Source organism: Mus musculus, chromosome 10, assembly GCF_000001635.26.
Source record: "Mus musculus strain C57BL/6J chromosome 10, GRCm38.p6 C57BL/6J".
Classification (NCBI taxonomy): domain Eukaryota; kingdom Metazoa; phylum Chordata; class Mammalia; order Rodentia; family Muridae; genus Mus; species Mus musculus.
Genome location: NC_000076.6, coordinates 14,576,607 through 14,864,964, shown reverse-complemented (window position 1 = coordinate 14,864,964; position 288,358 = coordinate 14,576,607). Strand labels below are relative to the sequence as shown.

The 288,358-nt window shown below is 38.5% G+C and overlaps 3 protein-coding genes, 1 long non-coding RNA gene and 1 pseudogene across 7 annotated transcripts; 3 read left to right on the top strand and 2 right to left on the bottom strand.

The window, feature by feature from the left end:
- Positions 1–93,506: 93,506 nt before the first annotated feature.
- Nmbr (neuromedin B receptor) lies at positions 93,507–105,609 on the bottom strand. Of its 2 annotated transcripts, XM_030244941.1 has the most exons (4): positions 105,079–105,609; positions 104,255–104,636; positions 97,940–98,288; positions 93,510–94,810 (listed from the first exon to the last, which is right to left on the bottom strand). In XM_030244941.1, exons 2-4 carry the CDS (start codon positions 104,488–104,490, stop codon positions 94,409–94,411), a joined length of 987 nt encoding a protein of 328 aa, XP_030100801.1. In that variant the 5' UTR covers positions 104,491–104,636; positions 105,079–105,609; the 3' UTR covers positions 93,510–94,408. The 2 variants fall into 2 exon arrangements, with proteins under 2 accessions (NP_032729.1, XP_030100801.1); NM_008703.3 differs by lacking the exon at positions 105,079–105,609 and having other exon boundaries at positions 93,507–94,810; positions 104,255–105,018.
- Positions 105,610–105,945: 336 nt separating this feature from the next.
- Positions 105,946–159,356, bottom strand: 1700016L04Rik (RIKEN cDNA 1700016L04 gene). Its single transcript, NR_045824.1, has 6 exons — positions 159,292–159,356; positions 144,923–145,138; positions 130,053–130,162; positions 111,607–111,684; positions 107,755–107,829; positions 105,946–106,311 (listed from the first exon to the last, which is right to left on the bottom strand). It is a non-coding gene; the product is annotated as an RIKEN cDNA 1700016L04 gene (long non-coding RNA).
- Positions 117,585–119,687, top strand: Gm8355 (predicted pseudogene 8355; annotated as a pseudogene).
- Positions 146,751–149,339, top strand: Gje1 (gap junction protein, epsilon 1). Of its 2 annotated transcripts, NM_029722.2 has the most exons (3): positions 146,751–146,855; positions 147,534–147,716; positions 148,151–149,339. In NM_029722.2, exons 1-3 carry the CDS (start codon positions 146,817–146,819, stop codon positions 148,544–148,546), a joined length of 618 nt encoding a protein of 205 aa, NP_083998.1. In that variant the 5' UTR covers positions 146,751–146,816; the 3' UTR covers positions 148,547–149,339. The 2 variants fall into 2 exon arrangements, with proteins under 2 accessions (NP_083998.1, XP_030101219.1); XM_030245359.1 differs by lacking the exon at positions 146,751–146,855 and having other exon boundaries at positions 147,436–147,716; positions 148,151–148,825.
- A 66-nt stretch (positions 159,357–159,422) lies between the features above and the next one.
- Positions 159,423–210,205, top strand: Vta1 (vesicle (multivesicular body) trafficking 1). 2 transcript variants are annotated; one of them, NM_025418.3, is made up of 8 exons: positions 159,476–159,615; positions 177,257–177,351; positions 179,957–180,084; positions 180,826–180,901; positions 188,923–189,031; positions 196,857–197,033; positions 203,813–203,899; positions 209,120–209,632. In NM_025418.3, the coding sequence occupies exons 1-8, from the start codon at positions 159,504–159,506 to the stop codon at positions 209,263–209,265; spliced, it is 930 nt and encodes a 309-aa protein (NP_079694.2). In that variant the 5' UTR covers positions 159,476–159,503; the 3' UTR covers positions 209,266–209,632. The 2 variants fall into 2 exon arrangements, with proteins under 2 accessions (XP_006512872.1, NP_079694.2); XM_006512809.4 differs by lacking the exon at positions 203,813–203,899 and having other exon boundaries at positions 159,423–159,615; positions 209,120–210,205.
- The last annotated feature ends 78,153 nt before the right edge of the window (positions 210,206–288,358 follow it).

Below are 288,358 nucleotides of genomic sequence, written 5' to 3'. Positions count from 1 at the left end.
GCTTGGTCACTGCCTCATTAGGACTGCTCATTATAACGCCCACCTGTGACAAGAGATCTCTTTCCCCATAGGATAACTGGCAAATTTGACATAACATACGGCTGAATTTGTCCTGAATTGCCTTCCTCGTCTCTCCAGGTTAGCAATTTGGAGCTTTGTTTTGGGTTATTCGCATAACTAATTCCTTGAAGGTGAGTAAGTGTATCAGACAAAGGCCAAGTTGAAGGCCAATCTTGTCCTCTAATAATTGTTACATCTGCTCCAGTATCTATTAATCCTTCAACGCCTTTCCCTTCAATTGTCAATTTAAGGTTAGGTCTCTGATTAGTAATAGATTGAACCCAATACACACCAAAGGAACCAAAGCCACCTTGTCCTCTCTCATTCTTAACAAATCTAGACGGTAGCAGATGCAAAGGAACTAAGATAAGTTGAGCAATTCTTTGATTAGCAGGTACAGTTATAACACCATGAGGGAAAGCAGCCATGATTTTAATTTCTCCCTCATAATCATTATCTATAACACTTGGATAAATCTGCAGACCTTTTACAATAGAACTGCTTCATCCTAAAAGAAATCCACTAATTTCTACAGGTAGAGGTCCAAAAACTCCTGTAGGCAGTTTGAACTCCCATTTCTGAGGTTAATACTGTGTGGGTGGTGGAACAGAGGTCCAATTCTGCACTTTCTGGGGTTGCCCTGAGAAATTCAAAAATGGATTTCTTTGGCTGGGCAGCAAGAATCTACCTTATCTGAAAATTTTTCTAACAATTGTTCTTCAAACACTCCTCCTTTCCCCTGAAACAGCTCTTGAAGGCTGCGGACAATTGCCTGTTTGGAATTTTCTAGTCCCGTTTTTTCACTGACAAACCCTAAGTGGAATCAGTGCAGGGTCAGCGCTGTTCCAACTTGGCCCGTATTCTATCGCACCACCAGCAACACTTTAAAAAATGAAGTTTAAAGCCAGCGCTAGCATAAATACCTGTTGCTCACTGTGCCGGATAAGATCTTGTTTTTCCCTTCTCATGGAGCTCCACATAAGACAGAAGTCCCTTAGTTTTACCCTGTTTTCAGGTCCCTGTTCGTGGCGCTAATCTGTAACTGTAAACTGCCCGCAGCTTACATGAACTGGGTAGTCTTGAAAGGCAGGCTAGGGCTGAAAGAGACTAGACAGCGAGAAAAGAATGAGGCCAAGACAATTTTTTCTCTGATCAAGGCCCGCGAGTTTACTAAGAGACTGTGCTTATAAAGTGGGGAGGCCCATCCCCCACCAATCCATTCTTGGTACCTGTAATCAGCCCGCTTCAAGGCTGAGGGAGGCCACCAGACCCCAACTCCTAGAAACACATTTTACATGGAACACCCAGTGGCTATACCTAGCAGGATCCTGGAAGAATCTTTCTGAAACAAAGATGGAAGCAGAAACCAAGGAACAAAGCATCAAACCAATAAAGACAAAATTAGATATCAGCACCTAGAATTATAATCTTCCCAAACCCAGGTACTTAAATATCAGCATAAAATACAATCAATAACTTCCAGGACAATATATCTTCACTACAGTTTAGCAACGCTAACACTGTAGGCCCTGAGTATTGGCACAGAGCTGAAACACAAGAAAAAGACCTTAAAATAGCTTTTATGAATATGATTTGGATCCTTAAAGGGGAAATGAATAAAACCCTTAAAAAATTCTGTGGAAACACAAACAACAAATGGAAGAAAATTAATAAACCCGTTCAAGATCCGAAAGTAAAAATATAATTATTAAATAAAACCAAAACTGTAGGAAATCTGGATGTAAAAATTTTAGACACCCCCCCTAAAAAGGAAAGAAAAGAAAACCTCAGAGCTGTTGAGCTTTACCAACAAAATACAAAAGATGGAAAAGAGAATCTAAGGTACGGAAAATGTGAAGATGAAGAAATGGATATCAATGTAAAAGAAAATGGAAATATAAAAATATTCTGACAAAAATATTCAGGAAAAGATAATAGAATAAGAATGGAAATTAGGGATGGCTCTTTCAGGGAATATTATCATCCCAAATGACATAATTTTATTTAATACATGTGTATATACATATATGTATTATATGTAATTTTAGGTAACTATAAAATAATATGACTCCCTATGTCCTTTTCAAACCTCCTCTCCTGCTATTTTTGTATCCCTAAACCATTTGGCTTCCCCGTCATGCTAAATCACAACCTATTAGCCATTGCTACCACACCTGCCTCAAAACATTTGAAATAATAGAGTAATGTTACTCTATCTCATTCCTATTTACTTCAAGACATGATCTTCTCTATGGCATCAACATGAATGATGGTAAACTATATTAAACAACTCAACTAATACTTGGTCAAATAAGTTAAGAATATTTGCTTTCTGAGATATTGGTTTTAAAAGCACTAAATGCTGAAACTATTATTGTTTTATACAAAATTATTTGTCTTGTTTTCAGTATTATATGATATCAGATCTTTGGGTGTTCTTATCAATACTTAGTATACAACTGGTTAAAATTGATTAAATTTTATAGACCTTTCACCTGCTTTTACACCATTTTTCCTAGAGGCAATTTAATTAATAATAATTATGTTGTACATATTCATGCAATTTTTAGACATTTTTTTTTCTAGGAAAATGAAAGACTATCATTTTTCTCTGTTTTAATTATGCAAGGATTTGATCCAGGCTTTTGTGACCTCTATGTATGTTTTTTACAACTGAGATACATCTCTACACCATGAATTTATATGTTAATAAAATCTGTACACTTTAGAAGAAGATATGAATTAAAAATAATTATGAAAATATACTAAAAAGAATTATGTTGCAATATATCTTTAATGTTGGAATATTTTCCCTAATTAGGTAGATCTTTTTATCTAATATATTTCACAAAATATATATTAGCTCTATTAACTACAAAACTTTTACCATTATATTATGAATAAAATTATATTTTGTCTTTGCAAATTAGTATCTCCTATTTCTCTAAGGGGAAATCAGAGAAATTAATCAAAGCAATAGAATTATCATCAATTAAAAGTGAAAATAAAACATATCATATTGTTTTGTCTTACTTTTGTAATGATTTATTCAGAATTCCTAGATTCCAGAATAAGAAACATCTTTCTCTGCTAAGGTGACATAGGTGAGCCATTCTACACCTCTTAATTACTCCCTTCTACAACTAAATTATGACCCACACATGCATTTATAGTATAAAATTCTAAGAATCAGGTCTTTTTTTTTTAAGTTAAGAGCAGTGAGAATTTAATCATTCCTCTTTGTAAAGCATCATATGTTACTTTGTACGTAGATAATTACAAAAATTATCACTTAGCTTCTTCAGAGAGCTGCCTGATACCTTAATACACCATGAAGTGAAAATTTTTTAATTGTCACTATTTTAAAGGGTGATAATTTAAGTAGTTACCCAGGGAGATCACATGGGCTCCTCAGTTGGCAAGAAATGATACCATTGTATACCTGAAGAAGAATACAGAGGTTGTCATAGCAACACTGAAATTTGGATGACTGCTGTTCAAAAGGCTCAAGTGTTCCTCTGAAAACCTGGAATGTGATTCTGATGGTCTCAGCTTGCTGGCCTCGCAGGCACAGGCAAGCCTGGCTGTGCTGATGATTCCACAGCCTATTGTTCTCATAGAAACGTTTTGAGCACTTCCAAAATAATGCTGTCTGGTCAATAACCAGATTTTTATATTTTATTTATCTGTTTATTTGTTTATATTATTGTGTTGTACATTCAGCACACGTGAATGTATGATTATGTGTGATAGCCTGCAGGTAGTCGTCAGAGGACAATTTGTAGAAATGAGTGTCTACTCCCATTCTGTGTGTCTCAAGTATTAAAACCAAATGTGTAAAACAAGTATAAAGATTAACTACAAATATTTAGAAATTTGAGGAACATAGAAATTGATTATATAGCTTACTTGAAAATAAATAACTATTTTCTCCCTGGAGAATGGCTAAAAAGACAAATTTCAAAGTCTGTGACACATCAACACTATGACTAAATAGATTTTAATTATAGACCTTAGATCTAAAGGAATGTATGTGTATAGAAGAATGCAAAGCTTTTAAGAAAAATACCTAAGTTCTCTTTTTCCTAAACAAAAGGAGAGTGAGATATTTTAAAGTGTCTCAGTTAGCATGGCAACACTGACCGACCTTGATCAATAACGTCAGGGTCCTTTGAGAGAAGCACCTTGTCATCGCTTTCTAAACCTTTTGAGATACGGACCATACTGTACTTTCTCATCAAATTTCCTTTCAAAGCATCTTGAAGACACCAAGCTATTTGTCTTTATTTGAATGTGGAACTACTTGAGCTGTCCAAAGAACATTTTTTTTAAAGAAAAAAGAAGAAAAATGGAAACAAAGCTTCAGCTGCTTCTTAAGGTCTAAAGAGTAGATCTGGAGCCACACTTAACAGTCCAGGATGGACCTGGGCCCAGAGAGTTAGAGTGGAGATGGAAAATTCCTGCCACCTAGTGTCTTTTCAAGGATGTAATTATTTATTGATTAAACTTGTTCCTAGGCAATTCCACATAGGCTCATAGAGCACGCCGGGCGCTCTCACCCCACCTGCTCTAATCTCCCACCACCCCTGTTACTTCCCATCTTCCCCACTGTCTGTTTTGATCGTGAGTTGGTTGTTGTTGTCGTCATTATTGGGGGTAGTGATGGTGTATGTGCAAACCATGGTTAAAAACGTTGAACCTACTGGTTTTTTTTTTTGTTTTTTTTTTTCCATTTTTTATTAGGTATTTAACTCATTTACATTTCCAATGCTATACCAAAAGTCCCCCATATCCACCCACCCCCACTCCCCTGCCCACCCACTCCCCCTATAAAACCATTTTGGCTATTATTTCAATTTATTTGAAATGAGTATATGAATAAGCACATGTACAGCTTTCTGGTGGAATTAGCCCTAGTTTTTAATCAACCTTATCTGATTACAGAGCATGGTAAATGCAGGTTCAAGGTCATCTACTGTGCTCCATATTGAGAAATTTCAGATTTAACGTAAGCATTAAAGTAATTTATCCTCATTTGAAGATAGATATATGTCTTTCTTAACTATTATTAATTAAATAAAAGCCATGTAATTCAAGGAAAATTCATTGAAAATAATATTTAAGAAATAACAAAAAGCAAAAACCCAATTTCCATGCTAAGAAGTCAGCCCTAAAATTATATAAATTAAAGTTATAGTGGCTGAGTGGCTTTTATTTTTATATATTAGGAGCATATATGCACTATGTATAAAACAGCAATCAAAGCAAACCCATAGTTCTGTGAGTGGGCAGAGTAATGTACATGGGAGGAGTTTGAGAAAAGAAAGAAAAGCAAGACAATGATGAATAATGTTTTAATTTCAGAAATAAAATTAAAAGTATTAAGTAAAAAAAGATGAAATTATTTCAACAGTAAACAAAAGTTTATAATTTTCCAAACAACTCAGCCTTGGAGACCTCCATACTCTCAGAAAAGAAGAGAAGATAAGATGGGAGAGGGATATTTTAAAAAGAAAGAGAGAGAGAGAGAGAGAGAGAGAGAGAGAGAGGGGGGGGGGAGATCAACATAGATCAACATTAAAAAAGCATTCTAAAATACAGACCTTTTGAATGACTGGTGGCCTATTATTTCCATTTTGTTGTTAACTCTTTTTAAAAATATTTTGTTATATGCATTTAGTTTTTAAATTTATTATCTCATATATTACATGGTAACAACAGTTTCTTATCCCTCCTCTCCTACCCAGTCCACTCTGAATCACCTTTCCTCTAACCCTAATTCACTCCTCCTCCACTTTCCTTCAGAAAGGACAGGTCTCCTCTGGGTATTAACCAAATACGGCATATGAAGACTGGACACATCTCATATTAGGACTGGACAAGGCAATCCAGTAGGAGGAAGAAGGATCAAGAGCAGAAGAAAGATTCCGAGACATCAACCACTCCCACTGTTAAAAGTCCTACAGGAAGAAAACATCTATATGCAGATGGCCTAGATCAGACCCATGCAGGCTCCCAAGTTGTAACTTGAGTTTCTTTGAGCTCTTGTGAGCCACAGAATTGGCTTCAGTTAATGGATTCTGTGGGGTTTCTTGCGGTATCCTTGACCACAGTAGCTCCTACAATCCTTTCTTCCCCTCTTCCAAAGAATTATCTAAGCTCAGACTAAAGCTAGGATGGAGGTCTCTACATGTATTTCTATCGACTGCTGGTTGAAGCCTCTCTGATGATGATTATACCAGGTTCTTGTCTACGATTATAGCAGAATATCATTAGAAATCATTTAATTTCCTTTCTTTTCCAATTGTGTTTGCTTTGCCAGTTGTATTAGGTCCTAGGTCTCTGGGCTATCCAGCCTCTGGTTTCTGGTCCTCCAAGCAAGGTCAAAGGTGGTTGACACTCTCTTGAACTAGATCTTAAACAGGACCAGTTGGTCATTTCCTTAATCTTTATCTTTACTCCTGCACATCTTATAGGCAGGACAAATTGTAGCTCAAAGGTTTTGTGGTTGTGTTGGTATCTCAGTTCCTCCACTGCAAGCCTTGCCTGGTTACAGAAGGTAGCCAGTTCAGGTTGCATATCCTCTATTGCAACTAGGCTTCTTTATCACCCAAATGCCCCCAATTCCAGTTGTCTCTTCCAGTGCACTTCCTTCATCAATGCACACCTGTTCCCTACTGTTTATGTCCCCACCCACGCCAGTCCACTCACGAAATCTATCCTCATTCTAGTTCCCAGAGAATTTCATGTGTCCTGCCTTGAGAACTCCTTGGTACTTAGCGTCTCTGAATCTGTGTATTTTAGCATTAATTTCATTTACTTTATAGTTAATATACATTTATAAGTGAGTATGTACCATATTAGTCTTTTGTGTGTCTGGTTTACCTCACTCAGGATGATTTTCTGTAGGTCCATTCATTTACCTGGAAAGTTCATGATAACATTTTTTTCTACCAGTTGATTAATACTCTGTAGTGCAAATGTGCATTTTCCTTATCTATCCTTCAGTTGAGGTTCTTCTAGGTCCTGACTATTAGAAGTGAAGCTGCAATGAACCTACTTGTGCAAGAGTCCTTGTACACGGATAGAACATTCTTTTGGTAAATGCCTGGGAGTTGTATAACTGGGTTCTGAGGTAGATCAATTCCCAATTTTCTGAGATATCTCCAAATTGATATCTAAAGTGGCTGTACAAGAGTGCACATCCTTGCCTTCATGACCTGTCACTAGAGTTTTTGATCTTAGTCATTCCAACGTGTGTAAGATGTAATCTCAAAGTAACTTTGATTTGCATTTCCCTGATAGCTTTCACGTTGAACATTTTAAGTACTTCTCTGGCATTTGATGTTTCTCTGTTGAAAATTCTCTCTTTAGTTTGGCACCACATTTTTAACTGGATTATTTGTTTGCTTATGTGTAATTTCTTGAGGTCTTTATGTGTTTTGGATATTAACCTTCTGTCAGATATAGAATTGGTGATCTTTTTCCCATTCTGTAGGCTACTGTTTTGTCTTATTGATAGTGTCATTTGCCTTACAAAAGCTTTTTAGTTTCATGAGGTCATATTTATTAGTTGTTGTTCATAAAGACTGTGGTACTGGTGTTCATCTCAGGAAGTACTCTCCTGTGCCAATAGGTTTAAGGCTATTCCCTTTCTTTCTCTTCTATCAGGTTCAGAGTGTACAGTTTTATTTTGAAGTCTTTGAGTCACTTGGACCTATTTGCATTCTTCCACAAGCTGACATCCTGTTAGACCCACAGCATGTGTTGAAGATGCTTCCCTTTCTCAATTGTAATTTTGTATTTTCTTTAAATCAAAAATAAAGTGTCTATTAGTCGAGAACTTATATCGGGGTCTTTAATACAATTGCATTGATCAGCCTGTCTGTTTTTATGCCAGTACTATGTGTTTTTTTTTTCCTACTATTACTCTGTTGTTGAACTTGAAATCAAAGATGGTAAAACCTCTGGAAGTTCTTCTATTGCACAGTATTTTTGTAGTTCTCCTGAGTTTTTTGTTTTTCCATATTTTTTCAAGGTCTGTAAATCATTGCGTTGGTACTTTAAGGGGGATTGTATTGAATCTGTAAATTGCTTTTGGTAAGATGGCTATATTTACTATGTTAATGAAAGTGGAATTAAGAGAAAAGTTCATAGCACTATATGCCTAAATATTGATACTAAAGAGATCTACTAGCAACTTAATAGCAAACCTAAAAGCTCTAGAAGAAAAAAAAAATCAAACACACCCAAAAGGAGTAGATGGAAGAAAATAATCAAACTGAGAGCTGGCTAAATAGAAACAAAAAGAACAATACAGAGAATCAATGGAACAAAGAATTGGTTCCTTGAGAAAATCGAAAAAACATAGACAAACCTTTATCCAAACTAAATGAAAGGCAGAGAGAGACTATCCAAACTAGCAAAATCAGAAATGAAAAGGGAGACATAACAACAGACACTGAGCAAACCTAAGGAATCATTATGTCATACTTCAAAACCCTGTATAAAAGAAATCAACATTTTTTTGATAGAAACTAGTTACCTAAGTTAAATTAAGAGCAGATAAACAATTTAAGTGACTTATAAGCCCCAAGGAAATAAAATCAGTCATTAAAAATCTCCTAAGCAAGCCAGGTGGTGGTGGAGCACACCTTTAATCCTAGCACTTGGGAGGCAGAGGCAGGTGGATTTCTGAGTTCGAGGCCAGCCTGGTCTATAAAGTGAGTTTCAGGACAGCCAGGGCTATACAGGGAAACCCTGTCTTGAAACACCCACCCCCCCCCAAAAAAAAAGAAAAAAAATCTCCTAAGCAAACAGTCCAGGGACAAAAGGTTTTAATGCAGAAATCTGCTACCTTTTCAAACAAGAGACAATACCAATACTCCTCAAATTATTCCACAAAAGAAAGACAGAATGGACATTGTCAAATTCATTTAATGAGCCTACAGTCTTCCTGATACTCAACACACACAAAGATTCACCAAAGACTATAAAAGTTTCAAAGGTCCTATTTAATTTTCAAGGCAACTACATTTCTATTTTTTTCCACTTTAAAAAAAATTTATCAGGTGTTTTCCTCATTTACATTTCCAATGCTATCCCAAATGTCCCCCATACCCTCCCCCCAACTCCTCTACCCACCCACTCCTACTTCTTGGGCCTGGCATTCCCCTGTATTGATGCATCTAAAGTTTGAAAAACCAGTGGGCCTCTCTTTCCACTGATGGCCGACTAGGCCATCTTCTGATACATATGCAGCTAGAGACACGAGCTCTGAGGGGTACTGGTTAGTTCTTATTGTTGTTCCACCTATAGGGTTGCAGACCCCTTTAGCTCCTTGGGTACTTTCTCTAGCTCCTCCATTGGGGGCCCTATGATCCATCCAATAGCTGACTGTGAGCATCCACTTCTGTGTTTGCTAGGCCCCGGCCTAGTCTCACAAGAGACAGCTATATCTGGGTCCTTTCAGCAAAATCTTGCTAATGTATGCAATGGTGTCAGAGTTTGGAGGCTGATTATGGGATGGATCCCCGGGTATGGCAGACTCTAGACTGTCCATCCTTTCATCTCAGCTCAAACTTTGTCTCTGTAACTCCTTCCATGGGTGTTTTGTTCCCAATTCTAAGAAGGGGCAAAGGGTCCACACTTTGGTCTTCCTTCATCTTCAGTTTCATGTGTTTTGCAAATTATATCTTGTATCTTGGGTATACTAAGTTAATGGGCTAATATCCACTTATCAGTGAGTACATATCATATGAGTTCTTTTGTGATTGGGTTACCTCACTCAGGATGATGACCTCCAGGTCCATCCATTTGCCTAGGAATTTCATAAATTCATTGTTTTTAATAGCTGGTTAGAACTCCATTGTGTAAATGTATCACATTTTCTGTATCCATTCCTCTGTTGAGGGAAATCTGGGTTCTTTCCAGCTTCTGGCTACTATAAGTAAGGCTGCTATGAACATAGTGAAACATGTGTCCTTCTTACCAGTTGGAACATCTTCTGGATATATATCCAGGAGAGATATAGCAGGACCCTCCGGTATTAATATGTCCAATTTTCTGAGGAACCGCCAGACTGATTTCCAGAGTGGTTGTACAAGCTTGTAATCCACCAACAATGTAAGAGTGTTCCTCTTTCTCCACATCCTCCCCAGCATCTGCTGTCACCGGAATTTTGGATCTTAGCCATTCTGACTGGTGTGAGAAGGAATCTCAGGGTTGTTTTGATTTGTATTTCCCTGAAGATTAAGGATGCTGAACATTTTTTCAGGTGCTTCTCAACCATTCGGTATTCCTCAGGTGAGAATTCTTTGTTTAGCTCTGAGTCCCATAATCTATTGGTATCAATTATACTTGGTGGTAATCAAATATTAGCTACATATTCTAGTTATTTTTGTTAAAAATGTCCACAGCTATTCTTTGACAAGAAAAAACATTAATGTAAAATCATCCTTCTTCACCTCAAAGTTTTAACATCCTATTATAAGGCTGCTGTGGTGCTAATTAAGAATTAAAAATTCCTTGTTCCAAACAGCATTGGTTATTGCAGAATATTGATATTTGACCTATTGCATACCATCATTTTAAATAAAATTGATACTCATCCTAAAAATAAGTTAAAAATTGCTTATATGCATGCTTTTGTTTGTTTCTTCTATAAATTCATGCATGCATCACATTTACTGTATTTAATAACAACCCATCTATGGGAAAAAGGTATATGTGAAATAGATCACGTGTTTATTCTTTTGAGTTTCTGCCTGCTTCAGCACAGATAATTAATTTATGTGCTGTAGATGGTGTTTTAAAATGTTAAAGATTGCCTAAAAAAGACCTCTTAAGACAATGCCATGCTAGATTTATATCCCAAGTAAATTATAAATCTTATACAAAAATATTTGGCCATATAATCTCATTCTTTACATCATCAAAATAGTAATAGCTTGAGATAATAATTTGGTATTTTAAATAAATAAGTAAGTAAATAAATAAATAAATAAATAAATAAATAAATAAATAAATAAATGTGCATGTCTTTGTAAAGATTTGCTCTCAGTGTCCTCAGTTTCTACCTGTTCCACACATTGGTGTTAATTCTCGAAGACCTATACTTAATCAATTATTGCAAATGAATACTCATTTTTCATTTTAGAAAAATAAAATATGCACATGTGACTATTGATACCTTTTTAGTCTTTCTAAAAAGTATAGTTAGTCATTGCCTGTGTTGATTCTTTTTACTTGGTGTTCCAAATCAAATTAAAACTGGCTATTACAGACAAGGATTTGAGATGTTTTGTCAACAATTTAATGTTACCCATCTTACTGAGATTTTTATAATTCTCAAGAAAACAGTACTGTGGAACTTTATATCTTCAAAAAAAAATTAAATTTAGATGCCAAAAATCTCGCTAAGTGTCTATGGCACCCTACAATCAGGCATACTCATGAGATAAAGGGATCCACTTATTGGCACATGGCATGATCCTGTTCAGATATTTAATTTGGGGGAAAAGGGGAAATGTTTCTGTTTTTTCCACAGACTGTTGCAAGAGCATGCTAGCTTCCAATGTGACAGGTTGACCTGTGAATAAAAACTGACGGTGTCCTGACAGTGGTGACAAGAAAGCTGTATTGAGCACACAGAGAAGGAGAAATCGGAGAGAACACACACAAGCAAAATAAAGGAACTCTTCCTATCTCTACCATGGGCTACAACAAGGAGAGCCGACCTGGTGTCAACTTAGAGACAACTAGAAAAGCTGACTCGTGAGGTGCTACAAGATTTCATCAGAGACACTATTTTTGGCCATTCAGGCCAGCTCTTTATAGCATGAAAGTTTGTACCTTACCTGTATGCTATATTTTAAGAGTTAAGATCGCCAATCTTGGCAAGTCTTTTCATATTCATTGTAACGCTTGTCATTTTACTAACTGTGTAAATCCTAATTTAGATAAGGAATTTACTGTTATGATTTTGTTTAAAAGACCTGCTTATGTTTTGCTGCCTGTAAAGTTAGGAAATGTTCCTTGGTTCGAGAATTCAGGATTGCAAACTTTAAAAACACTAAACAAACGTATTAGACCTAGAGATTTGTAGCAGCACTGATTTTAAAAACTAAAATTGCCTAAATTGCAATTTTAACTTCTACATTATCTACCACAGCCCTAGTTATAAAAAATTGGAAGCAAAGATTAACGCCCTAGTAGTGCTAGCAATGGGACAAGATGTTGCTAATATTAAGACCAGGTTAGCCACTAAGTGTCATGCTTCTTTCCAGTACATTTGTGTCACCCCCTTACCTTATAATACAACCACTGATTGGGAAAGGACCAAGGCCCACTTACAGGGAGTGTGGAAAGATACTGATATTCCTCATGACTTGGAACAGTTAAAGGCAAAATTTTCAGATATTAGCAAAAGTCACTTGGACACTTGGAACATTGATGAATTGGCTAGAGAGTTAAAAAACAACCTTAGTGCATTGAACCCCCTGAATTGGGTTCAATATATTATCCTACTTGTTATTATTTTTGGCATTGTTTTACTAGTAATTGTGGTGTTTCCACTCATCTTTAGAGTGCTCCTGAGGTCTGTAGCTACGATGAGGCGGGACATCCTGGAACTTCGGCTGAAAAATAATAAAAGAAAGGGAGAGATGCTACGCTCTCTGGTTGAGTCAACTGAACAAGCCGAAAGGCTTAAAAGTCACTCATGAGGCAAAAGAGTTTCAAGGAAGCTCTCCTCCTGGAGTCTAGTGTTCTCTACCCATACATTAATTTTTCATTCCCGAGTTCCATTACTGTGCTAGTCTAGAGTATGGATCCACGTGCTCTCTTTCAGTATTTTCCTATTATAAGTGCTTTTTAAAATTGAATTCTGACATGGCTTAAGCCTTCAGCCAGTGTTCCAACAGTCCAAGGGCATCCTTGACCAAGATCAAGGGTTTAGAATTCAGCAAGATTGTAAAAGCTAAGTCACTCCCTTACACAGGAATTTACCATCACTTAGGAAGAAGGAAGTTTCAGACCAAAGGAGAAACCAGAATAGATACTATAGCAGAGTTACACCCATACACACGTATTTACAATGGCCTAAGGGGAAGGTGGACTATACAGGAGACTAAAATAGGAACTGTGGCAAGGACGCGAAGCCCTTGACCCTGGCTTCTAAGATTAGTGAATTTTAGGTGGAGCCCTAGTTGATCCCAGCTGTTATCAATGAATTCTATCCTGGGTGGTTCCCATTAGACCTTTTGTGTTTTGCATTCCTCTGTTTTATGTAAGATTCCGGTTACCTCAATTGTACCTTGCGAATATGTCACCCAACTTCCTTCTTGTCCTCTGCATAAAAAGTCTGATGCTCGAGTTGTAAAATTACATTCAGATTCCACACAAACTCTCCTGTGTGTGTGTCTGTCTGTCATTCATCCACGCTTTGCCCACCCGCGTCGAGAGACCCCGTTCCACGCAGACACAGGGACCCAGAAGGTCTGCGGCACTTGAGCTCTTTTTATATATTGGATATTAGTCCCCTATCTGATTTAGGACAGGTAAAGATCCTTTCCATATCTGTTGGTGGTCTTTTTGTCTTATTGACAGTGTCATTTGTCTTACAGAAGCTTTGCAGTTTTATGAGGTCCCATTTGTCAATTCTTGATCTTACAGCACAAGCCATTGCTGTTCTATTCAGGAATTTTTCCCCTGTGCCCATATCTTCGAGGCTTTTCCCCACTTTCTGCTCTATAAGTTTCAGTGTCTCTGGTTTTATGTAGAGTTCCTCGATCCATGTAGATTTGACTTTAGTACAAGCAGATAGGAATGGATCAATTTGCATTCTTCTACATGATAACCGCCAGTTGTGCTAGCATCATTTGTTGAAAATGCAGTCTTTTTTTCACTGGATGGATTTAGCTCCCTTGTCAATGATCAAGCGACCATAGCTGTGTGGGTTCATTTCTGGATCTTCAATTATATTCCATGGTACTGTAGCTATACCAGTACCATGCAGTTTTTATCACAATTGCTTTGTAGTACAGCTTTAGGTCAGGCATGGTGATTCCACCAGAGGTTCTTTTATCCTTGAGAAGAATTTTTGCTATCCTAGGTTTTTTGTTATTCCAGATGAATTTGCAGATTGCTCTTTCTAATTCATTGAAGAATTGAGTTGGAATTTCGATGGGGTTTGCATTGAATCTGTAGATTTCTTTTGGCAAGATAGCCATTTTTACTATATAGATCCTGCCAATCCATGAGCATGGGAGACCTTTCCATCTTCTGAGATCTTCTATAATTTCTTTCTTCAGAGACTTGAAGTTCATATCATACAGATCTTTCACTTTCTTAGTTAGAGTCACACCAAGGTATTTTATATTATTTGTGACTATTGAGAAGGGTGTGGTTTCCCTAATTTCTTTCTCAGCCTGTTTATCCTTTGTGTGGAGAAAGGCCATTGACTTGTTTGAGTTAATTTTATATCCAGCTATTTTATTGAAGCTGTTTATCATGCTTAGGAGTGCTCTGGTGGAAGTTTTATCATCACTTATATATACTATCATGTAATCTGCAAAAAGTGATATTTTGACTTCTTCCTTTCCTATTTGTATCCCTGTGGTCTCCTTTTGTTGTTGAATTGCTCTGGCTAGGACTTCAAGTACAATGTTGAATAGGTAGGGAGAAAGTGGGCAGCCTTGTCTAGTCCCTGATTTTAGTTGCTTCCAGCTTTTCACCATTTACTTTGATGTTGGCTTACTGATTTGCTGTAGATTTCTTTTATCATGTTTAGATATAGGCCTTGAATTCCTGATCTTTCCAAGACGTTTATCATGAATGGGTGTTGGATATTGTCAAATGCTTTCTCCACATCTAATGAGATGATCATGTGTTTTTTTTTCTTTGAGTTTTTTAATATAATATATTATGTTGATATATTTCCGTATATTAAACCATCCCTACATCCCTGGAATAAAACCTACTTGGTCAGCATGGATGATTGTATTGATGTGATCTTGGATTCGGATAGCAAGAATTTTATTGAGGATTTGTGCATCAATATTCATAAGGGAAATTGGTCTGAAATTCTCTATCTTTGTTGGATCTTTCTGTGGTTTAGGTATCAGAGTAATTGTGGCTTCATAGAATGAATTCGGTAGAGTACCTTCTGCTTCTATTTTGTGGTATTGTTTGTGAAGAACTGGAATTAAATCTTCTTTGAAAGTCCGATAGAACTCTCCACTAAGCCCGTCTGGTCCTGGGTTTTTTTTGGTTGGGAGACAATTAATGACTGCTTCTATTTCTTTAGGGGATATAGGACTATTGAGATCATTAACCTGATCCTGATTTAATTTTGTTAACTGGTATCTGCCTAGAAATTTGTCCATTTCATCCAGGTTTTCCAGTTTTGTTGAGTATAGCCTTTTGTAGAAGGATCTGATGGTGTTTTGGATTTCTACAGGATCTGTTGTTATGTCTCCCTTTTCATTTCTGATTTTTGTTAATTAGTATGCTGTCCCTGTGCCCCCTAGTGAGTCTGGCTAAGAGTTTAACTCTCTTGTTGATATTCTCAAAGAACAAGCTCCTTGTTTGGTTGATTCTTTGAATAGTTCTTGTTTCCACTTGGTTGATTTCACACCTGAGTTCGATTATTTTCTGCCATCTACTCCTCTTGGGTGAATTTGCTTCCTTTTGTTCTAGAGCTTTTAGGTGTGTTGTTAAGCTGCTAGTGTGTGCTCTCTCTAATTTCTTTTTGAAGGCACCCAGACCTATGAGTTCTCCTCCTAGAAATGTTTTCATTGTGTCCCACAAGTTTGGGTATGTTGTGGCTTCATTTTCATTAAACTCTAAAAAGTCTTTAATTTTTTCTTTATTCCTTCCTTGACCAAGGTATCATTGAGAAGAGTGTTGTTCAGTTTCCATATGAATGTTGGCTTTCTATTATTTACTTTGTTATTGAAGATCAGCCTTAGTCCATGGTGATCTGATAGGATGCATGGGACAATTTCAATATTTTTGTATATGTTGAGGCCTGTTTTATGACCAATTATATGGGCAGTTTTGGAGAAGGTACCATGAGGTGCTGAGCAGAAGGTATACCCTTTTGTTTTAGGATAAAATGTTCTGTAGATATCTGTTAAATCCATTTGTTTCATAACTTCTCTTAGTTTCACTGTGTCCCTGTTTAGTTTCTCTTTCCACAATCTGTCCATTGATGAAAGTAGTGTGTTGAAGTCTCCCACCATTATTGTGTGAGGTACAAAGTGTGCTTTGAGCTATGCTAAAGTTTCTGTAATAAATGTGGCTGCCCTTGCATTTGGAGCATAAATATTCAGAATTGAGAGTTCCTCTTGGAAGATTTTACCTTTGATGAGTATGAAGTGTCCCTCCTTGTCTTTTTTGATACCTTTGTGTTGGAAGTCGATTTTATTAGATATTAGAATGGCTACTCCTATTCTACAGCTTGTTTCTTCATACCATTTGCTTAGAAAATTGTTTTCCAGCCTTTCACTCTGAGGTAGTGTCTGTCTTTTTCCCTGAGATGGGTTTCCTGTAAGCAGCAAAATGTTGGGTCCTGTTTGTGTAGCCATCTGTTAGTCTATGGCTTTTTATTGGGGAATTGAATCCATTGATATTAAGAGATATTAAGGAAAAGTAATTGTTGCTTCCTATTATTTTTGTTGTTAGAGTTGCCCTTCTGTACTTGTGGCTGTCTTCTTTTTGGTTTGTTAAAGGATTACTTTCTTGCTTTTTCTAGGGCATGGTTTCCATCCTACATTGATTTTTTTTTCTGTTATTATCCTTTGAAGGGCTGGATTCGTGGAAAAATAATGTGTGAATTTGATTTTGTCATGGAATGCTTTGGTTTCTACATCTATGGTAATTGAGAGTTTGGCTGGGTATAGTAGCCTGTGCTGGCATTTGTGTTCTCTTAGTGTCTGTATAACATCTGTCCAGGATCTTCTGGCTTTCATAGTCTCTGGTGAAAAGTCTGGTGTAGTTTTGATTGGCCTGCCTTTATATGTTACTTGACCTGTTCCCCTTAATGCTTTTAATATTCTATCTTTATTTAGTGCATTTGTTGTTCTGATTATTATGTGTCAGGAGGAACTTCTTTTCTGGTCCAGTCTATTTGGAGTTCTGTAGGCTTCTTCTATGTTCATTGGCATCTCTTTCTTTAGATTTGGGAAGTTTTCTTCTATAATTTTGTTGAAGATATTTGCTGGCCCTTTAAGTTGAAAATCTTCATTCTCATCTACTCCTATTATCCGTAGGTTTGGTCTTCTCATTGTGTCCTGGATTTCCTGGATGTTTTGAGTTAGGATCTTTTTGCATTTTGCATTTTCTTTGATTATTGTGCCCATGTTCTCTATGGAATCTTCTGCACCTGAGATTCTCTCTTCTGTCTCTTGTATTCTGTTGCTGATGCTGGCATCTATGTTTCCAGATTTCTTTCCTAGGGTTTACATCTCCAGTGTTGCCTCACTTTGGGTTTTCTTTATTGTGTATACTTCCATTTTAAGCCTAGTATGGTTTTGTTTATTTCCATCACCTGTTTGGATGTGTTTTCCTGTTTTTCTTTAAGGACTTCTACTTGTTTGGTTGTGTTTTCCTGTTTTTCTTTACGGACTTGTAACTCTTTAGCAGTGTTCTCCTGTATTTATTTTAGTGAGTTATTAAAGTCTTTCTTGATCTACCATCATCATGAGATATGCTTTTAAATCCGGGTCTAGCCTTTTGGTTGTGTTGGGGTGCCCAGGACTAGGTGGCATGGGAGTGCTGCGTTCTGATGATGGTGAGCGGTCTTGATTTCTGTTAGTAGGATTCTTACGTTTGCCTTTCGCCATCTTTATTCTCTGGAGCTAGTTGTTATAGTTGTCTCTGGTTAGAGCTTGTTCCTCAGGTGATTAGGTTAGCCTCTATCAACAGACCTGGGAGACTATCTCTCTCCTGAGTTTCAGTGGTCAGAGCACTCTCTGCAGGCAAGCTCTCCTCTTGTAGGCAATGTGCCCAGATATCTGGTGTTCGGACCTGCCTCCTGGCAGAAGTTGTGTTCCACTCACCAGAAGTCCTAAGATAGCATAGAGAGTCCACTAGGGACCTTGGGGGTGTCTGCCAACTCTGCGCCCAAGGTGACCCAGTGCTGGCGCTGACCAGAGGGACTTGTGCAACTACATTTCTAAAACAATCTATGTTTTCATTGCTCCTAGGCTTTCCTTAGACATATGTATATTCAGAAACATATTTATTCTCCTCTTAAAGTTTGAGACATGGAGCACTGATAGTTTATGTAAGGTCACACACCAGTGATGCTTGGAACCTTGGAACCATGTCTTGATTTCAGAGATGTATACAGGTGATAATTGTAAGGAGAGCAGGAAAGTAGATTGTGAATGTTTAGCTGCAAATAGTCCTCTCAATCTCCACTTTTCTATAAATACCTCCATTATCACTAAATATTTTTATTACAGTAAAGATATTTTCACGCAGTAAACTTGCAGCAATGTTGTTCATTTATTTCACAGAGTAACATAGTAGATGTGCTGCCATTCAATAGAAATTCAGTCATTTTGAAATGGGATTTCATACTCTTTTCAAATCTGAACATGACTCCTAGCATTTCTTTCTAGCATTTATCTCTTAGTCTTGTTACCAAACCAGACAAATACATAGTGGAATGTTGAGTGGATTTTAATAACTGAGGTACCTACTAAGCACTGCCCTACACAATAGTGTTAACTCTTAATCTGGCAAAAGTAAAATTACCTCGGAGATAGCCCTGAGAGATGCCTGTGAGTGATTGTCCTAATTATTCGACTTGATGAGGGAAAATCCATCTTAAATGTGGAGAAAGCAAGCCACACACAAGCATGCATGCATTCTTTACATTCTGTTGCTGTCTGTGCATGCAATGTGACCATGCTTCCTCTAGATCCTCCCTGCTATAATGTGCTGTAACCTGGATCTGTGGGCTAAAATAAACTCTTTCTCCCTTAAGTTGCTTCTGCTGGGGTGTATTATCACAGCCACAGGAAAAGCTACTAAGATACATTCTCCTAACAATTGGTACTTAAGATCCACCTTAGGCCTGTATCGTGACAAACCATGAACTTCACATAACTGACATCAGCAAAGCCACAACATTTTTAGGAATTTAAATTAAATTTAAATGAACGTTTTAAACATGTGTATGTTTTGATGAAATCTATCCCTTAGCCCTACCCTTCAATTTCTCTTCTATTCTACCACCACTTGCCTCTCACAACTTCATGCACTCTCTCACCTTTGAAAAGCCCATTGTGCCCTAGTATAGGGGAATGCCAGGGACAGGAAGCAGGAGTGGGTGGGTTGGTGAGCAGGGAGAGGGGGGAGATAGGGGATTTTCAGAGGGGTAAGGGGAAAACATTTGAAATGTAAATAAAGAAAATATCTAAGAAAAAAGAAAAACAAAAGCCCATTGTGTCTGTTTGGCATAGCCTGTATGTGCATGGGTGTATGTATGGCACAAACTACTGTAAAACTGATACTCTTTTAGAGGCAACATCTCTAAAGAAAACCCTCTTCTCCTGTGGCTGTAAGTTTCCAATATCTTCTCAGCTACCCGGAGGATTTCATGATCCCTGACTCATCTGTGCTGAAATTTATGCCAGCATTATGTTGTATAAGTCTTGTGCCTGCAGTCACAGCTGCTGTGAATCCATGTTTGTGGTGGCCCTGTCACAGCCAGGAAATCTTTCAATGCAAAAATCTAATCTGACTCTTACAGACTTTCCAATACCTTTTCAAAAATGATTTCTGAGCATTGCTGGGGTGTGTTTGTGTGTGCGTGTGTGTGTGTGTGTGTGTGTGTGTGTGTGTGTGTGTGTGAGAGAGAGAGAGAGAGAGAGAGAGAGAGAGAGAGAGAGAGAGAGATGCACTGTATAGAGCAGAATATGCTCCCCCGTCTCTTATTTCTGCATCTTGACCTTGGTAGATTTCATACTAAATTACTCCCTACTATAAAATAAGTGAAAAAACTGAAGCTCCTTTGATGGGAGTTGAGAGGAGTACTAATTTATAAGAAGATAAGAACATAGACAGAAGTTTAATACTACATCCATTTAGCAGAATAATAGTATTAGATTCTCCCGCAGAGTCTGGGACCTACACAGGTATAGGTTTTTGGCCCAGGTAGCTTCACCAGTCATGAGTGCAGTCTTGTGGAGAGGACTTATATCCAATTAAAAAGTGGTCAGTTATTGCCATAATATTCATGTATTAAAATTTAAAACTTCAAATGACTCTGGTGTCAGTGATGGAATTCCTTGCTACCAAACCCAATGTTCCAGAGTCCTGAAAGAAAGACACACACACACACACACACACACACACACACACACACACACACACAGCCTATATATTTTGATATCCTTTAGTCAGCTCAATGGCAGAGCCACTTCCTAACTTCTACATAACTAATACACCCCCCATTATTAGTTACTAAATCCCATATTCTGTCTCAGTTGCCCTGGATCCAGATGTGCAGCCCTCTTGGGCCACTGCCCCCCTTCCCAGCTCCTTTGGCTGCTCTGCACTCTATCCTGAACCTTCTCAGGTGTGATGTCTTTCCTCTCCTTCCAGCATGTCAGATATCTCTCTTCTTCTTCCTCAGCCCCTTGCTTAGGAATCTTAAAAGTCCTGCCTCTGTCTGTCCTGCCCAGCCATTGGCTGCAAGCAACTTTAGTTACCATTCAGAACCAACTGGGGGCAGCGTCCCTCAGTATCTTAAGTGTGAAGTGTGGATTCTCGTGCAAACAATTTTGGGGACCCAAATTAACATAATACAAGCAGTCACACATTCATGTCACTATTGTACTCATGGGAATCTCATGCAAGACCAGTTGTTACTGTGTCTCACAGGTGTCACACCTGGGAAGTTAACAACTGCTTTTCTGCTCCGATATCATGCATGACACATTATCCAGAACTGGCCAGCAGGGATGACACTTCTAACTCAATGTTCACTTATTTCTTCTCTTCCTCTGAGCCAAAGTGTGTTGTGTCCTGCTGTGGAGTCAGGTTCTGGAGAATAACAAAGAGCAATGGCAACAGCCTGTAATGTTGGGTATGGTCCTATGGAACCACACTAAAAACCCACAAAGCGGTAACTTTATTTCTTCTGACACTAAACTTTGCATTTGATATTTTATGAGATCTAGGGGAGGTATTGTCCCCACATTATAGGGTAATTCTATTCCAATTTCTTTTATATATGAATGTGGATATGTCTATACTTCAGAACGCTTCTACAGTAAGTTTCCATATACTTTGCCAGAAGTCTTCTGTTTTATTTATCTCTTCCTATATCCCACTTCCCTGCCCCACTATTGTCCATAAATTTAAATCTTCCTATTTTGTTATCCTTGCTGCCCCCATACTACCTGCATTATTTCTTCACTTTCCTTGACATTACCCCCATGCCAATTTATTAGGTTTCTGTCTTATAAAGGAACTCCAATTGAAAAAAACATATACAACATTTTTAAATCTGGAATCTATACATGAAAGAGAGTGCATTAGGCATGTGTCTTTCTGGGTCTGGCTTATTTCACACACAATGGTCATTTTTATCACCATCTATGTACTTGTGAATATCATAGTGTGGTTTTCCTTACAGCTGAAGAGAATTCCATTGTGTACAAGTATAACATTTGTCCACCACTCAGAGGACATCTAGGCTATTTCCATTTCTTAGTATTATGAACAGAGCAGCAAAGAACCTAGAGAAGCAAATGCCTCTGTAGTGAGATAGACAGTCCTTTGGGCATATACCCAGGAACTGAATAACAAAATCATACAATATACCTATTTTGCATTTTTCTAAAGCAACTCCTTATTGCATTCCATAGTGGCTGCACCAATTCAAACTCTACCAACAGTGATCAAGTGTCCTCTTCCTCCACATTTACACTGGCATTGGTTGTCACTTTTAAAAATTTTAGCCATTCAGACTGGAGTAAGATAAAATAAGAAAGTACATTTAATTTAAACTTCCCTGATGACTAAGAAGGTTAAGCATTTAAAAGAAATATTCCTCAGCTATTTGTACTTATTTCCTTTAAGAATTGTTTAGCTCCAATGTTTAATAGGGATATTTGTTTTGTTGGTGTTTATGTTTATTATGTTTACTCTTTGAATATTCTAAGCATAACCATTTATCAGATATATAGCTGGTAAGTATTTTTCCCATTTTAAATGCCGGTTCTTCACTCAAATCAGAGTGCCCTTTGCTACAAAGAAGCTTTTGGGTTTCATGAGGCCCCTTTTTGTCAAATTGTTTAATCTACTGTCTATGCTACCGAAGCCCTATTCAAATTGTCCTTTATTGTGACTGTGCACAGTAAAGTTGAAATTTGTTTCATGGCTTCTCTTCTATCCAAGGTAATATAGCAGGTTCTTGATCGACTTGCAAATGAGTTCTTGCTGGGTGTGGTGGCTCACACCTTTAATCCTAGCACATGGGAGGCAGAGGCAGGTGGATTTCTGAGTTCAAGTCCAGCCTGGTCTACAGAGTGAGTTCCAGGACAGCCGAGGACTACACAGAGAAACCCTGTCTTGAAAAACCAAGAAAAAAAAAAAAAAGAAAATGAGTTCTTTGTATGATTAATGCATGAATCAAATTTCACTTTTACATATCTATATTCAGTATGATATATATCATTTTTGACAATGTTTAAAATGTAAAAGATATATGCCTGAAAGAAAATATTGGAAGATGAATATCAACAATTAAAGAGTTTTTTTTTCCTAGAATAGAGGAAAGTGACATTTTGTGCCTAATTTCTTCCTGTAAAGCACTTTCTGTAATATTGGAGAAAGAAAATCCAAAATGTCAGATTGATTGGTAGCAGTTTGAGTAAATGCTTTTATTTCATCCCCATATTTTTAACTATTTATTTTTCATAGTAAAGTTTTGTTCCTGTTATACTCAGATATGTTCCCTCTTTTCATTTTTATAAGTGTGTGTGTAGAAGCAATGATGTGTGGAGGGGGAGGGCTATCAGAGCATAAGTGTGTCAGTTATTTTTCTCCTTCCCAATGTTGGCCCTGGAGACTGAACTCAGGTTGTCAGGCTTGGTACCAGGCATCATTGCCCACTAAACTATCTTGCCAGATCTCAGATATACCCTTTCCAAAATGAGAAACAAGTCTAGTTTGTGTTTATATATGCACTGGAGCATGGACAAGCTCCCAGTAGCCAGCAACTTACAGAGTTCTAAATCCCCAACTGAGTCTTTTCCCACATACATCTCCACCAAAAGCCATCAGTTGTAGAGAGCTTCTTTCTTCCTCCTCCTCCTCCTCCTCCTCCTCCTCCTCCTCCTCCTCCTCTTCTTCTTCTTCTTCTTCCCTCTTCCTCCTCCTCCTCCCCCCTCTCCTCCTCCTCCTCCTCCTCCTTCTTCTCTTCCTCTTCATTCCCCTTACCCTGCCTTTTCTTATTCTACTTCTTCTTCTTCTTCTTCTTCTTCTTCTTCTTCTTCTTCTTCTTCTTCTTCTTCTTCTTCTTCTTCTTCTTCTTCTTCTTCTTCTTCTTCTTCTTCTCCTCATCCTCTCCCTCTTCTTCCCCTTCTTTTTCTTCTTCTCTGGGGGTTGGTTGCAAGGGTCAGACTTTATGGCTCATGGTCTCTGAGGGATAGAATCCATGATTATCAGTGCAAAAAGCAAGGCAGCAGGCAGTCAGGTCAGACAGGCATAATACTGAAACAGAAGCTAAGAGCTCACATCTCAATTCATTTGTATGAAGCAGAGAAAACTAGTTGAAAATGGTGTGAGCTTCTGAAACCTCGAAGTCCAAACTTGAGACATACCCCAAAATGGTGACACCTCTTTTCTCTTTTTCTGCATTAATTAATTTATTTATCCATTTATCTCCATAAATGTCCTCCCCATCCTTTTCACAAAGTCCCTTCATCCATCTTGTCTCCCTTCCTCTTCTGAGAGGATAGGCCCCCTCCTGAGTATCTTCCCACCCTAAGGCCATACCTCTTAATCCTTCCCAAATAGTGCTAATCCCTGAGGGCCAAGCATTCAACTACCTGTGGGCCTATTTTCATTTCAAGGACCACAGCACACTGAGTGATGTGTCACTAACCTCATCACCTGATATCACGCTGTAACAGTTTTTGGTTTCTGGGACATATTTTTCCTTTGTATGATCTTCTCCAGTTCTCAAAAGCTAAAGGCTTCTCTCCCATGTCCTTCAAGTGCCCTCAAGCAAGCATTTCATAGTTGGGTCTTTTCCAAGAAACCCCTTTTCTATCTCTTAAGGTCCATTTTGTATTTCAATGACACTTTTATCAGCAATAGATTAATCATTTACTTAGAAACCACCCCCTATTATAAATTAAGCTGCAGGAGAGTAGTAAACTGTTTGGATTTTCTTACTTTCTATTTGCAGACATCAGCAGTATCCAGTATAGTGTATCCAATAAAGATTTGTGGAACAAAATGTAACAGAATCCTAGCATACATTGCAGAATTAATACAACAATTCTGAAAAAAAATCCAAGCTAGCTTAAATAGAGTAGTACTTTTTAAATTCATTCAAATACAATATAGTAATTTTATTATTTGGACTTTGTATTTATATGATTCCAAATTCAAGAGAGAGAATTATTTGAGAACATGTCTTTCATTTCTCCCCCAAGTCAAGTTTGCCATTGTTAATGATTATTTTAACTTCATTTTCTAAAATGCATGAAGCTTTGAAATGCAAAATAATAGTTTCTTTACAAAATTATTTTGTTATGTTAAACCCTTTGTATTAAAACATGAGTGAACCATTCACAGCTTTAAACGTTGTAATTGTCTTCTCAGAGGACAAACCCACAGTCTTCACTGACATTAGTTAATGCCCTTAGTAAGAGCATATCATATCATTAAATTATCCCCTGGTGTGAATGAGAAAAGATAGTCTTGCAACTTTTTGAATGTTTTATATTATAACCAGGACAACCATAATTATGTAACTCTAGTTTCAATTTCTGGTGACTCCCATAATTTTAGTCAACTAATCTTTTAACATTGAAGAGGTGCTGTTTGCTATGTCAAGCAAATTGTCAAGAAACAACATTCAAAAGTAGCATTAATCAAAATTATCGTGTGAATTTTGGTTCTCTCTGTGTTTGAAGAATTTCTGTGTTGTGCAATGCATTGACAACTTAGATTTTTTATACATGCATGGATGTGCGACTACAAGGAAGTCATGGTTTGCATGCATTCTAGTAATGTATTTGTTTTGATATTGTTTTACTATTCTTTCAGAATGGATGAGGAGTTTTTCTTTTTTCTTCTTTATTCTTTTTTCATATAATATATCCCACCTGCAGTCTCCCTGCTGTCCCCTCCTCTAGCTTCTCTCTTCCCCAAGTAATTCTTCCTCCATTGATCCCCCAGAGATAGCCACTGAACATAGCATAAGAAGATGCAATAAGTTGAAGCATGAACCTCATATCAAGGCCAGATGAGGCATTATCCAGTAGGAAGAGTTCCAGACACACCAAGTCCCACTGTTTGGAGTACAAAAAAAAAAACCTTCAAGCACAACAACTAAATATATATATACTGAGGGCCTAGCACAAACTCATGCAGGCTCTATGGTTGTTGCTTAGGTCTCTGTAAGCCCTTTTGAACTCTGTTTAATTGATTATGTGTGCCATGATCTTAATCCCTGTGGCATCTATGGTCCTTTCTCCCACTATTCTGCAGGCCTCCATGAACTCTGTCTACATTTGCCTGTGGGTATCTGCATTTGCTCCTATTAGCTGCAGGAGGAAGCCTCTTTCTTGATGATTGGGTTAGTCACTGATCTATGAGTATAGCAGAATATCAATAGGAATCATGAAATTGACACTTTTGTTGTGTTGTTGGTCAGTTGTATTTTATTCTACCCTAGGTCTCTGAGACATTCAGCTTCCAGTTCCTAGCCATTCATGTAATGCCGGGTAGTGGTTTGTGTCTCAAGTTAGACCAGTCATTAGTCGGTCATCCTCACAACCTCCCACTACAACCCCCAGAACATCTTGAAGGCAGGACAGATTGTCTCTTAAAGGTTTTATGGATGGGTTGGTAACCAATACTCTGACTGGGAGCCTGGCCTGGTTACAGAAGGTGGCCAATTCAAGCTTCTTATCCTTTATTACTATGAGTCCTTGGTCAAATCACCCTCATAGGTTCCTGGAAGTTTACATTGCACTAGGCTTTTATATTACCCCCTGACAATTGCAGTTGACTTTCCTGGTACTCTCTTCCTCCATCCATTCCTCCCTCCCTGAGCTGATCACTCCTGTTCCCATGTACACTCACCACAAGTCAGCCCACAAAATTTATTCTATTTTTCCTACCCAGAGAGATTCATAAATCACCCCTAGACCTGTCGTTATTATTGAATTTCTCTGGGCCACAGATTGTAGTATGACTATCTTTTACATAACAAGTAATAACAACTTATAAATGAGAACACATCATATTTGTCTTTCTGGGTCTGGATTGCCTCACTCTGGATGATTTATTCTAGTTACATCCATTTACCTGTGAATTCATTTCTAATAGCTGAGGCAGTTGTATAAATATAGCACAATATTTTTATCCATTCTTTGGTTGAGGAAATCTAGGTTGTTTCTAATTTCTGGCTACTATTAATGAGTTGCTATGAACATAACTGAGTAAGTGTCTTGGTGGTAGTATGGAGTGTCTTTTGGGTATAAGTCCAAGAATGGTATATTTGGGTTTTCAGGTAGGTTTATTCCAAATTTTCTGAGGAAATGCCATATTGATTTCTGTAGTAGCTGTACAAGTTTGGACGCCCATCAGTAATAAAGGAGTGTTCCTTTTGCTCCCAATACTCACCATCATGAGCTGTCACATTCACATGTTTTGATCTTAGCCAGTCTGACAGGTGTAAGAAGGAATCTCAAACTAGTTTTGATTTTCCCTGATGGCTAAACATGCTGAACATTTCTTTAACTGCTTCTCAGCTAGTTGAGATTTCTCTATTGAGAATTTTCTGTTTAAATATGAATCCTATTTTTAATTGGATTGTTTAGTTTGTAGATGTCTAGTGTCTTGTGTTCTTTATATATTTTGGATATTAGCCCTCGGTGAGGAGTTAAAGCTACTACCTTGAATAATATAGGATTGTTGTTATTGTTGTTGATTTTAAAGTTCTTTAGAAGATAAAGTTTTTAGTCTTTAGAGATAGCCAGTTATCACTGTTTATTATAAGAAAGCAATCCATACTAGAATTGTGGTTTACAACGAGACTTAATCACCTTTTATGTTTCATTTGATTAAGTTAATTAATTTTATTTTATTCAATTTTCAAGTCAGGACACAATTGATGATTTTGATGCAGCCTCTTCATAATATATGTCCTTTTAGCATGTGCTGATACATGGCCACACCCTCATATGCCAGCATCCATCTCTGTGCACCATAAAAGTGGAGTTAAAATATGCAGTTATTAAGAGAAATAAATAGACAAGTTCCATCTAAAGAACTGTATTTTCAAGAGTTGATAGGTAGAAGTTAGGGGCCCAGGGTACACAACAAAGTTCTACAACATAATAGAAAAATGCTATGTGTCCCTATTAAATATGGGGAGAGTATGCTAAATGAAGAAAGTTTATGAGTGTCCTCCAAGCATAGATATGACTCTTTGGTATTATTAGCAATCAGAAATGACAAATTAAATTTTAATGCAAAACCATTATGCCATCCTTGAAGTACCCAAAATTAAAAATATAATAATGTAAAATATTGTAACCAAAAAAGTAACCAAATTCCCATGTGTTGCCATTCGAAATGTAAAATTCAGCTGTGGTCTAGGAAAATATTGATAGATTCTGGGAAAATGAGGACATTTGTCCTGTAACTCAGAATTTTACAGCTTTTGGTATGAGAACAGAAAGACTTTTACAATTACATCCCCTCAGCCTTTTTTCTGAAGTGCTCTAAGATGGAAAGAGGCCCGGTTCTGATCAATAGAATGGACAAACAACCTACTGGATGTTAATGCACGTGTAATATTCAGCAATAAAAAGTAGCAATGTATTATCATATACAACATACTAACTATAAAAAGCATTGGTACCAAAGACGCTCAGGACTACCCTGAAAATGAAACCAACTTTGTGAAACCATGATGGAGGAATGTACATTCTTGCTTTTTTAATTGCTCTGTATCAACAAAAGTTGTAGCTGCAGTGTATCAGCATCTTTGGTATACTTTTATTTATTTTTATTCATTTATTTATTTTATAATGTTTGGAAATTTTTATGATTTACTTAAAAGAAGCCAGGTTTAGATTTTCTTGGGCATGCCTGCATAGGTAACATCACTACCTTTCATTGTGTGAACATTTTTAATTAAATAAAGGTGACTTGACAGTCACAGTCATACAGTAACAGACAAACTATTAACAATGATGGTTACCAATTTATAATTATGGGATGGCACATACATTCTTGATGTTTCAAATCCTAAGTGGGATGGAGTTAAATAATATGCAATCTCAAGTTGATATACATTTAGAAAGTGTAAATTGTTTCTATATAAAAATAATAAATAAAATTATAGATGCAAAACCATAATTGTGGCTGACCATTAATTAATGTTGACTATTATAGGTGATCTATATCTTCTAGTGTGTCTGAAGATAGCAACAGTGTACTCACATAAAATAAATAAATCTTCAAAAAAATAAAGAAAAAGAAATTAACATATAAATATAAGCCAGGAAATAGTTTTATATATTCAAGAATATAATGTACCGTTTTTCTGTCAGTTGAAGAATTATTGATTAACAAATAAAAGTATTTCAGTAAATTAATGCCAAATAAAAGGAAAATCCATGAGCCAGGTGTGGTGGCACATGCCTTTAATCCTAGCACTCAGGAATTTCTGAGTTCAAGGCCAACCTGGTCTACAAAGTGAGTTTCACGACAGTCAGGGCTATACAGAGAAACCCTGTCTCAGAAAAAACAAACAAACAAACAAACAAACAAGCAAACAAAAAGGAAAATCCATTTGAATCAATAGAAGGATAATTTTTTTTTAATTTTAGATTTTCTTTCTAGCTATAGTTGTGCAACCTATAGCATAAACTGTAAGATTCTAAGCTGGTGAGCTTGTGTGGAGATAAGAATGCCTTGACTTAGTCATGATTTTTCTGTTATTTGCATATTGGTAACATTTCTACATACATAAATTTCATTCAATTTAATAAGTAGCATAGAGCTGTCTACTTGAGTCATTTTTATATTTTTATTGACAACATCAAAAAGTTTATTTTGTGAACTATGGAAAGAAGCCACAAATTTAAAATGACTAGAATCTAATAATTATATATAGTATGCTATAGAAAGACAAATCAATGAAGATATCCTTGTAAAAGAATATTTTGTTGACATGTAAAATAGAGACTGTCACAATTATCAGCAGTATGTTCTAATCCACTTGGTTTTGTTAAAACAGAATATATGATGGAAAATATTTTATAAAGAAATGGTTTTAGATAGTACATCTCCAGATTTTCAAATTCCAATATTGGAAAATTCCATCTCTTTGGCATCTGGTAAGGGTTTCCTTGACATTGTCACAGCATGTTAGATGTTTCCCATCATGAGATCAGAGGAAAATTCAATGTGGTTGCATGGTGAAGGAGGAAGTAAGATAATGCAGAGAGGGGTCATTATTTCTCTTTTATAAACAATAAACTTTCTCATGTGAGCTAATTTACTCCATGAGATCTAATCCCCCCAATAAAGAACAGCATGAATACCTTCATGAGAAATGTCATGAGAAAATCACTTCCCACTATGGCTTATCTTCTCAAAGACCCCACACATCTTTGATATTGTCATATTAAGGAAGTTGAAATCTGCATATGAGTATTCAGAGGCAGGTTAAAACCAAACCCAGGTCATAAACATTCCAAAATATATTGGAATGTTTAAATCATCTATTTTAACCATGATTCCAGAGATTGGCTATTTGGACTAGGTGGAGTAGGGCAGGCTAGTTTTGTTAGGGTTTATTTGTATGGCTATGGCCAGCTGAAAGGTCAGATGGAAACTGTTGGTCTGATAAGGTTTAGTACATGTCTGTCCCGCCTGTCTCTTGTCCCCTAGAAGACCAGCTGGCAATTGATCACCAAGGGATGACAGTGCCCCAGTAGAGAATGGAAGTATGCAGACAATTGGATATTGAGTCTGGAATACACTGGAAAGTATATCCTCCTTCTGTGGACCAAGGCAAAGGACACAATGCAATTTCAGAATCAATGGCTAGAAAACACACTATCCTCTTTGGTGGGAGTAACTATGTTGCCATTTTTTGTCAGCTACTTCACCCTCAGAATCTATCCCAAAATATTACATTATTTGTCAAAATAATGTTGGTAATCCATTGTGTCTCTTTCATTTTTTACTTTTTTATGTTTCTTATGAAATTCTATTGTATTTTTATATTATAACAAAGTCATATCATATAAAACCTAGAAGGTAGTCCACAGAATAAGAAAATGTAATTAGTTTGGAAGTACTAGATATGTAATAAAAGTAGCATTTTAAGATTACAGTTTAGATCTTATTTTTTTTAATTGGCAATTTATTTCATTTACATTTCCAATGCTATCCCAAAAGTCCCCCACACGCTGCCCCACCCTCCCACTCCCACTTCTTGGCCCTGGCGTTCTCCTGTACTGAGGCATATAAAGTTTGCACAACAATGGGCCTCTCTTTCCACTGATGGCTGACTAGGCCATCTTCTGATACATATGCAGCTAGAGACAAGAGCTCCAGGGGGTACTGATTAGTTCCTATTGTTGTCCCACCTATAGGGTTGCAGATCACTTCAGCTCCTTGGGTACTTTCTCTAGCTCCTCCATTAAGGGCCCTGTGTTCCATCCAATAGCTGACTGTGAGCATCCACTTCTGTATTTGCCAGGCACTGGCATAGCCTCACAGGAGACAGCTATATCAGGGTCCTTTCAGCAATATCTTACTGGCATATGCAATAGTGTCTGCGATTGGTGGATGATTATGTGATGAACCCCCGGGGTGGGACCATCCAGAGACTGCCCCACCTTGGGGTCCATCCCATAATCAGCCACCAAATGTGACTCTTTCATAATAGGGAGTACCCACCACATTCTATTTAAGTGAAATTGATTGTTTCATTTAGAATGTAGAATTTAATTTTTGTTATGACCTCTGTTCTTTAATGATTACTCATCATCTCTAAAAACATGAATTTGAAGGAAAGCAGAAAACCTGGCTTGACCAGGGTCACAAGTCCCTTCCAGTCATCAAAAGCACCTACGCACCTTGGGCGAGGAGTCTGTGAACACCCCAAGGTCCCCAAGGGACTCTCCACGGGATCTTAGGACATCTGGTGAATGGAACACAACTGCTGCTCCAATCCAATCGTGCTGGACCTGAGCAGCATTAATTAGGGAAGGAGAAAACCCAGCCTGACCAGGGTCACAAGTCCCTTCCAGTCGACAACAGCACCAATGCACCTTGGGCACAGAGTCTGCAGACACCTGCAAGGTTCTCACAGGACTCTCCACAGGATCTTAAGACCTCTGGTGAGTGGAACACAACTTCTGCCAGGAGGCAGGTTCGAACACCAGATATCTGAGCACCTTCCCTGCAAGAGGAGAGCTTGTATGCAGAGAGAACTCTGACCACTGAAACTCAGGAGAGAGCTAGTCACCCAGGTCTGCTGATAGAGGCTAACATAATCACCTGAGGAACAAGCTCTAACCAGAGACAACTATAACAACTAACTCCAGAGAATACCAGATGGCAAAAGGCAAACGAAAGAATCTTACTAACAGAAACCAAGACCACTCACCATCATCAGAACGCAGTACTCCCACCCCACCCAGTCCTGGGCACCCCAACACAACTGAAAAGCTAGAGCCAGATTTAAAAGCATATCTCACTATGATGGTAGAGGACATCAAGAAGGACTTTAATAACCCACTTAAAGAAATAGAGGAGAACACTGCTAAACAGGTAGAAGGAAGCACAAAAATCCCTTAAAGAATTGCAGGAAAACACGACAAAACAAGTGATGGAATTGAATAAAACCATCCAAGACCTAAAAATGGAAGTAGACACAATAAAGAAAACCCAAAGTGAGGCAATGCTAGAGATAGAAACCCTAGGAAAGAAATCTGGAACCATGGATACGAGCTTCAGCAACAGAATACAAGAGATGGAAGAGAGAATCTCAGATGCAGAAGATTATATAGAGAACATGGGCACAACAATCAAAGAAAATGCAAAATGCAAAAAGATCCTAACTCAAAACATCCAGGAAATCCAGGACACAATGAGAAGAACAAACCTACGAATAATAGGAGTAGATAAGAATGAAGATTTTCAACTCAAAGGGTCAGCAAATATCTTCAAAAAATAATAAAAGAAAACTTCCCAAACCTAAAGAAAGAGATGCCCATGAACATAGAAGAAGCCTACAGAACTCCAAATAGACTGGACCAGAAAAGAAATTCCCCTGACACATAATAATCAGAACAACAAATGCACTAAATAAAGATAGACTATTAAAAGCATTAAGGGGAAAAGGTCAAGTAATATATAAAGGCAAGCCAATCAGAATTACATCAGATTTTTCACCAGAGACTATGAAAGCCAGAAGATCCTGGACAGATGTTATACAGACACTAAGAGAACACAAATGCCAGCCCAGGTTATTATACCCAGCCAAACTCTCAATTACCATAGATGGAGAAACCAAAGTATTTCACGACAAAACCAAATTCACACATTATTTTTCCACGAATCCAGCCCTTCAAAGGATAATAACAGAAAAAAAAATCAATTCAGGACGGACGGAAACCATACCCTAGAAAAAGCAAGAAAGTAATCCTTCAACAAACCAAAAAGAAGACAGCCACAAGTACAGAAGGGCAACTCTAACAACAAAAATAAAAGGAAGCAACAATTACTTTTCCTTAATATCTCTTAATATCAATAGACTCAATTCCCCAATAAAAACACATAGACTAATAGATGGCTACACAAACAGGACCCAACATTTTGCTGCTTACAGGAAACCCATCTCAGGGAAAAAGACAGACACTACCTCAGAGTGAAAGGCTAGAAAACAATTTCCCAAACAAATGGTCTGAAGAAACAAGCTGGAGTAGCCATTCTATTATCGAATAAAATTGACTTCCGACCCAAAGTTATCAAAAAAAGACAAGGAGGGACGCTTCATACTAAACAAAGTTAACATCCTCCAAGAGAACCACTCAATTCTGAATATCTATGCTCCAAATGCAAGGGCAGCCACATTCATTAAAGAAACTTAAGAAGAGTTCAAAGCACACTTTGCACCTCACACAATAATAGTGGGAGACTTCAACACCACAGTTTCATCAATGGACAGATTGTGGAAACAGAAACTAAGCAGGGAGACAGTGAAACTAACAGAAGTTATGATACAAATGGACTTAACAGATATCTATAGAACATTTTATCCTAAAACAAAAGGATATAACTTCTGCTCAGCACCTCATGGTACCTTCTCCAAAATTGACCATATAATTGGTCACAAAACAGGCCTCAACAGATACAAAAATATTGACATTTTCCCATGCATCCTATCAGACCACCATGGACTAAGGCTGATCTTCAATAACAACATAAATAATGGAAAGCCAGCATTCACGTGGAAACTGAACAACACTCTTCTCAATGATACCTTGGTCAAGGAAGGAATAAAGAAAGGAATTAAAGACTTTATAGAGTTTAATGAAAAGGAAGCCACAACATACCCAAACTTATAGGACACAATGGAAGCATTTCTAATAGGAAACCTCATAGCTCTGAGTACCTCCAAAGAGAAACTAGGGAGAGCACACACTAGCAGCTTGACAGCACACCTAAAAGGTCTAGAAAAAAAGGAAGCAAATTCACCCAAGAGGAGTAGATGGCAGGAAATAATCAAACTCAGGGGCGAAATAAACCAAGTGGAAACAAGAACTATTCAAAGAATCAAACAAATGAGGAGCTGGTTCTTTGGAAAATCAACAAGATAGATAAAGCATTAGCCAGACTCACTAGAGGGCACGGGGACAGCATCCTAATTAACAAAATCAGAAATGAAAAGGGAGACATAACAACAGATCCTTAAGAAATCCAAAACACCATCAGATCCTTCTACAAAAGGCTATACTCAACAAAACTGGAAAACCTGGATGAAAAGGACAAATTTCTAGACAGATACCAGGTGCCAAAGTTTACTCAGGATCAAGTTAATGATCTCAACAGTCCCATATCCCCTAAAGAAATAGAAGCAGTCATTAATAGTTTCCCAACCAAAAAAAAAAAAAAAAAAAAAAAAAGAAGCCCAGGACAAGATGGGTTTAGTGCAGAGTTCTATCAGACCTTCTATAAGACCTTCAAAGAAGATCTAGTTCCAGTTCTTCACAAACTGTTCCAAAATATAGAAGTAGAAGGTACTTTACCCAACTCATTCTATGAAGCCACAATTACTCTGATACCTAAACCACAGAAAGATCCAACAAAGATAAGAGAACTTCAGATCAAGTTCCCTTATGAACATGGATGCAAAAATCCTCAATAAAATTCTCACTAACTGAATCTAAGAACACAACAAAACAATCATCCTTCCTGACCAAGTAGGTTTTCTTCCAGGGATGCAGGGATGGTTTAATATGTGGAAATCCATCAACGTAATCAATTATATAAACAAAGACAAAGACAAAAACCACATGATCATCTCGTTAGAGGAGGAGAAAGCATTTGACAAAATCCAAAACCCATTCATGATAAAAGTCTATGAAATATCAGGAATTCAAGGCCCATACCTAAACATGATAAAAGCAATCTACAGCAAACCAGTAACCAACATCAAGGTAAATGGTGAGAAGCTGGAAGCAATCCCACTAAAATCAAGGACTAGACAAGGCTGCCCACTTTCTCCCTACCTATTCAACATTGTACTTGTAGTCCTAGCCAGAGCAATTAGACAAAAAAAAAAAAAAAAAAAAAGGAGATCAAGAGGATACGAATTGGAAAGGAAGAAGTCAAAATATCACTTTTTGCAGATGATATGATAGTATATATAAGTGACCCTAAAAATTTGACCAGACAACTCCTAAGCCTGATAAACAACTTCAATGAAGTAGCTGGATATAAAATTAACTCAAACAAGTAAATGGCCTTTCTCTACACAAAGGATAAACAGGCTGAAAAAGAAATTAGGGAAACAACAGCCTTCTCAATAGTCACAAATAATATAAAATACCTTGGTGTGACTCTACGGAAGTGAAAGATCTGTATGATAAGAACTTCAAGTCTCTGTAGAAAGATATTAAAGAAGATCTCTGAAGGTGGAAAGATCTCCCATGCTCATGGATTGGCAGGATCAATTTAATGAAAATGGCTATCTTGCCAAAAGCAATCTACAGATTCAATGCAATCCCCATCAAAATTCCAACTCAATTCTTCAATGAATTAGAAAGGGCAATCTGCAAATTCATCTGGAATAACAAAAAACCTAGGATAGCAAAAAGTCTTCTCAAGGATAAAAGAACCTCTGGTGGAATCACCATGTCTGACCTAAAGCTGTACTAGAGAGTAATGGTGATAAAAACTGCATGGTACTGGTATAGCGACAGACAAGTAGACCAATGGAATAGAATTGAAGACACAGAAATGAACCCACACAGCTATGGTCACTTGATCTTTGACAAGGGAGCTAAAACCATCCAGTGGTAAAAATACAGCATTTTCAACAAATGGTGCTGTCACAACTGGAGGTTATCATGTAGAAGAATGCAAATTGATCCATTTCTATCTCCTTGTACTAAGGTCAAATCTAAGTGGATCAAGGAAGTCCACATAAAACCAGAGACACTGAAACTTATAGAGGAGATAGTGGGGGAAAGCCTCGAAGATATGGGCACAGGGGAAAATTTCCTGAATAGAACACCAATGGCTTGTGTTGTAAGATCAAGAATTGACAAATGGGACCTCATAAAACTGCAAAGCTTCTGTAAGGCAAAAGACACCATTAATAAGATAAAAAGGCCACCAATAGATTGGGAAAGATACGGGACTAATATTGAATATATAAAAAGAGCTCAAGAAGCTGGACTCCAGAAAATCAAATAACCCAATTAAAAATGAGGCTCAGATATAAACAAAGAATTCTCACCTGAGGAATACCGAATGGCTGAGAAGCACCTGAAAAAATGTTCAGCATCCTTAATCATCAGGGAAATACAAATCAAAACAACCCTGAGATTCTATCTCACACCAGTCAGAATGGTTAAGATAAAAAATTCAGGTGACAGGAGATGCTGGTGAGGATGTGGAGAAAGAGGAACACTCCTCCATTATTGGTGGAAATGCAAGCCTGTACAACCACTCTGGAAATCAGTCTGGCTATTCCTTAGAAAATTGGGCACACCAGTTTAGACATACCAAAATTGGATCCTACAGGAGGATCTTGCAATACCTCTCCTGGGCATATATCCAGAAGATGTTCCAACTGGTAAGAAAGATGCATGCTCTACTATGTTCATAGCAACCTTATTTATAATAGCCAGAAGCTGGAAAGAACCCAGATGCCCCTCAACAGAGGAATGGATACAGAAAATATGGTACATTTACACAATGGAGTACTACTCAGCTATTAAAAACAATTAATTTATGAAATTCCCAGGCAAATGGTTGGACCTGGAGGGCAACATCCTGAGTGAGGTAACCCAATCATAAAAGAACTCACATGATATGTACTCACTGATAAGTGGATATTAGCCCAGAATCTTAGAATACCCAAGATATAAGATACAATTTGTGAAACACATGAAACTCAAGAAGAACGAAGACCAAAGTGTGGACACTTTGCCCCTTCTTAGAATTGGGAACAAAACACCCATGGAAGGAGTTACAGAGGCAAATTTTGGAGCTGAGACAAAAGGATAGACCATCTAGAGACTGCTATATCCAGGGATCCATCCCATAATCAGCCTCCAAACTCTGACACCATTGCATACACTAGCAAGATTTTGCTGAAAGGACCCTGATATAGCTGTCTCTTGTGAGACTATGCCTGGGACTAGCAAACACAGAAGTAGACGCTCACAGTTAGCTATTGGATGGATCACAGGGCCCCCAATGGAGGAGCTAGAGAAAGTACCCAAGGAGCTAAAGGGAACTGCAACCCTATAGGTGGGACAACAATATGAACTAACCAGTACCCCAGAGCTCTTGACTCTAGCTGCATATGTATCAAAAGATTGCCTAGTCTGCCATCACTGTAAAGAGAGGCCCATTGGTCATGCAAACTTTATATGCTCCAGTCCAGGGGAACGCCACGGCCAAAAAGTGGTAGTGGATGAGTAGGGGAGTTGTAGGGAGGGTATGGGGGACTTTTGGGATAGCAAGGAAATGTAAATGAGGAAAATACCTAATTAAAAAAACATTAAAAAAACCCAAAAAACCCCATGAATTTGAATTTCTTAAGTACCCATTTGTTGTCACCTTTCCCACCTACTCTCTCTAGTTTTCTCTTTCCTTCACTGTTCTGAGTCTCTAGTTATCCCTTGCCCTGTATCTCTTGCTCCCTAGCTCTCTCACTCACTTTCTAGCTAGACCTCCATATTCTTTCTCTCCTGCTGTGTGTGTATGTGTGTGTAAATGTGTGTCAGGAACCAATGAACATGTCCTTATATCTTGTTTTCTAAGCATCAATTAAACTGTCAAACCCTCCTCATGTCTAGACTCACCCTGATGAAATTTCTCTAAGCATTGCTATTATTGAATTTAAAATTTCAAGTGTTAATCCTGCCTTTAAGGCTTCTTAAGGGATAAAGTTGTGGCCTGCTTCTTTTTGTATAGGCAAGGCTTAATTCCACATTTTACAGTGGCTTATCAAAGAAGTAAATGAATGAAACAACAAATAAGCGTAATAGAAAAAATTTGTTTACTTTATTCTAATTTTTACTTGAGGCAAACTTCTTTAAAATCCTTTAACCAGCTTTCTATTCACATATTTCTGCCTATCCACAATACACTAATTTTAAATCTCTTTATTTGATTTCATCTTGTTCTTTTGATGATTTCTTTAGCCTTTATTGTAACCTTGACTCATTTCTAAATAGTTTTTTTTTAAGTTTCCACCTGTGTGTCCACCTGTGTTGTCACCTGAACTACCTTACTTTTATGAGAACTGGTGGGGTTCTGCTTTCTTTTTTTTTTTTGTCTTTAAAAATGGCAAAGGGGAACTTTACACCATTCTACCTCAGCTTCAAATGAGTAAACAGTCCTCATAAACAAACAACCATCACTCTGCCATCCACAAGAAAATGGTGCTTCCTTGTGCTCACACATCACAGAATGGAGAAACAAATTCAAAGTTGTCTAATTGCAAAGATTTATGCTACTTTTATTTCACATCTGATTTCAAAATTGTGAAGCTAGAGGACTGGATTTCCTAACTCATTGATTATGAAGTAAGAGATAGAAGGGAGGTGTTTTAGTTCCTATTCTTCCTCACTCTCCGTCTCTGGTTAGTAGTCAAGGGTCTTGATTTGTCTGATGAGAAGTATCCATCAGGGTTTTCTTTCCTTTTCATTCAAGCTTTCTTAGTTCTCCTCTTTAGTAATCATTCTTCTAGTAATTATTATGATGACTTTATAATTATTCTCTCTTTCCATCACTATTCTGAACTTCATGTTGCACAGTTACTTTTCATTTCAATATTTCACATATACTAACCATGCTAGTAGGGTGCTTGATTGAAGTTTTCAGTTAGTTTTTTGTTGTTGTTGTTGTTTGTTTTTTTGGGTTTTTTTGGTTTTGGACTTAAAATGAGAAAAATATTCTAGGAACATCACAAAACTGTTAATATATGTTGAGTAGCAATGTGGAAATATTTATTTACTCAAACTAATGAAACCATAAATAAACAAAGCTTTCCTTTTCCAAACTTATGAGCAGGTGCTTCAATTAAAATATCAACAGCATATTATAAAATATATTGGTAGGATGGACATCATCCCAGATATTTAACTCTGATTATGTAAATCACCTGCTGTTGTGGTAAGATAGCTGTTTATTTCCATTTATATTCTAACATTTATAGATTGACGTTAATTTTTTAAGTTTTGTGCCTTATTATTAAACACAGGAATATTTATTCTTGGCTCTTATATTCAGATTTATGTGTTTTTAAGCCAAGAAAGAATATTTTAAAAGGGAAGTAATTTCTCTGGGAGAATGAATTCATACTAGTTAATACTTATGAGTGTTATATTCTAGAAAGAGCACAAAAAGCTTAATGCTTCATCTCATTTAATCATCAAAATAACTTGTGTAAGAATTGCTTGAGTCCCCGGTTTACAGTCAAAGATATAGAAACTTAGTCTAAATATCCTTCAGCAACAGAAAGGTAGAGTGGGATTTCAAAGCAAATTAGGTGCTTTCCCACTCACTTATAGATGACAGGAGCTATGGTATTATCTCCTACAGTAGAAGGCTATATTCTGGGGGCTCGAGATGACTCAGAATTTAAGCATACATACTCCTCTTGTAGAAAACCCTAAATTTGGTTCCCAACAACCACACTGGGCAGCTTATGACTGGCTGTAACTCCAGCTCAAGGTGACACATTGCCTCTTCTGGGTTCCTTGAGAATCTGCATTCACTTGTGCATACCCTCAACACACAGAGACACAAACCCACACAAAAACATACACACTCATATGCTTAAAAATGAAAAGTAAATGCTAAAAGACTGTTAGATTGTGGAACTTAATACTGAGTTTCAAAGGAAGGATTTAGTCTTTGGGAGATTTTCTAAAGTCAGTCCTGCCCTCCTATATGTGGTCCAGAAGTAAATGATAAAGATCTGAAAGCTAGAAGCTAATCCCCACCCTTGGTTATTGCAATAATCCTGTCTAATTATAACAGGCATGTGTTAGAGTACATAATTAATCTGTTGTATAATTCTCTGTAATTGCATGGTGTATTGTCATAAATTTAATGCACAATACCTTAAATTTGGTGCACCTTAGGTTTAGTTACAATGCTTAAAACAATGCCTAATTGCAAGATTATATTCCTAAAGTGATTAATATGGATATAGTTCAACTAGACTTTTCTCTTCACATGGCTGAAATCAAGGTCTATGTAGGATGTGATTACACTAATACAAAGTACTTCAGACCCACAAGGTTCACATACAGAATACTTCTACAGCTAAGGCTCAGGGAACATTTCAGAAGAGAGGGCAGAAAGAACATAAGAGGCAGAAAAAATCAGGGATTTGCTGGGAGATCATATCTCCAAGTCATGTCAGAAGTCTCACCCATAGTCTCACCACCATGACTGCATAAACGGAGATGAACGGTTAACACTAATAGACATCACAAAGTGAATATGAAAAGGCTCAAGAAGCTTCAACCCAACACAAAGAACTATAGACAACTAGTGAAGGCTGGAGGTAGGAGACATCGTTTTCTCCAGGAAAGCACACACCAACTGGTTATTCAATACCAAATGATCAACCTTGAAAACATACATGCAAGTAACATTATATAGACTCAGTAGATTATACTTAGGAATACATGTGTATATGCATACAAATACATAATGCAATAACAGTTAATGAAAAAGGCCAAATATTTGAGAAAGAACAGGGAGAGGTAAATAAGAGGGTTTGGAAGGACAAAAAGAAAGGAATAAATGTTGTAATTATATTATAATCTCAAAACTTTTTAAGGTAAAAGAGAAAAATCTCTTAATATTGAAAGCCTATCATGTGTTAAATCTCATTTTACAGGAAGAGCTTAGCTCCCTCTATGGGCAAATATGATTAAGTCAGACTTACTAAGATCACTAAAAGTTATCTGAAAGTGGTCTCAATTTTGCCTACAAAATCCCTACACCAAAGCTCTCATTTGCTGAACAATTAAAAGGGAGTGTATGAACCAGAGGGTGTGAATCTTTAAGTCTTAGATGAGTCTGTGTGTTCTACCTGTTTGGATTACTCTCTTCTCTGGACTTGACTAGCCTAGGTTACCTTGTAAGTACCATTCACTTACCCATATGCTATACCTGGTACTAGGATCTTAGTTTTCATCCTGATGTCAGTTGATTTTTCCTAGATCTTGGCTTTAAGCTGTGGTCTTCACAGTAAATAAAACATTTTCGTGTACATTGAAGGGAATAGAGCTTTAACCCCATTATGCCACCTAGATTCATAAACACTCACTGAGCATTTGCCATTTCCCAGACCTTGGGGCACAGAGATAAGAAAAAAATGCATTACTTCATTACCCTTTCATAACTTAAAGTTCAGACAAAAATTGTAGTTTGAATATGCTTTGAAAGTGTCCCTCCACAGATCAAGTGTTGGAAATTTGTCTCTCAATATTAAAAAGTACTGGAGAGGGCAGTGGTGTGTAAACTCTGGGAGATAAGGTCTGCTGGGAAGCAGATATATCAATAGAGTGTCATCAGTTGTAGGAATTAAGTCGTTCTTAGGAGATTCTGGAGGGTTTATAACCATATAAGAGCTTACCATGTCTCTGAAATTCTGTTCTGCCATGTAATAGCTCCCTCTTGTATGTGTACCTACCATGATCCACTGCTATGAGATCTTCATAGAAGATGAGCCAATGCCAGTGCCTGCTACATTATTTAACCTTCAGAACTCTAAAGAATCCAGTGTATAGTGTGTTCAACTTAATGTGTTTCATGTAGCAACAGAACTTGGGCTACTTAATACAAGGATAAAATCATAAGCGATATTAGCTCTATACTTTTGACTCTAAAATGAAAATGTTATATGGTATAATAAAAAAAAGATGATGGGAATGATCCTGATGAAGGTTTTGACAGACAAGTTAAACCACATAAACACACGCTATGCACATGTGTGCATTCACACACATACATACATACATACATACATACATACATACATACATCCCATAAGACAAAATTTTTAAAGTGCCAAATGACTCACTTAGCATAGAGATAAGAAAATGCTAATCATAACACCTTAATGAAAAAGTTGCAAGATGCTTTGTATGGCAAATCCATAAGACACCTGACTATCAATGAGAGACGAAGAATAGAAAACACAGATAGGCCATTAATGTCCAAGTCTATGATTTACCATAAGGATATAAAAGCTGTGGTTATAGCTACATAAAATATTGCCACTTCTAACTATAAAGGAAAAGATGTGTCAGCTGCAAAACAAAGACAATCTAATGTTGAGATTTCTAAGCATATCACTCTCAGTTCAAATCAAACGGCAAAAAGTAGAAGAACATGTGCCAAATAACTCATGCAATACATCTGGTTGGCAAGTTTGCTGCTTGGCATTTTTGTAGTTTTTTATTCCACTTGAACGATGTAATTTCTTCTCAAACAACACAGAATAGCTTAAAAAGCCAAGCAAACAAACAAAATCCTAATAATATCTTAGGCAATTACATGTCACTTCCAAAAATTTGTATTGCTGTATTGTGCTCTTGGATTCTGTGGGAAAGTAGTTCATCATACATTACCAATTAGTGGCAATATGCTTTTCAATGACATAGGCAATATTTTTCTAGTGAATATTCAATATTTTTATAGTTCAGGTTGACCATTTCAGTTGAAATAGCTTTGAAAAGCATAAAATGGCTATCTTGACATATTCACTTGTTTGTAATGATGAGTTCCCTCTTGGTCAGCTGTTTGTGAAATGGAAGTGAGGATAGGGCTAACTGGCAGAGTAGCTATCATAGCAGGAGAGTTATATCTGAATATAGACTATTGTTCCATGCAAACTTCTCCCTCATTCACAAGAAAAATCCCTTCACATAGCAGGTCCAATCTGTCACCTACATTTATACCCAATTCTCTGGATTTCATTCCAGACTTACCATCCAGAAACATTCTTCTCAGCCATCTTTGGGATCAACACCTTTGTTCTAGTAAGAGATAATTTTGTTTTCTTTGGGGCATCAAGAACTATTTAGAACAGTGCCAGGGAAGTGTGACTGACTTCTGAAGATATCCTAACGGTTTCAGTTTTGTTGAGCTACCTTTTTGAAACACATTTATCACTTTTATATTCTCTTATCTCCTTTTTATTAGCTAGCATCTGTGTACACCTTTCTTGTTTAAGTGCAAGAGATTCCATCTTCATTTCCAGTGACAGAAATCTCTACTCAGGTTGTCACACATTGTAGACAGCTCTAGCATTGAGCTGTTCACTGACAGAGACTCTTTAGACACAAATACATGGACTGAACTGTACAGTAACTCATTAAAAAAACTATAGAGAGTAAGCACATAGCAACTATTTTAAAGAGATAATTTTTATAATTGATGAACTTTAAATGTTGAGTATAATTTGCTAGTGTTCAGTTGAGAATAAACAGTAATATTACATTTTATAATGTTTTAAATAACATGGAATTCTCAGAGAGATTTATGAGTGCCAGATATTTATTATTGAAATGAATTGACATCTTAAAACACAGATTTTGGTTTACAAATGACACTGCATATATTGTAATTAGACTTTGTAAGATATTTGTCATATACATAAAGTGACAATAATTGGAAAAATGGTAGTCTGTAATTGAACCATCTCCAACTCGATATCAACATATTTGTTTAGACATCTTGTCACAGCCAAGATAGAAGTGAATTTAGTTTTTCCTGTTATAATTATGCTGGTTCTTCGCTAAATTGTGTTAATTTGCAAAAATGCTAAACATTATTTATTATTCAAAATATGGTAGTAGACCTACCTTGCTTTTATACTGGAATCTTTCAGCAGACTGTAAACTTTACATGGACAGAATTCATGTCTGTTTAACTTTCTTTTCATTCAGAGTTCTTGGTATAATATTGAAAACACATTAAAATAAGAAGAATATTTTTTTCAAGGCATTTATTCTGTCTTATGGTGGCAGTTACTTCTGATTTGTGTTGTTATGAGTGGTGATTTCTTGAGTAGAGTTCCTAAAACTAGAAGTTGAATGATGTTAAATTTTTGTAGAACTTTATCTGTATAGATCTTTATCATCATATACATTTTATACTTATTTTAATCACTTTCCCAGTTGTTAGTTCATATGATTAATATATATTATTTGAAGACAAATGGCAGTTAGATCCAAATTATTTCAAAAAGTAATCACTCAGAAACTGGGTTAATTTCATATCCCAAAGACATTGGTGATGATCTAATTAAAGAAGTACAGGTATGGCATCTGGATTTATTTACTTATGTTTTTGTCTTTGGCACACATTATCACATTGTGTGTGTGTGTGTGTGTGTGTGTGTGTGTGTGTGTGTGTGAGAGAGAGAGAGAGAGAGAGGGAGAGGGAGAGGGAGGGAGAGAAGATAGTAGGCTTCTATATGGCATATCTCTTTCTATCATTTTGGTTATCTTTTTACCAATAAAAATTACGTTAAGGGCCATCAGAAATGGTTCAAGAAGCAAAAGCCTATTTCCACTAAGCCTGACAACCTGAGTTCAGTCCCCCACACCTGCATGGTAAAAGAAGAAAAGAGACTCCTGCTAGTTGTCTTCTGACTAACAAGGCTCTATTGAACACACTCACATACTCATACACACACTCACACAAGCACAGAGTAAATAAAAGACGAATAAATAATAAATGTAAAAATCAATGCTATCTCAAAAGTACCCCATACCCTCCCCCCCCCCGCACTCCCCTACCCACCCACTCCCACTTCTTGGCCCTGGCGTTCCCCTGTACTGAGGCATATAAAGTTTGCAAGACCAATGGGCCTCTCTTCCCAATGATGGCCGATTAGGCCATCTTCTGATATATATGCAGCTAGAGACACGAGCTCCCGGGTACTGGTTAGTTCATATTGTTGTTCCACCTATAGTGTTGCAGACCCTTTTAGCTCCTTGGGTACTTTCTCTAGCTCCTCCATTGGGGGCCCTGTGATCCATCCAATAGCTGACTGTGAGCATCCACTTCTGTGTTTGCACAAGAGACAGCTATATCAGGGTCCTTTCAGCAAAATCTTGCTAGTGTGTGCAATGGTGTCAGCATTTGGAGGCTGATTATGGGATGGATCCCCAGGTATAAGATCAGAAGATACAGAATCAGATTTCTTGATCTCTTTTTCTTTCTTTCTATTTTTACATTTTTTTAATATTAACAAGGAGAGAAGGCTTTATAACTCTGAGAAGGGGAGATGGTGAATCTAATAAAGCATGGACATGTATGAAAAAAAATAAATGTAAAAATCAATCAAACTACTTTGATATTTAAAAGAATCAATCAATACTGTGCAGTTAACAAGTATGTAACAACACAAATCATTTTATTATTTTTTCATTGGTTTTCTTAATGTAATTTAATTAGCAAAGCTAACTCATGACGCCCTAGTGATTTACCATGGATGCAATTGAACAGGCTTGCACTACAAGTATTTGAAGACACTGAATTAAGCATAGAGAAAAGATGGGAAGGTTCAAGGGCATAAGGCCCAGCTCAGTGACTCAGTGCCCTCCATGTGTGTGACTCGATCTCCATCACTTTCCTGTGCCTTTTTAAAACTCTTGGTGGTATCTGCTCATCCCAGAGATCAGGAATAGGCTGGACATATACTAGATCTGATGCTGTGCTGAGAATGTCTTTAGAATACTCTGGGGGTGTGACTTTGTTGCTGGATCAATGATGTCGTTTTCATACAGTTGCACCCTTGCTGGGAATAGCATGAGGCTTCAGGTTTTTGGTTTGTTTTTGTTTTTGTTTTTGTTTTTTCCTGAAAATCATGAACCTTGCTTCCTACCCTGAGTGAGATGGTCTTATTTTCCAATCCAGAAAAATAGAATTCTACAGGTAATTTACTGATGTGTTAATTACCATTTCCAGCGAAGAGCTAAGGAACACTGTGGCTTTTTCAAACTGTTCCTATTCTGGAAATGTATTTATATTTGTGAAAATGCTGAAGTATAAAATGCTATTAGTCTTTAGAACTGTTGTTAAAATGGATAAGCAATATGCTCATAATTATTTATAATTAGGTAAGTATACTTGAGTCTAAAATGCTATGATGTTATATTCATTATAATATTTACTTATATTTATTTATTTGAAAACAGAAGAAATGTAAAAATATTTAAAAGACATATGCATTGATTCAAAATTTCCATGAGCTTATCTCCACCTGGTTCTCTATTGAATTTCAAACAAAAGCTTCATACTCCATAAATTTCTATCAGTAAGCTACAACATGAGCACCATCTGCCCTTTTTTCTACTTACCTATATCTATCTATCTATCTATCTATCTATCTATCTATCTATCTATCTATCTATCTATCTATCAGTGTTGTGGTTTGCCTTGGTGCTGTTTGCATTTTGATGCTAATCTTGCCCCAATGAGGAGTGGATCACTTAACTCAGGTGCTTCCATGTGAATCTGCTCCCCAATTTAACTAGTCAAATAAAGGCTAGAGCCTGTGATTGGGCAGTGGAAGGGAAAAGCAGGGCTGGAAGTTTTAGAGAAGGAAAGAAAAGAAGGAAGAAAAGGAACATGAGACAGAAGGATGAGAGAAGAAAATGGAGGAAGAGGAGGCAGAAGATGGAGCAGACCCATGTGACCTGGAAGAGTCACAAGTAGCTAGGGATCTCATAGGTGGGCAATAGAGTGGTGTAATGCTATAGCTGCCCACTCTAGGCATGCAGCTTATAAATATTATAATTGAATTGTGTTGTCTTTACATGGGCATATTGGGGTTGGAGATTTACTGACACAAATCTGACTGGTATAAATATAGAAGTCATTAGTGTTTTCCTTTCCCAGGAACAAAGGGAGCTGAGTGATACCTGAGTGGTTGAGGATAGATGGCTTGTGGAGCTCAAGTGCTAGCCCCGTTGTTTTCAGGAAAGATGGGTTAGCAAGCCAGTCATGGGAACTACAGCCAGCAACAAGTGGAGACTGGGAGAGCTAGCATGGGAGCAGAGTGACACCAGGGAGGCTGATAGTCCCAGAGCCTAACTGGACCAAGCACGGGTTTTAGAAATTATATGCTACATATATATATGTATCTATGTATCTATGTATCTATGTATCTATCTATCTATCTATCTATGTATGTATCTATCTATCTATCTATCTATCTATCTATCTATCTATCTATCTATCTATCTATGATCTAGCTAGCTATTTTGGTTGAGAGCACAATAAGGTGCTCAGGCCCACCATAAATGTATCGTTCCGTCTGGTTGGGTCTTGAACTCATAAATATCCTGCCTGGACCTTCTGAGTAGCTGAGGCTACTTGTACCACAAGGCTAGCCGAATGGCTTTCCTTTTTAACTATCCATTCTTCTTCTTTTTCCTATTATTTCATCTTACCCTCTTGGCTTGCTGCTTTCTGAGCACACTCTCTCCTGAGCATCCTGCAGTGTTTTATCCTCAGCCATTTCTAAGGCTTTCCGGTTGAGTTTTGGTTGACTTTTCTTTCTTTTGCTCTACACAAAGACAAGCATGATTCATCCTTCAAAGCTTACTTTACTCTGCCTCTGTGAAATCCATACTGATTTCCCCACTGGCTCTGATGTCTCATTTTGTGCCTTGCTCACGGCTCTCATAATTGTGTGCCTCAGCCAGAGCCCCGAATTTTAGCTCTGAGCTATAGTTGATGATTTACTTGGCTTATGCTGGCTCCTGGGCTCAGTTGAGAGTAGGAGATTCGCCTTCCCAGGGTGTTCTCTGTGGGGGACATGGTAAATCATAGTACTTTCTGCTTGATCTGTTAACCTAAACTCTTTTTTCATCTTTATCAGCCTCTGTGTTTTCTTTCTAGTTTGCTGACTGTTCCCTAATGGCCACTCATTCTATTTCTGTCTGCTGCATATAGATTTCTATCATAGTTATTTTCCATCATCATTTTTCCAGACAGAAGTCAACTTACTATATTTATCTCCTTCATCATTATTAAGTAACTTGGTTTTACGGTTTCTTCCTGAGTATAATATCCAGAGATGCACAGTTGTTAAAATATTTTTGACACTTCCTCTCTGTATTCCATGCATGAAAAAACACAGACTTTCAATTGATTTAATTGTTATTTTTTCTGTTATTGAGCGTTCTTGAAAAAAATCCATAATCTACAGAGTAACCTCAACTTCCTCAAATTTAATGCCAACAAAGTAAATTCATCATCCTCCCTAAACCACTCTTCATGATATTATTTCTTGTTTACCAATTAACACTAGCAATAAAATAATAAGGAGTATAATGAGTATGACTTCCAGTAAGCATATATATATGAACACTGAAGAAAAAGGCTAATAGGAAAGATACCAATAAGTTCTCAGAGTATTCATATTTTAGGAGTTATCATACTCATATCCTCTTACTTATGCTTCCAAATGACTGTAAATGGCTTTGCTGAGTTTGGGTGAGACATCTGGCTAGGTGCTATTACATGGAGAGACCCTGAGATGAACTAACTATGCAATCATGCTGAGCTTCTAGGCAGCATGACAGTGAACTCTGATCAGCATCAACAGAGCCCCAGAATGTACTCTCTGACCAGATGGCATTACTAGTGACTTTAACAATTGAACAGGGTTGGAGAAGAAAGCCTGAGGCTAGATGGTGTATGGCTTAGTAGATTAGTTTAGCATCTATACTCTGTGGAAATACACAGTACATTTGGATCTGTTTATATGGGGCCTTTGGTTAGGGTTTGAGTCTGAGCTGAGCAATGTTAAAGTCCTAGGTATGGCTGAATAAGCCTGTGATCTGTGTCAAATTTGCAATGGTGACCATATTGCTCTCTGCAATATGAGGGTTTTCAGTAGAGGCTGTTCTTGAGAGGCAGTTACTTAGAGTTCGAGATCATGTAAAACCTTTTATGAGACCCTCATGGGTAGGCTATGTTGTTTGGTTCCACCTCTGTTCAGCTACAACTGTAGTGTAGATAGAGCTGTCCCAAGAACCGTATGCTTTTCATTGAGGGCTCTGATGTGTTTCCTTTGTTTCTGTCTGACCCCAGGGTGATCTACAATACCCTGTATTTCCCTTGAGGTGAGACAGAAGTGAGCTTCCTGGGAAGCATCTAGATTGTGAGGTAAGTAGCCTATTGACCTCAGGTCTCTTGGTCTGTAGAAACCCTTGTCCCCTGGGACCTTTATGTGTAGGATTGTGCCAACCTGAAGAGGAAAGCATGTTTAAAGGAGGACAGTTTCTTTCACCCTTCATATAATCCTTATGAGATTGATATTCTGTTAGGCTGACCATGTTTGGTAGCTTGGGCTTTTTAGAGGCTACACAAGGTGGTTTCATCTGTGGATAGTGGCTGATAAGAGTTTTTGTGAAGGATTCTAAAGATGAAAAGCTTCTGTTCTGACATCTCGAGAACACTCATGATGCTCAAGATGGAATACATTGTTGTGCATATATGGGGACTTAGTTGCTGAGAAAATGGGAATGTCTCTGCATGAGTACAGATGCTCATAGCCTCTAATTCCTCATGTATTCATTACACTCCAAGTCAGGCCACATGTCTAAGTGTAAGTGGATGACACAGAACAAACTCAACCTGCCTATCTGTCTATCTTTATCTTTATATCTAGATCTCAATCTTGATCTCTATCTCTGTTCGTAAGTGTGTGTGTGTGTGTGTGTGTGTGTGTGTACTTTTTGTTTTGCATTTTTTGTTTTATTGGTCTTTTGCTTGATTGTTTTAAATTTTATAGGGAATTTTTTGAGAGAGAAGGAGCATAACAGTCACTGGATGGGGAAGTAGGGGAGGACATGAGAGTAGTTGGTGTACTGGCTGGCTTTGTGTGTCAACTTAGCACAAGCTGAAGTTCTCTCAGAGAAAGGAGCTTCAGTTGAGGAAATGCCTCCATGAGATCCAGTTGTAAGGCATTTTCCCAATTAGTAGTCAAGGAGGAAGAGCTCCTTGTGGGTGGTGCCATCCCTGGGTTGGTAGTCCTAGATTCTATAAGAAACAAAACAGAGCAAACCAGGGGAAGCAAGCCGGTAAGTCACATCCCTCCATGGCCTCTGTATTAGCTCCTGCTTCCTAACCTGTTTGAGTTCCAGTCCTAAATTCCTTTGGTGATGAAGAACAGTGTGGAAGTGTAAGCTGAATAAACCTTTTCCTCCCCAACTTACTTCTTGGTCATGATGTCTGTGCAGGAATAAAAATCCTGACTAAGACAGTTGGGGAAAGGGAAAACATGATCAAAATATATTCATAAAACATATATATGCATGTACATTATATATACATATGCACATACATACATATACATGTATTTGCACATGTGTATGTATATATGGAGAATTGACTCAGAAGTGACGAGGACTAGATGGAAAAAATATTAAATTCCTGTAATTACATATTTCACTTTTTTACCTTTTTTATTAGATATTTTCTTTATTTACATTTCAAATGCTATCCCAAAAGTTCCCTATACCCTCCCCCTGCCATGCTCCCCTATTCACCCACTCCCACTTCTTGACCCTGGCATTCCTCTGTACTGGGGCATATAAAGTTTGCAAGACCAAGGGGCCTCTCTTCCCAATGATGGCTCACTAGGCCATCTTCTGCAACATATGCAGCTACACAAGCTCTGGGGGTACTGGTTAGTTCATACTGTTGTTCCACCTACAGGGTTGCAGACCCCTTCTGCTCCTTGGGTACTTTCTCTAGCTCCTCCATTAGGGGCCCTGTGTTCTATCTACTGTGACTGTGTATGTAGTAGATGACGGTGAGCATCCACTTCTGTATTTGCCAATCACTGGCATAGCTTCACAGGAGACAGCTATATCAGGGTCCTTTCAGCAAAATCTTGCTGGCATATGCAATAGTGTCTGGGTTTGGTGACTGATTATGGGATGGATCCCCGGGTGGGATAGTCTCTGGATGGTCCATCCTTTCACCTTAGCTCCAAACTTTGTCTCTGTAACTCCTTCCATGGGTATTTTGTTCCCTATTCTAAGGAGGAATGAAGTATCCACACTTTGGTCTTTCTTCTTCTTGATTTTCTTGTTTTGCAAATTGTATCTTGGGTATTCTAAGTTTATGGGCTAATAGCCACTTATCAGTGAGTGCATATCAAGTGACTTCTTTTGTGATTGGGTTACCTCACTCAGGATGATATCCTCCAGATACATCCATTTGCCTAAGAATTTCATAAATTCATTATGTTTAATAGCTGAGTAGTACTCCATTGTGTAAATGTACCACATTTTCTGTATCCATTCCTCTGTTGAGGGGCATCTGGGTTATTTCCAGCTTCTGGCTATTATAAGTAAGGCTGCTATTAACATAGTGGAGCATGTGTCCTTATTACCAGTTAGAACATCTTCTGGATATATGCCCAGGAGAGGTATTGCTGGACCTTCCAGTAGTACTATGTCGAATTTTCTGAAGAACTGCCAGACTGATTTCCAGAGTGGTTGTACAAGCTTGCAATCCCACCAGCAATGGAGGAGTGTTCCTCTTTCTTCACATCTTTGCCAGCATCTGCTGTCACCTGAATTTTTGATCTTAGCCATTCTGACTGGAGTGAGATGGAATCTCATTACTTCACATTTTTTAGCCAATCATCTGAACTGACATATCAATTCTTTTAAGTCCCAATTTAGGTTCTACCAACGTCTACATAGAAGCTTTTTTAACCCAGGGTCTTCATAACCATCTGTCTCATCAGGACTGTAGAATGTTAGAGATGGATGAAAACTTAGGGACTAAACCATCTCTTAGCTACCACCTGTACAACTATTTATTCTTATTACAACTTTGTAATAACTAGAAAACAATTCTTTCCTCTACAACAGATGCAGCCAGAGCAGATGGTTTGGCAAGTGGACAGTAAGCTAATTGTGGGCTTTCAGGAGCCCTTAGCCAGGAACAACTGCACCAAGCACAACAGTCAGTGCACATCTTTTTCAGACACCATCTTGCATTTACATATTATTTCATTTCTCTATGCCAAATAGTATATATGCACATATAATATACATACCATTATGGCAATTTCTGAAGAGCCCAGATACAGTTACATACTTCCTTAGATGACCTCAGAATCTATTAAGAGCAACAATATCATGCTATCACAGATACATAAAAGATGTAAAAGTAAAATACAATTTGAGAAATGACGAATATTTGAACTAGATGTAAACGTGGGGGAGTTAATTTCATGAGAACAGTGAGATGAAATTTTTATTCATAAGGAGTTTTTGGAAAGAGAAGGGCACTTTGGAAATGTTACAAGGCAACAGAGAAGTAATCAGGTTTAGAAAGAACAGCGATGAAGAACAAGTCAAATACTTCTGGCTTGTAGCATAGGAGATAAGCCTGCTGCTATAACCAAGGAGAGAGGGAGGCCCACTCTAATAAAAGAAAGTCTGGAATGTCTTCTCCATATATTGAGACTAAAGTGGAGAGTGAAAGGATATAGATGGTGAATGTGGTCCAAGCACTAAGCAGATACATGAACATTGACATGTTTGGGAAGGTTTACACGACATTGAGAATATTCAGAAACAATCTCCAGACTGTGTCACTGTATTAATTTAATTTATTTGAGTAAGTAAATAACACATATATGTACTTGAATAAATAAGTATCGTGTGTGAGTGTGTGTGTGTATGTGTGTGTGTGTAATTACCTTGTTTTTAAGTATACTCTTTAATTTGTGATTTAGTTTTTTTAAAACAGTAATTTTCCTAAGTTTAGAAGTTGACTCTTAGGAATACCATGATTGAAGACAGTTTCTAATATTAATCCAGGATACCAAAAATTAAGCTAGAAATATTTATTATAGATGCTCCTAGATCTTTGTGTGAGCATATTTTTAAACATACTCCACAAATCTCAAGCTCTAGGATAGTCAAAACCAATACTGATAAAGAAGAGTAATATTGGAAGAAATTTAAAAGTGGCAGTTATTTTCTAACCCATCTAGCTCCCAAGGAATTGACTCAGAGACCTATTGATTTATCGAACAAGCTTTATGCAAAATGGATAACCAGATATGCCTATCCCTCTAAGCTATCTAGCTACTTCCCACTCACATGCCCCAAGTTACTTATATTTAGTCTCTCCTTGCATAACTCTGCTGTGGCTGTCTGTCTTCATCAATAATTCCTTTGGTGATTCCTCTTTATGCCTGACCTCATGTCAACCTTCTTCTTCCTCCACCAGCCATGTGGCTTTTCTTCATGTGATCAACTTCTCTTGACTCTTCTCCTTAGGACCCCTAGCTGAGATCAAATTCCAGACTTCCTATCTCTTCTAACCAGTCATTAACTGTTCAGCCTTTTACCAACCAATCAGAGATAATTGGGGAACATTCTTTATTCTTTACACCATATCGATACAGGAAATTCTGCCATATTCATGACAATCCCCATGTATGGGCTATAACTAGATCTCAAGACACAGAAATCACCATCTGAATACATAGAGCACAACTCCTTCCTCTAACAAAGTAACTCTTGGAGAATTACTGGCTTACCTGCTATATTGTCACACAACCAAGAGTTTGTGAAATTGTTGGAGATGAAGACACATTGATCAACTCAATAGAATAGAAAACACAAGAATAGGCCTATAAAAATATTCAACTGATTTTTGGCAAAGGTGCAAAAGCAACTGAGTAATAAAAGGAAAACCCATTGAAGAAACAAAGCAAGAACAATTAGATGCCTCTAGAAAGAAAGAGAAAAGGTCTTACCTCATATCTTACTCAAAAATTAATTCAAAATGATCCAGGCTTAAATCTGAAACATAAAAAACGGAGAGAACGAAGAAATAAGGGAAGAAAGGAAGAAAGAGAGAGAGAAAGAGAGAGAAAGAGAGAAAGAAAGAAAGAGAGAGAGAGAGAGAGAGAGAGAGAAAAGAGGGAAGGAACAGAGGGAGAGAGGAAGAGAAAGAGGGAGGGAGGAAGGAAGGAAGGAAGGAAGGAAGGAAGGACAAAAGAAAAAGAAAAAGAGAAAGAAAGGAGGAGAGGGGAGGGGAGGGGAGGGAGGGAAGGGGAGGGGAGGGGAGGAGAGGAGAGGAGAGGGGAGGAGAGGAGAGGAGAGGAGAGGAGAGGAGAGGAGAGGAGAGGAGAGGAGAGGAGAGGAGAGGAGAGGAGAGGAGAGGAGAGGAGAGGAGAGGAGAGGAGAGGAGAGGAGAGGAGAGGAGAGGAGAGGAGAGGAGAGGAAAATAGGAAAGGAAAGGAAAGAAAAGGAAAATGGAAAGGAAAGGAAAGGAAAGGAAAGGAAAGGAAAGGAAAGGAAAGGAAAGGAAAGGAAAGGAAAGGAAAGGAAAGGAAAGGAAAGGAAAAGAAAGGAAAAAAAAACTGTAGAAAAAAAAAAAAGATAAGCTATCCAGCTATCTAGAGCCTGGGACAAGAGGAGATGATCTCTTACTTATGTGTCATTAAGACAAAGTTTACTCTTTAGTGTCACCTAGAACTGCTGGCTCATGACAACCCTCCTGACTCAGCATATAATCTTTATAAAAAGGAAAAAATGACAAAAAAATTCATAAAGTTTAGAGCAATAAAAATTTTGTTCTGGGGAGGTAGCCTTTCTATACATTTTCATACCTGCTTAGTAGCCCACTAAGATTTTTCTATGTGTGAAGCTATTAAAAGTATTTTTCTCAATTCTCACCTTCAAGATTTTTTCAATCAAGATTTCAGAAACTATTTACCTTGTGATTTATAAGACAATTGAGTCCACTGTTGAGAAAAAGAATTTTTACAAGCTTCATTCTAACTTCTAGTCAGACAATATTATTCATTGCCAGCCTCTAAGAGCTGTTTCGGCTTATGACTTCCGCAGTGAAGTACATGTGTGGATCCTGAATAAAATGGGATCATGTATGTGTTTGATTATTTCAGTTGACCTCAAGAATCATGTGGGATCAATGTAACTCATTTGGTAATAACTCTCAGCAATAGCATTCCTGTTCATAACAGATGATGTTCTCAGTGGACAGATCATAATATCTCTCTCTCTGATTAATAGCAGCCTGGGTTGCAAGTCATAAACTTATCAAACTGAAACGAATAAAGTACCCAGAAGAAGCACTGTTAGGAAGTTTTTAGATCCATGTCTTGATGCAGAACACTAGTTTTACAGGCACAACCACCAAGTTTAATAAGTTATTACTTCATAATGCTTTTGCTTAGCTCTAAAATGGTGCAAATCTTCTCATTCAGTTTTATAGCCCTTTGGGATGGTTGGTTAATGTACAGGAATGTGCTTTTTATTAAAGGGAAAAATGAGTCTTTTTCTCCTTGTATTGCTTTTTTAAAAATTATTTATGTATTTATTTATTGTAACAAAAGGTACTAAAAGCTTCCACATTGATAATAATTTTAAAAACTGGTGCTGAGTCTCAGATTATTAAACTACTCCCTTTATTTTTGAAATTGATGTGGGGGCAAAATATTTATACTGTGTTGATTCTGATTTTAAATTGCTTTCTGCAAAGAAAAAGTAAATATGTTTGTGACTCAAGACATACAAAAAAGAAATTTTTATGGGTCATTAAAGCCTTGGATCTTGGATATATTTAGATAGCATCAGAATGACAATCTACAGCACTTTTTAAACTGTTAGAAAAAATCATTTTGCTTTAAGAAAAGCAAATTATTTTATTAAAGGCAAAATCAAGATAATTTGCAAATATCTGTCTCTTCTTCATTTCCTCAGACAATTTGTAAGTGGTTTTCTTGTTTTTTGTTTGTTTGTTTTTGTTTTTTGAATTAGTCATTCTATTCCATTTACATCTCAAGTGATAACCCACTTCCTGGTTACCCCTCCACAAGCTCCCCATCCCACAACCTCCCTCTCCTCCCTCCCCTTTGCCTCTATGAGGCTGTTCCCCCACCTACTAACCCTCTCCAGCATTCCCCTATACTGGGGTATCAAACCTCAACAGGAACAAGGCCTCTCCCCCCAAACCCCGCCCTTTCATTGATGTCAGACAAGGCTATTCTCTGCTACCTGTGTATCTGGAGCCATGGATCCCTCCCTGTACATGTCTTGGTTGCTGATCTAGTCCCTAAGACAGCACTGAGTGGTCCAGCCAGCTGATATTGTTCTTCCTATGGGGTTGCAATCCCCCTCAGCTCCTCCAGTCTTTCTGCTAGCTCCCCCCGCCCGGGACCCTAAGCTCAGTCTGATGGTTGGCTCCAAGCATCCATGTCTAGATTGTTTTTAATATTAGAAACCATGAATGTTATCAATGCCAAGCAACCAAATTGATTTTTTCTAATGCCAGTTTCAGTTTCAGTTACAGAGGAGCTGAAAATGCACTTTCAAAGTCATAATATACAACACTTATAATGCTAACTTTAGCAGTACATACAATGTCGTTCAAAAATGAAGCATATCTCATTTCTAATGAGTCTTCCAATTTGCTTTGAACCATGAGTACTTCCTTTGCGTCTAAACCTTCATGCAAGAAAAAGACTAGAAAGAGAGGAAAGCACGCAAGTTAAATTCCAAGATGAGAAAAAATACTCCAAAAGAAGATCTTTGACCTTGTGAACATTTTCTTTTTTTTTTCCAATTTTTATTAGGTATTTACTTCATTTATATTTCAAATGCTACCCCAAAAGTCCCCTATACCCTCACCCCCCGTGCTCCCCTACCCACCCATTCCCACTACTTGGTCCTGGTGTTTCCCCTGTACTGGGGCATATAAAGTTTGCAAGACCAAGGGGCCTCTCTTCCCAATGATGGCCTACTAGGCCATCTTCTGCTACATATGCAGCTAGAGACACAAGCTCTGGGGGTACTGGTTAGTTCATATTGTTGTTGCACCTATAGGGTTGCAGATCCCTTCAGCTCTTGGGTACTTTCTCTAGCGCCTCCATTGGGGGCCCTGTGTTCCATCCTATAGATGACTGTGAGCTGTATATGCCAGGCACTGGCGTAGCATCACAGGAGACAGCTATATCAGAGTCCTTTCAGCAAAATCTTGCTGGCATATGCAATAGTGTCTGGGTTTGGTGGCTGATTATGGGATGGATCCCTGGGTGGGGTAGTCTCTGGATGGTCCATCCTTCTGTCTCAGCTCCAAACTTTGTCTCTGTAACTCCTTCCATGGATGTTTTGTTAAGTGAATATTAGACAAAAATATTAAATAAACAAAGTAGGGAATCTCTATGATATAGTCCACAGAACTCAAAAAGGTCAACAAACTGAAGGGCCCAAGTGAAGATGCCTCTGTCCCACTTGGGAGGGAGAGGAAAACAACCACAAGGTGGGAGGGAAGGAGAGACCTGGGAGGGAAGGGGGAAATGGGGAGAATGGAACTTGATTTGGTATTGAGTGAGGGAAAAGAACTGAAGCCCTGAGGGACAGCAGAAAGAATGGAAACAGGCAACCTCAGGAGGTAGGAGGTTGGGGGGGGGGGGTGGAGGGGTGCGACCCTCCAGAATGTACCAGAGACCTGTGAAGTCAAAGACTCTCAGGACTTAAAATGTGGGACCCTATATGAAATACCCTACAGTGGAGAGATAGTACTTATAGAACCTATCTCCAGTAGAAAGAAAGGGCACTAACTGAGGAATGGGGTTGCTATCCCACAGTCAAATTGTTTCTGTTTGAAAGAACTACAGGCATGGAAATGGAGTAGAGCCTGAGGGAAAGAAGGTCCAGAGACAGGCTCAAAGTGGAATCCAGCTCAAGGAGAGACCCCAAGGCCTGACAGTATTACTGAGGCTATGGAGTGCACACAAAAAAGGACCTTTCATGACTGCCCTCCGAAAGACCCAACAAACAGCTGAAAGAGTCAGATGTTGCACCCAACCAATGGACAGAAGCTTCTGACTCCTGTGGTTGAACTAGGGAAAAGCTGGAAGAAGGTGAAGAGGAGGGCAATCCTGTAGGAAGACCAGCAGTCTCAATAACCATGAACACCCAAGATCTCTCAGACACTGGAACACCAACCAGGCAGCATACATCAACTGATGTGAAATCTCCAATATGTATAAAGCAGAGGACTGCCATGTCTGGGTTTAATCAGAGAAGATGCACCTAACCCTCAAGAGACTGGAGGCTCCAGGGAGTTTAGAGGTCTGGTGGAGTTAGGGTAGATCATGGGGACAGTCTCATAGAGACAGGAAGGTAGGGAGTAGATATATAATGTGGAACAGTAGGAAGGTGGACCAGGAGGGGAATAAAATCTGGAGTGTAGAAAAAATAATGATTAATAATAATGATGATAATAATAATAACATAACTTAAAAGAAAAATCATCTAATACTTAAAAGTCAGCTTCATGAAGTGGTGCAAGAATAGTTCAACATATTCATATAAGTTACTGTAATTCACAATGCAAATAAACTATAGGATAGAAACCGCATGATCATCTCATTAGAGCCAGAAAAGAACATTGACAAATTCTAATATCGCTTTACAATAAAAGTCCTGGGCCATCTAGCAAGACAGGGAGCATACCTTAACATTATGAAGGCAATATGCAACAATCTTACAGTCAATATCATTCTAAGTGGGGAGAAATCTTGAAAGTATTTTTACAAAAATCAGGAACAAAACAAGGATGCTGGATCCGCCATCATTGTTCAATACAGTGATGAATGTCTTAGCTAGAGTAATGAAATAGGAGAAAGATGGACAGGAAACAGAAATAGGAAAAAAGAAGGCAAAATATTCTTATTTGTAGATGATACAATTCTACACATAAAAGACCCTAAGCCCTCCACCAGAAAATGTCTACAACTGATACAATAAATCAATAAATAAATACAACTGATAAATACATCAAAGTATAAATACAAAATTAACAAAATCAATCATTAATCTTTCTGTATCAAATGACAAACACACAGAGAAAGACAACAGATAAACAATATCATGCACAATAGCCTTGAAAATACTATGCAATAACTTTATGCAAGCAAGTGAAAGCCTTTATGAAGTTTTAAGACACTAAAGAAAGAAATACAAGAAGATAGAAAGACTTGCCATGCCAATGGATTGGTAGGGCTAATATGAACATTGTTCTGCCAAAAGGAAACGATAGACTTAATGAAGTCTCTATCAAAATATCTGTGAGATTCTTCACAGAAATTGAAATAAAATCTTAAAAATCATATGCAAACACAAAAGACCCACAATAGGAAAAATCATTAGCAATAAACACATTGCTGTTCATCATCAACCTGCTTTCAACTTATAATACCAGACTGGAGTAGTAAAAATGCATCATGTAATGATACAAATGGACAAATAAAATCCCATACTCCTATAGCCACCTAGAATTTCTATTACATTTATTTGTTTATTTATTTGTTTGTTTGTTTGTTTATTTTGGGGGCTGAGCATGGTGGTGTACACTTTTTTTCTTTAACTTTTTTTAACATTCCAGTCTTTATTCCCCTCTAGATCTGCCCTCCAATCCCATTACTCCTCCCCCACTCCAAGTCCTTCCCCCTCCATGGCTCCCAGAGGATGTACCCATCCACTCATCCCCTCCCCTCTGCACTAGACCTCCCAACTCTCTGGGGCCTCAAGTCTTTCAAAGGTTGGGTGCATTTGCCCTTTCCATTCTTTCTGCTGGCCCTCAGAGGCTCACTACTGTTTACTCCCCACCCCAATACCTGATCATATTCCCTGTCTTCTCTCCCACTCAGGTCCCTCCATTTCTCTGCACCCTACGATTGCTTTCTTCTTCCTTCCTAAGTGGAATTGAGGCATGTCACTTGGACCCTTCTGCTTGTTAACCTTCTTGAGGTCTGTGGATTGTATCCTGGGTATTCTGTACTTTTTTGCTAATATCCATGTCTTAGTTAGGGTTTTACTGCTGTGAACAGACACCATGACCAAAGCAAGTCTTATTTAAAAAAAAACAAAAACACATTTAATTGGGGCTGGCTTACAGGTTCAGAGGTTCAGTTCATTATCATCAAGGCGGGAGCATGGCAGTATCCAGGCAGGCATGGTACAGGCAGAGCTGAGAGTTCTACTTCTTCATCCAAAGGTGGTAGTGGAAGACTAACTTCCAGGCAACTAGGGTGAGGATCTTAAGCCCACACTCACATACCTATTCCAACAAGGCCACACCTCCAAATGGTGCTACTCCCTGGTCCAAGAATATACAAATCATCACAATCCACAATTAGTGAGTACATACCCTGCATGCCCCTTTGGGTCTGAGTTACCTCACTGAGGATAATGTTTTCAAGTTCCATCCATTTCCCTGCAAAACGCATGATGTCTTTGTTCTTAATAGCTGAAACGTATTCCATTGTGTAAATTAACAATTTCTGTATCCATTCTTCCGCCATGGGAAATCTAGGTTGTTTTAAGTTTCTGGCTATCACAAATAAGGCTGCTATGAACATTGTGGAATATGTGCCCCTGTGGCGTGGTTGGGCATCTTTTGAGTATATGCCCAAGACGTGTATAGCTGTGTCTTCAGGTAGATCTATTTCCAATTTCTGAGGAAACTTCAGATTGATTTCCAGAGTGGCTATACCAGTTTGCAATACCACCAGCAATGGAGGAGTGTCCCTGTTTCTCCAAATCCTCCCCAATATGTGCTGTCGTCTGAATTTCTGATCTTAGCCATTCTAATACAAAAGAAAGTGGGAAACAACTTTGAGCTAATGGGCATGGGGTGGGGAGGAGTTTCCTAAACAGGACACCAATGGCTCAGGATCTAAGATCAAGAATTGATAAGTGGGACCTCATGAAACTGAAAAGTTTTTGTAAGGCAGAGGACATAGTCAATATGACAAATCTGCAACCTACAGATTGGGGATAAGTTCTTCACTAACCCCACATCCAATAGAAAGAAAATATCCAAAATATATAAAGAACTCAAGAAGCTAACCTCCAAAAAATACAAACAAACAAACAAACAAACAAACAAACAAACAAAATAAAAAAAACCTCAATCAAAAAGAGAAAGAGAGAGGGAGGGAGAGAGAAAGGGAGGGAGGGAGGAAGGGAGGGAGGGAGGGAGAGAGAGAGAGAGAGAGAGAGAGAAAGAGACAGAGAGACAGAAAGAGGGAGGGGGAGAGAGAGAGACAGAGAGGGAGGGAAGGAGAGAAGGAGGGAGAGAGAGAGAGAGAGAGAGAACTAACTAAACAGAGAATTCACAACACAGGATCTCAAATGACCGAGAAGCGCTTAAAGAAATGCTCAAAGTCCTTAGTCATCAGGGAAAAAAAGTAAAAACCAAACCTGTAATTCCACCTTACTTTTATTTTTTTACAATCCAGTCACTGTCCCCTTCTCTCTCTGTCTCCAAGAGGATGCCCACCACCATCAGACCTCACCATTACCTGGGACCTCAAGTCTCTCAAGAGTTAGGTCCATCTTCTCCCACTGACACTGTACCAGGTAGTCCTCTGTTGTATATGTTTAAGGGGGCTCATATCAGCTAGTGTATGCTGCCCGGTTGGTGGCTCACCTTCTGAGAGATATCAGGGGTACAGGTTAGTTGAGATTGTTAGTCTTCCTATGGGGTTGCCCTCCTCCTTAGCTTCTTCCAGCTTTTTCCTAATTCAACCACAGTGGTTCCTGATCTCAGTCCAATGGTTTTGTTTACGTATCTGCTTCTGTCTCAAACAGCTGCTTGTTGGGTCTCTCAGAGGGCAGTCATGCTAGGCTCCTGTCTGTAAGCACACCGTCAATAATAAATCTCAGTCCTTGGAGCCTCCCCTTGAAATGGATCCCAAGTTGGGCAAGTCACAGGACAGCCTTTCCCTCAATCTCTTCTCTGTTTTTGTCCCTGCACTTCTTTTAGATGGGAACAATTCTGTGTCTGAAGTTTTTGACTGAAGATGGTAACCCTGTCCATTCACTTGATGAGCTGTCTTTCTACTGGAGGTGGACTGAACAATTTCCCTCTCCCCACTGATGGACGTTTCATTTAAGGTCCTTTCCCTTGAGTCCTAAGAGTCTCCCACCACTCAGGTATCTGGTACTTTTTAGAGAGTCTCCCCCTATAGCCACCTAATTTTTAACATATCTAGCTAATAGGTAATTTTTATTGTGTGAACAGTAAAAATATTCTCTAAAAATTATTGTTTGGTCTAGGAGTATCCCTCAGGAAATATATCCTGAAATAGGATTGCTGGGTCAGTATGTATATGTGTTAGGCTCTGAATCATTGTAGCAGTTTTCAAAGCAAAATAAATCCTTTCTTTCAGTGTTGATTCCCCTCGACAATGTATTAACTTAATATATGGTATCTGTGGTAATTAGTGGAAATGATATTTTTGATTTACCTACTAATTATCACTGAGAATAATCTCAAATGTAAATTAAACATTTGCCTTTTGTGCTTTATAAATACCCTGTTTCTATTGTCTAATTATCCTAAGTTAACTTTAGGTTGTGTCTTCTCTGCAAAGAAGTTTTATGCTTTCACAAATTAAGAATTTCAACAGCAATATTGTGTTTGAAATACATTTTCTTTTCTAATTTGGGTATTTTTCATGTGTGTTATTTTCATTGTTACTGTTGCTGCTGCTGCTGCTGCTGCTGCTGCTGCTGCTGCTGCTGCTGCTGCTACTGCTGCTACTGCTGTTATTACTACTGCTATCACATTTTGGTTTTGCTTCCTTTATTGACTGATTAGAAGTTTATACCAAAACACAGGCTATTATTTTAGGTGTTTGGGGTCTAACATTTATATACTTTGTCTTCGTTCTCAAATTAGATAAATAACCATTTATATTGTCTGCTATTTTTCTTCCACTTTCTATGTGTCATTACATCAATGTTTCATGATTTAATGTAATGGATTTTTAAAGATATCTCACCAATATTCTGAGATATTATACATGAAACGATCATGATCCAGTTGGCATATATCATAATGTCTCATCCTATTATAATTAATCTATTACATTGGTCTGAAGAAAATAGGAAAACAAAATCTAAAAATAACCAGACCTTACTACGCCTGAATGTATATAACCTTGAGCAGGGCTGCATTCATCTCTCAGATATTTTCTCAAAAGTGCTCAAATAAGGCCATAAATATTGTTTGTAGTGAATGTGACGTTTCTGAAATGGTTTAAAGGAACAGAAGGCAGAACAAAAGGTAGAAGCACTGATCTTTCATCAGATGAGGCTGTATTTGTTGGCACACACACAGCTCCTCTCCCAAACCAGTGGTTGAGGACATTAGGGGGAAGGTGGGGGGAAGGTGGCTGGGACATTGCACAGGGGCAAAAATGGTTACAACACAGAGCTCACATTCCCTTTGGATGTCCCTCCATACCAAAATTGCCCCCAACACAAAGCAAGAAAGGATGTCTCAGCAAATCAGACAAAGTGAACAATAACATCAGAAATCTAGGAATCTTGTTTAAGGGCAAGGCATTCTGGCTGTGAAGATACCTAATTTCCTGCATTCCTATAACCTGAAATTCTACCTTATATATTGTAATCCCTCCTGACCCACCCTGTGGTTTTATTTAATATCACTGTACTTGGAAGATAATGGCCAAAACCCCACCAAAATTCCATATGGCTGTTGTAAAGATGAGAGTCTTTTGTGAGAAGACAACACCGATGCTCTCAGCTGTACCTTACTTTCTCCCCTAAAAACTTCCTCTTCCTAACCTTCAAACACAAAATCTGTTTCCTAAACTTCATACACAAAATGTCTTTTAGACATTTCTTCCCATGCTGGGTGTCCTGAAATTACTTTCTGTGGTGAAGCCAAGGATCTAGTTTTCTCTAAGGTGAAGTCCTTAAAAGATTAGGAAACTTATTGAGGTACTAACACGGAAAATATAGAACTAGATCTCCCTCCATTGCTCTCACAACTGTCAGACCAGCACTCAATTTTTACAATTAAAGATTCTTAATTCCATATTTAATTACTCTTGTTTTATGTAAAGTTTGAGAGTCCTGTAGAATTAATCATATACAATACCCTTACTTTTCAAAATATTCACAACTGTAGTTTTTTTTAACAAAAGACAGGATTTATTTTTGTTACAGGCTTGTGCAGCAATGCAAATGTTGGTTCTGCACTCCAAACAGGTAAGCAGGTAAGCTAACTGCATCTTTCCCTCAGCTCCTCTGAGTGCAACCCGTATGTTATCCCCAGGTTTATAGAAGACTACCTATTGAATCCACCCCAACACCGTCATCTCCAATGGATCCTCCTTACATTTTCCTCCTTACTCTCACCTACACATAAGCAGCACACATTCGTTGGGATGTCTCCATCAAATCCTTCCCTTCAGGCTCCAGGAATCCTGGAAAAGAGGATTAGAAAGAGTCTAAAAGACAGAGGGATGGAAGGAATCAAGAAGACAAGGCCTCCATTTTTGTCCCTGCAGTTCTTTTGTTTTTTAATTAGATATTTTCTTCATTTACATTTCAAATGCTATTCCCCAAAGCCCCCTATACCCTCCCCTTGCCCTGCTCCCCAGCCCACCCACTCCCACTTCCTGGCCCTGGCATTCCCCTATACGGGGGCATATGATCTTTGCAAGACCAAGGGCCTCTCTTCCCATTGATGGCTGACTAGGCCATCCTCTGCTACATATACAACTAGAGACACAGCTCTGGGGGGTACCCTATAGGAGGAACAACAATATGAACTAACCTGCAGTTCTTTTAGACAGGAACAATTCTGGGTCAGAGTTTTTGACTATGGAATGGCAAACCCAACCTTGCACGTGATACCTCATCTTTCTACTGAAAATGGACTCTACAAGTTCCCTCTTTCCACTGTTCAGCATTTCATCTAAGATCCCTCCCTTTGGGTCCTAAGAGTCTCCCATCTCCCAGGTCTCTGGTACTTTCTATAGGGTCCCCCACCTCCTACCTCCTGAGGTTGCCTGTTTCCATTCATTCTAAGGTCCCTCAGGGCTTTAGTCCTGTTTTACCCCACCCCACAATACCTGATCTTTTTCCCCTTTTCCCCTCCCTTTCCATTCTCCCACCCAGGTCCCTCCCTCCCTCTGTCCCACATCATTGCTTTCTTCTCCACTCCAAGTGAGATTGATTCATCATCACTTAGGCCCTTTAGAAGAGCCTGAGGGGGAGGAGTCCAGTGACCTGCCCAAATATAGACCTATCTCAATGGAAGACTCTAAGGTCTAACACTATTACTGATGCTATGATGTACTTACAGACAGGAGCCTAGCATGGCTGCCCTCCACAAGGACCAACAAACAGCTGGAAGAGTCAAATGCAGATATATCCAACCAATGGACAGGAGCTGTAGACCCCTGTGGTGGAATAAGAGAAAAGCTGGAAGAAGCTGAGGAGAAAAACTCCATAGGCAGACCATAAGTCTTAATTAACCTGGACCAACAAAATCTCTCAGACACAGAGCCACTAACCAGGCAGCATACACCAGCTGATATGAGGCCCCTGACACATATACAGCAGCGGACTGGTATGGCCCCAGTGAGAGAAGATGCACCTAACCCTTGAGAGATATGAGGCTCCAGGGACTAGGGAGGTCTGGTGGGGTGATGTGGGGATGGGGAGTAGGGACATCCTCTTGGAGATGGGGGAGGAGGTATGGGATGAGGAACAGTCAGAGGGCAGACCTGGATGGGGATAATGACTGGGCTGTTAAAAAAAAAAAAGATTAAAGAATAAAAAAACAAACAAAGAAGACAAGGCCTTCTAAGTCAACCTGATCAAATCATATGTGAACTCACAGAGACTTAGGTATCATGCACAGAACCTGCAAGTATCTACACCAGGTCTTTTGTTTATTTATCAAGGCTTCCAGTTTAATGTCTTTATGGGACTATTGAGTATGCAAATGAGTGGATCTCTGTTTCTTGTGTCTTCTAGTGGGCTCTTTTCCTTTTCTTTGTTTTTCTTTGTTTATTCGTCAAATTCCAATGCCCTAGTTTTCCTTTATTTTATTGTATTTTATTTATTTGTTTGTTTGTTTGTTTTGTTTAGTTTATTGTACCTTAGGAACTCTAATAAGACACAGAAAGGGAATGGATCTCAATGGCACAGGATGTGGGAAGAACTGAAAGGAGAATGGAAAACATAATCAGGATTTATTATATGAAATAAAAGTCACCTGTTTTCAGTAAAAGGAAAAATTCTTAAAAATAAATAGAAAAATAATTTTGGTTTTAAACCCAGTCTTCCAGAGGTTCAAAAGCACAGCTCCATCACATGCTGGCTCTAAAAACTTTGAGTGATTTATTGTAAACTCCCTACACTTCAGATTACCCAGTGTACCAACATCAAAACATGTGATAACAGAATCTGACTGCTACATTTGTTATGATGAAAGAATGAGTAAATAAATCTACTGTGAATCACTGGAAAACTTTAGAAATAATATATAATCTCATATAGGTGTCATCTACTGTTATTTAGTAATAGCCACATTGCGAAGCTTTATACGAGCCTTTTGTTTGTTTGTTTCTTGAGGCGGGGTTTCTCTGTATAACTACACTGTATATCCTGGAACTCGCTCACTCTGTAGATCAGGCTGGGCTCAAACTCACAGAATTCAAAGATTCTTCCTCCCAGGTTCTAGAAAAAAAGCTATGCTTCCACTGCCACCCGGCATTTTATGGGAGTATTAGCATTGAATCTCTCCTTGGTTCTAGTCTTCACTTAATGCTCTATTGAAAATCAATCAATAATTCCACACTTGTTCTTGAATTTAAGAGAGAGAAAGAGGGGAGAGAGAGAGAGAGAGAGAGAGAGAGAGAGAGAGAGAGAGAGAGAGAGAGAGTTAGTTCTGCTGGATTGGGCATACCCAAGGCTCATTGTTCCTTTCCCATTTAGTTTTTTTTTTTTTATGAGTAATGTCTCATCAAGAATATGGATTTTCTTGACTTCCAAAACAGCATGGTAAAGGGAAGCTAAGATAAATGTAATGTAGAGTTACATGTCAAAATAACTTCTAATTCATTTTTATCGACACACATGATTTTGTCTCCTGTGATGGCTTTATCCAATGTACAAAATAGAATTCTAAGAGTGGCCCTCACAGCTGATAGTCTGTAGACACTTGTACATAGGTCATATTGTTGAATAGGCCCTTTAAAATGTATCTTGGGCTCCCAGTTGCTAAGGTATGCAAAGTTTCCCAAGAAAATATTCCATAGACTCTGATTTTTTAATAAGAACATCCTGTGATAGAATATAACTGGTTCCAACAAACAGATTTTGTGAAATGGCAGCCAAGTGTGGAAATCAGAGGGAAACCTGTGGCATTTCCCATAACTGTGGCTGCTGTGTGATGGGAAAAAGAGAACAAATTCTCCCAATAAAGAGAAATGTTATCTGAATACAGTGTGAAGTAGTGAAGTAGGAGTCAGAGAATAGAAAGAAAATGTGAGCATGCCCATATATGCCGCCCGTCCACCAATAACATCTAATTAGCATCTGTAGCTTCCAGGTGCCACCCTACCTGACTTTTAATGTGGGCCTGGGGATCCAAACTGAGGACTTTATGTTTGTGCAACAGACACTCAACTGGTTGAGCTATTGCTGAATAAATTTATGAAAAATAAGCATTGCCAAGATTCTAAGGCTAAGCACTAATTAAAAAGCAAAAAAAATGATCTTTTGTTTCCTGAAGATTATTTATATAAGTAGAATATTCCTCTCTGAAGTTTCTTTGGCCTTGTCATTTATACCTATAAATTGAGTGTCCCATATCACTTAGAACCAAATGTGTAGATTTTCATATTTTTAATTTTGGAGTATTTGTATACACATAATAGTTATACTAAGGGACTAGAATCTAAGTACAACATTCACTTTGTTCCATATATAGCTTATACACATAACTTCCTAAGAAATCAGCGTCTGGAATTTTCTGTTCGGAGCATCAGTCAGACTTTTTCTAAAGCACCATCCTAAGCCTACATACTGTGTCAGTGGATGCAAAGCTCTTATAAAAATAATTATTCTAGAACAACATACAACAAATCTGAGATAGAAAGTGCCTTTCTTAATGTCATACTTCTGTGGTAAGGCTAGAACACCCGACAATAACCATGGTCATGAGATCAGAAGTTCTGTTTTCTACATGATCAATCTGAAACAAATCACCTCAACTTCTAAGTCCCAGATTCATCACTGTAAAATAATAACCCTTAACTCATACAATTAAGTACGATGGTGTATGTGAAAAATCTCTGCCTCTTTGTGTCACTCACGCTATCGTCTCGCCAGCAAGAACACATGTGGACAACCGGATCCTTCTGCAGCAATGCTTTATTACGCTAGCTTCAGCATGAAGAGGAAGACCCAGAGCCCAGAAATGGTGCTGCTTATATAGGCCTAGGAGTGACGTGTCCATACCTGATTGGTTATGCTAGCAGTACCTCATTAATATGCGTCGGGCCAGGCAGTGACTCGGCAAAAAACTCTTATGCACATGCGCACATTGGTTGTTTACCCATATTCATGGGCATCAGCTTAAAGAAACCAGCGCCATCTTGTAATGGCGTTTGCGGCTTCCCACATCTTTGACATACCATAAGTACTCAGCTCAAGCCAATTCTAAATGTTCATGGTTTTCCAGAACCATTCATTTAACTTCTACTTTAATTCAAACCTGAGAACTCATACCAATGTTAATGTGAAAGCATTGCTTCCCCAGGGTATGTACACTTCCAATAATGCCCTTTTTTACCACAGAGGTATAGAAAGCCCTGGCAATACATATTTGATATACAATCCACTAAATATCTGGGGAGGTAATTTAATAAATGTCACTGATCTGAATAAAAATAATATCAAACACTATGTGTCAAATGCTGTTATAAATGTATTACCTGAATTCATTTGTATAATCCATACTATAAACCAGCAGAAAAATAGCTTTATTTTTCTGTGCCTCAGGCAAAGCAACAAAGATAGAAGAGAATCTGCTATGTTTCAGAAAAGTTGCTAAAATAATAAGCAGTCTGATTTTGTGCAGCTGTTCTTTGTGTCACCAGCTTCAGCCTAAGAACACAGGAATCATTATGAATCCAGGATGGAGAATCCCACAGAATCATCCAGGTGTCTGGTTGGTAAAAGGTACACAACAGCTAGAGCTAGAAGCTTTTATAACTAAGGAAGAGGAAAGGTCAATCTAATTCAACCACAATACTGTTAATCAAAACAACATTTTTGTAAATCACCGGGATTGTAAGTGATAAAAGAAATTTTCTTCCTTTCAATTTTTACTCTCTTGAGATTGTGTACTCTCCAAATCAAGGACCTTCATTTTTCACACTGATAGAGGGCATAGGCTTTTCTCAAAAGCTATGCGAGACTCACAAGTGTTCAGGATCTCATTCTATAATACCAAAGAAAGAGACAGACTAAAGTCAAACTTGCGTTAGCTACATTCCATGGATTTGATGATATTTTTACCTTGGAAGCTGCTGTGGTTCTTTTCATCTCAAAGCTACATCGATAAATGTGTTAAAATTGCTTTAAACTATGAGAAAAGTCAACCGTGATTGAATTATCTTCAAGAAATCATCAGCATTTGTTATAGTCAGACATTTTGAAACTGATAAAAAAAATTGTACTTCAAGTTGAAATGGCATTCAGCAGAATATATAATTATACAATTAGAAAAATTTAAGAAGCTTACACATATTAAGTTTTCCACCATGGTAATAAAGAAATACTTCTAAAGGAAGGTAGCCAATTGTATCTTCAAGTCAGCGAGCAGAAAGCAATGATTTCTGCAACTCAGAGATTTTCTCCTCTGTAGTCAATGTCAAATTCAAGGCCAAGGAATAGTACTGCCCACGATAGGGTGCCCCCAGTCTCAATAACCCAACCATCATAAGCTATCACAAGCATGTGCTGGGTTTCTCTTATATGTGATTCTATATTCTGCCAAGTAGATTATCATTATTAACACTCATAGTTTCACATAAAATGGTCTTGCTTAGTTATATACATTCTTTTACTATATAATTAATAATCATGTAAATGCTATTTATAAAATGACCAAAATAGAGAAAAGAAAACATTTTTGTATTTCACAAGCTACAATTTCAAGATGGGAGAATATACAGGACAAGAAAGAAAAACGAGAGCAGACTTTTTGACATTCCCTAACCATTCAAGGATTGTAGACTTCATCTTGAGTCAGTGGTCCTCAAACATAAGAGTGTTGGAATCACCCTAACAGTTTGCTAAAGCTCAGAACTGCACCCCAATAACTCAGCATGACAAGTAGATTCTTTAAAACTGCGATGGATGTTTTGACAGAGTACAGTTTGGGAAGATCTTTTCAAAAGGTGAAAAGATCATCAAATCTGAAGAACATTCAGCAGGGGAAAGACTCCACTCAAACAGCTCAGTTGTCCTATCGAGTTCATCGGGGATTCAAGAGGTGACTATGTAAAAGATTTCAAGAACTGTCGTGCTGATGTATGCAATGGCAGTGGAGAAAGGAAAGGGAGACAAGAGCTACTGAAAGTGCATGGTTCCTCTCAAGGTTCTGACTTAAATACCTCAGTGAATGATTACGCTATTTTCTGTAGTAACAGGAGTAAAAGAACCTCATTCGTGGGAAGAACTATATAGACGCACAATACCTGAGAACAAATGGTGCTCTGTTGAGCATTTAACAATAATTTTATGTACGAAGGTTGTAGGGAATCCTGAAAGTAATGCTTAATAATTTACTTGTCCAATCAATGTAATGTATCCAAAGAGGGAAGATACGTGCACTGACATAGCTGCATATCGTATTTCAAACTAAAGTGCAAATGCTGGACCTAAATAGGCCTCCCAGGTGTGGCACACTTTAAACACCTTAAGTTCAAGGAATAGCTATAAGCTTCAGACAAGCCAAACCCAGGCAAGTTACCATTGTGATATTTATGATTTGTGATAGCAGATCATAGCCTGGGTGAGCAATGAACTTGACATGCAGTAGGGACATGAGTCTTGAAGGTGAATACATATAAGAGACCAAGTATGATTGTGTATGCCCTTAATCCTATCCCTCAGGAGGCAGAGAAAAGCCGAAGATCTCTGTTAGTTTAAGAGCAGCGTGGTCTACACTACCAGTTCTAGGCAAGGCAAGAATGAATAGGAGAAAAAGACCCTGTCTTAAATATATACATAAGCTACAGACGGGAGAAGTATGAAGAATAAGGGAGTTTCAGTGGGTGTCTAAGCCATGCATGGATGGGAGAGGTATAATAGATGGCTGTGTGAGGTGGGGGTGGGAAACAAACAGAGCCTGCTAATTCTACAGCTGGATTTCAACTAGTCCCTCTTTATTACCCTGTGGAGCATTTCTTACCCATGAATTGTCCCTTCTCGTGGCCAAACAATATTTACCTCCATGTAGAGAAGAAAGTCACTCTACTAAATGAAAAGAAATAAAAGTTCCATAAACTTCTAATCACAAAAGGAAAGTTTGAATCACCTATTATTTAAGGTGGGGGTTGTTTTGTTTTTGTTTCTTTTAATTTGGCCTTATTTCTAATAGGTATGTATTCCAGGCTAACCTCCTACTTGCTGTGCAGCTGAGGGTGACCTTGAACTTACTGTCCTAAACTTCTGATCTTCTTTCTTGTGCCTCCCAGGTATAATATGGGAGTATGGCAGGCATATGTTACCAGCCCATTTATTAGTCCTAGGGTTCAAACCTACAGCTTGTTCATGCCAGGCAAACACATTACCAACTGAACTATAAGGCCAGCTCGCCTCCAAGAAGCTACTAATTGGACTGGTCAAAAATGAAGGAGACCATTTAGTGTTGGAATCCCTGAACACTGGCAAATGACTAGGCTCCACTATGTAATGAATTTGAGGCCTGAGATACGTATTGCAGGAACCCAAACAACTGGAGCAGGGGCTGTTACTGAATCTCTTGCTTGCCTGTGGATACTGTTCCCCTAACCGGGCTGCATTGTCTGACCTCAATAGGAAAGGATGCACTGTGTGCCAGGATGGGGTATCAGGGCAGAAAGGGAAGAGGGAAGGAGGTAAGGGCTGTGAGAGGGAGGACTGGGAGGAAGAGGGGAGCTGCTATCACAATGTAAAGTGAATAAACAATTACTGAAAATAATAATAGTTATTCTATTTTCTATATTAATAGCAACTAAATTCATTTTCTTTCTTTTTAAAGAAACTATCTAACTGTGAGTTTTGAAGAGAACAAAATCGTGCCCTTTATTCTAAATTCTCATCTATTTCTTGTAAGGAAAACAATTACTTCAACTTCCTGTTTTTTACTGTTCTCACTTCACTATGTCTTAATTTAATTTTCAGGAGTGGTGGTGCATGCCTGTAGTCACAGTAAAGTAGAGATAGAGACAGGAATTATACCAGAGCTTCACTATCCAGGACTACACAGAGAGAGGAAGGGAAAGGCAAGGGAGAAAAGGAACCAAGCAAGCAGGAAACTGACCAAACTAACTTATTAAAACCCTCAAATTTCATGATAATAGCACAAGGGAAAAGCTATCACTTTTTCCTTTTCTTACCAGGTTATACTCTATAAATCTTTGTTATTTTTCTCTGAATTTTGAAACCGTTTCTTTAAAAAGAAAGACAAATGAAAATCAGTTGCTCAGTTTCTATAGCAACGCAATCTAATTTCTGGATATCTTCATGAGCTATGATCATATTGAAAGCAAAGAGGACTCATGGGGTGTTACAAAATTTATAAAGTCCTGGACAAATAAGACTGGCATCTTCTGGCATTTTTTTTTAATGAAACAAGAACTACTTAAGTAGTTCTGTGTCCCAACCATATGCCTTTCTCCTCATCCTTCCACCTGTTATTTCTATCTGGGTGGGTTTAATGACATGACACATGCTTGGACTGCTTTTAGCTCACCTTTTCAAGTTGCAAATAAGCCTTTTGTTCCAACTGAAAAAGGATAGCCTCACATAAACATTTGCTGTAGAAAGCTGGATGAATGTACTGGGGATACAAATCTTTCTGCTTCTTTCTGGCAACATAATCCTTAGAATCATAACAATTCTAAATGTAAGCCATGGGCTTGAAGAGAACACTCCAGTAGTGATCACTCTGTCATAGTTTCTATCTCCGAGGAAAGAATGAAAAGGGGACTACGGCAAGAAGGCATAGAGGACCAGGAGATGTTTGCTTGCCCTCTGGGCTGACAGCTGTGAGTTATGAGATGTTTCAGAGTAGAACAGAGTTACCGTAAGAGCTGTCCAAATAACGTATGGTACCGAATCACAACACCTTCTACAGGAGATAATTCACGTCACCAGTGAAGGTTCAGTAATATGGATTTTTCTCCAAAACACCATATTTAACAGGCAACAGCACTGAAAGGTGAATTTAATAGCAGAGTGAATTATTTAATAGAATTGAACTGTATTCCAATATGGGATGAGAGCTGATTAAAATGTAGGCAGAGATGATAAAGCCATTTAAATTAAATACTGAATGCGAGAAGCAAATACTAATCAGCCCACAATGTTAAGATGAAAGCCAAACCAAAGATTAAAAGGAATGAAGAATAACAGTATTAGGATTTGTACATACTTGGCATTGCCTTTTCTTCATTATAAGTGTATGTTTCAATTATTTTTAAATATATATGATAGATATTTACTCTACCACAATACTTTAATATCCTTTCTACAAAAGCAGTTACTTGAGTAAATTAAAGATAAATTTATGAGTTAATACTGTGTTCAAATGTGAGATAGCATAATCTCATCAATAGTCAATTAATTAAGACAATTATTGAATAATGTAACACACAGGAAGACTGGTAACAGGTTAGTCACTGTTCTGTTTAAATACTGCATAATGAGACTTTGAAGTCCTTAGGTAGGCTTAAGGATATCTCATGCCTCTATGAGAAGAGCTAGATGATTGTCAGTTACCATTGAGCCTGACCTTGTGATCAATGGTACATTCTATCCTAGTACAAGCCCTCAACTCTGATCAATTACTAAGTGTGTCCATTCAGTTTACTTTCTGCATTGGGTAATCTTGTGTATTCTCTGCTCTATGTTGATATGAAGTTTTTCTTTCTGAAATGTAAGGATCGGTCAGAATGTTCTTGATCCCTTTCCAGTTCAAATAATTTTCCACTCCACAAATTCTTTCAATAAAAGAGCTAATTGTACTGGCCAGAAGTTTTATACACAGGCATACATCAAATCAAAGAATAAGTAGCTGGCCCAATATTACATGCAGTATTGAAAACACTATGTACCCAATTTATCTCAAATTGTCTTCTGTGCTCATCTTTGTTTTCAATTTCCACTCCGACACCCAAGCTCAGTTGCTCACAGATTTTCATCTGCACTTTTGCTTGGCTTACAACATATTTTCTAACAATGTCTTCCTCCACAAGCCATCCTGCCTGCTACTGCATATTGATCACCTGAAGGAAAAGCTCCAATTAAGTCACACCTTTGCTCAAAGTCAAAAACCATCTGCATGAAGGAATTGATTTCTCTGCCCTCATGCTCACAGCATGGTCTTGTTCTATGCTAATGCTCTGCAAAATTCTTAATAACGAGCAGGAGAACACTAAGATCCAGTCTGAGTCCAGGCTCCTCCTGGGTGTGAGAGACTTCCTCTCTCACATCTCATTCTGTACAGACACAGTGTTTTACCATGGCTTTGCTTGCTAGCTTGCTTGCTAGTTGCTTTGGTATGCACAATGAGCACTCCCCCAACATCTCTGTCAAGATGACAGCTGCTCCCCTCCAAGAGGTTGGCAGATGTATCAGGCCCTGGATGCAACGCTCAATTACTGCTGCACATTGACACCCAAGAGAGTTCCAGATTCCTCTTGTAGATGAGGACATTTGCCTGATGTTTTTAACCTGAGGCTTCCCAGATCATGATGTGTGATGTTTCAAGGAAGGAAAATATTATACTTCTTTTAAAGGTAGAAACAAGCAGAGATAGAAGTGATTAAAATAATCAGAAACTACTTAAAGGTTTAGATATGATTTTCCGGAATGCCCCAAATCATCCTTACATTTCCAAGACATATGAACCAGTAATTAATATTTTAATTTAATTGTTTAAATTTGTATCATCTACAGTCAAAATAAGCTGGAATTTTACATATATCATATGTATAATATGTTATATTTATAATATATATTATATATAAGAAAATAATTCCCATTATACAACTAAACGCCTATCTTAGGGTTTCACTGCTGTGAATAGACAACCATGACAAAGGCAACTCTTAGAAAAGACAACACTTAATTGGAGCTGGCTTACAAGATCAGAGGTTTATCAAGATGGGAGTATGGCAGCATCCAGGCAGGCATGGAACTGGAAGAGCTGACGATTCCACCCCTTATTCCAAAGGCAGCTAGCAGAAGACTGGCTTCCAGGCACTTAGGAAGAGGGCTTAAATCCCACAGTGACACACCTACTCCAGCAAGGCCACACCTCCTAACAGTGCCACTCCCTGGACTAAGCATATATAAACCATCATAATGCCTATTAAAAATAGGAGCAATCATCAATAATTTCTTCACCAAATACATTTATATTTTATTTTAACTATATCTATATATATTGCCATCATATTTGTATGAGTAATTATCATATGTACTTTTGCAGTAGTCTCCACATAATTCTGTTTTGTGTATGCATGTGTTATATATGTATATGTACCTATGCATACAGACTGAGACCAGAGGGAGATATCAGCTCTCCCACTCTAACATTCTTGCCTTATTCCATTGATATATAGACTCTCACTGACCCTGCAGCTAAGCTAAAGGCAGCATCTTCCTCTGACCCTACTGTCATTTCCTCCTCCAAAGTGTTGGAGTTGTAGGAGCATGCCCAACCATGGTTGTACTGGGAATTTGAACTCAGGCCCTAATGCTGTACAAGTGACTTTTGCCTACTGAACAGTCGTTACCACTAACTCATACTTCTACTGTCCTCACAGGAAGGAAGTTGTATTTGATACCAATATTTGTGTATGTGTGCGTGTGTGTGTGTGTGTGTGTGTGTGTGTGTGTGTGTAAAATATATTAGTGCCTTTGCTAAAATTCTTTTTAAAATTCCAATTTCCAGTGAAATAATTCCCAAATCTGGCATGATTTTACTTTTGCCTAATCCACAAAACCCTCCCTCATTGATTCTCCTATCACCACACTGACTTCTGAAAGCAAAATGTTGACCCCATATCAAGATGTTTAGCTACTTATCCCTCATAAATTCTAATTCATACCTGACTCCACTTTTTGTGTGCCTTTCCAGGTTAAATAAATCTGGCAGCATGAGTCAGAGTTGTGAACTACAATTCCTTCTCAAAAACTTACAACTCTGTTATTGATTCTACAATTTCAATAATGCACCATGCTCAATTGTTATAGCTATATACTTCTTGGTATGAGGCTGTCCACTGGAGTGTGGTCAACATACCAAAATCCATACCATTAAGGAAACTGACTCACCTTACCCAGATGATATCAACTCTCCCTATCTCCTCAGTTAGGACTGAAGGTTTACAAATCCCTTCCCACTCCCTGCTAGGATGTGGGCTAGCTTAACCTTATGCTAGTCTAATGTAGTCAAGTACATCTAATGGGAGTTCATGAATGTAGCAGCCCTGTCATGACCAGAAGACATTGTTTTTCTTCTCATCCTCCTCAACCTCTAGCTCTTACATCTTTCCATCCCCCCTTTCTATAAATAGCCCCTGAGATTTGAGAAGGGGTGTGATACATATGTTCCATTTCTGGATGGCCAATCCTCAGACACTTATCCTTTGTACTATGATCATCTGTGGTTTTCTGTGTAAGCCATGAGCCACAGCACAAAGAAAATTTTCTGATAAATTCTGACAACTTCCCGAAACTACAAAAATTTAAAGGGTAGTTTGCTTTTAAGTCCACCAAGAAAAAATAGTAGCAGTGGTTGTGCCTTGAGTCATGTCAGTCAGCAGTTGATTGCTTCAATAACATTTGTACCTCTATTGCATCTATAGCTGTATCTTGCCTGGCTGGTAATAATTGCAGTTTACAAGATTTACTTCTTTTAGTGAATATCATCAAGGTGCTGCATAGCACCTTGTCATACCATGAAAGCTTTCCAGAAGGGAGAAAGCTTCCTGGTCAGTATTGACTTTTTTCTCCATATCCTGTGGCAAATAAATATAAAATTCTCAGTAATAGAGCCCCGACATCCAGTTCTGGTGGGCAACCAAGAGTAATGGCAATGACCTGTCTTGTTGAAGGTGTCTCTTTGACAAAACAGTCTAAGTCAAGGGAAGCCATGGAAACCATTCATGGGCTCAGTGGTACCATGCCTGGAACTAGGATATTTACTGACAACCTGTGAATTCTGGAATGAGAATAATTCCCTTGTAAGGTAACTACAATTAATTTCTCTCTCTCTCTCTCTCCCTCCCCCCCTCCCTCCCTCCCTCCCTCCCTCTCTCTCTCTCTCTCTCTCTCTCTCTCTCTCTCTGTCTGTCTGACTTACATACTCACACATATATACACTCTCAGAGTCACACACACACAAATACACAATACACATGCACACAAGTAAAATGATTATCATGTTTTTGAGCCTCTGAAATTTGTTAACATGAGATCACTTTGTGGAATTACAAACTACAGTGTTCTAAATGTGTTGAGAAATTCAAATTTCCTATTTTAAAAAATACAAATGAAGTATATATGTATATGAATCTCATAAAATAATAGTTTTCCATATCAAACATCCTTAGTGTTAGTTTTCTGTCCTCAACACCTCAGGTTTCCTTACCCTTCCAGACCTTTGCCACTTAAACCTCGAAACCACAAATATCTCCAGATGACATAGATGCTAGCAATTTTCAAGAAAAACAAAAAGATACTGAAACAGAAAATGGAAAGTAAGAGTAAGGGAGTATTTGGGTGGGAGGGAGCACTATTTAGCACTCTAGCTGGATCTGTATTTGATAACTATGGTATTTTAACTTGCAAATAATAGGAATATGGGGAAATTTTGATATTTTCAAAGTTAATCCTGTTGCTTTGCTTTGTGGGGGTGGGGAGGTGTTCATATAAATGTTAAAAGAGATGTCTGAAGAAATACCACTAAAGATCATAAATAGGCACCATCTTTAATGAGAATTAAAAATCATTTAATAATAAATAAAATTGTTATTTTACAAAAAAAGAAAACTTTTGGACAGAGAAGGAATTGGTAAGTAAGACATTAGGTTGTTTAAGAACTAAAAATAATGCTAAGGAATTTAACCTTTCTTAACTGCCTAATCTAATGTGTTCCTCTCTCCCTTTCATATCATTTATCATTTATCTCTCTCTTTTTTTTCTACTAATCTTTAAGCAAAAAATATTGCTATGGCCTCCTCTAAGGTTTATAACCTGGAGAGATGGATCAGTTGGTAAAGTCCTTTCTGAATTCATGGGAAGACTTGAATTTATATACTTACAAGCCAGTGACAGCACAGTAGAATGGACCAGCAATCTAAATGTATTGTGGTGAGATGAGGGGTGAAGACAGAAGAACCCCCAGGAATTCAGGGGCAGCTAGAGAGCTAGACTATACACATGAGGAACAACAGAGACCATGTCTCAAAGTTGAAGGTGGTGACCTGTAGCTGCTTGTATTATGAACACTAATTATGTTCCCCCAAAAACTGTTTGCACAAAATCTGCACTTAGCTTCTGGGAACATGCCCCCAGTTAATTCTGATTGGTAAATAAAGATGCCAACAGCCAATAGCTGGAGAGGACTGACAGAGGCAGGATTTTAAGATTCCAGGGCTTGGGACCCGGAGGAGGAAAGAAGGGCATCTGCCATGCGGGTGAGTGTGGAGGAGAGGAGAGATGCCTCGCCTCAGAAAAGTACAGGACAGAGAGGTAAAGATGCCTGTGAAGGAGTGGGAGAGTGGGGGTCCAGAAAGCTGTGCAGCTGGGTCCAGAATAGCCAAGATAGAACATAGAATTTGTTAAGTAGTAGATTCTAGCAGCATGGATGCTAGGCAGCTGCCCTAATTTGCTGCATAAGGCATATTAAAATATAAAGATTGTGTTCGAGTCATTCATTTGGGAACACAAACCATTGAGGTGAGTAGCAACCTTAAACCTGGGATTTATTAATTAATATTTAATGCTACAGTGACCAGCACCTGAGATTCTCCTCTAACAACCACAAGTTTACCATGGCATTGTGCCCCCATACTCACACACATTCACACACACACACAAACACACACACACACATACCATGACCACTACTACTACCACCACCCAGACACAATTAAAAAGGTTACAAGGTTTTCTGAGCCTTTGAAATCTATGGCACAAACTACAGTTTTCAAACTTTTGTTAATAAACTCAAATTCCCACTTTTAAGAGCACTTCCCCCAGCACGTGGAAAGCAGAGGCAGGTGGATTTCTGAGTTCAAGGCCAGCCTGGTCTACAGAGTGAGTTCCAGGACAGCCAGAAACCCTGTCTTGAAAAAACAAAAACAAACAAAAAAAAAAGCATTTGCCTTTGACTTTTTAATTTTAAAAATGGGGAAAGCCATTTCTAGAGTATAACAAGCCTCCCCTCCTGACCTTTGTCTTCATTTAAGGGAACTCTGTGCTAGAGATGAAGTATTTATACAGTTTCTACTAATACCATATGCTAATTTAACATAATTTTATTCTATTTATGACCATTGTTGAGATAATTAACTGTTTACATATCATTTTATGTCATGGTCAAATGCTAACCAGTAGATATGGTTTTCTACTTTTATTAAAGACTATAACTTAGAAAAATAAAAAAAAATCAACAAGTGACAAGAGGTTTTCATGTTTAGTAGGCAGGTTGTTATGGCTTATTTTGTTCCATGTAAGTTAGACTTATAATTTTTTTCAAATTGTCAAATTTGATTGATTGTTTTAGTGTTTGCATAAATATTAAATCATCTTAGTTTCAGTAAATGCTTCTGTGTTCTAACCTTTATATGTATGCTGTGCAGAATACTTATGTGACAAAGTTCCTCCTAAACAGCTTGAGGGACTGAAAAAACGGCTCTGTAGTTAAACAAGTTTGATGCTCCCTCAGAGGACCAGAATTCAGTTCTCAGCACTCACAGGACATAGCTTACAACTGCCTGTAACCCCCGATCTGATATTCTCATCTGGCTTCTGTGGGCACAAGCATACACTTGCATATATGCACAAGCATGTATCAAATATGCATACATGTACATACAAATAATGATATGAGTATTAATTAAAGGTTTGATCCAAATCAACTTAAGAAAAACATAGGGACTCTATCATCAGATTTTGAAAAAGTAATTTTCAATTAAAAAATAAAAGTAAAAGGCTGAAAATCCTGAGGGCCAGCAGAAAGGATGGAAATAAACAACCTTGGGAGGTAAGAGGTAGGAGGAATCCTCCAGAATACACCAGAGACATGGGAGGTGAGAGACTCTCAGGACTCAAAGAGAGGGAACTTAGATGAAATGCCAGGGGGCTGCCTCAGAAGCTCTGTGGCTCCCGCTGTTAGCTTCTGTAGTCCACACTCTCACCTGTGCAGAATACTCTCGGCGGAGTGCCGGAACCAAGATGTCTGCCGCTGATGCTCTGGTTCTTCAATTCTATTGCACTGATCCACATGCTGTCTCTGTACCATGCTGTTTTTATCACTTTTGCTCTGAGGTAGAGAATAGTTTCATTATCCTAGGGTTTTTGCTGCTCCAAATGATTTTGAGAACTGTTCTTTCCATCTCTGTGCAGAATTGAGTTGGAATTTTGATGGGTATTGAATTGAATCTGTAGATTGCTTTTGGTAAGACGGCCATTTTTACTATGTTAACCCTGCCATGAGCATTGGAGATCTTTCCATCTTCTGAGGTCTTCTTCAATTTCTTTATTCAGAGACTTGAAGTTCTTGTCATATATATCTTTCACTTGCCTGGTTAGAGTCACACCAACATATTTTATTTGTGACTATTGCAAAGGGTGTCATTCCCCTAATTCCTTCTCAGCCTGTTTATCCTTTCAGTGTAGGAAGGCTGATGATTTGTTTGAATTAGTTTTATATTCAGCCACTTTGGTGAAGTTATGTGTCAGCTGAAGGAGTTCTCTGGTAGAATTTTGGGGTCACTCATGTACACAAACATGTCATTGCCAAAGAGTGATATTTTGACTTCTTGCTTTCCAATTTGTATCCCCTTGATCTCCTTTTGTTGTCTAATTGCTCTGGCTAGAATTCCTTGTACTATATTGGATAGGTAGAGTAGGCAGCCTTGTATAGTCTCTGATTTATTGGGATTGCTCCAAGTCTCTCTCCATTTAGATTGATGTTGGTTACTGCTTTGCTGTATATTGCTTTTACTATGTTCGGGCTTTAAATTCCTGTTCTTTTCAAGACTTTTAACATGAAGGGGTAATAAATTTTGTCAATTGATTTTTCAGCATTTAATGAAATGATCATGTGTTTTTTCCCCCCTTTGGGTTTGCTTACATAGTGGATTACATTGATGGATTTTTGTGTATTGAACAATCCCTGTATCCCTAGGATGAAACCTATCTGATCATGGTGAATGATCATTTTGATATGTTCTTGGATTTGATTTCTAAGAGTTTTATTGAGCATTTTTGCATCAATTGTCTGAAATTGGTCTGAATTTCTCTTTCTTTGTTACAACTTTGCGAGGTTTTGGTATCAGCATAACTATGGCTTGGTATAGTGAGTTATGTAGTGGTCCTTTTGTTTCTATTTTGTGGAATAATTTGAAGAATATTGGAATTAGATCTTCTTTGAAGGTCTGAGAGAATTCTGCACTAAAACCATCTGGTCCTGGGCTTTTTTTGGTTGGAAGACTTTTAATGACTGCTTCTATTTATTTGAGGATTATGGGACAGTTGAAATGGTTTATCTGATGTTGATTTAACTTCGGTATCTGGTATCTGTATAGAAATTTGTTCATTTCATCTAGATTTTCCAGTTTTGTTGAGTATAGGCTTTTGTAGTAGGATTTGATGATTTTTTTAAAAATCTCCATGGTTTCTGTTGTTATGTCTCCCTTTTCATTTCTGATTGTGTTAATTTGGATACTGTCTCTGTGCCCTCTGATTAGTCTGGCTAAGGGTTGATTTATCTTGTTGATTTTCTCAAAGAACCAGCTCCTGATTTTGTTGATTCTTTGTACAGTTCTTTTTGTTTCTACTTGGTTGATTTCAGCCCTAAGTTTGATTATTTCCTGCCATGTACTCCTCTTGGGTGAATTTCCTTCCTTTAGTTCTAGAGCTTTTAGGTGTGCTGTCAAGTGTGCTCTCTCCTGTTTCTTTTTGGAGGCACTCAGAGCTATGAGTGTTCCTCTTAGCACTGCTTTCATTGTGCCCCATATGTTTGGGTATGTTGTGCCTTCATTTTTATTAAATTCTAAAACGTCTTTAATTTCTTTATTTCTTCCTTGACCAAGTTATCATTGAGTAGAATGTTGTTCAGCTTCCATGTGTATGTGGGCTTTCTGTTGTTTTTGCTGTTACTGAAGAGCAGCCTTAGTCTGTGGTGATCTGATAGTATGCATGGGATTGTTTCAAACTTCTTGTATCTGTTGAGGCCTGTTTTGTGACCAATTATATGGTCATCTTTGGAGAAGGTGCCATGAGGTGCTGAGAAGAAAGTATATTCTTTTGTTTTAGGATGAATTGTTATAATGATATCTGTTAAATCCTTTTGGTTCATAATTTCTTTTAGTTTCACTGTATCTATATTTATTTTCTGTTTCTGTTTTCTGTTCATTGATGAGAGTAGGGTGTTGAAGTTTCTCACTATTATTGAGGTTCCATGTGCTCTTTGAGCTTCATCAAAATTTCTTTTTTGAATGTGGGTGCCCAAGGATTTGGGACATAGATGTTCAGAATTGAGAGTTCATTTTGTTAGATTTTTCCTTTGCTGAGTATGAAATGTCCTTCCTTATCTTTTTGGATAACTTTTAGTTGAAAGTCTATTTTATTCAATATTAAAATTGCTTCTCCAGCTTGCTTTTTGGGACCATTTGCTTGATAATTGTTTTCCAGCCTTTTACTCTGAAGTAGTGTCTCTCTTTGTCACTGAGGTATGTTTCCTGTGTGCAGCAAAGTGCTAGGTCCTGTTTATGTATCTAGTCTGTTAGTCTTATCTCTTTTTATTAAGGAATTGGGCCCACTGATGTTAAGAGATAAGAAGGAAAAGTGATTGTTACTTCCTGTTATTTTTGTTGTTAGAGGTGGAATTACATTACATATGGCTATCTTCTTTTGGGTGTGTGAAAAAAATTAATTTCTTGCTTTTTGGGGGGAGTAGTTACCCTACTTGTGTTGGAGTTTTCCATCTATTATCCTCTATAGTACTGGATTTGTGGAAAGATATTGTGTAAACATAGTTTTGTCATGTAATATCTTGGTTTCACCATCTATGGTAATTGAGGGTTTTGCTAGTTATAGAAGTCTAGACTGACATTTGTGGTCTCTTAGGGTCTGTATGACATCTACACAGGATCTTCTGGCTTTTATGGTCTCTACTGAGATAGGTATGTCTTTATATGTTACCTAACCTTTTTCTGTTACTGCTTTTAATTTTCTTTCTTTGTTTTGAGCATTTGGTATTTTAATTATTATGTGACAAGAGAAATTTCTCTTTTGGTCCAATTTGTTTGGTGTACTGTAGGCTTCTTGTATGTTTATGGGAACCTCTTTCTTTAGGTTAGGGATGTTTTCTTCTATAATTTTGTTGAAGATATGTACTGGCCCTTTAAGTTGCAAATTGTCATTCTCTTCTATACCTATTATCCTTAGCTTTGGTCTTCTCATTGTGTCCTGAATTTCCTGGATGTTTTGGGTTAGGAACTTTTTGCATTTTGCATTTTCTTTGACTATTGTGTCAATGTATTCTATGGTATCTTCTACACCTGAGAATCTCTCTTCTATCTCTTGTATTCTGTTGATGATACTTGTATCTATGACTCATGATCTCTTTTCTAGTTTTTCTATCTCTGGGGTTGTCTCCCTTTGTTATTTCTTTATTGTTTCTATTTCCATTTTTAGATCCTGGATGGGTTTGTTCAATTCCTTTACTTGTTTGGTTGTGTTTTCTTGTATTATCTTTAAAGGACATATGTGTTCCCTCTTTAAGGGATTCTGCTTTTTTACCTGTATTCTTCTATATTTATTTATTTTTCTTTCTTTCTTTTTTAAAGAGGAAAAGATTTATTTTTTCTTACACTCCCATGTAAGACTTCATCACTGAAGGAAATCATGGCAGGATTCTAGAAGCAGGAATGGAAGCAGAGACCATAGAGGAATGATACTTCCTGCCTTGTTTTCTCTGGCTTGACTTACTAACTTTCTTATTGGGACCAAGCCCTCTTCCCTTCTGTGGTACTATGGTAGGATGAGCAGCTGGACTCCATAGCCTGGGTCCTCCTATATCAACCAAGAAAGTACTGCACAGACATGCCCACAGGCCATCTGATGGAGGCAATTCTTCAACAGAAGTTCTCTCTTCAGAGATATCTTTAGCTTGTATTGAATACATAATAAAAATCAACTAGCATCAGGCATGATGGCCCACACCTTTAATCAGAGCACTTGGGAGACAGATACAAGCATATCTCTGTGAGTTCAAGGCCAACCTGGTCTACAGAATGAGTTCCCTAACAGCCAGGGCTGTTACACAAAGACACTATGTTTCAAAAACTAAAGAGAAACAAAACTAGCATAAGACTGACTTCCCTACTATGTCTGGAATTTGAGAGGAGAAAGTAGGAGGATGATCTGAACTCTGCAGCTCACTGCTTGCCTTGATGGGTAATTAAATGATTGGGTCAATCCTGGGTCAAAGAGAAGAAGTACTAAATAATAGAGAATGGATAAATCTAGTTTACAATGGCTTATCATAGAATGAGATTTAATGGAATGATGACAAATCTGTAATGTGACTGTTGCTCTTCAAAACTCTTCTAATTACAAGGAGCAGAAACCTAGTCAAAGTAGATCAATTAAAAATAGGGACTGACGGTCAACAGGAATGATACAGCCACTACACAGAGTCTGGGAAGATGTAACAGAGTTGCCAGGACGACACATAAGTCAAAGCTTATAGAACAGAGCATCCAGGATGTCTTCCTTGTCTTCTATCATTTCTGTGTCTGAGTCTGTTTTCTTCTTTCTCTGCTCTTGTCTTCCTTTGCTTTCTAACCTCAGACATATTCCAGCAGTGACAAATTCAGTCCATACCCCATGACTTGTCCACTTCACTGCCTGACTTTAATATAACCTGGCCAGGAGTCTTTGGATAGCTGTGTGTGACTTTAGGTAGTACATTAGCAGTTACATATGCATGCCCAAATAGTACTCAGAGGTAGAGGCAGTAAGATATCTATGAATTCAAGGTCATCCAGAGTTACATAGTGATCCCCAGCCCGGTCAAGGCAACTTAGTAAGACATTGTCTCAAAACAACAACAATACACAATGATGATGATGATGATGATGATGATGATAAAATAGAAAAGTCTAGGGGTAAGAGAACAATAAAACAGTTTTAATTTTTTTTAATCTAATGGTCTAGTACATAATAGTCTTCATTAATCTAAGTGACTAAATGAGTGACTAAATCATGCAATTTCAAGTTTTAGATCCTAGATGGTTTTGTTCAATTCCTTCTCCTGTTTGGTTGTGTTTTCCTGTAACTCTTTAAAGGATTTTTGTGTTTCCTCTTTAAGGGCCTCAACCTGTTTACCTGTGTGTTCCTGTATTACTTTAAGGGATTTTTGTGTTTCTTCTTTAAGGGCCTCTACCTGTTTACCTGTGTTCTCCTGTATTTCTTTAAGGAAGTCATTTATGTCCTTCTTAAAGTCCTCTATCATCATCATGAGATGTAATTTTAAAATCAGAGTCTTGTTTTTCTGCTGTATTGGAGTATCCAGGGCTCACTGTGGTGGGAGAACTGGGTTGTGATGATGCCAAGTAGCCTTAGTTTCTGTTGCTTATGTTCTTGTGCTTGCTTCTTGCCATCTGGTTATCACCTAGTTTTTCTGTCTCTGACTGGAGCTTGTCCCTCCTGTGAGCCTGTCAGCCTGTGGTCTTAAATGTGTCAGCACTCTTGTGATCTTTGGTGTGTTAGCACTCCTGGGAGACCTTCACTATCTGAGAGGGACTGGCATGTGGGGCAGGACTGGGATCCAGATAGTGTGGCACAGGGTCAGGCCTGGGCACAGATGGAAACTGGAAGAGTCCTGTCCCTGGCTGCTCCACAGTTCCTTGGTCCTGTGGGCTCCAGGCGGTCCCACTTTTGCCCAATATTTGCACAGCAGTGGAGATCTCACCTGTGATCTTTGGTATGTTAACACTCCTGGGAGACCTGCTCTCTCTGGGCAGTACTGGGGTGTGAGGCGGGACTTGGGTCCAGATAGATGTGGCACAGGGTCAGCTCCCAATAGGATGATTTCTAATGATAGTCTTATATACTCACAGATTGGTGACCAGTCCTATCTTCATCAAAGAGGCTACTGAGAGGAGCAAATGCAGAGATCCACAACCAAACATTAGGCAGAGAGCCCAAATTGGAGATCTCCATTGGTTCTCTCCCCTTGGAGCTCCCAGAACCCAGGGGAAGAAGGGGAAGAAGAATTACAGGAGCCAGAGGTGTCAAGGACAGGAGAAAAACATGGCTAATAGACATACTAAGCAGACCTCACAGGGAACATAGACTGAAATGGCAATCATGGAGCCTATATACTATATAGGTCTCCACTAGGTCCTTTGCATATATGTTATGGTTTTTAGCTTGCTGTTTTTGTGGGACTCCTAACAGTGGGAATGGAGGCATCTCTGGCTGTTTTGTTTGCTCTTGTAACTCTTTTGCTCTTACTGTGTTGTCTGGTCCAGCCTTGATATGAGGGTTTGTACCTAGTTTTTTGTTTTGTTTTGTTTTGTTTTGTATGTGTGTCTTGTTAGGCTATGTTTGGTGGATATCTCTGGGAGGCCTTCTCTTTTCTGAAGGGAAATAGAGGAAAAGTTGATCTGAGAGAGAAAGAGAGAAAGTGGAGGGTGAGGACTGATAGGAATGGAGGGAAGGAAAACTGTGGCTAGAATGTATTGAAAATAGTAGACAAATGAGAGAGAGAGAGAGAGAGGTATTAAATAGACGTTGATAGATGATAAATAGATGATAGATTAGATAGATAGATAGATAGATAGATAGATAGATAGATAGATAGATAGATAGATGATAGATGATAGATAAATGAATAAATATAAAAGAAGACTCACAGTATAATCTGTAATTTCTGGTTCCAGGTTCCAGGTTCTACTTCCATTTCTCACTGTGGCTTAAGACCTCAGGAAACCTTGTTACAATCTTTCAACTTGTCACCCTTTAGGCAGTCCATTCATTAGAAAAGATTGACTGAAGTCAATGTACATTTAATAATAAAATACATCTCTGGAGAATATACAGGGGAAAAAATGGCTTCTCTAACCACAGTTCAATCATTACAAATGGCAGGCATATAAATATATCAGTATAAAACTGCAAATATGACACATGTAACCAACAGAAGCATGATGCAGGATTCATTTAACCCATAAAAGCAGAAAAGACTTTGATTTCAATCGTACAGATTTCTAAATCTGAGCTGGTGAGCAACTACAAATTTCATATCTTCGTGTGTGTATGTGTGTGTGTGTTTAGTAGAAATGTCAAACTCTAGTTTTAGAATGTCATCACAAGAATATGACAAAACTTTTGACTGATAAATTTTATACCATATAAGTAATCATACATGCATGATGAAGAGAACAATGACAATCAATGGTTTCTTAGTATTGTATCAGGGAACATTTAACTCAATGAAAGACCTAAAAATCAAATCATAGCCAAACCAGTTGTTTTGTGGTCTTCTAATTATAGCACTCATGAGACTGTTAATACATAATGAGTTCAAACCCAGCCTACACTGCATGGTGAGAGTCTCTCTCAAAAATACAAACATGATTAAGTCTAATAGTTATTACTTTAAACTGATGAAAAAGTGTGCTGGTTGTTTTCTGCCAACTTGACACAAATATTTGTCTGGAAAAAGGGAAACTTAGTTGAGAAAATTCCTCTATAAGTTTAGCCTGTAGGCAAGTCTATGGAGTATTATCTTGATTAACAGTTAATGTGGGAGAGTCCTGCTCACTGTGGCTGTGCTATTCCTAGGCGAGTGTTCTAGTATAGTAATAATAATTAATAATAATAATAATAACAATAATAATAAAAGTCAAACTGTTCAACCCAGTAATCATCATTTATCCATAGTCCCTGTCTCAATTAGTGCCACCAGGTTCTTACCTTGAATTCCAGCCTTGGTTTTCCTCACTAATAGCGCGTGATTTGAGAAATGGAAGATGAAAATAAAACTCATTTTTCCCCAGGTTGTTTTTGGAGATTGTGCTTTATTACAACAATAGAAGCACTAAAGAGAAAACACTTTGGGATTCAAATTTTATTTGACTGAAGTTGATTGTACCTTTAAAATATGAGAGTAAATTAACATAGCAAGAAGAATTAATAATTCCATTATTCTGCAAAATCTAATAATTTCTTTGTTGCCAAATTATCATGTAGTGCCTCAAAAATATCACATCTCTTCTTTGAAACCTCAAATATAATGAATATAGAATGAATTTAAAATTCTAAATTTCATATAATCATGTTAGCTTTATAAATTTTATCAACGGTAACTGCAAATATGATTGGTACAGATACCATCGTTTTTGCTGATCAACAGTTCCAGCTACCATTCACTTATGACCCTCTGCAAAACAATATAAGAGAGCTTCCTCCTTAAAGATAAACCTTTCTAATGCAAACAACAAAAAATCCAATTGGTAATATCAGCATCAAGGTATCCATTCCATTCTTCTACAATATCACCACTAAAGTCTGAGCTATACATAAATATTTAAGCTTCAAAACTCTCTACAAAATCTGTTTCCAGTAAATTAGAAACATTCATTATCTTTTGAAATTTAAAAAGAAATGGCAGGACTTAAGGATAGTGAAAGCATCTCCACTGTAATTATTTTTTTATTAGGTATTTTCCTCGTTTACATTTCCAATGCTATCCCAAAAGTCCCCCATACCCACCCACCCCCACTCCCCTACCCACCCACTCCCCCTTTTTGGCCCTGGTGTTCCCCTGTACTGGGGCATATAAAGTTTGCAAGCCCAAAGGGCCTCTCTTTCCAGTGATGGCCGACTAGGCCATCTTTTGATACATATGCAGCTAGAGACAAGAGCTCTGGGCTACTGGTTAGTTCATATTGCTGTTCCACATATAGGGTTGCAGTTCCCTTTAGCTCCTTGGGTACTTTCTCTAGCTCCTCCATTGGGGGCCGTGTGACCCATCCAATAGCTGACTATGAGCATCCACTTCTGTGTTTGCTAGGCCCCGGCATAATCTCACAAGGGACAGCTATATCTGGGTCCTTCCAGCAAAATCTTGCTAGTGAATGCAATTGTGTCAGCGTTTGGAAGCTGATTATGGGATGGATCCCTGGATATGGCAATCACTAGATGGTCCATCCTTTCGTCACAGCTCCAAATTTTGTCTCTGTAACTCCTTCCATGGGTGTTTATAAAACACCCACTGTAATTATTTAATGCTACTTTTGTTCTATGATTGCAGATAGGAAAAGAAAATATTTTCATGAGTATTTAGCAGAATTTCAGTTTTGACCAAACAATTACGTAATTCCCTTAACAGGAGATAATATTGATAATGATACTTAAATTTTGAATGACCTAAGCATACAGGTCATTAGTGAGGGATATAATTATGAACCAATTTAAGCAGTAATCTCCTCCATCAAAAGTATGTTCTGAGAAGATTGTAGGACTTCACATGTATGAATTCTACACTGATTTTATTAAATATTCTTACTAAAAATAAGTCACCATGATGTTCTTAAGCTAAAGATAAAAACAAGTAAAGACTTCAACACTATCATAAGCACTACAAAGGCATAAATATTCATTTCTGTAATCATACATTCTCTTAAAGTAAAATGTAAATTCTTGTCCTCTGTGAAGAAATATTCTGAGCCATTGGATTCAACACATTGCATTCATTAGGGCTGGTCTTGGCAAGATGCCAGACATGAGAACAGGGCTCTAATTTCTAAACACTATAGACAGCTTACTATAGCTTAGGCTAAAGTACAAAAGCAAATGAACAGATCTTTTATACAGTCCCCACTGACCTCCAGAGATGGATTTGATTAAATAGATAATCAGAAACAGTACTGTTGTTGGTAGTTTGTTGCCGAGATAAATGTGTGCTTTAAACTGAGTGATAAGACCACACTCAATTTAATCGGATGTTGAATTTTATTAAGTATAAAACATTGTCATTGTTTGGCCAGCATTGGCATGCGTTGTCATGATGAAACTCAATCCAATATAGCACAAAGTTTAGGATGATGAGTAGGTCTAGAGAAGATACAGGGTAGAATGAAAGTGATCTGTGGAATTTTCCCCTATCTTCTTCACTCCCACAAGAGGCAGGTCTTGAGAAAGGAAAAAGATTCTTCTTTACACCAGCACATAAGTTAACATCAGAAAAATAGTAAAGGTTGTGTTACTTTAGTCTTCACAGTGTGGAACATGTCTGCAATCCAACCACAGGACACTGAAAGCATGTAACGGGACTTACATGGGAGGAAAGCAATACCTATCTCCAAAACAATACAGCAAAATGGATGGATCATACTGTGAAAAACTTGCTTGTTTATTGTATCTAGAAGAAAACAACAGAGTATTACATGCCAGAAGCTAGCAGATCCATAACACCGAGCTTAACAAAAATGAAAAGTTTTAAGTATAGGCTCATATTTCCAACTAATATTTTAGTATAATGAAAACCAAACAGTTAAAACACCTTACTATTTGATTTTCAGATTGGATAATTTTAATAATTTCTCTATCTGACTTGAAATTTGAGAGAACTCGAATGATTATAGGTTTCTTGTTTCAAAGAGTTTTGTTGAGTATCAGTAAATAAATTATAAAATTCCCAAGTGACTTTAGCTTGCACAATTCTTCCACCATGAAGTAGTAATTATTATCCATTTATTACCCATGGGGAAAGTTGGGTCTTAGAAATAAAATCATCACCAAGATTGTGCTGTACTTGATGGCAAATAACCCACTAAAAATTAACATTTTTGTAAGAATACAGAAAATTTTCTTGTTCAAAAGCCTTCTAAGATGCAGCATATAGAAAACAATGAAATAACTTGGCAAAATAATTTAGAGAGTAAACACACCAGTTTGGTTATGTTAATAAACACCACTTCCTAGAAGAAGTCACTAGCACCATAGTTGCAAACACATTTCTTTTGCTAATTTTCTTTTGTTCTTTTGTAACTTTACCCAAATAATTTTCAGCCCAGAAATACATCATCTGGTGATGTCATCATTGTGAAATGTCATATGTAATTATAGTAACAATGACAGCTACAATGTTATTAGGTGGCTTCCTTTAATGAGCTCATCATAGTATATTCAGCCCTACTTTGACTAAAATGTCCATAAACAGTAAATGATTTCATGTAAATTTAGAAACCACCAGTAAGGAGGGATAAGTGATGAGCTCTTCCTCCTGTGTTTGGCCTGCTGGTAACACTCAAATTCCTTATGCATTGGATACAAATTAGAACAATGCTCCTGTAAAGAGCTGACATAATGATCCTTATGAAGAACAGAGTACTAGCTATCACAGTGTTTAGTAAATTTTCTGATCATTCTATCAGGTGACACAAGTCAATTGTAAAGTATGCTAGACAGTACCTTCTGTAAACGTTTACTGTTATGCCAAAAGTTGTCTGACAACGTCACATTATTTAATCTTTGTAATGTTACTCATTATTCCATCTTATGTGTAGGAGACAACTGTGAGGTTAAGCCTTGTTCTCAAGCATATACAGGTATTTATTTCCTTCATGTTTTAAGGAGGATAGTTGAATAATAAGACATATTTCATATACTCAATAAAAGTAAGACTGTTCACTCTATTTCAGACTGCTTTGCCCCCTTCAGTTGGTTTACTATTGTTCTGTGTACTTCATAGGTAAGTTTGGACTAATTTACCCTACTATCATCCTTTGGCAGTAAGAACTGTCTTTGCCATTGATATCTTTATAGAAAAACATTTTCATAAAATGTCTAGGGAAACTTTTTCTAAAACATTTCATAAATACAATTCACACAAACAATACAAAAATAAATACATTTCATACAAACATGAATGGATGGATTCTTTTCTTTTATTAGATATTCTTTATTTACATTTCAAATAGTTTCCCTCCTAGTTTCCCTTTCCTAGTTTCCCTCCGAAAATCTGCTCTCCCCTCCCCTCTCCCCCTGCTCACCAACCCACCCACCCTGGCCCTGGCATTTCCCTATACAAAATATCTCACAGTTGTGTTCCCTTGAACTCTAAATTCTTAGGAATTCATAATTAATGTATGTATATACCCTTTTAGTTTTAATGTCATATAAAAATATTATAGGATATATGCCTGTGTTTTTACAACATATCATATATTTCTACATACATGATACTAAAAGAACCACTATGATCTATGTGATTGAGTCTTGTAATGTTTCCTATGTGTCCGTTATCATCTTCATATTCTTCATGGACCTTGTTCCTAGGCGATAATTCTACTGATTGCAGTGAATGAACTTTAAAAGATGCTCAAACTTAACTTCAACTCTGTACACATTGTGTGATACCATGGTAAATACACCTGCAGCTTGCCTGAAACTTGCAATCAGATGTAGACATGTAGTGGGTACGATGTGGGATCTGCTTTCATATTCCAAGTTGTCCACACGGCAGAATAATCTTCTCTAAGTTACTACCTATAGCTGAGTCTCAATTTCCCAACCTATAAAATAAAGAAAACAGGAACTACTTTACAGGTGTCCTTTCCATGAACTTAAAGGAAGCTAATGGCCAAGTTTGTATTTCATTAATGTATTACCATTCTCATTTAATTTGTAGAATTGTGTCATCTCCTGAATCAAGATCCCCCGAATTTGAGCATCTTTTATTTTAAGAGTTTATTTGAAAAAAATAATTATATATGAAACTCTGGTAATAAACCTAAAAAACCAGCAAACACTTGATTAGTATCTATTATTATTCATATTATCAAATGCTATAGGTAAATTGTTTACATTTATTTTTCAATTCCTGTGCCCAGATGATTATTTCATGCCTTTACTGTGGGTTAGGGATGTTTAAAGGGAAGCTTAATGTTCCAGAAAAATGACCTTAACTCATTTGGAAGGAAATATAGCATGAAAAATTCAAGTATTAGACATTTAGTATAGGTAGAGTTTAGAGTTTAATAAAGACAACACTTATATTTTGCTTACAAATGGAAAGATGTTTATTTGGAGAAAAGTGTGATATCATGCAGAGAAAAAAAATGCCTGAGATCCCATACACTTGTAAGTTGGCAGATACAAGAGCAAATGCTCATCAGAATTATACAAATCTTATTATTTATGCAGAACCAGTCAATTTGTAACAAATTTAGGTGTTCACAAAAATTGTCATGCAAACATATAAGTAACAGTATTGAAATTTGGAGCATATTGTATTTCTTTTACACATACAAGGTGACTCACATTCATATATCAATTTATAATTCATAATAAAATACCATCACACTTTCCAATACAATATCTAGAACTTACAAACCTTTCTATAAATTATAATTACACAAAGAACAATAAATATTAATGAACAATTACTAAGCTCCACTTTGAAAATTTTTTCAAATTAAGATATATATATCTAATATATATGCATATATACATATATATACTAATTATGGATAAAATTTACTAGGAAGAATGATGTAATTTATATTTCAAATAATAGGAGTTTAATTATTACCTCTCATTAAATTACAGAGTCATTATGGAAATGTTCTCTATGATTTAAGATAAAAGGAATTTAAAGTAAATATGCCACATTTGCTTGTTGAAACACCTTAAATCTCAAGGGAATTTGTAAACCAATGTTAGCAGAAGATATGTGAGTTATGTGTGTGCAGTATAGATGTGTATGGTGTAATGTAAAATTCTTTCTATTCAGACAAAAGTATTTGCTTTGCACTTGAGTCAATCATGAGCTCTCCTGATGAATTAGCTAGGGAGCAGTATAAATGTGGACATTATTTAGTTCTGCTTTGCTACGTAATAATGGAAAAACTTTGAAAATGGTATTTTCCAAGAGTGAATTAGATCGTATCCCATCACAGTGCTATTTCTTGCTTTGTGCTATGTCCATTGAGCAGGACAGAATTGGTCACCACATTCTTTGTATTGCTTTTCAAAGAAGTCATTCTTACTGCTGACGAGCTGAGGAGGTAGCTGGTGGACCTCTCGGGATAGGACTTCCGCCCACAACAGAGCTGGCTGTTGAAGTGCTTCCTAAAGCTTTCGCTGAGCAGGTAAAGAGCAAAGGGATTGACACAGGAATTGCTGAAACTCAGAACCCGGGCCACTAAGGTGACGATCATGTGCCCGAGAGAAGGATCTATCTCCTTGTAGTTGAAAGACCTATACAAGTAGAGGACGTGGTTGGGAAACCAGCAGAAGACAAAGCAGCCCACAAAGACCAGAACAATCTTAGCCAGGCGTTTCCGTGTCTCCATCTGTGAAGAGCAAAGATACCCACTGGTCAAAAGGAAATGGAGTCATCCGCAGCCACAGAGGCAAGGTTAGTCAGGGCATGAGATGTTCCCAAACAGAAGAACTGTATCCTTACCTCATCAGCTCATCAAAGTGATTGCTCTAACAGCTTGGCCAGGACAATTATGGTTACCACATCATATTCTTCTGAATATATTTACTATTACACAAGATCAGATGATAAATTATAAATTACTATCTTCACGCCAAACAATAATCTTAATGAATGCCTTAAAATGTTTTCCCTTTACTTAAGATAGGACGGTGTTAGTAAAATCATAAATTATTTTGTTTATCTTAAAATAATAAGTTAAACGAAATACACTCAAGTGTACATATTTTCTAAATATCAGGGTATTTAAACAAGTAAAAAATGACCTGATGAAAGAGGACTAATTTTTACTCTAGATATCACTATCTATTTATCTTCTCTGCCCCTCTTTAATACAAGTAGATAATAAAAAACAAACAAATAGACATTGATTTAGGCTCCTAACTTACAATTTTTTTCAGAGACTGGAGAGATGGCTCAATGGCTAAAGTCATATGGTGCCAAACCTGACAAACTGAGTTCAATACTTATGACCCACATGGTAGAAAAAGAACTCCAAAAAGAACTGTCCATCAAATTGTTACACACACACAACACACACACAAACACACACACACACATACACTATGGCATGCACATACATGTTTACATACACACACACACACATACACAAATAGATGATAGATATATAAATGGATGGATAGCTATAAATAGATCATACATACATACATACATACATACATACATACATACATACACAGATACACAGATGCATAGATATATAGATGACAGATATATAAATGGATGATAGCTATAGATAGATGATAGATACAGACAGACATAAATACATACATAGATATAGAGATACATAGATGATAGATAGATGATAGATATAGGTAGATAGATGGATAGATAGATAGATAGATAGATAGATAGATAGATAGATAGATAGATAAAATAATTTTTAATTTCTAAGAAAAATATCAACACTAGTAAGATAAACTGGATTAGATTTTAGGGTTGTTTTTAATAGAATGTGTACTATGCTTACTGTTTTGTAAGAAGGTCCTCAGGGATGAAATACGTAGTATTCAAAGTTAGACATTTAATATTTTAACCTAAAGTCTAGAGTGCAAGATTTAGATCTTATTTCCCATTTGCTTAAATTGTTAAATATAACAGTGTGAGTGGGCACAGTATATCAGAAGACACTAACAGCAGTCACTACACTTTCTGAGATGAAGCCATTAGTCAGCATTCAGAATACTCCAGAAAGAAATGGAAAGTCTGAAAGGCAGAGTGAGTGTAGCCGACACTCATGAAGAGTGCTGTGGTAGTGATGATGCATCTCAGTGGGCTAAGCTGGACAAACCAACCATTTTAAGAAGTGTGAGTGTGGAATTTAGAATCCTCTGTGTGTCCTCTCTAGATGATGCAACATGGCTTTAAACTTCCATGGCAGTCTGAAGCTAGAGATCCACTTTCAGGTAAGCTTTGAGATGGTGTCTTGGCAAGTGTCAAGAACCAGTTACCCAATCAAAGCTTATAAGACTTCAAAGAGAAACTTGCAAAAAAAAATAAGATAGAACTGATGATTCAAAAGATAGAGAGAAAAAAGCTGTGACTATACAAGAAACTCAACTTAAAAGAAATAAAAAAAAAACAAATCTTAAGTGTCCCATTATAATACAAATTGGATTACAGAACTCTGAGTGAAGTATCTAGATACATAAAGGACACAATGCGCCTATAGCATGGATATTTGGTTTCCAGGATCCCAGATACATGGGTAACAAATCATTCATTTATCTGAAACATTGAGTCACTAAGTCTTTAAAATGAGTTTCAACTCTTCATGACAGTTCTTAATTAATGAAGGATATTCTGCACCATAGCATCCTCCACCTGCTTCTGATCAGTGGCTCACAGCTCCATTCTCTTAATCCATCTAACCCACCACTAACATTTTAGTAATCTCGGATTAAATTTGTTTGCCTTCAAATTGGCAACAAGTGCCCATCACCTCTCTGTAACCTTGGTAGTTACAGGAGTTCTGACACCTTAGAGTTCTCTCTCCAGGAATATGGAAATATACAAGAAACTTTCGCACTAGAGCATTTGTTCACTTTTGCTTTCACACAAATAGCATTAACCAAAATTATTAGTGCATTTTCTTTAACATCAACAACAAATGTAGCTAATCTACATGTTACCAATTTTCAACTCCTGTATGTTCTTTATGGAAAAGGTTGCACAGTTACCAACCACCAAGTACCCACCACCAGCTGCCTTTGGCTTTGCATTAATTCTCTCTGCTTCTCTGCAGTTTCTAGCGCTTCCTCTAATGCTACCCACTCAAGCCTCATGATCAGCCCTTGGCACTGCCCCATGATCATTAAAGAGATATCCTTCTTTGCTCTTTCTGATGCCCTTACAGGGATACTAGAAGAAGATAATCAATTTATTCTTAAAATGAAAATTTTTCAGATTGATGATCTTGAACTTTGTAAAAATATTTTCATGTAAAAAGTTTTAAAACAAACATTGATTTCTTTTTATTTATCATCCATGCATGTGTATGTATATGTATTCACGGGTGTGCATGTGTGTATGTGTGTGCATATGCATATGTGTGGAAGTCAGAGGCTGGCTTACATGTATTTCCTGCTATCATTCTCTATCTTTACAGATTGGTTCTGTCACTGAAACCTATGCACACATAGTAGATTAACTGACCAGTAAGCTCCAGGGAACATCCTGCCTACAACCTTCTCCCTCCTGCTGTTAGAGTCACAGCCCATGGGCAGGTAGATCTCTTCACTATGTTATACAAGCACATGTAAGAAATTCCCTAAGAATCCTTTCAGCTAAAGCAAATGAATGCCCAGGTCTGTCTTTGTATTTCATGGGATGGACAATCTATAAAATAAAACAGAAAATAGCAGTCACTAATTTTGACTAGCATCCTTACAAATACACACACACACACACACACACACACACACACACACACACACACACACATCCTGAATCAGCTTACCTGCTTTTTGGTATGTTCATTGTATTCTCCAGGAAGATTGTGTGCACTTTTAATTAAAGTCTTTGCAATATGATAATAATAAATGCTGATGATAACAAGGGGTATGAGGAAATAGACAAGAAAAATGAGCACTGAATGAATCTTTGGATGTAACTCATCTGTTTGTGGGTAGGGTATGCATGCTGTGAAACTGCTGTTATCCAAGCTACCAATGCGTGCTACTTCTGAAAACACAGCTTCAGGGACCGCCAACAACACAGAGACCACCCAGATGCCCACTGCCTTCAAACTGGTCCACAGCAACACACCGGACGTCTGCATGTCCATGGGGTTCACGATAGCTCTGTACCTAGGACAAAAGTCTCAAGTTACTCTCTAAGAAAGAAGGAAGAAGAAAAGGAGGAAAGGAGGTGGGTAGGAAGGGAGAGAAGTAGGGAGGGGGAGGGAGAGGAAAATAAATCTCACTGGCAATAGAGGTGCCAACACTTTTCTCCCCTGGCCATTTCCTAATATATGGAATATACAAATTCCCTGGCATATCAGTGTCTACAATTCACTGCAGGTTTTATTGGCACAGAACACAAGAAGAAAGAGGAAAATATTTAAAAATGGATTTTTCTGAGCAGTGGAAACTGGCTTTTTCACAATAACTTTGTCTTAAGTCAATGCACAGTACACATTGAATGTGACCAGCTATTAGATTTTATATTTAAATGCTTTCATTTCCAACCTATCATTATAATGCTATCTAAGGAAAATAACTGAATTACCAAAGGTCCACAAAGCAATGCATTTGAGTTCTACCTTGATTCTATCCTCATAGATTTGGTGTTTGGGACTTCGAACATTTTTCCTTAGCATCAACAAACCCTAGACCAGAGCGAGATTTTTCTCCACAATCCAATTGAGAAAACTGATAACTGAAGTCTTCCCTGTCTTTATAGATTAGTTTAATTGTTTTGGATCGTGCAGAAGCCTCTCTTCTCATCTCTTGTGCATTGGTGGTAATGTGCAGTAGGATAAGGGGGTACAGGACTCACATTCTGAGATACTGCATCCTAATCCCCACCTCATCATGCCCAATTCCACACTTTTAAGGAGTGAAAACTCAAGTGAACCAAATTGTACAACAGCAAGTTATATTTGTCTTTAAAGGTATTTGAAAGTATATCTAAGAGATAATAATATATAATAGAAAGAAATTTCAGTCAGACTAATTTGTTATTGCCTATGATAGCATTTAGAAAAAAAGTTTAAGTGCTCTTTATTTTCACTGTGAAGTATGGATAAAAACATCTCCCTCCGTACAGTTACATATCTATTGACTGATAACGCTTATCAGATAACTCATAAGGGCAAATTACCAAAATACATAAATACATCGGTAAGGTGGCTGCATGTATGTGTTTAAATGAGGAGAAGGAATAAAACGGATATTCAATCTCTATAACAAGCCTTCTTTTAGATAGCAAAGGACCAAAAGGGACATTCTCAATGCCCTTCATATTTTTAAAAAATAAAAGGAAGATGCCTCTCTCCATAGCATATATGGTAATACACTTTCAGAGAATTAGTTATAGGTAAGTTAAAATACTAAATTAAAATACCCTAGGCTTGGTGAATTATGAACCCCAGAAAGTTATTATGCAGTCCGGAAGAGTGGAAAGTCCAGGATGAAAGCTTTGACAAGTTCAATGCCTGGTGAGAATGTCTTCCCTTGATGGCAAGTGTTAGATCCAAAGCAGGCCCCCAAAACGACAGTGCTGGTAACAGTGTCCTAAACAGAAGGATGCTGGCTGGGTAAACAGAAACCTAAACTCATCATTCCTCAGGACTTTTTAAAACTGGTTTTTGTTACCAGGAAAGCCACTACCTCCCTTCTCCCCTAACAGTCAACTACCTGGACTCCCTGGGCAAGGGCATCTCACTCCTGATCAGTCTGAGCATCCCGATCTGCTCAAAGACCCCCATCCTGTGATTGTCATATAAAACCTACTTGCTTTCCAGACCAGCTGCTAGCCTCTGTTCTTAGAGGCAGTCTGGCAGCTTGTTCCCCCAAAAGGCTTTCTTTCTACCCACACAGTGGTCCAGTTGGTGGTTTCTCTGTGCCCTTGCTCAAAGTACATAAGTAGTGTCTTCTACTGGGTCCTTCTGGGGTACTTCTCAAAACAGCCCTACTCTAAAGACCTAACCACACCCTAAAGATCCTATTACCTATTACCAATGCTTGTTGGAAAAGATTGTGGTTTATGAATTTTAGGAAGACACAAATCTTCAGATTATAATATGCACTATGCCCCTAAAAAGATGGTAAAGAAACTTAAAATCTTATTATAAGATTACTGGCCATAGGCCAAAATTCATTTAGGAGAATAAATCCATCAGGAGAGTGGGGCAAAGATAAGAGGGACCATTTGAACAGGGATGACTCTCCTCACCTCCAGCAAGAAAGGTGAGTTATAACTCAGGAAGTCTCTTAATAATATCTAACAGAATGAAAAGACAGTAGTGTAAATTCTATAAACAAAGAATTACAATACAAAAAGAACAGATTACCAACACTATCAGTGCTGTAATACAGCTTACAATTATTGTTTGTGTCTGTTTGCTGGGGAGACAGAAGTACTAGAAAAACCAGGATATCGTGTATGCAAGGCAAGCAAGCACTCTACCACTGATCCATAGATCCAGCTGTGAAAGAATATTAATGCTGCTAGTATATCTTTAAAAGTATATAAAGAGATAAGTAAAGCCATCTAATGCATATTAAAGTGGGCATGCTTTATCATGCTTCCTTCAAATATTTACATAAAACATAAGAAAGACGTCCTTCAGCAGAAAAGCTATTTAATTAAACTCTGTAGTATAGAAAATATGTGTAAGCTGTTACATTTTCTCTTACAAATAGTCTCAGAGAGATATTCCCAATTGAAAGCAGAATTAAAGAATAGCCAATCCAAAGGCAGATATAGAGATGTATAACCATCATTCACTTATTAAGCATTAATGAATATATTTACTCATCAATCTGAATCTCATTCATGTCTGTGTGTGGTATAAATTTAATGGAAATATAAATTTGAATTTAATCATAATACAAATTAAAGAATTAGCTCATTTTCACTTCTTGGAAAAAATCATCAAAACATCTCAAAATATGTTTCTTTAAGCATGTCTACTGAAACCTCCCTTTCTTTGCTGATCAAGCTTTTGTGCAGAAAGGAGGTCAGCAAAAGTCCAGGTGTGAACCACATGTTGACAGAAGCAAAGCTATTTCTCATTATTGCTTCTCTGGTGCACAGGAGAATGCTGCGAGCACACCGTGGCTTCTCAGTAAATGGTTGTTGGCTTGAGTAATAAGGACAACATTAATGAAGAGCACTTGTGGTCAGCAGAGCACTGGGTTAGGATAGAGTGGTGGTATACAATGGACACTGTCAAGTGATGTTCAATGGACATCAAGCTTCCGAGTCATCTATGACCGCTGTGCAATGAGGAGGGTAGACTGGACTTTTCCAATGACTGAATGAGACAGAGCCTCTAAGATGAGAGTTGAGACCTCATTCTGTCTTTACTTTACTAATATTTTTCCGATCTGCACGTAAGTCATGCTTAGAAACCATTTTCAACAGGAGTGATGCAGCAGTGGGCATTTGTGCCTCAGGCTTCCTGCAAGCTGTCCAGAGTAGGACGTGCACAATCACAGTGAACTTCTGCAAACAACAGAAGCCTGCTATTTAGAGAAGCAGATGCCTTCTCTTAAAGCATCATGTCATGTTGAAACTCAGTCTTTTTTTTTCCTAAATAAGTAACAGATACTTAGGAGCATATGTTTTGTATTATTCTACCACACCTTTCCCGGCAAAATATGTACAAATAAAGGCGGCACTGAAGATCCAGCTGCAATAATATCCACCCTGGCAATTCCCTCCTTACTTACTATGTGTGACACAAATAAACAAGCAATCATGAGCTATAACTAAATTATGGAATCAGTATTAATACTCAGCAACAACACAGTGCATCTTAAGTCACTGATGTTCCTTCTAAGAAGAAGGAAAATGGAAGCAACCTAGCAGTGATTAAAATCAATTGAGTAAAAGACATAATTAACTGCATTCTGGCATAATATAGCATATTGTATTTAATAATAAAATAATAAATTAGATGCAGAAATTGCAGATCATTCTGTGACTATGACTCTGTAAAAATCACAGCTGAATCTATACTATAAGAGGTAACTCTTCTTTTTGAGATGACAACTCAAAAGCTCTCAGAAAACGTAATTACCTTTCTTCGTTAAAATACAGGTCACCCTATAGTTGTCTACTTTCACTTTCCTTACACCTGTTTTCTTCCCTTTTTGTCCCTGTTATATGTTTTTGACTTTTTTAAAATTTTAAGCTTCCAATAAAACCCAAATTGAAAATAGCCAGGGTACTCAATGGTCCAAAAGAGGCAATCCACCAGACTTTATCATTATAATCTCCCTGGTATGCATATGATGACCTCAAAAAGTCCTAAATACAGGAGGCTCTTCAGTCTTGGATCTCTGAGCTAGGCAAACTTGTTTCCATGACAATAGACTAGAAAACTTGTTTGCAATAAACTCAAGCTCTGATCTTGCTACAAATGCCATCCTTTAAAAAGGTATATAGATCCTTTTTTTTTGAAAGGATGCTTGGTGTAGATTTCACTGATGGTGTTTGCTAATATTGTGTTTTATCCTAATTACGTTTATTTCTTTAACGGTCTGATTAGAATAGGTCACCTGAAGAAGGGCAGCCCAGCTTCAATGTCATAGTTTAGCTTTGAAGATCAAGTAAAACTTTCTGAAAGATAATGGGACTGGTACCAAGAAGACAAAATAGGGTTCATAAGGTATTTAACAATTTTAATCACTTTTCCATGAGCATTTAAAAATAGCATATTTTATAAAATAAGTATGTACTTCACAACAACAAAAGACATTCCACTGAATACTGTCTTACTTCCAATAAAAAGTAACTCTTCAATTCCCAATTGGTATAAGGACATTATAACCAGTCCCAAGAAACTCAAATCCAAACTCATTAATAATTCAATATGCAAAATAATAAGGTGAGTGAATATCATTTTCAAGTTAAATTGTTTAGCTAAATAACTTCAGTCTGTCCTTCATCCCCAAGGCAATGAAACCACAGCTCCAAAAATGATACCTAATTATATACACTGCCTCCAGTCACCTACTCAGACATTCCTTCCTGCAAAGAGCCGAAAGCACGATGCAGGCAGCCAGGGAAAACAGCTGTAGCCTCCTAGATTTTACTCCTAGAAATTTCAGGAGGACTTACATTATCCAAACTTAAGGATCTGCACATGGAAAATGACAAGTAGAACAATGGATATATCACACTGCTAGAGTACGTGGAAGCAGATTTGTTAATGAAGGTTGTGTTCATAGCACTGTCTTGAGACGTTAACATTTAGCATTATGGGGGTGGGGTGGGGAGGAAATCACTTGATTTCAACAAGAAATAGAAAACCATAATATTTTTAAACGAGATGTGAGAGTCTAGTTTTTAATTTAACAATTTTTTATTAGCTATTTTCTTCATTTACATTTCAAATGCTATCCTGAAAGTCCCCTATACCCTCCCCAGCCCTCCTCCCCAACCCACCCACTCCTGCTTCCTGGCCCTGGCATTCCCCTGTACTGGGGCATATAAAGTTTGCAAGACCAAGGGCCTCTCTTCCCATTGGTGGCCGACTAGAGTCTATTTTCTGAAGAACACCTATTGTTCTAATAGTTTCCCTCAGACTAATATTTACTTCATATTGTAAATAGTGCATAGGCTGAACTAAGCAGCTTCCTAAAGTTAAACTTAGTGTTCTAACATAGAAGAATGCCACCCTACTGAATCAGTAAAGTACACTGTGCAGGCTTGGAGAAAGAAAAAAAAAATCCCAGGAGACAAGTGAATTTGAACTTGTTCTATGCTGTAGATATTCTGTGCATAGTAAGGTTCTCCAAGTGTGTGAAGGAATGCAGGCAAGCTTAAAGTTTGGTGCAATTTTAAGTATTAAATACTTTTTGTAATTTTAAACTCCACTTCTCATTATGTTTTAATTCGACTCGCTAAGCTTTCCTTATATACATATACTTTCCTTCCCCCACCTCTACCCCAACCTTTCCCAACATGCTTTTCTCGGTGGCACACTCCAATCCCAGTCATCCTAGCCCCGTGCCCCTGTTCATCTCTTTTCCAGTCTGCCCCTTTGCTACCTGTATTTATTTATTTATTTATTTATTTATTTATTTATTTATTTATTTACCTGTCAGCGCTGAGAGCAGTGAGAGTGAACACAGAAACCCCCACCGAGGTGAGCTGGATGGCCGGGATGAGTTTGCAGCCCAGCTTGCCGAACACCCATTCATCAAAGAAGTAACGGGAGGCGTCCACTGGAACGCAGGTCAGCAGCAGCAGCAGGTCCCCAGCCGCCAGGTTAGAGATGAAGATGTTAGGGACATTCCGCATGGCGCTGTTGGTGAGGAATATCTTCACCAGCATGATGTTGCCCAGCAAACCCACCGAGATGATGATTAGGTAGAGGGATGGTATCACACAGCGGATCACCAACTCCGCGGTGGTCCCATCTGAGTCGGGCAGGAAATCCTTTTCCCACACCTCGGGTACCAGCTCGCTCTCATTCGCCTCTGTGGGAAAGGAGAGGTTGGAGAGAGACCTGGGGGGCATGGTTTCTTTTCCCAGGGAACTCGCAGGAGTTTTCTTGCACTCGCGCGTCTCGAAAGTGCAGTGAGCACGACGTGGGTTTAGTTAATTTGTCTCTGATCCTGGCAAGTTTGTGGCTCCTGGGACTGAGCCACCGCGCTCGTCCTGCAGAGAAGTCTGTGCGCGCTGCGCTCCAGAGCTTCCCCTAGGAGAGGTTCCCTTCACTGCCGCTGGTTTGCGATTTAAACTCAAAACAAAAAGCAAAGCAGCAGAGCCTTTTTTCTATCTTTAAGGCTTAGTTTCCGCTATTAGAGAGCGGGAGAACAAAGGTCAGTCCCTGTGGGACCCAGAGCCATACCTGCCTATCTGGTCCACCCCCCGCCCCCAGTGGGAACGGAAGTCATCCACTGAAAAGCTGCCACTAACTCTCTCATCTTGTGTTCTCCGCACAGCTTTGCTCTTCTCTCCACCGATCCTGTGGTACAACTGTGTAGAACTGAAGGGTGGCCGAATCTGTTTTCATTCTGTGTGCCTTATACATCCATCCTCAAGCGTCTCCAAGCAGGAAGTTTGTGAGCCTCTGAGGATTGGAGATCTGAGTTGGCAGGTCCCCAGTGCTCAAACACTGAATTTAGCGAGCCAGCCAGGGACAAAGACTCCTCTCCACTCTATTCTATCATCCTCTGACTACCTCCACCCCAAGTCTGGAAACTCTTTACTATAGTTGATGCATCTTTAAACTTATATTTTATTGTGATTCAGCATGTGTTAAGTGCACATCTCTTAGATGTATGCTTTACTATCAGGACAAACAGTCTAGTAAAAACCACCATTATGTCTTCCTTAGTTGGCTCTCTCCTTGGGATAGACCTTTTCAGGATGCAATCATCCTCTGACCTCGCCCCTCATACATCAGTGGGAAGTCCACATGCTTTGAGAGGAGCAGATTATGTGTTATTTTGGCTATCTAGAAACAGATTAACTGTTACCTAACCGTTCTCATGTTCACTAACATTTGCAAGTTTCCCAACTTTAGCTGATTTAAATGAAATTTCCATGAACATTTTTGCACATGGTTTCTGGTGCACATACTTGCATAAATACCAGGCTTGAATTTGCTAGACTCAGAGCTAATGTATATGTTGTAAAACTTAGAGTTTTTTTTTTAAATATGAATCGGCAACTTGTTTTTCCTTTCATACTAGTGTGATATTAACACTATCTGCATGTGTGTATGTATGTATATGCGTGTATACACATATGCCTATAGTTAATAATGCCAGTCATAAATTTAGACACTTAAAATCGAATATATTCATTTTCTGAAGTGTAATGTTGTATGACACCCAGGATGGTCTTCAGTTCTTATGCTCAGGTGATTGATTCTCTTGCTTCAGTTTCAGGTTTTTGGAACTATAGGACCTAACCCTGCAGCCAAATTGACAGTTTAATAATCTGTCAAGAGGATTAACATGACTTTCTGAATAACCCCCACATTGGAATTTTACAACGAAAACACTGCTCAGGGTCAGTGAGTTAGCTTAGTGCATAAAGCAGCTGTAGTGCAAGACAGACAGACTGAAGTCATCCCTTGACCCATGTAAGGTATGGGAGGAGAAAAGCAACTGGGAGGTACCACTTCTGACTTCCACAGCATATCTGACAAAACAAGAACAACAACAAAAATAAAAAATAATGATGATTATAAATAAAATATTTTAATTAAAACACCTAGATATAATGGCTCCAAAATTAAATGAATAACAGCTTTGTCATCGGAAACATGTGTATGTGGGTTTGAATATTAAAAGGTAAAATTTAACAATTGGAAGTCAGTCAGGGATCCCTTTAATGTCCTAGCCATGAATTTATAAGCTATACACAGGTGCAAATACACTTGTCAGTTAAGCGGCTTTTCAGACACCACCCACCAAAGGAGATTTCACACAGCAAAGTGGATATTGGGATTAAAATCAATTTTTCCTAGCTCAGTTTCAAGTATTTTTGAATTTCACTGCTTAATCCATTGCAACAGGCTAAATGGAATTCTCATATACATTTCTTTCAATAAATAAATACTATTTCTAGTTCTGTACATTATACTTTTGTAAAATAATTAACATTACATGATTTGAAATATGTCTCTAAAATTTTACTTCCAATGCTAAGTTTGTCTTTTAACATTCAATTTCATTGTGCAAAGTAAAATTTTAAAGATCAGAATTTTGAGAGGTCCCAAAATTTCCAGATCAACATATTCTGTTTTATTAACTTTTTACTTTTAATGTTTTCCCTTGCAATAAAATTGTATCACGTACACCCTCTAGTCACTCCTCTCAGGTTGAAAGCCTCTTTTTATTTTATTATACTTACTATATATGTCTCTGCACATGTATAAAATATATAATGTGCTGAATCCATTTGTTTTGTTTGTGTGTATATGGTTTCAAGGCTGACCACTCTCCAGTGGAAAATCAATAAAGGTGCTCAACTCTGATAGAGGCACATTGTGTCTCTCTCAGTAGTCATTGGTTGCTGTAGTTCTTTGTCTAGGGACAAGACTCTGATAGTTTCCCTTTCCATTAATATTATCATTTCTATTGATACTGCCATTGTTGTAGTTATTATTTGTGCAGCCTTTTTAAGGAAAGACTGCTTACAGAAGACTTCCTGATAATCTGGTTCTAAAATCTTCCAGACCCTCCTTGCCTGTTGTTCCTTTGGGCATAGATGCAGGACCTGTGACATATGTACATCAACTGGGACTGGGCTCCCATGATCTCTGGATTGTGTCCAGTTGTGGCTTTCTGTGATGGCTTCCATTTGTTCTGAGAAGTGTCTTTCATGAGTGGGGATAACAGTGGTGGCTACTCTCATCCATGATAAGGATAAGATTTAGATTACAATATGGAATCAATGGTGCTCTATTAAAGTGGTGGCAGTAGATTCTCTCTTAAGTCCATGACCTCACTACCCCGAGAAGCTGGCTACATCAGTACCATGCATGGTTTCTCTCCCTTGTGTGGGCTTCAAATCCAATTAGATAGCTCTTAGTTGCCGTATTCACGAGAACGTCACTTCTTGTAGCGATTAATATCTTACCACACTGGTAATTGTCATGATGCATAGGTGCTGTGGCTGGATATGGCTGTTGAGCTGATTTCTCCTCTTCTCAGCCTACATAGTATTAAGAAACTGTAAAGTCAGTTCCAGATTGAATTATCTGAGTTGTGCATCCTAAATGTGTGGTATCTTCAGCAACAGGGCCCCACCCTCAGCTGTGTTAGCAAATATCCAAGTAAAGGGATTCATAGAAAGAAGGCTTTTGTATTGAATGATATTTTTTCTTTTCTTTTCTTTTTGTTTTGTTTTGTTTTGTTTTGTTTTTTTCGAGACATGGTTTCTCTGTGTAACGCTGGCTGTCCTGGAACTATAGACCAGACTGGCCTCGAACTCAGAAATATGCCTGCCCCTGCCTCCAATATTTTTCATTTTGAATACATCTATATGTATTTAATTAGAGGTTAAGGTTCATGGTAGACAAGATTATAGACAATATCTGAATAATAATTATTTTATTATGAAATTGTTTAAATGATTACAACTACATAGCAACTATAAGATGCATCACAAAATTCCACATATCCATAAAATGTGGATATTATCTAACTTCAACACACATCAGAAATAGGCATGCATGCACTGAAGGACAAACTGCTTATTTCATTTAATGTGTCATCCACCCCCTGAGAGTCACTTCTCATTGGTAGGTATAAATAATCTTTGATGTAAGCATTTAATTATTGTATTTTACAGTTGACCACTAAATGAATGAGGTAAGGTGTGCTTAATTCTACAAACATCTCAATAAAACTGTAATGTTGAAACTAATGCTATGAGTTCAAGGTTTGTTATATTTCGTTGTTCCTGAAGAACAATAATAACATAGATAATTTGGATCTCTGGATAAAGTGTTAGCTGTGTAACCATGAGGAGCAGAGTTTAGAACACCAGTATATGCATAAAACCTGGGCGTGAAGGCACACATCTGTTGTACCAGCATTATAACAACAGAGTCAGGCAGATCCTGGGGTCTTCTTAAAGGGAAAATTTAGTCAAAATAGAATATTCCAGTTTTGTTTTGGTTTTGGGGATTTTGTTTGTTTGTTGTTTGTTGGGTTTCTCTTTATAGCCCTGGCTGTCCTGGAACTCACTCTGTAGACCAGGCTGGCCTCGAACTCAGAAATCTGCCTGCCTCTGCTTCCCGAGTGCTGGGATTAAAGGCATGCCCCACCACGGCCGGCTAGAATATTGCAGTTTTGATGAGAGTTCTTGTCTCAAATATTCAGTGGAGAGTGATCCATTAAGATGACTGAAATCATTAGGCCTCTACATGCTCATATACAAGGATGTATACACACACTACACCCCACATACACAACACAAAAATAATTAATAAATAACAAATGAGATTGATAGCTAAAATGATCACTAAATATAATTCCTATATAAGTAAAGGATACGTTTTTAACCCTGAAGTATTGAATCCTCATAAAATATGCATTATAGTTTTACATCCCCAATACAAAAACTATAAAGAACCATGTCCTTGTTTCAAATTTGTTAATATAATTATCCTATAAGTGAGTTGAAACAATTTGAAACTTAAATGACATTTATAACCTTTATCTCTCCCATTTCAAAGTGTTATGAAGAAGTCAAATGTTGTACATATTACACATGATAACATTTTACAGACTTCCATTTAAAAGCATTGGAAACACAAATGTATCTACAATTATCATGATATGTAATAATTAGAGGCTACTATAATCAATGTTACAATAACAAAAAGGAAAATGTATAAAGTTTGAAAAATTAGATGGTGATACAAAGTAGCAATCCTCAAAGAACAGTGGACCTGGCAGCATAAGAGTGAAAATCGGTGGAAAGGAACAGAAAGTTCAAAGACAACTTTTTCTACAAGAAAACATATATTTAAAAGTATGTTGCAACAAGTGAAGGCAGGGAAGTACAGATTAGTTAATAGGCAATACTTGGAAAGTCAGTTCACATTACAAGGATAAGTCTCTTGATAACACTAAATATGTTGGAATTTCAGAGAATTAAAGTGAATATGGTCTGGGAAAGATAAGAGAAAAAAATTTAAAAATCTGTTTATTACCAAGGGAATGGAGGGTGCTTTACACTTAACCAAATGTATGAGATAACTATGCAAAAATGATGGGTCAACAAGTCATGAGAGCGAAAGTACTTTAAGTAAGTTACATTCTTAGTATCAGGAGGATAAGAAACACTTGAATACTCAGAGCCTCGGTTACAGTACTCTGAAAAGTGTTACATCTAACATTGGAAAAAGTTAATGATACAACAAAGGCTTTTCTGTTCTGTCCTTCCAACCAGAAAACTGCTAATAAAGATGGAAACTCAGCTCAATAAAATTAAACCAATAATAATACGGGTGATATAAGAGTGGATGGATAATAAGAATGAATGAATTCTATTTTATTTGGTCAGAGAAGAAAATTTTATTCTAAGGAAACACAAAGAAAAAAAAGATACACAATGATTATTGTACAGAAAAATGCCTATTATAAAAAAGTAAACTTTATACAACTAGCAATAGAAAAAAAAAACATTGCTAGGGAAAAACCATAGTGACTCTCAAGATAGAAATATATGCTATTTGATGAAATAAAATGCAGAGACAAGACTGAATTTTAATTTAACTTTTAAATTAAATTTAATAAATAAAATGTAAGACATATCACATACCACAGAATATCTTATTAACATAACATCTCTTTAATGAAGTACCAGAAAGTGGATAAAGAAGAAACAGAAAACAATACTATTGAAGAAATACTGGCCCTAGGTTTGTATATTTATTGAAAGCTAAAATCCATGATAATACAGTGAGCTTAATAAATTCCAAATAGAACAATAAAGACATATTTATCATAGTTTGAAATCTGTAACTTTCTCACTAAGATCAGTCATAAAGGGCAGTTGTCCTGCCTTTCACCATTCTTGTTTAACACTGTTCTAGATGTCCTTGTCAATGCAATAAGACAAGAAAGGAAAATAAAAGGGGGTTGGAGGAAATAAAATGACTCTTGTTCATGGATGAATATGAGTTAGGTTAGAAAATCTTGAATAATGAATGCCAACAAGAAAAAAGCTTTTTACAAATAATAATGAGTCACAGCATAATTTTAAGACTTAAAATAAATGAAAGATGTCAATTCTTTCCTACACACTGTCACCACTAAGTGGGTTTTAAATTCAAAAAAGGAGAGCTTTTGTATTGGGTCTCTGAAATGAAATCCATAGATGCAAATCTATCAAAACATATACAGTATCTATTCGAGGAAAACTGTAAAAATCTAATAAATAAAATGATAAAGTTAAATAAATAGAAACAACTGTCCATACTTGTAGATAGGAAGGAAGACTTTATTTATCCATTATCCTACCTGGATCGCCAGATTCAGTGCAATCAAGTCAATGGCCCAGGAAGGTGATATGTGGGCATTAACAGAATGACAAGGTTTCCATGGATTTTCTGAAGACCAATCATAGTGAGAACAATGTTGGGGGAAAAGGAAAAAATAAAGAACTGATTCTACCTGAAGCCATTAATCTGTAGTTGTCAAAATAGTGTCATGGTGGGGAAAGATCGAAAAGAGATTCAGTGGAACAGAAGACAGTCCCTAAAAGTGCTCCCACGAGAATACAAACAACTGTTCCTTGCCAAAGGACTAAAGGGAACACCAAGGAAACATAAACTTATTAGCATATGGTTATAAACAAATGCACATCTAAATACAAAATGTTCATCATCATCTTCATTACCACTACTGCCATCACCCTTGTCACCACCATCTTCATCATCTAAGCATAGATCCTATATTAAACACAAAGTTAACTCACAGTAGATCACAGTAGATCACAGGCTTGAACGTGAAACACAGAACCACAGAATTCTTCCACAGTCACGCTGAGAAAATTCTAAATGACAAGGGCGTGGCAATGAGTTATTTTAGAAAAGTTGTACTTACTAAATTAATAAAAATGTAATCTTCTTCCTTACAGAAGTTACTGTTAAGAGGATACAAAGAAGCCAGGTGGTGGTGGCACACACCTTTAATCCCAGCACTTGGGAGGCAGAGGCAGGTGGATTTCTGGGTTCGAGGCCAGCCTGGTCTGCAAAGGACTGAGTTCCAGGACAGCCAGGGCTATACAGAGAAACCCTGTCTTGAAGAAAAAAACAAAAAACAAAAACAAAAAAAAACAAAGAAACAAAACAAAACAACAACAAAAGAGGATACAACAACGAACAGGCACAGACTGGTTAAGATCAGTGAACTAAAGTATACCAATTATGATGAAACTATTGTAAATTATGAAACTATTGTAATTATACATCCAAAATATGGAAAAATCATTTTATTTGTACATACATACATTTATTTCTTTACTTATCTATCTATCTATCTATCTATTTATCTATTTAATGTATGTGTGTTTTGGCAGCATGTATTTACCTGCTGCAAGTACATGCCTAGTACTTGTGAAATCAGAAGAGGGTATTAGATTGTCTGAAATTGAATCTACCATGTGGGTGCTGGGAATGGAACCTGGATCTTCTGCAAGACCGACAAGTATTCTAAACTATTGAGGCACTACTAACCCCCATGTACACAAATAATTTTTAAAGTTAAACAATAAGAAAAGAATCAGACCCGGTTTTAAAAAAAATAGGTCATACTGCTTCAATAAAGATAGACATATGGGTCTCTTGGTTTCATAGCCAATCAATCAAGTTGTCCATGAGTACCAGGTTCAGGGAGGTACCCTGTCAAAATAAAGTACAAAGTGCTAAATGAAAATACTCAGTATCTTCCTCCACACACCTACTCATTTATATAAACACTTATACTGCACAAAAAAATAATTAAAAAATCAGGATAACAGGTTTCCATATGATCTTAATTTTTTTAAGTTGTCACCCAAGTCAAAATAGAAAGAACAAATACAATCATAGAGGATAGTAGAATGCACATGAAATAAACAAATGGGGGAGGGGTGGTACTTAGCTTTAAAGGTTTAAATCTTAATGGAGTGGAAGGGTGGAAGATAGCAAGGGCTAGGGGTGAGTTATCCAAGCTGAAGATGTAGAAATTAGTCATGTGTAAATCTAATAGTTTGTAGGCTAATGACAAATAATACAGAACAATGGAGCTTGATTGCGTTTCCAGGAAGACATGAGTTATTTATTGAGACTTCAGTGCCAGGTACAGGACACCTCAAAATGAATTACTGGACAAGGAATACACAAAAACATCAAAATAATGCAGGCTATTGCCACTATTCTTGGCTGCCCATCACCATTAAAAGGTCAGACCCTGCGACTGAAGATACTGCTCATTTTGGTTTCAGGAGCTTGAGAAAGCAATCACTAACTGACCAAGAGACCCCATGCTATATGCTTTTACTGTGTTATAAGGTGCTATGCAGGTCACTGGGAGAAAAGTTGGTCATACATAGTACTGGATGGTAAATGCCACAATACCAACCTGCCAGGCAAATTGTGTCTACTCTCACAATAATGGCATGGTGGTTTTGAATATAACCAATCACTTTCTGATTGGACTGTGGCCTCCAAACCACAGGAAATATTTCATTTCTGGTCAAAACCTCATGGTTGGGATTATCATAAGTTCCAGTAGCAAATCTAGCAGTGCATCACTTAAAAAACATGTTGCCAGATGCACTATCTTCTTAATATTCATGTTTATACCCATAGATGTGCGCTGAGCTCAACTGCTGCTACTGCTGCTGCTGCTCCTTCTCCTCCTCCTCCTCCTCCTTCTTCTTTCCTCCTCCTATCCTCTTCTTCCTCCTCCTTCTTCTTCTCTCTCCTCCTCTCCTCTTCCTCCTCCCCCTCCTTCTCTTCTTCCACCTCCTCCTTATTTCTTTCTTCTTCTTCTTCTTCTTCTTTTCCTTCTCCTTCTCCTTTTCTCCTTCTCCTCCTGCTCCTCCTCCTCATCCTCCTCCTCCTCCTTCCCCTCCTCCCTCCTCCCTCCTCCTTCTTCTCCCCCTCCTCCTCCTCCTCCTTTCTTCTGCATGGGTAATGATGCACACTTATAACTGATAAAATAAATGACTTGAGTCTCAGCCATTGATGAGCTATCTATCTCTACCTCTCCATCAAGGCTCTGGGAAAATCACAGAAGAGATGAAAAAAGAACTTAAGAGCTGGAGGGTGGAAAGAAGAGCTGTCAAATGCTGTCATCTCTGCATGAGTATTGGGTGAAAGCCTTTTCCTTGGGAGAAATAACATACAAGTCTACATATAAAGAGAACCCAAGACAAACAAAAGTAAGGATTTGCTCCAAAATCCATGTTGATGAAGCAATGAGGTTGGCTTGAGGTTATTAGCAGGAGCTTGAGTGAATGGAGACTTGTAGAAGAAGGGATTATATGCCAACACTGGTGATGGCTCATAAAAGTTGCATCCCTGGAGCTCACTGCACAATTTACAGGGTGCTCTACAGATCCAAGAGACCTCATCTCAGTAAAGTTGGCAGGTCAGTCACCTTCTAACCCAACCCCACCAGATACCACTCACAGCTGTTTACTGCTTTTATATAATGCTGACTTTTACATATTTTATTTATTATTTTATATATAATATACAATATTTATATCTAATATATTACTTATATATTATTACCTTTATATAAAATTTTAGTTTTATAATCCTATTTAGTGGGTATGACCACTGGTAGGTTGTTCATGCCCTAGTCTTCATGTCCCATGTCCATTTGCACAAGATCATCACTAAACTGATTGTGGGGAGGGGCAGGGCTAGTAGAACTGTTAATACTTCTCCAACACCACATCTGCCTGCATGCCACCGTCCTTCCCACGAGGCTGATAATGGACTAAACCTCTGAAACTGTAAACAAGTTCCAATTAAATGCTTTTCTTTATAAGACTTTCTGTGGTCATATTGTCTCTTCACAGCAACAGAATAGTGACTAAGACAGAGGCTATTAATCATGATTATAATCTTTTTTAAGTACATAAGTTGATAATAAGATAGAATGTTGAGTCCTGGAGAAAGTTAGCAGAACATATTGAGGTGTAAATCATATAAAAACATCTTATATGTGTAGGACATGTTCAAATGACAAGTCAGCATAAGGGCCTCGAGCAGAGGGACAGGGTTACTAACTCACAGTCAAAATTTCTGACCCAGAACTATTCATGTGTAAAAGAACTGCAGGGGCAAAAATGGAGAAGAGACTGAAGGAAAGGTTGGCCAATGACTAGCACAACTTGGGATCCATCTCATTGCAGGGAACAAGGCCCAACACTACTATGCTATGATGTGCTTACAGTTGGGAGCCTGGCATGGCTGTCCTCTGAGAGGCCATACCAGCAATTGATTGAGACAGAAGCAGATACTTACACCCAACAATTGGACTGAAGTCAGGGACTCCTATGGTTGAATTTGGGTAAGGACTAAAGAAGCTGAAGGTGAGGGTGACACTATAGGAAGACTGGCAGTCTAAACTAGCTCAGACCCCAGGGAGCTCCCAGAGACTGAACCACCAATCAGGAGTATACAGGGGCTGGTCTGAGGCCCCAGACACATACCTAGCAGAGGTCTGCGTGGTCAGGCCTTAGTGGGAGATGTGCTTAATCTTGGAGAGACTTGAGGCCCCAGGGAAGGGGCAGGTTTAGTAGGGGGCACCCTCTTGGAGGCAAGGGGGAGGATGAATGGGATGAGGAACTATGGGAGAGATGACTGAGAAGTGGGGGGGGGGGGAGAAGCAATGATTGGAATGCAAATAAAACAAAAGAAAAAAGATAAAAGAAGATGAAAAGATAAAAAGTGCCCCATGTAAAGATATACATCATGTCTTTTTAAGGTATAGCAAATTCAGATAACAATAATTTACTCTCTATATATATTAGAATGACTATAATTCAAAAGGCTGTTAACACTAAATACTAATGAGAATTTGTAACAATGTGATCCCTCATTCAAGGATACAAAATATATAATGCAAAAATACAGAACACAGCGTGGCAGTTTCTTGCAAAACTGAATAGATTCTTAGCATATGATCTAAGTAATGATTTTGGTGTTTATCCAAAGGAGTTGTAAATGTGTGCTCTGTAGATTCTGCTCAACTGACTATTGCCATCTTGACTTCTCTGCTATGGTTGCCCCAGAATAACCCTACCTAGTTATTCCTGAATAGTTTTCCAACGAACCATAAAAGCAGACAAACTTTTAGAGCAGGATATTGAGCATTACAACTCAGACTGCTGATCTAGAGGGGCACCTCATTCATTGTTAGAGGCTTACAACACACTATGCACCTACACTCAAGCTAAGCTAACATTACTTTTGCTCTAATAAAAATATATGTGCCTCCTTCCCATCCAGAATGTGGGAACTCAACTGGTCTTATTAATACATAAGACTATACTTCCACCAAGTAGTATCTCAATAAATCAGATTCTGTACAGTCCAAGTTCAACCTGATTCTCTTGGTTCAGGTTTACCATATTGTGATGTCTGCCCTTTTAAACTAGAATGAGTATATCTAGAGAAAATATCTGTCTTAGTAAGGGCTACCATTGCTGTGAAGAGACATCATGACCAAAGCAACTCTTCTAAAGGAGAGTTTAATCTGAGCTGGCTTACAGTTTCAGAGGTTCAGTCCATTATAATTATGGCAGGAAGCATGGCAGCATGCAGGCAGACATGGTGCATCAAGAGTTCTACATCTTGATCTGAATGCAGTCACAAGGAGAGCTTCGCTTCTGTAGGAAGCTGGATGAGGCTCTCTTTCCATACTAGGTGGAACTTGAACATAGAGACATCAAAGCCCACTCCCTAAATGACAAACTTCCTCTAACAATACTTGCTAATAATATAACTTCCAATGAGCCAAGCATATTCAAACTATTACAATATTCACACATACACACACACACACAGACACACACACACACACACAATAAAAACCTGCCCACGGATGCATACACAGGAATTACTATTGTCAAATTCTGGAAACAATCAGGATGTCTTTCTGCAAGTCAATGGGACAAAAGCAAACTATGATGGACTGAACTATGGATGGTATTCAATGCTAAAATAAAATAATCTTTAAACCGTTAAAAGATTCAGAGACAACAGAAGATACATATAACTAGGTGAACAAAGGCAGCCTGAAAAGGATGCACACCATATTATTCTAAGCATAGGGAGTTCTTCAAAGAGCAAAACTAGAGGCAATAAAGATACTAGTGGCTGCCAGTTTGGGGATGAGATGAAATCTGAATATTCAAAGTACAGAGGATTTTAAGGTAGTAAAATACTCTGTATGTTACCAAAATTATAAACATGTCTAATGCATATTACATACACCACTAAGAATGACTTCTAAAGTAAAGTATAGTGGTTTGTAGTATTTCAACATAAGCACATTCATTGTTACACAAATACCACTCTTGTTGAAAACACTGATAAGTTATATTCTATTAATATATTGGGGGAGGGATATCTCTGTGGGATCAGTACATCTTTTAAGTTGTGCCCTGTCAATACTCTCTGAATATATTAGTCAGCTTTACTATGAAAATTAAATATCATATGCTGGATTATTTCTCTGTATTCTCATATGGTACTAGAGACTGACAAGCTTCCTTGGGATTCTTTAATAAGGGCACTACTGCCTCTTCTTTAGTGGCCTAGTCACTATTCAAGGTCCTACCTATACTACCTGATACTGATACTGATTAAGTTTCCACATGTGAATTTTGAAAGAATACAAACATTCAGACAATAATACAAAATATTTTTTTCCTTTTGAAAAACAATGTGGCTCATTGAACGCGGAGGCAGCTGCCGGGCATTAGTGTGGTCTCGTCGTCAGCGCAGCCGGGCCTACACACAAGCAACCATGTCTAAGGGACCTGCAGTTGGCATTGATCTCGGCACCACCTACTCCTGTGTGGGTGTCTTTCAGCATGGAAAGGTGGAAATTATTGCCAATGACCAGGGCAACTGCACCACGCCGAGCTATGTTGCTTTTACGGACACAGAGAGATTAATTGGGGATGCGGCCAAGAATCAGGTTGCAATGAACCCCACCAATACAGTTTTTGATGCCAAACGTCTGATCGGGCGTAGGTTTGATGATGCTGTTGTTCAGTCTGATATGAAGCATTGGCCCTTCATGGTGGTGAATGATGCAGGCAGGCCCAAGGTCCAAGTGGAATACAAAGGGGAGACAAAAAGTTTCTACTCAGAGGAAGTGTCCTCCATGGTTCTGACAAAGATGAAGGAAATTGCAGAAGCGTACCTCGGAAAGACTGTTACCAATGCTGTGGTCACAGTGCCGGCTTACTTCAATGACTCTCAGCAACAGCCAACAAAAGATGCTGGAACTATTGCTGGCCTCAATGTACTTCGAATCATCAATGAACCAACTGCTGCTGCTATTGCTTATGGCTTAGATAAGAAGGTTGGAGCTGAAAGGAATGTGCTCATTTTTGACTTGGGAGGTGGCACTTTTGATGTGTCAATCCTCACTATTGAGGATGGAATTTTTGAAGTCAAATCAACAGCTGGAGACACCCACTTAGGTGGAGAAGATTTTGACAACCGAATGGTCAATCATTTCATTGCTGAGTTCAATCGAAAGCACAAGAAAGACATCAGTGAGAACAAGAGAGCTGTCCGTCCTCTCCGCACGGCCTGCGAGCGGGCCAAGCGCACCCTCTCCTCCAGCACCCAGGCCAGTATTGAGATTGATTCTCTCTATGAGGGAATTGACTTCTATACCTCCATTACCCGGGCTCGATTTGAGGAGTTGAATGCTGACCTATTCCGCGGCACACTGGACCCTGTAGAGAAGGCCCTTCGAGATGCCAAGCTGGACAAGTCACAGATCCATGATATTGTCTTGGTGGGTGGTTCTACCAGAATCCCCAAGATTCAGAAACTTCTGCAAGACTTCTTCAATGGAAAAGAGCTGAACAAGAGCATTAACCCCGATGAAGCTGTTGCCTATGGTGCAGCTGTCCAGGCAGCCATTCTATCTGGAGACAAGTCTGAGAACGTTCAGGATTTGCTGCTCTTGGATGTCATTCCTCTTTCCCTTGGTATTGAAACTGCTGGCGGAGTCATGACTGTCCTCATCAAACGCAATACCACCATCCCCACCAAGCAGACACAGACTTTCACCACCTACTCTGACAACCAGCCTGGTGTACTCATTCAGGTGTATGAAGGTGAAAGGGCCATGACCAAGGACAACAACCTGCTTGGAAAGTTCGAGCTCACAGGCATCCCTCCAGCACCCCGTGGGGTCCCTCAGATTGAGGTTACTTTTGACATCGATGCCAATGGCATCCTCAATGTTTCTGCTGTAGATAAGAGCACAGGAAAGGAGAACAAGATCACCATCACCAATGACAAGGGCCGCTTGAGTAAGGAAGATATTGAGCGCATGGTCCAAGAAGCTGAGAAGTACAAGGCTGAGGATGAGAAGCAGAGAGATAAAGTTTCCTCCAAGAACTCGCTGGAGTCCTATGCCTTCAACATGAAAGCAACTGTGGAAGATGAGAAACTTCAAGGCAAGATCAATGATGAGGACAAACAGAAGATTCTTGACAAGTGCAATGAAATCATCAGCTGGCTGGATAAGAACCAGACTGCAGAGAAGGAAGAATTTGAGCATCAGCAGAAAGAACTGGAGAAAGTCTGCAACCCTATCATTACCAAGCTGTACCAGAGTGCAGGTGGCATGCCTGGGGGAATGCCTGGTGGCTTCCCAGGTGGAGGAGCTCCCCCATCTGGTGGTGCTTCTTCAGGCCCCACCATTGAAGAGGTGGATTAAGTCAGTCCAAGAAGAAGGTGTAGCTTTGTTCCACAGGGACCCAAAACAAGTAACATGGAATAACAAAACTATTTAAATTGGCACAAAAAAAAAACAATGTGGAGGTAACTGAAGCCAGCAGACCCACGGGGAATCACATACAAACTTCTAGTACTAGAGATATCTGTCATCTAGGTGGTCTATAGAAACCCTCTAATAAATAGATAATAGTACACTGAAGGTTAACTACTGACAAATAATTTTGACTTGAGAAACACATTTCTTGTGTGTAACTGCTTCTGAACTTCAAGATATTATCATACAGTGGATAAAACATATATATTAAAACAAAGAAAAATTCTACTACTAGATTGAAGACACTCTTAGGGTAAACAGTAACTGATGTGGGGAAATTATGGATAATGGGATTTACCTCAATGAAGAGATACATTCAGAGGAAGGGCAGGTCTTGGAGAATAAGATATCCCACAGTTATACTATTCTAAAGCAAAGGATGGGAGAAGGGTTGCAAACTTCTAGGTCTAATAACTTTTTTCTTCCTTTCCCTAGTAGTAAAAAGTGTTCAGATGCAGATGTAGATCATCAGTACAGCACTTGCCTAGCAGTGTACATAGTGCCTTGTGTTCGACCTTCAGTCCTTAGGAGAGAAGAAAAAAGTACAAGAAGTGTTAACACTAAGTGAATTACTAAAAGAATTAGGAGAAGGAAATCCTTCAGAAGTAGATACAGAAGCAGCCTTCTCTGAGAACACAGCTAGTATAATGCTAGAGGGAGCTCCATAGACCTATCATCTCTAGGGAAAAACAAAACTGGTGCGCATTAGTAATACACATAATCATTAGTAGCCTTAGACATTGTCAATAGTACAAAAAAAATTGAAAAGATTGCCCACACTACCTGAAAAATCTAAATAAAATCATAACAAGCCTGAGGCATTTGAGAATCAACACATCACCTCTCGTCCTCATAAGTCCTAATTAGTGTGGTATCTTTTTCCTGTGTCTGAGCAGCCACAAACAGGAGACTCCATCTTTCCCTGCTCCCAGCAATGCTACAGTTTCCTCCCAGAATGATCAGGGTACCACTGGTTATCAGTCTCAACATACCTGAGCTCTACTCCAGCCAAGAGCAGCTGAATATTCCAGAGCAATCTTACTCCATGATCTACTACCAGTGACCAGATGTTATACCCTGGGTGCAGCAGTCCACAAATAGTGGGGTTTCTGCTGCTCACCTTCACTCCAGCTCTCTTGAAAAGCAAGGTTGCCAGCAAGGCAAAAAAAAAAAAAAAATAGACTACCATACTTGCCCATTGCTCTGCCTGTAAAGCAGTGTCATTACTCAAATAAAATAAGTCATTACCCTGCTTCTAGAGCTGCAACAGAAGTCTTTGCTAAGTTGAGGTTTTGAAAATGACTTTAAAAAATCAAAAGCTTAACTCGAGGAAACTAACTCTGTAATAAAACATGGGAAACTTCAAGATGAAGGATATGCTTCAAATCAATAAAGATTACGATGCCCTGTAGCTTCTCAAAATAATAAGCTAAACCATAAACCACCTACTTACTTCACAAGAGAGAACCAAAGAAACAGGACAGAGGAAAGCTCAAATGCTGACCTCAGAATCTACCCTATGCAAAGGGTTCTGGATTTAATTAAATCACACTGTGAAGCATTTAATGCCCCCAAGGTATTATTAAAAACAATAGAGCATCAGTCAGCAATTAGTTGAAGCTAACAGCTGGGTATGATGTTTACTGAGGCAGATAGATTAATAAAGAGATCAAGGAGGGGCTGGAGAGATGGCTTGGTGCTTCAGAGTGCTGACTACTCTTGCTTGGGACCAGAGTTTGGTTTCTAGCTCTCCAAAGCACCTGTTACCCCATTACATGGGATCTCATGCCTCTACCCTCTGAAAACACCTGCACTCACATGAATATATAGACACATGAATATATAGACACATAGACACATTTTAAATGGAAATATATAAATGTTTAAAGATTCAGGGGCAAAGACTATCAAAACAATGCTCAGACTCCTGCATACTAGAGTCACTGTTCACTAACATAGCTTCCACTTATGAAAAGTGACATCAGAGACTGTACACCATGAAGAATCAGGACATAATCCACATAGTTCAACCTAGTTAACAACTATAAATAAGCCAATAGGTTTGATGGCCTGCAGTACAGAGAGTAGATACAATGTATCAACTAAACTGCAAAGTCTCTGTGAAAAGAAACAAAACATAGATGTGGGAAAGAGTAGACAAGGGAGAGTGAAACATCAACTGTAACATATGAAACATTCAAGTTAATTATTTCATAATTCTTTTTCTATACTACCTGAATACAATTACTAAAATGTTCAAATAACTAAACAAACCTTGGATTAAAAAGAGAAAAAAAAGTATAGGATGTCTCATTAAGCATAGCATATTTAAAAAGAAGTAATTCCAACACTGGGTTTGAACTGACAAGAAGCCAGCCAAACTGAAGATAGCCTGTAGTGAATGTGTAACCTAGAGACAAGAGAGACAAAACATGAAAGTGAACAGACTTGGAAAAAGTGTCCCATGTGCAGAATAAACAATGTCATAATAGCAGACAGATAAAAAGAGGCATAAAATATTGAAACAACATTCTCAAACTCGGTAAAACATATTTAAGACACATTGAAAAAAGCTCCCATAATCTCCCAACTGGACAGCACAAAAATATCTATACACAGGCATTTTCAAGGATATGAAAATATTCAAAGATAAAATAGTGAAAGTCTCAAAGAAAAATGACTTGTCAAGTACAAGGAACATCTGTATGGTAACAGCTCATTTTTTCTTTTGAAAGAATAGAAGGATATCTACTCCAATAGGCCATCATATTTAAATTAACGAAGGAAAACCTGCCTGACAAGAATCTTATAATCAGTGAAGCTATCCCTTAAAAATGAAGGCAAGTACATTCACATACAAAAACCCCAGTACTTTATGGTAGCAGCATTTAAAAGAAACACTAAAGACATTTCTGTGGTGGCCTCTGCTGCAAAAAACTTATTTGATAAGGCATGAGAGCTACACTTATCTTTAACCATAAGGAGCAGTTTTTGTAATGTACCTAGGAATTATACAGGTTTAAGGGAGTAACACTAGTAGGTTCCCTCTCGAGTACCTAAACTTGTCAGCCATGGGTAGTTGAATTTGTTTAGACTACCAGCCATGAATTACCTCTTGTTGACTGGGCCGCAAGTCTAATAAGATGGCTGCTGATCAGCTCCAAAATATATGCTGCTTAGCATCCCAACTGATGCATATACAATACAATCCCTTCACTTAAGGCTCATGGAATTCCAGAGACGAGGGAACAGAAATATGGTAAGAGACAAAGACCAGGATATCTGCTCAAGTATAGTAGGAAAGCCACACCCATGAAATATTGACAATATGGTCACCTGAAAAAAAAGGGCTGCACATGACTCCACCAGTTCCCATCCTGATATAGAAGTGACGTGTCAAAAGGCCCTATGCACAAATGAGGAGCAAGGAGAAATTAACAGATTCATCTCTAAGAAAGAAGTCCACTGATAGAATAGTCAATCCCAGAAGTGATGGAAATTCTCAAAACAAAATGAAATGTATAAAGGAAATATATGCCCTAAACAATGCATTATAGATTTTACTTACATTTTCTCTCAATATAAATAGGTAATTCTATTGTCATTGTTGGTGTTTTTCATTTATCATATAATTATACACACTTATATTATATAACAACTTTTTGTTGAACAAATGCATTGAGTATGAAAAATGGCTAAGGAAAATTCCTCAGTTGGTAAGCAACTGACAGCCATCCAAATTTCCATGGATTAATATAACAAACACCGTAATTATGCAGTTCCTCTTACTCCTCTCAGTTTCATTTAGAAAGATTACAAGACGTAAAAAATTACAACAATGTATTATTAGGCTAGTAACATACGCAAATGGAATGTCTTTAATAACACTATCAACAAAAATGGGGCTCTGTCTATATAAGACTGTCAACCTGAATTTGACTGTTGGGACTCACAAGATAGAACAGAGCTGTTCTCTGACCACCCATGTTGCACAAACACAAACACACATACACAATATAATTTTAAAATAAAAATTAAACAGTAAGTACAATTATAACTTATTGAAATTGTTCATATACATCTGAAGTGGATCTGCCTTTTTTTAAAGATTTATTTATGTTATTTATATGAGTACACTGTAGCTGTCTTCAGACACACCAGTAGAGGGCATTAGATCCCATTACAGATGGTTGCTAGCCACCATGTGGTTGCTGGGATTTGAACTCAGAAGAGTAGTCAATGCTCTTAACCGCTAAACCGTCATCTCTCTAGCCTGAAATGGATCTGATAACACAGAGATAATACTTCATAAAGTAAACACTAAGAATATAAAACAAAAACTCACAAAATTAAAGAAATTGAAAACCTTAAGACAGAAAATAGACTACTTTCTCACAACCTGAGAAGTTATGAAGAAATGGAACATTTCCCACTACAGATGATGTTCAATGTGGCAGGCAAGAATCCACTAGATATTTAAGATTCTCACTCAGCCTATGTTAGAAATTTGGAGTTTCAGTTAGCAAGTGGAGTCAAGTCATATGACTCAATCACAGGAACCATGAAACAAAGAAAGAGGCTCTGAGGTCCCCTGCTGTGGAAAGAGACAAGGTGGCTGCTCTGAGTCAGAGAGCTGGAGAATGGAAGCTGCCTACTTCTTAGAGCAGATATTGATTGAACTGTGAACTTACAACATTGGGATTGTTTGCTTTCAGGATAGATTTACATACAGATTTTTGTCTGAATCACATGGGGAATTTTGCCTGTGGTTCAGAACTAGAACAGGGAAAATTTACTGACTCCTAAGTAGAAAGCAGTGATAATTGCTTACTGTGAACAGGTATTGATAGATGTCTGTGGCTCCAGGTAGAGAGTATAACAGATAGGTGGTATAAAAGCTGTTAATAAATAAAAGTCTGTTGCTCCAGGTGGAGAGCATAAAGCTAGGTGGTATAAAAGATATTAATAAATGAAAGACTGTGGCTCCAGGTTGAGAGCATAGATGGTATATGAACGTCTAAAGGAAACTCATTCCTCATTCATGGATTCTACAGGAATTTTAGGTTAATTTCCTGGCATGACAGATTCTTTATTAAAAAGCCTAAAAATGGGCTCATATAATATTTTAGCTTACTTGATTTGTTTTAGATTGTTTTGATTTTCAAATTGGGTGTGATTTTGAGTTTTGTGGTTATATTATTCCTCTGGGAGAGACGTCAAGCTAAAGGTTTTTCTGGTTACTAGCTCAAGGATATGTTGGTTTGGGAGAAACATTTTGTCTTTGCATCTTTAGAAAAGGTTATTAGTGTCCATACACCTTCCAGAGTTATATGGATCAGATAAGACAGAGGAAGACTGCCTGAAAATAGATTCAGGTGAATCAAACAAACAGACAGACAGAGAGACAGACAAACAAATTCTTTGTGCCATCCTTCACATGGCGCAAATGAAGACTTATGATTGGAGCAAAATTTCATCCTAACTAGTCTGAACACCCTACGCAGACAAATAAATCGATACAGATATCTTGATACTAAAATTTTGTTTTGAGATTTGTCTATTACAAAACATACAGTCTTAGTGGGTCTCATTGTCAGACCTGCTTGAATTCCTGATCTCTTGGGCTCAGCCAAATCCAGTCAGGACACAAACATCAGAGACTAAAACAATCATTGGTGTGGCCTTCTTTAGGCCAAGCAACTCCCCCATTTTCCCTACCCTCCCCCCTCAAAGATATCCCAACGCCCATATTCAGCTGGAAGTAGTTATAAAGAGTCATCGCCCTGGTTGCATGGTCTTGAGGGTCTAGAAGTGGTCATTCTAGCTGTTTTTCTGGGGAATTTTGAAATGGTCATAATTTGAACAGGAAGGAATTGCTAGAATTGTGTAGCCATAATCTCATCTGGTAGAAATCTTTATAATTGATACAAAGTTGAAGTTATAATCTCTTACATTGGTACAGAATTTATTTGATACAAATTTAAAGTTTTCATTGCCATGCATTTCTTACTGATATAAAATTGGGATTAATACTGTTACTCTCATATAGGCATTGTGCCTATACAATACACTTAAGAATACAAGGCTTAGCCAGGCAGTGGCACACGCCTTTAATCCCAGCACTTGGGAGGCAGAGGCAGGCAGATTTCTGAGTTCGAGGCCAGCCTGGTATACCAAGTGAGTTCCAGAACAGCCAGGGCTATACAGAGAAACCCTGTCTCGAAAACAAAAAACAAAAAACAAACAAACAAACAAAAAGAATACAAGGCTTAGACCCAGTCCTTCTATAACTGCTATTATAATTTTTAAAATGATTAAGCAAGACGAGTTAAGGGCCAGATAGCAAACTCATGGTTCTGAGTTAATTAACAGGGTGTTTTTGGATATTTCAATTAGAATGGCTGAGAGTAGTCACGGCTTTAACAGTTCAGAAATGTTTTGCATAGATAGATAGTCTTCATAGGCATCAGAAATCTACAGAATATGATGTTTATGGACTTTTTAAAAATTTGATCATTTGACTAGAGACCTATCTGTTCCTGACAGCATCCCTTTCTTGGATTCAAAGAACTGAGCATCAGTGGAATTGCTCCAGTTGTGGTGAGACAGCCACTAGGCAAGAATTGCCTCAATTCATCTACAGACAAAATACTGTCCAGAAAAAGAACACACTATGCAGGATAGTCAACTGATAACCTCTGCTAAGACAGTGTAATCAGCCCTTCAAAATTCTCCATTGCAAAGGTCTGTCAGATAATCCTGGGCCAGAAGAATGAAGACTGATGCTCCAACATTTTGAAGTATAAGAGACTGGCCAGGTGATCAGTGGTCTCTATAAATTGGCTAAGTTTTTTAAGCTATATTTTGTGCTTCACATATTTTCAGGTGATATTAGTCATTCTTGGGTTTCTGATTTTATTGAAGATTGGTAGTCTTATAGCCAACCCAAGCTGGTTAGCATTGAGAAAATGATAAAGATTTGAGAGGATGGTTTTCAGATGACATACAATCTAAAACCAGGACATAAGTCAGGTGTAGAATTAAAAGCCTTTTAGGTCAAGATAGATGACAGAGTGTTCTATTTAATTGAAAAATGATGAAGGCCCTTTCAGCTCCTTCAGTCCTTCCCCTAACTCCTCGATTGAGGTACTTGTGCTCAGTCCTATGGTTGGCTGCAAGCATCCACATCTGTGTTACTCAGGATCTGGCAGAGCCTCTCAGGAGAGAGCTGTATCAAGCTCCTGTCAGCAAGTACTTCTTGGCATCAGGAAGTACTTGTCTGGGTTTAGTGTCTGCATGTGGGATAGATCCCTAGGTGGGGCAGTTTCTTGATGGCCTTTCCTTAAGTTTCTGCTCGACTCTTTGTCCCTGTATTTCCTTTAGAGAGGAGCAATTCTGGTTTAAAATTTTGGAGATGGGTGGGTGGCCCCATCCCTCACCTGGGGAGCCATGCCTAACCTCTGGATATGGTCTGGACAAGTTCTCCCTCCCCTTTCTGGAGTATTTCAGCTAATGTCATCCCCATCGGGTCCTGGGAGGATCTTGCTTTCCTGACATCTGAGACGTTCTGGTTGCTACTCCCAGTTCCCCATCTCTTATTGCTACACATCTCTGTTCAATTTCCTGACCCTCTGTACATCTCTTCCATCCCCTCTCATACCTGATTCTTCCCCCTCTTTTCCCCTCCCCCTCTTCTCTTCCTCCCAAGTCCCTCCCACCCTCGACTTCCCTTGATTATTTTGTTCCCCCTTCTAAGTAGGACTGAAACATCCACTCTTTGTTCTTTCTTCCACTTGAGCTTCATGTGGTCCATGAGTTGTATTGTGGGTATTCCACACTCTTTACCTAATATCCACTTATCAGTGATTACATACCATATGTGGCCTTTTGTGACTGCGTTACCTCACTCAGGATGATATTGTCAAGTTCCATCCATTTGCCTGCAAATTTCATGAAGTCATTATTTTTAATAGCTGAGTAGTATTCCATTGTGTAAATGTACCACATTTTCTATATCCATTCATCTGTTGAGAGACATCTGGGGTATTTCCAGCTTCTGACTACTATAAAAATGGCTGCTATGAACATAGTGGAGCATGTGTTCTTATTACATAGTGGAGCATCTTCTGGGTCCTCAGGTAGTACTATGTCCAGTTTTCTGAGGAACCACTAGACTGATTGCCAGAGTGGTTGTACCAGCTTGCAATCCCACCAGTAATGAAGGAGTGTTCCTCTTTCTCCACATTCTCACCAGCATCTGCTGTCACCTAGATTTTGATCTTAGCCATTCTGACTGGTATGAGGTGGTATCACAGGGTCATTTTGATTTTCATTTCGCTGATGTCTAAGGATGCTGAACATTTCTTTAGATGCTTCTCAGCCATTCAAGTTTTCTAAGATGAGAATTCGCTGTTTAACTCTGTTCCCCATTTTTTTAGTAGGGTTCTTTGGTCCTCTGGAGTCTAACTTCTTGAGTTCTTTATAAATATTGGATATTAGCCCTCTATCAGATGTAGAGTCGGTAAAGATCATTCCCCAATGTGTTGGTTGCCATTTTGTCCTATTGACAGTGTCCTTTGCCTTACAAAAGCTTTGCAATTTTTTGAGGATCTATTTGTGGATTCTTGATCTTAGGGCATAAGCCACTGATGTTCTTTTCAGGAAAATTTTCTCTGTGCCCATGTGCTCAAGGCTCTTCTCCACTTTCTCTTCTATTTTTTCAGACTATCTGGTTTTATGTGGAGGTCCTTGATGCACTTGGACCTGAGCTTTGTACAGGGAGAAAAGAATGGATCAATTTGCATTCTTCTACAGGTTGACCACCAGTTGAATCAGCACCATTTGTTGAAAATGCTGTCTTTTTTCCACTGGATGATTTTAGTTTCTTTGTTAATGATCAAGTGACCATAGATGTGTGGGTCTTACCAAAGACTAGGAAAGTTAAAAGATCCTGAACAGATGCCATTACAGACCCTAAGAAAACACAAATGCCAGCCCAGGCTACTATACCCAGCAAAATTTTCAACTACCATAGATGGAGAAACCAGGATATTCCATGACAAAACCAAATTTACATAATACCACTCCACAAATCCAGCCCTACAAAGGATAATAGATAGAAAACTCCACCACAAGGAGGGAAACTACACCCTAGGAAAAGTAAGAAAGGAATCATCTTTCAACAAACCGAAAAGAAGATAGCCACACACACATAATTCCACCTCCAACAACAAAAACAACAGGAAGCAACAATCATTCTTCCTTAATATCTCTTAACATCAGTGGACTCAATTTCCCAATAAAGACATAGACTAACCGACTGGATACATAAACAGGACCTAGCATTTTGCTGCATACAGGAAATACACCTCAATGACAAAGACAGGCTCTACCTCAGAGTAAAAGGCTGGAAAACAATTTTCCAAGCAAACGGTCCAAAGAAACAAGCTGGAGTAGCCATTCTAATATCGAATAAAATCGACTTTCAACCAAAAGTTATAAAAAATGATAAGGAAGGACACTTCATACTCATCAAAAGAAAAGTCTACCAAGATGTACTCTCAATTCTGAACATTTATGCTCTAAATGCAAGGGCATACCCACATTCATAAAAGAAACTTTACTAAGGCTCAAAGCACATATTGAAACTCGCACAATGATAGTAGGAGACTTCGACACCACACTCTCAGCAATGGACAGATCGTGGAAACAAAAACTAAACAGAGACACATTGAAATTAACAGAAGTTATGAACCCAATGGATTTAACAGATAGCTATAGGACATTTCATCCTAAAACTAAAGAACATAAAATAGTTTTATCCAACTACTTGTTTCAAATAGTTGCAAAGAAAAGGTGAATGGATAAATTTTTTTTTAAACCAGAGCATAGAAATGGATGGGACTGACTTTTGTCCAAAGAATATGGAAAAGTGAAAACCTTAGGATAAGAGAAATGACGGTGTTGGTGTAACCCATGTGGAACTGTAGCTTCAGATATGACAAACTAGTGTGGACCTAATAAATGACTCTTACTCCCCATTTAAAACACAACTCTCCTTGTTGCAGTGGCTCTCAGCTTTCTCAGTAATAGTTTGGTACTTTCCAGCACAAAATCAATGCTGTCTTGAAGTTTAATTATTAAACAAACAACATAAGCAAATGCTTCAATCCATTAACACTAACCAGTATTTTCTTGTTTTAGTAAATCCACCGAATGCTCACTCTGCATCTGATTTTTGTTCTGAAGGTACAATCAAATTGAGAGAGAGTCAGTTTTACAACTTGGAGCACTCATGCCTCAAAGACGAACAAGATAATAATCTCCTTCTAGTACCTGCCATGGTTTCCATTTGAATCGCATTCAAATAATTACAGAAGTCATCCATATACAGTCGAGTTTTTTCCCCTCTTGCAATGCATGACAACAAGGATCTCCTCATAGGTCTAAAAAAAAAAGAAAAGAAAAAAAGTAACTCTTATTTTCAGCAAAAGAAAATGGTTGTTGTTTTTATTTTCTCCAAATATGAAATGAGCAAAAGAGAATAAGCATCAGTTTTAAATTCTGTATATATCATGAATCAGATAGATCACTAAAATCCCTTGCTATGTTATTAGAATTCCCCACATGAGAGACAGTGTGGCTAATCTGTCTATACCCTCCACATGCTTATTGCTTCATAAGTTAACTGGCAAACAGATTACTGGTAGAAATATTTGACAATTCAATAGTGTGTCTCATTAGCGCCATCTACTGAGTGCTGGTTTCCTTTTCTAAATCTCAGAAACAGACTAAAATCAAACCATAACCAAATCAGTGGAACAAGTGAATGACAATGGGACTGTTCTGTGGCCAGAATGTCATCCCAGCCATTCACTTTCAAGTACTGATTAATGTCACAGCACAAAGGAGCTAGTTTGAAACGCCACATAAATAAATAAACAAACAAACAGATAAATAAATAAATAAATAAGTAAAGGCTGTTTTTAATCATTCTTCTCTAAACCTTGTTGAATTATCATAACATAGTATGAAAAAAGTAAATAAAGACCTCTGTATGTCTTATTAACCACACACTGATAACACAAGTGAAACGTCAGTTTGAAGAGCTACGTTTTATTTTTTCCTTACTTATGATACACAAGTATAACAAGCAGATTTGCCAAATTTGAAAGCATGAACATATATGTAAACACTGGAAGGATTTCCATAAACATAAAAGATAATTGTCTACAATGTTACCTTTACACGTGGAGGCTTTCATACTTGCAAATATAAACAGACTCAAAAATACTGCTATCAAGCCCTCTCTCCACAGCGTGTACTTTCTTGTTTCGTAGAAATCACCCTGTGGTACAATCCTGCTGCATTCGCTCACCCATGCCATCCCTCCCAATTCCCCAGAGGTTTCTAGCTTGGAGATCTCAATTATAAAATAGGACGTTCCCCTCAAAGCCAATATGCACAGTCACAAAGTACTCTGCAGAGGTTAAAGGGCTGATAGGAATTTGGTCCATTGCATATAGCCTGCATGGTCCTACTAGAGAAGACAGGAATTTGAATGAGCCCAAGTAGAAAAATAAATTGTCATGTTCCTTGAGGACAGTCTTCGCTGGTAAAGGCCTTTTCCTTTGGGACTATAATCATCTCTATCACCCTTTTTCTTTCTCTCCTTCTGATAACTACATGATCCGGGCATTTTAGTGAGTAATCAGTTCTTTTATCAAAAATTGTTTCTCAAACAATGAAAATTGTTCTTGATAGAATAGGAATGATAAATCATACAAATACATTTCTTAAAATCCTCCACCACTAAATCAAACTCAGTTTATTAGTTAGAATGCTTCCTTCATCCTTCGTTGTATTTACCTGTACCCTCTCGATTCATTGAGTACACTGTGATATTTCAATTTCCTGATACTTTAAGACATATACAGGAACATGTAATGATCATATAGCTACATGTCTTGTTGATGTTGGTAGCAACAACCCTCCCCCCCAAAAAAACCAACACAGTAGCTGAGAAATTGTAGTGTGAGCAGTGTTCGTTTTGCAGGTACCAAGTTAATAAATGGGTATCAGTGAGCTCTCAAGTTCAAACGTATATTTGTGTCTGTAAACGTATTGAATTAAATACAATAATAACAGAAAACCTTCTTGAGAGTAAGAAGCAAAACAAAGGACAATTATAACAGCACATTGACAGTGAATACAATTAAATGGTTCATAGGCCACAATGTCCCGTGCCAACAACAACAAAAGGCTATTTTTTTCTTCTTTCTAAATTACTCATCTCAGAGGTTTTTGTTTTAATGGCAGAAACTGAACATAATGTGATTATTACAATTTGTATACAAATATTACACTGCTGAAGTACTATATGTCAACCAAGACATATATGTCTATGTGCATTTTAAAAGAGTTGTCATATTTGAAAGGTTACATTTACTGATACATTCAGAGCTGTTTGATCACTAAGCTCTGTGTCTCTTCGATTTTTCTACCAATTAAATAAAGTGTCCTGTTCTTTATTCCCCAACTTATAAAAAGACATGAAGTGGCCTTGTATTTCACTGGATATTGTCAAATGTTCCAAACATTCAGAAGGTAATGTCTGCTTTTAAGTCAAATGATCAAGTGATCAATTAATAAAGTTAGTCAGGGAGGTGACAGTCTATATTTATTAATTGATTTACTCTGTGCATGTGCATGCTCGCGTGCATGTGCACGTGCACACACACACACACACACACACACACACACACACATTTGTATATGGATATGTACATGGAGAAAGCTCATGGAGGCCTGAGGAAAACTTGTGGGAGTTATTTCACCATGTGGGCTCTGGAGATCTGACTCGGGACTTCAAGCTTGGCACCTTCGCATGCTAAGTCACTTGGTTGGTGAAAAAAATAGCTTTAATAATTCTCTTTGTACCCTTAGTTTATAAGAATATACATCCATTAAATTACATCTAGACAGAAGTGCTTATTGAATATAATCACAGCAAACTTCTTATGGAACATTTAGCTCTAAGGGAATATGTAGTTACTAAAGTCTTATTTGAGCACAAACAAAGGCCTGAAAGTGGTCCTATTCCCACACTCCTTCAGGAAAGACAAATAACTTAAGACCATCCATCGACTGAGAAACAGCTTCAACATTTACAAGGTTGATGATGTTCCTGCATTTTGAAATGTTACTACTCTAGAGAAATCTCCCATGCTGTGTCTGAAATAGCATTTGATTCCGAACTGCTCTGTGGACCAATTCTAAGCAACTCATTCCACCAGGATCTTAAATTTGGTCAAGGTCCCTCTACATTACTTGGCAATTATTGAGATATATTTAGACAAGCAACATTAGAACACATTTTTTTTATTTCTTGTCCATTCATTCTTCCACTAAGAGTTTAGAGTTATATTTTACTGCAACTAATTCATTGGCATAAATAATCTTTCAGATTACTATTATTATAAATTTTATCTAAATAGGCTTTGAAAGTTATCGTTGTCTTTAACATAATGGCCTTTAACTAGTTATTAACATCTACCAGGATCATTATGATTAACATTGATAGCAGCCTTCCACCTCATAAATGAATGAATCACATATGCATGTGCATATTTTATATAGTAACATTGCTATAGAAACTTGCTGCACATAAACTTGTATCCTAAACTGTTTGGATCCCAGTTACAAGCACAAATTATGGGATTGGTTTCTACTCATTTTATGTACAACAAAGTTTGCTATGAATAAGTCACCATAGGATACTTACTGATCCTTTAACTGTACCTTAAGAAGTATTATTGACAAATACATCTGGAAAAACTGTTCACTCTAAAACTGTGAGAGAGTAGGAGATGCTTTTAATTCTTTTAGCCTATAGGACTCAGAAATATCAATTATAGTAAGTAGAGCATTAATATAATCATCACACATATATGGCTCCATATCCTATCAACTCCTATATACCTACATCAGAAGATCTCTATCAATACTATAAAGAAAAGTTAGCACACTCCTAATGTATAGTGAATATAAATACATAGAAAAGTTGATGCTCAATTTTCCTTACAAGAGAGAGCAATGATATTGTATAAATTAAGTGTTCATAACAGAGAAAAGCATTAATCAGCTTTCAAGAAGTTAAATTGTTTCAACTTCATTATTATTTAAGGTGGATTTTCCCTAGTAACATGTCCCAAAGGACTAAAGAGCAGATCTCATGATGGCCCAACAACTGAGTATGAGATTTTTTTCATTCTGCAACTTGAAGCTTATGCACATACAAGACTGCTTACATGAAATGACGTTCAATTCTAAAAGCATATCATAAATTAAAAGCATGTGTTGTATCTCAGGAATTCAAAATATGATTCCATATTTCCAAATATTAAGTCATTACAAAATAATGCTTTGTTAAGCTAGAAGTTACTTTTCTCCACTCTAAAGCAAGCAGCATTTGCAGTCTCTCATTGAGTGTGACAGTTGAAAATGAAAACAAATCAATAGCATAGCGATACCAATTGATCACATATAGAATCTACATTGATGAAAACTGAAACTAAGTCAGATACACATGCCGACAATGGGGAAGCATTAAGTGCAGGCACTTAAGTTTGACTTGTGTAAATAATTTTGCATTGGCCATCATGTATATATATATATATATATATATATATATATATATATATATATATATATATAGAGAGAGAGAGAGAGAGAGAGAGAGAGAGAGAGAGAGTTCTACAGATATTCCATTTGTCAAACAATGGAAAACAAATTGAACATTCACAGATTTAACATTTTATTATTTGGCACAAGGAGAAATGTGATTTCCTTATCAATGAGTCTAAGTGATCCAGCTAAGACACCATAACTTCAATAGCTCTTTGGTTATTACAATGTTTTGAAGTGATATTGTAAAAATCTATGCTGGAAAGAATAGTTAATACTTCAACTCTAATGTGTCTTCGGCTGTCACTGATTTGCAGTTCTTACATACTTTTAAAGATACTGTTTATGTATCAAAACCTACCTTAGGATCAAAATTCTTCATGTGCCAAGGGTAACTTGGGATTGTTTAAGATAAAAGCTCTCCAAGATCAAGATTACAATTCAAGACAGATTATCAAGATAAAAGTGGATGATTTTCTTCTTCTGTGCTTCAGGCTTAAGTACACGTAGGTCAAAATGGATTAAAGTCTCTACTTATTAAGACCTTCTGAATTATAAGAAATATTCTCAGTAATCAAAGTCATAGATGATGACATGGATCTGAGAGACTAGAAGTGGTCCCTCTTCTAAAGGGTGAGCCCCTCCGCAGCCTTGAGCTGCTAGCTTATGGATTCTGAACATGTCATCCTCACACTTGCCCTTCTGTTGACATGTGCTTCATGTCCTTTCTCTGTCTTATAGGCCTGAGTCAGCAGATATAGAAGTATTCAGGAACATCGGTATTATAAGTTTATCACTTGAAGTAAAAGTGTAAAACATTTTCAGACTCATTAAGATGGTAGAGGCTGCTGCAGTTAAGAAACAGGAATAAGACAAATAAACTGTTTCAACGATTGTGCAACAACTGTTGTTCTAAATGGGAAGATTGTATCAAGTTTTATAGAGAACTAAGCAGAGAGAGTATGCATACATTCAGCTTGTAGTATCTCCTCTATTTTGACCATGTCATACCCATGCTCCTTGTGTAACATGGTTTGGATGGTACTCCTCCCACCCCCAAAAAAAGCTGAATCCTCTTTGTGGCACTGAAAGGAGGTGGCAAAGCCTGGGATAATTGGGACTGGAAGGTCATCAAGTCATTAGCAGCATGGCCATGAAGGGGATAAAAGGACTTCTCCAACCTGATTCTCAACTTCTTTCAACTGCAATTTGTTTTGCTACATAATTCCTCCAGAGTGCTGCCTCATCACCCACACAGGGCAACAGAACCATCATTGATTGTGGACTAAAATTTACAGTGAACCTAAATAAACATTAAAAACTGACTCTCGCAGATATTTGTAAAGTGAAGGAAAACTGACCATTCCAAAAATGTCTTAAATTTACCTTCATGTGAACATACCCTGGGATGAGGATGTGTACAGAATATCTATTGAACAGTCCCCTCAAGACTGGATGTAGAATAAAATGGGGAAGACTGCTCAAAGGAAGAGACATTTATGATAAGGTTGCCTGGAATCTTGGACAATACAAAGAGGGTCTTTGGAGTTGGGGTAGCCCTTGAGCATTGTTCTGAACTGTTCTGAACTGCACTAGGGCTGCATCAGCCCATTACCTGCACAAGACACCCCTGGGGAGGAACATAAACTAGCCTGACAATTCCTCAAAAGATAGCTATGCTCAGAAAAAGATGTTGTTGTCCCTGTCACCAGCCAATATTCACAGCAGTAGTGGGGTAGTATGGAGGTAGAGGACTTTCACCATTCACCACACTTGGACAAAGTTACCCTCATAACACAGGGTTGTCTTACTAAGTTTGGGCTATTGGTTGCTGATGACTAATCCTGAGAAATGATCCAGATGGTGATCGCCTGATAATTTTTTCTGATTTTGCCAGACAAAGAAAACCAAAGATTCTAGACATAACAGGCACTTGAAAGCTTTAATCTCCAAGTCACATTGGCAAATTACCAACTTACAAGTAGTGATCACAAGAAATCAACAATAGTACTTCTTTACTAATCTGGTACTTATGTTCACATATGAAACTAAACACTTCACACAGACTATCTAATATAATCTTAATAGAAGCCCTAGGAGGTACATCATACAATTTTTCCTGCTACACACTATAAGCTGAAACTCAGAAATAGACTACAGTGTTTTCAGTATAATTGGGAAATAGATATTGAAATACAAGATAGCAACTGTCTTGGATGTCAGCTTAGCATTTCCTAAGTGAGGGATTAATTTTATATAATACAATGGAGAACATACCAAACAGAAATCTGTGTTCGATATTCAGGATTCACATGGTGGGAATAGGGAACCAACTTCTGCCAATTGTCTTCTAACCTTCATGCATGCCCTCTGGCACACTCATGCTGCACCCCTGCAAAATTCTAATCACTAATTAACTGAAATATCTGTGTACTAGTCCTCCAATAAAATCCCCATTCCTTCTTAAAGAAAAAAAAATAGTACAAACAAATGAGACAAACAATAACACTCAGAACTAGAAAGAATTTGGCCTTTTTAAAGAAAACCTTTAGAGCTTGGCACAATACTGACCATACACCCCTTCACACACACTTATGTGGACCTGTCAAATTGCTCATTTTAGATCTTGGTCTCACCTACTCTATAAAAGATATCTCTAAATTGTGTTATATTTGTCCTGTGATTGCATATTCAACAATTTTAATTCATTAGAATACTTAGAACCACAAAATCAATTTGAAGGGTTCTCTGTTTAGGGAGAATTGTAGTGCTATAGATGGGTGTTTTGCTTTCAAAACTAGGATATTACACCAACAACAGCAACCTTCTGTTACAATCACTGTAAATGATTCCAAGTCCTTATAAAATAAACAGTGCAGAACTTCACTAAAAGAGAAGAAACAAACAAGCAAACTGTGAATACATCAGCTTCTGTCCATCTGTTTCCAAGCTCTTTCAGGAACAGGAAACCCTAGCAGGTCCTAGGCATCTCCATGAATTGAGAAAGCACAAGTCAGTTTAGGGGGTTTGAAAGGTACCTACCTGGTTTGCCAAAACTAGTACGGTAGGAGTAGCAAGTAAGCAGGAGGAATTCTGGAGACCTGCAGACAGGTCTGCTAGAAGCTTCTGCTGAAGGCTGGTCTCATATATGACAAAAAAAAAAAAAAAAAACAAAAACAAAAAACAAAAAACAAAAAACAAAAAACCTAGCCAAAGCCTGAGAAAGAACTGGTCTGAGTTCTAACTACCACACAGACAGACAGACAGACATAATAGAAAGTGCCTGTAGTCCTGGCACTCAGGGAAGCCACAAGATGATCACAAACTTACAGAAGCCTAGGTTGCTAAGTAGAAATGTCCTTTCCCCAAAATAAAAACAAAAAATATTTAAAACACAAAGAACTAAAAGTAGTTTATGTCCTGAGACAGTTTGTATTCGCAGAACGGAAATACCTCATAATTCAGGATGTGCTTTGTAGAATACATTCATGCACTGAAAACTACATTTGGGTCAATTATGGGCCATTCATACAGCAGTGTACCCATAAGATTAAATCATCCTGTGATATAGCCATCCTAGCTGGTTCACAGTAAGTGCACACTGTGGTATTTGAACACTGATTGAATTGCATTAGCAGTGTATGTCTCAGGATTTATGCCCATCCCTGATTCATGTGTGACTATCCTAAGTAGAATTTTACTTTAATTGTGAGCCTAAATTTTCCTACACTAAAAGCAAATCTAAATCTACCTTAACAGTGTTTAAACCAAGCTTCAAAACTATTCATCAGAATCTAAAAAATATAGCTGCATGCCAGAACAAATTATAACCATATTTAGAGGGAGACTATAAAGTTCAACAACCAACAAAATAAAATTTGCAAAGCCAGGCAACCAGTTGAAATTCACCAGGTTTATTAAAAGCTACAACACGTAATTAACAATGATAAAAATCAATCACAAGAAAGAGACCTAGTGATAAAAAAAAACATGAAAGTGGAGAATATATTAAAACAGCTACTAAAATATATTCTGTCTGTTTAAACAAGAAGAGGAAAAATATTGACATCATTACTAGAAAAAAGGATTTTTTTTTCAAGTCCTAAACTCAGCTTCTAGGGCTCTGAAAGGCCTACAGGCTTTTGCTTTATGGTCCACATGGTGAGTACTTTACCTTCATGGGCCACTTATTTGTTGTCACAGTGATTCAGCTCTTATTTTATACCAAAATACAATAAGAGAAATATATAAGTAAGTAAATAAAACAGTGCTTCAATAAAACCCCCGTTCACAAAGGATATAGCAGCTGACCTCTTCGTAGAGATAAAATATGTCTATAATGTAAAAATTCTAACTCCAGAGCTTATATGTTAACTATTAAGATAAAAGATACTGAAAAAAATGCATAAAGATCAGCTACAGTCCTCATTTTCTATTGCTAAGACAGAGCACATCACTTCCTGCTTTGGAGACTTTTTCTCTTCACAGTTTCTGTTACCTTTAGTTAACCACTGTCCAAAGCTATTACACGGAAAACCCGAAAAGAAAACAATGTGTAGGTTTTAAACTGTGAAGCCCCCAGAGTAGCATGACAAAATCTCTCTGGCCTCGTCGCTTCCTGCTCTGTGAGCCAATCATCCTTCCATCTGTGTGCCTTCTCTGTGTGTGCTAACTTTGCATTAGTCACTTAGCAACTGCCTCTCCTACCAGATCGACTATTGTGTCAGTATCTCGGTGCTTAGGCTCAGAATAACTCTGAAACAGACACCTAACACTAACGCGCATGCCTGAATTGTTTCCCACAACTCATCCCATCATCTAGGAGCTGAATTATCCCGATATGTAAAGAGCACTGAGCACTCTACATATTTTGTGAGAAATAATAACCACATCACAGAACTTTTATCAAAAGATCTTGCTACATTTTCTATTTGGTTAGAAGTTATTATATTAAAAAAAAAAACTCTCACTGTGCCTAACTTGTGAATTAAATTTCTTCATAGATACTATGTTTAGAAATGAGTTTAAGAAATAACATAATATAACAAATGTAGGACCACAGTCCGAGAATGGAACTGTAAGGGAACTCTGAGTGCTTGTAAGAAAACTCCAAGCAAACAGGAGCCTATTGACCTCGGTCTCTTCTACCTTCGGACTTGTTCTTGAAATGTGCTTTCCTGCTTCTCCCTGGCGTGGTAAATAAGGATGAGTTTACTTCAGATTGCTCATTACAACTGGCTATTGTTATTTGTTTATATGCTTCTACATTTTTGCCTCATGCAGCTTACCAAACAATCACCTGTAGCTTGTCCATGTGACTGTATACTTTACTCATGTGACTCTCATTGACCCACAGAGTATAAATTGTCTGATGCTCTGAATAAAGTGGGCTATTGAATGAGACTTAAGTCTGCATCATTCAGCTCCATTCTCCCAGGTCCCATACAAGACTTAGGTCTAGGTTCTATCTTAGGTCTTAGAGAGGTAAATATCCAAGGACTTAGGTCTAGGTTCTATCTGTGGTTTCAGGACTCCATAGTGGAAAAAGTAGACCAACGTGCCACAAATTACCTAAATTACAATGTAGTGAGCTCATAATACCACAAACTTGGTAGTTTAAAAGAATGAATCTGGCATCAATCAAAGGCCTACATCCTATGCTGTAACGTGGTAGAAAACCAAGCAAGTATAGAAAGAAGATAGAAAGAAGAGCAGAGATGTGTCCTTGTCATCCCAGACATACCCTCTAAAGAATTCACTCCCTCCCACTATACCCATTAATCCATTTTCTAGGACAGAGATCTCAAGACTACTTAGCATAATTCCTACTAAGCTTGATAGAATAAGGAATTACCTTCAAAACAGTAGTTGAAGTGTTGTTTATTGAGAAACCAAGTATGTATGTGTCAGATACCATTTGGGACAGTACATAATTCACAACTCTAATCATAGCATCTCTGTTAAGAGTTGTCTTATCCATTTTAAGGATGAAGAAACAAAAAATAAAAATTCAACATAGATAGTTAAATAATAGCAATATCAGGAAAGTGGTATAGACTTGTGTCTTCTGGATTTTTCCTTGGAGTTTGATCATAATCATGAGGAATCCAACAAGGAAGAGTTGCATGTGTTATAAAAGTAGAAACCAGATAGTCGAGGAATAGTCAACATGCACACTCCCCAGAATGATGGGAAACAGGACCTTCCACTTCAGCCTTAGAACAAGAAACTATTGGTACCAAACAAATAATTGTCAATAAATCTCAAACATCAAGCAATCGTCGCACTATGGTAGTAAATACTTAAGCTCCTAAGACCACAGAATTATGAGATTACTTAGACTGTAGTATCCAGTCCTTTCCTCCTGGGGAAAAGGAGGCGTACCTCAGAAGGTTAAATCAGTTCCCCAAAATAACACTGCTGGTTATTGGCCTTTTCACTAAACCATCCCCAATTACATTCCAGAAAATATAAATTATTCATGTAGAAAGACAAACCCAATTTTGGCAGGTCAGAGATTTCAGTGAGATATGAATTGGTTAAGGACCATGATTTATGAATCTAGGCAGCTATCCAGATTGCCTTATCTCAGCTGTCCTTCTGGGAAGCACACTATTGTGAGTACCTAAATTGATCTCTAGTCTACCCTATTCAACAGTCACTGCTATCATGTGAGGGGAAATGTAAATTACTGAGGCACAATGCAAATACTGAAAGTCAAAAAATGTTAGAGGGGAAATTTATATTGAGATTATCTCCCCTTGTTTGCTAGATACAAAATTATCCCAGATAATTCATGACCATATTCTGAAAGATTAAATACAAATCATGTCTATTTTAAGCAAACCATCAGCATGTTTTTACACACATACACACACCCTAATAGATACATAGCCATTCATTCTCCATTTAAGATTTTTTGCTATGTGTGTCAGTATTTTGCCTGTATGTGTATATGTGCACCACATGCATTCAGTGCCCGTGGCGGTCATAAGGGTGCATGCGATCCCCTGGAACTTACACTGGGCTGCTAGGAGTTGAACTGGGATCTTTTGGAAGAGCTGCAAGTTGTTCTTAACCACTTAGCCATCTCTCCATCCCTGACCCACACATTCTTATATCCTTTTAAGTTCTTTGAATTCAAGGACTACCATTTTCTTAGATATTCCAAACACCTCACACAGCAGCTGACACTGTAAGTGCTCAATGATTACTGAATGAATGAAAAAAATTACAGAATAATCACAAGAACACACACACAAAATTACATGGATAGACAGAAAAACACATTAACAACTTACTTTTCAAGGAATTTGGGAACTAATAATATTTATTTAAGGTGAACAACATGATGATTTCATATTTACACATATTGTTAATCACAGCGAAGCTTACTAGTGTATCCATGCCTGCCTATAAGACTGATGTGTGCTAACAAGTTACCCGTTACAAGTGTTTAATTTCTACATGTTTGTAGTTACATTGCTATTAAGTCACCTTGTTAACTTTCCAGAATAGGCATTGTAATCTTTCTTTCCACTTTCCCTTTCATTTCCCCATTGGCAGCCACCATCTTACTGTCTATATATTTGACATATAAGCTAACTATACATATTATTTTTAAATTATTTTTCACGTGAACACTAAAAAAAAAGCAACTCTTGTTGTCACTAGTATGGAGTAAAACAATCAGGCATTCACGATTATCTCTCTTTTCTGTAGCGTCTGTGTTAAAATACTTCCTGCTATAACGCATTGTATAGTTTTATTTAAAATATGCTTATGAAAATACATCAAGGTAATAACATACAATGTAGCCCCCTAAAGGAAATAACATTCGAATAAGATCTTTCTGATCGCATTTAGAAATGCACATATATTGAGCGAAATTGTCTTCTTTTCTTCATAAAAAAATAGTTATAATGTAGTCTAATATGTCTAATAGCTATATACACGTGAACACCAAAAAAAAAACTCTTGTTGTCACTAGTAGAGACTATAACCATAACACATTCACGATCAACTCTCTTTGCTGTAGCATCTGTGTTAAAATACTTTTCTTCCTGCCATAATGCATTGTACAGTTTTATGTAAAATTTGCAAATGAAAATACATTAAGGTAATGACATACAGTGTAGCCTAATAAGGAAATCACATTTGAATTAGATCTTTCTTGTCTCATTTAGAAATTCACATCTATTGAGCTAAACTATCTTGTTTTCTTCATAAAAAGACAATTATAATGTAGCCTAATATGTCTAATAGCTATATACACGTGAACACCAAAAAACAATTCTTGTTGTCACTAGTACAGAGTATAACAATCAGGCATTGACGATTAACACTCTTGTTGGTGTGTTACCACTTTCTGGTTTGACTTCACTTGCCAGTCTTTAGTGTTGTGTCCAAAAATTCTTGGCCAAAGCTATGCCAAGAAGCTTTTCTTTGGCAATGTCACAATTTCTTTTAAAGTCTTCCACTCATTGTAAGGTCGTGTATTTCTCAAGACTAGGTCCCTGTCTTCTTCCTTCCGTGTGTGGATATCCAAGTTTCTTACTCATAGTGAAGACTTCTATTTTTACACTGTATTTGCTTGGCATCTGCTGAAGATTGACGTGTGTAAAACCCACAGATTCTGTATTCTGGTCCACTGGTTACTACGGATATTGTTAATGCCAATTCATGCTGCTCTTTTAACTATTAACACTTTGAATACATTTTGAAATCAAGGAATGTATTGCATCTGGGGGTGTTTCTGTTGCTGTGGACTGTTTTGGTATTTAGTGGGCTTGGTCTCACATTTCCATATTTGGTTATTTTTTTAGTCTTACTGAGATCACACAGAATCTATACACCAACTTTGGTCATGTAGATACCTAAGCACTATTAATTACTCTAGTACCTAAATATAGGTTACCTTCATTTATCTCCAACATTTTTAATTCCTTCATTGGTATTTCATATTTCTCACATAATTTTTATTTTTACCAAAAATACCTTATTTTCTCACATAATATGTCGTGATTCCAGGTCCCCTCCATCTACACTTTCCAGTTCCTCCCAACTGCCCCTCCCATCTGGATGCATACTCTTTCTGTCTCTCATCAGAAAACAAAAAGACTTCTAAGGGATAATAATAAAACATTATGAGATAAAGTAAAAACTAATACATTGGAAGTAAACAAAACAGACAGAAAAGAACAAAAGAAAAAGGCACAAAAAACAGACATAGACACAAAGACTGAGTCATTTGCACACACAGAAATCCCACAGAAACACTACACACATACACACACATACACACACACACACACCTGTATGGTAAGAGAGGGGGGGAGGGGGAGGGGGAGGAGGAGGGGGAGGGGGAGGGGGAGGGGGAGGGGGAGGGAGAGGGAGAGGGAGAGGGAGAGGGAGAGGGAGAGGGAGAGGGAGAGGGAGAGGGAGAGGGAGAGGGAGAGGGAGAGGGAGAGGGATCCAGATTCCAGATAAATAATAGAGGGATGACAGTTAGATGCTATTATTTTTTTTTCAAAAAGCTCCAACATGAATTATAAAATGAAGAATGTCCAATGACATCAAGTTCATTTTCTGTTGGTCATCTGATGCTAGATTATGTAGGCTCATTCCTTTTCTTAAGGATATTTATCTCCCTGCCCCGGACCAAGTTCCTTACTCTCTACCTAACCTCTCGGTGTGGCTCTATGGATTGTAGCTCTGTTATGAGTAATGGTCATGTCAGTTAGACAAAAGATTGCTAAGAATCTTCAAAGCATGGTCTCACAAAACTTATATTTCCACAAACAGTAGCAAATAAATATAAGGACAGAAAAGTAAGAATTTAAGATGTTATATGACTTATTAAAAAGCTAAGCTTCCGCCAGGCAGTGGTGGCACACACCTTTAATACTAGCAGTCCAGATGCCTACGTAAGCAGATCTCTGTGAGTGTGTGACCAGTCTGGACTACAGAGCAAGTTCCAGGACAGCCAAGGCTACAAGGAGAAACTTTGTCTTGAAGAAACAAAAGAAAAAAAATAGCTAAGTGTATACATCTGATACACACATACACAGAAACAGGGGTGGGGGGATTAAGAATGTAACAAGAGAAGCTCTCTGGCTTAGCAGGTTACAGCACTTGGTACTCTTGTAGAGAACCTGGTTTCCCTTCTCAGTACCCCCATGACAGTTAACAGTAGTCAATCTCCAGTTCTGAGGGGTCTGACCCCAGTTCTAACCTATGCAGGTGTCAAGCATGCATGTGAGACACATACATATGTGCAGAAAAACATTCATATATATAAAAAAAGAAAAAAGAAAAAAAAAAGACAGTAGTAGCTAAAGAATTGCTGGTATGGGTTAAAGAGCTAAATCTTGGTCAAATTATAAGACTATTTGTTCCCTGGTTTTTTCCTGACGGGAAGCAGTTAAGGAAACACAACCACTGTTTTCCTAATAAAAAAGGGAAGATGCTTTCAGCCAAGAACAGAGTACAGAGTTATAGGCCATTGAAGAGCTACAAACCATAGCTAGCTGTGGAACTGGGAACCATTTCTGTTAAGCAATAAAGTCTCCAACTGGCAATATTTTCCCATGTGCATTCCAAACTTGTGCAGCAGTGATGGCTGTATTCTCCTGCTCTTTCAGGTGGGGTGGAAGAATTGATAGATCACAGGCCTGCTTTAGTGTTCTCTGTGGGTGGTGAATGAAAGAAGACATTTCCCTTTGCATCTTCAGACTCTAGAATAAAAAGAGAAATCTCTAAGCCACATCCAGGTATAATAGCTCAAGTCTGCTATTAGACAGGACATTTAGCATCCTGGCAAAATATTGAAAACAGTAAAAAGAGATGTAAGTATCTGTGGTAGAATATTTATAATAGAATATGAATTTGGACATATTTTTCCTTATTTTAGTACCCATACCTCTGTCCCATGGCTTAAGATGAAACAGTAGAAGCTATTTCTCACATCTGGGTTATTATAACTGGCATTACTTAATTTACCATTAGTAACCACCCACTGATCAGGTGCCTAGGCACTGCTTAACCTGTGTTTTTAATAACCTGCATGTAAATAAACCCACATGAGCACCCAATAAACAACCCTCCTCTGGAGGGTACGAGTAAATATATAACATTTATAGATCAGGACTTTCCCTTTGTGAACCAGTAGTCACACAGGAATGGCAGTGATTCACAGATGACACTGTATATATTTAATGAAACATTATCATTTATTTCTGTCCATAGATAGAATCCAAAGACAGATATCCTTCCCAAAAATAACCGTACAAGCTTTTACACTTCTCTTTCTAGAAAGGAATTAAAGTATACCCATATTTTGAATCTGAAGACATAAGAATATGAGCTAATTTTCTAACCAATCATTAGGCTGCTCGTTTTGGTTGTTCCTCCTAGACCAGCACTGTTACTCAAGAATGTAACTGTCTTTGCCCATTGGTTATAATTCTATATAATGTCATTTCTCCATTGTTGGGGGAAAAAAAAAAACAAGCAAAAGGCCTGGAGTTAACCTTCAGAATATCACAAGAGAAAAGAAGATGAGTCATCCCAGGTTGTGCATTGCTCCTGCTCTGGAGAAAATAACAGTATCCGGTTTAGATAGACATAGTTACTTGTTTAGGTCCGTGCTGTACTCCAGCACCAATAACAATAGCTAGTGAACAGGGTATCTATTAAAGAACAAAAGGAAAAGGTAGATTGTTATGATTTAAGCTAGACCCTAGTCTTATCTTGATTATCACCCTACATATGACTCTTTAGAATAGAGACCTAATAGAGACATCTTTTTCCACATCCCTTGCAAGTATTCAGCAAAGATACATATAACGATACACTGCTAATATTCAGCATTGGAATAATTATCATAAGCCTGTATTTACAAATTCTTAGACCTCCTAGAAATGAGCAATATATTCTGAAAGCCAACCAAAAAATATCAGAACTATTTCCATGCACTTTAGGACACACCATGTTAACACTTTAGAGTACACGGTGTGCCAATTTACATCTAAGCAATTCTCAAGAGACTGCAGGGCCCCTGGGTGCTCAGAGCATCTGTCTGCTGGCCTGCTTTGCTAGCACTCCTGGCTGACTGGCGGGCTTTGCTGATCTTGCAAGTCAAGGGATTATTAGACTGACCACATGCCCTCTGCTTTTGTTTCCTTGTTTTTGTTTTGTTTTGAGATGGTGATAGGAAAGTTGACTAGGGCCCCAGAGATCTATGACGAAAAAAAAAAAGAAAGGAAAAGGAGGAGGGGAGAGAAATTTGCAGACATAGGTGGTTTCTGTTGAACAAGTCAAGAGAGAATGTAAAAGTTTGATTCTGGTAGAAGCAATCTGACAGCATAGTTCAGCAACAGCCCACGGGGATGCCAGGATAACACCTCCTGAAAGATGTCTCTAAATTACATCAAGAACTTCTATGAAGGATGTGTAAGTAGCAAGCAAGAAAATCAATTGCATGGTTATTTGTCTGTGTATTTTAAATCAATTGGCATGTGTGGCGATGAATATATTTACTATACATTTACTAAGAAAATAAAATAACCATCTGCTGTAAAATATTCTGAATTCTAAATTACAGGTAGATTTAACTCTGAGGTACATTCATCCATTGATGCTTTAAAGTAGCTCACACTCTTAATTCAATATTAAGTATAAAAAACAACACTTGCCAAAACTAAATAAATACTGTTCTGTCATTATGATAGTATGTGTTCTAAGTTTAATGTTGTATTTGTCACCTCATCTTCCAAAAGAGGAAATCAGACATTCTAAGATATTTATGGTTTTATTTCAAAGGGATTACAAGAGAAGGAAGTATTCCTCACATTCAAAGCTGTTTAAAGTATTTCTAAACTTACCCATGTTATTGGCAGTAGATCTCTATTTGATGTGTGTACTTTATAATTTATGCGTAAAGTGGAATAATGATGTCATAATGAGGGCTTAACCGTGAACTTGACCATCTCAAAGAGTCTATCTTGCTAAAAACTTCTCAGATCTCAACCTTTTAAAAATTCTTTTTAAAATGGGATCATGAATACATCCTCCCAATTGTCCTTTTTAAATGTTTGTTTCCAACTAATTTTTTCCCTCCAAAACCAACAGGTTAAGCCTCCAACTGTGATCGGCCAGTTCCACACTCTCTTCTTCGGCTCAGTGCGGATGTTCTTCCTCGGAGTGCTGGGCTTTGCTGTCTACGGGAATGAGGCGTTGCACTTCAGCTGTGACCCAGACAAGCGAGAGATAAACCTGTTCTGTTACAATCAGTTCCGGCCAATAACTCCCCAAGTAAGCTTTCTGGCACACACACAAACATTGACTCTCCAATACTCAGAGTTTCTTCTTCTACAGTTTTGAGAAATGTATTATGTTTTTATTGAATGGATAGTTCAGAAGATGTAACAAATTTCTTCTAAATCCAATATTCTATTATCTATCAGCATATGTAGCATAAAGGTATAAATCAGCTATTATAATAAAGTACTTTACCATTTCTTTAGCAGATACCAGTGATAATAAAATATGATTTCCAACCGCCATTATGTTTAAAGTTCTAAAATCATATGTCAGCACCAGTATATTTATTCATCATATTTCATTTTTATTAGGTATTTGCAAAAATGTACAATTTTTAAATTAGCCCTTGATGAATTTGTAAATTCTCCACGTGTCTTTGGTTTTTGCTTATTTGATTTGACTAAAATAGTTCTGGTATGCTCTAGGTGTTCTGGGCATTGCAGCTAGTGATTGTCCTGCTTCCTGGAGCTATTTTCCACCTGTATGCTGCATGCAAAAGCATCAATCAAGACTGCATTCTTCAGAAGCCCGTGTACACTGTGATTTACGTCCTCTCGGTCTTGTTAAGAATCAGCCTGGAGGTGTTCGCATTCTGGCTTCAGATTCACCTCTTCGGCTTCCAAGTGAAGCCGATATACTTGTGTGATACTGAATCTCTTGGTAAAAAACCAAATATTCTAAAATGCATGGTTCCAGAGCACTTTGAAAAGACTATTTTCCTCATTGCAATGTACACATTTACTGTGATCACGATGGTATTATGTGTTGCTGAGGTTTTTGAGATCATATTTAGAAGATCATGTTTTCTCTTTAAACGATGACCGGGTTGATAGCCTATTACCATACCATAGTTCCTATCAGTCATTTATACTTAATTTTCCCATCAAGTATTTCAATTCCAAATGTTCTTTAAACTTTAGTGTGTCTATAATTTATGTATACTAGAAAATAGGATACCAAGTTCTAAACTAGGTGTTTTTGAGCAAATATTTCCTCCTATTGTAATGGTATAACTTATTATGTAATAATGTACATGTAAGCCTAATGATAGCTCTTTTTTTTTTTTCCCGAGACAGGGTTTCTCTGTATAGCCCTGGCTGTCCTGGAACTCACTCTGTAGACCAGGCTGGTCTCGAACTCAGAAATCCGCCTGCCTCTGCCTCCTGAGTGCTGGGATTAAAGGCGTGCACCACCACCACCAACTGGCGATAGCTCATTTTTTAAAATACTAAATGTACAGGCTTCTCTCATGTACAATACTTTAAGTGATCACCTTATTTTTGGCCAAAGAGACTTCTTATGTAGATTAAAGACTGGAAATTTGATGTTCAGAGATGATATTTATGTGCCATGTCACACAACCAAACCAGAATTTACCTCTTTCCCTACACACTGAAACATGTGTCTTTAACTCCAAAGACATAATTATCTTTGCATTTGTGTAAAATATACCTTTAAACACAAAATATAAATTAATTAAAAGTCATATAATTTAATCACTAACTCAAAGAAGGCAAGCAATTGAATTTTTAAATATTAAAACCCATATTGTTTTGCTGGAATCAATATTAAATGATTATGGAGATAGTTGCCGAATAAATTAGAGTTGTTATGAATAACACTGTGTATGGCTTCCTTGGTTTTTGTTGTTTCCATACATCCTCTGCAACAATTAACTTTCATATTAAAAAGTACTGAAATGGAAATTTTGTTTCCATGAAACTATAATTCCTCAACAGTTTTGGCATCATGCCATAGGAAACTTTGCAGAATATCAGAGTACTTCTTTCTATTGCCTGTATTATCAACAACCATCCTCAGCACGTGTCATTTAAAATCCTGTATGTCCTAATGCTTTATGCTGGCCAGCACTTTGGTAGGGAGCCACACAGAGTCAGATACTGAAATTTTGGAATTTTTATTAAGCACTGTTTAGCTTATACTTGATATTAAAAATTCTGTATTAGGATTTTAAAAACCATTGATATAGCTATACATAGAAGCACAGAAGCAAATCCAACTTTGTTTCACTGAACAAATAGCTACGGAGGACCTATTATTTAATGTGTACTACATTGCTAGGTCAAATTTAAAGGCAAAAATTGGTAAACAGAGGAGGTCACATTCTATTGTCCAATGATACATCTAGAGAGTAGTGACCTGTCATAATGAAAGTAAACTGTAAATAAAATAAAAATAAGGTATTTAGTAAGTGTCTAAATATTTCAGAAAATCACTGATAAATTTATAATAATCCATGGAATAATGAAGACAAAGCATCAGAAATTAAAATGTACAATAACCAAATGATACTGAAAACAGAATTTACTGGAATTTGTTTAAAGAATTAAAACAGTGTTTGGAAGCCTATAAAAATTCTATATTATGTCACTAAAAATTATAAATATATTTATCTTCTCACTTTAAGAAATTATCAAAACAACTAGCTAAAAAGATTAAGTAAGATAAGGATGAAACTAAACACACAAAACATAGAAAGATGAAAGTTAGGAGAAAACGGGTTAAAAGAATCTTGCTAAAACTATTAAGTTTTCAGTTACACAGTTTTAGATGATGAAGGAAAACAAATCAGCCTTATAATAAACAAAAAGTGATAGACACCAACGTGATTATAAGAGTAGTTGACTAATTAACAGTAAGTTTAGTGAGATGAAGAAAGTCTTTGAAACCCATATTACTTAGACAGGAGAAACTGATAAAATACATAAAATTACAAATATACTTAAGTCTATTTTAAAAATTCAAATTCAAGTCCCTTCCATAAGGAAAATTCCACATCCAGACGGCCTCTGGTGGAAATCGTCAGATGTCTGAAGAAGAGCGAACACTGCAACATCTCTTTAGGAAGAAAGAAAAAGGAGCCTCCTAGCTTCTTAAGCATGATTGTGCTGGGATGATTGGAAAATATTTTTATTTTATTTAATTAGAGCAGCTTAATTTTGTATCATAATTTTGGTGTCAAAATTCCCAGCAAAAAATAAGCAAATGTAAGCCAGCTATGTATGTACAAATTAAACAGGTTGGGTTTATCCTGGAAATTAGAGACATTTTATAAACACTCAAAGGGAATTGATGTGCTTGACCTGTGTTAAAAGAATAAAGAAGAAACCACATAGCCGTCTTAGCAGATGCCAATGAAAGAATTTGATTATATATAACAGTCATTCCTGATAAAATAAACAAAATCAAACTTTTCACTTAATATGAAAATTACCTAAATTTGATTACATATATACATATACACACACAAATACATATACACATACATGAATGAATCTTTGGAAACACCACATAATATTGAAAGAATGAAAAATTTTCCTCATGATTTCAGCAAGAGAAAAATTTCCCCTTTTACTGTTTTGGTTTAATTTGAACTGTAGCTCATTAAAGCAAAAACAAACAAACAAACAAAAGTATATATGCTGAATGATTTCTTCAATAAATTTAATAAGACCAAAGTAAAAGATATGCAGATATACAGCTTAGAAATCATCTTCACTCATGCAGCAGTACATAGAAAATTCTGTTTTTAAAAAAACCTACAAGAATAGTGAAATGCATCAAGAAAACACTGTAGCAACAAAAATCAGCAACAAAATACTTAAATGTGTAGAAGTATTACCTTTTTGAATAGACTAAAAGGCAGGAAACACACAGGGGAAAAAAAATCACACAATATTTGACAGACAGGTATAAAAACAATGTAGCAATCCTGAAAGAATTTTCTAAAAAAAAAAAAAGCAGGGCATAGCCATAATTATGTTGGTAGCCTTAATCACTTAGAACTTCTGATACTGACTCAAATAGTTCTATAAGCCCAATATAATTTCAGCAAATGTTTATAAATATCTTCAAGTGGTTTCTAAATTATATATGGAAATACAACTGAAAGCAAGTGATAGAATAAATTTCCTAAAAGGGAAAAATCCATAAAATCCATGATTTCAGTACAGTAAGCACCCCCCCCAAAGCAAACAAACAAACAAAAGGCACCATTACTAATAGAGAGAAGAAAAAATGACCTAACACATCTCTCAGAAAATCGCATAGAGACTGAGACTCAAAGAATATTAGCCTAAGTAATAAGTAAATAGAGACAAATCAGGTTGCTGTAAGCAAGCCAAGAGACTTCAAGTCAAAATTTAAAAAGACAACCATTATATACTAGTCAAGTGACCCAATAACGATTGAACAATTTTAAGTGTATCAGTGCACTTGCTGAATATTTGAGCCTCTAATTTCGTAAATTAAACAGTTATGTGGATTAAAGGTCAGACATATGCTGAGACAATCAATACCCCAGATATCAATACCCTATTTTTAGTCTCAGAAAATCCACCCAAAGTAAAAATCAACAGAGAAAGTTCAGACTTAAATTGTATCACAGATCAGTCGGAATTAATAGAAAGCTACAGAATCTGCTGTCACCTGAATTTTTGATCTTAGCCATTCTCACTGGTGTGAGGTGGAATCTCAGGGTTGTTTTGATTTGCATTTCCCTGATGATTAAGGATGTTGAACATTTTTTCAGGTGCTTCTCTGCCATTCGGTATTCCTCAGGTGAGAATTCTTTGTTCAGTTCTGAGCCCCATTTTTTAAGGGGGTTATTTGATTTTCTGAGGTCCACCTTCTTGAGTTCTTTATATATGTTGGATATTAGTCCCCTATCTGATTTAGGATAGGTAAAGATCCTTTCCCAGTCTGTTGGTGGTCTTTTTGTCTTATAGACAGTGTCTTTTGCCTTGCAGAAACTTTGGAGTTTCATTAGGTCCCATTTGTCAATTCTCGATCTTACAGCACAAGCCATTGCTGTTCTGTTCAGGAATTTTTCCCCTGTGCCCATATCTTCAAGGCTTTTCCCCACTTTCTCCTCTATAAGTTTCAGTGTCTCTGGTTTTATGTGAAGTTCCTTGATCCACTTAGATTTGACCTTAGTACAAGGAGATAAGTATGGATCGATTCGCATTCTTCTACATGATAACAACCAGTTGTGCCAGCACCAATTGTTGAAAATGCTGTCTTTCTTCCACTGGATGGTTTTGGCTCCCTTGTCGAAGATCAAGTGACCATAGGTGTGTGGGTTCATTTCTGGGTCTTCAATTCTATTCCATTGGTCCACTTGTCTGTCTCTATACCAGTACCATGCAGTTTTTATCACAATTGCTCTGTAGTAAAGCTTTAGGTCAGGCATGGTGATTCCACCAGAGGTTCTTTTATCCTTGAGAAGAGTTTTTGCTATCCTCGGTTTTTTGTTATTCCAGATGAATTTGCAAATTGCTCCTTCTAATTCGTTGAAGAATTGAGTTGGAATTTTAATGGGGATTGCATTGAATCTGTAGATTGCTTTTGGCAAGATAGCCATTTTTACAATGTTGGTCCTGCCAATCCATGAGCATGGGAGATCTTTCCATCTTCTGAGATCTTCTTTAATTTCTTTCTTCAGGGACTTGAAGTTTTTATCATACAGATCTTTCACTTCCTTCGTTAGAGTCACGCCGAGATATTTTATATTATTTGTGGCTATTGAGAAGGGTGTTGTTTCCCTAATTTCTTTCTCAGCCTGTTTATTCTTTGTGTAGAGAAAGGCCATTGACTTGTTTGAGTTAATTTTATATCCAGCTACTTCACCGAAGCTGTTTATCAGGTTTAGGAGTTCTCTGTTGGAATTTTTAGGGTCACTTATATATACTATCATATCATCTGCAAAAAGTGATATTTTGACTTCCTCTTTTCCAATTTGTATCCCCTTGATCTCCTTTTGTTGTCGAATTGCTCTGGCTAATACTTCAAGTACTATGTTGAAAAGGTAGGGAGAAAGTGGGCAGCCTTGTCTAGTCCCTGATTTTAGTGGGATTGCTTCCAGCTTCTCTCCATTTACTTTGATGTTGGCTACTGGTTTGCTGTAGATTGCTTTTATCATGTTTAGGTATTGGCCTTGAATTCCTGATCTTTCCAGAACTTTTATCATGAATGGGTGTTGGATCTTGTCAAATGCTTTTTCTGCATCTAACGAGATGATCATGTGGTTTTTGTCTTTGAGTTTGTTTATATAATGGATTACATTGATGGATTTTCGTATATTAAACCATCCCTGCATCCCTGGAATAAAACCTACTTGGTCAGGATGGATGATTGCTTTAATGTGTTCTTGGATTCGGTTAGCGAGAATTTTATTAAGGATTTTTGCATCGATGTTCATAAGAGAAATTGGTCTGAAGTTCTCTATCTTTGTTGGATCTTTCTGTGGTTTAGGTATCAGAGTAATAGTGGCTTCATAAAATGAGTTGGGTAGAATACCTTCTACTTCTATCTTGTGAAAAAGTTTGTGCAGAACTGGAGTTAGATCTTCTTTGAAGGTCTGATAGAACTCTGTACTAAACCCGTCTGGTCCTGGGCTTTTTTTGGCTGGGAGACTATTAATAACTGCTTCTATTTCTTTAGGGGATATGGGACTGTTTAGAAGGTCAACTTGATCCTGATTCAACTTTGGTACCTGGTATCTGTCCAGAAATTTGTCTATTTCGTCCAGGTTTTCCAGTTTTGTTGAGTATAGCCTTTTGTAGAAGGATCTGATGGTGTTTTGGATTTCTTCAGGATCTGTTGTTATGTCTCCCTTTTCATTTCTGATTTTGTTAATTAGGATTTTGTCCCTGTGCCCTTTAGTGAGTCTAGCTAAGGGTTTATCTATCTTGTTGATTTTCTCAAAGAACCAACTCCTCGTTTGGTTAATTCTTTGAATAGTTCTTCTTGTTTCCACTTGGTTGATTTCACCCCTGGCGAGGATGTGGAGAAAGAGGAACACTCCTCCATTGTTGGTGGGATTGCAGGCTTGTACAACCACTCTGGAAATCAGTCTGGCGGTTCCTCAGAAAATTGGACATAGTACTACCGGAGGATCCAGCAATACCTCTCCTGGGCATATATCCAGAAGAAGCCCCAACTGGTAAGAAGGACACATGCTCCACTATGTTCATAGCAGCCTTATTTATAATAGCCAGAAACTGGAAAGAACCCAGATGCCCCTCAACAGAGGAATGGATACAGAAAATGTGGTACATCTACACAATGGAGTACTACTCAGCTATTAAAAAGAATGAATTTATGAAATTCCTAGCCAAATGGATGGACCTGGAGAGCATCATCCTGAGTGAGGTAACACAATCACAAAGGAACTCACACAATATGTACTCACTGATAAGTGGATACTAGCCCAAAACCTAGGATACCCACGATATAAGATACAATTTCCTAAACACATGAAACTCAAGAAAAATGAAGACTGAAGTGTGGACACTATGCCCCTCCTTAGAAGTGGGAACAAAACACCCATGGAAGGAGTTACAGAAACAAAGTTTGGAGCTGAGATGAAAGGATGGACCATGTAGAGACTGCCATATCCAGGGATCCACCCCATAATCAGCATCCAAACGCTGACACCATTGCATATACTAGCAAGATTTTATCGAAAGGACCCAGATGTAGCTGTCTCTTGTGAGACTATGCCGGGGCCTAGCAAACACAGAAGTGGATGCTCACAGTCAGCTAATGGATGGATCACAGGGCTCCCAATGGAGGAGCTAGAGAAAGTACCCAAGGAGCTAAAGGGATCTGCAACCCTATAGGTGGAACAACATTATGAACTAACCAGTACCCCTGAGCTCTTGACTCTAGCTGCATATGTATCAAAAGATGGCCTAGTCGGCCATCACTGGAAAGAGAGGCCCATTGGACACGCAGACTTTGTGTGCCCCGGTACAGGGGAACGCCAGGGCCAAAGGGGGGGAGTGGGTGGGTAGGGGAGTGGGGGTGGGTGGGTAAGGGGGACTTTTGGTATAGCATTGGAAATGTAAATGAGCTAAATACCTAATAAAAAATGGAAAAAAAAATAAAATTATTAGCTTAATTATAAAAAAAAAAAAAAAAAAAAAAAAAAAAGAAAGCTACAGAAAATTCTACCCAATGTATCCGAAGTATACATTCTTCTACTCCTCCTACAGAACTTTGTCTATCATAGCACATATTATAGGTCGTAAAGTGAGTCTAAATAAATACAAGAGAATTAAAACAATTCCCTGTATCTTGTGAGACAATGGAATAAAACTAGAAACAAACACAAATATTTAAAGACTGAACAACACACTCTAGAGGGAGCAGTGAGTCATTAAAGAAATCAAGGAAGAAACTTTAAAGTTTGGGGAATCAAGTGAAAACCACAGCATAACTCACCAGAACGCTGGGATACAAATAAGACAGTTGTTATTGGAACATGAGAAACTATATAGTCGAGAGTCTAAAGCTGTGAATGCCCACATTAAAAAGAAATTTCAAGGAGATCACTAGTAAAAAACCTAGGAGTATCCTTCAACCATTCTAGGGGAAATAGAACAAGCCAAACTCCAAAGAAGTAGGCACTGAGAACCAATGGAGGACAGGGCAGGAAATAATGAACCAGAGGCTACAAGAGTACCATTATATCAGTTCAAAAGAGTGTGGTTCTTTGAAAAGATACACCAGACTTAGAAAATTCCAGTCAAACCAACCAGAGAGAGAAACCACAATTAGAGATGTAAAAAAGGTTGTTAAGGGAGCATCCAATGAAAAACTCATGGAATCATTAGAGATTATTTCAAAAACTTATATTCAAAAAAAGCAACTGAAAAATCTAAAGGAAATAACTTCCTAGGTATATATAACTCACCAAAATTAGACATAAATTAGAAAACTTAATATTTGTAAGGTTATTTTATTACTTGAGAAGATCAAATTGTTTGGGGAATAAGCTTCCAAGTATTGGAAAAGAAAAATACCCTTACCTTTATTACAAGAACAGAAAAGAAATCAATCTGCTGGCTTCGTGAGCAATGCATAGCACTTTACTACCTGAACTCAGAGTTCACCTCATGTTCGACAGACATTACACAATATATTACTCTAATCATTTGACTAAATGATGCAACTTGACACTCTCCAGAAGACGGAGTCAGATCTCCTTATGGATGGTTGTGAGCCACCATGTGGTTGCTGGGATTTGAACTCAGGACCTTTGGAAGAACAGTCAATGATCTTACCCACTGAGCCATCTCTCCAGCCCATACTTTTGGTTTTTTGAGACAGTGTTTCTCTGTGTAGCCCTGGCTGTCCTGAAACTTAGTCTGTGGAGCAGGCTGGCCTTAAATTCACAGAGATCTGCCTGCTTTTGTTGCCTGGATGCTTGGATTAAAGGTGTGCACCACCCCAGCCCAACAATGAAAATTTTAAGCAGTCATTAACAGTCTCCCAAACAAAAAAGTCCAGGACTAGATGGGTTTAGTGCAGAATTCTTTCAGACCTTCAAAAAAGATCTAATACCAATACTCTTCAAACTATTCCACAAAATAGAAACAGAAGGAACACTACCCAATTCATTCTATGAAGTCATAGTTACACTGCTTATTTTCCCTTGGAAATGAAATGGTTTCTATCTAAGCAGGAACTTTTCACAATTTCCTTTCATAGAGGACTTCATAAAGAATTTCTTCTACTTCTATCATATTTAATGTTACAAATAGATTTTTTTAAATGTGGTTTAGTGCATATTACTTTTAGCTTCAGAAGACATTATGTATACTTAAGAGGCATTTAACTATTATAAATTATTTTGATGACTTAAAAATATCAATATTGAGTTGTATATTTTAAAATAAATTTTATTAGTTTAATAAAAAAGAAAAAAGGATGCAACTTGAATATGTATGAATATGAATCAGATTTTAATTACTGTAACAGGATATAGCAATGATAGATTTCTTCTAATCAAAATGAGCCCTTGCTGAGTTTAAAATAAATGAATGAATAAAGGCAAAAAAAATTAGACAACTTAAAAATTTCGCAACCAGAAATTAAAATGAAGCAATATTTTTTCAAAAGTTTGTCCACAAAGCAAGAATGAATGAATGAATGAATGAATGAATGAATAAGCTAGTAATGTTTACTACTAGATGTCCCTCCACTCCCCCAAGACAAGTTCCTGGCTGTCCTGGAATTCCCTCTGAAGACTATATTTTCCTAGACCCCAGAGATTCACCTACCTCTGCCTTCAGAATGCTGGGATTAAAGGTATGCACCACCATGCCTGACACTATTGAATTTTAGTGAATCTTTATGGAAGAACCTATAGCAATACGTCTCAAGCCATTCCATGTATAAAAAGGGAAGCAACACTACCATTTTCATTCAGTGATACTAGTGTTACTCTGGTGGTAAACCACATAAGGCAAACACTATATACCAATATTGGCGTTGAAAAAACAGGAAAGTTCAGCCGGGCGGTGGTGGGGCACGCCTTTAATCCCAGCACTTGAGAGGCAGAGGCAGGTAGATTTCTGAGTTTGAGGCCAGCCTGGTCTACAAAGTGAGTTCCAAAACAGCCAGGGCTATACAGAGAAACCCTATCTCAAAAAAACAAAACAAAAAACAAACAAACAAATAAAACCCAAACAAAAAGAAAAAAAATACAGGAAAGTTCAAATGAAATGTAAGTCCTTAAGGATGATACTATGCAATGGAGAGGTGGCAATAGATAAATAAATAAATAAATAAATAAATAAATATCACTGCTATAAAGAAAAGGTGGGGTGTGCTATAAAGTCAGAAGTGCAGACTCTCCTGGACTCTATCTTGTCAAGTAGTAAGACAGACTAATACTTTCCTAATGTTCATCATCTTCCTCCACTAATCAACTCGCATAGTTCACTAAAACAAGCACTAGCCATATCAGAGAAAGTATTCAATTCTTATTAGTTCGCATGTGTTTACCTTTCAAGTTTGAAAAGGACTGTCTATTCAGTCCAGTATTTGGACATGCAAATTTTAATCTAGTATTTAAACATAGTGTTTCTCATATAAGAATTTAAAACTTCTAAACTAAAAGCAATGGTTGTTTCCAGTTCCAATCTCCTTTAAGTACATGTTTTCAGTATCTCTTTACAGTTTCTAGAAAGGCTATAACGTGTACTTCTGTGTGTGTGAATGTATAAATTTTTATTTTGTGATCATTTTCTCTGTTAAAACTAATGACACCTCCACCCCCCACTCCACCCCACCCTCCCCCCCCCCCACCAAAAAAAAAAAAAAACCCACTGTGGCCCATCTATATGCATATGTCTGTAATCTCTACTAACTGGGAAGCCCTGGGTAAAGGATTTCAAGTCCAAAGCTTAGTTTGGCAATTTAGTGAGACCCAGTCTCATAAAAATAAAGACAAGGGAGAGAGTGAGGGAGGGAGGGAGGGAGGGAGGGAGGGAGGGAGGGAGGGAGGGAGGGAGGGAGGGAGGGAGGGAAGGGAAGGAAAATTTGAAAGCTGAGAAGGTAGCTTAGTAGTATATACGCTTGCCAGAATATTCCCAACAAAACACACACGCATGAGATAAAGAGAGGGGAGGGGAAGTTTTCCTTTCTCGCAGTTAAAGTCCTTTACGTTATTTTCCCCTTTCTTCTCTTTCATTCATTCCATGCAAACAAACAAACAAAAACAAAAGTTAAATTTAAAACCTCTATCTCCGCTTACCAGCAGAGAGCGCTGGAGCCGTGTGCGACACAGGAGACTCTCATTCTCCAAATAATAACTGCCTTAAACCAGGCAGTAAGTTTGTCTCCTTCGGGCACCCGTCGCGGACAAGCGTCTCAGCAACGGATGCGTGGGTGAGAATTGCCCGCTCGGAGGCGGAAGCGGAAGTATCTGTGACCGGCGAGTAGGAAGTAGCGCTTCCGGGAGTGGAGATGGCCGCGCTGGCCCCTCTGCCGCCGCTGCCCGCGCAGTTTAAGAGCATACAGCACCATTTGAGAACGGCGCAGGAGCATGACAAGCGGGACCCCGTGGTGGCCTACTACTGTGAGTCCCTCCGAGTCCCCGTTCTCCCGCCCGGTTGCGCCCCGCGCCTCCCTCCGCTCTTGAGGCCCGCCCCGCCCCCTGGCTTCAGACCTGAGCCTTGACCTCTGGCTCGGCCAGGAGGACCCCAAGTACTAGACTCCCTCCACACCCGGACCCCCGTCTCTCCAGCTTAGAGCCTCGGACACGCCTCCCGGCTGTTCTTTCTTCTGGGAATGAGAACCTCGATAGTCATAGGTTTCCCAGAGATGGGTGGGAAGGGAGACTAACAGAAAACATAACGAAAGCTGTGCATTAATCACGAGAGCTTTCAGGTCCCTTCCGAAACTCAGACGGTTCAGTGGACAGTGGCTACTACTGAAAATTTGAATTTGACTGTTCTTGACTTGTTTTCCGTACTCCTCATTACCACCAGTAAGAATTTGGAGTCATCCTTTAGCTATCCTGAAAGTTAAGAAGTTTAATGCCAATATTCCTAGTTTGAGATGTATATACTACTGAAGAGGACACAGTTTGAACTCCGTTCAGACATGCAGAGTTGGTGAAGTGGATAGGACTAGTAGTTTTATGTAAACTATGATTTGAATATTATACTCCTATCTTTGTTGCAAGAAATGACTGTACTCTGAGTTTCTAAAGAACTTTCAGAATACAGAAATGATGTGTCCTCTGTTGTGGACATTGTTAGCAAAAATCTGGACCAAGTCAAGCCTTCCCTTGTGGACATGTATGTACCTCATTTCTCAAATGTGCATGGATGTCCCCCTACCACCACCAATAATTGCCATTCTCCACTTGATTTATGATCTGAATTCCCACCTCTTCTGCAAGCCACTCGGTGGCTATACTTCATTTTTATAAAAATCATACCAGTATTGTTCCCACCATTCTTGTTCTTTTGATGATCTTCAAACATATCCTAATTATTGAGCCTTTTTACCTATTGACGAGCATTCCTAAGTACTGGGAAAAAAAAACTAAAACCCAGCTCCTGTGGTCCTAGGACTACTGAGAGGAGGGGCGTTTGAACAGTACGCATTTTATAATTTCAGGAACGGGCATAGAAGTGCCACAGTACTGTAGAGGGGACCTCATTTTCCTGTGTTCAGAAACACATTGCTCAGTTGACAATGGAAGCCAGACCTTTGTGCACAATTGCTGAAGAATATACCTTTAAAAGGAACAAAAGTCTGAAGGTCCACAGAGAAGTTTAAAAGAGGAGGAGTGAGGATTTGGAGAGTATAGAGCCAGAGAGAAGTTGGATACAACAAAGAGGCTGGCTCTGGACTGTGAACCAGGGCCCTTTGTTTCCCTCTAAGCCAATCCTTATTCATGAACCTGTAACTGTGCACCTTTGTCACTACCCAGGATCTTTTCCTTCCTGTGTCATTGTGGTCATTCCTGCCCTTTGTTCTAAGCTTGATTCCCCTGTTTTCTTTGTTTAAAACAACAAGAACCAACCAAACAAACAAACAAAAACAAGAGAAGTGCTTCTCATGTCAGTCCCCTAAAATTAAGCCTTACAGCTTCCTGTCATAGGTAAACTTGAAATGGGAGTCCACGCTTGTCCTCACCTTTTTGCCTGCTGTCATCTGGTTTTTATGGGTGTTTCTATTTCAGTAGCATCCCTTCTCCCTAGTCATGAATGGGCATTTTTATGACAAAGTCAGTATGGCTGTACTGCAGTTTCTGTTATGAGACCTGCATGATATCCATACAGAATTTAAGGAGCGACAGGAGGTATGCATGTACTCACATTTGATGTTACTGAAGTTTTAATTTTTGCTAACTTGGTGGCCCTGGATGCTGTCTCTTTGAAGTGATATTTGCAATTCTCTGAGACTTAATGAGGTTCAACATCTATTCACATGCTAATTAAGCAAGTGCTTTTCTTTTTAACTGCCTTTTGTTGCTTTTGCCCAGGCTTCTATTGAAATGTCACTTCCTAATAATATATACTAATCCTTTGTTGCATGAATTGCAGCTATTTTCTCCCAGTTCACAGTCTGGTTTTTCTTCAAGAAGTCTTTTTTTCCAAAATGCTTGATATAAATTGTCTGTCAGTAGCTAGGATACATTCCAGTTTGCTAGGCCTTGATTTCTTTTGTGTCCTCACTTGGGATTTTTCTTTCTTAAGACTATAACTGGATCTCTTATCAACTATAGAAACTTTTGTTGTTGATGCTATTTTATTATCACTCTTGTGAAGTTTCTATTACATGTGTGCTATCCTTTTCCTTTTAACTGTCTTCTCTTAAAGCTTTCATATATTTCATTTGTGGTATGCTGTGTAAATCCTTAAGGCCTTTTCTTCCACATATCTGTTGCTTAACACAGCTATTGAGTTGACATCAACATCAACATTCATTTTTTATTTCTGAGTACTGTTTTTTTTTTTTTCAAATCTTTCTGCCCAGTTCTGGTAGTTTCTTAGTATTAAGTTCATCTTTAAACCTTTTAAGTTACATTCCTACACACATAACCTATATGCTGTAAAAATCCAAAAAGGCTATTAATGTCAACATGATGACACAAGTAAAAAAATTCTCACGGAGAAATATTATCACGTGCTCCAGACTATTGAAATATATAATTTTCCTCCCACGCCAAAGAGTTGGGTTCTAGAGATTGCTTACTATGCAAACATGAAAACTGAGTTCAGACCTCCAGCACCTGCATAAAAGATAGCATGAGTCTGGGAAGCGAGACCTGTAGAGACAAGGAGCTTGCCTTCTGCCATATGACCCAGCCAGTGGGGATAAACTCCAGGTTCAGTGAGAGACCTTGTCTCAGAAAATGAGGCAGAAAGCAACCGAGAAAAACTCCCATCTTTGATCCCTGCCTTCATACATGCCTGCAGAAGGATACAGATATACACACCAAATTATCGGCAGTCTCTGTGTATAAAATACTTATGAAACAAAACTATGTATTGACTTGAATCTCTAGTACAGATACCATTATAATTAGGAATTTCTAAGAATATGAAATGAAAATACATTCTCTGTGTTATATTTATTACTGAGTAATTTTTTAAAAAGTGATTCCTGGACTTAATAGGAATTCTCTTATTTTGTTTGGTTGTTGTTACCTTAGTAGTCTTACATTTCTAGGTTGCTTGCTCTTTTGTTCTCCTTTTAAATCAGAAGTTAATGCTAAAATATATATTAGATTATTTTTGTCCCTCTTTAGTAGTACTAAGGCATTTATTGTTTACTTGCTTGGACTATTTAACATACTCATTGTAAAATAGTGAATACACCATAATTGAAAAATCTGTCCATTCCAAGAATGAATCTCATAAGTTTGTCTTGTGGTGGTGTGGGTTTTTCAAACATAGTCAATAGCTCTGGTTTCCCTCCAACTCAGCAAGACTCACCTGAATGCTGAGATTGCAGGTGTGAGAGCCCACAGCCAGCAAGTTCATTTTTAATTACGAGTGTTTCTCTTGAGGTCAGTTTTGATCCATGTGCAGGTGTAAGAAATAATACAGAGAAAGCCTGTTGTTCCCAAAAATGCCATATGACATCTCAGCCAGAAAATTGAAATTGGTACAGTCCACCAATGTTTTTCTCAGATTTCCAAGTCTTACACATATTTATTTATGTGTATATACACTTAATTCTAAGCAGTTTTGTCAGTATTGGTTCCTATTCTTATCATCACAGTCTAGACACAACAGCCTAAGAATTCATTTCTGAAAGTATGACCTATTGGCAGTAAGGTGTTTGGCAAGAGGATGTCCAAACAGGATTTGTCCTTGGAATACACTTGGTTTATTCGCACAGAGATTCCTTATAAAATCGTGATAATATCGAAGTTAAATAGGCATCTTCCCGAGTGGTGAACAGTTGTTTAGGCAGAAATGCTGCTGCAGGGTTCCAGTGCTGATTCTTCTCCTGCAAGGACTCTGAGAAGCTTAAAGCCTCCGCTCACATCCACCATAAAGTCCTTCAGTTGTGGAGCACTGTAAGGATGGCACTTGATGGAAGTTCTGGAGGTCCTTGAAAGCATAGGCCAATTGCTAGTACTGACAAGTGGGCCCAGTGACAGAGCTGGAATGTTCAGTGGTCGCCAAGGCCAAAGTCTCACAAAGTCTGCACAAAGTCTCAGGTCCTTTTACCAATGAGTATCAGCACAGAAACTAGAGAAGCCATGTTTTGGGAGCAGTGTGATCCTAGAGACAATCTGGTAGCTTTGTGCTCTCAGGGCTCAGAGCTTGGGACTGGCTCACTAGCACATCAACAACACCTTGGAGTCATGTCATTAAAATATCAAGGCCTGTTCTGTGCTAGGCTCCTGTGTTTAAGGTATCTGAGCTGCCAGGTAGCCTGCCTAGAGCTGGCTTCTGAGGTATAGCTCTTAACAAAGATGCCTAATTGCAAACTCAGCCATCATATTATTTCAAGTCACATAAAATGGTGTCTAAGTTACACAAAATGGTTTATATATTCCTTACATCCATCATGGTGCCCTTTACCATATCTACATTATTTTCCATGTATGTATGTATGTATGTATAGACATATAATCTCTTATGTGTTTACTTCAGCTTAGTAATTTAACTGATGAAGGACATTCAGGACATTTCCTATTAATATTATGAATAAAGCTAACAGGTCAACAAGAATTTCTCAGAGATAAAAACACCAGAAATTGCAATTCTTTTATCATCTTAATTCCCACGTACAAGCAGTCTGAATAGCAGTGGTGCTGGGAATCTAAACTTAGATCCCTGTGCTCGCACACGAACCTTACCATTGAGCCATCTCCCCAGCCCCGATTGTTACAGATGCAAGATCCCTGTGAATAAGTAGACAAACTAATGAAGGACGGAGTACTAGTTATTAACACTCAGCTTTATCAGGGTTCCCACTTGGTTTTTATATCAGCTTGATATGAGCTAGAGTCATAGAGAACTTCAATTGAGAAAATGCCTACATCAGACTCAATTGAGAAAATGCTGACATCAGATTTGGCTGTAGGCAAGCCTGTAGAACATTTTCTTGGTTAGTGATTGATGAGGGAAGGCTCAGCCCATTGTGGGTGCTGCCATCCCTGGGCAGGTGGTGGGGGAGCATGTGGGAGACTTTTGGGATAGCATTGGAAATGTAAATGAAATAAATACCTAAAAACAAAAACAAAAAACAAAAAACAAAAAAACAAAAAAACTAATGAATGAGCCCCACAAGTCAAATAGCTTTGATGTCCCTAAAAGATACATACATACATACATATATATATATATATATATATATATTTGAGTTCTATTTTATTTTGTTTATGAAAATGTAAAAAAAAAAAACCAAGCTGGAGGGTTAATTTGGGGGGTTGGGTGTTTTATAAGTCAACTGCTTGCAATCCATTTGCTCAAAAGTTACTGCGCTGAATAAAGTTTGAGAACTGAAAAAAAAAACAAGCAAACAAAAAAGAAAGTAGGGTAAGCTTTCTTTTTTCAGAGCAGTGAGAAACAAGCCATTAAGCAGCACTCCTCTGTGGTCTCTGCATCAGCTCCTGCTGCAGGTTCCTGTTGTGTTTGAGTCCCTGTTCTGATGCTTTTGGGGATGAGCTATGAAGGGAATAAACCCTTTCTTCCCCAAGTTGCTTTTGGATATGGTGTTTCATCACAGCACTAGTAACCCTAACTAAGATAATCAGTAATAAGTATAAGTTAAACCAGTACCATATTTTAATATAAAAATTGAACTTGGTGCACGTTCAGTGACATAGCTAAGTGAATTGGCACAAACGTGTTGAAGGCATTTTGGGAAAATTAAATATCTGCAGTTAAGTGCTTCCAGTTTGGGTAAATTCATGTTTAGGAAAAAGTCATGAATATTGCTTTAAGCAGAATTCCTTGAAATATATATGATGTATATCTTTTTTCCATTAATAAAGCCAGAAAAGGTAAGAGTCCCTACAAACAACGTACACTGAAATATTTTGGACACTGCTAGATCTGCTCCTGTGGGTAACACTAAGTGCAGGAAGATCTTAACATTCTCGTTTGGTGAGCATTACAACCTACACCTGTACTCCTGGCGCTCAGGTGAGTTGAGAGGAGCAAGAGTTCACAGCCAACCTGGGCTACATGAGAACCTGCCTCAGAAAAGCAACAGTGCTAGGCAAATAGCTCCCTGTTTAGCAACTGCTAGCACGTGTGGGGCACAAGTACTTTTATAAATAAAGAAGGTGTAAAATTTCAAAGCACAGAGTGTGGTCTGTGTGTGTGTGTTTATGTGTGTGTGTAAGTGTAAATATATCACAAATATATAAATACATATGAAAATAGTGACTTCACTGGTAGAAATTATTGTTGAAAAAATGGCAAAGTGCATTTTATAAGATGACAAGCTATTTAAAAATGTAGGACAAAGAATAAGCAATAGCATGTTTGTATATGTACAGCATTTTTGCTTCTGATTGCTTTTTTCACTTTCTCTAAGTTGACATATTTTATATTGTAAAAATAAATAAAACCATTAAAAACTGTAATCAAAACTATTAAAAGGCATAGGCAGTGAGGAGCCTCAAATGCTAATAAAAAATTAGCAGGGTCTTTTTAAGTCTCCCCACCCCCTTTCTTTAATAAAACCAGAAAATATTTGAGTCCTCACTAACAAAACTGTATTATAACAATTTTGACACCACCAGACTTGATATTATAGGCCGAATCCAGAAAGATCTCTTTTTAAGTTCACTGTAACTAAAAATATGAACATTCCAGTTTGGCTTTTAAAGATTCCTCTAGGGGGTGGCATTGTAAAACCATACACCTTCAGTGACCTTAAAAACAGTTTCTTGGGACTCCATTTGTTTATGTGATCACAGAAAGATTAAGTAGTTTTTCCAGAAGTTGTGGATACATGCAACTGTTTTAGTCAGATATGATATAACATATTAAAGCAGAAATGTTTTTTATTCATTTTTACACCCCAGATTTTATTCGCTCTCCCCCCAGTTCCTCCCCCCCCATCAAACCTCCTGACTGTACCAAATCCCATACCTCCCCCCACCCCCATCTCCATGAGAATGTCTCCACGCCCCACCCCACCTGACCTCTAAACTCCTGGGGCCTCCAGTCTCTTGAGGATTAGATGCATCATCTCTGAATGAACCCAGACCTGGCAGCCCTCTGCTGTATGTGAGTTGGGGGTCTCATATCAGCTGGTGTATGCTGCCTGGTTGGTGGCCCAGTGTTTGAAAGATCTTGGGTCTGGGTAGGAGTTGAGACTGCTGATCCTCCTACAGGGTCACCCTCCTCCTCAGCTTCTTTCAGCCTTTCAATCACAGGGGTCAGCAGCTTCTGTCCACTGGTTGGGTGCAAATATCTGCATCTGACTCCTTCGGCTGCTTGTTGGGTCTTCCGGAGTACAGGCTCGCTAGGTCCCTTTTTGTGAGCTCTCCATAGCCTCAGTAATAGTGTCAGGCCTTGGGGCCTCCCCTTGAGCTGGATCCCACTTTGGGCCTGTCACTGGACCTTCTTTTCCTCAGACTTCTCTCCATTTCCATCCCTGCAGTTCTTTCAGACAGGAACAATTATGGGTCAGAGTTGTGACTGTGGGATGGCAACCCTCTCCATCATTTGATGCCCTGTCTTCCTGCTGGAGGTGGGTTTTTTTTTTCCGTTTTTTATTAGGTATTTAGCTCATTTACATTTCCAATGCTATACCAAAAGTCCCCCATACCCACCCACCCCCCTTCCCCTACCCACCCACTCCCCCTTTTTGCCCCCGGCGTTCCCCTGTACTGGGGCATATAAAGTTCTTTAAGTTCCCTCTCCTACTGTCAAGCATTTCTTCTCAGGACCCTTTGAGTGCTGAGAGTTACTGACCTCCCAGGTCTCTGGTGCATTCTGGAGGGCCACCCCCATCCTCCTCCTTCCTGAGGCTGCCTATTTCCATTCTTTCTGGTGGCCCTCAGGGCATCAGTTCTTTCCCTCACCCAATACCAGATCAGGTTCCCCTCTCCCCACACACACACCCCTAGTCCCCCCTCCCTTCCATCCCAGGTCACTCCCTCCCTCCTTACTTGTGATTACTTTCTTCTCCCTCCCAAGTAGGACTAAGGCATCCTCACTTGGACCCTTCATCCTGTTGACCTTTTTGAAGTCGTCTGTGGACTGTATCTTGGGTATTCTGTACTTTTTTTTTGGGGGGGGGGTCTGTTATCTCACTCAGGGTGATAGTTTCTAGTTCCATCCATTTGCCTGCAAAACTCAAGATGTTGTTGTTCTTAATAGCTGAGTAGTATTCCATTGTGTAAATGAACCACGTTTTCTGTATCCATTTTTCTGTTATGGGACATTTGGGTTGTTTCCAGCTTCTGGCTATCACAAATAAGGTGATATGAATATAGTGGAACATGTGCTTCTGGGCATGGTGGGGCATCTTTTGGGTATATTCCCAAGAGTGATATAGCTGGGTCTTCCAATTTTCTGAGGAACCTCCAGACTGACTTCCAGAGTGGTTGTACCAGCTTGCAATCCCACCAGCAATGGAGGAGTGCTCCTCTTTCTCCACATCCTCGCCGGCATGTGCTGCATTATTTTTATTTGTGCAGGCATAAGGACACCCATGTTTTGTTCTATACTGTAGTCATTTTAGTAATTCGAGTATTCTCCTTTGTTTAAATAAAGCTCTTCAGAAAAAAGCTGGGATTGCAGAAATACAGTCTGTGCAACCCCTCAACTTTAATTTCCTTCTTTGCCATCCCAGAGAATTCAAGCCAGTTGGTACTGCTTGCTTTTCATAATAGTTACATTTGACTGCTCAGAGGTGAAAACCTGCATCCTTTTTGAATAGCAGCAGGCTATCTATAATAGGCTTCAGTAGATATGCTTGCTAAATTCTACTTCATTTAGCTGTTATGATTATTTTTTTATACTAGAGCTTATCAAGTTTGGAGGAGGGAGTGCTTGTGTTTATTGAGACTCAATTTATTACCATTTCCTTTTGGAAAGAGGACTGTACATCATGGAAGAGCAATTCTTTGTTGACAGGACTACCTGGTACATTTTAGAAAGTTATTGTTAAGTGGCTACAATTCCCCCACACTGGGAAAGTGGCTCATTTGTAATGTGCTTACCATACAAGCATGTCGACCCAACTTTGATTGCTAACACCCACACAAAAGCCAGGCAAGACAGAGTTCCTCTGTAATCCCAGCACTCAAAATGCAGAGACAGGTGGATATCAGGAACTGATTGGGCAACCAGACTATTTAATTAGCAAGCTCTAGGTTCAGTTAAGAGACCTTGGCTCAAAAGAAAACAAAAACAAACAAACAAAAATGTGGGGGACATTGAAGGTAAACACCCAAAATTGCCTTTTGGTATTTATATGCACGTAACTCACAATGCTCCCCCTGTTTTCCTGCTCCCTCTAGAAGCAATAGACAGTTCTGTTTTGCCACCTTTGAGAAACATAGGTCAAAATAATGCATGGGTTTTGTTTTGATTTTTAGAAACTTTGTAATACGTACAAAAGAATAAAGAATCACACACCTTTCTACTTACAGTCATTACACACACTATTGTTTGAAGTGACTAAAGTAACCCTGTGTGCAAATGCACGCCTGCAGTCTTCTGTAGCTATGCCAACTGGCATCCTTAGGCTTCAGGTCTTCTGAGGGGAAAAATGCTTAATTATGTCCGAAAGGAAGGTTATGAACCACACAGCTCTGACGTGGGACAGTGTTCAAATGGAAGGGCATCCTGAGACACAGCAGCCCAGGAGCCACACACTTCTGAGAGAAAGCCTTCTCAGGAAGCAGAGATGTTGCAGCTCCATCCTGATTTTTATGATGGTTGTGCTTCTTTATATTCCCATTCACGGTGCATGAATGTGACCCCACAATCACCAGCATTGGCTGGTTTTCGTCTTAGCCATTCTGATTGAGATAAGAATCCTCAATGTAGTTTTGACTTACATTTCCACAATGAATGACAATGTTGAGATGTTTTTATTTGTTGATTGACCCTTGAGTAGTTTTGAACAACATGCATTTGTTCATTTATTTCTTAGATTTTTTTAATATTCCATATATCCTGAATATTAATTTCCTAGATGTATAGATAGCAAAGATTTTCTTGTGTTCTGCAGTTGTCTCTTGTTTGGTAATTACTTTGCTGTGTAATCTTACATAATTAACATTTGTCAATTCTTGATATTCTTCTCTAAGCTATTTTGAATCCTGTTCTTAAAGTCTTTGCCTATGCCTCTGATTTGAAGGGTTTCCTCTGTGATTTCAAGGCTTTGACTGGGGACTTGGATCCATTTTCAGTTGAGATTCAGAGCCATAGAGACAGAGATTGACACTTTTACATCTGACTGTCCAGGTTCCCAGTACTGTCTGTTTAAGAGTCCGTCTTGTCTCCGACATACAGTTTTTGTACCTTTGAGAATCCGATGGCAGGAAGTGTTCATTTTATTAGTAATCTTGGACCAAAAGTAACATTAGCTTCACAATATTTTCGTGATGAGCTCCTTTGATGTTACCACTTTTAAATGATTGTGGAAATGCATGATTCTTAAATACTCACTTAATGCTAGTTATCTTTAAATTACTATTACTCCAGATCACTGGAGTATTGAAGAACATATATTCTTGAGTCTATTTTTAATTGGAGTAAGTCATTTGTATTACTAATTACTAGTGTGCTTGAATTCAAATACTCTTGCAAAAACCCGAAATCAAATACAACACTGATAGCGAGAATATCTGACTCTTTGACAGATAATTGGGGTACTCTGGTGTGGTGGGGGGCAAAGTATGTGCGTATAAGTGAGTGTTTTTACCTGCCTGTTTGTCAGTGTAGCATATGCATGCAGTGCCAGAAGGCATCGAATCACTTAGAATTGAAATTACTGAGTGTTGTGCTCCTCCTTGTAGGTGCTGAGAATAGGACCCAGAACAACTGGAGTGTTCTTAACCACTAAGCCATCTCTCCAGTCCTCTCGAGCATTTGTTTTGCTTAAGAATTCTGTCAGTCTTTCAATAATATTTATAATATAATTAATAAGTATTTCTTGTTTATTAGTAACCATTATAAAGTTTGCGTTAAGGCATTATAGTCTGCCATCATACATTATTTAACTTTACACATAAAGTATTTATTGTTTTTTCCTGCCTTTTTCCTATCGTTGGTATAGTGTTCATACATATGTCATATACCCTGTATTTTTATGTTACTTTTTATTTTATATATTTTATATTTTTACTTTTAACCATTATTCTATAAAGTGAGAAGCCAATTTTTCCTGTGTTTGACCACATAAGTACCATTTTCACCAGTCTCCTTCCTTTTTGAATGATGGCATTCCTTTTCTCTCCCAGAACTCTGTCTGCCATTTCCTTCTTCATTCCATGCTGAGATTACTTCAGCCTCTGCTGCAGGAAGTGAGCTTTCACCTCAGCTTTTCTTTTTGACAGATGCACTTGCAGTGTACTGGACTTGACAGTTTGTTTTTCCTTCCACCTCCTTTTGGAGACCTTTCTGGCTGGATCGCTTCATTTGGAATCTAGTCACTTGTAAGCTAGACACTTGACACTTTCCTGGACCAACAGAGGCTGGCTTTTAGGTTGTTTGTCTTTCTTCTTTTCTTAAGATTGTTTTCTCCCGGTTTTATTTTGATGCTATTTCTAAGGCTCATTAACACACACACACACACACACACACACACACACACACATCCTCTTCTTCTCTCCCTCCCTTCCTTTCTCCATCTCTCCCTCTCTTTTGCTCTCTATGATTATACTGTACTGCTAATCATATCAAGTAAATTTTCACTTTGGATGAGTTTTTTCTAGGTGTTACATTTGAGTCCCTTTGTGTATATTTCTCTTTTTCTTCTCTGTACTAGTTTTTGTTTGTTTGTATTTTTTAAAATGCTTTAATATTAGTTCCCTAGTATTTGATTGTCATCTGATATTTCCTTCATTTTAACATCGCTTGATCTGCTTGAATTGATGGCTTACTGCTTTATTCGTCATATTTTCACACCTGCATGCTTAGTAATTCTTGCTTGGACATAGGACACTTTGAAAAGATTTGATCTGGCCAACATTCAAGGTATTTGTGGTTCCTTGGATCGTCTGTGCTTTGTTCTTTTGTTTGTTTCCCAGTAATGTCACCATTGTTGTTTCTAGCTCTGTGTGGAGCATGGGTACAGTAGCCTTTGGAGAGGATGAATAAAACAGGTTTTTCTTTAGGGACAGGTTAGCCCTACTACTAAAGTGTGGTTTTGGAGTCTCCTGAATATTCTGGATAAATATCCAGGACTCTCTACGGTCTAGTTGGAACATAAATGTATTCTACCACACTGTGTATGCTTGAGAAGAGGTAGACACGTAGCCTTTGTGCATTCTTTGGCCCTGTGGAATTTCCCCCTGCACAGACCTGTAGTAGTGTTCAGCCAATTTCAACTTTGTTTGGCTGAACAAACCAATGGACTTCTTTTTGTATAGGTTCCTCCAGGTCATTACTCTGGCCTTCAACTTAAAACTGCCTCATTCTCCCTGAACTCTTTCTTTGTTGTTGTTCTTGTTTTTAATTTAATTAATTATTTATTTTACTTCATACATACTGCTCACTGCAATTTGTCTGGTCTCCTGGTCACCCCCTCCCACAATTTCCCCCCATCCCCACTCTTTTCTCAAGACAGATAGAGGGAGGGAACTGAGTGGGAAAGGGGATGGGGGGGGTTCAGGATCAGATGTGGGGATGGACAGGAGGGATGGACAGATGGCCATGAGAATGAGTGGAAATCTGCAACTGACAGGGGTGGGGAGGTAGAGCATCTACCTATCTATCTCCAGGAAGAGACAGAGACCTGGGATAAGGGAGGCTCCTAAGTGAACTGTTGTCCTTCCTCCGGAGTTTAAATGTGCTCCTGCACAGTGCTGGGCTGATCTTAGGTGTTCATGCTTGTGTCTTTTCTCTAGATACCATGGATGGTATCTGCTGTTAGGAAATGCATTTTATGTATTTTGTTCAGATATCTTTCTAAGGCCTAGGCTGGCCTTGAAATCATTCAGTTTCACAGGCCATCTTTGAACCTGGCAATTCTCTTGCCTCAGCCTTAAAAGTACAGGTCTGGCCCCCCCAGTGCAGCTTATGGTGTCATTTGAGTAATCAGTTGCCATGCACTGCTTGCTGGGCATCAGCACAGTGCTACTCCGTAATCTTACGTGTGAGCATTGGCTGATTTAGTACATATTTTAAAACCTAGATGTATTAATTCATTAGTACTTGTATCATGACATGGAGCTTCAAAATCCTTGTTTGATGAAGGGTGAATATACATCCTTTAGTAGACATTCATTTATTCTGCCTTCCTTGTTCATTGTTTTGTTTTGATTTGTGTCAAACTTTGTATATTGTCAGGGGAAGAGATTGTTGCTGCAGTTTTACTTTGGAAAGTAGCAAAGTTATACCTGCTATAAAACAGTGCACAGAGCTGGGCGGTGGTGGCGCACGCCTTTAATCCCAGCACTTAGGAGGCAGAGGCAGGTGGATTTCTGAGTTCAAGGCCAGCCTGGTCTACAGTGTGAGTTCCAGGACAGCCAGGGCTACACAGAGAAACCTTGTCTCAAACAAACAAACAAACAAACAACCCCCCCCAAAAAAAAACAGTGCATATAATTCAGTGTTTAACTCAGTAGTTGCTGCACAAAGGATAATACTGAGCATATAGCAGGTACATACTTGAAATAGTATAGTATTTTCAGTTTTATTTTTTGAAATAAATTTTGTTTTTAAATGTCAATATATATTCTAGTATTCCAATGCCATGTTCTTTTAACATAATATTTTAATATAATAAAACCTTATTTTTCACTGGGGGTGTGTGTGTGTACATATATATTAAAATTTTATACTTACATCATGTTAGGCATTTTTACATTTCTCTTGGATAAGCAAGATGTTAGAATATTTATGTTTAGAGTCTGAAGCCTTGAATAATGCATACTTTCATGATTAGTGAATGTTTCTCTCCTGAATGCCTCACATTAAACTAAAGTTGGAATGGAAAGTACTTAGTCCTTTTGCAAACATACCTCATTACTCATCATCACATAATGTTTATTTATAAAAACAAACAAAAAGAGACCATGAATTTGAAAAAGGGTGGGGTGGAGGTATATGTGGAAGTGGGGAAGGGTGCCATTATAATCTCAGAAAACAATTAAATTATCCATCTCTCTCGCCTAGAAGAAATTCCAACATGAAATATCCTTGTAGACAATGTTAGCTACACACATTTGTTCTACCTTAATAGGTGTTTTCAGTGTTGCACATTAATTTGTATTGCATTTCTGTTTCTATTATGAATTGGTTGTCTCAGACATCTCTTTGAAAGTGATCCTTTTTTCCATCCATATGGCAAAAGATGCTTTCTAATATTCTTTCATACAGAGATTTAAGGTTTTTTGAGGTTTTTTTAAATCAGTATTGGAGAATGTATCTACTCTTACTTATTTCAAACTTCAAATTGTAAGACACTTAACTAATACATAAATGTTAAATCAGAGTCTGAGAGGATCTAGTGAGTCCCAGGCCAGCCTGACATTCATAGCAAGATTCTTATCTCACAAAGCCAAAAGAAAAATGCATTGTAAAATTAAATATGGTTGCAGAGAAAGCTGAAAGAAGAAAGATTATAATTTAAAAGTGGAAAGATTCTGAAGAACTGGAAGCCTGGAGTAGTGCATATAGTTAAGTGTTAGAAGAACAGAGTATTGCATCCACAGCTGTGCTTGACAGACTTCCTTCCCCTGTGTGTATCCGCTGGAGATGCTGGAGATGCTAATTCAGTTGTGGAATGGCAGTGTGTGAGCAGAGCATGTAGTGCAGAGGTCAGTCAGTATGCCGCTTTACATTTGAATTAGATTGGGTTGCTTATTACAGAAGATTCAAACTAATGATCCAGTTAAACAAGGATTTACTCCCTGATTCAAAGAAAGGCTTGTTAGCAGTACACATTGTCGGTGAATCTCTATGAAGTTACTAGGGCCCCAAGCTAGTGTAGTTTCAGAGCTAGCAACTAGCACATTGCAAAGGCTGCATATAGTCCAAGGTGAACACTAGAGATGAGTTACGAAATGGTAGTGTTCTAGATGGCAAGGAGGAGGTGAAGGAAGTGAGACCTTTCCCTGCCATTTATGGCTGGAAAGAGACTTTATGAAAGTCTCTCCCAGCAGTTTCTGGTTCTGTAAAGTTAGGTTTAGTTCTTATATAAGGCTGTACTTTTGTTTTGAGCATAGCAAAAAGATGGGAAGCTGCCATATGAGAAGGCACCCAGCAGTCTCTGCTATAGTAGTATCCATGTAACCAGGAAAGTTTCAGGAGTACCCCAGATGGACAAGGAAAGACCCTGAGATCCACAGGTCATTGCAGACATGATAATATTGGGTGGCAGAGGACACAAGCCACCCAAGAGAGTTGGGAAGACACTTGAGAGATTAAATTAGATAACAGCAGAATTTGTAAATCCCAGATAGGCAGTCGGGGGGCGGGGGGCGGGGGTGGTCATGGATTTAATACATAATAGTTACCTGAGGACTACAGTCCTGATGCCCTGAAGTGATAGCACGTTTCGGTTAGGACGAAGCATGGGACCAAGGAAACATTCACACTCGGTGGATGCTAATTCTGAAGCAGTATGTGAAGAAGAGGCTTGGCCTAGATTAGGGCCAAAAAACATTTGATTGCTGGAAAAATTGGTGTACAGTTTATCACATTTTTCTTCTACCCTGAAGGACTAGAAATATGTATTGAACACCAATGTCCAATAATATTGTCTATAATTTATTAACTTTAAATGAATGTATAAAAGTAAATATTTTAGAACACTGAGATATACAGGTGTTTGCATATATCATAGAAATAACTATATAGTGGTACTTTGTTTTAAACACACCTTCAAGTATCTCTCAGTGCAAATGGCACTAGGGAGTGCTACTTCTTGTTTTTCTCTAGCCCGAGGAACTTGCAGATATGTGCATGGGAAGTACAATAACATAAAATTAATTGTAACAGTCAACTTTTAGAACTGCCTCTGTGTGTGTTTGCTAGAAGAACCCATGTGTGGTGTGAAACAGTCCTGCCATCTCCAGGACATGCTCAGTTTGTAGAAGGAGAAATTGCAGACTTTGTGTGTATGTTGATCCTGTAAAGTCACCACCATAAAGATTTCTAGTTCTCCACACTGGAAACTGTTGAAACTGGGATGTTTGATAAAGAGGGCTTCAGTTTTAGCCTTATCTCAAACGCTTTTATTAGTTTTTAAAGAGGTTTATTTATTTAAAGGGAAAGAGTGCATTGAAATGACTGAAGCAGCTCTTCCTATCAACTTCAGCCCAAGCCTCTGATGGCGCCACCCTAACCCAAGATGTCTATCAGCTCCACTCATTTGCGAGCACGCTTGACATGGGATTGTGTTTTATGTTGCTTTGTCTTGTCGTGTCTTGTCTCTTAATGCTTTGACTCACCAGTTAAATTATATATCCTTTTGACACTATAGGGCTACCTAGTTTTTTATTTGTTTTTAACATGTTGGGAAAAGAAGGCCTTACTTGTAAAGATGTATTAGCATGATGCCTGTCTTGCATTTTTAGGTAAGATTTTGTGTTTTTTTTATAAATAAAATCCATAAGAAATCTAATCTTTATTTTAAATTTATATGGATTCTGATTTTCTTACTAGGAAAAAATATTTTAAACATTCAGTCACTTAAAGGTAATATTTAAAGTATAAAAGTTCAGGTGCTTCCCATCTCAAAAGCTGATGCTTTTAAAAATCCAGAAAGCTGGACCAAAGGTAAAGCCTAGCACCAAGAAAGCAGTGTGGTTGGCGTGTTTCAACAGGCAGAACAGGAGACGAGAATACTGAAGACCCGGGTTCCCAGTCTTGCTGTGTGCTCTGGAAAGGGCGTGTAGGAGAAGACATACTCGGCTGCTAAGCTGTGAACACTAAGACAGTTTACACACCAGTTGCTAGGAACAAGAGTGGCGGTTCCTTAGCTTATATGCTTAGCAGAATGCCTAGGTGTTTTTTCTACTGAGGATATAATGCAAAGACTCTAACTCCTAGTGTCCAGTCAGCAGTGCTTACCTCAAGAACAGCAACTGTCAAAGCCCAGACACAAGGATGCTGAGATAGATGTAATGGAAAAAGGAAAATGCAAAATTATCAAACAGCTAAAATTGATCAAAAAGCTGTGGACTTAAACATTTTGCCAAAAATCAAAGCTGTTCCCCAGGTCCAGGTCTGTGGACCGTTTGCTTATATCCTAACCAATGGAAGTTATCCTCTTGACTCTAGCTGCATATGTATCAAAAGATGGCCTAGTCGGCCATCACTGGAAAGAGAGACCCATTGGACTTGCAAACTTTATATGCCCCAGTACAGGGGAACACCAGGGCCAAAAAGTGGGAGCGGGTGGGTAGGGGAGTGGGGGGAGGGTATGGGGGACTTTTGGGATAGCATTGGAAATATAAATGAGGAAAATACCTAATAAAAAATATTTAAAAAGAATGGGTGTTGTAAATTTCTTAACCATGGACCAAATTAAATATCCAATTAATGTTTTTTTAAAGTATAGAAATTTAAAGCCAACATGTGTTTTTCTTTTCTGTGTAGGTCGTTTATATGCTATGCAAACTGGAATGAAGATTGATAGTAAAACTCCTGAGTGTCGTAAATTTTTATCAAAGCTAATGGATCAGTTAGAAGCTGTAAGTTACACACTACTAACTTATTATCTGGCTGTTTTATATGGCATTTTATTTTGTATGTTTGTGCATGTATTTTCTGTTATTTCAGTTCTTCCCCTAACAACACTTAGCAATGTCACATTATACCTGGAGAAAAATGAGTAATCTTAAAAACCCACACTATATCCAGGGGAGTCTCAGGTATAAAGCAGGCCCACATCCACATTGTCATAGATGGCTTTCTGTTCATCCTTTCATAAGTAGTAAGGCCTTTGTTGCCTTCCTTCACATAATGTGGATTGTTGATTGAAGAACTCTTAATAGCTCTTACTGTAATAAAGTGGGCTATTTAGTGAAAGGAATCATGAAGAAAGAGGTAACAATTGCTTATTCTCTTTCCCTTTTCCTTACTGGCAAACCACATACTGTCCTCTACTTGTTGGATGGTGGTGGAGCCGCTAACACCTCTGACCCTTCGGTAGGGTTTAACTTTACAGGTTACTGTGCAGATCGATTGAGGGGAAATGGAGTTGTTTACATTGGATGTCATTGAATAAAGAATGCAATGCCTGCCATTAATAGTCTTTAGTAATGAGGGTTTACTCCTTTGCCCTGCTCTCAGGTGTTATGGCTAGTTTGTATTGACACTTGACATAGCTTAAGTCACTGGAAGAGGGAAACTCAATTGAATTGCTTTGATGAAATTGGCCTGTGGGCGTGTCTATGAAGAATTGTCTTGATTAATAATTGGTGCAGGAGGTCTCAGCGCACTGTGGATGATACCATACTTACTTAGGCAGATGGGTATGTAAGAAAACTTACCGAAGAGAACCAGAGAGCAAGCCAGTTGCAAACATTCTTTCACAGTTTCTGCTCTAGGGTTTTGCCTTCAATTCCTGCCCTCACTTTCCTTAAAGATGGATTGTGACCTGGAAATGTAAACCAAATAAACCTTTCCTCAAGTTGCTTTTGGTCATTGTTTTATCACAGCAACAAAAAACGTAGAGCCCAGTTGTAATTGGCAGCCATAGACATTGTGCCCTCCCTCTCTGACTTGCTGTGGCTGTCTCCTGGTTTCTAGTGTTGCTTCCATGGTTGCAAGGTGAATTAGAGTGCTATGGCAGAGGTACTGCTGGGGAAGATGGGGAATGACTCTCACACATGGAATTTGTAAAATTCCTCCTTTCACAGGCATCCATACAGAATATATCTCTTTCACACTAATAATAACAACTAAGATACAAATTCAGGATGAGCAGAACTCAGTTCTTTGCAATTCGTATAATCACATTATGTAGGGACTCACCTGGAGTTTAAATGACATCAGGTAAGTTCATTCCTATGAATGCATATCTCTATGACACATTGTTTGCATTATACTCTAAAGCCATCAAATATGTTGTGGTTTTATCAGAATTTTTTGCTTGATAAGAATAAGATGAAGTGGCGTGTTCTCACGAATTTTTTTAGATCTAAATCTGGTTTTGCAAGTTCTTTTTCAGCTTGAACACAGTAAATTGTATTCTGTGAGCATTTGAGTGTTTTTTCTACTGTTTTTCAGAATCAGATTAGTCAAAATTACCTTAAATTCCAACATTACATATATCACTTCTGATCTTTAAATTATTCTATTTTAATTTTTAAAGTTTTACTTTAGCTTGCTTAGTAGCCAAGCCTGATATCATGAGTATGTGTGTATGCACACACATGAGTGTGTTTGTATGCATGCATGTGTTCCACATGGGTGTAGTGCCTGCAGAGGCCAGAAGAGGGCATCAGATCCCCTAGAACTTGAGTGACAGATTATTGTAAGCTATCTTGTGGGTGCTGGGAACTGAGCCCATGTCCTCTGCAGGAACAGTAAGTGCTCTCAATCCCTGAGCTGTCTCTCCAGCCAGACTCTAATAGAAGTAGCTGTAATAATATGCTTGCCTGAATCGGATAATCTCAAAAGAATTTTATTTCAATAATATGGTCCTAGATAAGAAAAACAGAAGCTCTTTTGATTGTAAATATTTCAAATTGCTATATATGCAGTGGAGGGATATGCAAACTAAAAATCTGCATAGCTGAAGTTCTGTTGACGGGGATTGTACATGTTTAAGTATAAAATAATCTGGTAATGAGTTTGTCACTGTATACTGATCAAATAGATTGCTGTGAGCTCACCTTTAAACTTCTTCTGAAGGCACTATTTTAGGGCACAGAAGCTTCTAGTCTTCTTTTTATATTTGATACAAACTGAAATGGGTCAAAGTTAAATTTTCAATTATGTGCTTGAGAAGTTTCTAGTTCCATTTTAGGGTAGTTGTTAGGGACTTGGTAATATTTAGGAGGTTTTGATTCTTCACCAGGATACGTGGCAATGTTGTCTTTTATTTTTGGTTGTTTTTATCTTTAGGCCTCAACTGTACCTCTACATTTTCATCCCTGTGAGGGAATCAGGCTTTGGTTTGAATACAGGAGACTGGCGTAGAGCTATTTTATTTTTATAAGATTTACTGTTACAGCTTTAATTAAAATGAATGTAAAGTAATTTACTTAAAATAATTATTAGAATTACTTGTGCCTAAGTAAACCCTTCTGAGAATACAAATCATGAGCTATATGTCTGATTTTATTTTAGCTTAAAAAACAGTTGGGGGATAATGAAGCTGTTACTCAAGAAATAGTTGGTTGTGCCCATTTGGAAAATTATGCTTTGAAAATGTTCTTGTATGCAGACAATGAAGATCGAGCTGGACGATTTCACAAGTAAGTAAGCCCAGGAAAATACAAGTTTTACAAGTTTGTCTACCTTCTGACCAGTTACACAGCTTCTAGTTGAAGTCTTTCTGACCACCCAAGTAATGGCTTATATATTATGGGATTGTAAATCCACAGTGATTCTTTAGGTTACAGATGTGGGCCTCTCTACTTAAAGAAAATAACTTTTGGACCTAGCTATTTCAAACTTATTTCTCAGTAAATTTATCCCAATTAGCCATTCTTTCATTTAGTAAAAATAGTCAAAACAAGTTTGTCTTGATGGCAGTAAATTTTAAAAACATCCCATTGTAGCTGGGTGTGGTGGCACATAGCTGTTCTGAGACCAACAGAGGCTGCGTGGCAAGACACTGCTTCAACAAGTGAACACAAAAACCAAGAAAGAGTGCTCTACCAACCAACTTAGCTGACTCATTAGTCATTATTATAATAGTTAAAACCATAGAGATAGATTATGGTCTGATAGAGAGTCAGGCCATGCTCGACAGTCCTAAAAAAAACAAAAGCAAACTCCACTATAAAACCTTGGCTTCTGATAATACTAGCAATTGATTCCCATTGTGTTCTTGGAACAGATTTTATTTTAAACATTAATTTCAGTATTTTTCAAAGGTTTGTTTTTTCTTTTACGGGTACATGACTACATTTCAGTGTATGTTGGTTGGTTGGTTGGTTGGTTGGTTGGTTGGTTGATTTTTAATTTAAATTAGGATACCCTTTCTCTTCCAGAAACATGATCAAGTCCTTCTACACTGCCAGCCTTTTAATAGATGTCATCACAGTGTTTGGTGAACTCACAGATGAAGTGAGTATATGCTTTTACCTGTCTTATAGCTGATGACGAGTAATGTCACTTGTTACCAGTTTTCTCATTGCATCATTGATTTAGAAAAGCATGTCTGTCAGAACAGTAATGGAAACAAAAAAAAAGGTATTTTTTTTTCTAAATATGTTTTGAAAATCAAATGAAATACTTTCCACACAGGATAACAATACTTTGAAAAATAACTTGATTTTTCACTTAAAAAAAGGAGAGAGATAGACAAACCAGAAAATAATGTAATGGAATATTCAAGAGCTTAAAGAAAAGGAATGGGGGGCAGAAATTACAAAATTGTTCCCCAGAATTCTATTGATAGCATGTAATATTTACTTGAGAAAAATAAGCGATGGGCAGGAGAGGCAGCTCAGCAGTTAGGTGCACTGGCTGCTCTTTCTAATGTGAAAGTATAGAAAAAGACATGTCCCATAAATACTAAGTGACCAGAAGGCAAGTAGCAATAATAAACAAAGTCAGCTTTAAAGAACGTATTAGTGATGGCAAAACAAGACATCTCATAGTAGTCATGGGTCGCTTCATGAAGAATATTCACATGCTTAAAGATTGATCCCATGTGTAACTGTACTGTGAAAATGTACAGTTACAAGTGTCTGTATACTTAATAATAGGATTTTCAAATTACATGAAATCCTTAAAAATGTATTATCATTGTTGGAGAGTTTAAAAACCTCAGTCACTGATTAAAAAAAGCAAACACTTTCTTTAACAATCAGTAAAATTAACCAGACAAATAAGGACTGGCCATGGAATGTTTAGAATGAAGAAAAACCAGACCTTTCAGACTTAGCTTAGTGGAAATGTTAGATGTTACAGCTGCTTAGTGGAAAGAATTGGCAGATTTTATAAAATTAAACAGACTCCCACCTTTTTACCCAGCAATTCCTTTTCTGATACTTACCCAAGAGAAATAAAAACATATGTCTAGAAAAAGAACTTGCTCATTGAAAACTTACTTATAATAGCCAAAATCTTGGCACAACATAGATATCTACATCTGAATAAATATTAAACAAAATTGTGATGTTACTCAATATAATACAGAATCAGCAACTTGTAGCCTAGAATATGGATAAATCCTGTAGATTTGCTGATCAAAAGAAGAGTCAAGTGGTGTACTGTGCATGGTTGCCTGTATATAATGTATAGCTACAGACAAGTTCATAGTAATAAAAAAAATGAAAAATACTTTTAAGGTATTTTTAGGGAGTCAAGAGAAATGGATCACGAATGGGCTGTAAAAAGTTTTGCTTAGTTGTAAATTATATATATTGAGAAGCTTATGGTTTACACTGGCATCTCTTTATTGGCTCTATAATTTATATACTTAACATTTGTACATCTCAAATTATATATCTTATTGCAAAAGTTTCATCATTGAACTATGTCTAGGCTTATTTGGAGTGGTTATACAGCAGCTTACTCTGTTTTTGAGCAAATGGGTAAATATAGAGGAAAGCAGGTCTGTCACTGGAAGAAATTAAGCCCAAGAAGAGAGAGGCAGGTGGATTGTGTTGCAAAATTAAAAGATCTTAATTCATGCTTCTGAATATATTGGTTTCTATTATAACGTTTGTGCATATGTATACATAGTATGATTTATGTCTATAGTTAGCAAGTTTTCCTGAGTATATATTTACACTGGGTATGTAATATGTGCAAAAATGTATACAACCTAGTTCCTATTTCTCAATTTCAAGACAGTCTAATAACAATGAAGACCCAGAAGCAGAGAACACCCTGAGTACCTGATTTGTTTTTGAATACCAGTCTTTTCTAACATGAACCAGTGCTCTTATACCAATGACTGAATGATAACTCAGGTCACAAAAATACTGCATTAGGTTGGACCTTCTTTTGCTAACAAGTTATAATGTGTGGGCATAATTGAGAAACCTAGCAGCCTCCTTAAAAGGACGCTGTTGTCTATATAAAGACTTAAAGTGGATGGATAGTTGAGTGGGTGGGTGGGTGGGTAGGTGGATGAACGGATGGATGAGATATAAAGAGCCAAAAAATTGGAGCATCAGTGCAAGTCTGATAGTGATAGTCACTAACCTATGTTTACAAATCAATGGATGCATAGTGCTAAATATAATAAAACAAGTGATGGAAGAAAAGTTCTTTATAGTATTAGACTCTATTAAGTATCTTCCCTCAGATTAGTTAATAACTTCAAAGGGAAAAACAGTAAATTCAAAAGGAAAAATAAGGACTTTTTAACCAGGATATGAAACCTGCCATCCCTAGTATTGAAGCCAGCCAGCACCACCAGGATCCTATTCAGTATTAAGTAGTCTATAACATTGCTGCTTAAACTGTATAACATGAAGCAAGCATGAAGAAACAGCCAACAGTTCTAATCAATACACAGTTTATAACTGCTAACTTTTTTTATGTTAGGGTCAGAAAAAAATAGCCTTTATAGATTGAAATTAAATAGACATGATTACTATGATTACTAAATATGACTAAATAATGCAGCTTCTTAGACTCGACCTCTGCTGTGTAGAGAAATGACTGCAGAGGACATTGTTGGCTCAGCTGACAAGGTGCTGTGACTATAAACCACACAACAGGTGTTGTGTATGAATATTCCTGATCTTAATGTCTGCTGTATATGAGATTATCTTCTGTCTGAAGGAACAAAAGATAGAAAGACGGTATCTTAAACAGTTGGAAGATGATTGCAAGATATGTGGAGTATCTTGACTAGATATAATATATAATATATTATATACTGTTATATAGTATATACTGTTATTAAAACTTTCCTATAAGTTTAGTAAAACTATAGTATTAAATAGTTAACTTTGCTTTGAAATACTTTGTTTGAAAATCTAACTTGAATGTACATTCCAGTGTTATAATAATAGAGTAGTTAAATCCAAATATGTAGATTGAATTTTAATTATTTTTTGTAGTAAAATTTTGCTTTCCTCTTCAAAATCTTGTTTTGTGAGATTATGGTAGCTTTATGCAACTATAAAACTCTTGTCTAAAGCTGTCAAGAAATATATGTAATAAGTAATTATAAGTACTCTAGCATATAGATGTTATTATAACAGTTTTTATTGCTTCCTTCTCAAGTATTTCTTACTATATTTTATTGCTCCTGCCATTATATAGAACACCTCTTGTTTGTATGATACATCATGAGGACCAAAGATAAAAATGCTGCAGGCACTAAGAGATTATTAGTCTTTTTTTTTTTTTTTTTTTTTTTTTTAGTTTTTGAGACTTCTATTCATAACTTGGGGATTTCATAAATATTCTCAATACTATCTACTGAAACCCGTCAGAGTATGTATTCAAGTTTAATAAATTTATATTTATTATATTAACAAAAAAGTGTACTGCCAGATTTCAACGATTTTTAAATGTGGTTTCTCAATACCCAGCTTGAGGATTGTTACAGTGGTTGATAAAAGGAATGAATTCCAAGTGGATCCAGTGATTCTTTCACACATCACTTGGTACCTTTTCTGGACAGTAGCAGTGCAGCCCGGACTGGGAATCACTTTCCTGAAAGAGACAGACAGTAAACGTGATGTCAAATGATAGCTGTAATTGAGAAACTGAAGGTAGAAATAAGAATTGGCAAATAAATTGATTCAAGGAAGACCTTGCTGAGAATCAGGCTGTATTTTAGCAAGCCTTGAAGCTGTAAGAGAAAATCACAGGGTCCAGGAGGAGGCAGATGATGTGGGACCCATGCTTTCTTACCAAGTGCTGTAATGATTCTGAAGCTACCATTAGCTACTCATCCCTGGTCTGGAGGTAGCAAGGGCGATTCTGTGACTGAATTGAAGATAAAAAAAGGAAGATAGTAGAGGATGAGATGAGGAACGGAATTCAGACTTAGTTGATAAGAATTGTCTTTATTGACACAGTTGCTGTTTTCAGTATAGCAGACCAGGGTTGACTAGGGAAAGCAGACATTAAATAATCAATATTAGAGGCTGCTTGCTCAGACCAGAGTTAGTAGTAGAGGGCATGACTGTAAGCAGTCATATTGTGATTGTGTGCCTGTCATAGACCGATAGAATTAGACAATGTCGACATGCCTGAGAGCTTGGCCGTGAGCGGCTATCAAGAATGGTGTTGCATGCCACGTGTGGTAACATATACCAAAACCCAGCACTCAGGAGGCAAAGGCCAAAGGATCAAGAGTTCAAGGCTAACCTAGTTTATGTTTAGTACCTCAGAAAAACAGCAAAATTATAAAAGAATTGCCATGAGAAGGAACAAATTTAGTGAGGGCATCAGAGAGTGGAGCTGAACATTAAGACTCTAGAAGTGTAGAGTTGTGGCTTGTTGTCAGTTGAAATACAGCATTGAGGTGTGTGAGATCATTATAAGTTTATTAATTTAGAACTATAAGGAACTTATATCTTCTAATATGAAAATATTCTATAATAAAACAATAGGATTGGGGGATCGGGGCGGGGGTGGCATGTAAGGAAGGCTACAAGCCTACAAGTGAAATGTTGGGTTAGACGGTTTAGAATTGAGGGGTTGGGAAGAGGTTTGAACAGAAGATGTAAATTGGGGATGATGTATGTTGTTAAAGCCATCATGGACCAAAGCAAATATTATAAAGAAAACGTTTAAATTGGTGTTAGCTTACAGTTTCAAAAGTTTAGTCCGTTATCGTCATGGCTGGAAGCAGACAGGAGTGGTGTAAACAGCTCACAGCTTTACATCAGGCAACAGCACAAAGAAAATGCAAACCTGGACCTGGCCACCCTAAGCTACAAACCTCCTCCATCAAGGGCATGGCTCCTAATCCTTTCAAATAGTTTATGCCTGGGGACTAAGTATGCAAACATGAGTCCTGGGTGCCATTCTCCTCGTTCAAACCACCACACTGGATAAGAGAGTGGAGGCTAAGTGGGAAAGGAAGGATATCTAAGAGCTAGGTGGTGGCAGTCTAGGCCTTGCATAACAAGAACAAGCAAGGACTTATTGCAGTGTCATCAAGGTAAAAAGAAAATGAGGAAGCCTAGAGATCCAGTAAAACAAGTGCAAATGGAGACGAAAGCAGTGGGAGGGACAGAGCTGGTCTGGGGTCCAGAAAGCAGTGTCTAGTGAGGGCGAGCACAGAAGTGCTCAGAAATAGCCGACCTTGATAACAGCAGTTAGCATGAGTGATGAGGGTATTTGTAATGTCAGATCTAGTAAGTTCAAGACAAAGTCAAGAAGGGAGAATTAAAGGCAAGTCAGTGGAACTTTCCCCAGAGTGAAGCTGAATGTGCTGAAAAGAGACTATATTGGCTTTTTCAAGCTGGCAACTTTGGCAGGAATGTGGTTTTTGTTTTTAAATAAGTCTCTTTTCACTCCTTGTGTGCACGTAGTTCAAGACCACCTGAGCCAGCTTTGTGTTTTCCTCCCAGTTCATGCACAGAGGGCGAGAGCAGGCAATGAACTGAGAACGCAGTGGAAAGCTTTGCGCCTGCTGCTGACCCTACCAGCTAACATTTGCCATTGTCAGTGATTTTCATCAATTCAGTTACAAAACAGGAACTTGGGGCCAGGGCAAAAGTAAAAGCTCCTTTTACAATTCCTGTTTCCCAGAAAGGATGTCTTACTCAGCCAACGGGAGTGACTGGGTTTTACAGATATTGACATCTTACTCTCCTCTTTAAATGCAGTGCATCATCAATGTTAGTTATTTTTACTACAACAGTATTGAAATGTGCATTAACTCGTTAAAAACTGTCAGAAATACCTGCTATATATTATCTATGCCAAGGTTTTGGAAAATAGGGAATAAAACAATTTTTTTTCTTTATGTACTATGGGGAATTTTTCATATAATTATAAAATAAACCCTCTTAAGCTTAAACTAATATTTTCATAAAACTTTACATATTTAGTAAAGGTACCCAGGAGGGTTTAAACTTCTCACAATATGAAGCTAGGAGTGAATCTTATAGTCATATATATACTAAATCTACACACAAGGTTAACTTCTATAAAATCCAATTCATGTTTTTGCAGAAGTCTCCTTTTTTTTTTTAACTACAGCTGTTATCTTAAACATGCATTAAGTAATTGACCTTCGAAAGTCATTTCCCTGTAGTTCTTCTATTTGCATCTGAATTGCAAATTGTATCATGGTCATGATTGTTGTAGCTTACAAAATCATTTCTAATAATGTGCCTGGCTTATTACTAAAATATCATCACTATTGATAGCTCTGTAATGATGAAATGAATCAATCCTAAAGGAAAAGGTGAAGAAATAACTGCTGTGTCCAAATATCCAGGTTTTAGAATGCTCGTTTCCTCACATCCAGTACATGGAAATAGTAGGACCTTTTAGAACTATTTTAGGCCATTGAAAACACGTCCACCAAGGAAACTGTGGGACCCGGCCTTTCTCTCTTGTTTCTTGATGGTAAAGTATGTGGTTTCCCTCTCCAGTAGGAACTAACAGTAGAACTTTGATGCCGGTTACTGTTGGCCTTCCTGTTGGAGTATATGTTTGTGCTGTCTCCTTCATCCTGTCTCTCTCAGTTAGCATAGTGTCTGCCGTGAGAAGATGACAAATAATTATTAACTTCCTGCAAGCCAGGGAGGCTCTTTGAGAGTAAAGGTGTAAGCTGAGCCTGGAGGAGAGGAGACATTAGACTACACACTGACAGTATTAGGAAAGGAAGAGCAGGGCAGCGTGAGGAACAATGCCTCTCGGGATTGCAGGCAATGGAATGGATGAGACTGAAGCAGAGGTGTGAATGGGGAAGGCTTTGAATGCCATACCCAAGTGTGGTTTTGTTCACCTAGTCCTATAATGCCTCAGACTTAGAGGAAGAAAAGTATAACTTGCTTGCTCTACAAGGTGGTTGTGAGGACCAAACAGGAAAGTATATAGAAGTGTTTTATAATATAGGGAGTGGTATATAGTGTTTGGCAAAAACTTGCTTTGGATTTCTCTTATCCAACTCATTCATGATCTTCTTACCCAAAACAGACTGATTTTTCTACTCATTCCTCTGTCTCTTTATTTCCACCTTTCTGATGACACAGACCTTTCTTTCTCCCCAGTCTCTCCTGCCCTTCTCTGCACCTTTTTATGTCATCTTTGTCTTGGAAGACCAAACCAAAGTAACGTTTCTACTCCAGGGTTTAATGTACTGCTGTCAGGTTTGACAAGGGGAGGCTGGGAATGACCTCTGAGCTTGCCAAAGAGGAGTAGGTTATTAGTGACATTAAAAAGGACAAAAGCTCCTGTGACAAGGTACAGAGCATGCCACCAAAGGTATAAAGGGATAGGTGCATTCGGATTGTATGACTCTGTGTGTAACTGGACAGAAAAGCAAGCAAGCAAGCACACAGGCCAGTGAGCTAGACAGAAAAACGGTGAGTGTGGACAGCTGCTTTGAAAAGCTAGTTAAAGAAATGGAGCAGAATGCAGTCATACCTGGGGAGACAGGGAGGAGGGAAACCAATCTTTGGGCTGAAGCAGGAAAGCACTCTAGGCTCCTTAGTTGAGTGGTGTTTTGGGTTCCTCTTTAGACAACAGAATGAGATTCTCTGCCACCCCTGCTTAAGAACTGACGTAGTCAGATCAAGTACTTAGGATGACAACATAGAAATTAAAATTAACTACTGTATTATTTTTATCATGTAAGTCTTATTTTTATTTTCAAGGATTTGTATATATCTTTATAGAACCATTATCGGTTTCTTTTATATTTTATCTTAAAATTTCATTTAACCAATTTCTCTAGGTACCCAAGAGTTCGAAATTTTGCTGGCATGACACACATATGCGTCCCTTGCAGACTTTGTGATGTGATGTGATGTGATCGTGTTCTAATGAACATACCTTCTCATGGCGTCTGCCAGTTCCTGACCACTCAAGAATGAGCAGTAAAATATAGAGACGGCCAGACTCTTAGAAGGGTGGCTTAGCACGTGTTAAGTACTTCTCTTTTTAATTTTACCGTGGTCTAATGGTGCTGCAAATATATTCCCTTTTAGAATGTGAAACATAGAAAGTATGCAAGGTGGAAGGCAACATATATTCATAACTGCTTAAAGAATGGGGAGACTCCTCAAGCAGGCCCTGTTGGAATAGAGGAAGAGAATGGTATGTATTTATTAATCCAAAGTTTTAGTAGTCTTTAGTAGAAATGTTTTAGTAGAATCTTAAGTTTTCAGAGATTTCAAGTTTTCAGAAGGTCCTAGCATTTTTTTTCATCTATAATAATTAAAAAACCAGGAATGTAGGGACAAGTAAGATTAAGGCTTTCCATGTTGTCTGTTCATGTTAGCTAAGCGGCTTGGCTGACTCCTTTATCTGCCTAGATTTCATCCCTGCATAGGAAAGTTCCCAAACTCCAATGAATATTGTCTTAGTGCTGTGATATTTTTATGTATTTATTTGATTTGTCGTGTATTGGCAGGAGGAGGGGGTAATACTTCAAGCTTGTGAATTTCATATACTTGTAGATGTTCAGTTCTGCTGTTACAATGGAGAAGTGACTGGACAGTGAGCAGACAGGTATATGTGCTTATGTTCAGTATCATGTTACAGAGCATACAAAAGTGGGAAGTGGAGTTCTCACTTTCATATACTCGTCTTCCTAGGTAGGGCCTACCAAGACTCAGAGAGTAAATACATTAGCTTTTGTTTAGCTTTACAGACATCATCATTTTATGAATTTTCAAACAGATAGGATAAATGGATGGATGGATGGATACATGCATACATAGATAGAGCCTCCATTTTTCCCATACAGTTTATAATATAGTGTATTACCCTTGACTTATGAAAAAAGAAAAAGAAAACTATGTACAGGAGATTTTTGACATTATTACATAGTAAGTTGGTTTATAATATTTAATAATGAAAATATAAGCATCTAGATATCTTTACTTGTCTTGTCAGTTAATATGGGATAAAAAAAGAAAGGAGAAAATGTTTCTCACTTTTAAAAAAATTAGATATGTAGTCAATAGCTTAAAATAAATTAAAAGAGAATAGCACTATTCTCTGAACTGAGTAAAGTGCGAATGACCCTTGCTTTATGAAGTGATTTGGGAACATGTGTGGAGATCATCATTTATTATAGGATCATTAAGCTCTCTTAAAGGATTAGGTAATATATACTTTCAGCTTGTGAATTTCATATCCAGTATGTTCAGTAAGCAGACAGGTATATGCGTTTATGTTCAGTATCGTGTTAGCTAGTCTAACTTACTTTCTCATTGTATTGAATAGGGTGATGAGACTGTCCAACTTTGAAATAACTTTTCATTGTGACTAAATCTCACTTGTCATGATGTTTTTTATTACATAAATGAATTCCATTCATTGCTATTATTGTAATAATGTTTGCACTGATGATATTTATAACTAGAATTGACCTAGAATTTTTGTTAAGGAGGATTAAAATGTTATACACATGGACTGCCTCAGGAATACTGTATCCGCAGCTTCAGACCCAGTTCCTCAGGCCTCTGTGGCCACCTACACTACTGGGACATATATGACACAGACTCATGTACTCATAAATAAATATACTTTGTAAATAAAACTTGAAATTTTCTCGTCCATTTTTTTATTCTTTGGAACAGTTTAAATAGGCTGGCAATTATCTGTTCTTTTAATTTTCTGTGTAGCTGGGTGTGGTGGCATTGCCTGTCATTTAATTCTACCACACTGGAAAACTGAGACTAAAGGATTTCTCTGAGCAGAAGACAGACAGACAGGTTTATATAGCTAGATATTACCTCTAGAAAATTAAATAGACAAAAAAGTGTGTGTGGGGGGTGTGAAATCCTCTTTGACACTATTCTTAATCTCTACCCAGCTAGTAAATAGATTTACACTAATTAAATAAATACTTTTTTTCAACTCATGTTAGTAACCTCCAGATGTCAATGTGGCCCTCCCATTAACTCTAAGTTATAGTTCTCTACAGAGAGAAGCATACCTGTACAAGGAAGCATGTATGTATCAACTGACAAATGTGACAATGATGCTGAGCTTCTGTGGTTCCAGGGAACATTGCGGAAGGTGGGGCAGAAAGAATGTAAGACCCAGAATACCAGGAAGTTGCTATGAAACAGTTCCACCTAGAAAGGGCTACATAAAGAAAACCAGAACATGGCATGTTAATGAAGAAGAGGGAAAATTTTGCAGGGTCTTACCCCTTAGACAGGGAAGTACAGGTAGGTAATGACTGCTGTGGTGGGTTGGATATGCTTGACCCATAGGAAGTGTTACTCTTAGGAGGTGTGGCCATGTTCAAAAAAATGTGTCACTATCAGGGTGGGCTTTGGAGGTCTCCTTTTATGCTCCGACTCTGCCTACTGAAGAAGAGTACTTCCTCCTAGATGCGTGAGGATGCCAGTCTCTCCTGGTTGTCTTCCGATCAAGGTACAGAACTCTCAGCTCCTTCTCCAGCACCATATCTGCCGGCATGCTGCCATGCTTCCTGCTAGGATGATAAAGGACTAAACCTCTGAAACTATAAACCAGCCCTAGTTAACCTTTCTAGGAGTTGCCTTGGTCATGATGTCTCTTCATAGCAATTGAAACCCTAACCAAGACAGAAGTTGGTACCAGGGACTAGGGCATTGCTGTGATAGGTCTGACCATGTTTTTGTTTGTAGGAATGTGTTTTGGGGGGACTTGAATTTTAAAAATTTGTGAAATATTTTAAGTGGGACTTAATGGGCATAATTCCTAGAAGGAATTTGGAAGACATTGGTGCTGAGAGTGATTTGACCTCTGGAGACCGTTCTTAATGATTTTTGATGAAGAATGTTGTTACTTTTGCCCTTGTCTGGAGAGTCTACCTGAGACTAAAGTAAAGAAATTTATATTAATTGTATTGACAAAGGAAGTCTCAAAGCCCAGCATAGACTTAGTCCTTTGGTTTACTCTCATGAAGAGCATTTTATCAAGCATAGCAAGCTTAGAAAGAAAATACAAAATGTATGGTTCAAAGTAAAGGGGCACAAAGAGGTAGAGTGAAACTAAATCCTATCCTTAAGGCAAGCTCCCACCCAGCTAAATTTGCAGTTGCAGTTGTATGAGAGAGACCGGGGGGGGGGGGGGGGAGGAGAGAGAGAGAGGGTGAGAGAGGAGAGAGAAAGAGAGGAGAGAGAGGGAGAGAGAGAGAGGGAGGAGAGAGGAGAGGGAGAGAAAGGAAGAAGAGGGAGGGGAGGAGAGAAATGAATGAATGAATGAATGAATGAATGAATGAATGAATGAGAATGTTAGGCTTTATTATAACCTAGTTGTTTTCATTTGTATATAAGGAGATGTGTCAAATTGACAAGGAATAGTTATACCTATTCTTGGTTTTCAACCTGATTAATATCTATAATGAAAGGTTGGGTCAAGACGTGTTGGTATATGCCTTTAATCCAAGAGGCAAGCAGATCTCTTGAGTTCAAGGCCAGCCTGAGACAGAGCAAGTTCTAAGTAGAGAAAAGCTTAAGTCCAGGCATGCTGTTACATGCCTTTAATCCCAGCATTCATAAAACAGAGGCATGCAGGTCTCTCAGCTCAAGGTTAATCTACAGAACAAGTTCTAGGAGAGCCAAGTTTAGGCAATAAATTAGAAAACAGAAAGGTGGTGATGATATAATCCAAGAGAAACATGTTCCAGCTCTAGCAAGCAGCAGAACTTGGGAGTTTTGGTCACAGGCTTCTGGCTTCAGAGTCAAGAATAGTAGGGACTACTGGGCCAATTGATGCTGGTTAGCTGGAACTAAGAAATGAGCAGTGATTAAGAGACCAGCATCATTGAGGTGAAATCTTGTGGAGTGTTTTCTGAGAGTACAGAGAATCTGTGTTCCAGAGATAATCAAGGTTATACTTCATGCTTCACCTGGACTTGGTAAGGTGTAAGAATCACCCATGGAGAGTAGCTAAGGCTTGGCACTGTGAGAGACCAGAGACTGCCATTGGTGAAGGTGCAGCCTCACTTGCAGTTGACGGTTCAGGACTGAAGGGGCCGTGTAAAGTTGAGGTTTGGCAAAATGAAGGGAGCCTGTGAGAGGCAGTTGGTAAAGCCTAGTTGCAGTGGAAGACCCCAGTGTATTGGAGCTGCCAGTACCATGGAATGACTGCTGAGAACAGCAACAGCAGTGGAGTGGAATCAATCAGAGCCTAAAGGGCAGAGGAAGTGACCCAAGCCTTTGGAGGAGCCCAGAAGATCATGTGTGGATCCCAGACACTTGAACAAGTAGCTGTGAAGTTGAAGTTGCCTTGGCTACCCTAAGATCTTAGAGATGTCAGAGTTGTGGGATACCCGTCAAGGAAAATTTGCTAACATGGAGTGGAACTAACCTAAGAGAACAGCAGTCAACAAGGATGGAAAGGAGTTGGAGATCTGAAGTTGGAGACCTTGACATCGGACAGGGAGACATAGAATTTGGAGTTTAACCAGCTGGTTTTGATCTTGCTTTGGTCAAGTATTTCCTGCCTATAATATTCTGGAACGGTAATATATATCCTCTGCCATATGTTGGAAGTATCTGATCTGCTTTTTTATTTTGATTTTGTAGGGGATTACAGTTAAAGAGATTACATGAATCTCAGAAGAAACTTTGAACTTTGGGCTTTTAAAAATTGATGAGTCTGTGATTCAATATGGGGATTTTGAAAGTTGGACTAGATGTATTTTTGCATTATGCTTTGGCTAATTATAGCATCAGTAGGCTCATGTGTTTGAACAAGCTTCTTGGGGGCTAGGGAATGGAATATAGTGGTTTGAATATGCTTGACCCATCTGGAGTGGTATTTTAAGGAGGTGTGGCCTTGTTGGAGGAAGTGTGTCACTGTGGGGGTGGGCTTTGGAGGTCTCCAATGCTTAGACTCTACCTACTACAGGAGAGAGCTTCCTCCTAGCATCCTGTGGACATGATTCTCTCCTCATTGACTTTGAATCATGATGCAGAACTCTCAGCTCCTCCTCTAGCACCATGTGTGCTACATACTACCATGCTTCCTAATATGATTGTAATAGACTAAACCTGCTCCGATGAAGTGTTCCCTTCTCTAGGAGTTGCCTTGGCCATGGTGTGTCTTCAGAGCAATGGGAATCTAAGACAGCTGTTGACAGGAGAATTAATCTCTTGCAGGGATGAGCCTGTCGTTGATTCAGTGCAAAGTGCTCAGCCCTGTTGAAGATTCTGTATTTTCTTCAGTATGTATTTTTGGCATTTTTGTCAAAAATAGGTGTGTGAGATTTGGGACCTTATTTCTGGGTTTTCAGTGCATTTCGATTGACCAATGACTGTCTATCTCCTTCCCCCTCCCGCTTTTTCTCTGTTTCCCTAATATTATGCTGTGTTATTACTAAAGCTCCATAATACAATCTGAAATGTGTAGTAGTGATATTTCCAGCAGTTCATTTATTATTCAGTTATTTTAACTATCCTGAGGTTTTTGTGTTTGCATATAAAGTTGAAGGTCATTCTTGTTGTTTTGTTGTTGTTGTTGTTTAGTTTCTGTGAAGCATTGTGTTGGAATTTCAATGAAGATTTTTCTTAAATGTGTAAATTATATTTGGTAGGATATACCATGTCATTGTGTCATGTTCACAATATTAATTCTAGTAATCAATGAGCATGGGAGATCTTTCCATCTTCTGTTATCTTCAATTTCTTTTTTCAGTGTCTTAAAGTTTATGTCAGACAAGTCTTATACTTGTTTGGGTAGTTAGCCCAGTATATTTTAGGGTGCTATTGTAAAAGATACTGTTACCTTGATTTTTTTTCCTCAGCCTGATTATCATTGATGTATAGGAATGCTATTGATTTTTGTGTTGACTTTTTTAAAATCCTGCTACTTTGCTCAAAGTATTTATCAGCTGTAGAAGGTTCCTAGTGGAGCCTCTATCATTTTTATGCATAAAATTGTATCTGCAAACAAGGATACTTTGCCTTCTTCCTCATTTATATCCTTTTTCTCTCCTTCATTTGCATTATTGCTCCAGCAAAACTTCAGGTACTTTATTGAATAGGAAAATAAAGAATATCCTTGTCTTGTTCCTGATTTAGTGAAAGTGCTTTGAGTTTCTCTCCATTTAAGTTGATGCTGGATATGAACTTGTAGTTATTTTACTATGTTTAAGTATGTCTTCTCCCTAGCCTCACCAGTACCTCTACCATGAAGGGATCTTATGTTTTGGCAAAGGCCTTTTTGCATATAATGAAATGATAATGTGTTTTGGTCTTTCAGTCTTATTTATAATGTAGTTTACACTTATGGACTTATATATGTTGTTTGAATATGTGTGTGTGTGTGTATGTATCTCAGGATGAAGCAAACTTGATCATGGTGGATAATCCCTCTTAAATTCAGTTTGCATGTATTTTATTGACAATTTTTTGCATCTATGGATAAGGTATACTGCTGTATAATTTTTATTTTGAGTGTGTGGTTTTGGCATTAGTTTAATAATGGCTTTATAAAAAGAGTTTGGAAATGTTCTTTCAGTATCAGTTTTATCGAATAATTTGAGGAAATCTGATGTTAGTGGATCATTAAGTTATTAGTATGAGATGCCTTCATTTTTTGATGTAGCATTTTGTGCTATGAATTTCCCTATTAGAACTGCCTACATTGTTCCCTTAAGTTTGCAAATGATCAATTTTCATTTTCATTTAACTCTAAAGTATTTTTAATTCCCTACTTCATTACTATCCTGACCCAATTTACATTCAGTAGTGAGTTAGCTTCCATAACATTTTACACTTTCTGCTATTTCTTCTGTTGTTCATATCCAACTTTAGTCCATGGTAGCCAAATAGGATTCAGTTCTTCTAGTCCAAGCTGCTGAAAAGAAAGTGTACTCTGTAGTGTTGGGGTGTAATGCTCTGTAGATGTCTGTTAGGTCCATTTGATTTCTGATGTTACTAAAGTCTAGCATGTCTCTCTTTCATTTTGTCTGGATGGTCGATCTGTTGATAAGAGTGGGATACTGGAGTTAGTTTCCCAATATCAATGTTTGAGGGTCAGTATGTAATTTGAGAGGTAGTATGTTTCTTTTATGAAATATGATACCCTTTTGTTTTGTGTGTAAATATTTAGAATTGTAATATCCTCCTGGTGGGTTTTTCCTTTAAAGAATATGTAGTGTCCTTCCCTATCTCTTCTTGTTAGTTTTGGTTTGAAGTCTGTCTTATCAGATATTAAAATGGCTATATGTTATTGTTAAGAAAAGGATTTCAGTATATTTGAAGTATTGATATATTCATAAATTGTCTAGAAAAGTGCTTATCTCAATGTAGTGATTTGATTTATTTTTTTAAAATAAGTTACATTAAAGGTGTATATAATTAGACAAATACTCAGAAATTTGATAGAAAGCAAAATATTACATTTTAAAATTTCATAGATCTAACTTTATTATTTTAAATTACAAACCAAAGGTAGCTCTCTCCGTAAGTATCTCTGTCAAATTTTAACTGTCTCATGTTTGTTTTCAAAGTCAGCTAATGATATTATTTTAAAAGTGTAACTTTCCAAATATATTAAAGTATATGATCACCTATGATAGATATATGAATTAAAATTTCAGTTTTAAACTTTGTTTATTAATCTTTGAACAATAGTAATAAATAATCATTTAATAGCCTACATATAGCAGATAGGGAATAAAAGACAATTATCAAAAAACAGTCCATTTTTGATGGCACAAATATGATCTATTTTACCAACATTGTCCTTAGTTTTCATTTGAAATTTGTTTGGTTTATAGAAATAAACGTATGTGTAAAGAATGTATAGACCTGGTGGACACTGTCCGAAAGAAATGGTATTCATTGTCAGCCACAAACTTTATAAAATATTAAAAATTTTAAAATGTAACAATGATTTCAAGAAATAGCCTGCTTATTAGCTACATATAGGTAGAATTGCTTCAACATTTTACATGTGTTATATACAGATGTTGAAGAAAATGAAGATGTTGGCGCAACCTCTCTGCCCACTCAGCCACCTCAGCCATCATCATCTTCAGCATACGACCCAAGCAACTTGGCACCAGGCAGCTACAGTGGCATACAGATTCCTCCAGGTGCACATGCTCCAGCTAATACCCCTGCAGAAGTGCCACACAGCACAGGTATGAGCACAGAACTCTGTTCCCATTTTCATAAAAACTTAATGTTTTCTGTATATTGTTAATATATTGCTTTTATTATTGATGAAACTGATTGTTTTATCACCAGTCTTTGTTTAGTGTAATTCATCTGGCTTACAGGCTCTAGGGTATGTGTCATGACACAGCTAGTTCAGTCAATGTGAAATTGTTTTGTACATATATTTCATAAAACACTGTTTTAAATATTTTATAGTCTTTGGAAACATTCATCGTTTCTAATCTAGAGTGCTTAAGCAAGACCAGCTACCCCAGTGAATCTGCTGGAGGGCAATTCTGACCAGCATGCACCTGACAGAGTAAACACTGGCATTCTTTTGGAAGCAGCGTGCCGTGCATTTGACCCAGACCCCAGTGTCTTCTGGTTCCCACTAGACTATGAACCTTCCAGAGCCCAGCTGGTATCTTCCTCCCTCACCCTCAGTTGTTTTCTCTCTAGGATGAAGTTAGTATCATGCCTATTTCTCATGCTTAATTATTAAAAGAGAGGAAAGCATAAAATTGACTGGTACTTAGACATGACACAAAAATAAGCATTCCACAGATTCATGTCTTTTCCTTTTTTTCCTCTTCTGCCATCTGTGCTAGAAAGACAGAGCTGTCTGTGACAAGTTAATGAGCATTCAGAATTATTTTGGGAATCAAGACAAATGTCATATGTCAGTGTAGAAGTTTGGAAAGATTACCTGAAAGGTACTTCTGTAGAAACGGATCTGAAAGCAGCTCTGGAGTAAAGTTACTCACCCTGGATCCATATGGACCTGGTGTGTGTGTGAGACAACAAACCATACTTTCAGTTGGAGGATTGTTTAATTGCCCTATATGAAATTAATATTTTGTACAGTGAAAGCATTAAAATCTTGATAGCTTCGTGTGGCCACACTAATAGTCAGAACTTATTGTTGAGAATATTCATGACAATGATAGATATTAGAGGGCAGATTCTAGGAAGTGTTCTAGTGTGCACAGTGCATTTTGATCTGGTTAACTGAGACATGTGCCAGCTGTGTGTTCAGTCTCCCTCTCCCTGTTCATATGTGTTTAAATGTAGCATATTTTTATAATCTCATTACCCCTTTCTGCCTCCTTTCATTCATCAAAGAAGCGAATACAAGTAAAAGCTTCTAAGAAGCATACTCAGTGAAAAACCGGGATTTGAACTCAAGACTCTGGCTTCATTGAGTTAGTTAGGAAGGTGCCCCCTCCTGTCGGTGTCCCTTGTGTGTGATCCTTGGGAAACAAGAATCTATAAATCTTTTCAAATCCAAACCTGCTTTCTCAGTGGCATGCCTCTATTTAGTTCTCAATTTTGGATGCCAGGTCTTCTCTTAGCTCCATTTTTGTTTTTTTCTGTTACATTTACTCAGTTGGTAGCTGTCAAATAAAAGAAAGCAGTAACATTTTTAGTTTATAAACATAACAGATGTTTCCCCTCTTGTTCCCTTTAAGAGTGATTTACCTTCTCTCATGTAGTAGGTCCAGGATACACTTTTATCAAAGGGAAATCCTTCAGATAGCTGAAAAGAATAGTGTGTACTCATTTACAAGCTTTAGTTCTTCCACAGAAAAGCAGTGGGTGCAAGGAGGGCAGTAGTACTTGTTTGGCAGGGTTTGCCGGTGTGCCTAACCACTGAGCAGAGAGCACATGAGATAGTGTTCACTGTGTCTCTTGAAGCTCAAAATGTGTGCTTCTTGTAGGCTACATCACAAAAGGCCTTAGCAGAGAAGTAAACGCAATAAAAAATGGTACTACTGCTATTACTGCCAGCCTTTTTTTTTTTCCAGAGACAGGATTTCACTATGTAGCCCTGACTGGTCTAGAACTCTCTATGTAGATAATCTGGCCCCTAACTCACATTTGCCCTCCTGTCTGGGTCTCAGGAGTACTAGGATTAAAGGTGTACACTACCACACCCAGCCGCTGCTAGTCTTTTGACCTCTCACCTACTACACTGCAAACCTGAGCTTTGTGAGGAACTGGAGGGAGAAGACGTTACGCTCTTGGATTCTGTGAGGTGTCATATGCTTGTTGACATCCTGGCCTGTGTTTTTCTCTCAGTGCCATTTCCCCTGGTTACCTGGAGGATCAGTCATATCCGTTCTCAGACTTTCTTACCTTTGCTTCTGGTGTTCGTTTTAGGTTAGTGTAGCTGTGTCTTCCTACCTGTGCTGGGCCTCTTCACTCCACTCCATTGCAAGGCTCTGTTGGAAGCTGGGGGACAATCTTCCTTAGCTTCCTAATCAACTCTTACGTCTCCCTACTCAAGAATTTCTATGCCAGTTGGCCTGTAGAACAAGATATTACTTATCAAAAAATGTTAGTGTGTTCTTGAACATGTATGAATGTCTTCTATGCTGCATAAGTGTGGCTCAGAAGTTACTTTCTGACATAGCATTTTATTATTGAGTAACATAAAGGACTTAGTGTGCAAACCCCCTGCTTTCTTCCAGGAGTGCCACTGTAGAAGGATCACCTCACACCAACATACTATAGTCTAAAAGTTGCAGTCATTGTGTAGATTGCCCAGAGTGTCCTACCCAAATACAAAACAGAAAAAAACAAACAGATTAGCGCACCTAGTGGATAAATAGTAACCTAAAAAACATTACCAACTTACCAGGTATTTTTGAGCTTATGTCATCCCAGTATTCTAGGCTCCTGCTGTCGGCAAAAGGCCTTCAAGACAAACAGGAAGAGATATGTCCAGACTATCCTGCCTCGGGCATGGATGACAGCTGAATGACTAGACATAACTTAGTAAGACTCATATAGCCTTTTAAAGCCTTCTTCACATGAACTATTGCAGGGGAACCGAGCAGCCTCTGTGAATCCTACTGTGTTCTTAATGCAGCTTGTTCATAGGGTTTGTACACATAATTACTCAAAAGTTACCATAGACTGCTGGCCAGAAATTGTGCCCTCCCATGAAGGAGTCCGTTGAGAGATGTAATCTATGGATGAGTACGAGTTGCTGGGGAAGGAGTGGTGTTACCTGCTTGGAGGAGTTGCACAGCCGTGTGCAGCCACTTAAGATATGGCTGCTGAAAAGCCCTCCTAGGCTTCACAAACAGTCCCTCTCAGATCTCCTGACTTTCGCACATTCCTCTTTGTTTGTTTTGTTTTGTTGTCTTTTGAGACAGAGTCTCACTGTGTGGCCCTGGTTGGCCTAAAACTGAAAAAGATCTTCCTGCCTCTGCCTCCCAAATGCAGGGATTAAAGGCCTGCACCACCATGACCTGTTTTTAACATCCTTTCTAATGTTAACTTGGTATGTGCTTTTAAAGGTTTGCTTGGAAAAGTATGTCAAATGCTAATTGCTTAATATTCTTTGTTAGCACTCATCAAAATTAAGCAAAAACTCACAGAATTGTGCAGCATAAATTCCATGTCTCCTAGCCTTTCAGTAATAGGTGCATCCATTGTAGTTCTGTATGTCGTTTTTTTTAAAAAGTGGGTTGTTTTTTAAATAGTGATTTAAAAAATAGAAAAGAAGGAGCATTGTTGTCTTAGTCAGGGTTTCTATTCCTGCACAAACATCATGACCAAGAAGCAAGTTGGGGAGGAAAGGGTTTATTCGGCTTACACTTCTATACTGCTGTTCATCACCAAGGAAGTCAGGACTGGAACTCAAGCAGGTCAGGAAGCAGGAGCTGATGCAGAGGCCATGGAGGGATGTTCTTTACTGGCTTTCCTCCCCTGGCTTGCTCAGCCTGCTTTCTTATAGAACCAAGACTACCAGCCCTGAGATGGTCCCACCCACAAGGGCCTTTCCCCCTTGATCACTAATTGAGAAAATGCCTTACAGTTGGATCTCATGGAGGCATTTCCTCAACTGAAGCTCCTTTCTCTGTGATAACTCCAGCTGTGTCAAGTTGACACAAACTAGCCAGTACAATTGACCCCTTGTCAACTTGACACACAAAAACATCACTAGTAAGCCTCAACCCTTACAATCTTATTCATCCCCATTCTAAATAACTTTAAAAGTCCCACAGTCTTTACATATTCTTAAAATTTCAATCTCTTTAAAATATCCATCTCTTTTAAAATCCAAAGTCTTTTTACAATTAAAAGTCTCTTAACTGTGGGCTCCACTTTTTTCTTCCTTCAAGAGGGAAAATATCAGGGCACAGTCACAATCAAAAGCAAAAGTCAATCTCCAACCGTCCAATGTCTGGAATCCAACTCACGATCTTCTGGGCTCCTCCAAGGGCTTGGGTCACTTCTCCAGCCAGGCCCTTTGTAGCACAGGCATCATCCTCTAGGCTCCAGATGCCTGTACTCAACTGCTGCTGCTGCTCTTGGTGGTCATCTCATGGTACTGGCATCTCCAAAACACTGCATGACCCCTTCAATCCTGGGCCTTCAATTGCAACTGAGGCTGCACCTTCACCAATGGCCTTCCATGGCCTCTCACAGTGCCGAGCCTCAGCTGCTTTGCGTGACCCCTTCATGCCTTCAAAACCAGTACCACCTGGGTGACCCTTACATATTACCAAGTCCTGCTGCAGCAGGAGTCCAACCTTGGCCATCTCTGGAACACAGCCTCTTTGTGCTTTCAGAAAACACTTCCCAGAAGATGTCACCTCAATGATGCTGGTCTCTTCTTAATCACCGCTAATTTCTTAGCTCCAGCTAACCAGCATCAATAGTCCCAGTAATGCAAAGTTTTTGCTTTAGTAGTTCTGGTATTTTGTTAATCACAGCTGATTCTTCAGCCCCAGCTAACCAGAACTACAGAATCTTCACATTCAAAACAGCAATGGCCCTGAAAAGAGTCTTTAATTTTCCCTCTGAAATTTCACAAACCAGACCTCCATCTTCTGCAGTGTTCTCAACATTATCTTCCAAGCTCCTACACAACATCCGACAGAGCTCTTAACAACGGATGGATCTTCAAGCCCAAAGTTCCAAAGTCCTTCCACAGTCCTCCCCAAAACATGGTCAGGTTGTCACAGGAATACCCCACTCTGCTGGTACCAATTTGTCTTAGTCAGGGTTTCTATTCCTGCACAAACATCATGACCAAGAAGCAAGTTGGGGAGGAAAGGGTTTATTCGGCTTACACTTCCATACTGCTGTTCATCACCAAGGAAGTCAGGACTGGAACTCAAGCAGGTCAGGAAGCAGGAGCTGATGCAGAGGCCATGGAGGGATGTTCTGTACTGGCTTTCCTCCCCTGGCTTGCTCAGCCTGCTTTCTTATAGAACCAAGACTACCAGCCCTGAGATGGTCCCACCCACAAGGGCCTTTCCCCCTTGATCACTAATTGAGAAAATGCCTTACAGTTGGATCTCATGGAGGCATTTCCTCAACTGAAGCTCCTTTCTCTGTGATAACTCCAGCTGTGTCAAGTTGACACAAAACTAGCCAGTACAATTGTAAAGTCATTAAAAAGAAAGCAAGGATTGGATTGTTAATCTGGAATTACAGCTGCTAAGACATATGAACAGCAAAGCAGACAGAGGTGTACTACATAGAACTCTTTATTTGCAAGACACATGCATACAGAATTTTGAGTTTTCAGAGATCACTTGGCTTCTGGAATTAGTCAGCTTGTCTTTATATACTTTCCCTGCTGATGAATCACTACAGTCTTTTGTACGATTTCAGTGCATTTTGCTAACTTTTTAGCTGACTAATAGTCTGTACCTGGAGCAGAGCACTAGATACTCGTTGATATGAGAGCTTTGACAAGTCTTAAGAGAAAGTCAAGCTAATCACTCATTTACCTGTAAAAATACCACCTTAAAAATGCATTAGCTTAGCAAACACAGAAGTAGATGATCACAGTCAGCTATGGGATGGGTCACACAGCCCCCAATGGAGGAGCTAGAGAAAGTACCCAAGGAGCTAAAGGGAACTGCAACCCTATAGGTGGAACAACAATATGAACTAACCAGTACCCTGGAGCTCTTGTCTTTATCTGCATATGTATCAAAAGATGGCCTAGTCGGTCATCACTGCAAAGAGAGGCCCATTGGACTTGCAAACTTTATATGCCCCAGTACAGGGGAACGCCAGGGCCAAAAAGGGGGAGTGGGGGGTTAGGGGATTGGGGGGGGGGTGGGTATGGGGGACCTTTGTGATAGCATTGAAAATGTAAACGAGGAAAATACCTAATAAAAAAAAAAAGAAAAAAAAAGAAAAAAAAAAAAAAACAAACAAAAGATCGGAAAAAAAATGCATTAGCTGGATAATTCCAGCATTCAACTTCACGCAGTTATGAACTGTATTTTTCTGCTGACTTAAATCACAATTATGTCTCTTTGACCTCAGGGTACTTAGATGCTAAGAGATTAGAAGATAGGAAGGGAATCTTCCTTTAAAGATACATGGCAAGCTTGAATTAAGAAGCAGTTGACCACTTAGTCATATCTGTGGAAGTAATATGATATGGGGTGAGCAGCTCATTGTTATGTTTATAAGTATGAGAATGTGTGTGTATATATATATATACCTATATATATATATTACTTATGCATACATATGTATGTAACAACAATGAAAAAGAAACAGTGGATTTGAGAAAGAGTAAGAGAGTGCATAGGAAGGGTTAGAGGGAGAGAAATGAAGGGCGAAATGATGTAATTAAATCTTAATTTCAAAGAATAAAAAAATTGACCCACTAGTCATGAAGCTTAACACTCATATTTTCCAGTTTGTAAAATAAGTTCAAATTAATGCATCAGAATCAATTAAGGGAATGAAGCACTTTGCTATCTCTGGTTTTGATTCCCAGGTGTAACGAGTAATGCCGTCCAGCCTAGTCCACAGACTGTCCCAGCTGCTCCAGCTGTTGATCCTGACCTGTACACAGCTTCCCAGGGTGAGTCAGCTGGCTGGCTGGAGGCTGCATTGTGTCTCTCCTTATTTGGGGTGGTGTTTGTAATTGTTCCTTGAGTATCTAGGTTATTGGAAACAAGCTTTTTTCACTGTGTCTGCTAGCATGTCATGGGAACCAGGATTCTGTAAGTTAGTCCCAGGGACCCAAATCCAAAAGATATTCCATTCTCCTTCTCTCTCTCTCTCTCTCTCTCTCTCCCTCCCTCCCTCCCTCCCTCTCTCCCTCCCTCCCCCCTCTCTCCCTCCCTCCCTCCCCCCTCTCTCCCTCCCTCCTCTTTCTCTCTCTCCCTCTCTCCCTCCTCTCCCTCTCTCCCTCCTCTCTCTTTCTCTCTCTCCATCTCTCTCTCCTCTCCCTCTCTCTCCTCTCTCTTTCTCTCTCTTTCTCCTCTCTCTCTCCTCTCTCTCTCTTTCCTCTCTCTCTCCTCTCTCCTCTTTCTATATATTTTTCTCTCTCCTTACCTTGACTGCTCTCTCTTTTTTGTTTCTGTACTTTTGTTTTGGTTCTCTTGTTTGTCCTGTACTGGGTGTAATGACACTGATGTCTAGCCACAAGTACTGTGGAAGCTTATCATTACTTTGTTTCATCTCAGAACCACTATGTATTTTCTTTTATTTCCTTTCTACTTTTCTGCCTCTAGTTAAATTTGAGATATATCTTAACTTTTCATTTAGAGTTTAACTCTTCTTATGGCTCATGTAAAACCAAAGGATGGCCTTAACATAAACACATACACCAAGTAACAGAATAGATTTCAGGAAAATTATCTTAGACCTATGCATCTCAAGTTAACCTACAAAGGAGCCAAAAAAACACATTGGAGAAAGGCACCTCTTAGGTAATCAGTGCTGGGGAACGTGGATATCTTACAAAAGGTTAATGTCATCCCTTCCTATCTCCTATAAGAAATCAAACCAAGATTGTTAGAAGACAAGACTTAACATTTGGGAATTATTGGAGCAAAACAAAAGAAGTACTTGTAGATGCTGATAGACCAGTGACTTTATATCTACATGACTCCTAAAGGACAGGAAATTAAAGCCAAAGTTAACAAACAGTATTAACTCAAAGGGAAAACCATCCGCAGTGAAGAGACAGCCCTTAGGATGGGGAACATATTTCCTAACTAGTCAACTGTTAAGCTAAGTAAAAATAAAACAGGGATGAAGTCATTTAAATGGAGAACAAAAAACTTGAAAAACTTTTATTCAAAATAACCGCATGTCCAAATGTAGAAAGGGAGCCGTACCCCTTGATGTTTATCCAAAGAGGTGGAGAACCTGACCACACAAACCGCTGCACCCACTGTTGATGCCATCCTTAGTCAGAACTGAGAAGCAGCCAAGATCTCATCACTAATAAAGGGATAAAGTGTCGAATACCTGGTGACACAATATTCTTCCATGTGAAGTGCAAATGAGCTGCCCAGCCTTTTAAAAGAAGGAAAAGAAAAGAAATGTGTCTATTACTGAATGGAAAACCAGCCCACTGTCTACCTAGTCAAGTGTTTCGCTAATCTAAGTGGTCTGCAACCGTGTATTTATATGACCCCACCTTGTCAGGAGCTGGGATGGGTTTTTATAAAGACAAAAGAGCAAAAGTTGCAGTGTATGAGTAGAGAGCCAAAACTAGAATATCGGCATAGCTCCACGGTGAACCTGCCATTGCACCTACTGCCTGATGGGCTTCTTATTCAATACAGTGCTTGCTTCAGGGCCTGAAGAACCAAAGCAACAGATGCAAAAGGGCTACGTACTGCCTCATCCCAACTGGGACACAGAAGAGGCAAGAGAGTGGAGGCAGGGGAAAGATCAGTATTCATCAGTTGTGGTGAGAAAAACAGGGATGACAGTGGTAGAGAACAAGAACTGCACTGCTGTAAGAAGTATTTATAAGGGTTTTATAAGTTAGTCCAAGTTCATCAAGTGCACAAAACCAAAAGGGAACCACACAGTGGCCTTGGGGATCGCAGTGTGTCGGGGAATCACAGTTGCTGGTGCTGGAAATGGAAGGGCTTTGCTTGTGTGCAGGAGGTTATGAGAAAATCTTTCTGTTTTTCAGTTTAGCTGTGAACTTAGAACTATTCTTAGAGGCTGTCTGTTGTCAGAAAAGTAATGCAGACTTCTGTGTTGACCCCTGCTCTCATATCATCTGGACTTCCGGTGCCCCCCCACCCCCCATTCCCTAGTCTACTTTCTTAGTGTTTAATAACGACCATGTTTCAGGACTATACCTGTTGTGCTAATGTGTAGATGCATTCATATTAATGTAGAGGAGGGAGTTTGTGACTGACTCCCCAGAAGAAAATGGAAAGCCAAAAAATTTCAAAATCTAGCATGGTTTTTTTTTGCCTCATATATTATTATATGAATTAAAACTAATTTCAATATTTTTGAGTCTTAAATGTCACAGTGTCTGAAAAATATTGAATATTGTCATTAAACTCAATTACAAAATATTAGAATAATGAAACTGCCTGTATCCATGGTTCACTCCTCTTACCATAATTGGCATCTTTTAACAATGCCTTTTTATAAGAATTCAGAATTGTGTTTTTCTCTTTTCTCTGCCTCTGCCTTGAGTGGTACATTCAAATCAGTAATGGAGTATATGCTACTGAGATTAGACAGAGCCCTTGACATACTAATTTGTAAAACTATCTACATAAATTGGAAAGTACATCTTGGAAATATTTCTGGTTATAATCTACAGTGCACATGGTCCTGCTCTGAAGGAGAGAAGCATTCTTATAATAGGGTGGTCTTGGTCCAAAGCCATCTTCTGAGGATCACAGACTACCTGAGAGAGATGCCAGGTTAGACACACCCAGGTTATGCCACCTGGGGCCATGTGGTGCTTTCTCACCTGTGCTGCCTAAAACAGCTTTCATTTGGTACAGTGAGACTGTTTATGACACTGAGTAAAAAGTTAGCTCCACTGGCATTAAACTGTCTCCTCTCTTGTTTTGTCTTTGCTATTGAAATTTTATATGATAATTTTCAAGAATCATAAGTAGGTGGCAAGATTTTATTTTTAATTCATATTAAAAGTTGAGTCCTATATTTCATTGTGGGTGACTTAATTATATTTCTTAAATGAAGGAAAGCCTGATGTGTTACAAAAGTAATTATTTGTCATGTCTTGGTTAACTTCTTTAAATTGTTGAGAAAAAAAAAAAAGCCATGTTATATGTCTAGAAATTTTGAATATGAATCTACATGTTGATTTTTACCATCTAGTTACAATCTTTTATATATGAATTAATTGATGCCTTATGGGTCTCCATAAGCTTTATATGTTTGTATTTTGGGTGGTAATATTTCATTTATGCTATTAATATTGAGATGATTTCATAAGAAAATAAAATGTGCTTTAGTTTTATTATTGGTAGATAAGTTTAGTTTATGAAAATAAAAGTGTCACTCTCTTATTATTCACCCTTTCTCTTATTAATGAGTGAGGCATCAGCAATACAAAGCTAACTAACTGATACTGTAAAGATGAGGTTGCTCGGGGCACCAGCTCCTTCCAATGGGTGTGGTACATAGAGCATTTACCTTTCCATTGAAGTTTACTAAGATGGGAGGAGAAGCTGTCAGAGAGGAGCTGGGCAGTGTTAAGGTGCACTCAGTCTACAAAGTGTTCTACTGTAAGAGGGTGTGCATATCCAAGTGGTCAGAGCCTTAGTTATTTTGAAAAACCATTGAAGAATCTTGGAGCTGTTTTCAAGCAAAGCATAAACTGAAGTGACCTGACAAAACTGTGAAGAGAAGTGAAGGCTAGTTAGTGTTCTTAGGTTTTGTTGGGGTGGCGAATAACAACTCCATAAACTACTGAGAAATGGTAGTGGATTATGTTGAATATTTAATTTAAAATTGTAGTTTTACTCATGTTTTGATTTGAATTACTTTTAAAGCAAGTGAGAAATTCAAGGAAATTAAAGAATTTTTTGGTAAAATGAGACTGTCTGATGGCTTTAATGTCTTACTAATTCGGTGATTATTCGGAGGCTTATTCCGTGCAGCACCCTGCAGTTACTGTATGGACATTTGTAAGCACATTGGCTTAAAAATTTGGAGTTAATTAGTATTTAACTGTTCATGAGTTTTATTTAGAATGTGGGGAATTACTGACAACAAAGGCAATGCAGTGAGCCACTGAGCTGGTAGCACCAGCCGCTTCACACAGGGAAATACTAAAATTGCACTACTTGTATCCGTGCTTGCTTTGGTAATATTCAGTAGGATTTAATGTAAGCCAACCTATAGTTCTACCTCTTTACTGGGAAATGTCATACTTAGCTATTTCCATCAATGGCAAAAAAAAGAAAAAAAAAAAAAAACACATTTAAAACTACCCTGTGAATCAGTGCAGCCTTTAAAACACCCAGAGTAAGTCACCTGCTCATCTCTCTGTGCTTCTGCCTTCTTGTCAGGAGTGTGCCGTGCCATCCTCAAAATCTCAACACCTGAATGAATGAATGATCATCTGGTTTTTCCAAAGACAATATACCATGTCTGCTTTTTATCTTACCATAGAAATTCATATGTAGAAGGGCACACTCATATCTTAGATTAAAATGAATAGTGTATTTCTACCAAAATTATTTAGTTAGGCTCTTGCATATTACTCATCTGTAAATAGAAAACTGCTGGAAATAAATTTTGGAAAATTGTTTTGTAATGATTGTTTTCATGTTTAGTTGTATGTTTTAATGATAAAAATGTGGAGGTGGACTTAAGTGTCTTTCCATGGATGAAGCGAAATGAGGAATATTTTAATGCTTAATAAAGGAACCATGTTCTGCATGGATTATGTTTACCCCCCCCCCCAACACACACATACACTTTTATTGGAGGAGATATTTATATTCTAGCTCAAATGAGGGCTGAAGGGTTTAGTCTGTTTGTGGTGTTCCATGAAGAGAGCCTCAGCAGTCTAGGGAAATACCAAGCTGCTCTTTGTGTTTCACACAACCAGATGTTTTGGTTTTATTTCCCTTCACAGTTAATTTACTAAAATACAGACTCCTGGTTTATTACTTATTGATAGAAAATTATATGCATATGAGTTATTTTTATTAGTAGCAAAACAAAGATTGGTCTTTTTACGTAAGTATAAACACATCGTTTTGAAATAGGTAGGTAAGTAATAGCACACCGTGATGTAATTAATCTGTGCTGTGTCGGAATGTGCTTCTCTTAGGGGATATCCGCCTGACCCCGGAGGACTTCGCTAGAGCTCAGAAGTACTGCAAGTATGCTGGCAGTGCCCTGCAGTATGAAGATGTGGGCACCGCTGTGCAGAACCTCCAGAAGGCCCTCAGGCTGCTGACCACAGGCAGGGAGTGAAGCCTCTGTTCACGGAAGCCAGTGTTTTCCGCATAGAGAACTAACAGTCCGTTACACTTTCCTCAGCCTTCAGGAGCAGGGGACTACAGAAGGCCTCAGTTCCCCGAGGAAGACAATGACTCCTGTGTGGTTCAGAAGCATTTACCAGCTGCCTCAGCCAGTTGTCATTGAGTGTGTAGAGCTGATGCTAGCATCGAACCCGCTGTGAAATGTCCCTGTAGAAAATCATGTTGGGTATAATATGCTTTCTTAATTTATACACACTAAAGGAAGTTTTTGAAAGATCTGTAATATTTGGACAAACAAACCATATTATGTTGCTTTAATATTCTAAATTAAACTTTTAATAAAGATTACCAGAATAGTCCGGGTTGGAGATCCTGACTTTTTCTTCCCTTAGGATTTGCAAGGCAAATGTGAACATCCAAAAGTGGTAAATGATAAGAGAGATTAAATGCACTTTATATTCCTGTTTTAATATAACTGTAAAAATCAAAGATCACAGAAGGAAACACCATGTGGAGTGATAGAATCATTGTACTGGAAAATCACACTGGTTTCCTGGGACTCCTCCTGCCCACTGGCAATTACAGTGTATTGCTCTCCTTCATCAGCAGCTAATGTATGTATGAAAAAGTGAAGAAAGGGCTGCATTTAGCACAGGAAACAGCAGGCCGTGGTTCTCAGAGTTGCAGTTGTATGGTTTATGCTTATTACTGTCTAGCCCTTTTTTAAAAAATGACTGGAAATCTAATCTACTAGAGAGAAAAAGTCACTAACTCATTATTTTTTGTGTCCATTTTTCTGCTCATCAATATATTACTGTGCACAGTTTGATAGAACAGATGTACATAGTGACTGAACTGTCAACATCACAAAGAATCCACAAAGTACATCTCCTGAAAAGTGCTCTCATGAAATAAACATGACTCTGGCTCAACATTTGCATCTGGAAATCCAGTACTCTGGTATGGTTCTATAGAATATCAGAATTAAAACATGACTTCGGTGGTCAATCTTCCCAACAGGTGTAAATATAATGTAGCAAATTTTATTGCACACCTAGACATGTTTGCTCATTGGAATTAAAACGGCCACTTGCTGTTTTACTCCTAGTTGGCAAACTAAATGGAGGTAAGGAGACAGCTATGAAGTTAGTTCACTGATATAAACCAGATCCCCACTGTAAGATGAAAGGGACACCACTGGAGTTTGCTATAGAATTACATGCCATGTCATGTGTAAGGTGCTTAGGACTCAGTAGCATTTTTATGGATTATTCTTTTGGATACTTTAAAATTACATAAGATATTAATGATAATATGTTTTCCAAGTATCAAGAAATGTTTTCTTGCATGAGGGAACTGAACTATATTTAATATCTTCGTATATATTCCCATAAGTTAGGGCACATTTTCTGGTGTAAGAGGATAAACACTTTTTACTTACTTAGCATGTGTTTATTAAGCTGCTGCTTTGTGCCTGGTGGTGTTCTTTCCAGAGGAAATGGCAGAAAATGCAGCCTGCCTCAGTTTACATGCTAAAGGAGAGGAAATGGATTGTGTTTTTGATGAGTGTTTCTCAAGGATGCTTGTTAGAGATGTAGTTTTCAGGTACTACCTCAGCTGTGGCAGGCAGAAACTCCAGGTAGGCTGCAGCCTTCTGTGCTCTGGAGATGCTTTGTCTAATGACCCTACAGCTTGAGTGGGTTAGTCCTGCCTAGATCAAAAAGAGTGGGCAATAAAGGTGAAATCAACAAAGCTATACTTCCTGAAGATGCAGACTCTGCTCCACAAGACATGAGGAACACCTGGCACTAGTGAGAAAGTCCGTTTACTTCTGAGACTTTCCATGTTGTAGTTGGAAATGTTGTGGAGAAACTTAAAGTGTGGGCTAGGAGACTGGGTATGTGCGGTGTGTGCATAGTTGAATTGGTCATTCAGATAGGCCTCACACAGGAAAACAGAAGTGGTAGCACACAGCCAAGGTGCTGTGTGCTTGATGAGAGGGTAAAATGATGCCACAGAGTGTATGTGGGAGGAAGACTGACTACCCAGGAGCCTTAAGAGAGTACATGGTTACTATAAGTAACTTGGCTTCGAATATGGAGAGCAGCAGGCAAGTGGTGAGGAGAAATGTGGTCTGCTGTGACGATAGCAGTGGTTTTTCATTATTTATTCACTTTATACCCTGATAGCAGTCCCCCTTCCTCCTCTTCCCCCCAGTCCCACCTTCCCAAGCCCATCTCCCACTACTTCCTTCCCTTCTCCTTAGAGAAGGGGCCGCTCCTCCACCATGGATACCAGCCCACCTTGACACATTAACTCAAAGCAGGACTAAGCCCATCCTCTCCCACTGAGACCAGAAAAGGCAACCCAGGTAGGGGAAGGGAGGCCAAAGGCAGGCAACAGTCAGAGACAGCCTGTAATAACTATTCCTGAGTATGTATGGAATGAACTACAATCCAGAATTGGAGGGCTCACCTGTGATCCAGATCATGAGGCTAGAAGACACAAGTATCTGACCTGGATCTTGGCATGGAGGTCTTCAGGAAGAGTGGCCATGAAAAGCTTAGGCCCAATCAAGATAGTGCATGCCTTTAATTCTAGGAGACTAAGGCAAGGAGATCCTACTCTTTAGGTCTTCCTTGACTATTCTGGCTTGCTCAATCCTTGCCCCGACCTCGGCCCCCCACTCTTCCACAAGACTCTTCACCTTATTTTTGGCTGTAGGTCTGCATCTGGATGAAGCTTCTTCTCAGGAGTCAGGCTAGGCTCCTGTCTGCAAGAATAGCAGAGTATTATTAATAGTGTCATGAGTTGACTCTCTCCCGTGATCCCATGGTCTAATGTCAGGCCAGTCATTGGTTGGCCATTTCCTCAATATCTACTCCCTCTTTAATTCCTGCACATCTTGTTGGATACATTTTGAGTTGAAGGTTTTGTTGATGGGTTGGTGTCCCCCTCCCTTCACTGGAGGTCCTGCTTGGCTACAAGTGGTGGCCCCTTGAGTCTCAATGTCAGCAGCTGCTTGGAATCTCAGCTAGGATCACCTCAATAGACTTCCAGGACACCCCCCCCCAGGTCTCCAGCTTATCCCAGAGATTTCCCCCTACAGATTTCCATTCTCTTTTCCAACTCTATCCCCACCCCACCCCCATTCTCCTCACCTTTGTTCCCTCCCCACCTCCTCTTCACTCAGTTCCCTCCCTCCACCTCTGTCCATTTTATTTCCTCTTCTGAGTGAGATTCAAGCAGCCTTCCTTGAGCCTTCCTTATTACTTAAGTTCTTTGGGTTTGTGGATTGTAGCATGGTTATTCTGTACATTATGGCTAATATCCACTTATAAGTGAGTTCATACCATGTGCGTCTTTCTGCCCTACCTGACTCAGGATGATATTTTATAGTTCCATCCATAAGCCTGCAAGTTTTATTTTGCCCTTGCTTTTAATAATTGGGTAGTATTCCATTATGTAGATTTATCTAACATTATCCATTCTTCAGTTGAGAAACATCTAGGTTGTTTCCAGTTTCTGGGTATTATAGTGAATAAAGCTGCTATGAACAGTTGAGCAAGTGTCCTTGTTGGAATATCTTTTTGGTATATTCCCAGGAGTGGTATAGCTGGGTGTTGAGGTAGAACTAGTCCCAGTTTTCTGAGAAACCACAGTGATTGTACAAGTTTGTACTCCCATAAGCAATAGAGGAATGTTCAACTTTACAAGTTTGTACTCCCATAAGCAATAGAGGAATGTTCAACTTTTAAAAGGATCATAAAGCTATGGGCATGAAGAGAGGCTAGGGAGAGGAAGATTGGGAACTACAAAGCCAATTAACTAAGAATATTGCATTGATTGCTGTGTGAGACGTTGGCTTGAGCCACCATTAGCCACAGCGTAAAAGATGCAGTTGTATTAAGTGAATCCATGAGATTTCTGTAAGTTTGGTGTGAGGAAGAAAGTGGAAGTGAGTTGACCCAAGTTAACTTGAAATATAATCTCAGCTGGGAGCACTGCAGAATTTATTTTAATTGAAGTGAGGTGTTCCTGAATTCTTGTGACTGTCCCCCAAAAAACTGATAGCAATGTTTTACCAGTGACGGAAAGGGATGAAAAAAAATAAAATAAATCTCCATTAACAGTGTTGTGAATATCTCACCAGGCCACTGCTCAGCTGAAGCCAGAGCCGAGAGTGGTCCCCATGGCCAGCCTGACCAAACAGGCCTACTGGCCTCAAGACTGCACCTAGAAAGCATCCCTCCACTTACACTTTTGGAAATTGGATATCTTGGCATATGAACCTACTGTGTGTATGATTCAAACTTCAGGAAATGTGAGGTTTCTCTGTATTCACTAAAGGAAGAAGCATATTGTGGAAAAGATTTTCAGTTCTGAAAGAAAAAAAGGGCTGAAGAGTTTTGGTTATCCTCATGGCATCCTCTCTTCACCCGTCCCACAACCATTTGGTAGCAACTCATTTTGTCCAGCATGTCAGTTCTAGATTGGGCCCTAAACAAACCTTTGTTGAGAGAAAACTTGTGTTTTTGAAAGAAGACACAAAATTCTAAGGTTTTGTTTTGGTTTGGTTTGGTTGTTGTTTTGTTTTGTTTTGTTTTGTTTTGTTTTAGAGAAGCATGTTGACACGGCTCCTGAGAGGTTTTACATACAAGACCTGACTTCCTCTTGCCATCTGCCTGTCCTACGTGATGGGTTCCATCATCTGCTCACAAAGCTGTAATGGCAAGCCACTTCCAGACTATTTCAGACAAGAAGTATTCCTATAGGCAACCCACCAGAACAATGAATGCATATTACTGAATGGGTGTGAACTATGAGTGGATTCCATAGAATGGAGATCTGTGATTAGTTTCTGTTGGGACAGTGGAGGTGGGGGGGTGGTGTACAGAAACTAGATAATTTTTCTGTCTGAGCCATATATTCTAGTGGCCAAGGTGCTATACTTGAGAACAAACGATTATTTTAAGAATGAGCTCAAAAGTCCCATTTCGCCTACATATTTGGGACACACTGGACTATGGCCTGAAATCAAAGACTCCAGGAATATAAGGTAGGTTTACATAACTGGTCCAGTAGGCAAGTGTGCTGTCCTGAAGGTACACCACATCAGAAGAACATCCTTAGCATCCACTTTCCAGCTTTTTCTGACATTACAAGACAGCACTGCTTTTCCTCATTAGCCTTCAACTATGATCAGACTGGGATGTGGGCCTCAATATAAAATAAACAAAAACTTTTGGTATTAGCCACTCCTTCTATTAAGTTTCCATCAGAAAAAGTAAGGCTCTGTTCTGATTCAGAGTTAGGAATGAACAAGAAGTGAATGTATAGCACTATCCCATGTCTATCATTATATGGAAAATTGGTTTCATAGCTGAGTGATCTTGGTAGAAGATATAAAATGTTTTAGTCACTTGAAAAATAAAGCACTCCAAAAGATCTGTGGCACTGCTTTGGGTGTTGGTAACAGGACACAGTGTTGCTACATTGGACATTAGGTCATGACGTGGTAATGGTGCATTAGAGATTGGGAATGGGCGTGGTGATGGCACATTGGAAGGTGAGCATGGTGCATGGTAATGCTGCATTCAGTGTTGGGTGTGGGGCATGATAATGGTACATTGAAAGGTTAGGTATAGGGGACAATAATTTTGCATTGCAGGTGGGGTATGCAGTACCATATTTCTGCCTGAGGAAGTCAAAAAAGATTTCACAAAACAGGTTGAATTTGAACAATTCCCAGAGCAACAATGAGTAAACAATGATTACGAATAGAGGAGAAAAATGAAAAATTCAGGAAAATCGATTATTTGGGTGGTATTATGCAAAGACCAGGAGTTTAAATGTTGTAGGGGCAACAACGTGTTAGGAATTCACTTGTATCCCTTCCAGATTCATGTTTAGAAGGACTAACTCCCAGTATGACTATTTAAATGTAAGGCTTTTAAGAAAATAATTAAGGTGCCCACAAGATCAATAAGAGCCAATCCTATGGGGTTGATATCCTCCTAAAACTGGACATGAGAGCCTTCTCTGCATCAGGACAGAGCAGTCATTGGAGGAAACAGCGTGGCTCTTAGCTAGAGGGGTTGGCTGCTTGATTAGTAACCAGTGGAATTTTCTTCATCCATGACCTTGAAATTTGTGTAGGTACAAGGAACATTCATCACCCCTTGAGGAAGAAAAGGACATTCTTCCATGTTGCTGGGCATACATTATTTTCTAAAGTCAGCTAGTATCCTTTAATAGTAACTTGAAAAAAATACTGTTGCTTCATATCTTATATAAATTGAACACTGGTTTATGTTTGCCTCTCCATCGCATGGTGATCCACTTGATTTTAAAAGCTATTCATACCTATGTGATCGTTAGTAATTCACATGTAGCCTGGTTCATATTTGAGCACCTCGACTGTGAATGGATGAAAGAATGAAACAGAAATCACCAAATACAAATGAATTGTCCCAAAAAACCTATCTTCTCTAGTATCACAATATGGGATAAAATTATAATGATAATTGCATCTAAAAGGTCTGCATCTGGACTGGATATGTAGTTCAGTGGCAAACCATTTGCTTAGTATGTGTAACTATATGGATTCATTCCCAGCTCTGGGGTTGGCAGACACGTTTTGAAAGTACTTTTAAAAATCCACACGCATATACATACATACATACATACATATTCATGTATATACGTAAACATTCAAGCCCTAGGAGTCACCAAACTGTGTAATAGAAAACAAGAAACACTATCCAGATCATAGAACATAATTATTCAGATCAGAATATAGTTATGATATCTGAAGAAATTAATAACAGTTTTATAAATGAATGGGCAAATAATTTTAAAATATGGAAACCACCATGGGGCTTTGAAGATAGAAGTCAAATGCCTTTTGATTATTTTTCCTCTGAGTTTATAATAGACTGCCCACAAGTTCAAAGCCACGCAATTGGAGACAAAGGATGGAGATTATAAAGCCACGGGGGGCGGGGGGGGGTGTAATACAATATCCTAGTATCAGGAAATGTATTACCGATCTTCAGACAGGAAGCAGATCTGAGCTCCAGACCCCTGCACTCCTTCCCCACCAGAGGAGAGGTGGTCACCAAAGACGAGTCCAACTGCTGAAGCAGGTGAGAGAGCCATCTTGTATCCTGGGTCCCCCAGAGACCAGTCTGTGCAGGAGAGCCAGCAGACTGCAAAAGCAACATAGCTTCTGGGACAGGCCCAGTTTGGGGCCTTCATCTTCAGCCAGGAAGCAGATCTGAGCTCCAGACATCTGTTGTCCTCCCCCGTCAGAGGAGAGGTGGCCTGCAGAGAGTACTCTGACCCTGAGACCCAGGCTCACAGAATCACAGGAGGAACAAGCTACAGCCAGAGACAACTATAACAACTAATGACAGAGATTACCAGATGGTGGAAGGCAAACGTGAGACTCTTACTAACAGAAACCAAGATGACTCACCATCATCAGAACCCAGCACTCCCATCTCAGCGAGTCCTGTGTCGCGTCCGCTCTCGACCAGCAAGAACGCGACCACCAGTCCTTCTAACAGCAGTTTATTCAGTCCTGATTCTTCTTGTTTATATCTCCCCCGAACCCTGGGCCTCTCACTCCTTTTATACTCTCTCTCATCCATGCACCGCAGGCCACGCCCCCTCGCCAGTCACGAGGCTTCAGCTAATCAGGGCAGCAGGGGCAAATCTCCACCAAATTGGATTCACCTGTATCCTGGTACACCTGCACAGCACTCAAGATGTTTGTGTCTTATATGAGGAAGTCAGGTGCAAGTCATATGACTTAGCTGCATCCCTGGCGCCTTTGGGACTGCCGCCACACCCGCTCCCCACAATTCCTTTTTTCTTTTTTGGCAGAGAGAATGTCTGTAGATAGCCCCTCGCAACCATTCCCCTTACCTGTCTTTGGGAGACAAACAGCATTGGTTTGATCCCTGTCTTAGGTTGGTGACATGCCCAGGGAGTCTTATCACTGACTCTCAATCATGCCAAGCCACTCCTGGGGAGATTGTGTTTTGCTTGCGGCAGGTGCATCAAAAGGCCAGGATGTTAATTAACCTATGGCCAGATCTTAATTGCTGCAAGCAAGCCTCATGGGTGAAGGTAGAGGTCTGATCCCCAGTGTGCAAGCATAGGGGCCCTACACAAAACCATCCCTTGGGCTCATCACCCAGAGAGGTCTTGGCCAGCTCCCGTGTCGTTTTTCCTGGGGGAAGGGAACTAGGACACTGGACCTTCATGCAATCAGACGTGCCTTCCACAGGATGCCAACAGCAAGCTATCCTCTGTGCAGTGCTTAGCCTCGCACTCCACGGCATAACGCAGCATAATTTCTTTTAGAGCGGCAAACCGAATCTGAGGAGATTGTCCCGCCTCCACTGCAGCAAAAGCCTACGCTACCATGGCGAAAGTGCGGGCCGCACACTCTGCACCTAACACATGTGCCAAACACAAAAAACACACACTATAACAAGCATACATCCCAGGGCTCTCATCCCCGCTCATCTTCCCTGAAGCAAGGGATAGATGGCCAGCAGGGCTATCTCTTTAAGGGGAATTCAGGGATCAAAAAGCGTGGAAAAATTTGAATGTCATGTTGAGCTGGTATCGGCTTCTGGAATACCGAAAGGATCTCCCATCTCGGCTCCATTGTTTGTGCTTGTGGGAATATCCACCACATCCACAGGGGCAACTGGATCAGGAGCCTCATTCTTGCAGCGTCTCACCAATCTCTCCGGCACCCAAAGAGGTTCCATCTGGTCCTGTGGAAACACACAAACAGACCCTCTCGCCCACGTCAACACCTGATCTGGTCGATCCCCAGGGGAGATGGACACAATACCTTGTGGAAATGATGTGCCGTATGTCCGCACAGACTCAGCTAAATTCTTAATTACCTTGAAATCCAGAGGCTCATGATATCTCTGCCCTGTTTGGTCAGTGAAAACAGGACATCCTAGCAAGGAGAGCCTAACTTCTTTCCAGACCTCCGGACAGAAGGTCCGCCCATAACCGGCTGACGAGGAGGCATAGGGAGGGGGAACAGAAGCTAATTCACCTTCCTCCTCCGCCTCGACTCTGTTGTCCTGTCCTTTCTGTTCACCTGATAACACTGTGTCTCCTTTCTTTTTCCTTTTTCTTTTTAAGCCCTTTTCCTCTTCCGACATACTTTCTTGTTGCTCTGTAAGGATTTTCTGACCTGTCTTGACTGCCTCTGCACACAGTTTCAAACAGTAACAGAGTCCATATATCAGAACAAACAAGACCAAAACTATCAGACCTACCCACAAAGGGTCAATAGGAGAAAAAAGCATAACTACACAGCGAGGATCTATTGATCACTACACTGAGGTTATCATAGTTCCTTAATTTATCCCAAAACCGTGAACCTTAACTTGTCCCCAAAGCCAGGAACCTTAACTTGTCCCTATTATCCTCTTACTTTCACTTTCTCTCTTACTTTCACTTCCTTGTCTCCAGAGCCTGAGAGTCTTACTGTCTCTTTACCAAGAGCCTAATCCCAACCCCGGGATACTGAGTTACTTTGTGCCTGCTTCCTGGCAACTTTATACTTGCCTCTATTTTATCCGAGGTCCTTCCCAAACTCCTGGGTTACTTTGTGCCTACTTCCTGGCAACTTTATGCTCACCTCTATTTTATCCGAGGTCCTTCCCAAACTCCTGGGGTCGCAAGTTTCACTCACCGTGAACTTACCCTGCCGGCAACCACTGACTGCTGAAAGTTCTGAACTCGGTGGGGGAGTCGGTTCCCCGAACAGGCCACCAATTGTCGCGTCCGCTCTCGACCAGCAAGAACGACGCGACCATCAGCCCTTCTAACAGCAGTTTATTCAGTCCTGATTCTTCTTGTTTATATCTCCCCCGAACCCTGGGCCTCTCACTCCTTTTATACTCTCTCTCATCCATGCACCGCAGGCCACGCCCCCTCGCCAGTCACGAGGCTTCAGCTAATCAGGGCAGCAGGGGCAAATCTCCACCAAATTGGATTCACCTGTATCCTGGTACACCTGCACAGCACTCAAGATGTTTGTGTCTTATATGAGGAAGTCAGGTGCAAGTCATATGACTTAGCTGCAGTCCCTGGAGCCTTTGGGACTGCCGCTACACCCGCTCCCCACAGTCCTGGATACCCCAACACACAAAAAAGCAAGGTTCAGATTTAAAAGCGTATCTCATGATGCTGGTAGAGGATTTTAAGAAGGAAATTAAAAACTCACTTAAAGAAATACAGGAGAACATCGTTAAACAAGTAAAAGCCCTTAAAGAAGAAATACAAAAATCCCTTAAAGAATTACAGGAAAACACAACTAAATAGGTGATGGAATTGAACAAAACCATCCAAGATCTAAAAATGGAAGTAAAAATAGTAAAAGAAAACCCAAAGGGAGAAAACTCTGAAGATAGAAACCCTAGGAAAGAAATCAGGAACCATAGATGATCAGCAAAAGAATACAAGAGATAGAAGAGAGAACACCAAACCTACAGATAATAGAAGTATATGAGAATGAAGATTTTCAACTTAAAGGGCCAGCAAATATCTTCAATAAAATTATAGAAGAAAACTTTCCATACCTAAAGAAAGAGATGCCTGGCCGGTTGTGGTGGCACACGCCTTTAATCCCAGCACTCAGGAGGCAGAGGCAGGCGGATTTCTGAGTTCGAGGCCAGCCTGGTCTACAAAGTGAGCTCCAGGACAGCCAGAGCTATACAGAAAAACATTGTCTCAAAAAAAAAAAAAAGAAAGAAAGAAAGAGAGAGAGAGAGAGAGAGAGAAATGCCAAGAACATACAAGAAGCCTACAGAACTCCACATAAGAAATTCCTCCCAACACATAATAATCAGAACAAAAAATGGACTAAAGAAAGATAGAATATTAAAAGCAGTAAGGGAAAAAGGTCAAGTAACATATAAAGGCAGACCTATTAGAATTACGCCAGACTTCTCATCAGAGACTATGAAAGCCAGAAGATCCTGGACAGATGTTATACAGACACTAAGAGAACACAAATGCCAGCCCAGGCTACTATACCCAGCAAAACTATCAATTACCATAGATGGGGAAACCAAACTATTTCATGATAAAATCAAATTCACACAATATCTTTCCACGAATCTAGCCCTTCAAAGGATAATAAAGGGAAAACACCAACACAAGGATGGAAACTACACCCTAGAAAAAGCAAGAAAGTAATCCTTCAACAAATCTAAAAGAAGACAGCCACAGGGACAGAATCCAAACTCTAACAACAAAAATAATAGGAAGCAACAATTACTTTTCCTTAATATCTCTTAATATCAATGGACTCAATTCCCCAATAAAAAAACATAGACTAACAGACTGGCTACACAAACAGGACCCAACATTTTGCTGCTTACAGGAAACCCATCTCAGGGAAAAAGGCAGACACTACCTCAGGGTGAAAGGCTGTAAAACAATTTTCCAAACAAATGGTCTGAAGAAACAAACTGGAGTAGCCACTCTAATATTGAATAAAATCGACTTCCAACCCAAAGTTTTCAAAAAAGACAAGGAGAGGCACTTCATACTCATCAAAGGTAAAATCTAGAAAGATGAACTCTCAGTCTGGAATATATAAGCTCCAAATGCAAGGGCAGCCACATTTATTAAAGAAATTTTAGTAAAGCTCAAAGCACACATTGCACCTCACACACTAATAGTAGGAGACTTCAAAATCCCACTCTCATAAATGGACAGACCCAGGAAACAGAATCTAAACAGGGACACATTGAAACTAACAAGTTATGAAAGAAATAGATTTAACAGATATCTACAGAACATTTTATCCTTAAACTAAAGGATATACCTTCCTCTCAGCACCTCCTGGTACCTCCTCCAAAACTGACCATATAATAGGTCAAAAAACAGGCCTCAACAGATACAAAAATAATAAAATTATCCTATGCATTCTATCAGATCACCATGGACTAAGGCTGATCTTCTTCAAAAACAGCATAGATAATTGAAAGCCAACATTCACATGGAAGCTGTACAACACTCTACTCAATGATACCTTGGACAAGGAAAAAATAAATTAAAGACTTTTCAGAGTTTAATGAAAATGAAGCCACAACATACCCAAACTTATGTGACACAATGAAGGCAGCCCTAAGAGGAAAATTCATAGCCCTGAGTGCCTCCAAAAAGAAACTAGAGAGAGCATACACTAGCAGCTTGACAGCACACCTAGAAGCTCTAAAACAAAAAGAAGCAAATTCACACAAGAGGAATAGATGGCAGGAAATAATCAAACTTAGGGCTAAAATCAACCAAGTAGAAACAAAAAGAATTATTCAAAAATCAACCAAACCAGGAGCTGGTTCTTTGAGAAAATCAACAAGATAGATAAACCCTTAGCCAGACTAACTAGAGGGCACAGGGACAGTATCCTAATAAAAAAATCATAAACAAAAAAGGAGACATAACAGAACACGAAGAAATCCAAAACATCATCTGATCCTACTACAAAAGACTATACTCAACAAAACTGGAAAACCTGCATGAAACGGACAATTTCCTAGACAGATGCCATGTACCAAAGTTAAATCAGGATCAGATTAACAACCCAAACATTCCCATTTCCCCTAAAGAAACAGAAGCAGTCATTAATAGTCTCCCAACCAAAAAAAAAAAAAAAAAAAAAAAAAAAAAAAAAAAAAAAAAAAAAAAAAAAAGCCCAGGACCAGATGGGTTTAGTGCAGAGTTCTATCAGACCTTCAAAGAAGATTTAATTCCAACTCTCCTCAAACTATTCCACAAAATAGAAACAGAAGGTAGTATACCCAATTCATTCTATGAAGCCACAATTACTCTGACACCTAAATCACACAAAGATCCAACAAGGAAAGAGAACTTCAGACCATTTCCCTTATGAATATCGATGCAAAAATACTCAATAGAATTCTCGCTAACTGAATCCAAGAACACATCAAAACAATCATCCATCACGACTAAGTAGGCTTTATCCTAGGGATGCACGGGTGGTTTAATATACGAAAATCCAGCAATGTAATCCACTTTATAAACAAACTCAAAGACAAAAACCACATACTCATCTCTTTAGATGCTGACAAAGCATTTGACAAAATCCAAAAACCCCCTCATGATAAAAGTGATGGAAAGATCAGGATTCAAGACCTATACATAAACATAATAAAAGCAATATACAGCAAGCCAGTAGCCAACATCAGACCAAATGGAGAGAAGCAGGAAGCAATCCCACTAAAATCAGGGACTAGACAAGACTGGCCACTTTCTATCTATTCAATATAGTATTTGATATGCTAGCCAGAGCAATTCGACAACAAAAGGAGAACAAGGAAATACAAATTGGAAAAGAAGAAGTCAAAATATCACTATTTGCAGATGATATGATAGTATATATAAGTAACCCTAAAAATTCCACCAGAGAACTCCTAAACCTGATAAACAGCTTCAGTGCAGTAGCTGGATATAAAATTAACTCAAGCAAATCAGTGGCCTTTCTCTACACAAAGGATAAACAGGATGAGAAATTAGAGAAACAACACCCTTCACAGTAGTCACAAATAATATAAAATATCTTGGTGTGACCCTAACTAAGGAAGTGAAAGATCTGTATGATAAGAACTTCAAGTCTCTGAAGAAAGAAATTGAAAAAGATCTCAGAAGATTGAAAGATCTCCCATCCTCATGGATTGGCCGAATTAATATAGTCAAGATGTCTATCCTGCCGGAAGCAATCTACAGATTCAATGCAATCCCCATCAAAATCCCAACTCAATTCTTCACTGAGTTAGAAAGAGCAATTTCCAAATTCATCTGGAATAACAAAAATCCTCAGATAGCAAAAACTACTCTCAACAATAAAAGCACATCTGAGGGAATCAGCATGCCTAACCTCAAGCTGTACTACAGAACAATTGTGATAAAAACTGTATGGTACTGGTACAATGACAGAAAGGTAGATAAGTGGATATTAGCCCAGAAACTTAGAATACCCAAGATACAATTTGCAAAACCCAAGAAAATCAAGAAGAAGGAAGACCAACATGTGGATATTAGGGGACTAATATCCAATATATACAAAGAACTGAACTCCAGAAATTCAAATAACCCCATTAAAAATGGGGTACAGAGCTCAACAAAGAATTCTCAACTGAGGAATACTGAAGGGCTGAGAAGCACCTGAAAAAAATGTTCAACATCCTTAATCATCAGGGAAATGCAAATCAAAACAACCCTGAGATTCCACCTCACATCAGTCAGAATGGTTTGAAATAAAAAATTCAGGTGACAGCAGATGCTGGTGAGGATGTAGAGAAAGAGAAACACTCCTCCATTCCTGGTGAGATTGCAAGCTTGTACAACCACTCTGGAAATCAGTCTGACAGTTCCTCAGAAAATTGGACATAGTACTACCGGAAGATCCAGCAATACCTCTCCTGGGCATCTACCCAGAAGATGTTCCAACTGGTAATAAGGAAACATGCTCCACTATGTTCATAGCAGTATTTTTATAATAGCCAGAAGCTGGAAAGAACCCAGATGTCCATCAACAGAGGAATAGATACAGAAAATGTGGTACATTTACACAACGGAGTACTACTCAGCTATTAAAAACAATGAATTTATGAAATTCCTAGGCAAATGGATGTATCTGGAGGATGTCATCATGAGTGAGGTAACCCAATCACAAAAGAAGTCACTTGATATGTACTCACTGATAAGTGGATATTATCCCAGAAACTTAGAATACCCAAGATACAATTTGCAAAACACAAGAAAATCAAGAAGGAAGACCAACATGTGGATGCTTCATACCTTCTTAGAATAGGGAACAAAATATCCATGGAAGGAATTACAGAGAAAAAGTTTGGAGCTGAGACAAAAGAATGGACCATCCAGAGACTGCCCCCCCCACCCCCGAGGGGATCCATCCCATAATCAGCCACCAAACTGATTATGCATATCAGACGCAGACATTATTGCATATGCCAGCAAGATTTTGCTGAAAGGACCCTGATATATATAGCTGTCTCTTGTGAGGCTATGCCAGTGCCTGGCAAATACAGAAGTGGATGCTCACAGTCATCTATTGGATGGAACACAGGACCCCCAAATGGAGGAGCTAGAGAAAGTACCCAAGGAGCTGAAGGGGTCCTTCAGCAACCCTATAGGTGGAACAACAATATGAACTAACCAGTACCCCCAGAGCTCGTGTCTCTAGCTGCATATGTATCAGAAGATGGACTAGTCAGCCATCACTGGGAAGAGAGGCCCTTTGGTCTTGAAAACTTTATATGCCCCGTACAGGGAAATGCCAGGGCCAAGAAGTGGGAATGAGTGGATAGGGGAGCAGGGTGGAGGGAGGGCATAAGGGACATTTTGGATAGCATTTCAAATGTAAATGAAGAAAATATCTAATAAAAAATTGAAAAAAAAAGGGAAAGCCAAAAATTAAAAAATTAGAAAAAAATTCTACCCACCCCCTAAAAAAGCAAATTTGTTCCCTTTTTCTTATTGCCTTAATATGTTCTGCCTAACTAAAGATTTGCCCTCCCGACCCTCTCATGCTACTTTCTTGTTAGCTTTCCCACATAAAAAATAATCCTGCAGAATTAAATTGCTAGCATCTCTGGAAGAACTGAAATTCAAGTCCAACTACTTGGGCTTTAGCAGATGAAACTCAGTTGAGGCTGTGTCTCTTGAACCACTTCTCATTGTAACTAGAAACATAGCATATTTTCAAAACCTAAGTCCTGGCATGAGTCCTAGTGAGTAAGTAAATACAGTCTTGAGCACTGTATGATAATATGCCAAGAATTCGGTCAATAAATGCCTTTGAGGAAAATTGAAACCATAGGCCATGACTGACAAAAATTTGCTCTTTGGGAGGGAGTAAGGTTTCTCTGCCAGAGCCCAACCTGCTTGATAGAAAGTAAATCTGATGAAGGTGTTAGAGCAAACATATTACCAGGGATAAAGATTTATATCATAATGATTACGTGGTTAATTAATCAAGTTAACCAAAGGGACACAATTCTCCTGTTCTTTGCAAGAGTTTCATAATACGTAAAGCTAATACTATTCAGGTTGAACATCCCTGTTGTCAGAATATCCCAAATCAAAAGTGTAATTAGGGTTTCCTACATAACTCTCTCAATAAAGTTTAGATTTTAGAGCATTTTAGGTTTGAAGTTTTCCAATTAGACATGTTCAGCAAGTGACGCCTCAGAAGAATCCCGAATTCTGAAAACCTCCAGCCATCAAGCTCATCTGGTCCTGAATATTTCAGAGAAGAAATGTTCAGCCTGTGCTCAGCAGTTCTGAGCAGAGGTAGATTTTTCAAAACCATCTTAGAAGATGTAGAACAGTTAGAAAATATCCCTGTAAGTCATATTCTATACTTAGGAAACTCAAAGCTAGCTGTCATTACTTTCTATTTCTGCAGACGGCTCCTTCCCTTCCTGCATGTGACTTTTGTGGCTGCTGGTATGCAAGGAGTCTTTACCTCTTCATTGTAGATTTTATTTTTACATAGGCAAAGATCGTAGATAGCCATGAACTTAAAAGGAAACATGATGTACAGAGTCAGTTACAAATGTGTATATATACTTTAGATCTTAAATATTTTTCAATCTTCTTCAGGCCTCTCAAAATATTTTCTTTTTTATTAGATATTTTCTTTGGTTAAGGAGTTGTAAAATACCAAGCACTAAAAGACTTAAAGACGCAAGACTTAAAGACACAAAGTTCCAATTAGACATTTCTGGCCACTTAAAGACAAGTATACAAATAATGATCGTCCTTGTTCAGTGACCTTGAGGAAACACTAGTGTATTATTGGGACAATTATTATTTCCCAAAGCTAGATAACTACTATAAAACATAAAGGTATTTCTGAGAAAACATGAAGAAAGTCAAGACACAAAACAACAGAAACATCTGCTACTAAATCTCCCTATGGTTTGGTCTTCTGAAATCTAAGCATTATATTTCAATGCTATATAAAATGAGCAGGGAGGTGGTGGAGGTAGTTTGATGGTAGTTAAGAATGGCAGGGGAGTGTTAAAGGATAATGGATTTTATGAGAAGGCATATGACTTTATAACTGCAACAAAAATGTTCATTTATTCCTAAGGCAAAACTTCCTAGCAGAACAGGTACAGTGGGTCACACTGTTCCCAGTGGGATGGGTGGCAATCTCAGTGTCCTCGTTAGTTTATAGATCCATTTATTGTATCAGCAAATAATTTTCTAAAGGAAAAATCACTTATGTTTTATGTCTTACTCATTTGAGTGTTCAAGTTCACCCACTGAAAGAAGAATCCACATAAACACCAAACTAGTAGACAAACTTAAACACACACACACACACACACACACACACACACAAAGCTTGAAGTTACTGTTCTCCCTTATATATGTTCATGGTAGCAGAAAATGGACCTTAGATATAAGTGGATTTTCCTACCATTGTGGGAATTCACTTACTGCTGTCAGGAGGACATTGCTGTAACATCTCTTGATGTTTCTTTTGAGCACCAAGGGCAGAGCCTCACAAGGAAGCCTCTGATATAGGATAAAGGCAAAAGAACATCTTGGATGCTTTAAATCTTTATCTGCAGCAGCATTACGTACAATTATGAATTAAAACCACCAAAGTGCGATTGGCCATTTCTTTAGCTATCCTCATCAGATTATGACAGTGGTGTAATCATTGTAGCGGTTGCTACCACGGTCTAATTCTCCTGCCTCCTGAGTGCTGCTATGGCAGTCCTGCTGAATAAGCATACGCGTTCTTGAAAGCAGAGAACTTTTCCCAGACTTGAGCAGAGCAGAATGGGTAATTTAAGAAAGACTGATCTGCCTTTGTAGACTTTGACGATGGAAAAGGAGATAAAGAGCCAAGGAATACGGGTGGCCCCTGGAAGCTGGGAACCACAAGGAGAGAGAGTCAATCATATGTCTTCCAAGAAACTCAGCCTTGCTGGCACTTTAGTATTAGCCCCCCCTGAGATTTCTATCAGACTCTGATCTCCAGAACTGTCAGATAATAAATCCATTCTCGTTAATTCCCTAAAGCTATGGGACGTGTTAATGTGGCAGCAGAATACAAGTATGCTATTCATTTTACTGTATTTGTATAAAAATTTTTCTGAGGAACTTCAAGCAAAGTTGTTAAGGCATACATTATTAAAAAAAAATACCTGCCTAGGAATATCTGAAACTACAATGAAACTAAAATTAAATTTGTACTAATCTGATACTGACATAAGTGTTTTGTGTGTGTGTGTGTGTGTGTGTGTGTGAGCGAGTGAGTGTGTGTGCTTGCAATTTTCCCAACGTTTTGGATAAAGTTCCCATAGTAAAATCACAAGTATAATTTTACCCAGGCCTGACCTTCCCTTCTACTTTCTCAGTGATTCATATTTTTTCTGGCTTCCACCATTCCTGCATTTGGATTATATTTATATATGCAATTCATTCATGCAGGAATGAGGGCCAAGGGAAGAATGACTGTAATCTTGTTAACCAGCATTATTACTTTAAGAGCTTCCAATGAGCCCATTGGTTTTTGCTGTATCATTCAGGGTAATTGTGTTCAGGGGACAAAGTCCAATGGTGACAGGGTCTCTGGACGTTCTTGATTGGAATTCTTGGGACCATCCTAATCTTGCTCTACTACTGTCAAAATAAACTTTTAAAATACTTTCTATTCTTCTGTTAAATGTAAATAGCACTTTTTGAAGTGTTTGGCAAAGTAAAATTAGCAGTTATCACTGAGTGCCTTGTATTTCTCAGAAATTCTTTGTACAATTTAAAAGTCCATTTTTCCATCTAAAGTTTGTTTTATTTGAAACTCATTTATTTCTGTTGAAGTGTTTGGTTTTTAATATATTAAAATGTGTATTCCTTTCTAACACAAGAAAACACAACTCATTTGAAAACTGAGAATATAGGTGTACAGTAAGGAGCTGGCATAATATTCATGAAGCCCTAAGTTCCATCTCTAGTGCAAGGAAAGGAAGTGGGGAGGAGGGAAGAGAGAGGGAAGGAGACGGAAAAAGAGAGGGATGGAGGGAGGGAGGGAAGGAGGGAGGAAGAGAAGGAGGGAAGCATGGAACTCCATATTCTCTAATAACAATCTCAAAGAGAGTAGGCTCACAGGTCATTAGAAATGAAAAAGGACAAAATTCAAACTGGCCATGCAAATATGGCAAATTGAAAGGTTATTGGTCAAGTTGCTTCAGAAACCTTATGCACTGGAATAGAGTTATTCTTTCCAAGGGTTTCCAATGAAAGGCAAACACACTGCCGATGTCTGGAACCAGGTCAAGAATATGCAGTGTAAGATAAAGTGTGATATCTGGCCCTTGCACCAAAGAGAATCACCACAGGAACGTTGCCAGCTTTCCACCATGAGGGGAAAAAGAATTAACAGAAAAATCTCCTCTTCATACTTCAGAAACCTAAATTTCTTACCAGGCATTCAAAACTAATATTTATCACTACTTTGAACCCCCATCATTTTTACTAAACTGTACATGACACACTTGCAGAATGTCTCACAGAAAGCTTTCTTCAAAAAGAAAAGTGATGCTTAGAATTCACTTTGAAAATCTTCAAAACAGGGAGATGTGAATCATAGAATTTTCAATTACATTTTTTTTGTCAAAGCAGTGGCCTATGCCAATACTTTGGAGGGGAATCCCATGCCTCTTAATCCTCCTCAACCAAGATGGTCTATTCGGTTTTGCTGGCTGCTGATTAGTTAACATCCTGGTCTGCACTTAGCAAGTTTGCTGCCACCAGACTAGCTCCCCAGCCCTTACTGTCCTTACCTTAACAAAAATACTTCCTGCAAATATGAGTGCTGTAGCAGTAAATGATATAAAATAGCATTCTATTTGTTGGTGACAGAATTAGTTTATAGTGGCCATTGATTTTTAATTGGTCTAATTTCATTACTCTAATAAAGGATATGGATTCTCATAATATTAAAGAAAATCTTCAGGAGTTCATCTTTGCTAAGGTGGGTTATTTCACTAGAGCATATACATATGCTCCTAAATGCATCACAAAGGTACTATCAGGATTATTTTTCCTATATCTGAAGATCCAGAATGGGCATATCTACTTAGAAGGTGACCCATCTAAAAATGGTAACAGATGGAGTCAGCCTTTGCTAGCTTGCAGCTGCACCACCACCTGCAGTATTTTTATCATCTCCATACAGCTGGGCAAAAAGGGAAGAGATCTCCAAAGGCGGTCTATATCCCATTAAAGTTTCTGTCCAGTAGAGTTTGTGATGTCTACTCAGACTTTAAATAATCATATGCTACAGTTACCTGTAAAGAACATGGGAAACACCCTTCTGATTGGTGCTAGCACCAGGTCACCTTGGACGCCGAGTCGGTGGACATCCCCTGGGTCGCTAGAGGACTCTCCATGGGATCTTAGGATCACTGGTGAGCAGAACACAACATCAGTTCCAATCCAATTGTGACGGGCTGTGACAGCAGGAACAAGGACACCAGAGCCCTTCCTGACCAGAGGCCCAGGTTTCTTTTGATCAGTGCTGGTTTACCTTGGTTTCAAACAGACCAGACAGCTCCACGGTCCTGAAAGGAGACACCATTTCCAGGCACTGTAACATGCCCAGGATCTTAGGACAACAGGACCCCAGGATAACAGGAGGTGGGTCACACCAGTATTTCACGGTCTCAGAGGAGCTTGACTGCCAAGAACTCTAACACACCCAGAATCTCAGGTTCACAGGAGCCCACAATCAAAGGATCACAGAGAAAGCTGGACTTTGAGGAGTGCTGAATCAACCAGGATTATAGGAAGGACAGGCTCCAATCAGATATATTGAGGGCAGCAAGCACTTGAGATAATCAGATGGCAGGAGGCAAGCTAAAGAACAGAAGCAACAGAAACCAAGGTTACTTGGCATCATCAGAACCAAACTCTCCCACCATAGCAAGTCCTGAATACACCATCACACCAGAAAAGCAAGAAATGGATCTAAAGTCATTTCTCATGGTGATGATGGAGGACCTTAAAAAGGAAATACAGGAAAGCACAGGTAAACAGCTAGAAGCCTTTAAAGAGGAAGCACAAAAATCCCTTAAAGAATTACAGGAAAACACTATCAAACAGGTGATGGAATTGAACAAAACCATCCAGGATCTAAAAATGAAAGTAGAAACAATAAAGAAAACCCAAAGGGAGACAACTCTGCAGATAGAAACCCTAGGAAAGAAATCAGGAACCATAGATATGAGTATCAGCAACAGAATACAAGAGAAGGAAGAAAGAATCTCAGGTGCAGAAGATTCCATAGAGAACATGGACACAGCAATCACAGAAAATGCAAAATGCAAAAAGATCCTAACTCAAAACATCCAGGAAATCCAGGACACAATGAGAAAACCAAACCTACAGATAATAGGAGTAGATGAGAATGAAGATTTTCAACTTAAAGGGCCAGCAGACATCTTCAACAAAATTATAAAAGAAAACTTCCCATACCTAAAGAGATGCCCATGAACATACAAGAAGCCTACAGAACTCCAAATAGACTGGACCAGAAAAGAAATTCCATGACAAAACGAAAGATATTGTGACTTACACAATATCTTTCCATGAATCCAGTTCTTCATAGGAAAATAATGGAAAAACACCAATACAGGAATGGAAACCATGCCCTAGAAAAAGTAAGAAAGTAATCCTTCAACAAGCCTAAAAGAAGATAGCCAGAAGAACAGAATCCAAACTCTACCAACAAAAATAACAGGAAGCCACAATTAGTTTTCCTTAATATCTCTTAATATCAATGGACTCAATTTCCCAATAAAAAGACACAGGATAACAGACTGGCTACACAAACAGGACCCAACATTTACTTACAACATTTACCCAACATTTCCTGCTGCTTACAGGATACGCATATCAGGGAAAAAGACAGACACTACCTCAGAGTAAAAGGCTGGAAAACAATTTTCCAAGCAAAAAGTCTGAAGAAGCAAGCTGAAGTAGTAATGCTTATATCGAATAAAGTCGACTTCCAACCCAAAGTTATCAAAAAAGACAAGGAGGGGCACTTCATGCTCATCAAAGGTAAAATCTTCCAAGATGAATTCTCAATTCTGAATATCTATGCTCCAAATGCAATGCAAGGGCAGCCACATTCATTTAAGAAACTTTAGTAAAGCTCAAAACACACATTGCACCTCACACACTAATAGTGGGAAACTTCAAAACCCCACTCTCATCAATGGACAGATCCTGGAAACAGAATCTAAACAGGGACACATTGAAACTAACAGAAGTTATGAAACAAATGAATTTAACAGATATCTACAGAACATTTTATCCTAAAACAAAAGGATATACTTTCTTCTCAACACCTTCTCCAAAATTGACCATATAATAGGTCAGAAAACAGGCCTCAACAGATACAAAAATATTGAAATTATTCCATGCATTCTATCAGATCACCATGGAATAAGGCTGATCTTCCATAACAACATAAATAATACAAATCCAACATTCACGTGGAAACTGAAAAACACTCTACTCAATGATACCTTGGTCAAAGAAGAAATAAAGAAATTAAAGACTTTTTAGAGTTTAATGAAAATAAAGCCACAACATACCCTAACTTATGGGACACAATGAAGGCAGTCCTAAGAGGAAATTTCATAGCCCTGAGTGTCTCCAAAAAGAAACTAGAGAGAGCATACACTAGCAGCTTGACAGCACACCTAAAAGCTCTAGAACAAAAGGAAGCAAATTCACACAAGATGGCAGGAAATAATCAAACTCAGGGGCAAAAATCAACCAAGTGGAAACAAAAAGAACTATTCAAAAATCAACCAAACCAGGAGCTGTTTCACTGAGAACATCAACAAGATAGATAAACCCTTAGACAGACTAACTAAAGGGCACAGGGACAACATGCTAATGAGCAAAATCAGAAATGAAAAGGGAGACATAACACAGATCCTGAGGAAATCCAAAACACCACCAGATCCTTCTACAAAAGGCTATACTCAACAAAACTGGAAAACCAGGATGAAATGAACAAATTTCTAGAAAGATACCAGTACAAAAGTTAAATCAAGGTCAGATTAATGACCGAAACAGTCATATATGCCCTAAAGAAATAGAAGCAGTCATTAATAGTCTCCCAACTGAAAAAAAAAAAAAAAGCCCAGGACCAGATTGGTTTAGTGCAGAGTTCTATCAGACCTTCAAAGAAGACCTAGTTCCAGTTCTTTTCAAACTATTCCACAAAATAGAAACAGAAGGTACTCTACCCAATTCATTCTACGAAGCCACATTTACTTTGCTATCTAAAACAAATAAAAACCCAACAAAGATAGAGAACTTCAGACCAAATTCCCTTATGCATATTGATGCAAAAATGCTCAATAAAAATCTCGCAAACCGAATCCAAAAACAAATCAAAACAATCATCCATCCTGACCAAGTAGGTTTCATCCCAGGGATGCAGGGATGGTATAATATACAGAAATCCATCAATGTAATCCACTATATAAACAAACTCAAGGACAAAAAACCCTTGATCACCTTGTTAGTTAGATGCTGAGAAAGCATTTGACAAAATCCAACACCCCTTTATGATAAAAGTCTTGGAAAGATCAGGAAATCAAGGCCCATACCTACACATAATAAAAGCAATCTACAGCAAACCAGTAGCCAACATCAAAGTAAATGGAGAGAAGCGGGAAGCAATCCCACTAAAATCAGGGACTAGACAAGGCTGCCCACTTTCTCCCTACCTATTCAACATGGTACTTGAAATCCTAGCCAGAATAATACAACAACAAAAGGAGGTCAAGGGGATACAAATTGGAAAGGAAGAAGTCAAAATATCACTATTTGCAGATGATATGATAGTGTATATATATAACCCTAAAAATTCCACCAGAGAACTTCTAAACCTGATAAACAGCTTCAGTGCAGTAGCTGGATATAAAATTAATTCAAACAAATCGGTGTCCTTTCTCTACACAAAGGATAAACAGGATGAGAAAGAAATTAGGGAAACAACACCCTTCTCAATAGTCACAAATAATATAAAATATCTTGGTGTGACTCTAACTAAGGAAGTGTAAGATCTGTATGATAAGAACTTCAAGTCTCTGAAGAAAGAAATCAAAGAATATCTCAGAAGATGGAAAGATCTCCCATGCTTATGAATTGGCGGGATCAAAATAGTCAAAATTGCTATCTTGCCAAAAGCAATCTACAGATTCAATGCAATCCCCATCAAAATTCCAACTCAATTCTTCAACATATTAGAAAGGGCAATTTACAAATTCATCTGGAATAACAAAAAAACCTAGGATAGCAAAAACTCTTCTCAAGGATAAAAGAACCTCTGGTGGAATCACCATGCCTGACCTAAAGCTGTACCACAGAGCAATCATCGTGATAAAAACTGCATAGAACTGGTATAAGGACAGACAGGTAGACCAATGGAATAGAATTGAAGACCCAGAAATGAACCCACACACCTCTGGTCACTTGATCTTTGACAAGGGAGCAAAAACCATCCAGTGGAAAAAAGACAGCATTTTCAACAAATGGTGCTGGCACTACTAGCGCTTTTCGTGTAGAAGAATGTGAATTGATCCAATATTATCTCCCTTTACTAAGGTCAAGTCTAAGTGGATCAAGGAACTCCACATAAAACCAGAGACACTAAACTTATAGAGAAAGTGGGGAAAAGCCTCAAAGATATGGGCACAGGAGAAATATTCCTGAATGTGGCTTGTGAGGCTATGCCAGTGCCTGGCAAACACAAAAGTGGATGCTCACAGTCAACTATTGGATGGAACACAGGGCCCCCAATGGAGGAGCTAGAGAAAGTACCCAAGAAGCTGAAGGGGTCTGCAACCCTATAGGTGGAACAACAGTATGAACTAACCAGTATCCCCAGAGCTCATGTCTCTAGCTGTATATGTAGCAGAAGATGGCCTAGTTGGCCATCATTGGGAAGAAAGGACCCTTGGTCTTGCAAACTTTATATGCCCCAATACAGGGGAACACCAGGGCCAAGAAATGGGAGTGGGTGGGTAGTGGAGCGGGGGCAGGGTTTAGGGGACTTTCGCGATAGCATTTGAAATGTAAGTGAGGAAAATACCTAATAAAAAAGTTGGAAAATGAAAAAAAAATCTAAAAAAAAAAAAAAAGAACATGGGAAACAATATAGTAACTCTTTTTTAAAATATAATTTTAATAGCTATTTTCTATATTTACATTTCAAATGTTATCTCCTTTCCTAGTTTCCCCTCAGAAAATCCTGTATCCCCTCCCCCTGCTCACCAACCCACCCACTCCCTCTTACTGGCCCTGACATTTCCCTATACTGGGGCATAGAATCTTCACAGGACTAAGGGCCTTTCCTCCCATTGATGACTCACTAGGCAATCCTCTGCTATGTATGCAGCTGGAGCCACCAGTCCAACCATGTATTTTCTTTGATTGGTGGTTTACTCCCAGGGAGATCTGGGGGTACTGGTTAGTTCATATCGATGTTCCTCTTATGGTGCTGCAAATCCCTTCAGCTCCTTGGGTACTTTCTCTAGCTCCTTCATTGGGGACTCTTAAGTTCTATCCAATGGATGGCTGTGAGCATCCACCAATGGCTTGTGCTGTAAGATCAAGACTCAACAAATGGGACCTCATAAAATTGCAAAGCTCCTGTAAGGCAAAGGACACTCTCAATAAGACAAAAAGGCAACCAACACATTGGGAAAAGATCTTTAATAGAGGGCTAATACCCAATATATACAAAGAATTCAAGAAGTTAGACTCCAGAAAACCAAATAACCCTATTAAAAATGGGGTACAGAGCTAAACAAAGAATTCTCAACTGAGGAATACTGAATGGCTGAGAAGCACCTGTGCTCATGCACTATGGCACATTATGTTGGCAGAGCACGTGGCTGCCAACACCTCCTGACAACCAGAAAGAGCAAACAGCAAGAATGTGAGTGGGTTGTGGGCCAAGGTATATCGTTCAAGGTTAACCTCCTTTCTCCACGGAGGCCCTATACCATATTTTATCCTTTCCAAGTGATTCTACCCAATTTTGAATTCATCTATGGAATACTTTGTTATTAGGTCAAACCCTTGGATTCCAGCATTCCTCCACAGATCCATGTCTGAATATTGCATTGGGGATCAAAACTTGAACACAGGTTTATGGGCTCAAGTTATACTCAAACCATCACAGAATTTGTTGTGAGTTGTTGTTTTAGGTTTAAAAATTTTTTAAAGTAAAATAAATAAAAGAATTTGTACATTTGTGTTTTTAAGTATATCTTGTACTTATTTCCCAGAAATGTTAAAAGTCACAGTCTTATATTAGCTGTTGGTTTATTGTATATGGCTTTATGTGTTTTCATATATTAGTTCTATTCATAATTTGTTCACTTTTATCATGAAGAGATGTTGTATTTTATTAAATGTCTATTCTGCATCTATTGAGCTCCCCATATATTTTTTGTTCTTCATTGTATTGTTGTGACAAGGCACTAACATTGGCTTGTGTGTACTATATGTATTATATATTGGGGGTGTGTATACTTCTACTCCTAAGTAACTTCTACTTGGTCATGGTGAACAATCTTCTTAATTTATTAGAATTGACTTACTTGTGTTTTCTTGAGGAAGTTTTGCATCTTGGTTCAAGGTATTAGTGTATAGTTTTCCATATTAAGTTGTTTTGATATCAGGATAATCCTGAGTTTGTTAATTGAGTAAGAAATAACTCTTTTCTTAAGAATGATAGGAATCAGTTTTTTAAAATTAGTTTTTGTTAGAAGTCAACTGAGGAACTGGTTTCATGTTTTTGTTTGAGAAGGGGCACTAATGTAATTCACTCACATTCCTTGTTAGAGGTGTGTTTGAGTTTTCTATTTATTTAAGTTCTGTCTCAGCACATTATAGAGTCCCAGGTTTCTGTCCACTTCTTTCACATTACTGAACTGAGTGAGGTAAGTTGTTCAAATTAATATCAAATTCTCTTTTATATTTGTAACATTTGTGTTATCTCTCTTTCCATCCCTGATTTTATTTGAGTCTTTCTATTTATCTTAGTCTAATTATGGCTTTGCCAATTTTACTAATTTTTTGAAGAAATTGTGTTTTATATTGTTTTAAAACCTCTAATTCTTCTCTGATCATTGCTGTTTCTTCAAATGATTTTATACATTCTTATTTCTCTACTTTCTTGAGATTCATAAATAGTCATTAATATTTGAACACAATATACCTATTGACTCATATAAAATTTCCTCAATACTATGTTTGCTCTATTCAGTACATTTTCATTTGTTTCAAGAATTTTTACAATTTTCTTCCTGACTTTTTCCATAACTCATTATTTTCTCATGAGTAAATAGTTTTATTTCCATGATTTTCAGTTTTGAGTATTTTTCTTCTTGATTTCTAGTTTTACCTCATTATGTTTAGAAAAGATACTGAATGTGTTTTCAATTTTCAATTTAATTTGCTAGGGACCATTTTGTGATCTATCATACAATCTATCCTAGAGAACGTTCCATGAGGAGAATATGTATCCTGCAGCCAGTGGCTAAAATGTTTTGTAAATGTGTGTTAGGTCTATTTGTTCTAGAACACAATTTAACTATATTTCATTTTTAGATTTTTTTCTAGGCAATCTTTCCATTGCTAAAAGTAGAATATTAAATAGTTTTTATATTATGTTTAATATTAAAAATCTTTAATACCATTCTCCAGGAATGTTTCATAAATTAGGTATTAGAGGGCATATATATTTAAAGTGTTATTTCCAAATATTGAATAGATCCCCTAATCATAATATAATACATTCCATCTTAGTTACTATTCTGTCACTGTGATGAAACATCATGACAAAAGCAACATATAAAAGAAAGTGTTCAAGTCAGCTCACAGTTTCAGAGGGTTAGGCTCCATGATGGTGGAACAAAGGAATAGCTGAGAGCTCACATCTTGATCCACAACCAAAAGGCAGAGAGAGACCACAGGGAATCACACCAATATTTTGAAACCTCAAAGCCTGTCCCCATTGACACACCTCCTCCAATAAGACCACATGTCCTAATCCTTCCCAAACAGTTCCACCAACTGGGGACCAAGTATTTAAATACATGAACTTATGAAAACCGTTCTCATTCCAACCACCACAATGACTTCTTTGATTCTTTTGCTGCTTTTGATTTGACACTTATTTTATATAAGAATGGCTATTCATATATTCATATGGGTTTGGTTTGTATGGGGCATATCTTTTATTTTTTTTATTTTTAGTCTATTTATGTCCTTAGAGATGAGACAAGTTTCATGTAAGCAACATGTAGCTAAGTCATATTTTTAAAAAATGCATTTAGTCTCTCTCAGCCTTTTCTGTGGGAACAGAGGGGTTGAAATTATATAGCATGCATAAGATAATTCATGATCCTCCTTCAGCTTCTGTATGCTAAGATTGCAAGCATATAGTACAATGAATGGCCAGCTATATGGCTTTTGATTAGAGAATGAATCCATTGCCATTCAAGATAAATATATTAATAGATAAAATTTATTATAATCATTTTGTAACTTGTTTTCAGTTTTATCATGGTTCCTCCCTTTTTAAGTCTCTCATAGTTTGTTTTGTGGTTGCATAATTTACTCTAATAACATGTTTTAAGTTTTTCATAGTGGTTACCAGGAAGTTAACAGCATGATCTTCTGAAATAATTATATTAAGATTCTCATGAAGACAAGAAACAAAATGAAAAAGAAACAAGAAATTTCAGTTTCAATCTTTCAATAGGAAAAACTCTCTTTTGCAATGCTTATATAAAAGTTCTGTTGTAGAATCTTACTTAGGATTTCTATTGCTGAGAAGAGACTCTATAACCACACTCACTCTAAGGAAGGAAACCATCTAAATGGAGATGGCTTTTATTTCAAAGGTTTAGTGTATTGTCATCATTGCAGGAAGCAAGGTTGCATTCAGGCAGACATGGTGCTGGAGGAAGCAAGAGCTCTACATTTGGATCTGAAGGCATCGGGTAGAGAGAATGAACTGGGCCTGGCTTGGACTTCTGAAAGCTCAAAGTCCACCTCCCAAAACACATTTCCTCCAACAAGACCACACCTCCTAATAGTGTCACTACTTATAAGTCTGGGGGGCACTTTCATTTGTTTTTATCCCCCCCAGCCCTTACCTTTTTTGAGGGGGGGCACTTTCATTCAAACAACACATCTTATTCTCTGGCCCCCATAGGCTTATGACCATATTATCAAAAGTCCTCATACTCTACCAGTTGGAACCCTGTTTAAGAGTCCTAAGTTCAAAATTGCAATCTCTTAACTGTAATCTTCTGTAAAGTAAAAATAAGTAAGCATATATTTCCAACATATAATGGCATGAGATGTATATTACCATTCCAAAAGGAGGACAGGGACCATAGTGAGGAAAAACTGGACCAAAAGCAATGTCTAATGTGAAGGTGTTCTTCAGATCTCCAACTTCTGTCAGCTTTATTAACTACAACACTCTTCTTTTCCTTAGGTGGTTCTACACCCTGTTAGCAGCTTTCCTTGGCAAGTATCCCAGGATTTTGGCATCTCCAACATATTGGGGGTTCCAGTATTATCCAGGCTTTACTTTCACAGCTTCACACAATGGTCTATTTAGGTCTTCATGTAAGGATAACCAGGATATATGCTTTCTTAGTCACCGGAGGGAAATTCCATAACTTCTTTCTTATGTCCTTGAGTCTAAAGCCAAAACCACATGTCTGAAGCTGTCAAGTTCTTCTACTTGCTGAACATGGCATCCTCATTCCAATACATTTTCATCAGGTTTCTAACTTTTCTAATTTCTCCCCCTGCCTAAGCTTGACTATCCTGAAACTTGCTCTGTAGAACATCTGGCTTCAAACTCAGAAATCCACGTGCCTCTGACTCCAGAATGCTGGGAGTAAAGGCCTGTATTACCACATAGGACCCTAAACTATTCATTTTCATTTTCTTTAACTCCTTTTCACAAGTTAAAGGTTTAGTTGGGGCAGTCTTGCTTTGTGGTCACCACTCCTCTTATTCCCCTTACCGTCAGCATTTTCTTTAATCTTTTCACACTTCCTTGTTGGGGATTGGTCTGGAACTGTGCATACTAAATCTTGAACCCCAAGATCTGGTTTCCCCCAAGAGGAATGATGTCTAAGGTATGCCAACCTTTGTAGTGTAAACATGGCTCCCCATTTTAAAGCTATTGGTTAAATAAAAGTGGCTACAGACAACTACTGGGGATAATTGAGGAGGTGCTTCAGTTTTCAAGTGGGGGTCACAGGTAGGAACCCTGAGAGAGAAAGAGAAAACAAGAGAAGGAGAAAGATGGAGGGAGCAGGAGGTTTCTATGAGATGGAATGGGCCAGAAGTACTTGGCCAGACAAGTGGCCCCTGAGGACAGACTGATGGAGCAGAAATAATCCAGGCAAGACTCAAACAAGTAACTTCCCTGTTAGGAAATAGCCAGTCTGGCATAAGAAAAACAGTTTAGGGGTAATCGCCTAGTAATTGTGTAAAGCCGATTAAATAAATCAATAGGACTATGTCTTGATTATCGGGGTCTGGCCGGGTCATAGTAAGAAGTAACAGAGTTATTAAATGCCCACAGCAATGCTTCCTGGGGCTGTGCTTCTTTTCTCTCCCAGCTGTACATTTTGTATTTTTTCCTTGGTCGGCTTGTGCCCTTTCATTATAGATCTGCGTAAGGCTGGCCAGTAATAGCTGAGCAGCATGGTCAATGTTAGATTGTATCGGAGTGTCCTCTGTTAATGCTGTTATTCCATAATTCTTCAATTTAGCCTCAGGCATATATTTTGAATGATGGCAGAAAGCAGCCACATTCTTCACTAAAATATCACGAGCATGGTCTCTAGGCCACATATTAATATCCTCCTCTGAACCCATTTGAGCCAGGTCACCACAGTTCAAATCACCCTCAACATTGCTGTCTTCCATGCTCCTACTACTAGGGCCCATTAAATGCAACTTAAAGTATTCGGCTGCTAATCTAAAATTCCAAAGTCCATATTTCTCCAAAACAAACAAACAAACAAACAAACAACCCCTGGTCTGGCATATCAGCAATAACCCACATCTGGTACCAACTTCTTAGCTAAGGTTTCTATTGCTGTGAAGAGACATCATGAGCACAGCAATCCTTATAATAAATGGAAGGATTTAATTGGGGCTGGCTTCCATTTTAGAGGTTTAGTCCGTTGTCATCATAGCAGCAAGCACGGGAGCATGCTTGTGTTGGAGAAGGAGACTAGAATTCTACATCAGAGTCTGTAGGCAGTAGGAAGAGAGAATGACACTGGACCTGGCTTGAGCTTTTGAAACCTCAAAGCCTGCTGCCAGTGTCACATTTCCCCCAACAAGACCACACCTACTCCAACAAAGCTATACCTCTTAATAGTGCCACTCCCTTTTCGCCTATGGGGGCATTTTTCATCCAAACTATCACACTGTTATTGAAACTTCCTCATGTTTAACCCCAGATGTTTAAGCATTCTGTTGTATAAAGGTATTTGATTTGATGATTACTTACAAATAGAAATTCTTTGGCTATAGACTTAGAGTTTCCTGAACAAGTGCTAGCTAGCATGCTTCCACAGTAGTTCACTGCTTATGATTTTTACCCTCTCTTATTCTAAAGCTAACACTGTATTATAAGTATTAAGAGCACTGACCAAATATTTGCCCAGCAAATCTTTTTTTGATAAATTGATAAGGACTGGTTTTGTCATTAGCAATGGCAAAACAATGCTAAACAATGCTACCATTAGGAAGAAGTATCAGGATTCTCTATCATGTATTAGACAGAAAACTGATTCATGGACTAAATCTGACTGATCATTAATTTTCTTCAATGAAGTTTTGTTGAAGCTAGGCATGGTGGAGTATGCCTTTAATCCCAACACTCAGGAGGCAGAGGCAGGCGGATTTCTGAGTTCGAGACCAGCCTGGGCTACAGAGTGAGTTCCAGGACATTCAGGGCTATACAGAGAAACCCTGTCTTGAAAAACAAAAGCAACAACAACAAAAAAGTTTTGTTGAAACACAGCCATACATTTTCACTAATGCATAGTCTGCTGTCCTTTTAGGCCACAATGTGAATAGCTATATATACACAACAGTGACAGTATAATCCATAGAGGCTAAGATAGATACTTTCTGCCTCTTTTAAGAAAAACATTTCTGATTCATATCATAAATTGGCAAAGATTCTAACCTGGAGAGGGCAATGTTAGGCATCTGCTGTAGTCATGAGAGACCTTCTGTATAAAGTCTTCAAAATATCTGCTTTTAGCTGCATTCCAGTCCAATAGGCCTGTCACGGGTTATCTGCAGAATCCACAAAACTAAGAAAAGCAATTGACTTACTTGAAGGTGACTTTGAATAACAATGAGGAGTTGTTTCAAGCATCTGAGATAATGTGCATAAATTGCCTACCTCAGTTATTATGTTGATATCCAATTCAATAGAGGGAACCATGTTATGAGGTTTCATTCAGTCTGTCAATTAGTCATCCTTGTGTTCATTGTTGTGGTAACAATTAATTGGGAGTTTCTACCCCAAACCAGATCATTTAGTTCCCAAATAAAAGACAAAATCTTTATATCTATAATAAACCTTAAAAACACTAGAACTGGGTAGATATCAACCCTCTATGCTATCTTGTCTACTTCTCTGTCAATAACCCTGAGGTATAACTTGCCATGTTCTGCCTGGACTGCTCTTACTCTAACAGGCCAGCCCTCATGGCCATGTTTTCACAATCTACCTATTCCATGGTACTTTCTTCCTTCTTCTTCCTCCTCTCCTCCTGGTCTCTGCCTCAGACACCAAGTTCAAAAACCAAAACCCTACCTACTTCTCTTTTGCCTAGCTACAGGGTGTAGGCATCTTTATCCAACAAATAATTTTAAATTAAGGAGCAAGGTTTCAAAGCATCACTTGGTGTATGTGAGAATCTCTTCGTCCCTGAGGAACTCCATGTCTGGGGCAACCAGCTCTCAGGGCCAGTTTTTAGCATTAAAATACGTAGTCACAGACCAAATCTCAGCAGTTCACTTATTTTGGTAAATGAGTTGGCATTGAAACCAAGTAAAAAGTTAATAAAATAAAATTCTTGACACATACTTAATTGATGTCTATTTGCAAAAGTAGATTGCATTATGTATGGGCACTAATAGCCCAGAATGATAAAGACAACTTGTTTATCATAATACAAAACAATGAGGTTCTTCTTTCACTCAAATAAATGAGCAAATAGATCTAAATGACAGTTCCTGGACTTTCACTATGTGAAACATCAGAGCATCAGACTAGCAATGGAATGCAAAAAGCAGGGGTAAAACTGAGATGTCAATCTCAGAAGAAGCAAAATTTTCTGTTCCTAACTTTTCTTCTTGTTCTTCTCCTCTTCCTTCTCCTCCTTCTTCATCATCTCCTGCTTTACTGCTCATCACTTCTAAGCAGCTCATCTCTAGGGAAGTAAAACAATAAGCATGCAAAAAAGTAAAAAAAAAAAAACTTCAATGAATATAGCTACTAGGAATATATGCTCACACAGCTTATGAATAATGTATTCACTTAATGGGATACCTGCTAGCTGCAGAAAGTATCCTAATAAAAGCTGACAATGTCATCTCCAGGACATGGCAAGTAGATATAATGTAGAATCCTATGTAGGACAGAAAAAGATGCCTGGATAAAAATGAAGAAACTGAGTTATCAGTAGCTCTGAGCTAGTCATGAGGTCTCAACATCGATTTGTTTGTTGTGATGAATGTGCTGCACAAACCTAATGGAAACTTATTGTGTTATGTGATGTTTTCCTGTTTTGTATTGTTTTTTTTATTTCTATCCATCTAAAGGTATTCTAAAACTGTATTTTTATTTTAAAAACTGAATTATTATCTTGGCTTCCAACATTTTGGCTCTCTTACATTCCATGTTTTTGCTGTGTTATTACAATGAGATACTTCCCTGGGTGGGTATATTCACAAGGCACACCGATTTTAGTAAATTGTATTAAATTACAACCCAAAATTTGAGTTTAGCATCGAGAACAAATAATTAAAGCAAGTAGTTTTAGGTACCATAAATACAAAAAAGGATCCTGTAAATGTGTTTTTCTGTAGGTCATCGGATCATGTTACAAACATCAACCCAAAGAGCCTTCCATATTTCTACATACTACCTTAAGTTTATTACGGTCTTCCCAACTCAAATCCTGTACAACTTCCCTGGATAAGAAACTACTTTTTGAATACCCACTCAGTCCCATTTCATTGTCTACTTTCCATTTGTCATATTAGACATCATTTCATGTCTCAAGTACTTTATGTGCTCAGTCACACAGAAAAATTACAATCTAGTCTGTCACCCATCTCTGCCTGAGGAGCATTTCATATGATCCAGATGGACCCACTGGTCACTGGTCATGAGATGGAATGTGCACTGTGAGGCACAGCTGGACATATCCTGGTCCCTCAGTATCAACATTTCCTATGCTGATGTCCTGAAGATGGTCTTTGTTGCTGGCATTCCCCTCACTCAGCTCCTGTATTTAGGTCTCTCACTCTTCCACATCACCTGCAGGATAAGCAGAAAACTCTGGATTGCTTTTACTGCATTCATAAGAACTAATGAGGCATGCTACTTTAGGCTAGATACCTAACTCCGCACTCTTTATTCTGTCCAGCCCCCTCGCAGATTGGCTGATGCCACTTAAATTCAGAGATATTTCTCACCGAACTAATGAATCCTCTTTGGAAATGGCCTCAGAGACACAATCACAAGTGTGTCTCACTAGGTGATTCTAAATCCAGTCAGACTGCCTGATAAGGAAGACTCACCAACACACATAAAAACAGGAGATGTCCCTCTCCAACAAAGAACCCTGAGAGGATGAAGACATTCCATTAGGCAAAGTAAGTTGAGTTCATTTTATCTTGAGAAGCAAAAGTCTCCATGTGGATGTACAACATTGACAGGCACGTTGGGAAGGACTCAGAACTCAGGTCTCTAGTTGCCAAGCTCTTAGCATGAAGAAACGACCTCTTTTTCTTTTTCTTTTTCTTTTTTTTTGTATCAGCTCCTATTAATATGTAATTAGCCTTCTGAAAACTTACTCAATTGAACCAGCCAAATACCTGTGAGTTGAAGAATATAAACTCTTGTGATAAAATTATATCTGTGGTCATCACATCTTCCCCAGGCTAAATGATTTCTATGTGGCTTTCCCCACCATAATGAGCCTCCTAGTTCAAAAGATCTTTCTTTTTTTGATGTAAAGTTTCTAATTCTATTTCCCTACCTGGATTATCAGGACTGGTACAGAATGGTCTAGCACCCATGTCACTAAGTTGTCTCAGCAGGACAAGAGTCAAAGATATTCATTAATTGTTTTCCTTTCTTAAAAGATTTTCATAAAGTTGGGCATTGTCTTAGTTTTGGTTTCTATTAATGTGAAGAGACTCCACAACCATGACAATTCTTAAGGAAAACATTTAATTGGGGCTTGCTTACAGGTTCAGAGGTTTAGTCCATCATCATCATAGTGGAAAGCATGAAGGTATGCAGGCAGACATGGTCCTGGAGAAGGAGCTGAGAGTTCTACATCTTGATCCACAGGGATCAGGAAAAGAACTGAAATACTATTCCCCTAACAAAGCCATACCTACTCCAACAAGGCCACACCTCCTAATAGTGACACTCTCTATAAACCAAGCATTCAAACACGTGAGTTTATGAGGGCCATTTCTATTCAAACTACCACATTTCACCACCTGGCCCCCATAGGCTTGTAGCCATAATGTAATGCAAAAATATATTCCATATGACTAAAAGTTTAAAGTCTTTTATGAGAATCATGCAATCTCTAAAGAATAAAATCAAATGAAAAAGCAGATCACATACTTCTAATATATAAAGGCACAGGATGTACATTACCATTCCAAGTGGGAGGAAAAAGACCACAATGAGGAAATACTGGACCAAAACAAGACTGAAAACCAGCGGAGCAAACTCCAAACTCTGCATCTCCATGTCTGATGTCAAAGTGCTCTTCAGAGCTCCATCTCCTTACAGCTTTATTGACTGCAGCACACTTCTTTCTTTTGGGCTGGTTCTATTCCCTGTTAGCAGCTCTCCTTGGCAGGTATCCCACTGCTCTGGCATCTCTAACATTTTGAGGTCTGTGAAGCAATTCATATTTTTTTCCACATGTTCACACAATTGCCTTTCTAAGTCTCCATGAAGGGACATCCCTGACACATGCCTGGCTTCAGCAACTTTCCTTAGTCCCACACAGAGGGAGTTTCCATAACCCCTTTCTTCTATCCTTGACTCTAAATGCAGAACTATGTGGCTGAAACTGCCAAGTTCTGCTACTTTCTGGACTAGACATGGCCCCCTCTTTTAATGACACCTTCACCAGCTTTCTGTTTTCTGCACTGCCTAATCTTGGTTGTCCTGGAATTCGCACTGCAGGCCAGGCTGATCTTGAACTTAGAAATCTGCCAGACTCTGCTTTCTGAAGTATAGGCAAGGTCTTTCATCCCAGTACTCTTAGGGCAGAGACAGGAGGAGCTCTGTGAGCTTGAAGCCAGCCTAGCCTACATATTGACTCCCAAGGCAGACAGGGAGGCATTTCCAGACCTTGCCCTAAGAATAAAAATGATTATCAAGTGCGCAGAAGGGCATTCTAAATTACTAGTGATTACCGCTTACTAGCCATTTATAGGAGAAAGATAGAAGTTTAAGGATGCTGAGATATATGGATTAATAAAGATAGATAGAGAGAGAGAGAGAGAGAGAGAGAGAGAGAGAGAGATAGATAGATAGATAGATAGATACATAGATAGATAGACAGACAGACAGACAGACAGACAGACAGATAGATAGACAGATAGAGGTTTATGTACTAACCCATGTCTTTCAAGCCTTTATTACCCATTTCGGTGTGTATGAAAAACAGAAGTTTAATTCCCAGGAGATGGATGATCCTTCTCTAAACCTTTATGGTACACTTGAATTACAACTATTAATAGTGAGATCACACAAGAGTGAGTAAGACATTCCAACTCATTAATGTGCTCCCAGATGGTGAATGTACAGCCTGAAGTTCCAGGAGCAGCTGTAACTTTCCATTAATAGTAAAAAAAAAAAAAAAAGAAAGAAAAAGTCCTTATTTTAAAACTTCTAGGAAGTTTAAAACTTCTAGGTCTTCAAATACTTTAACCCAAGAGAGGTCATTTCCGTTAGTACTAATTATCTTGTATATCTTCTCCTTTTATTTTCTCCATTTTGGGGGAGGGAGTCAAATTCTGTTTCTCCACATTTCTAGGGGCTTATGTGACTCAGTGGAGGCTATGTTAAGGATTCAAAGGGCATAAAAATGTAGAAGTTATAATTGTGTATAAAGTTTTGTGATTTTAATTTTCTTGCTGGCCTCCATCTTTTATGCTGACTCTATTGACAGTAACTTCACTCCATTCCAAGTGTTCACTCTAACAGTGCTCACTTGTTGCGTACTAGATAATCATAAAGGTTCCCTTTAATTTAGATGAAAGCAGACATAAAATAGTATGGAAATCAAAAGAGTTGGGATTGAGCGATAGCTCAGCAGGTTAGAGCAGTTGCTGCACAAACAAGAGTGTGTTACTCCTAATCTCAGCACATATGTGCCCTACCCACAACTTCTACACCCCCCCACACACACACACAAATTAAAAAGCCATCTGTTGCAATTTTATCTGTAACCTCAGTGCTGGGGAGTGTGGCTGGGGTATGTAGGCTAACTGGGACCTACTAGCTTCATCTTACCTGAAACACAATGACCTCCAGATTCAATAAGAGACCTTTTCTCAGAGAACTAAGGGAATGAAAGAGGAAGACACCCAAATTACTCATCTGGCCTTTACACACATGCATAGTCATATATATCAAAGAGAGATACACATACGTAAACACACAGATACACACATACACACACAGAGGCACACAGAGATACACACAAATACACAGAGAGAGATAGGCCCAGATGCACACACACAGAGATACACACATTCACAAACACACACACAGATACATACACACAGATATACACACATTCAGACAAACAACACAGAAACACACACACACACACACACAAGAAGTAGAGAATGTGGTACTTGAATAACCGTCCCTGCTCCTCACAACTTCCCTTTCTTTCTTTGGGGTACCAGTGAGCTAACTCGGGGTCTTGTGTTTGATCATCTATCTGTGCCCAGTACCTCAAGGAATAATTTTACCTCTTCCTGAATCAAGAAATTCAATCTTTATAAATAAGGTATTCTTTGATTTAAAAGGGACTCAAAATTTTTATTCAATTTAAAATCTGAAATCATTTTCTCAATGAAAAGAAATAGTTTTAAAGATAATTTTTATACTTTAAAATGTTTCATTTGCTCAGGCCATTAGGAAACCCTGGTTCACAGTAAAAACCAAAACAACAAAGAAAAAAAAGACAACATTTTATGTAATTCATATTTCCCAGAGTTATACTGGGAATTGAGATGAACTGAGAGAGTGGATGACTGGAAAACAGAATTTCCTTTCTTCCTCCCTTCCTTCCTCCCCTCCCCTCCCCTCCCCTCTTCTTTCTTTCTTTCTTTCTTTCTTTCTTTCTTTCTTTCTTTCTTTCTTTCTTTCTTTCTTTCTTTCTTCCTTCCTTCCTTCCTTCCTTCCTTCCTTCCTTCCTTCCTTTTTTTCCTTTCTTTCTTTTGGAGGGGGAAATATGTTTATTAAAGATTGTACTTTATAATCTCTAACCTGATTAAGTTGAAAACAGAATTTCTTAATGCCATTTTTGTTCAAAGGTTCCTGATCAATTGGGCTCCAGAATACTGTGAAAGAGAGACGCCATCGGATGCCATGGAGCCTTGAAAGAATCCTACAAAGATCAGAATGGAAATGGCTAAAGCCTATGTGCCCCCTGTAAGCTAACCAGCATGATTCTTGAATATACATGTATAAAACTGTGATCGTATCATCATAAATCCAGTTGTAAAAGTTTTCCAATGGTAACACAAAAATAAATCCATAAAAATAAGCCAAATCAAACATTTTCGATAGTGAAAACACTACAAACAACTTGAAAGCTGGCAAGAAATTAAAATGTTGTTCTAAGAACAGTAGACCTGAGCTGGAAACTACCTACATGGTTTCCAAAGGAAATTTAAATTATTAGGAAAAGGCAGACAAAAAAGACAAAGATGGCCTGAGTCCCATTGGGCAGACCTTCATGTCTCTCTATTGGCTTTAGTTAAAACAAAGACTTCTCTGTAACATCCTATGCTTTATTGTAGTTGGAAAAATTACAGGAGTTTTCCATGGTGGTAACAAAGAACCTTGTTTTCTTCTTCTTTTTCTTCTTCTTCTTCTTCTTCTTCTTCTTCTTCTTCTTCTTCTTCTCCTCCTCCTCCTCCTCCTCCTCCTCCTCCTTCTCCCCCTCTTCCACCTTCCCCTCCTTCTTCTTTTTCATATATATATATATATATATATATATATATATATATATATATATATATATGAAAAATATATACATATTTTCTCACTGTCCAGGAACTTACCAAATACTTTAGGGTGGCTGACTAGCAAACTCTACGACTCTTTTTGTCCCCAGGTCCTAGTGCCAGGACCTCTTTGCTGTCTTGTGGGGGTTCAGATGTTTATGCTTGCAAAAGAAGTACTCTACCAACTAAGCTCACCCTCCTAGTTTAGGAGTCTTATTTTTAAAGGAAAGAACCACATATATTTCTTACTATTTTGCTATGTGCCATGACTCATATTTCTACATCTTGTAAAACACAACAACAAAGTTTACAAGTAAAGCCAGATGGTGGCAATAAATTCCAGGTCTTTAAGAGTAACAGGCATACAATGAGCACATTGATTTGATTGCCTCTCAACATTTCCTGAGATTTCTGTGTCAAACAAGGCATAGTCCTTCTGATAAATGATACTGTTTGAAGGGAGGTGGGAGACAAGTATGGCAGTTACTATATACTTTGTGCATTAAGAGAGGAGCCTTGGCTAAATTCATATTAACTTGACACAAGCTGGAGTCATTTGGGAAGAAGCATCAGTTGAGAAAATGCCTCATGACTTAGGCCTGCAGACAAGTTGGTAATGTGTTTTCTTAATAGTCGACGAGGGACAATGCTCCCTAATCCTGGACTGCAGGACCTTAGTGCTATAGAAAATCAGGCTAAACAAGCCTCGAGGAACAAGTCAGTAAGCAGCACTCCTCCATAGCCTCTTCTTCAGTTTCCTGCCTTCCGGATCCTGCTGTGAGCGCCTGTCCTGATTTCCTTCAATGATGATGGGCTGCAACTCAGTGGTCCTTTTATTCATGGTGTTTTATCAAAGCAATAGAAATCCTAGCTAAGACAAGAAGTGGGCAAAAAAGCTCTGTATTTGTAACTTTTTAATTGCTGTGGTAAAACTCACGGAAAAAAAAAAAAAAACCTAGAAAAGGTTTATTCAACCTTACAGTTCCAAAGGAGTAAGAGCCTCGTGACAGAGAAGCATGGCAGTAAGCAGAAGAGGGAAGCTGAGGGCTCACATCTGGGGCCATATGCTCAATGCATAGAGGGCAAACTGGAGATGACCAGCTCCTGGGGATATGCTTTCTTGTACAAAGCCGCACCTTCTGGATCTCCCGAAACAGTGCCACCAGCTGGTAGCCAAGTAGTCAAATGCCAGGTCCTATGGGAGACATAGCCGCACCTTCTGGATCTCCCAAAACAGTGCCACCAGCTGGTAGCCAAGTAGTCAAATGCCAGGTCCTATGGGAGACATAGCCGCACCTTCTGGATCTCCCGAAACAGTGCCACCAGCTGGTAGCCAAGTAGTCAAATGCCAGGTCCTATGGGAGATATTCTTAATCCATAAGCTCCAAGAGAGAGCTCATTTATACTAGGAAATTTAAAAAAAGAAAGAGAGAGAGAGAGAGAGAGAGAGAGAGAGAGAGAGAGAGAGAGAGAGAGAGACCATGTCATAAAAGTACTAAAAGGATCAATTTAACCATGATGAAGGATTTAAAGGTAAAAATCCTATGCAATTCTATCGATATACTTCTAAAATCGAGAATTTGCTGTATGTTAAACATTTCTGTAAGCATTTAAATCTGTGAATTTATTCTCTTAGTGACCCTTCGAAGTGGGTACCATTATTGTTTCTGTTTTATAAATGAGAAAATGGAAGGAAAAGATTAGTAACTTGTGCAAGGCTGCACAGTCAGTATTGCATCCCAGGCATCGTGCTGTTGTGGTAGTTTGAATATGCTTGGCACAGGGAGTGGTGCTGTTAGGAGGTATGGCCTTGTTGGAGTAGGTGTGGCCTTGGTAAAGGAAGGCCTTTACCAAGTCACTTCAGGCATGGGCTTAAAAACCCTCGTCCTACCTGTCTGGAAGCTAGTCTTCTAGCTGCCTTCAGAACAATAGGTGGGACTATAAGCTCCTCCAGCAACATGACTGCCTAGATGCTGCCATGCTCCCTCCTTGATGATAATGGATTGAACCTCTGAACCTGTAGGCCAGCCCCGATTAAATGTTGTTCTTTATAAGAGTTGCCTTGGGCATGGTGTCTGTTCCCAGTAAATCCCTAACCAAGACAATTGTGAACTGAGGATTAATTCTGAAGCTGAGGAAGTTTATATATTGGGTTCTTATTTGCATGTACCATTCTAAGTATTGAGTACATCCCTGATTGTGGGGAGCCGCCCTCACATTCGCCGTTGCAAGATGGCGCTGACATCCTGTGTTCTAAGTGGTAAACAAATAATCTGCGCATGTGCCAAGGGTAGTTCTCCACTCCATGTGCTCTGCCTTCCCCGTGACGACAACTCGGCCGATGGGCTGCAGCCAATCAGGGAGTGACACGTCCTAGGCGGAGGATAATTCTCCTTACAAGGGACAGGGTTTCGCCATTTTCTCTCTTGCTCTCTTGCTCTCTTGCTCTCTTGCTCTTGCTCTTGCTCTTGCTCTTGCTCTTGCTCTCTTGCTCTCTTGCTCTCTGGCTCCTGAAGATGTAAGCAATAAAGCTCTCTTGCTCTCTTGCTCTTGCTCTTGCTCTCTTGCTCTCTTGCTCTCTTGCTCTCTTGCTCTCTTGCTCTCTTGCTCTCTTGCTCTCTTGCTCTCTTGCTCTGGCTCTTGCTCTCTGGCTCCTAAAGATGTAAGCAATAGAGCTCTTGCTCTCTTGCTCTCTTGCTCTTGCTCTCTTGCTCCTGAAGATGTAAGCAATAAAGCTTTTGCTGCAGAAGATTCCGGTTTGTTGTGTTCTTCCTGGCCGGTCGCGAGAACGCGTGTAAGAGTTGGTGCTGAGACCTGGGATGAGAAGATCTGGGACAAGGGAACCCGGGACGAGAAAACCCGGGACGGAATTTACCATCACCGGCGCAAGGAAGATCCCTCATTCCGGAACCAGAACTGCGGGTCATGGTAATGAAGTGTTCCCGTAAAACAGACTGTTGAGAAGGATCTAGCCTGGATTCAGAACTCTTCAGCTGGGGAATGGTGGTAATGAAGTGTTCCCGTAAAACAGACTGTTGAGAAGGATTCAACTGCGTGAATTCAGAACTCTTCAGCTGGGGAACAGGGTACCCGTAAGTATAGCTTTACAAGGTAAGTCTGGTCTTGAACTTTCTAACGAAATTCAAGACAGTCTATCAGAAGTAAAGTGGGAAATAGCTTTACAAGGTATGTTTGGCCTTGAACTTTCTCTAGTGTTAGGAGCCTTTTTGTTCCTTTTCACATGTTATCAAGCGGTTAAGGCAGGGCTGAAAATTCTGGATGAAATTCAGGGCAATCTATCAGAAGTAAAGCGGGGAGAGAGAGTAGGAGCAAAGAGGAAATATGGTGCACAAAATAAGTATACAGGCCTTTCCACGGGTCTTGAACCCGAGGAAAAGTTTAGGTCAGGTAAGAATACCTGGGGAGAGATTAGAAAGAAGGAAAAGAAAAAAGAAAAGAAAAAAGATCAATTAGCGGAGGTCTCTAGGAGAAGGAGCCTATACTCATCACTAGATGAGCTCAAGGAGCCAGCTCTTAGTAGCTCTGAATCAGATGAAGAATTCTCCTCTGAAGAAACAGACTTGGAGGAGGAAGCAGCTCGTTATGAGAGAAAAAAGTACCAGCCAGATAAAATGCTAGCTAATCAGTTAAGGAAAAAGCCAAAAGCAGCTGGTAAAGGCCAGCATGCTGTTCAGCCTCTGGGCAGTCGGCTTCAAGGTCATAGTGCACTTCCGCCCTATGCGGAGCCCCCGCCCTGCGTAGTGTGTCAGCCCTGCGCAGAGAGGCAATGGACAGAGAGGCAATGTGCAGACTTGTTCATTCCCAGAGAGGAACAAAGGAAAATGCAACAGGCATTTCCGGTCTTTGAAGGAGCCGAGCGGTGGTGGCGCACGCTGTTAATCCCAGCACTTGGGAGACAGAGGCAGGCTCTTGCAGCCTACAAGGTCTTATTGTCCACCCTGGAGTTGTAGATCAGGATTATAAAGGGGAACTTCAGGTTCTCTGTTCTTGTCCTCAAGTTGTCTTTTCTATATCACAAGGGGACAGAATAGCTCAACTAATAATTTTGCCAAGCCTACGTGGCTGTTTTTCCTTCCTCTGATATTCCTCGAGCTGCCAGAGGGATTGGTTCTACTAGAAATGATTCTGATTACTTAATAATGCCTTTAGATTGTTGTCAAATTTTATCTACTCCTCATGTAGGGGTAAACCCTCGTGGCATCAGGCCATTACAGGTCTGACAAATGGATGTCACGCATATTTCCTCCTTTGGGAGAAATCAATATTTACATGTCTCTATTGACACCTGCTCTGGCATCATGTTTGCTTCTCCATTAACCGGAGAAAAAGCCTCACATGTGATTCAACATTGCCTTGAGGCATGGAGTGCTTGGGGGAAACCCAAACTCCTTAAGACTGATAATGGACCAGCTTATACATCTCAAAAATTCCAGCAGTTCTGCCGTCAGATGGATGTGACCCACCTGACTGGACTTCCATACAACCCTCAAGGACAGGGTATTGTTGAGCGTGCGCATCGCACCCTCAAATCCTATCTATTAAAACAGAAGAGGGGAGTCGAGGAGGCTCTACCCCGAGTACCAAGAGTGTCTGTGTCTATGGCACTCTTTACACTCAATTTTTTAAATCTTGATGCTCATGGCCATACTGCGGCTGAACGTCATTGTTCAGAGCCAGACAGGCCCAATGAGATGGTTAAATGGAAAAATGTCCTTGATAATAAATGGTATGGCCCGGATCCTATCTTAATCAGATCTCAGGGAGCTGTTTGTGTTTTTCCACAGAATGAAGACAACCCATTTTGGATACCAGAAAGACTCACCCGAAAAATCCAGACTGACCAAGGCAATACTGATGTCCCTCGTCTTGGTGATGTCCAGGGCGACAATAACAAAGAGAGAGCAGCGTTGGGAGATAATGTCGACATTTCCATTCCCAATGCCGGTGATGTATAATGCTCAAGTATTCCCCTGCTTTTTTACCAGTAACAAGGAACTGGGTTTGGCCTTGATTCAGACAGCCTTGGCTCTGTCTGGACAGGTCCAGACGACTGACACCATTAACACATTGTCAGCCTCGGTGACCACAATCATAGATAAACAGGCCTCAGCTAATGTCAAGATACAGGGAGGTCTCATGCTGGTTAATCAACTCATAGATCTTGTCCAGGAACAACTAGATGTATTATGGCAAATAGCTCAGCTGGGATGTGAACAAAAGTTTCCGGGATTGTGCGTTACTTCCATTCAGTATGAGAAATTTACTAGGGCAGCTAATTTGTCAAAAAGTCTTTCTCAGTATATGTTACAGAATTGGACGGCTGAATTTGAACAGACCCTTCGGGAATTGAGAATTGCCATCATTCAGGTCAACTCCACGCGCTTGGACCTGTCCCTGATCAAAGGATTACCCAATTGGATCTCCTCAGCATTTTCCTTCTTTGAAGAATGGGTATGGGTGGGATTATTTGGAGATATACTTTGCTGTGGATTAGTGTTGCTTCTCTGGTTGGTCTGTAAGCTTAAGGCCCAAACTAGGAGAGACAAGGTGGTTATTGCCCAGGCACTTGCAGCTCTAGAACATGGTGCTTCCCCTGATATATCTATGCTTAAGCAATAGGTCGCTGGCCATTTTGCTTTTGCACCCCACGAGGCTAGTCTCATTGCACGGGATAGAGTGAGTATGCTTCAGCAGCCCGAGAGAGTTGCATGGCTAAGCACTGCAGTAGAAGGGCTCTGCAGCATATATGAGCCTATTCTAGGGAGACATGTCATCTTTCAAGAAGGTTGAGTGTCCAAGTGTCCTTCTCTCCAGGAAAAATGACAAGGGACCAGACCAGGACCCCTCTGGGTGATGAACCTGGGAGGAGGTTATGTGTACAGCTCCTTTACCTGCACACTGGGGATTTGACCTCTATCTCCACTCTCATTAATATGGGTGGCCTATTGCTCTTATTAAAAGAAAAGGGGGATCTGTGGGGAGCCGCCCTCACATTCGCTGTTGCAAGATGGCGCTGACATCCTGTGTTCTAAGTGGTAAACAAATAATCTGCGCATGTGCCAAGGGTAGTTCTCCACTCCATGTGCTCTGCCTTCCCCGTGATGACAACTCGGCCGATGGGCTGCAGCCAATCAGGAAGTGACACGTCCTAGGCGGAGGATAATTCTCCTTAAAAGGGACGGGGTTTCGCCATTCTCTCTCTTGCTCTCTTGCTCTCTGGCTCCTGAAGATGTAAGCAATAAAGCTCTCTTGCTCTCTTGCTCTCTTGCTCTTGCTCTTGCTCTCTTGCTCTCTTGCTCTCTGGCTCCTGAAGATGTAAGCAATAAAGCTCTCTTGCTCTCTTGCTCTTGCTCTCTTGCTCTCTTGCTCTCTGGCTCCTGAAGATGTAAGCAATAAAGCTCTCTTGCTCTCTTGCTCTGGCTCTTGCTCTCTGGCTCCTAAAGATGTAAGCAATAGAGCTCTTGCTCTCTTGCTCTCTTGCTCTCTTGCTCTTGCTCTCTTGCTCCTGAAGATGTAAGCAATAAAGCTTTTGCTGCAGAAGATTCCGGTTCGTTGTGTTCTTCCTGGCCGGTCGCGAGAACGCGTGTAAGACCTGATAATATCCTAACATGTTCACATGTTTTTGTAAAATCCACACTATCTTAACCAAATGATTACAACTATTTTTCTTTCTTAAGATCTTTCATTTTCAGTTGGGCATAGTGGTGCACGCCTTTAATCCCAGTACTTGGGAGGCAGAGGCAGGAAGATTTCTGAGTTGGAGGCCAGCCTGGTCTACAAAGTGAGTTCCAGGACAGCCAGGGCTAAACAGAGACACCCTGTCTCGAAAAGCCAAAAAATAAAAAAAATAAATAAAAATTAAAGATCTTTCATTTCCCAACTTCATTTCTCACTACACAATTCTAATTTCTCATACTTACATTACCATTCAAGTTAGAGTGATTTTGTCATTTCTAAAATATATTGAAAAATAGGATAATTTGATGCTCCCCTTGGTTTGAGTTTATTGAGATAAACTCCTATGGTTTGCAGTCCATCTTATTTCTGGTCCAGTTATTTCTGAATTGCTTGTTACAGGTTTCTGGAGGTAGAGGCTGGACCCAGACACTTATCTGCTTCTGATATTATATTGCTTTTCATACATACTCTTATTTTTCCATAAACAACTCATTAATTCATTGATTTAAACCTTCCAAAAAGCAATTGATATAATCATGTAAGTCCTAACTTGTTTTTAGAAATCCTTCCAATTCCCTCCCACTCTATCTCTTTCCATTCCCAGAACTCCTTAGAAGTGTGCCTTCCTTTGCTGGACCACACCCTTGGCTCATGCAAAGGCTCCTATTAATTACTTGCTAACCCGACACAAAATCTGACGTTAGTTTAGGTATCAAATTTCTAATAGACGTTTCATGTATATCAGTGACAAACTGTTAATAGTTTTTTGGTAATACAATGATTATTTAAAGTAAATACCTAGAAAGTAAAATTTTAAATGTGGGAAAGCCTAAAGAATACACAGTTTTAAAAAGGAAACAGTGGTTTCCCGAACTTGGCAAGGATTCTAAAAATGTATAGGAAATGACCAAACGTATTGAAACTGGAAGTTTCTAAGCTGACAATAAACAGGATTATTTGCGAGTGATTCGAGGCCACCCTGATGTGGACGGTCTGAAGTTGCTTTTCATGCTTGGTTATTCTATGGAGCAAAAGTAGCAAAGCATACATTAAATTTCTTATGGTTTAACAATGAAATCTCTCTCGTAGGCCTATGTGGTAAGGGTTCAGTTGCCATCTGACGGGCTCTGGGGAATGAATGGATTGCAAAGGCCCTGAAGTTACGGATGGATTACGCCATTGATGAAACTAAAATCTAAACAGACAGTTTGAAGATGGCAGAACTGTGGACAATGGATCTATCAGGAAGAATGGGATGACTGGGAGTGTCCCTGCAGGATGCATCTTACTTTAGTCCTTGATGCTTTGCCTTAGCTCTTTGTCTGCCATAGAGTTAAGCAGTTTTCCATGCCATGCTTCTCTTCCATGATGTCTCTGCCTTGCCCTGGGCCTGAAAGTTACGGAGACTACCTGCTATGGACTAGAAAGCTCAGAAACTCTGACCTGGATCAACATGCCTAAACGCTGTCTACTAAATCAACACGCCTCTGATAAGAGTGGTCACGAATAAACATTATGTTCAGGTCTCCTTCCAGGAATGTTTGCAGGCCACATGGAAGCAAAGATTCTTGGAATCGCAATGCCAGGAAAACCCTGTCTTATCTGTCAGTGCCAGAAAAATTAAGGAACATTGCAGCTGATTGGCATAATTTAATTCTGACATGGGAAAACCTCAGTCAGGAAGGATTTAACTACTACAGATAACATTGCCAGTCTGAAAAGAAGCTTATTAAGTAAAGGAGAGATCGAATTAGAGAGCAGCAGTCAAGCTTCCAATATAAAGGAAGAAAACATTGATTCAGCAGATGATAAGATGTTTTTGGAGTATCTGAAGGCCAGCTTGTAATTTGACAAAAACACAAATAAAAACAGAAAAAGGGCCATCAGCTATCAAGGGGATTTATGAACTAGAACAATCATCACTGTAAGAAAAAAGATAAATTGTCTCTTCTGTCTTGAAAGGTGTAGTAGAGCTGGTGCCTACTGGAGACGATGAGTTTATCCTGAGCCACTTGTCCATGTGGGCTGCAATCATCCTCAGTAAGGAGGGAAAGCAAGGTGCACTTGGAAAACGTGTCACTCAAAAGGAGAACCAAGTACTGAAACGCCCCCTGGCTCCAGCATCCTCTGGCCTCTGGAACATAGTCTTCTCCTCTGTCCATCAGATGGACAGTCTCCTGGGCAAGTCCTGGTACCGTTCTCCCCGACCAGAACCTTTGATCTAGTATGGCTCCAGGGTCAATGCACAGGCTCTGACACTCATCCTCTAAATGTAGGTCGGAGAAGAAAGACCAATGGACATGTTTTTTGTAAAGTTGTACAGACAATCTGGATGAAGATATATATATGTATGTATATATATATATATATATATTTGTACATGAATATATATACAGATTGTTATATATATATATATATATATATATATATTCCAAGTATATATTTTATTTAGATATGCTAAGGATCAAAACTATAACTTCATGCATGCCAGGAAACTGTCTAAGCATTGAGCCATAGCCACAGTCCTAAACTTAAAAGTGTTAATGAGAATTCAGCTTTATATTTATGACTAATGTTTAAAATCCAACAGAATTAACTTCACTTTTTGTATGAGGAAGATGTGACTGTCAGAGAAAAGTTCGGCAGTTGCAAATTTTACATTCTATTGGCAGTGATCATTGTGACCATGAACAAACAGTAGACCTTTTGAAATAACATGAAAAAATGCACTATACTGTTAATGAGACTTTTTAAGACACTAGACAATGAAATAATTTTGTATTTGATAAGTCTAAACACTGACAAAGTAAACAATTTCTTAGGAAAACATAGGCTAATTTTATTAAGTCAATGTTATATTTTTAAATCTTATAATTAACAAGAAAAATGTTATAAAGTTTCACTTGGTAATTTATGCAAAATCCTCTATTTTGTGACTTTCTCAAGGAAGATACGAGCAAATGTTATTCATCCCCGGTAGAACATTGATGCTAAACCATGTAAAGAATTTTGGGAGGATAGAATTTGAAATGTAAATGAAGAAAATACCTAATTAAAAAATAAATTAAAAAAAAAAAGAATTCCGTCCAATTCTAGATTGGTGAAGCAATGAGCTCTTTGGGTTTACTTACAGGAGCTGAAAAGCCCGTCACAGTTCCAGTGAGAACTCAAGAAAGCTTCAACAGTAAAGGACCATAATAACTTGGGAAAAGGTCTGCCACAGTTTCTTATACCCAGCAATCGTTTACTGGTTATAGACCCCTGGGGGACAAGGGAGTGACTTTGTGGTCTTGTATGTTTCTTGGATTTTTTAATTTTTATTTTTTTCTTCTTCTTCTTCCTGAATACTAGAGTCAATGTACCAATTCAGAGAAAATGGCTACAGAACACTCCATCACGTCTCTGATTCTTCCTCCATTCCTCCTCCTGTATTTTCTGAACTTTGGAATAGGAGATAAAGAATAATGTGTGATCATTTTCCTATATGTATGGTTGAGCATTGTATCAATATGCCATAGAAAGAGTCACTTATTCTCAACAGACAACTGTCCAGTTATGAGTCTCCATAGTAACCACTTTCTACTATGGGAAAACCTTTTCTTCCATGACCCAGACTGACGTGTGCAGTAATCTAAAGGCATAAACACAAAGGTTTAGAAGGCAATTACTTGACAGTCACATCGCATTCATTTAACCAAGCAGGAACAGTAGCCTACTTCCGGTGACTTCCCAGGTGCATGTCTTTTTCCCCTTCTTGGGGCAGAGCGTTACACCCAGTCAGAAAGCAGTTGCTTATCCCCACAATAGCCATGCTGCTACTTGAATTGATTATTTATATTTTAGTACACGGGCTTCACAACTAAGCAGGACTATTGGTCATCATTCTCCAATAGCAGCCTTTTAGGCACTAAAAAAATCCATCCGGCGGGGCAGAGCGTATGAATTAGACAGTCTCAGTCTGATTTCTTCATGCCCTACAATCAAAGAACTTGGTGTCTTCAGAAACAGGATCCTACTTGCTAGTTCTGGCATGCAAACAACAGCAGTGGCAAGAACCTTTGTGGTCTATGGAGTCTTAGTGATTACCACGGCCAAGAACTAATAAAAAAGTTACCTATTCCTAACACGAGAATTTACCAGCAACATGTGAGCCTTGGTAGTCACTTTTCCACCCATATAGGGTGCTTTCATTTAAAAGCTTTAACTTTTGTTTTTACTATTCTTCGAGAATGTTATTTCACATCTGAAAGACACTCTGTGGTTAACACTGTGGAATGAAACGTTTTATAGAAGATGGGCAGGGTCACTGAATGGCTTGTTGCCTTTAATTTCAACCAAATACCAATTGACCTCAGACTTAGATGCTGAAGGAATAATTCCTTAAAAATTACTAAGGTACAAAATGGCATAAAATATCCCATTACTTGTATCAATTTCTTCATCAAAAAAGCAGTGTCAGATACAGCTGTCTAAATAAGGAATAATAAATATGCTCACCTATTCCTCTCTAATCCATCGTCATTTTTCATGAGCCATCTGGCTTCCTGATGCATCTCCAGCTACTGATGCGGGGGTTACTGAATAGCTCTTTATTCCCACTTAATGCTACTCAGTGTGGCTGAGGCCTGTATAGAAGATGGTTTGTACTGGGTTTGGGGCTGGTGAGATGGCTCAGTGGGTAAGAGCACCCGACTGCTCTTCCGAAGGTCCAGAGTTCAAATCCCAGCAACCATCCGTAACGAGATTTGACTCCCTCTTCTGGAGTGTGTGAAGACAGCTACAGTGTATTTACATAAAATAATAAATAAAATTTTAAAAAAAAAAGAAGATGGTTTGTGCTCTCACCTGAAGCATGCTCTATTTCAGCCAGCTTTCTGGGTTATGCAGATTCTGTTCTAGGGTCATAACCATCATCTCTTCATCACTCACATCCAGCTAGAGAGACGTCTCTAAGCAGAAAAAAAACACCTCTCATATCTTTTATTCCTGGAAAAAAAAAGCGTACTCTGGGGATGTACGTGCTTACTTCTAAGACAAGCCATCTCTAGTGCCTTTGGTTTTATTCCTGAGCTGTCAGGTTTTAAACCTGACCACCTCCAAGCACTCACTACCTTCTATCTAGCACAATACTTGACTTTATGCCAAACTTAATCCCCGCCAAACTCCAGCTTGATGCAAACCTTGGCACATTGGCTTTTCAATTACCTGGATAGGTCCTATTATCTATTTCACTTCCATTATTATCCATTTTCGTTCCCCTTTTAATGCTTTAGCTCTTCACACAACCAGTTCATATTCTACTCTGAAACATTCAGATCCACTAGAGCATTATCTGCCTCATAAAGATTGCATTCCCTAGGGGGCTCAGTGAAGCCACTAAAGCCACAAATTCTGCTAAATCAATACTTTTCTTTACTCTGTTATGAACACAGCTCTATCGGGCCCTATGAAGTGAGCCTCAAACACCAGCTTTTTTATCCTCAATTCTCTCTTGAATGTTCTATTTTCTTCCAGTTCCTGATATTCATGGAGACTTCATCCAGGAGCAACCAAATGCCCCAATGGTTTCTATTAATCAATCCGTAAATAACAGCTTTCATTGTATGGCCACAGATCATGAAGGCATTACATTAAGGAGGAATTACTCAGTTTCTTGGGTTTTCACAACAAGCACACTGATCTCGTGTGGGAAGCCGTTGCAGAGTGGCAGTTACAGAGTGGCAGTTACAGAGTGGCAGTTGGCTACAGCTGGCCACCACACATACATAGCCAGTAAAGGTTCTTTTGCCAAGGTGAGGTTTTGAGAATTGACAAAAGTTAACCAATCAGATGAGAGACAAGTTAACCAATCAGATGAGAGACAAGTTAACCAAACAGATGAGAGACAAGTTAACCAATCAGATGAGAGAGAACGCCTGTCCTAGGCCTATAAAAGCAGCACCAGTTCTGGGCTCGAGGTCTTTTCGCCTCTACAATCAAGCTCTCCCAATAAACGTGTGCAGAAGGATCCTGTTGCAGCACCGTTCTTCCTGGCCAGCCGAGCATGTGCAAGAATCTCGTCTGCCTCCTATCCCACAACCCCACGAGGCAGTTTGTGAGGGAATCTTCATTTCTTATTTAACAGTCTTTTCCTCCTGGGCATGGTGGCACACACTTTTAATCCCAGTACTTGAGTGGGAGAGGAAGGCAGATCTCTGTGAGTTCAAGGCCAGCTTGGCCTAAGGAGCAAGTTCCAGGACAGTCACAGCTATATAGAGACCCTCTCACACAAAACAAACAAGCCACACAATAGCAACCACATCCTGTTAGCCATTGCATCTAATACATGTGGTGCTCTCAGGGACTACAGTATATTCTCAAGTTTCTCATTCATTTGTGAGTCACCACGGGGCAGAACGAATTACTCAAGGACGTGTGGCATCCCATAGCATGTAGGAAATATGACACCTAAGGCTTCCTTCCAAGGATGTCCTGCTTTCAGACAGATCAGCCTAGGTCAAGAGTCATATTCATAACAGGCAGCATGCAGTAGCACTATAGGATAGTATAAGTATGGTCTCCACGCCATACAAAACCATATAAGGAAAGGGTCATTTCATTGTTCTGTAGCTGTGACAACTCTTGTAAAGGAAAGCATTTATTTCAGGGTTTGCTTACAACTTCAGAAACTTTATCCATTATTGTCATGGCAGGGAACACTGCAGCAGAGACATGACAACAGGCAGATAGACATGATGAAGGAGAATTAGCAAAGAATTACATCTTGACCCAGTGGAAAGAGAGAAAAAGGCGAAACACTGGTCTGGCAGTTGGCTTTTGAAAGCCTCAAGCACCCACCCCTACCACACCCCAGCCCTCTGACCCACTTCCTCCAACAAAGCCACACCCTTCAACCCATCTAATCCTCTCAAAGAGTTCCACTCCCTGGTACCTAAGCATTCAAATATATTAATAAATTTATGAATGACCCCATTGGGTCATTCCTACTCAAGCCACCACAGAAAGGGGGCCAGATTTGGGTTGTTCCCACAGATTGTCCCATGGATGAGTCCCATGTGTATCTCTTACTGCGGGCCACATGTAACTTTTGTTCTACCTGTCCCTACTTAGGGGACAATTATGTTTGGTGACTTTCCCTAGTGAAAAAGAGACAAACAAGTATTCACTTCAGACTGGGTAGAAAGCACTGACCAAATAAATGAGTCCATCCAAGTCTAGCTTGGTGAGCCACTACATTTAACAGCGATATGTGCAGGAGCATGGGAGCTCAAAGGGAGAATCATTGAAAGGGTTGGTACAGCATGGGCAGCCATGCATGAAAGTTGTAGCATTGGTGTTCTCTGCACAACTTATAGGCAACACCTCTAATGAATCTGCTGTTGCAAGTAATTGTTTACTGCTTTTGTGACCTCAGGGCAGGGCCTTGTGGATATGGTAACGGTCTAAGCTTCCTGAGCCTTTCTTTAGCTTCCCCAAATATCATTTCCCCTCCTTTCTTCAGCAGTGAATGCTTTGATTTGGAGGAAACCACTATGCAAAGTCTCCAAGTGACATGTATTATCTATATGAAAAACAGTTATTCCTAACCATCAAAATATGGCCCAGTTTGCCAACTTTTAGGAAGAACTAGGTGGACATAATGGAGAATGAATAGAAGTTAGACATTCCAGTGTTCTCATACATATAGAAAAGAAAGTTAAAAGGAGACTAGTAAAACATTTCCATGTTCTCATGGTTTGAGGATAGAAGAAACATGCAGAAAATAAAGTGTATTATAAGTTAACTTGACAGGAGACAGTGATGCAAGTGGTAAAAGAAGTCTTGTAAAAGGAGAAGACAAATAGGACTTGTGACACAAAAATGGGAAGCAAAGAGGAGGAATGAGGGTCAACCTGGGGACAGGAGGATGGGGATGGAGAGGCAACAAAAATGTATTTTGTTTGAAAATACCATTATGAAGCCTCATAACATGTGTGCTAACTACAGTCTGAGTTTAAATAAATAGAAGAACAACGAGGCCGACGCAGAGTTCGGGAGGGACTTGTGTGACTTGCTTCTGACTGATTGTGTAAACAAAGAAAGCCAAGTCAACTTCTGAAGTGCAAAAAACTCCAAGAGAAGTTCCAAACCAGCTCTTGATAACACGAAATGAGTAATAGTTTGATCAACCTTCAGAAATAATAAGAGATGAAAAAAGGAACTCAAGAACACTTAAAAATGGAAGGCATGAAGCAAGAATAGCTACCCTCTCACTAAAAGTCAGTAGACTGGATTCCACCCTTTAATTAAAGAGGGCGCATCAACTATTATTTTTATAAGAAATCTAAAGAGTTAAGACAAAAGGACACGCAAAAAAATTTTAACACCTACTTAACTTTCAAAAAATTCCTAATATGCCTTGCAATACTTCAGGACCATTTCCTAATAAAGTGCCTTGATTTAAAGCACTTTATCTTGCGTATGAATGTCTGCATCCTGGAAATATAAGAAAATTGTGTATTATTTATACTGTTTCGGAGTAACAACTGAAACCTAGACTAATCTTACTCCACACTGGAAACTCACATGTTGGACAATTTCAAGTGTGAACACTGTCACATGCCAAAGTATTTTAAAGCGGAAAAGCTAATGATGCTAGGGGATACCTGCAGTGTGGATTGTAAAGAGTTCACGTTATGCCAAACAAATTGCTTTTTAAACTAACAAGAAAATAACACAGAACCTACCAGCATTCCCAACACCATAGTACAGGTGAAAGAAAAATCATAGAAAACTGTCTAAATGGGAAAGAAAGATTCAGAAAGGTAATCATTTGAAAAAGTATGCCCAAAAAGCCAGAGGTGCTTTGTATCCATCAGGCTAGTAAAATTTAACAATGAGTCGTAACTCCTAGACACTTGGCTGGATGGAGGGAAAAGTTATTTTCAGTTATTTTCAGTGCAAGTGTGAGTCTACCACTTCTCGGAAGGCAATCTGGCAAGATACACTGGGCTTAAAAACGGAGCCTACTCTCACCCAGTTTTCTTCCAAATAGCCATCCCAGCAAGGTAGATGCGCTGCAGAGCTGAGTATAATGTGAAAATTGCTTGCCATAAATATACTGTATGGGCAGAAATCAGAGATTAGTTAACTATTGATGACTGCAGCTAAGAGTGGGTGAAAGACTTACATAAAGCTCACACAGGAACCTACATTAGTTCTAACTGGGGGTTTCTGAGGAACTATGTAATGTTTTTCATGACTGTACTGTGGAATTAACACCATCAGGATACAAAGTACCAGTCCTCCACATCCTCTTCAAAGCTGTACAGAGCATTATTAATAACACTCATTCTGATTGGCTTGTCTTATCACGATGCGTATTCCTCCAGTGATTACTGATGTTGATCATTTTTTTCATGTGCATCTCCCCTTTAAAATTTGAGCCCAGGGCCTGGCACATACTAAACATACCAGCAGCTTTAATGGACTTCAATAGGTTGTTTATTTCCTTAAGACTGAGCCACTGGGGCTATTTATATGTTTTTAGATAGCAGTTATAATCAGAAGTATCATCTGCAGGTGTTTTTCCATGCCATATCTTTTCTTTTTACTCCATTGATTGTTTCCTTGGCTATGTAGAAGACTTTAAATATAATACAGTCCTCATTTCTCTATTTTTAACTTCTATTATCCATGCTTTGGGGATCCTACATTAAACAGAGAGAGAGAGAGACACAGAGAGACAGAGAGACAGAGACAGAGACAGAGACAGAGACAGAGACAGAGACAGAGACAGAGACAGAGACAGAGAGGAAAAGAGCCAGGACAGGAAAGGAGTCAGTTCACACTGGGGACATGAAGGTTCCTTCACCTTTTCCTCTAGTACCTTTAGAGTTTGAAACCCTACGTTTACCTCTGTGATCAGTTTGAGTTGATTTTACCTTGTAAGATAAGGACCCAAATGAATACCTCTGTGTTCTACACAGAGTTTTCCCACTCCCTGTTTGTATCCCTCCTCCCCGTGAGTGTTTGACTATCAATGTGTCAGTTTGTTTCTAGGCTCTTTATTTTTTCCCACTGGTCCATGTGCCCATTGTTTATGCTCATAACATAGTGCATCTCCACTATAAACTTGTAGAATATTTTAAAGTAGGATACTATGATGCCTTCAGCCTTGTTCCTATTTCTCAAAACACCTTTGGTTACTTGGCAGGGTTTTGTTGTTGTTTGCTTGTTCTGGGACTTTTCTTTTGTTTTTGTTTTATTTATGAATTCATTTCCTACCTACCTGGGATCCCCTGGACTATCCATTGGTAATAATAGACTATAAAGTCTAACATAGAAGCAAACTGTGCCTGGAAATTTAACTTTTGGTTGAAATAATATATCAGCAAAGCTCTTCAAAATCCCAGTGAAGCAAGCAGCTTTGGCAGTTCCCTCTGCTGTGTGTTATAAACTGACAAGTACCAGAAGGACAGAATGAAGAGTTGCAGCTCTAGCACAGGCAGCAGGGTTTCAGTTCACAGAGACATCTAGAAAGGAAAAGTAAAGATGCTTATTTCACATTGCATGCTACTTCTGCTCTTTTACATTCACACAAGGAAGCAGCTTAAGGGTATTTGTAGCACCGTTTGCAGTGTTCAAAATAAGAGAAAACTCAGTACTGAAACAAATGTATGAGTTTTTATTTTTTCATTCAATATAATTCATGTGGCCATTACACCTATACCCACATAAGTAAATCTCATAATATAAAACTAAAGGAAAGTTCAGCTTGCAAAGTGCATTTAGCACACCACCCCTTACTTAGCACTTTTAAATTAAAAGTAAAAAAAAAAAAACCAATAAGACAAAAATGTATTCATATGAGCATGTATATGGAGACCCATAAGTGCCCTAACTGCCAGCAATCCAGCTGCTGGGCATGTAGCTAAAGAAAATAGAATCCTTACATCAAGGAGATATCTGCACTCTCATGGACATGGAAGCATTGCTCACAATCACCAAACTACAGAATCACTTAGATGCCAATGACAGGTGAATGGTCTGAATACAGAAACGTGTGTGTATGAGTGAGGACGAATACTTGTTTCCATGTATACACACACTCTACTGTTATGTAATGTAATACAATGGAATAGTGTTAACCAAAAAAGAAGAGAAATCTTGTTACTGGCATAATATGGAAAACCCCGGAGGACCCCGGAGGACACTATGGTAAGTAAAACAAGGCAATCATCAAAGACTGGACTGCACCATCACGACATAGAGCCTAAAAGGCTCAGGCTCCTTGAAAAACAGAGTAAGAAGGTGTGCCACCAGTCAGGAGCTAGGAGGAAATGAGATGCCCGTCAAAGAGCACAAAGGTTGGTCAAAGAGTTCTCCATCTCGAATGTGCAACAATAGCAATTACAATTAATGACAATATACTACTCATTGTAAGTTTGATTTGCTAAGTACATCTCTTTTTTTTCTCACCATACAAGGTAAATTCATGAGTTGATGGGTGTGTTAGCAACTTCACTAAAGAAGTTACTTGGCAATGAATACATATATCAAAGCATCCATCACATTATACACTAAATATATGTAATTTCTATTTGCCACTTCACACAGCTGGAAAACCTGTACGAAATATGCAAACATTCTACGTAGAGACTCTCATGTCATGGAATGACCAGAAAGAGGGAAATACTAATTTAGAAATCTGAAGCGAATATAAGCAAAATGTTAATGCTGAACGCCAGCCTGTACACTCATTCATTTCCTATCCTTTGATTCCTTACGAAACAAACTGAGGATGTATTTATTGTGAATGAAATAACATGCATGATGCATGCTGGATTCCCTGCCCCGGTTTAAAGTAAAGGAGAAAACGTAGGAGCACAGCAGAGCACGAACTGTCCTGATCGTTTTTCTCTGAGTAGTGCAATTAAAGTAGATATTATTTACTTTCAAATAACCATTGAATAATTATTGATCAAAAACAAAAATCCCCCTACCTTCACTCCAACTTCACCTTCTCCAGCAACTTTCATTTCTTATCTTATCTTTAAAAGCCAGTCCTTTTCTATCTTCCAAGGAAACAATGACAGTATGTGACATACTGGTTCTGGGATGACAGGAATGTTAGTTTTAGATCTGTGAACAGCAGAAAGTACAAGAGAGGATGGGGGAAGTGTTTCACAGAGTACATGGAAGGTCCAACGGGGAAGAAGCCCACAGGTTATTAGACAGGGCTGACCCCTGTGAAGGAGGCCTGTATGGACAGAGGCTCTTGGCAAGGCATGTAGTTCTCTGAGTCCTGAGTCGTTGAGACAAAGTTATCCTTCATGAAGCTAAGTCACTCTGACTGTGGACGCTTCATGGTGTTCAGGCATGGAAAGTGTGTCTTTGAGTGAACTATGGGGTAGATGCATGGGGCGGGGGAGGTGCACAAACTTCCCAGCAGCAAGATCTGTGAGGCCCATTTCCATGTCTGCCAATAGGGGAAGAATTTATAAATGTTCCTTTAGTGTTTCTATCTTTGTCTTGGTAACAAATGGAAATGTTCTAGAGCTCTTTGGAAACAAGACTCTGTTCATATTTACCCTGTGCCTCCCAGACCTTTCCTTGTCTTGGCACACATAAGAAATGGTAATATATCAACAGCATGCTGCAGTATTGAGGAGGGACTATTACAGGAAAAGACTGAGGGGCCAAGCTACGCAGAGCAGTTATGAATCTGGACTCAAGGCTCTTACCCCATTTCCTGTACTTGGTAAAGTCAGGATCTAATACATTTGTTACTTTTTTAGTACTTTATTGGTTTGTCTATGTAGTGATTTTCATATCTTTCTGAGCACTAGAATCACATGAAGAACTTCTAAATGATTGCTTTGGCTTCTGGTCAGACAATTCAAACGATCCACTGTGGACTTTTGATGTTGGTATTGAGTTTTATATTAGTCAGGGTTCTCTAGAGTAACAGTACTTGGTATCTCTCTTTATTAATACAGGATTTGATAGAATGGCTTACAGGCTCTGGTCCAGGTAATCCAACAATGGTTGCCTATGAATGAAAGATCTGAGAATACAAAAATTGTTCAGTCAGGTCCGTGTGTCTCAGCTGGTCTTCAGTATATATTTGAATCCTAAAGTGGTAGACTCTATATCAGTGAAGGTATGGGCTTGCTAGTGAGGGTGAGAGCAAGCAGACTAAGAGAGAAAGAGAAAGCTTCCTTCTTCCATGTCTTTTATATAGTCTGCCAGTAGAAGGTGCAGCCCAGAGGAAAAATGGACCTTCCTACATCAAAAGATCGGATTATAGGTTTATCTTCCCACCTCAAAGATCTGGATTAGAAGTGGGTCTTCCCCAAAGTGTGGATGCTTCAGTACTTCTTAGAAGGGGGAACAAAATATTCACAGGAGGAAATATGGAGACAAAGTGTGGAGCAGAGACTGAGGAAAAGGCCATCCAGAGACTGCCCCACCTGGGGATCCCTCCCATATACAGTCGCCAAACCAGAAGGCTATTTCAGATGCTGGGAAGTGCTTGCTGACATGAGCCTGATATGCCTGTGTCCTGAAAGGCTCTGTCAGAGACTGGCAAATACAGAGGTGGATGCTCACAGACAACCATTGGACCTAGCACAGTGTCCCCAATGGAGGAGTTGGAGAAGGGACCGAAGGAGCGGGGGTGGGGGGGTGGGTTTACACCTATAGGGGGAGCAACAGTGTCAAGTGACCAGACCCCCTGGAGCTCCCAGGGACTGGACCACCAACCTAACAGTACACATGGAGGGACCCATGGCTCTGGTCGCATATGTGGCAGAGGATGGCCTTGTTGGACATCAGTGGGAGGAATGGCCCTTGGGCCTGAGGGTGTTTGATGCCCCAGTGTAGGGGAATGCTAGAGCTGGAAATCGGAAGTGGGAGAACCACCCTCATAGAGGCAGGGGGAGGGGAGCCCTGGAAAAGGTATAACATTTGAAATGTAAATAAAGAAAATATCCAATAAGAGGAGGAAAAAAAGAAGTGGGTCTTCCCAATTCAAATGATTTAATTAAGAAAATCTCCGTCACAAATGTGCCAAGTCATTTGGGTTTTAGTTAATTCCAGGTATAGTCAAACTGACAACCAAGAGTAGCCAACACAAATTTTATGTACAAAGTGAATGGCTCATATCCTGGTGTCCACATAGATTAGATATGTCTTTGAAACTCATGACTTTCATTATAGTTAGAGGTACTCCTGCCAAGTGATCCTGATGGATATGAGGTAAGTCATAGCCTTAACTCTCCATTCCTCCTACTTTGCCTGTTTTTCTGGGAGGTAAGTGGTACAGACAGGCTTGGTTCCCCTGCAGCTGACTTTCACCTTGTATTTTAGGAATAAGCTTATGTGTAATGATAGACCAAGAGAAGTTACCACAGCACTGAGGACATGTTGTAGCATTGTGAGTTTATAGTACACCCTAGAAATTATTAAACAGTACACACTCCCTTTTTAAACCACCTGATTTTATGGCTTACCTTTTCTGTGAAGTAATTTCTAAATTCCTCCACTCACTCCTTTTGTGCCTGTATTAAATATTTTATTATTATATTTACCTTTTATTAATCAATTTTGTTCTTTGATAATTCCATACACACTTATATAATGGTTACTCTCACCCATACCTTCCACTCCAACTCCTCCCAGATCTTCCTACCTCCCTACCCACCCAACTTTGTTATCTCTCTCTCTCAAAAAAAAAGGTTAAAACAAACAAATTCCAAATAAAAGAAAAAAAATTTAGAAAAGTGCACAATAAAGCTTGCAGGATGTTTTGTGTTGGCCAACTACTCCTGACATGCGGAATTGCATTCCACTGACCTCTGGAACGTAAGTGATTTACCTGCTGACTCCACCGAAAAACGCTGATTTTTCCTTTCTCAGCGGGCATCAACTGCCAGTAACTTCTTGGTTAGGGATGGGTCTTAGTGTCTCCACTTTCCCTTCTCTGGCTGGGATTTTGTATGGTTTGAACCTGTATGATTAACCACATCTTTTGTTATCTCCCTCCAACCCCTATCAACTCTTCCTTATCCCTGTATATCTCTCTCCTACATTCACATCTTCCTTATGTTTTTAAATGTATAGTTTATTTGTCTCAAGCAATTTTTGGCTGTGTATTATACAATTGGTGTTGTTTTAGCATTTATTTCCAGTGAGGAATTGAGTTAGTCGCTCTCATTTGCTTTGTGATTCATCAACCCATTAAGGGTTCCTGATACAATATTCCTCATAGCCAAGACTGGGACACGTCAGGAAAAATTCTCCTTTTCTACAATGTGATATGGACATATTTTAGAGGCACTGTTTTACCTGACAGTGAGTCATGTATTTTATTATTTTCTTCATTTAACAGTTCTCAAAACATTCAGTCCCATAGCATCCTCTCTAATGGAATTACCATCAGTAGTGTTTTAACATGACTAGAACCTGTGAATATGTACATGTTATGAAGTGTCTCCATGCACTGCAGTTAGCTTTGTGTAGCAGAGGATGCCACATCCCTTTGACACAATTCTACTCCTTGAGGGTTCATTGCCACCTTTTGGATCACAAGTTCCAAGCTCACCTTGTACATTATTGCTCACCTCGGACCTTTCAATCACTCTAAGATGCATTCCTTTTCCTGAGTAGTAAGTACTATCTAAGGCTCAGAATCTGGACTGTGAGGTGCTGTTTTACTACTGATTATTTCTAGGCATTTTCAGTGAATAAAGATACAAAATATAAAGTAATCCCCACATGTCCAGTGCAAATTCAGAACTGTGTTTTTAACAAATACTCAACTACCTTACGGTTACAGGGGGTTTTGCTTTTCTCCAGCACCAAGAATTCTTTTCCAAGACATTGAGGAGACTAAAATGTAAACATCATAAAATTATTCTTCTAGTTTAGTCCACTTGTCTCACAGAACACAATTATGTGTAATTACTGTAAACAAACTAAGACATTTAGGCTCCTTTTGTCTCTCTGTGCCGACTACAACTATATTAACTACTGCATTTTAATTATTTCACTAAATTGACGTTATTGTTGTTCTACCTATTGGTACATTTTTTAAAATTATGTTTAATATAAAAATTTTGTTCATTTAATGTTTTGTTTCGTAATTAGGTTGAACACATACAAAGTTCTAAAAGCAAACCACAAGTAAATGATATGGTCAAGGACATCTATCTGCAGCCCATGCCCCTTATACTCCGTGCTTTCCAGCCCATTTATTTATAAAGATTCAAAGGGGGCTGGAGAGATGGCTCAGTGGTTAAGAGCACTGACTGCTCTTCCGAAGGTCCTGAGTTCAAACCCCAGCAACCACATGGTGGCTCACAACCATCTGTAATGAGATCTGACGCCCTCTTCTGGTGCATCTGAAGACAGCTACAGTGTACTTAGATATAATAATAAATAAATAAATCTTAAAAAAAAAAGATTCAAAGGAACCAATTAAGATCTATTCTTCCATTTTCATCTTTAAAGTATTGGGTATGCCTTCATGGTTATATATTCGCCTTTCAATAAGTAATAGCACTCTATCACACATTAGTCTACTTTGGGATTTGCACATAAATTTTTGTAGATCATAACACAGGCCATAAATATCACTCATCCCATCCTTCATTTATATACTAATTGCATTGTGTTCTTAGCATAGTCACTTTTGATGCAACCCTAAGATATTTCTAGTTTTCATCTGGAAGAATAACTCTGAAATATAAAAGCTTTGAACATGTGTTTTTCTTCTATCTTTGGCAGTATAATGTCATATGCTGAGTTATAAAATTGTCTATTTAAAGTGTATATTACATAAAAGGTTTTGTGAGGCATAGAGAAGTCCCCTTACACAACAATTATATCACTCCCAGAGAAGAATGGAAGAGAGCAGGCAGCCTTTCCAGCCACCAGGTTACTACTGTGATTTCCCAGTCCATCTCTGTAAAGAAATCTTGTTTCCCTTTTTATGTAAGAAAGAAAAATATTCATGTCTTCTTATAGGACCTGTCAATTTTCCCTGCCCAGTGTTCTACCGAGTCTTTCTTCCTTGCTTTTCTGTAAGTTTGATGTATTTTTAAACTTTCTTTGTTGCAAAAATGGAACAAGCATAGGTTGGAAACATATGGGAAAATAAGACCCCAAATATACTTTGGCTAATGGTGGTGAATGATGGTGAATTGGTAAAGAACATCTTTACCAATGTGGCTGTAGGTCTCTATCCAACCGTCTCGTCAACCATTAATGAAATAAGATCTACTCACCAAGTTCTTAGCATGTACAATTTTCTGAAACTCTTGCAGGGGAAAGAGTTGCAAGGGTCACTGATACTTCTTTACTGAAGAGATCCAGGAGTCAAAGTTTTTATTCATATTCATCTGGTTTTCAGTATTATTGAAAATTGCACATTTTATTTGCCAAACACAGATAGCTGCTGGTTGAAAAGTACACCTTTAAGTTGTTGCTTTCAAACATTTTCCAAATCATGATACAGATAGAATAGTATAACGTGTATAACATACTACTTAAGTATGAGTATGTATGTAAGTAAGTGTATGACATAGTACTAAGTGTGAGTGGCTTGGGTGTGTGTATGTAATTTTGCTGATATTATCTTTATAATAACACAAAAACATTAGGGATGAATCTAGTTTGTGCTCACCCCCAAAATTTAAAATTCCAAATTGATGAATGAGAAACTTAAGCTTCCTTTTGTGAATATTACTTTTTAAGGTCAGTTTGAAATAACAACACAGAATTCCCTTCAATAACCTTATTCATTAAGTGAAGTGGCACAAATATTCAGACCTTTTATAATTATCCCGAATTTTTACTTCAAGTTAGGCAAACTGAGGCTTTCACCTCTTCCACTGGCAAACGTAAGATGGGATTTTTGGAAATACCATTACAGAGACATTGTTGGTATGACTGAAGCACATTGATCCACCAGTCTTCCTTGTGCAATTAACCTTGGCCTGTGGGTATGAGACCAACCAGACCTCTTCTCAGAGCATTGGCTTCTCTGAGCCCTGTCGCTGAAGATGTTGTATAGAGGGCAGGTTGCCACTTTGGCCCTGCCAGCCACATCACCAAGGATGTCTGAGTGCTAGTCATCAGTTACCCTTTCAGGGATAGCAAATGACACTTTCAAAACTCATGTCACTAGCTGCAACTTGAGAACTTTGGTCAGAACAGCTGATCAAGGTCTCAGGCAATGCTGGTAGCCAAAGGACATGTAGCTAACCCACAGCACTTGATAAGAGCTCTTATCGTGTCCTGTGAATAAAACACAGTGACGGCAGATACAGTGCCCATGTCTACCACTTCAACTACTCAGAAGTCAGAAGTGGGAGATCAGCTTAAACAACACAGTGGGATGCCATTTCAACTGGCCAGGACAATAAAATTAAGCTAAATACACACAGACAGACACTGAAAGGAAATCTAGTGTTACATATTTCCTTGCCACTATATGGGTGGCAGGGAAGAAAAAAGAGTCAAACGCACTGTTTTGTTGTTGTTAGTTTTTGTTGGGGGGGGGCGGGCTTATTTTGTTTGTTTGTTTGTTTGTTTGTTTGTTTGTTTTTTCGAGACAGGGTTTCTCTGTGTAGCCCTGGCTGTCCTGGAACTCACTCTGTAGATCAGGCTGGCCTCAAACTCAGAAATCCGCCTGCCTCTGCCTCCCGAGTGCTGGGATTAAAGGCGTGCGCCACCACACCTGGCTAAAAGCACTGTTTTTGTACAAAACATTTATGCAACCCTACTGTAGATTGTATCGTATTTGTTTGACTGGAAAAGAGAAGTACTAGGTAGAAAGAAAATTATGTAAGTAAGTGCTGTGTTTCCCATATTCCTGTGTACTTTGGCAATAGCTATTCATAAATGACTGTCTTTTCAGTGCAGGCACATGAAGACTGCAAAACACACTATGGTTTTGCACAGCATTCAGTTCATTACAACAGTGTGGTGATGCCGCTAAGCCAATGAGGCATCTGCAGCAGGGTAGACTCCTATGGTAAAGCACCTTCAAAGTAGCTTTTCCTTGATTGTCACTTAAAACGTTATGGAGTATACTGAGCATGCTCAGAAGCACTCCTGTCTGTGTATCACCTTACATGACTTTAATCTTAGCATACACCGGAATAATCTAACTTTGATATGGATATATATGCTCTCTAAGTAGAATCTCCATACTTTCCCGGATAAGGGCATTGCTTTGGCTAAGACTCTGTGTTCTTCTTGTTGACTAGATGATAAATCGTTCACAGCTCTTCTGTCTTTGCTGTGTTGATAATTTAGCTCTGCATTCACCAAGTTGTGAACCAATTGCATTCAGTTACACAAAACCAAAGAGGAACTACAAGCAGCCTGAGATTACCACATGTAAGTTTATCTCTTTCACAAGAAAGGTTTAAGATTGTCCAGGATGCATGTCTGCAGACGAACTACATAGAGTCACCCATTGGATGTGTATAGAAACTACATTTCTCACAGACGTCCAGGCCATAGGTATTTACAAACAGCATGAATTTTAATTTCTTCGGTATTAAGCAGTTCTAAGGAATAATGTAAAACCACACACGCCACTCTCAGATGTGGTCTAGGTGGATTATGAGAGGTGTGCGAGAGAAAATATAATGAGGACGGTGAGCAGTAACAGAGAGGGAAAAGACTGAATCATGTTCAAAGTGGAATAAGGAGAAGCACAAGGTTAGAGAAACAGACCTGCAAGATTATAAATGATCATTTAATTGCATAAAAGTGCATGAAGTGCCCATTAATCAATGAGCTGGGATGCAGAACTGTGGGGACTAAAAGGGGTGTAGGGGAAGTAGGGGGAAGGGAGGATAGCTTGCACCCCGCCAGAGTTCCTCCTATGCTCTGGGCAGGCAGATGAGGGAGGGCTGCCAGATGCTTTCCACTTGGCCCCAGGTGGGCATCTAAGCCACTGACCCCACTTGCCTGGGGTGGGGGTGGGGTGGGGGAGAGTGGACAAGGGACAGCCCCTGAACAAGCCCTGGGGTGACACCCTGTAGCCCCAGGGTTATGGGAGAGAGGGCTGAGGGGAGAGGTTCCCACGCAGGCAAGAGTAAGCATAGTGGACCTTGAGTCCAAGAGATAGTCTATGCTTTTAGAGATTTATTGTAGAAAGGCAGAGGGAAAGGAGAGAAGGTAGAAAGAGAGAGAGACTTGCCATGGCTAAGAGGAGACAAAGGGGAAAGGGAGAGAGAGAAGAAAGGCTAGAGAGTAAGAGGGAGAGAGAGTAAGAGAGAGGAGAGAGGGAAAGGAGAGGAGAGAAGAGGAGAGGAGAGGAGAGGAGAGGAGAGGAGAGGAGAGGAGAGGAGAGGAGAGGAGAGGAGAGGAAAGGGGAGTAAGAAGAGTAAGGGGAGTAAGAGCAAGAGAGCAAGAGAGTGAGGAGGGGCCAAACAGCCCTTTTTATGGTATGCTGTTATCTTTACTGTTGCTAGGTAACTGGGGAGGAGTCTAGCCTGAAGGTCAGAAGCTTAGGACATTGACTACTAACCATTCTTCCCTTGTGGGGGACAGGAGCCAGGGTTCCAGGAGACATGAGAGAACTCCTTCTGTCCCATGTAGGTGAATTATCACCACTGGGTCCTAAGGTTCAGACCTCAGCTCGACTGGAGACCAGACTGTCTTTCCATAGCCCAATGCCCCACACAGAACTAAGCAAAACTAGAGAAAATCTTTCCCATTCATGGGTCCATGTTCTACATCCTGTGGCTTGTGACTCCTTTGGCAAAATTCTGTCTCCAAAAATATTTACATTATGATGTAGATATATGTACATTACAGTTATGACCTATCAACAAAATAATTTTATAGCTGGGGGTCACCATAGCATGAGGAACTATATTAAAGGGTTGTAATATTAGGAAGGTTAAGAACAAATATTCTGGAAGATTCTATGAACTTGTCAAACTTAGAGAGTAGCTCTCTCATGACATTGTCAGAAAAAGTCCTTATGTAATTTCTTGAGTGAAATGAAACATATTCTATATTTTTAAATTTTATTTTACTGAACAATACTTACCCTTATTAATATAAATATGCAATAAACCTAAGAGTTCACTGTGGGTGAACAAACAACATCATTTATACATATACACACACACACACACACATATATATATTTGTAGATGTACATTATAGAAGAATTAAAACAAGCTAATTAGAATGTCAGTCATCTTTCCTTTTCAGGTGGAGAACATATAAAGTAAAGTCCACTCTCAGCATATTTCAACTATGTAATATATTATTATTGATTGTAATCCCATGTTGTATAATCAGGTCAAATGTGTAATCAAGGACATTCACTTGTGTAACTGATCTTTGTTTCCTTCAGCCTGTGTCTCTGCCTTCCCTGCCACCACCTCTCTGGCTCTGGTAACCACTATTTTGCTCTCTGCTTCTGTAAGTTGTTGTTGTGTTGTCTTGTTTCTTTGTTGTTGTTGTTGTTGTCATCATCATCTGTTCTCTCATTTGTTTGTTTTGACCACACGTGTAAGAGATTATGAAACATTTAGATATTTGTGCCTGGCTTATTTCTCTTCACATGTCATTCAGGTCAGTCCTACTGTCAGAAGTGATATGATTCTGAAGGCTGAATGTATTCCACTGTGTATATGGGAACACATCTATTCATCCACAGTGAATGCTTAGGTTCATTGCCTGTTTTGTGAATAATCTTGTAAATATAGGTGAACAGACATTTTTTATCTTCATTTATTTTGTGCTGAATTCATTTCCATGCCATGAGTTTTTGTTTCTTCAGTTTCTTCGGGGATATCTTTTTCTTCTGTGCAACCTCCTCTTCTGGCTTTGGAACAACCTGTTCCTTGTCAGTGAGGATCATCTCAATGTGACAGAGGGAGCTAATGTATGGGTTAGTCCAGCCATGAGCTCTGTAGGTGCATCAGTGCATCTTAGATGCCTTGTTCACCTGGATGTGTTCAATGACTAGAGAATCTACATCTAAACCCTTAAAATCATCATTATTCTGCATTTTTATGCATTTTTAAGCATGTGCAGCAAAAATTCAACACTCTTTTTTGGCCATCATCCCTGTGTCCAGCCCACCCCTGTTTGACCTCGGCACACATACTGACTCCACCATTATACCACCAGAATGGCACACATTGCTTCTTTAAAGTGACATCCTTCAGATACTTGGTGGCTCTGTGGATATGCATATCCTTAATGGCCTTGGTGGTTTCCTGGGTGTTCTTAAAGTGAACACAAAGGTTTGATCCTCTTGATTTGCATGATTTTGTGGGGTTTTCTGGGTCAAGAGAGTAGCAAGCCATCTTCACAGGTCACCTCTGGCTGCTTACAGGAAGAGCCACTTCTGAAGATCTTTCAATTTAGCAATGGTTTTGTCTGGTACTGAGAATTGAACTCAGGGCTCCATGCCTGCTAGGTGTAAGACGTACTGCTGAGCTACACACCTTGCCTTCCACGTAAAGACTGTTCATTTGACTGTGTACCCAGAAGTGGTATTACTACATCAGAGAGCAGTAGTTTTTAGTGGTTTGAGAAACCTCCATCATGGTCAGACCATGTCACATTTCTGACAATGGTCTACAACTTTTCCCTCGTCTCCTCATCCTCTGAACTTTTGCCAGCTTCTTGTTTTATGAGGAAAATCATTCTAACAAGCGTGAGTTTTGTGTCCTGTTGTCTTAATTTGTGTTTCCATGATGATTCCTGCAAAGTGTATTGAAGTGGATGATGAAAAGTTATAAAGCAAAGTTTAGTTCTTCATTACTATTTTCCTCTTTCATTTTCAAGAGGCATTTTGTGAATTCTTTGCTTTCAGGGTGCCCATTTTAAGATTTCCACCAAATCCTTATATGTGACATTCTTTCTTAAATTATAAAACGACACACAAATGGGCAGGAAACATTTCATCTCCCACTCATACTTGAGCAACCTCCCCTTGGCTCTCCTAAGCCTGACTCATAGCTAGACTGAGACCATCCCTTGTTCTTTAGTGAATAGAGTAATGATATAGAAGTCTTGTTGGCATGACAAAGAGCTACAAAAACTATAAAAGACAAGAGAGAAGTCTTTTCCTCAAGGTCCTTCATGCAAAGTATTCCAGGAAGAACCAGTTTCTGTCTTTCTAGATGGGTGCAGAACTAGAAAGCACCTAGGACTTCCTTCTTTCTAATCTTCTCCAAAGAAAACCCGCATGGGCCTGCTCAGTAGTTAGGTTAACCCCAGGAACTAATGAAAAGACAAACCATGGCTTAGAGAAAGACCAGAAACCCAATGACCATATAAATGAACAAAGTCATACCCTGAACTTCTCTTGCTAGATACTGAGGTTATGGTTGAGGGACTTCACAGTTTTTATTAAGGCTGCTGCTGTTGGTATAATAGCGTCAGATGCTAGGCACACCCCTCTTCTATATACCTCCCTGCTAGCAGGGCCCAGCTCCAGATTCAGAACCACTGTCTCTATACTTCATTGTAAAATGCAATGATGGTCAAATGGATGTCACACAAGAGCAATGAATGACATAGCATCACGCCCGTGGGGAAAAGGGAGAGGCACTGTGAAGTGTGTATGCTATCTTTCCCTCTGGATTCTTAGCACAGCCCTCTCCTTTATTCCTGCTTTCAGAGTGAGGCTGTACAGTAACAACTCAAGAGAGGAGAATGAAATAATAGAATAAGTGCTGCATGCTAGTTTTATTTATTTCATTAATTTTAATAATATCTCTGTGCATCCTTACTTTCATAATTAATAGCTTGTAGTTCAGCAAGTACCAGCTCAGAAAAATGAATTATATCTTACTTGCTAACAAGCAGAAAAGCATAATCCACATCTAAAATGAACCCAGTGCCAGTGAAAATGTATTTTGCAATACACATCTTTTTCAGAGCCTTGTTATTTCTATAATAACTATATGGATTTAGATTATGCTTTTTGTTATTGGACAAAGTCTGTGTTTAAAAGCTGGCTCCTAAGGCTGGGGAGCTGGATCAGTGCATAAAGTACTTGCCAGGGAAGTGTGAGGATCTGAGTTCAAATTCCCAGAAACCACAAATAAAATAGGCATGGGAACACGCATATAATGCACATATGTACAAAAGCAGGCATGGGAACACAGTCTGAAAAAAAAAAAGGGGGCGAAGGAAGAAAGGAGGAAGGAAGGAAGGAAGGAAGGAAGGAAGGAAGGAAGGAAGGAAGGAAGGAAGGAAAAGAAAATAACCAGCAACTCAGCTATGGGAACACATGTGTGTAATCCCCGTGCTTCTACGGTGAGATAGCAGGGGGAGAAGAGAAGCCCCAGAAGCCTACAGGCTATCCCGCCTGGCTTAGCAATCCAGAAGTAGCTCTGTCTCAAAAAGGGGTGGGAGGAAAGGGTGATAAGTATACAAATCCTACACACATAGACACAAAGTAGAAAAATTCCGCAGACAAACCTCACTTGGGTCTTCCCTCCACGGATGAAACTCAGGTTCCAGTTACAGGTGGGCAAGGAGTCGGCAAGAAGGGGGTGTCAAACAGACACGACACAAGGGAGTGTGGATCTGAGTGTGTTTTGTCCAAACAAACACCAGACTTTTTTTTGTTTTGTTTTGTTTTTTGTTTTTGTTTTTTCGAGACAGGGTTTCTCTGTGTAGCCCTGGCTGTCCTGGAGCTCACTTTGTAGACCAGGCTGGCCTCGAACTCAGAAATCCGCCTGCCTCTGCCTCCCGAGTGCTGGGATTAAAGGCGTGTGCCACCATGCCCGGCACAAATGCCAGACTTTTAATACAGAAGAAAAACAAGAAATCCAGGCGAACACTGAAAGAGTAGTAAACTCAATGCCCCAAGGTATGCTAATCATAAAACAGATAGCAACATTCCTTCTTCCACCCACCCGCTTCCTGGGTTCAAAGAGTGTTCATTCAAAGAAAGTCACCCTGACCCACCCTGACCATTGCTGGAACCTGCAATGCAAGTGTGCTATTGTTAGGGGCTCTTAGAAACTGTCTTGAGAGTTAACAATTACCAGGTATTCCTTGTGACACCTGTGACTTTGTACTTCCTTGTGACTCTTATCTGGTATTTTTGGTATTTTCCAACAATACCACCTCCTTGAGTTGTGTTTTTTTCCTTTAAATACTCCCTTTCCCACCTCCTTGAGTTGTGTTTTTTTCCTTTAAATACCCCCTTTCTCAGCTACTCGGGGCGCCACAGTCCTCTACCCCTGCGTGGTGTATGACCGTGGGCCCGAGAGCGCTCTTGAATAAAAATCCTCTTGCAATTTGCAGCAAGAACGTTTCTCGTGGTGATTTTGGGGTGTCGCCTCTCCTGAGTCAGAACGTAGGGGAGTCCTCATGTTGTGGGTCTTTCAACACATTCACCAAGTTACACTGACACAAAACAAAAAGAATCCATACATAAAAAGATGGTGGGAGCCAGGCTGCGTTTACCTCTTAATTAAAAGGATCAGCTAAACACCAGAGCCAGGTGAATGCTCTGATGCACCACCAGGGGTTCTTTAGTAAATACCTGATTACACTATTCCTCTGGGCCTAGTGAAGAAACCTGCACTAAACCCACCTATTTCCTAGGCCATGGTGTATTCCTGTGTTTGGGTGTGACTCACTATTGTCCTAAGTGATTACTATGCAAACTAGCCCTGGGCTTTTCTAGCTCTGTTCTTTGTAATGCCTAATTAGTTTCACTGTCTCTACTAGAAGTCAATTTGAATGTTACTGAATAGGTAACATACTTACTGAATTCCAAGCTCACCGTCTGCTTCAAGGATTTTCTTGGAACACTGGTAGAGGCTTAGCTATATGTCAAAATCAATACTTAAAGGCACTTATAACAAAAGAATGCTGAAAGAGAGCACACGGATCCATACACCCATCCACTGTGGGGATAGGGTTTGAGTATACGGGCTATTGGAATGCCAAGGTTCCAGGAGGCTGTTTCCATGAAACTCTGCCTCGTGACTGCTTTCAGGCTTTAGGTCTACCAAGCAGACTGCACTGGAATGGACATAGCAGAAAAGTATTTTAAATGGCATCTTATTAAATGCATTTATGGGAGGCACGACAGTGTGTTATTGTGAGTGTGTGAAGGCTGTGTGAGTCATCTCCTCCTGTCATCTATGGGGTTCTGGGGAATCTGACTTAGGTCTTCAGGCTTGGCATCAAGCACCTTTACCCAGTGAATCATTTAGCTGGCACATATTTTTTTCTTTAACCTAGCTCTTTAACTCTCCAGTAAGTGACTATAAAGTAAATATTCTCAACTATACCATGGAGATAACAAGAACACCTACTCATGGGATATCTGTTAAAATGAATAAAACACCACACCTACAGTCAAGCCACAAGGATCACTGTAGCAGGAAGAAGTCTAACTGAGACAGCGCATGCCTGGCTTTGCTATTTAACTTACATGGCCAAGGGTACTCATTCTGATGTTTAAAATATAAACCTGTCTTACTCCTCTACTTGAAAGGTCACAATTCCCCTATGGATAATTTTCCCTCCTCTCGGAAAAGGCAGTCTGTTTCATAAATAACAGAGCAGCATAGGCTCAGTCCTGTTCTAATCTTAGCCACCCCAAACAATATCACAAAAATGTACATTTGTCAATGGTGATGACAGCTCTTGAATCTCTCTATTCCATGGTGAGTTTGTTTGATCCTTTTCTTCTACAGCCAGGGCATCCAAAACAAAAGCTCCAAGCTGGGATATTTCTGGGCTGAGGAGATGGCTTGTGGGGGTTAAGAGCACTCACTGTTCTTGGGTCCAGTTCCCGGCATCCATATCAGATGGCTCACTAACATTTGTAACTGTAGTTCTAGAAGCTCTTCTGGCTTCAGCACACATGAAGAACATACACATATACTCCTGCACACATACACACATAACATTAAAAATAAGAAGAAAATCTTTAAAAATTTAAACCAAAACCATGACTCCACTCAAAAGGCTAAGGCATGGAAAGAACTCAATTTTGAATCAGGATAGAACTTTAGGTAAAACTGGAAGCAAATCACATCCTTCTTTCCTAAGCATTTTGGCAAGCTACAGAGGACTTATATGTGCTGTCAGCTAACAAGGACTTTCAATGAGATTTCAAAGGTCAGTCTCAGAGATGCCTTTCTTGGTAAAAACTCTGGGGCTCAGGCTTTAGATTTTTCATTAGATCTTCATAGATTTGGGGAAGATATATAAACAACTATGACTTGAAAAAGAGATCAACTCTGCAACTCTTGTGCTCTGGAAAACCAGAGAGGTAGCCTTTAGTGTCTGGTATCCTGTACTCTGAGACTTATGTCCTCACTCGGAGACTTAGTGTTTGCTTGAATCAACCCAAGCTTTGCAGTGGTTTTAGCTTTATTTTTTTCTCATTTTTAGTTATGTGCATATGCATGTCTCTGCGTGTGTATGTATACGTGAGTACAGGTGCCGTCACAGGCCAGAGTCATTGAAAGCCCTCAAACTAGAGTTATAGCAGTTGTGAGCTACCTGTCATGAATGATGGGAGCAAAATGTGGGACTTTTGGAAGAGCAGTACATATTATTAAACATTGAGTCATGTCTCAAATATATATATATATATATATATATATATATACATATGTATATATATATATATTATATATACAATAATATAACAATAATTATTATTCTAGGCTACCCACTGAATCTAGTGCTGGTCTTGAACTCACAAGTACTGGAATGATATGTTTGATCCATTACACTTAGCTTATGCTATAGGGACGAGTGTGCACAAAACACAACTCATTCTTCCAAAAAGAAAGCTAATAATGCTTGCTATCAAGCCATATATTTAGAGTTTTAGATGATAAGGTGGGTACATGTGAAATTAAAAAGTGGATGGGGAGGTGGCTCAGTGAGTAAATTGCTTGCTGTGTAAATAAGGGGACTGACAGTAAGACTCAGACCCTACAAAAGAGCAAGGCATAGATAGCTTCATGAGTCTCTAGTCTCTATTCTTGGTGAGTAAGGACAGGGGAGTTCCCAGAAGCTTTATGGTTATACAGTTTATAGAGTTAAAGGGGAAGCACAGGACCCCAGGATAAGAAAGTTAAGGAAGTTGCTAACTCTGAGGATGGTTTTGTGGCAACAAAAGCCTCCCTCAACTTTATCCATGAGCCATTAGAGCTAAAGGGTGTGAATTCCAACTGTCTTCTCTGTCTTTAGGCTCAAAATCCAAAATCCCAGTTGACAAATCTGATCCATGTGGCTTTAGTTTTGTGCTTATCTCTTGACAAGCTGAGGGAAGGCTGCTTGCTTTTGCTTTTAAGACTATACAAGACAAGTCCCTTCTGGTTCACTCGAGCACCAGGGTGCCTTGCCAGCGGAGTCTCCCGACACCCGCAAGGGCCCACACAGAATTCCCCACAGGATCCTAAGACCTCTGGTGAGTGGAACACAACTTCTGCCAGGAGGCAGGTTCGAACACCAGATATCTGGACACCTTCCCTGCAAGAAGAGAGCTTGCCTGCAGAGAATACTCTGACCACTGAAACTAAGGAGAGAGCTAGCCTCCCAGGTCTGCTTATAGAGGCTAACAGAGTCACCTGAGGAACAAGCTCTAACCAGAGACAACTATAACGGCTAGCTTCAGAGATTACCAGATGGCGAAAGGCAAATGTAAGAATCCTACTAACAGAAATCAAGACCACTCACCATCATCAGAACACAGCACTCCCACCACACCTAGTCCTGGGCACCCCAACACAACCGAAAATCTAGACCCAGATTTAAAAACATTTCTCATGATGGTAGAGGACATCAAGAAGGACTTTCATAACTCACTTAAAGAAATACAGGAGACGGTGATGGTGGCACACGCCTTTAATCCCAGCACTTGGGAGGCAGAGACAGGTGGATTTCTGAGTTCGAGGCCAGCCTGGTCTACAAAGTGAGTTCCAGGACAGCCAAGACTATACAGAGAAACCTTGTCTCGAGAAACCAAAAAAAAAAAAAAAAAAAAAAAAAAAAAAAAAAAAAAGAAAGAAATACAGGAGAGCACTGCTAAAGAGTTACAGGTCCTTAAAGAAAAACAGGAAAACACAACCAAACAGTTAGAAGTCCTTAAAGAAAAACAGGAAAACATCCCAACAGGTGATGGAAATGAACAAAACCATACTAGAACTAAAAAGGGAAGTAGACACAATAAAGAAAACCCAAAGCAAGGCAACGCTGGAGATAGAAACCCTAGGAAAGAGATCTGGAACCATAGATGCAAGCATCAGCAACAGAATACAAGAAATGGAAGAGAGAATCTCAGGTGCAGAAGATTCCATAGAGAACATTGGCACAACAATCAAAGAAAATACAAAATGCAAAAGGATCCTAACTCAAAACATCCAGGAAATCCAGGACACAATGAGAAGACCAAACCTACGGATAATAGGAGTTGATGAGAATGAAGATTTTTCAACTTAAAGGGCCAGCAAATATCTTCAACAAAATAATAGAAGAAAACTTCCCAAACATAAAGAAAGAGATGCCCATGATCATACAAGAAGCCTACAGAACTCCAAATAGACTGGACCAGAAAAGAAATTCCTCCAGACACATAATAATCAGAACAAAAAATGCACTAAATAAAGATAGAATATTAAAAGCAGTAAGGGAGAAAGTCAAGTAACATATAAAGGCAGGCCTATCAGAATTACACCAGACTTTTCACCAGAGACTATGAAAGCCAGAAGAGCCTGGACAGATGTTATATAGACACTAGAGATCACAAATGCCAGCCCAGGCTACTATACCCGGCCAAACTCTCAATTACCATAGATGGAAAAACCAAAGTATTCCACGACAAAACCAAATTCACACATTATCTTTCCAAGAATCCAGCCCTTCAAAGGATAATAACAGAAAAAAAACAATACAAGGACAGAAATCACGCCCTAGAAAAAGCAAGAAAGTAATCCCTCAACGAACCAAAAAGAAGACTGCCACAAGAAAAGAATGCCAACTCTAACAACAAAAATAAAAGGAAGCAACAATTACTTTTCCTTAATATCTCTTAATATCAATGGACTCAATTCCCCAATAAAAAGACATAGACTAACAGAATGGCTACACAAACAGGACCCAACATTCTGCTGCTTACAGGAAACCCATCTCAGGGAAAAAGACAGACACTACCTCAGAGTGAAAGGCTGGAAAACAATTTTCCAAGCAAATGGTCTGAAGAAACAAGATGGAGTAGCCATTCTGATATTGAATAAAATCAACTTCCAACCCAAAGTTATCAAAAAAGACAAGGAGGGACACTTCATACTCATCAAAGGTAAAATCCTCCAAGAGGAACTCTCAATTCTGAATATCTACGCACCAAATGCAAGGGCAGCCACATTCATTAAAGACACCTTAGTAAAGCTCAAAGCACACATTACACCTCACACAATAATATTGGGAGACTTCAACACACCACTTTCATCAATAGACAGATCGTGGAAACAGAAACTAAACAGGGACACAGTGAAACTAAGAGAAGTTATGAAACAAATGGACTTAACAGATATCTACAGAACATTTTATCCTAAAACAAAAGGATATACCTTCTCCTCAGCACCTCACAGGACCTTCTCCAAAATTGACTATATAATTGGTCATAAAACAGGCCTCAACAGATACAAAAATATTGAAATTGTCCCATGCATCCTATCAGACCACCATGGACTAAGGCTGATCTTCAATAACAACATAAATAATGGAAATCCAACTTTCACGTGGAAACTGAATAACACTCTTCTCAATGATACCTTGCTCAAGGATGGAATAAAGAAAGAAATTAAAGACTTTTTAGAGTTTAATAAAAATGAAGCCACAACATACCCAAACCTATGGGACACAATGAAAGCATTTCTAAGAGGGAAACTCATAGCTCTGAGTGCCTCCAAGAAGAAACTGGAGAGAGCACACACTAGCAGCTTGACAACACATCTAAAAGCTCTAGAAAAATAGGAAGAAAATTCAGCCAAGAGGAGTAGATGGCAGGAAATAATCAAACTCAGGGGTGAAATCAACCAAGTGGAAACAAGAAGAACTATTCAAAGAATTAACCAAATGAGGAGTTGGTTCTTTGAGAAAATCAACAAGATAGATAAACCCTTAGCTAGACTCACTAGAGGGCACAGGGACAAAATCCTAATTAACAAAATCAGAAATGAAAAGGGAGACATAACAACACATCCTGAAGAAATCCAAAACACCATCAGATCCTTCTACAAAAGGCTATACTCAACAAAACTGGAAAACCTGGACAAAATGGACAAATTACTGGACAGATACCAGGTACCAAAGTTAAAGCAGGATCAAGTTAACGATCTAAACAGTCACATATCCCCTAAAGAAATAGAAGCAGTTATTATTAGTCTCCCAGCCAAAAAAAAGCCCAGGACCAGACCAGTTTAGTGTAGAGTTCTATCAGACCTTCAAAGAAGATCTAATTCCAGTTCGGCACAAACTATTTCACAAAATAGAAGTAGAAGGTACTCTACCCAACTCATTTTATGAAGCTGCAATTACTCTGATACCTAAACCACAGAAAGATCCAACAAAGATAGAGAACTTCAGACCAATTTCTCTTATGAATATCTATGCAAAAATACTCAAGAAAATTCTTGCTAACCGAATCCAAGAACACATTATCCATCATCCATCCTGACCAAGTAGGTTTTATTCCAGCGATGCAGGGATGGTTTAATATACGAAAATCCATCACTGTAATCCATTATATAAACAAAGATGGTTTAATATAAAAAAATCCATCAATGTAATCCATTATATAAACAAACTCAAAGACAAAAACCACATGATCATCTTGTTAGATGCAGAAAAAGCATTTGACAAGATCCAACACCCATTCATGATAAAAGTCTTGGAAAGATCAGGAATTCAAGGCCCATACCTAAACATGATAAAAGCAATCTACAGCAAACCAGTAGCCAACATCAAAGTAAATGGATAGAAGCTGGAAGAAATCCCACTTAAATCAGGGACTAGACAAGGTTGCCCACTTTCTCCCTATCTCTTCAACATAGGACTTGAAGTATTAGTCAGAGCAATTCAACAACAAAAGGAGATCAAGGGGATACAAATTGGAAAAGAGGAAGTCAAAATATCACTTTTTGCAAATGATATGATAGTATATATAAGTGACCCTAAAAATTCCACCAGAGAACTCCTAAATCTGATAAACAGCTTCGGTGAAGTAGCTGGATATAAAATTAACTCAAACAAGTCAATGGCCTTTCTCTACACAAAGAATAAACAGGCTGAGAAAAAAATTAGGGAAACAACACCCTTCTCAATAGTCACAAATAATATAAAATACCTTGCCGTGACTCTAACTAAGGAAGTGAAAGATCTGTATGATAAAAACTTCAAGTCTCTGAAGAAAGAAATTAAAGAAGATCTCAGAAGATGGAAAGATCTCCCATGCTCATGGATTGGCAGGATCAATATAATGAAAATGGCTATTTTGCCAAAAGCAATCTACAGATTCAATGCAATCCCCATCAAAATTCCAACTCAATTCTTCAACGAATTAGAAAGAGCAATCTGCAAATTCTTCTGGAATAACAAAAAACCTAGGATAGCAAACACTCTTCTCAAGGATAAAAGAA

Bases quoted from the DNA above. Each gene is read 5' to 3' on its own strand.
- Gje1 (XM_030245359.1), top strand. From the start codon at position 147,462: ATGAATACATCCTCCCAATTGTCCTTTTTAAATGTTTGTTTCCAACTA. The intron at 147,717-148,150 runs GTAAGCTTTCTG...GGTATGCTCTAG, and splicing joins TCCGGCCAATAACTCCCCAA to GTGTTCTGGGCATTGCAGCT.
- Nmbr (NM_008703.3), bottom strand. From the start codon at position 104,676: ATGCCCCCCAGGTCTCTCTCCAACCTCTCCTTTCCCACAGAGGCGAAT. The intron at 98,289-104,254 runs GTAAATAAATAA...CTTTTGTCCTAG, and splicing joins ACTGCTCTCAGCGCTGACAG to GTACAGAGCTATCGTGAACC. The intron at 94,811-97,939 runs GTAAGCTGATTC...TGCTCTTCACAG, and splicing joins ATGAACATACCAAAAAGCAG to ATGGAGACACGGAAACGCCT.
- Vta1 (NM_025418.3), top strand. From the start codon at position 159,504: ATGGCCGCGCTGGCCCCTCTGCCGCCGCTGCCCGCGCAGTTTAAGAGC. The intron at 189,032-196,856 runs GTATGTATTTAT...TGTTATATACAG, and splicing joins TGGAATAGAGGAAGAGAATG to ATGTTGAAGAAAATGAAGAT. The intron at 203,900-209,119 runs GTGAGTCAGCTG...TGCTTCTCTTAG, and splicing joins CCTGTACACAGCTTCCCAGG to GGGATATCCGCCTGACCCCG.